Source organism: Xenia sp. Carnegie-2017, unplaced genomic scaffold (assembly GCF_021976095.1).
Source record: "Xenia sp. Carnegie-2017 unplaced genomic scaffold, XeniaSp_v1 HiC_scaffold_14, whole genome shotgun sequence".
NCBI classification, from domain to species: Eukaryota; Metazoa; Cnidaria; class Anthozoa; order Malacalcyonacea; family Xeniidae; genus Xenia; species Xenia sp. Carnegie-2017.
Window position 1 is genome coordinate 1,875,640 of NW_025813447.1, and position 237,314 is coordinate 2,112,953.

General features: G+C 34.9%; 25 protein-coding genes, 13 long non-coding RNA genes, 1 other non-coding gene and 1 pseudogene across 54 annotated transcripts; 18 read left to right on the forward strand and 22 right to left on the reverse strand.

Moving 5' to 3' along the window:
* Nucleotides 1–576: 576 nt before the first annotated feature.
* Nucleotides 577–2,109, forward strand: LOC124434191 (kelch-like ECH-associated protein 1). Its single transcript, XM_046984070.1, has one exon. It carries the CDS (start codon nucleotides 577–579, stop codon nucleotides 2,107–2,109), a length of 1,533 nt encoding a protein of 510 aa, XP_046840026.1.
* A 2,592-nt stretch (nucleotides 2,110–4,701) lies between these two features.
* LOC124435485 (probable ATP-dependent RNA helicase DDX20) lies at nucleotides 4,702–12,424 on the reverse strand. Its single transcript, XM_046985448.1, is given in 12 exon segments — nucleotides 4,702–5,227; nucleotides 5,260–6,873; nucleotides 7,027–7,128; nucleotides 7,581–7,686; nucleotides 9,780–9,862; nucleotides 10,222–10,280; nucleotides 10,371–10,444; nucleotides 10,688–10,751; nucleotides 10,845–10,991; nucleotides 11,081–11,192; nucleotides 11,426–11,689; nucleotides 12,235–12,424. Coding segments are annotated over 11 exon segments (2,700 nt in total). The 3' UTR covers nucleotides 4,702–5,227; nucleotides 5,260–5,374.
* A 2,889-nt stretch (nucleotides 12,425–15,313) lies between these two features.
* On the reverse strand, nucleotides 15,314–17,354 carry LOC124435489. Its single transcript, XR_006945045.1, has 2 exons — nucleotides 17,286–17,354; nucleotides 15,314–15,379 (listed from the first exon to the last, which is right to left on the reverse strand). It is a non-coding gene; the product is annotated as an uncharacterized LOC124435489 (long non-coding RNA).
* Nucleotides 15,758–17,420, forward strand: LOC124435488. 3 transcript variants are annotated; one of them, XR_006945043.1, is made up of 2 exons: nucleotides 15,758–15,969; nucleotides 17,290–17,420. It is a non-coding gene; the product is annotated as an uncharacterized LOC124435488 (long non-coding RNA). The 3 variants fall into 3 exon arrangements; XR_006945042.1 differs by lacking the exon at nucleotides 15,758–15,969 and adding an exon at nucleotides 16,552–16,649; XR_006945044.1 differs by lacking the exon at nucleotides 15,758–15,969 and adding an exon at nucleotides 17,194–17,249.
* Nucleotides 17,421–18,342: 922 nt separating this feature from the next.
* LOC124435469 (probable ATP-dependent RNA helicase DDX20) lies at nucleotides 18,343–25,009 on the reverse strand. The gene is made up of 11 exons (XM_046985424.1): nucleotides 24,697–25,009; nucleotides 23,898–24,161; nucleotides 23,555–23,666; nucleotides 23,313–23,455; nucleotides 23,151–23,215; nucleotides 22,833–22,906; nucleotides 22,684–22,742; nucleotides 22,241–22,323; nucleotides 21,465–21,570; nucleotides 20,747–20,848; nucleotides 18,343–20,585 (listed from the first exon to the last, which is right to left on the reverse strand). The coding sequence occupies exons 1-11, from the start codon at nucleotides 24,884–24,886 to the stop codon at nucleotides 19,057–19,059; spliced, it is 2,727 nt and encodes a 908-aa protein (XP_046841380.1). The 5' UTR covers nucleotides 24,887–25,009; the 3' UTR covers nucleotides 18,343–19,056.
* Nucleotides 25,010–25,953: 944 nt separating this feature from the next.
* Nucleotides 25,954–34,482, reverse strand: LOC124435482 (probable ATP-dependent RNA helicase DDX20). Of its 2 annotated transcripts, none has more exons than XM_046985444.1 (3): nucleotides 34,229–34,482; nucleotides 33,431–33,694; nucleotides 25,954–26,265 (listed from the first exon to the last, which is right to left on the reverse strand). In XM_046985444.1, exons 1-3 carry the CDS (start codon nucleotides 34,416–34,418, stop codon nucleotides 26,222–26,224), a joined length of 498 nt encoding a protein of 165 aa, XP_046841400.1. In that variant the 5' UTR covers nucleotides 34,419–34,482; the 3' UTR covers nucleotides 25,954–26,221. The 2 variants fall into 2 exon arrangements, with proteins under 2 accessions (XP_046841400.1, XP_046841399.1); XM_046985443.1 differs by lacking the exon at nucleotides 25,954–26,265 and adding an exon at nucleotides 32,823–33,235.
* On the forward strand, nucleotides 26,043–39,418 carry LOC124435470 (kelch-like protein 4). Of its 2 annotated transcripts, XM_046985427.1 has the most exons (3): nucleotides 26,043–26,651; nucleotides 26,697–26,717; nucleotides 36,835–39,418. In XM_046985427.1, the coding sequence occupies exons 1-3, from the start codon at nucleotides 26,043–26,045 to the stop codon at nucleotides 37,828–37,830; spliced, it is 1,626 nt and encodes a 541-aa protein (XP_046841383.1). In that variant the 3' UTR covers nucleotides 37,831–39,418. The 2 variants fall into 2 exon arrangements, with proteins under 2 accessions (XP_046841383.1, XP_046841382.1); XM_046985426.1 differs by having other exon boundaries at nucleotides 26,043–26,717; nucleotides 36,835–39,232.
* On the forward strand, nucleotides 35,756–36,794 carry LOC124435484 (E3 ubiquitin-protein ligase PDZRN3-B-like). The gene has a single exon (XM_046985447.1). The coding sequence runs from the start codon at nucleotides 36,272–36,274 to the stop codon at nucleotides 36,728–36,730; it is 459 nt and encodes a 152-aa protein (XP_046841403.1). The 5' UTR covers nucleotides 35,756–36,271; the 3' UTR covers nucleotides 36,731–36,794.
* A 3,712-nt stretch (nucleotides 39,419–43,130) lies between the features above and the next one.
* Nucleotides 43,131–46,255, forward strand: LOC124434192 (chondroitin sulfate ABC exolyase-like). Its single transcript, XM_046984071.1, is given in 3 exon segments — nucleotides 43,131–44,152; nucleotides 44,242–45,582; nucleotides 45,585–46,255. Coding segments are annotated over 3 exon segments (2,418 nt in total). The 5' UTR covers nucleotides 43,131–43,746.
* Nucleotides 46,256–48,587: 2,332 nt separating this feature from the next.
* Nucleotides 48,588–52,013, forward strand: LOC124434206 (potassium voltage-gated channel protein Shal-like). Of its 2 annotated transcripts, none has more exons than XM_046984087.1 (3): nucleotides 48,588–48,781; nucleotides 50,331–51,412; nucleotides 51,857–52,013. In XM_046984087.1, the coding sequence occupies exons 2-3, from the start codon at nucleotides 50,358–50,360 to the stop codon at nucleotides 51,972–51,974; spliced, it is 1,173 nt and encodes a 390-aa protein (XP_046840043.1). In that variant the 5' UTR covers nucleotides 48,588–48,781; nucleotides 50,331–50,357; the 3' UTR covers nucleotides 51,975–52,013. The 2 variants fall into 2 exon arrangements, with proteins under 2 accessions (XP_046840043.1, XP_046840044.1); XM_046984088.1 differs by lacking the exon at nucleotides 48,588–48,781 and adding an exon at nucleotides 48,872–49,030.
* Nucleotides 52,014–52,885: 872 nt separating this feature from the next.
* LOC124434441 lies at nucleotides 52,886–57,213 on the reverse strand. Its single transcript, XM_046984339.1, has 3 exons — nucleotides 57,132–57,213; nucleotides 56,739–56,860; nucleotides 52,886–55,422 (listed from the first exon to the last, which is right to left on the reverse strand). The coding sequence occupies exons 2-3, from the start codon at nucleotides 56,762–56,764 to the stop codon at nucleotides 54,213–54,215; spliced, it is 1,236 nt and encodes a 411-aa protein (XP_046840295.1). The 5' UTR covers nucleotides 56,765–56,860; nucleotides 57,132–57,213; the 3' UTR covers nucleotides 52,886–54,212.
* A 4,047-nt stretch (nucleotides 57,214–61,260) lies between these two features.
* On the forward strand, nucleotides 61,261–62,890 carry LOC124434442 (5-hydroxytryptamine receptor 1B-like). Its single transcript, XM_046984340.1, has one exon. It carries the CDS (start codon nucleotides 61,461–61,463, stop codon nucleotides 62,463–62,465), a length of 1,005 nt encoding a protein of 334 aa, XP_046840296.1. The 5' UTR covers nucleotides 61,261–61,460; the 3' UTR covers nucleotides 62,466–62,890.
* Nucleotides 62,891–64,964: 2,074 nt separating this feature from the next.
* On the reverse strand, nucleotides 64,965–68,656 carry LOC124434440. Its single transcript, XM_046984338.1, has 3 exons — nucleotides 68,545–68,656; nucleotides 67,159–67,555; nucleotides 64,965–66,845 (listed from the first exon to the last, which is right to left on the reverse strand). The coding sequence occupies exons 2-3, from the start codon at nucleotides 67,419–67,421 to the stop codon at nucleotides 65,264–65,266; spliced, it is 1,845 nt and encodes a 614-aa protein (XP_046840294.1). The 5' UTR covers nucleotides 67,422–67,555; nucleotides 68,545–68,656; the 3' UTR covers nucleotides 64,965–65,263.
* A 2,510-nt stretch (nucleotides 68,657–71,166) lies between these two features.
* On the forward strand, nucleotides 71,167–74,968 carry LOC124435356. The gene is made up of 2 exons (XR_006945007.1): nucleotides 71,167–71,257; nucleotides 74,089–74,968. It is a non-coding gene; the product is annotated as an uncharacterized LOC124435356 (long non-coding RNA).
* A 1,330-nt stretch (nucleotides 74,969–76,298) lies between these two features.
* LOC124434962 lies at nucleotides 76,299–76,741 on the reverse strand. The gene is made up of 2 exons (XR_006944947.1): nucleotides 76,670–76,741; nucleotides 76,299–76,576 (listed from the first exon to the last, which is right to left on the reverse strand). It is a non-coding gene; the product is annotated as an uncharacterized LOC124434962 (long non-coding RNA).
* A 317-nt stretch (nucleotides 76,742–77,058) lies between these two features.
* Nucleotides 77,059–79,545, reverse strand: LOC124434961 (annotated as a pseudogene).
* Nucleotides 79,546–83,633: 4,088 nt separating this feature from the next.
* On the reverse strand, nucleotides 83,634–85,961 carry LOC124434388. The gene is made up of 4 exons (XM_046984279.1): nucleotides 85,270–85,961; nucleotides 84,526–84,681; nucleotides 84,263–84,434; nucleotides 83,634–83,980 (listed from the first exon to the last, which is right to left on the reverse strand). The coding sequence occupies exons 1-3, from the start codon at nucleotides 85,387–85,389 to the stop codon at nucleotides 84,300–84,302; spliced, it is 411 nt and encodes a 136-aa protein (XP_046840235.1). The 5' UTR covers nucleotides 85,390–85,961; the 3' UTR covers nucleotides 83,634–83,980; nucleotides 84,263–84,299.
* Nucleotides 85,962–91,051: 5,090 nt separating this feature from the next.
* LOC124435690 lies at nucleotides 91,052–94,302 on the reverse strand. Its single transcript, XR_006945120.1, has 3 exons — nucleotides 94,217–94,302; nucleotides 91,312–91,395; nucleotides 91,052–91,247 (listed from the first exon to the last, which is right to left on the reverse strand). It is a non-coding gene; the product is annotated as an uncharacterized LOC124435690 (long non-coding RNA).
* Nucleotides 91,102–94,474, forward strand: LOC124435689. Its single transcript, XM_046985657.1, has 5 exons — nucleotides 91,102–91,163; nucleotides 92,385–92,486; nucleotides 93,223–93,345; nucleotides 93,431–93,547; nucleotides 94,263–94,474. The coding sequence occupies exons 2-5, from the start codon at nucleotides 92,393–92,395 to the stop codon at nucleotides 94,277–94,279; spliced, it is 351 nt and encodes a 116-aa protein (XP_046841613.1). The 5' UTR covers nucleotides 91,102–91,163; nucleotides 92,385–92,392; the 3' UTR covers nucleotides 94,280–94,474.
* Nucleotides 94,475–95,296: 822 nt separating this feature from the next.
* On the reverse strand, nucleotides 95,297–112,379 carry LOC124434193 (membrane-associated guanylate kinase, WW and PDZ domain-containing protein 1-like). The gene is given in 26 exon segments (XM_046984072.1): nucleotides 95,297–95,753; nucleotides 96,055–96,190; nucleotides 96,491–96,730; nucleotides 96,794–96,901; nucleotides 97,015–97,140; nucleotides 97,529–97,569; nucleotides 97,840–98,098; nucleotides 98,101–98,339; nucleotides 98,762–98,962; nucleotides 99,388–99,539; nucleotides 100,343–100,557; nucleotides 100,640–100,680; nucleotides 101,230–101,577; nucleotides 101,882–102,220; nucleotides 102,365–102,493; nucleotides 102,496–102,593; nucleotides 102,753–102,893; nucleotides 104,805–104,862; nucleotides 106,694–106,776; nucleotides 107,307–107,452; nucleotides 107,455–107,691; nucleotides 107,865–107,938; nucleotides 109,566–109,682; nucleotides 110,102–110,350; nucleotides 110,353–110,534; nucleotides 112,251–112,379. Coding segments are annotated over 25 exon segments (3,900 nt in total). The 5' UTR covers nucleotides 110,408–110,534; nucleotides 112,251–112,379; the 3' UTR covers nucleotides 95,297–95,685.
* LOC124435687 (kelch-like protein 12) lies at nucleotides 111,953–116,437 on the reverse strand. Its single transcript, XM_046985655.1, is given in 9 exon segments — nucleotides 111,953–112,582; nucleotides 112,783–112,929; nucleotides 112,992–113,249; nucleotides 113,375–113,553; nucleotides 113,555–113,559; nucleotides 114,635–114,856; nucleotides 114,962–115,111; nucleotides 115,180–115,397; nucleotides 115,522–116,437. Coding segments are annotated over 9 exon segments (1,698 nt in total). The 5' UTR covers nucleotides 115,874–116,437; the 3' UTR covers nucleotides 111,953–112,415.
* Nucleotides 116,438–116,488: 51 nt separating this feature from the next.
* On the forward strand, nucleotides 116,489–117,488 carry LOC124435688 (probable maleylacetoacetate isomerase 1). Its single transcript, XM_046985656.1, has 2 exons — nucleotides 116,489–116,852; nucleotides 116,953–117,488. Exons 1-2 carry the CDS (start codon nucleotides 116,534–116,536, stop codon nucleotides 117,276–117,278), a joined length of 645 nt encoding a protein of 214 aa, XP_046841612.1. The 5' UTR covers nucleotides 116,489–116,533; the 3' UTR covers nucleotides 117,279–117,488.
* A 1,468-nt stretch (nucleotides 117,489–118,956) lies between these two features.
* On the reverse strand, nucleotides 118,957–130,037 carry LOC124433925 (transmembrane protein 209-like). Of its 2 annotated transcripts, XM_046983775.1 has the most exons (19): nucleotides 129,152–130,037; nucleotides 128,768–129,069; nucleotides 128,545–128,603; nucleotides 128,199–128,327; nucleotides 127,879–128,135; nucleotides 127,209–127,294; nucleotides 127,092–127,129; nucleotides 126,924–127,004; nucleotides 126,556–126,655; nucleotides 126,039–126,105; nucleotides 125,883–125,945; nucleotides 125,121–125,217; nucleotides 124,851–124,976; nucleotides 124,559–124,771; nucleotides 124,375–124,433; nucleotides 123,955–123,990; nucleotides 123,535–123,608; nucleotides 123,082–123,152; nucleotides 118,957–119,749 (listed from the first exon to the last, which is right to left on the reverse strand). In XM_046983775.1, the coding sequence occupies exons 2-18, from the start codon at nucleotides 128,908–128,910 to the stop codon at nucleotides 123,095–123,097; spliced, it is 1,686 nt and encodes a 561-aa protein (XP_046839731.1). In that variant the 5' UTR covers nucleotides 128,911–129,069; nucleotides 129,152–130,037; the 3' UTR covers nucleotides 118,957–119,749; nucleotides 123,082–123,094. The 2 variants fall into 2 exon arrangements, with proteins under 2 accessions (XP_046839731.1, XP_046839730.1); XM_046983774.1 differs by lacking the exon at nucleotides 118,957–119,749 and having other exon boundaries at nucleotides 122,837–123,152.
* LOC124433927 lies at nucleotides 125,466–125,616 on the forward strand. Its single transcript, XR_006944650.1, has 2 exons — nucleotides 125,466–125,537; nucleotides 125,586–125,616. It is a non-coding gene; the product is annotated as an uncharacterized LOC124433927 (long non-coding RNA).
* A 571-nt stretch (nucleotides 130,038–130,608) lies between the features above and the next one.
* Nucleotides 130,609–132,294, reverse strand: LOC124433926 (apoptosis regulator Bcl-2-like). Its single transcript, XM_046983776.1, has 3 exons — nucleotides 132,131–132,294; nucleotides 131,309–131,942; nucleotides 130,609–130,754 (listed from the first exon to the last, which is right to left on the reverse strand). Exons 2-3 carry the CDS (start codon nucleotides 131,828–131,830, stop codon nucleotides 130,638–130,640), a joined length of 639 nt encoding a protein of 212 aa, XP_046839732.1. The 5' UTR covers nucleotides 131,831–131,942; nucleotides 132,131–132,294; the 3' UTR covers nucleotides 130,609–130,637.
* Nucleotides 132,295–132,977: 683 nt separating this feature from the next.
* LOC124434277 lies at nucleotides 132,978–133,755 on the forward strand. Its single transcript, XR_006944737.1, has 2 exons — nucleotides 132,978–133,072; nucleotides 133,281–133,755. It is a non-coding gene; the product is annotated as an uncharacterized LOC124434277 (long non-coding RNA).
* LOC124434266 (intraflagellar transport protein 122 homolog) lies at nucleotides 133,629–159,412 on the reverse strand. Its single transcript, XM_046984150.1, is given in 46 exon segments — nucleotides 133,629–134,051; nucleotides 134,341–134,505; nucleotides 134,620–134,702; nucleotides 134,799–134,878; nucleotides 134,949–134,991; nucleotides 135,099–135,210; nucleotides 135,523–135,606; nucleotides 135,781–135,862; nucleotides 136,261–136,361; nucleotides 136,871–136,965; nucleotides 137,591–137,658; nucleotides 137,727–137,805; nucleotides 137,906–137,972; nucleotides 138,458–138,493; nucleotides 138,718–138,804; nucleotides 138,948–139,032; nucleotides 139,237–139,308; nucleotides 139,384–139,478; nucleotides 139,612–139,656; nucleotides 139,727–139,843; nucleotides 139,978–140,031; nucleotides 140,138–140,164; nucleotides 140,555–140,668; nucleotides 141,337–141,414; nucleotides 141,500–141,577; nucleotides 141,964–142,084; nucleotides 142,189–142,274; nucleotides 142,614–142,707; nucleotides 152,765–152,808; nucleotides 153,150–153,218; nucleotides 153,861–153,935; nucleotides 154,059–154,117; nucleotides 154,236–154,297; nucleotides 154,670–154,746; nucleotides 154,834–154,932; nucleotides 155,748–155,840; nucleotides 156,386–156,461; nucleotides 156,625–156,698; nucleotides 156,778–156,844; nucleotides 157,576–157,642; nucleotides 158,052–158,128; nucleotides 158,497–158,575; nucleotides 159,037–159,096; nucleotides 159,099–159,120; nucleotides 159,199–159,265; nucleotides 159,346–159,412. Coding segments are annotated over 46 exon segments (3,558 nt in total). The 5' UTR covers nucleotides 159,405–159,412; the 3' UTR covers nucleotides 133,629–133,967.
* LOC124434268 lies at nucleotides 143,042–146,233 on the forward strand. 2 transcript variants are annotated; one of them, XM_046984153.1, is made up of 2 exons: nucleotides 143,042–143,290; nucleotides 144,002–146,233. In XM_046984153.1, the coding sequence occupies exon 2, from the start codon at nucleotides 144,014–144,016 to the stop codon at nucleotides 145,358–145,360; it is 1,347 nt and encodes a 448-aa protein (XP_046840109.1). In that variant the 5' UTR covers nucleotides 143,042–143,290; nucleotides 144,002–144,013; the 3' UTR covers nucleotides 145,361–146,233. The 2 variants fall into 2 exon arrangements, with proteins under 2 accessions (XP_046840109.1, XP_046840108.1); XM_046984152.1 differs by having other exon boundaries at nucleotides 143,042–143,286.
* LOC124434267 lies at nucleotides 149,902–153,094 on the forward strand. Of its 2 annotated transcripts, none has more exons than XR_006944727.1 (2): nucleotides 149,902–150,099; nucleotides 152,885–153,094. XR_006944727.1 is itself a non-coding variant. In XM_046984151.1 (2 exons), the coding sequence occupies exons 1-2, from the start codon at nucleotides 150,085–150,087 to the stop codon at nucleotides 152,368–152,370; spliced, it is 1,374 nt and encodes a 457-aa protein (XP_046840107.1). In that variant the 5' UTR covers nucleotides 149,902–150,084; the 3' UTR covers nucleotides 152,371–152,648. The 2 variants fall into 2 exon arrangements, 1 of the variants encoding a protein (XP_046840107.1); XM_046984151.1 differs by lacking the exon at nucleotides 152,885–153,094 and adding an exon at nucleotides 151,012–152,648.
* Nucleotides 159,413–159,524: 112 nt separating the features above from the next.
* LOC124434276 lies at nucleotides 159,525–160,226 on the reverse strand. The gene is made up of 3 exons (XR_006944736.1): nucleotides 160,151–160,226; nucleotides 159,683–159,749; nucleotides 159,525–159,593 (listed from the first exon to the last, which is right to left on the reverse strand). It is a non-coding gene; the product is annotated as an uncharacterized LOC124434276 (long non-coding RNA).
* Nucleotides 160,227–161,044: 818 nt separating this feature from the next.
* LOC124434271 lies at nucleotides 161,045–165,874 on the reverse strand. Its single transcript, XR_006944728.1, has 7 exons — nucleotides 165,610–165,874; nucleotides 164,244–164,444; nucleotides 163,285–163,372; nucleotides 163,092–163,214; nucleotides 162,782–162,946; nucleotides 162,611–162,663; nucleotides 161,045–162,002 (listed from the first exon to the last, which is right to left on the reverse strand). It is a non-coding gene; the product is annotated as an uncharacterized LOC124434271 (long non-coding RNA).
* Nucleotides 165,875–166,272: 398 nt separating this feature from the next.
* LOC124434269 (fructose-2,6-bisphosphatase TIGAR-like) lies at nucleotides 166,273–168,616 on the forward strand. Its single transcript, XM_046984154.1, has 5 exons — nucleotides 166,273–166,419; nucleotides 166,571–166,611; nucleotides 167,127–167,245; nucleotides 167,365–167,442; nucleotides 167,703–168,616. Exons 1-5 carry the CDS (start codon nucleotides 166,388–166,390, stop codon nucleotides 168,219–168,221), a joined length of 789 nt encoding a protein of 262 aa, XP_046840110.1. The 5' UTR covers nucleotides 166,273–166,387; the 3' UTR covers nucleotides 168,222–168,616.
* A 4,852-nt stretch (nucleotides 168,617–173,468) lies between these two features.
* LOC124434273 lies at nucleotides 173,469–194,149 on the forward strand. 4 transcript variants are annotated; one of them, XR_006944731.1, is made up of 5 exons: nucleotides 173,469–173,746; nucleotides 182,802–183,121; nucleotides 187,252–187,426; nucleotides 190,175–190,378; nucleotides 192,554–194,149. It is a non-coding gene; the product is annotated as an uncharacterized LOC124434273 (long non-coding RNA). The 4 variants fall into 4 exon arrangements; XR_006944730.1 differs by lacking the exon at nucleotides 187,252–187,426 and having other exon boundaries at nucleotides 173,476–173,746; XR_006944732.1 differs by lacking the exons at nucleotides 173,469–173,746; nucleotides 187,252–187,426 and adding an exon at nucleotides 176,158–176,301.
* A 5,078-nt stretch (nucleotides 194,150–199,227) lies between these two features.
* LOC124434272 lies at nucleotides 199,228–201,492 on the forward strand. Its single transcript, XR_006944729.1, has 2 exons — nucleotides 199,228–199,637; nucleotides 200,874–201,492. It is a non-coding gene; the product is annotated as an uncharacterized LOC124434272 (long non-coding RNA).
* A 3,290-nt stretch (nucleotides 201,493–204,782) lies between these two features.
* On the forward strand, nucleotides 204,783–214,630 carry LOC124434274. Of its 2 annotated transcripts, XR_006944734.1 has the most exons (5): nucleotides 204,783–206,409; nucleotides 210,466–212,367; nucleotides 212,722–213,259; nucleotides 213,870–213,963; nucleotides 214,106–214,630. It is a non-coding gene; the product is annotated as an uncharacterized LOC124434274 (long non-coding RNA). The 2 variants fall into 2 exon arrangements; XR_006944735.1 differs by lacking the exons at nucleotides 210,466–212,367; nucleotides 212,722–213,259; nucleotides 213,870–213,963; nucleotides 214,106–214,630 and adding an exon at nucleotides 207,814–209,962.
* Nucleotides 205,606–205,677, reverse strand: Trnaw-cca. The gene has a single exon. It is a non-coding gene; the product is annotated as a tRNA-Trp (tRNA).
* LOC124434270 (rRNA-processing protein UTP23 homolog) lies at nucleotides 211,779–220,457 on the reverse strand. Of its 3 annotated transcripts, XM_046984157.1 has the most exons (8): nucleotides 220,359–220,457; nucleotides 220,157–220,246; nucleotides 219,840–219,986; nucleotides 217,574–217,648; nucleotides 216,307–216,386; nucleotides 215,176–215,370; nucleotides 212,929–213,026; nucleotides 211,779–212,140 (listed from the first exon to the last, which is right to left on the reverse strand). In XM_046984157.1, the coding sequence occupies exons 1-7, from the start codon at nucleotides 220,444–220,446 to the stop codon at nucleotides 212,955–212,957; spliced, it is 747 nt and encodes a 248-aa protein (XP_046840113.1). In that variant the 5' UTR covers nucleotides 220,447–220,457; the 3' UTR covers nucleotides 211,779–212,140; nucleotides 212,929–212,954. The 3 variants fall into 3 exon arrangements, with proteins under 3 accessions (XP_046840113.1, XP_046840112.1, XP_046840114.1); XM_046984156.1 differs by having other exon boundaries at nucleotides 211,779–213,026; nucleotides 217,574–217,646; nucleotides 219,838–219,986; XM_046984158.1 differs by lacking the exons at nucleotides 211,779–212,140; nucleotides 212,929–213,026 and having other exon boundaries at nucleotides 215,049–215,370; nucleotides 217,574–217,646; nucleotides 219,838–219,986.
* Nucleotides 220,458–221,420: 963 nt separating this feature from the next.
* On the reverse strand, nucleotides 221,421–227,667 carry LOC124434194 (uncharacterized protein DDB_G0290301-like). Its single transcript, XM_046984073.1, has 6 exons — nucleotides 227,595–227,667; nucleotides 227,345–227,474; nucleotides 225,262–226,616; nucleotides 222,645–225,191; nucleotides 222,233–222,603; nucleotides 221,421–221,744 (listed from the first exon to the last, which is right to left on the reverse strand). Exons 3-6 carry the CDS (start codon nucleotides 226,599–226,601, stop codon nucleotides 221,581–221,583), a joined length of 4,422 nt encoding a protein of 1,473 aa, XP_046840029.1. The 5' UTR covers nucleotides 226,602–226,616; nucleotides 227,345–227,474; nucleotides 227,595–227,667; the 3' UTR covers nucleotides 221,421–221,580.
* Nucleotides 227,668–229,767: 2,100 nt separating this feature from the next.
* LOC124434727 lies at nucleotides 229,768–231,273 on the reverse strand. Its single transcript, XR_006944871.1, has 2 exons — nucleotides 231,043–231,273; nucleotides 229,768–230,410 (listed from the first exon to the last, which is right to left on the reverse strand). It is a non-coding gene; the product is annotated as an uncharacterized LOC124434727 (long non-coding RNA).
* Nucleotides 231,274–232,011: 738 nt separating this feature from the next.
* On the reverse strand, nucleotides 232,012–234,408 carry LOC124434725 (DNA-binding protein P3A2-like). Of its 2 annotated transcripts, none has more exons than XM_046984623.1 (3): nucleotides 234,234–234,408; nucleotides 233,255–233,689; nucleotides 232,012–233,179 (listed from the first exon to the last, which is right to left on the reverse strand). In XM_046984623.1, exons 2-3 carry the CDS (start codon nucleotides 233,681–233,683, stop codon nucleotides 232,148–232,150), a joined length of 1,461 nt encoding a protein of 486 aa, XP_046840579.1. In that variant the 5' UTR covers nucleotides 233,684–233,689; nucleotides 234,234–234,408; the 3' UTR covers nucleotides 232,012–232,147. The 2 variants fall into 2 exon arrangements, with proteins under 2 accessions (XP_046840579.1, XP_046840578.1); XM_046984622.1 differs by having other exon boundaries at nucleotides 234,070–234,239.
* Between the last annotated feature and the right edge of the window lie 2,906 nt (nucleotides 234,409–237,314).

Here is a 237,314-nt window from a genome sequence, read left to right on the forward strand (position 1 = left end):
TGATAAAATGTTGAATACATGATGATAAAATGTTGAATACATTAAACGGTTGAAAACATCACAGTTTGAACTGATTTACTAAAAATTTGGCGACGATTGTACAAAGAAATGAATATAACTGAATAACAATAATCTTAAATAAAAAATATCATAATAGCTTGACAAGTTTATAATAAAATATGAAATTCTCTCAACTGATTTCAAGCAAGCAATTATTATCATTGAAGTATAATTTTATGCAGGAATGTGTCAAAATGAACTTTTGTCCAGCCGAAATCATGCAACTAACTTTACAAAAGATCACAGCTTGAAAACAACTTGGGGCAACAACTTTATGTTGAATCATCCACCCATTTTCTTTCCATAGCAGAACACAAAATCGTAGACATCTATCGTTTTAGAAAGCAAGACATGTTTTGAGAAAATAAAAACCCGAGGAGGTCATCTTTTCAAACACATTCAAGAATCGATAAAAGATGGAAGATAAGCATAAAGAAAATGGACACGTTATTTCATGAAATAGAAATACGAACATACAATGTAAACTTGGTAAGTAAATTATAAAAGTCTTCAACAATGGCTACAAATGACTCGTATGGTGGATATGAACAAGAGAGATTTGCCGATAAAGTTCATCCAAGATTTGCATGTCCCACATGTTTCAAAATATTTAAAGATCCTGTTCAATGTCCAAACAAACATTATTTCTGTCGCACTTGTATCGAAAGATACTTGTTAACTTCTGATAAATGTCCTGAATGTCGATGTCATCTCACTAAGGAGACATTAAAGACCGCGAGGTTCTTTAGGGAAATGTTAGAAGATCTTCATATTTGCTGTGTGAATGCCAACCGTGGTTGTCTTCAAAGACTAAAGCTTCAATTTCTTCAACGTCATGAGAAGAACTATGGTTATTCACCTACACCTTGTAGAAATGAAGGTTGTGACAAAATCCTTAATAAAAACGAGATTGAAGAACATGAAAGGGAACGATGTGAGTTCCGTCTCATCGATTGTGAAGAATGCAAAAAGATTCTCGTATTTAAGCATAGGCGTTCTCATTCATGTTTCTTGAGGAAGGAGATTGACGAGTTGACCAAAAGATTAGAGATGTTTCAAAAGAGTCAAGATGACAGGGTTAAGCATGTAGAAGAGCAAGTGAGGTTAAGTCGTAATGAAATGACGTTTCTTACAACAGAAACGAGACAAAGATGTAATTTTCTTACGGGAAAACTAAAGATATTTGTTTTTGGAGGTTGTGATGACGAAGATGCTCTAAATTCTGTCGAGTCTTTTAACTGGGATGTAAATTGCTGGCAACAGGAACCAGAAATGAAAGGAGAACGATTTGCAGCAGCTGCATTTGCTCATGGTCGAGAATTATTTGTTAGTGGTGGTTTGAATGACGAGAAATGCATCGCAAATATGGAAAGTTTAAATGTGGATGGAAAATCAGAATGGAAAATATCTCATGTCATGTTACCAAGAAATTGTGCTGGACATAGTATGGTTTATCATAATGATAATGTGATTATGATTGGTGGATGTAATGAAAACGAAGCATTTGATACAATCTACAGTATTCAATTAAATCCTCCACATACGACAAAATTATTGGCGCGAATACCAGAGCTAAGAGTTTACCATGGCTCAATTGTCATTGACGACGATGTTTTGGTATTTGGTGGGGCAACATCTAACGATTTCGAAGTTATCAAAAACACTGTTTATTCATACAGTCTCAGTAAAAAGGAATGTAAAACCTTGACTCCACTTCCATATCCTGTAAGTGAAATGGGTATAGTCAGTTATAAAGGAAATGCAATTTTGATTGGAGGTTTAAATGATAAAGATGAAAGTCTAGATAAAGTTTTGATGTATGATGTGAAAACAGGACAAACTAAAACGCTTCCTTCACTTAATCATAAAAGATCTGGATGTTCAGCAGTTATCATTGGAAATATTATTGTTGTGGTTGGTGGGTGTGATGGTGAACCAGATCTTGATTCAGTTGAATGTCTTGATATGAGTACAAACGTCTGGAGAGAACTACCTCCTATGTTGACCAAACGAAGTTATCCTGCTACAGTTGTTTCTCCAATTTATTAAAAATTTCATTACTAAAACATACATGTTTTATGTTTTACAAAAATAAACTTTGGCAGTCGTAATATGAAACAATCATTTTAGAAACTTAAGTCTGTAGTTTAAAGTACAACGTTTTTACTCGAATAGGGCGCCTACCTCTTTTATCGTAGCCATTTTAAGAAATGTCAATTTTCATGATGAGATTACTGATAAACTGTTAACATGTACGCAACCTATAATGCAATGTAAATAATTACCTGAAAGTTTCTAAAAACATATTTTGCAACAGCATGTTAATTATTCTGTCATTGGGCAATTGTTGAACAACTGGTAACAGCTTACCATTTTGGATTATTGTAAAGCTTCGGCAAGTTGGTGGTGGAGCCATATTCATGACCTTGCTGAATGTGACCATTGCAGCTTGCCCTCGACCAAATTCTCGAAATGCTAGGACTAGGACTGCTCGGACATTAACTTCGTGTGAACAGCCTTGCTTTTTAAATGTGTTGAAACTATACTTCCACTCACATTCTTTATTCTTACATTGAAGAACAATATAATGTGCATAGCCTTTCCTTTTCCTCAAGTCAACATGGGATTCCAACTGCTTTCGCAACCAGGGCATTTTAAAATTTCATCAAAAACACCAAACAGCAAAGACAAGTCCATAAACACGGTGCCTTCTTTTGCAGTGTGTAGATTATTAAAAGTTTCGCCAATGCTCCTCGTTTGATAACTTATTTTCTTTCCAGAAGGTCCTGGGTTTGCGTCATCGTTTCCGCCATGTTTTGACTTCTTTGTCATTTTTGATGGCGGAGTTCTAACAGCTTTTCTCTTTCTATTTCGACTATTCCCCATTATTTTTCACTCTGATTATTAATGGAATAACAAAATGGAAAGGTCCGAAATACTTACAAAAAGACTTTTCGCCTTAGAGATACAAAATATAATGTTTTTTTGAAGAGCAACTTTTCTAAACGATCGATCACTAACTTATCTTTCATCTACAGAATAATACAAACGTTGACATGGTATTCATAAAACTGTTTCAGGCGTTGAAGGAAGAACATGACGTGACTGCAACAGGTACAATGAACTTTAACGATGTAACACTTACCACAGAATAGATAACATACAGAAGGGCCACTTCGCGAAAAATGCGGTCCTAAATTTTAATGCGCATGCGCCACTTCCGCCATGTTGGCAGCAAGATAAACTTGCTACACTAAATAAGGGTAGCAATGTACAACTCAAAAATCTTGGCGTTATTACTTGAAAAGTTGAAATATTTATCCTGAGACGACCAAATGAAAGCTGTGCTGAAATGGGAACATACAATCAACATATTTTTATGCTTTTTCATGTACAACCAATGTGTGCAATTCTATCGAGACCTGTATGAGAAATGCTGTGCCGTGGCCGTGTGGTCAAGGTTATTCGTATTTATTTATTTGTAAAGAACGGGAGCGGAAAAGCGCTTAACGAACGTCTTTAAATCAGAAACAAGAAGGAACAATGTGAAATATATCAACGAACGGGCTACACTAAAAAAGATATTTCGTATGACATTGGATTTGGTGCTTTAGAATTCAGACAAATTTAGTCATATCCCGAACATTCGATAAATGTTCATTGAGAAATTGCAAACTTGTGCAATTGTATTTAATGCCAATGCCATATTGTGTTGGGAAAATTCTTATATTGTATGGTTGTAGCTAACTTCCAGATGCTCTTAACTATATGTTCCTTATATTTGTCATGTTTTAGATAATTTAAAGTATTGATTCCGTTGTAAGGAAATAAAATTGTCCTCTTGCTTCTATTAATATATATTTATTGTTATTTTCGTTACATCGCTGTCGCTGCATTAATTTTCAGATTAATTTTCAAGTTAAATATGCTGCACAAATATTCAGCCACACCATTGCTGCATCAATTTACACATATTCATCAATTGGAGCACTACCACCATCAGCCTTGGGTACAGCTGAGTTGCTTTTCAAATTTGATTCACTTTTCGATTGCGTCAATAGTTCCACACTGAAATCAGCAAAAGAACAAAGAAGTGCAATAAGCAACAGCAATAATCACATTGCTTTTCTCAAAGAAGCAATGTCCTTTATCCAGGGAATCAAAGTGGTAAAAGATGGTAAAAACATAACAGGCAGAATCAAATCACTGAAGGGATGGCTTATATCTATAAAGGCCATTATGTGTCTCTGGGCACTTACTAAGAAAAAGCGTTCGTATTCCAGACTATGTAAGATCAGCAGCTGTTGCAAATGAACAGAAAATGATTTGGTTGATTCGTTTAGTCGAATTACTTATCATGGACTCTGATTTCGTATTTGAGTATCAAGTGTAGTTCTTAGAAATTTCATTATATGCCTCATCTCACAATATATTAAAACTCCTATACTGTTGGATCTGATAGTACCAAAAAACAGGACAATAAGGACATAATACGATATGTAAGCATAAAATATTAGGAAAAACGAGACAAGGTTAACAAGGACAGGTGCTAAAGTGCAATCGTCTGTTGAACCTTCGTGGTGTTTAAATTTCAAAATAAACTAAGAATGGTGCGAACTCAATTCTATCGTACGAAATAAGTCAAATGAAAGAACTTTATCTTTAACAAGATACAACGTAAATGTAAAATGAAGACTTTTATACTAAAATGTAGATAAAGCTAAAACAAGATTATTGAAGAAAAAAGACAGGCTCTTTTTAATGCTCCCAAGTATTACTTTAAAACAATCCTACTTAGAAGTTCAATATTATTCTCAAATATTTTGTATACTGTTTGCTGGAGTTGATTCCGATTTCATTTAAAATAAGATCGTCATTTGATTCTTTTTTGTAGTTTGTCGATATATAAGTATAAATTGATGTACAAAATGAATATATTCTTTTGTTTAGCTATCTTATAATTATTTTCTAAAATTGTGACACAAACAACAATACGCAAATATGAGTTTTTTTTTGAAAATCTTTCAATAAAAGGGAAACAACATCTTGTGACTTGTCACAGCCTGCATCACACACAGCGACAGGGGGGGACACAACATTACTGACTTCGTTTTCACTTCGTCAATGACGTAATAGCAAGCAAGTTCATTTGACATTCATGTTATATTTAAGTAACATAAATAATTTTAATTTTTCCATTTAAGTAACATAAATATAAATTTAATTTTTCCATCTTCATCCTTACAAAATCCTCACGGAACCTATTAAAAACAGAGTAGGTATTTTAGCCGATTAAAATACCAGATATCCCTCATCAATAACTTTCATGATAAAACTTCGTGTATTTCATTATGTGATTGGTTTGTTTATCGTAGGCTCTATACCACATGCTTGTCCAATCAACGGGCAACTGCGCCATGTAAGCTGTGACGTCATCAGTGGTGGCACCATAAAACATGGCTTCGTTGCCATGGTTCCATATGTTGAGGGAATCGGTGGAATTGACTGTCGTATTTGTTTTATTAGTTTCTAAATTGCAGGATTGTGCACCAACACATTCTTGTGGAGCAGAAGTTCTCATTTCAAAAACTTCTCTTCCATAACCAGAGACGAATTCTGTTGAGCCAAATTCATTAACCTCATTGAGCAAGCTTGTTCTCTTTGCCAAACAGGATAATGGTTTTTCATTTTCTAAATCTTTATGAAGGCCTGTGTTTGCATGATAGTTTAAATGTTTTACAAACATATCATCAAAATACCTGCATGAGATAGGCGCGTGCAAATCGCTCGATTTTTCACACAAATCGCGCAGCTTTACACACAAATCGTGTGCTACTTCACACGAAACACGCGAGTCTTTACACGAACCACGCAAATTTTCATACGATTCATACGACTCTTCACACGCACTACTTGACTCTTCACTCAAATCACATGATTCTTCAGTAGAATCACATGACTCTTCAGTAGAATCACATGACTCTTCGCAATTTTGGCTTGATAATACACAATCATCACAAACGGAGGATTCCGACATCTTACATTCATCCAATTTGTTTTTCTCAGTAAAAAATCCATTACCCCATTGTTTATGAAAGATGACTTGTGACGTTGAAGGATAAATCATAGCACTTTTAAAGTTATTTAGTTTGTTTTGTGTATCGTACATTGTTTCAATGTTGTGTTCACTTTTGATTTCTTTTCCTTCTACACTGTTCACTTTGGATGTCGTACCTTCCTGATTTTCAACAGCAACATTTTCACTCTTAACGTCAACAAATTCGTTTTTCACATTACCCATAATTCCTGGATCCTCGACAGTCTGTCCGTTTCCTTGACGACAAACGCCAGCAACAACAGAAGCTTGAGATGTGTAAATGTTCTTGTTTTCAGCCAACTCATCATCTTTAATAATGCCATAGTTCAAGATTTCCGTTGTGGAACTTTCGCTATTGTCTGAATTATTTTCAATTGCTCCCGTTAACATTTCTTTATTTTTCTTTTGTTCATTAATGTGAACACATTCAAAACTTTTATCAACAACAATGTCAGTGAAAGCTACAATCTCATGAATTTTATTCTTCGCTCCTCCATTCAAGCCTTCAACTAAATTTTCTTTCGTCATTGTGGAACTCGTTTCGCCATTATGAACAAGGTTTGTAGTTTCACTGCAAACGACATCATCTTCTTTCGCCTTCCCTTCTCCAACTATGGTTGTAGCAGCCGTAGAAGTTAATGAAGGTATCTCACCTTTTGACTTCATCAAACTACATTCAGCAAACGCATCTTCACATATGAGCTCAGATAAATCTTCTAAATATTAATAATAATTATGATAATGACAATGATAGTAATATTTCTAAATACTAATAATATAAATACTAAATGTGGAAGCAAATATATTTTAGATTATTATAAAAAATTCATATCATGCTATGATATTACTCTTTAAAACATAAACATTACCTGGCATAGGATCGAAGTTTATTCCACATTTAATTTCGATGTCTTTCAAACTTGATTCCTCTTTTCCTGCGGCCACGAAATTTATGGCCACGCCATACGATCCTGTTTAACGTTCAAAACTAAACATAATCCCCAATAATGAATGAAATTTTTCCTCTGTTGGGAAGATGTTTGACGTACGCATTAAAAAAGTATGAAAAAATAGATGAGAAGTTGGTTCCCATAATCGATGACTTATCATACGATACATGGCTTTGATAATGGCAAATGTATTTCTGATGAGCTATTACGTATTGATCAATATTTGTCTTTTTTCTTGTTGTGTAAAAACGTGTTATGTCGTGCACAAAAAAATAATATCATTGGCAAACATCGAAACATGACATTGTGCAAGTAAAAATAGCCAACCAGGTTCAAATCATACTACCTTGAGATCTACTATCCGCAAATATTTTAATAGTATGTAAAATCGCCATTTTCAATAACGCCGTCCTCGTCAAAAAAAAAATGTACAACTGTTGCAATTGGCTATTTTATAGAAAATGATGACCTACCGTAACGTCCAGCCCTCCCAACTCTATGTAAATATGTCTCAGAGTCACGTGGAAGATCCATGTTAATCACAAGGTTCACACGTTCAGCATCGATGCCACGAGACATCTATAGATACAGAAGATAATATATGGATAGATGTTTTGATCAAGGGATAAATGTTGTGATGAGGGCATAAATGTTGTGATGAGGGGAGAGATGTTGCGACGAGGGGATCATCGCAGTAAAAAATGAATTTCCACATAAATTTTTGAATGTTAATGCTCCTGTTTAAAGATAATTTTAAATCAAAGCAATCATTCTAATAATACCAGTACTACTTATAATTACTTATAATGGTAGAGAAGATTCAATGGGAGATTCACTCTACACTATAATTAAAGATTCAATCCCTCGGGATGTTACAGTACCGACCTCGAGTAACATGACATGACTCGCGAGTATCGAGTGGCGAGTGGGCGAGTGACTCGCGAGTCAATTGCGAGTGACTCGCGAGTGACGAGTGGCGAGTAGGCGAGTGACTCGCGAGTCAAGAGTGACTCGCGAGTGACAGTGGCGAGGGCGAGTGACTCGTGAGTCAATTGCGAGTCACTCTCGAGTGTGAGAAGTTTGCGAGTGAATAAGTGACTCGCTGTTTGCGAGTGAATAAAATAACTCGCAAAAATTTCCGACAATGACTATTCATTTGAAGCAATATCTCGGTAATGTTAAAATCTTTTGAATTTTTACAAAGTATTTTAATAACTTCACATTTCCATGGCACAAACGTTATTTGTAAAGCGGTAGAGACCATAGAAAATTAGTGAGAAAATCAGCAACTCTCAAAGATTTTCTTCTAACAGTCTTAGATTGTTGACATATATTATCTTAAGATAGAATACATTCAAAAACGAATATTGTTTGAGGTCAAATATCTAAGGAATGTAGCTATGAGATGAGTGTGCGTATAATCTTTTAAATTTGGTTCTGAAAGGACTTCATTGACTTCACATTTTCCATGTGTTACACAGACGATATTGATAAAGGCCATAGACATTTAATAGCAATCAATGAAATAAAACCACGTGTATAGTTAATGGCTAGATGATAGCTTTTGCGATTCACTTACCAGTAGAAATGTTTAAAAATGAGATTAGTTTCGGAAACAATTTCATTGACTTCACAGCACTATACACATTTAATTAATAGCAAGCAACGATTAGCTTCAAAATTTAATAAATATGGCTAATTTATGACTGTACCAAATTTCAAAACCAAATTTAAAAGATTATACGCACACTCATCTTATAGCTACATTCCTTAAATATTTGACCTCAAACAATATTCGTTTTTGAATGTATTCTATCTTAAGATAATATATGTCAACAATCTAAGACTGTTAGAAGAAAATCCTTGAGAGTTTCTATGATTTTCTCACTAATTTCTCTATGGTCTCTACCGCTTAACAAATAACGTTTGTGCCATGAGAAATGTGAAGTTATTAAAATGCTTTTGTAAAAAAATTCAAAAGATTTTAACGTCATTAGGTACCGAGATATTGCTTCAAATGAATAGTCGTTGTCGAAAATTTTTGCGAGTTATTTTATTCACTCGCAAACAGCAAGTCACTTATTCACTCGCAAACTTCTCACACTCGAGAGTGACTCGCATTGACTCGCGAGTCACTCGCCCACTCGCCACTGTCACTGCGAGTCACTGCATTGACTCGCGAGTCACTCGCCCACTTGCCACTCGTCACTCGCGAGTCACTCGCAATTGACTCGCGAGTCACTCGCCCACTCGCCACTCGATACTCGCGAGTCATGTCATGTTACTCGAGGTCGGTACTGTACCTCTGACATCAATCATAACATTAACGAGTGACGTTGTAACGCGGTATACTGGATACTATTATTAATAAAATTTACCACAATATTGACGAGTTACTCTTGGAAATAATACAAGATGCTATCTTTAATATAAATCAAAATATTATTGAGTCATCCCTTGGTTGTTGTACGTAATGCTACCGTATCATAATATTGACAAGTTGCGCCTGTTAGTAATACAAGATGCTAGCTCTAATACTAATGTAATCATAACAATGACAAGTTACCCTAAATGAAAAACAGATGATTTCTTTAAAATGAAGAATATTTCTACTATAACTGACGTCCAAGTATCCAAGCAAGAAAATATAGAAATCAGTTAACGTCACTTACAAGATCTGTTGATATCAAAATACGACATTTGAACTCCTTCAACTTCCTCATTGCATCAAGACGTTCATTTTGCCCTTGACCACCTTTCTCAAAAAATAATCAAAAATAATAACCATGACTGTATTTCAATCTTGTTTTATCCAATGAAAGAGAACAAAATTAACAAAGTGATGACAATTAACAGACCAGCCAGTACAAAGGCAGAGAAACTTGTTTTATAAACTAACACTAACCAAAGTATGACAAAGCATCATGTTTCTAAAACACAGTGGCATGACCTCTCTACTTTGTTATTTACTTTGGTAAATATTTTTATTAGAAAATACCCAGAAAGCATCTTGGTGTTCATGAACACGAAAAACAAAATAAGGAAAATTACTTTAAATGACAAATTGAGCTAAGATAATTGACCAAGATTTATAAATTACATAGCAAACACTACCTGAAATATGTGTAGAAAGAAATCCATTTTTAGCCAAAGTTTCACTCAAATTCTTTGCTCTATGAAATAAATTTATACATAAAAATTAAGAACCACCATACAAATTGTGACGGCAATGAACACCATGTAGTTTTTTGTTAGATACGTACCTTATTTGATAGTTAGAAAAGATAAGGCATTGATGGAAAGATATCTGTGACAACATAACCAGTAAATTATTAACCTACAGTAAAATATTCAACACTTCAACAAATGCACAGATAAAGTTAATTATAAATGTCATATCAAATAAGCCTGCAAACATGCAACAGACTGGACAGCAGTTTCACAAGTTGATAGAATGAGTAACATACATTGAGTGGTAACATACAGAATAAAGATTTAGATAATATGTCTAGACCAACAGTCCAGTGTTTGCATGCATGTGTGAGCCTATAGCCAACTAGGTATGACCAATACTACCAACCTTTTCATCAAATGTTTTATGTGGGAGAGAATGACTTGGTATTGTACAAAATAATGATGAATCCCTAAAAACATATTCATGTACTTTTAAAAACAAGTACATACCATATAAATGTTCATTTTCACTAAACTTAAACTATACATATGACTTACAACACTCACCTTCTAGTGCAGGGTCCATGGCATTTAAACAAACAAAAGTTGGATTTCTCATATATTTCTGTAAATGCTTGCTAAGATAGTTTGGATAGGTTGCAGACAAAGCCAACACTTGCTTGCTTTCAGGAAGTGTTGAAAATATCCAACTACAAAGTATAAAACAAGTTTCAATCCTCATATTATGAAAGAAAAAAATCAATGATATTCAAATTATCCATATATTTAATGGTCTTACTTGATCTGATCTTGAAAGTTTTCCTCCAATAGTTTATCAGCCTCATCAAGAATAAGCAATCGAATGGAAGAAGTAGACAAAAGTTTGCTGTCAATTAGATGTTTGACCCGTCCTAAAGAATGATTGAAAAACTGATTTCACAAATGTATCCTACAAGTTTAAGAAAAAACACTAGCTTGTACCTTACTTGATGATTTTAAATGTATTTTTTTTTGTATGATTGCCTATGTATAGTACTTTGCTTGGCACTGACATTCCAAATTATAATATATATTTCTGCCCAAAGCTATACATATTCATTCCCAAATGATATGCAATTGATCAATATTTAACTGCTCCACCTACCTGGTGTACCAATAGCAATTTGACAAAGTTTCAACTTGTTCTTGTCATCTTAAATAGACAAACCACCAATAAAAACATTTACATGAAGTCCTTGCATATGTTGACCAATAGAGTTCATTACATCCTTGATTTGAACAGCTATCTCTCGAGTCGGTACAAGAACCAACACTTGTTGAGACATCTTTGTAAGAATGATGTTTTCCAAAGCAATCACACTAAAGACACATGTTTTCCCTGTGCCAGATTTTGCTTGTGCAATCAAATCTATAAAGAAAGTCAAAAATTTGTAATTTTTTAGAAAACAGACTTTACAAGGCTTAAATGCAAAGTCATTTTATTTGAAACCCTTTGCATGAACTATCAAACTAGAAATTTTGAGTTCACTTTACTTTTCTGATATTGAGTGGTTTTCCTACATTAAAACTACATATCCTTAACATCAAAAGCTATAAGAAGCCATCCAATTTAAAACTACTAAGCATGCAATTTCATCCAAGCTTGGTAGTGACCCTTTGTAACATGTACATTGGTGAATTGATTGATGGTGAAATGATGTTTAAAAGTACTTCTGTTATCTTAATGGATTGTTTGATGAAAAACTCGATAAGGAAAAGTTTCCAATAGGTTGACTATTATCAATGATTATCAATGAAATCTAACTATCAATGCAGTGCCATTTCCAAGTTGCTAAGACTTGTAGCACACTCACTGCCCACATGACACATGGCAAAATTTAGCTGAATGTATGAAACTGTTGTCAACAAAGAAACATCCTACAGAAAAACAAGCATTATATACAATCCACTCACCTACACCACAACGACCAATAGGAATAGCTTTCATTTGAATTGGTGATGGTCTTTCAAATCCAGCACTTTTCAACCCTTTGAGGACATCTTTGGATAAAATTAACCCTGAGAAATCGACTTTCTCATTGATTAAGACGTCTGCTGTGCGACGTTTTGCATTTAAACGATGTGCAATAACTCTACGGTGCATTTTCCTAAAATGTTCAAAGTTTCTATTACAAAATTTGTTGAGTGAACATTGATACATTGACCACTGACCTGTATACAATTAGCTGGATGGGTCCTCCACCGCAAACAAAATTAAATTCATACTTTTTTAAACATATGTTAATATCTTATACGGGAAATGCTGGTTAATTTTTTGTATTTATTAAAGATTTCATTCTCTGAACTAGTAATATTGGAATGTATGTTTTTTCAACCGACTATTTTTTTTAACAACAGTAAAGTGACTATATACAGTCTTCATAATTCTTGAGATATTAAAAATTGACGTCCCGTTGACTTTTTTTACCGAAAAATTTCTAATATCCTTCAGGTTTCAGGCATGTTTTGGATAAAATACGTGGACGGAAATTTTTACCACAACCAAAACATGTTTTGTGACATCATCAATAATTTTTGTACGCACACGTACCTATTTTACACAGTCAGAAAAAGTGTGACCCAACTGGACCCAGCCCCACGGTCTTCACCCAAAACATTTGACTCTTTGCATACGAATTCTTGGTAATAATTAAACATTCTCGATACAATTATTGTAAAAGAAACTTTTATTACTTTGATAAAATGTTGAATACATTAAAGGGTTGAAAAGATCACAGTTTCAACTGATTTACTAAAAATTTGGCGACGATTGTGTAAAGAATTGAATATAACTGAATAACAATAATCTTAAATAAAAAATATCATAAAGCCATAATAACTTGACAAGTTTATGATAAAATATGAAAGAATTTTCTCTCAACTGATTATAAACAAACAATTATTATCCTTTAAGTATAATTTTATGCAGGAACTTATCATAATGAACTATTGTCCAGCCGAAATCATGCATCAAACTTTACAAAAGATCACAGCTTGAAAACAACTTGGGGCAACAACTTTGTGTTGAATCATCCACCTATTTTCTTTCCATATCAGAACATAAAATCGTAGACATCTATCGTTTTAGAAAGCAAGACATGTTTTGAGAAAATAAAAACCCGAGGAGGTCATCTTGTCAAAGACATTCAAGAATCGATAAAAAGATGGAAGATATGCATAAAGAAATGGAAACATTATTTCATGAAATAGAAATACGAACATACAATGTAAACTTGGTCAGTAAATTATAAAAGTCTTCGACAATGGCTACAAATGACTCGTATGGTGGATATGAACAAGAGAGATTTGCCGATAAAGTTCATCCAAGATTTGAATGTCCTATATGTTTTAAAATATTTAAAGATCCTGTTCAATGTCCAAATGAACATTATTTCTGTCGCACTTGTATCGAAAGATACTTGTTAACTTCTGATAAATGTCCTGAATGTCGATGTCATCTCACTAAGGAGACATTAAAGACAGCGAGGTTCATTAGGGAAATGTTGGAAGATCTTGATATTCGCTGTGTGAATGCCAACCGTGGTTGTCCTCAAATTATGAAGCTTCAATTTCTTCAACGTCATGAGAAGAACTGTGGTTATTCACCTACACCTTGTAGAAATAAAGGTTGTGACGAAATCCTTAATAAAAACGAGATTGAAGAACATGAAAGAGAACGATGTGAGTTCCGTCTCATCGATTGTAAAGAATGCAAAAAGATTCTCGTATTCAAGCATAGGCGTTCTCATTCATGTTTCTTGAGGAAGGAGATTGACGAGTTGACCAAAAGATTGGAAAGGCTTCAAAAGACTCAATATGACAGGGTGAATCATGTTGAAAAGCAAATGAAGATGAATCGTGATGAAATGGCGAAGCATGTTGAAGAGCAAGTGAGGTTAAGTCGTAATGAAATGACGTTTCTTACAACAGAAACGACAGAAAGATATAATTTTCTTACGGGAAAAATAAAGATTTTTGTTTGCGGAGGTTATGATGGCATGCATCGTTTGAATTCTGTGGAGTCTTTCAAATGGAATTCAAATTGTTGGCAACAGGAACCAAAAATGAAACAAAACCGATCTGCAGCAGCTGCATTTGTTCATGGTAGAGAAATATACGTCAGTGGTGGTTGGAATGGAAAACAATTCTTAGGAAATATTGAAAGTTTAAATGTGGATGGAAAATTGCAATGGAAAATATCTCATCTCATGTTACCAAGAAAGTGTAATGGACATAGTATGATTTATCATAATAATAATGTGATTATGATTGGTGGATATAATGAAAACGCAGCATTTGATACAATCTACAGTATTCAATTAAATCCTCCACATACGACAAAGTTATTGGCGCGAATGCCAGAGCCAAGACATAGCCATGGCTCAATTATCATTGACGACGATGTTTTAGTATTTGGTGGGGAAATATCTGAAGAATTGGAAGACATAAAAAACACTGTTTATTCATACAGTCTCAGTAAAAAGGAATGTAAAACCTTGGCTCCACTTCCATATTCTGTAAGTGAAATGGGTATTGTCAGCTATAAAAGTAATGCAATTTTGATTGGGGGTTTAAATGGTAAAGGTGAAATATTGGATAAAGTTTTGATGTATGATGTGAAAACAGGACAAACTAAAATGCTTCCTTCACTTAATCATAAAAGACTTTCATGTTCAGCAGTTATCATTGGAAATATTATTCTTGTGGTTGGTGGGTGTAACGTTGAATCGTATCTTGATTCAGTTGAATGTCTTGATATGAGTACAAACGTTTGGAGAGAGCTACCTCCTATGTTGACCAAACGAAGCGCTCCTGTTGCAGCTGTTTCACCAATTTATTAAAAATTTCATTACTAAAACATACATGTTTTATGTTTTACTAAAATAATTTTTGGCAGTCGTAAAATGAAACAACCATTTTAGAAACTTAAGTCTGTAGTTTAAAGTACAACGTTTTTGCTCGAATAGGGCGCCTACCTCTTTTATCGTAGCCATTTTAAGAAATGTCAATTTTCATGATGAGATTTATATTACTGATAAACTGTTAACATGTACGTAACCTATAATGCAATGTAAATAATTACCTGAAAGTTTCTAAAAACATATTTTGCAACAGCATGTTAATTATTCTTAATAACTGTCACACAAGTACACAGATATAGCTACCTAGGTCATGATTGTCACACATGTACACAGATATAGCTACCTAGGTCATGATCGTCACACATGTACACAGATATAGCTACCTAGGTCATGATCGTCACACATGTACACAGATATAGCTACCTAGGTCATGATTGTCACACATGTACACAGATATAGCTACCTAGGTCATGATTGTCACACATGTACACAGATATAGCTACCTAGGTCATGATCGTCACACATGTACACAGATATAGCTACCTAGGTCATGATCGTCACACATGTACACAGACATAGCTACCTAGGTCATGATTGTCACACAAGTACACAGACATAGCTACCTAGGTCATGATTGTCACACATGTACACAGACATAGCTACCTAGGTCATGATTGTCACACAAGTACAAAGATTTAGCTACCTAGGTCATGATCGTCACACAAGTACACAGATATAGCTACCTAGGTCATGATTGTCACACATGTACACAGACATAGCTACCTAGGTCATGATTGTCACACAAGTACACAGATTTAGCTACCTAGGTCATGATCGTCCCACATGTACACAGATATAGCTACCTAGATCATGATCGTCACACATGTACACAGATATAGCTACCTAGGTCATGATCGTCACACAAGTACACAGATTTAGCTACCTAGGTCATGATCGTCACACATGTACACAGATATAGCTACCTAGATCACGATCGTCACACATGTACACAGATATAGCTACCTAGGTCATGATCGTCACACAAGTACACAGATATAGCTACCTAGGTCATGATCGTCACACATGTACACAGATATAGCTACCTAGGTCATGATCCTCACACATGTACACAGATATAGCTACCTAGGTCATGATCGTCACACATCTACAGAGATATAGCTACCTAGGTCATGATCGTCACACATGTACACAGATATAGCTACCCAGGTCATGATCGTCACACATGTACACAGATATAGCTACCTAGGTCATGATCCTCACACATGTACACAGATATAGCTACCTAGGTCATGATCGTCAAACATGTACACAGATATAGCTACCTAGGTCATGATCGTCACACATGTACACAGATATAGCTATCTAGGTTATGATCGTCACACATGTACATAGATATAGCTACCTAGGTCATGATCGTCACACATGTACACAGATATAGCTACCTAGGTCATGATCGTCACACATGTACACAGATATAGCTACCTAGGTCATGAACGTCACACATGTACACAGATATAGCTACCTAGGTCATGATCGTCACACAAGTACACAGATATAGCTACCTAGGTCATGATCGTCACACATGTACACAGATATAGCTACCTAGGTCATGATCCTCACACATGTACACAGATATAGCTACCTAGGTCATGATCGTCACACATCTACAGAGATATAGCTACCTAGATCATGATCGTCACACATGTACACAGATATAGCTACCTAGGTCATGATCGTCACACATGTACACAGATAGAGCTACTTAGGTTATGATCGTCACACAAGTACACAGATATAGCTACCTAGGTCATGATCGTCACACAAGTACACAGATATAGCTACCTAGGTCATGATCGTCACACATGTACACAGACATAGCTACCTAGGTCATGATCGTCACACATGTACACAGACATAGCTACCTAGGTCATGATCGTCACACATGTACACAGATATAGCTACCTAGGTCATAATCGTCACACAAGTACATAGATATAGCTACCTAGGTCATGATCGTCACACATGTACATAGATATAGCTACCTAGGTCATGATCGTTACACAAGTACACAGACATAGCTACCTAGGTCATGATCGCACCCAACGTTAAAAACCGTAACAATTGATTTCTTTGAATATCAGTTCTCGGTAATGATTAAAAACATTTTATGCACAGTTATGGAAAACTGTATTATTAATAAAATATACATTAAATGTACAAAAGATGGCAATCTGAAAGTGATTTGATTACAACTTAAATGAAAACAACCATTTGTTTCATGTGGCCCCAAGTAGCATGACAAGTTTTTTTTATTTTACGATAAAATGTTATAAATGACGTCGCCGTGGGACAACGAGAAGTTACCGAAGAACAGGCGAGAAGTTCCCGAAGAACAGGAGAGTAAGTTAGCATCGCATTATCCGGACATAGTGGATTTCGTGGAATTTTCTTCAAAGTTAAATTGACTCACTATTTAATGGCGAGATTTAATTCTGTGTTATTAAAATACGGTTATGAAGCACTGCATTACCAAAAACTCCACAGACGACAACGCAAAAAAGGACTTATTCTTTTTGCTAAAAGTTGTTATTCTTGTATTGGCTTGAATCTGTTTGACAGACATTTTCATAGAAAATTGACAAGCGAGAACGAATGTTTATTAGAAACTCGTTCAATATACAGAGTAAGAAAGAACTACACATAATCATCGTCGCACTAATAAATGCCTAACTTAGGTACAATATCGATGTAACACTTACTAAGAAAAAGCGTTCGTATTCCAGACTATGTAAGATCAGCAGCTGTTGCAAATGAACAGAAAATGATTTGGTTGATTCGTTTGGTCGAATTACTTATCATGGACCCTGATTTCGTATTTGAGTATCGAGCGTAGTTCTTAGAAATTTCTTTATATGTCTTGTCTCATTTATATTGTAACTCCTATACTGTTGAATCTGATAATACCAAGAAACACGACAATAAGGACATAATACGATATGTAATCATAAAAAATTAGGAAAAATGAGACAAGGTAAATTACAAAGACATGTGCTAAAGTGCAATCGTCAGTTGAACCTTCGTGGTATTTGAATTTCAAAATAAATTAAGAATGGTGCGAAATCAATTCTATCGTGCGAAATAAGTCAAATGAAAGAACTTTATCTTTAAAAGGATACAATGTAATGTAAAATGAAGACTTTTATACTAAGATGTAGATAAAGCTAAAACAAGATTATTGAAGAAAAAAGACAGGTTCTTTTTAATGCTCAAAAGTATTACTTTAAAACAATCCTGCTTAGAAGTTCAATATTATTCTCAAATATTTTGTATACTGTTTACTGGAGTTGATTCCGATTTCATTTAAAATAAAATCGTCATTTGATTCTTTTTTGTAGTTTGTCGATATATAAGTATAAATTGATGTACATAATGAATATATTCTTTTGTTTAGCTATCTTATAATTATTTTCTAAAATTGTGACACAAACAACAATACGCAAATATGACTTTTTTTGAAAATCTTTCAATAAAAGGAAAACAACATCTTGTGACTTGTCACAGCCTGCATCACACACAGCAACAGGGGGGGGACACAACATTACTGACGTCGCAAAGTTTTCACTTCGTCAATGACGTAATGGCAAGCAAGTTCATTTGACATTCATGTTATATTTAAGAAACATAAATATAAATTTAATTTTTCCATCTTCATCCTTACAAAATCTTCACGGAATCTACTAAGAACAGAGTAGGTATTTTAGCCGATTAAAATATTAGCTCATGATGAGCTAAATATTTTAGCTCATGATGAGCTAAATATTTTAGCTCATGATGAGCTAAATATTTTAGCTCATCAATAACTTTCATGATAAAACTTCGTGTATTTCATTATGTGATTGGTTTGTTTATCGTAGGCTCTATACCACATGTTTGTCCAATCAACGGGCAACCTCGCCATGTAAGCTGTGACGTCATCAGTGGTGGCACCATAAAACATGACTTCGTTGCCATGGTTCCATACGTTGCGGGAATCGGTGGAATTGACTGTCGTATTTGTTTTATTAGTTTCTAAATTGCAGGATTGTGCACCAACACATTCTTGTGGAGCAGAAGTTCTCATTTCTACAACTTCTCTCTCATAACCAGAGACGAATTCTGTTGAGCCAAATTCATTAACCTCGTTGAGCAAGCTTGTTCTCTTTGCCAAACAGGATAATGGTTTTTCATTTTCGAAATCTTTATGAAGGCCTGTGTTTGCATGATCGTTTAAATGTTTTACAAACATATCATCAAAATACCTGCATGAGATAGGCGCGTGCAAATCGCTCGATTTTTCACACAAATCGCGCAGCTTTACACACAAATCGTGTGCTACTTCACACGAATCACGCGAGTCTTTAAACGAACCACGCAAATTTTCATACGATTCATAAGACTCTTCACACGCACTACTTGACTCTTCACTTAAATCACAAGACTCTTCAGTAGAATCACATGACTCTTCAGTAGAATCACATGACTCTTCAAGGGAATCACGTGACTCTTCACGCCCGACGCAATTTTCGCTTGACAATTCGCAATCATCACAAACAGAGGATTCCGACATCTTACATTCATCCAATTTGTTTTTCTCAGTAAAAAATCCATTACCCCATTGTTTATGAAAGATGACTTGTGACGTTGAAGGATAAATCATAGCACTTTTAAAGTTATTTAGTTTGTTTTCTGTATCGTATATTGTTTCAATGTTGTGTTGACTTTTGATTTCTTTTCCTTCTACACTGTTCACTTTGGATGTCGTAGCTTCCTGATTTTTAACAGCAACATTTTCACTCTTAACGTCAATAAATTCGTTTTTTACATTACCCATAATTCCTGGATCCTCGACAGTCTGTCCGTTTCCTTGACGACAAACGTCAGCAACGACAGAAGCTTGAGATGTGTAAATGTTGTTGTTTTCAGCCAACTCATCATCTTTAATAATGCCATAGTTCATGATTTCCGTTGTGGAACTTTCGCTATTGTCTGAATTATTTTCAATTACTCGCGTTAACCTTTCTTTATTTTTCTTTTGTTCATTATTGTTACCACATTTAAAACTTTTATCAACAACAATGTCAGTGAAAGCTACAATCTCGTGAATTTTATTCTTCGCTCCTTCATTCAAACCTTCAACTAAATTTTCTTTCGTCATTGTGGAACTAGTTTCGCCATTATGAACAAGGTTTGTAGTTTCACAGCAAAGGACATCATCTTCTTTCACCTTCCCTTCTCCAACTATGGTTGTAACAGCCGTAGAAGTAAATGAAAGTATCTCGCCTTTTGACTTCATCAAACTACATTCGGCAAACGCATCTTTACATATGAGCTCAGATAAATCTTCTAAATATTAATAATAATTATGATAATGACAATGATAGTAATAATTCTAAATACTAATAATATAAATACTAAATATGAAAGCAAATATATTTTAGATTATTATAAAAAATTCATATCATGCTATCATGCTATGATATTATTCTTTAAAACATAAACATTACCTGGCAAAGGATCGAAGTTTATTGCACATTTAATTTCGATGTCTTTCAAACTTGATTCTTCTTTTCCTGCGGCCACGAAATTTATGGCCACGCCATACGATCCTGTTTAACGTTCAAAACTAAACATAATCCCCATTAATGAATGAAATTTTTCCTCCGTTGGGAAGATGTTTGGCGTACGCATTAAAAATTATGAAAAAATAGATGCGAAGTTGGTTCCCATAATCGATGACTTATTATCATACGATACGTGGCTTTGATAATGGCAAATGTATTTCTGATGAGCCATCATGATACCAAATTATTCTTTAACAGACGGATGGGTTAGGTAGGTAACGATGGATTTTATAGGAATGTAAGTAGAATGGATTGGTGGCATGGGTTGATATAAGGGTACATAGGGTACAAGCATAAGCTTATTTATCATTTTATCGACGTCATTTTATACGTATTGATCAAAATTTGTCTTTTTTCTTGTTGTGTAAAAACGTGTTACGTCGTGCACAAAAAAATAATATCATTGTCAAACATCGAAACATGACTATGTGCAAGTAAAAATAGCCAACCAGGTTTAAACCTTTCTACCTTGAGATCTACTATCCGCAAATATTTTAGCAGTATGTAAAATCGCCATTTTCAGCAACGCCATCCTCGCCAAAAAAAATAATGGACAACTGTTGCAATTGGCTATCTATAAAAAATTTAAATGGTGACCTACCGTAACGTCCAGCCCTCCCAACTCTATGTAAATATGTCTCAGAGTCACGTGGAAGATCCATGTTAATCACAAGGTTCACACGTTCAGCATCGATGCCACGAGACATCTATAGATACAGAAGATAAAGTATGGATAGATGTTTTGATCAAGGAATAAATGTTGTGATGTGATGAGGGGAGAGATGGTGCAACGAGGGGAGAGATGGTGCAACGAAGGGATCGTCTCAGTATAAATGAATTTCCACATAAATTTTTGAATGTTAATGCTCCTGTTTAAAGATAATTTAAAATCAAACAAATCATTCTAATAATACCAGTACTACTTATAATTATTTATAATGGTAGAAAAGATTCAATGGGAGATTCACACTACACTATAATTCAAGATGCAATCTCTCGGGATGTTATCTCTAATATTAATCATAACATTAACGAGTGACGTTGTAACGCGGTATACTGAATGTTATCATTAATAAAATTTATCACAACATTGACGAGTTACTCTTAGAAATAATACAAGATGCTATCTTTAACATAAATCAAAATATTAACGAGTTACCCCTTGGTTGTTATACATAATGCTTCCGTATCACAGTATTGACAAGTTACCCTTGTTAGTAATACAAGATGCTAGCTTTAATACTAATGTAATCACAACATTGAAAAGTTACCCTAGATGGAATACAGATGATTTCTTTAAAATTAAGAATATTTCTACTTTAACTGACGTCCAAGTATCCAAGCAAGAAAATATAGAAATCAGTTAACGTCACTTACAAGATCTGTTGATATCAAAATACGACATTTGAACTCCTTCAACTTCCTCATTGCATCAAGACGTTCATTTTGGCCTTGACCACCTTTCTCAAAAAAATAAACATAAAAAAATAAACATGACTGTATTTCAATCTTGTTTTATCCAATGACAGAGAACAAAATTAACATAGTGATGACAATTAACAGACCAGCCAGTACAAAAGCAGAGAAACTTGTTTTATAAACTAACACTAAACAAAGTATGACAAAACATCATGTTTCTAAAACACAGTGGCATGACCTCTCTACTTTGTTATTTACTTTGATAAATATTTTTATTAGAAAATACCCAGAAAGCATCTAGGTGTTCATGAATACAAAAACAAAATAAGGAAAATTACTTTAAATGACAAATTGAGCTAAGATAATTGACCAAGATCTATAAATTACATAGCAAACACTACCTGAAATATGTGTAGAAGGAAATCCATTTTTAGCCAAAGTTTCACTCAAATTCTTTGCTCTATGAAATAAATTTATACATAAAAATTAAGAACCACCATACAAATTGTGACAGCAATGAACACAATGTAGTTTTTTGTTAGATACATACCTTATTTGATAGTTAGAAAAGATAAGGCATTGATGGAAAGATATCTGTGACAACATAACCAGTAAATGATTAACCTACAGTAGAATATTCAACAATTTAACAAATGCACAGATTAAGGTAAATTATAAATGACATATCAAATAAGCCTGCAAACATGCAACACACTGGACAGCAGTTTCACAAGTTAATAGAATGAGTAACATACATTGAGTGGTAACATACAGAATAAATATTTAGATAATATGTCTAGACCAACAGTCCAGTGTTTGCATGTATGTGTAGGCCTATAGCCAACTAGGTATGACCAATACTACCAACCTTTTCATCAAATGTTTTATGTGGGAGAGAATGACTTGGTATTGTGCAAAAATAATGATGAATCCCTTAAAACATATTCATGTACTTTTAAAAATCAGTACATACAATATAAATGTTCATTTTCACTAAACTTAAACTATACATATGACTTACAACACTCACCTTCTAGTGCAGGGTCCATGGCATTTAAACAAACAAAAGTTGGATTTCTCATATATTTCTGTAAATGCTTGCTAAGATAGTTTGGATAGGTTGCAGACAAAGCCAACACTTGCTTGCTTTCAGGAAGTGTTGAAAATATCCAACTACAAATTATAAAACAAGTTTCAACCATCATATTATGAAAGAAAAAATCAATGATCATATATGGAAAATCAAATTATCCATATATTTAATGGTCTTACTTGATCTGATCTTGAAAGTTTTCCTCCAAAAGTTTATCAGCCTCATCAAGAATAAGCAATCGAATGGAAGAAGTAGACAAAAGTTTGCTGTCAATTAGATGTTTGACCCGTCCTAAATGATGATTGAAAAATTGATTTCGCAAATGTATCTGACGAGGTTAAGAAGAAACACTAGCTTGTACCTTACTTGATGATATTAAATGTATTTTTTTGTATGATTGCTTATCTATAGTACTTTGCTTGGCGCTGACATTCCAAATTAGAAAATATATTTCTGCCCAAAGCTATACGTATACATTCCCAAATGATATGCAATTGATAAATATTTAACTGCTCCACCTACCTGGTGTACCAATAGCAATTTGACAAAGTTTCAACTTGTTTTTGTCATCTTCAATAGACAAACCACCAATAAAAACATTTACATGAAGTCCTTGCATATGTTGACCAATAGAGTTCGTTACATCCTTGATTTGAACAGCTATCTCTCGAGTCGGCACAAGAACCAACACTTGTATTGACATCATTGTAAGAATGATGCTTTCCAAAGCAATCACACTAAAGACACATGTTTTCCCTGTGCCAGATTTTGCTTGTGCAATCAAATCTATAAAGAAAGTTACAAATTTGTAATTTTTTAGAAAACATACTTTACAAGACTTAAATGCAAAGTCATTTTAAATGAAAACCTTTGCATGAACTATCAAACTAAAAATTTTGAGTTCCTTTACTTTTCTGATAGTGAGTGCTTTTCCTACATTAAGACTACATTTCCTTAACACCAAAAGCTATAAGAAGCCATCCAATTCAAAACTACTAAGTGTGCAATTTCATCCAAGCTTGGTAGTGACCCTTTGTAACATGTACATTGGTGAACTGAATGATAGTGAAATGATGTTTTAAAGTACCTCTGTTTATCTTAATGGATTGTTTGATGAAAAACTCAATAAGGAAAAGTTTATAATAGGTTGACTATTATCAATGAAATCTAACTATCAATGCAGTGACATTTCGAAGTTGCTAAGGCTTGTAGCAAACTCACTGCCCGCATGACACATGGCAAAATTTAGCTGAATGTATGAAAGTGTTGTAAACAAAGAAACATCCTACAGAAAAACAAGCATTATATACAATCCACTCACCTACACCACAACGACCAATAGGAATAGCTTTCATTTGAATTGGTGATGGTCTTTCAAATCCAGCACTTTTCAACCCTTTGAGGACATCTTTGGATAAAATTAACCCAGAGAAATCGACTTTCTCATTGATTAAAACGTCAGCTGTGCGACGTTTTGCATTTAAACGATGTGCTATAACTCTACGGTGCATTTTCCCTAATAATGTTCAAAGTTTCTATTAGAAAATTTGTTGAGTGAACATTGATACATTGACCACTGACCTGTATACAATTAGCTGGATGGGTCCCTCCACCGCAAACAAAATTAAATTCATACTTTTTTAAACATATGTTAATATCTTATACGGGAAATGCTGGTTAATTTTTTGTATTTATTAAAGATTTCATTCTCTGAACTAGTAATATTGGAATGTATGTTTTTTCAACCGACTATTTTTTTTAACAACAGTAAAGTGACTATATACAGTCTTCATAATTCTTGAGATATTAAAAATTGACGTCCCGTTGACTTTTTTTACCGAAAAATTTCTAATATCCTTCAGTTCTCAGGCATGTTTTGGATAAAATACGTGGACGGAAATTTTTACCACAACCAAAACATGTTTTGTAACATCATCAATAATTTTTGTACGCAACGTACCTATTTTACACAGTCAGAGAAAGTGTGACCCAACTGGACCCAGCCCCACGGTCTTCACCCAACTTAAAACATCGAAACATTAGACTCTTTGAATACGAATTCTTGGTAATAATTAAACATTCTCGATACAATTATTGTAAAAGAAACTTTTATTACTTTGATAAAATGTTGAATACATTAAAGGGTTGAAAAGATCACAGTTTAAACTGATTTACTAAAAATTTGGCGACGATTGTACAAAGAAATGAATATAACTGAATAACAATAATCTTAAATAAAAAATATCATAAAGCCATAATAACTTGACAAGTTTATGATAATATATGAAACAATTTTCTCTTCTCAACTGATTACAAACAAACACTTTATGCAGGAATGAATCATAATGAACTATTGTCCAGCCGAAATCATGCATCAAACTTTACAAAAGATCACAGCTTGAAAACAATTTGGGGCAACAACTTTGTGTTGAATCATCCACCCATTTTCTTTCCATAGCATAACATAAAATCGTAGACATCTATCGTTTTAGAAAGCAAGACATGTTTTGAGAAAATAAAAACCCGAGGAGGTCATCTTGTCAAAGACATTAAAGAATCGATAAAAAGATGGAAGATATACATCAAGAAAATGAAAACATTATTTCATTAAATAGAAATACGAACATACAATGAAACTTGGTCAGTAAATTATAAAAGTCTTCGACAATGGCTACAAATGACTCTTATGGTGGATATGAACAAGAGAGATTTCTCGATAAAGTTCATCCAAGATTTGAATGCCCCATATGTTTCAAAATAATTAAGGATCCTCTTCAATGTCCAAATCAGCATCATTTCTGCCGTTCTTGCATCGAAAAATGTTTACTTTCTTCTAACAAATGTCCTCAATGTAATTGTCCAATCACGTCGGAGACATTGCAGGATGTACCTAGAATTGTCACCGAAATGTTAGAAGATCATGATATTCGCTGTAAGAATGTTAACCGTGGTTGTCCTGAAATTATGAAGCTTCAATTTCTAGAACGTCATGAGAAGAACTGTGGTTATTCACCTACACTTTGTAGAAATAAAGGTTGTGACGAAGTCCTTAATGAAAACGAGATTGAAGAACATGAAAGAGAACGATGTGAGTTCCGACTCATCGATTGTGAAGAATGCAAAATGATGCTTGTGTTCAGATACAGACGATCTCATTCATGTTTCTTGAGGAAAGAGATTGACGAGTTGACCAAAAGATTGGACATGTTTGAAAAAAGTCAAAATGATAGGTCAAAGCATGTTGAAGAGCAAGTGAGGTTGAATCGTAATGAAATGGTGACTCAAGTTGAAGAGCAAATGAAGTTGAATCGTAATGAAATGGTGACTCATGTTGAAGAGCAAGTGAAAATGGCTCGTATTGAAATGGCTAGTCATGTAGAAGAGCAAATGAGATTAAGTCATAATGAAATGACGTTTCTTACAACAGAAACGACAGAAAGATATAATTTTCTCACGGGAAAAATAAAGATTTTTGTTGGCGGAGGAAGAGATAGAATGCATCGTTTGAATTCTGTTGAGTCTTTCAACTGGGTTTTAAATTGTTGGCAACAAGAACCTGAAATGAATGAAGAACGATCTGGAGCAGCTGCATATGTTCATGGTCGAGAATTATTTGTCAGTGGTGGTTGGAATACTTACAACTTTGAAAGTATTGAGTTTAACATATGGAAACTCACAAACAAATCAAATGTCAAGTTACAAGAAAGTTTCATTAAAAACTGTGACTATCAAATACCAGACAACTATATATATTAGTGTTTTGATGAAATCACTGTTCACCAGTATTCAACTAAATCTCCACATACGACAAAACCCTCATTACAAACACCACGGACGTACTGCCATTACCGACAGAAGACATTATGGAGTTACAGCTCTGCTCACCTCGACTTACTTCCAATACAAAGGAACACACTACAAACAATTACATGGGACAGCAATGGGCTGCCGTTTCTGTTGTAGGCTGAAATTGTAATGCAATCTATAGAGGAACGGGCACTCATGACTTACAAACATGCACTACCTTTTTGGTTTCGCTACGTAGATGACACAATTACAGCACTACATGCAGACGAGATTGATGACTTCCATACTCACATCAACAAACAGAACAGCCACATACAATTTACCAAAGATGTCGAAGAAAACGGAACTCTTCCTTTTCTCGACTGTTTGGTAAAACATGACAATCAAAAACTGGGAACAACAGTTTATCGCAAGCCAACACATACTGACCGACTACTAGACCAATCATCTTACAACCTACATCACACAAAGCCACCACAATCAGAACATTAACAAGACGTGCACAAATCATATGTGATTCACCGGACGCTCTACAAAACGAAAACAACTATCTCAAACGTGTTTTTGACAAAAACAACTATAACTCTGACTTTATCAAACGCAACACTTACAAACCCAACGAACCCAACGAAACGAACAACTCAGTGACAACAGCAACGATACCTTACATCAAAGGTACGTCTGAGACTATCTCGCGTATCTTACGACCATACAACATACGTGTCGCACATAAACCAATCACAACATTACGACAAGTACTAACGAACATAAAGGACAAAGAACAACCCAACGAACGACAAGGTGCAGTTTACAAAATAAATTGCTCCGACTGCCACGCCTCTATATCGGGGAAACTGGCAGGAACTTAAACATAAGACTTACTGAGCACAAACGAGCTACTAAGAAACAAGACAAAACTAATCACATTGCCGAACATCACCGAATCACAAAGCACAACATTGACTGGGACTCGGCAAAATGCATCACTTACAGTACTGACTATAGACAACGGCTTACATTAGAAAGTTGGTATACCAACTTGGAACAAACCCCCCTGAACAGATCACAGCAATTACCGGCACCTTACAAACGACTTATTCACAATACAAACAAACGATCAACTAAAAACATTACACTTCAAACTAATTCACAATGACAATACACAATTGACACCACACATTACAACTAAAAACGTCACACCTAAATCACACATCACAACTAAAAATAAAATATTTCACTTCACACTAATCCACAATGACAATAAACATTTCCTGCACATTTCCTGTACACACAATACAATGACGTAAGAACCAGACAATAAATACGGCTAACCTGACGTTTACTCCTCATTTGACTCTGAAGATGACTACCGCTAAGGTTGTCGAAACGTCAGTCAACAACATCAAAAACAGTCCTTCTCAGGACTTTATTAACCTGGACGATCATCATTTACAAACATATAACTACCTCCTATGTTGACCAAACGAAGTTTTGCTGCTGCTGTTGTTTCACCAATATATTAACGCTATGTTACTGAAATATATTTTCATTTTCTTTTTACTCTGTTATACAGCCATCGTTTTACGGTTTGTTTCTAGTAAATTCTCTTCATTAAATTTAAACTGTCTTCAGTTCAAAAAAGCATTTAAGAGAAAATAATGTGAAAAACAGAACAACTTAATCGATGTTAAAAAAACAAAATGCGTTCTTCACTTAAAAGATGTGCATGTTCAGCAATCATCATTGGAAATATTATTGTTCTGGTTCGTGGCCATGATGGTGAATCATTTTTTGATTCTGTTGAATGTCTTGATATGAGTACGAACATCTGTAGAGAATTTCTTCTTATGCCAATCTAGCGAAGTTGCCCTGAGGCAATTGTTTTTCCAGTGTACTAATATGTTATCAAATAATATTCTACATTTTCTTCCTTATTATATGTCAATCGTCATGATACAGGTTGTTTACTTCAATAAAAGGACAAATGCCAAATTACAGTTTTTTGGGTTGATAGGCTAAATTTTCTAAAATATGAAAGTAGTCAATGCAAGGCTTTTCAGTAATTTTTTGCTCTGTAACAGCAATATTTTAACATTTTTTCTTCTAAATTTTCTTTTTTCAGTATATACAGCTTACTATTCTCGATAGTGTTCAAAATAAATTTAACATCGCCATACAGCCATCTTTGCTTTGTATTTTTGTCAGAACTAAAGCATCTAGATCCCATTCCCTTAAAATGATAACATCCAAAACAGGCACTATTCGCATCGTGCTGTTTACCGTGTACATCATAAGGATACGAAGACTCATTAATTATCTAGGTTGTATTTATTTATTGACCTTTCTCACCTCGTGCTCAACAGGGATTTATTTCAGACTTATTTTAACATAGAATGACGACTTGGCCGTACAAAACAACGGACAACTATTTCCGGAGAAATAAACGTATCGTTTTACCCGCACGTTTATACTTATAAATTTATAAAGCCCGAATGCACATTTACCATGTCCTTGAAATTTACAGGCTGGCGTGCCGTGTGGGTAAGCTTTCAAGAATGCCGGCGAGGGCAACGCTTGCATCCATTATACCGACTTCAATTTCAAGCTCCCAATCTACACGTGGGTGTGTTATATTTTGACTTATTGCACATTGTACGGAGTAACTTTATGCGGCAATCACGTGACAGTATCGTTCCTCCAATCATAAGCAAGCAGATGCCATTTAATGTTTGGCAACAAACTTATTACTGGAGTCAGGTAAAATCAAAAACTGAAGTATTCAACGACCTTCAAATGAACGATGATCAATTATATCGCCTAAAAGAAATTCGTTTGATAAGTAAACGGCTAAGAGACTGGTACGTAGTTCCAGGAAAGTCAACCTTTGAATTGACTGGAAAATACAAGAAGCGTTGGAAGGGAATCCGTAAAAGCATAAAACGAGCACGAAAAAACTTGCTAGCATTAAATATCACGAAAGATGCACGTGGTTTCATTAAATGTCCCGGATTATTCTCCCACAACTCAGAGTTTGGTAAATTATCCGCATCCTCCACAGAGATAAAGTTTGGTTTTGTGTTTCGAGACATATTGTTGCCGCTTTCGTTTGAGTATTTTTTTGCCATAAGTAAAGAGGAAATTCACAAAGCAATCAAATTAACAATTTCCACTTACAAGAAGCAAAAAACACAAAAAGCGACACTGAAAATGATAACTTATGACGACGAGGAGTTTATGAATAAATTCGTTGAAATGTTCGGTCATTTACTCAGTGAGAACAAACTAAGCACAGCTTTAAAGAAAATGAATGAAAAAAGACTTTCACGAATATTGAGAATCTTTGAGTACATAGTAGATCAAGGATGGGACGAAGGAAGTGCCTTGGGATCTCTAGATCATGAAATGAATCGAAGCAGTAAAGGTTTGGTGACGTCTATATTCTTGCTGCTGAAACCGTTGTACAAAGCTGGATTGCTACCACGACTTATAAAAATCATGAAATGGTATCTGGAATTTGGTGAATTGTACCAAAAGCCCTTTAAGTTTCCTGGAACGACCGCTGACCGATTAAGGACGTTGTTTTTATATCGTCTCATGTGCGTATTGGTCATGGCAGAAACGACACTCCAAGAAGTAATGCAAAAGTTGCACGACATGAAAGCGCTGAAAGCCTGGTACGAAAACGCATTGACGATAAATCCAGCTTTGGGTGACACAATAAAACCAGATTTTACGGTCTTTTAACGGCAGCACACGTAATATATTTGCTCAGGGGAACTACATACGAGTTATCAACACAAAGTCGTGAAAATTTAAGAAATGCAATCAACTTTATGCGACTTTTATCTGAAAAATACGTCATTCCAAACACAGTCACCAATGCATCGCCTACGACAGCTAAACCAGAATTGATTTGTCTAATACCAGCCTTTGCTTATGCTGCATTGTGGGAGAAAATCCCCAAGGATCTTCACGATTTACGTCTGAAGCAAGAACAAGAACGAAACGCTAGATTATCGTTTAGCAATATGTACAAGCCATACCTAGTGAATATGATCTTATCAAATAGGCCAAGAATATACAGTGAAGTAGTTGCCTATCCACATCAGATTTTAGACCACCACAAAGATAATCCATTTTTGAGAAATACACAAAATAAAGAAAGCCTTCGAGCATTTTTACGTTTGCTAAACGAGAGCGATGACAACGTTCAACGATATTTAGGTCGTGGTAGAGGTTGCTCTTGGAAGACATCTTATATGCACACCCTTGGTTCACTTTCAATTTTGTATGAATTGAAAAAGCGTGCAAAAGAGCTCGGGATACAGGCAGAAGTCACCCCACAAGGAAACTGGGCAAAGAACTTTGCCGCTTTGTCCGTCCACCGTCGCGAGACCTGGGTCATAACGGTAAAAGGGTTCAATAATTTCGTGTGGGGATCTGAATCAGCAGTTGATCAAAACAAATATGGCCGCTATCAAAGCTATGGACAGCTTTTGATTGTAAATACTGATCAAGGATTAAAGACACATGATATTGAGCGCGGCTGGGACTGGAACAGACTTCCAGGTACGACCAGTTTGCGCATGTCTGCAAGACAACTAAAAACAAAAAAGTCGCGATACTACAGTCCCAAAAGCCTTTGTGGAGGCATCAATTTTCAAGGGACTAGTCGTTACAGGAATGGAGCTTTTACAATGGATTTTGAGAGGCCTACGTATGAAGATGAAGTTGCAAGATTTTGGTTCAAGAAGTCCGTATTTTTCTACGAAAATCTGGTTGTGTGTTTAGGAAGCGACATACGGTCTAAAAGCTTAGGACTGAAGCTTTATGATGTTGAAACAACCCAGTTTCAAAATACTCCTGGGGATAAAATGATGTTTATCAAAGCAAATGGATACAACATTCCACTGGGCCTGAATCAGCCTTCCAGGTGGTTGACTTGGGGTAAAAATTCGCCAGGAATGTTGATGGATATCAATCAGAATGGTTATTACATTCCGCATGCCGGCAAACAAAATCTAAACGTGTGGCTGCTCAATCAAACTTCACCCGATACGAAAGCGAAAGCTTACTACGCAACTGCAGTGTTATGTCACGGTACAAACCCCAAGGGTGTAAATTATGAATACGCAATATTAGTGAACTGCTCCTACAGGAATGTTTTAAGGATGGCACAAAAGCAACGAAGAACAGGTAGGCAACCTCGTTATAGAATCTTAAATCAAGATTATCGCGCACATGTTGTTGAATTGTTAAATTCGCCTCGTGTTGGGCTTACTACTTATTATTACTCCATCTTCAAATCAAACGTAGTTCTTCCAGGACCTCTACGGAGCGTAGGTGATCCATGCATACTCATGGTAGAATATGGAAACACTAGACTTGCAATAGGTATAAGTTTTCCACAATTGAACTTCAATTCTACGCGCAAACTTAGAACATCTCATGACGCTAGAGAGGAAGAGCTATACTACATGCAAAGCCAGGAAAAACGTATTTGGGTATTGCTACGAGATAAAGTACAACGGAATGCTATTCGTATTTCTGTCGATGGGAAAGCAGTAGGTAAACAAGACCATGATAAATATGTTAGAATATACGAACAACTACACGATAATGATAATGCAGCGTCTATGATCCTCTTCAAGAACTTGTTTAATGGTTTTACAACTGAGGTGCATTTACGAAAAATTGTAAAAAACTGAATCAGCAAGTTACATTGACAGAAATGACGTTATGCAAATGTGTTAAAAGTGACGTCATTGAAAAGCTTTGTCGAAACGTACAAGTTCATTTATCGAAACCAAAAAGCCAGAAGTACAAAAATTGAACTCGACCCTTAAATTATGAAAGAAAAAAATCAATGATATTTAAATTATCCATATATTTAATGATCTTACTTGATCTGATCTTGAAAGTTTTCCACCAATAGTTTATCAGCCTCATCAAGAATAAGCAATCGAATGGAAGAAGTAGACAAAAGTTTGCTGTCAATTAGATGTTTGACCCGTCGTAAAGAATGATTGAAAAACTGATTTCACATAAGTATCCTAAGAGTTTAAGAAGAAACACTAGCTTGTACCTTACTTGATGATATTAAATGTAATTTTTTTTGTATGATTGCTTATGTATAGTACTTTGCTTGGCACTGACATTCTAAATTATAATATATATTTCTGCCCAAAGCTATACGTATTCATTCCCAAATGATATGCAATTGTTAAATATTTAACTGCTCCACCTACCTGGTGTACCAATAGCAATTTGACAAAGTTTCAACTTGTTCTTGTCATCTTCAATAGACAAACCACCAATAAAAACATTTACATGAAGTCCTTGCATATGTTGACCAATAGAGTTCATTACATCCTTGATTTGAACAGCTATCTCTCGAGTCGGCACAAGAACCAACACTTGAATTGACATCATTGTAAGAATGATGCTTTCCAAAGCAATCACACTAAAGACACATGTTTTCCCTGTGCCAGATTTTGCTTGTGCAATCAAATCTATAAAGAAAGTCAAAAATTTGTAATTTTTTAGAAAACATACTTTACAAGACTTAAATGCAAAGTCATTTTAAATGAAAACCTTTGCATGAACTATCAAACTAAAAATTTTGAGTTCCTTTACTTTTCTGGTAGTGAGTGCTTTTCCTACATTAAGACTACATTTCCTTAACACCAAAAGCTATAAGAAGCCATCCAATTCAAAACTACTAAGTGTGCAATTTCATCCAATCTTGGTAGTGACCCTTTGTAACATGTACATTGGTGAACTGAATGATGGTGAAATGATGCTCTAAAGTACCTCTGTTTATCTTAATGGATTGTTTGATGAAAAACTCAATAAGGAAAAGTTTACAATAGGTTGACTATTATCAATAAAATCTAACTATCAATGCAGTGACATTTCCAAGTTGCTAAGGCTTGTAGCATGCTCACTGTTCACATGACACATGGCAAAATTTAGCTGAATGTATGAACTGTTGTCAACAAAGAAACATCCAACAGAAAAACAAGCATTATATACAATCCACTCACCTACACCACAACGACCAATAGGAATAGCTTTCATTTGAATTGGTGATGGTCTTTCAAATCCAGCACTTTTCAACCCTTTGAGGACATCTTTGGATAAAATTAACCCTGAGAAATCGACTTTCTCATTGATTAAAACGTCTGCTGTGCGACGTTTTGCACTTAAACGATGTGCAATAACTCTACGGTGCATTTTCTCTAAAAATGTTCAAACTTTCTATGACAAAATTTGTTGAGTGTACATTGATACATTGATATCACTGACCTGTATGCTTATTACTGGATGTGTTCCTCCCAGTTCTCCATCCCAGACAAAATCAAATTCATACTTTTTTAAATATATGCTAATATCTTATACGGCAAATGTTGGTTAATTTTTTGTATATATTAAAGAATTCGTTCTCTGAACTAGTAATATTGAAATCGATGTTTTTCCAACAACTAGTTTCTTCAACAAAAGTAAAGTGAGTTTATAAAGTCTTTATAATTCTTGAGATGTTAAAAATTGACGTCACGTTGACTTTTTTACCGAAAAACTTCTAATATCCTTCAGTTCTCAGAAATTCTTACCACAACCAAAACATGTTTTGTAACATCATCAATAATTTTTGTACGCACAACGTACCTATTTTATACATTCAGAGAAAGTGTGACCCAACTGGACCCAACCCCTCGGTCTTCACCCAACTTAATTATCGAAACATTAGACTCTTTGAATACGAATTCTTGGTAATAATTAAACATTCTCCATACAACTATTGTAAAATAAACTTTTATTACTTTAGGAGTTATTTGCATAAGCGAATAATAATTTTATTGCTTCCGCGGGTTATTTTGTAGTTTAAATTGTAAATAAGAGTTATGTTAATCAAAGGGAAACAAAGAGAGGGTGGGACACACTCTAACATAGAAAAAGTACTGGGAAAGTTTGTTACTTTTACTCAAAGAATTCCGCGTGCTAAGGTCATGGAGTCCAAGGTTCATTGTGGACGCTACAAGAGCAAACAGGATGTTGGCTACAGTTATTTGCATTTTGTTCACATGCACGTAGTGTGATTCACGTGCACAGGTATTAGCCTTATAGGTTATGCACAAACAAATCACATATCATTCAGTAGGTGGCCATCTCCAGGTGAAATTTATCGAAAAATCCACCCTTCCCTCCCTCCCTTTCTCTCTGTGATTTTGCATGTACTATTTAGACTTGTTTCAGAGGTGGCGTTTTTATCACCCCACCTTTTCTGTGCTATACAGAAAAACTTTATTCGTAAAGATTTTGGTTTAAATTGTGTAAAATAATTAATTTATATTATGTTATACTTGTTATTTCTATTTTAATAAATCGGCATGTGCTTTCACACATTGCCAATTTTTACCCAAAAAGAGAGTACTCTTCAATGTTATGCGCACAGAAAACAGAGCTCATCAGCCCAAGAACCTCCTTGACTTTCGATTTGTTTTGATTAAGCGGAAGCGATAAAATAGATTTTGATTACATTAAAGGGTTGAAAAGATCACAGTTTGAACTGATTTACTAAAAATTTGGCGACGATTGTACAAAGAAATGAATATAACTGAATAACAATAATCTTAAATAAAAAATATCATAAAGCCATAATAACTTGACAAGTTTATGATAAAATATGAAGCAATTTTCTCTTCTTAACTGATGTCAAACAAACAATTATTATCTTTTAAGTGTAATTTTATGCATGAATGTATCAAAATGAACTATTGTCCAGCCGAAATCATGCATCAAGCTGTACAAAAATCACAGCTTGAAAACAACTTTGGCAACAACTTTGTGATGAATCATCCACCCATTTTCTTTCCATAACAGAACATAAAATCGTAGACATCTATAGTTTTAGAAAGCAAGACATGTTTTGAGAAAATAAAAACCCGAGGAAGTCATCTTGTCAAAGACATTCAAGAATCGATAAACAGATGGAAGATATATATAAAAAAATGGAAACATTATTTCATTAAATAGAAATACGAACATACAATGTAAACTTGGTCAGTAAATTATAAAAGTCTTCAACAATGGCTACAAATGACTCGTATGGTGGATATGAACAGGAGAGATTTGCCGATAAAGTTCATCCAAGATTTGAATGTCCTATATGTTTTAAAATATTTAAGGATCCTGTTCAATGTCCAAATCAGCATCATTTCTGTCGTTCTTGCATCGAAAGATGTTTACTTTCTTCTAATAAATGTCCTCAATGTAATTGTAAAATCACGTCGGAGACATTACAGGATGTACCTAGAATTGTCACCGAAATGTTAGAAGATCTTGATATTCGCTGTAAGAATGTTAACCGTGGTTGTCCTGAAATTATGAAGCTTCAATTTCTCGAACGTCATGAGAAGAACTGTGGTTATTCACCTACACCTTGCAGAAATAAAGGTTGTAACGAAGTCCTTAATAAAACGAAATTGAAGAACATGAAAGAGAACGATGTGAGTTCCGTCTCATCGATTGTGAAGAATGCAAAATGATGCTTGTGTTCAGATACAGACGATCTCATTCATGTTTCTTGAAGAAAGAGATTGACGATTTGACCAGAAGATTGGAGATGTTTCAAAAGATGTTTGAAAAGCAAATGAAGTTGAATCGTGATGAAATGGTGAAACATGTTGAAGAGCAAGTGACATTAAATCATAATGAAATGACATTTCTTACAACAGAAACGACAGAAAGATATAATTTTCTTACGGGAAAAGTAAAGATTTTTGTTTGTGGAGGAAGAGATGGAGAGAATCGTTTGAATTTTGTCGAGTCTTTCAACTGGAATTCAAATTGTTGGCAACAGGAACCTAAAATGAATGAAGAACGATCTGCAGCAACTGCATTTGTTTATGGCCGAGAAATATTTGTCTGTGGTGGTTGGAATGGGAAACAACAGTTTGGAAATATTGAAAGTTTAAACGTGGATGGAAAATTGCAATGGAAAATATCTCCTGTCATGTTACCAAGAAAGTGTCATGGACATAGTATGATTTATCATAATGATAATGTGATTATGATTGGTGGACATGATAATAACGAAACCTTTGATACAATCTACAGTATTCAACTAAATCCTCCACATACGACAAAATTATTGGCGCAAATACCAGAGCTAAGACGTTACCATGGCTCAATTATCATTGAAGACGATGTTTTGGTATTTGGTGGGGCAACATCTGAAAAATGGAAAGATATTAAAAACACTGTTTATTCATACAGTCTCAGTAAAAACGAATGTAAAACCTTGGCTCCACTTCCATATCCTGTAAGAGCCATGGCTATAGTCAGTTATAAAGGTAATGTAATTTTGATTGGAGGTGTAAATGAGAAAGGTGAATACTTAGATAAAGTTTTGATGTATGATGTAAAAACAGGACAAACTAAAATTCTTCCTTCACTTAATCATAAAAGATGTGGATGTTCAGCAGTTATCATTGGAAATATTATTGTTGTGGTTGGTGGGTATGACAAGGAATCGTATCTTGATTCTATTGAATGTCTTGATATGAGTACAAACGTTTGGAGAGAACTACCTCCTATGTTGACCAAACGAAGTTTTCCTGCCGCAATTGTTTCTCCAATTTATTAAAAATTTCGTTACTAAAACATACATGTTTTATGTTTTACAAAAATAAATTTGGCAGTCGTAATATGAAACAATCATTTTAGAAACTTAAGTCTGTAGTTTAAAATACAACGTTTTTGCTCGAATAGGCCGCCTACCTCTTTTATCGTAGCCATTTTAAGAAATGTCAATTTTCATGATGAGATTTATATTACTGATAAACTGTTAACATGTACGTAACCTATAATGCAATGTAAACAATTACCTGAAAGTTTCTAAAAACATATTTTGTAACAGCATGTTAATTATTTTTAATAACTGTCACACATGTACACAGATATAGCTACCTAGGTCATGATCGCACCCAACGTTAAAAACCGTAACAATTGATTTTTTTAAATACCAGTTCTCGGTAATGATTAAAAAACATTTTATGCACAGTTATGGAAAACTGTTTTATTAATAAAATATACATTGAATGTACAAAAGATCGCAATCTGAAAGTGATTTGATTACAACTTAAATCAAAACAACCATTTCTTTAATGTAAGAAAATGAAAGCATTATTTCTTGAAACAGAAACACGTACATACAATGTAAGCTTGGCAAGTAAATAAAGTCATCAACTATGGCTACTAATGACTCATATGGTGGATATGAACAGGAAAGATTTGTTGATAAAGTTCATTCAAGAGTTGAATGCCCATATGTTTTAAAGATCCTGTTCAATGTACAAACGAACATTATTTCTGTCGCTCTTTTATCGAAAAATACTTGATCAAACAACTGCCTCAAATGTGGATTCCATCTCACCAAAGAGACATTGAAGACACCGTGGTTCATTACGGAAAGTTTAAACGACTGTGATATTCGCTGTGTGAATGTTAACCGTGGTTGTCCTGAAATAGTGAAGCTTCAATTTCTCCAAAGTCATGAGAAGAACTGTGGTTATTCACTTACACCTTGTAGAAATGAAGGTTGTGACGAAGTCATCAATAAAAACGAGATTGAAGAACATATACGAAATATGGGTATAGTAAGTTATAAAGGTAATGCAATCTTGATTGGAGGTTTAAATAATAAAAAAGAAAGATTACGTGAAGTTTTGATGTATGATATAAAAACAGGAGAAACTAAAATGCTTCCTTCACTTAATTATAGAAGGTATTCATGTTCAGCAGTTATCATTGGAAATATTATTGTTGTGGTTGGTGGACATGATGGTGAATCATATCTTCATTCTGTTGAATGTCTTGATATGAGTACAAACATTTGGAGAGAATTACTTCTAATGTCAATAAGACAAAGTTGCCCTGCGGCAATTCTTTCTCAAGTGTATCAAATAATATTCTATATTTTCTTACTTATTATATGTCAACCGTTACGATACGGGTAGTTTACTTCAATAAAATAACAAATGCTGAAATATAGTTTTTTGGTTTGATAGGCAAAATTTTCTAAAATATGAAATTACTCAATATTAAAGGCTATTCACTGATTTTTGCTCTGCTACAGCAATATTTTAACATTTTTTGTTCTAAATTTTCTTTGTTCTGTATATACAGCTTACTATTCCCAATAGTGTTCAAAATAAATTTGAAATCGCCATACAGCCATCTTTGCTTTGTATTTTTTGTTGGAACTAAAGCAACTAGATCCCAGTCCCTTAAAATGATAACACCCAAAACAGGTACTATCCACATCTGGCTGTTTACCATGCACAATCTAATACTTGGGCCACAATGCCAACCATAATTTATTTAAAAGGACAGTAAAAACTTTTATTATTTTATGAAAATCATTACTATCATTTATTACAGCGCAAAGTTTTAGACTAGAAATTTTCAGCAAATGAATTATTTTGTTTCCGCCGAAATTTTTCAGAATAAAGTGTTTTCTAGCCGAAATATTTTCGAAAGAAATTTTTTAAAATGAAACTTTTTTTTAATCAGATTTAGTTACTGCAGCCTGACACGAGAGACACCCGCAGTTTATCTTAGTGTGCTACCATTACAAATTGGTGTAAAACCAAGCAAAGAACTCAATAGGCTTGAAGATCATAACATGAATCATAAATAGATATATATAAATAGAGATTAAGGTAAGCAATCATCACACAACAGAAATCGAGTTACTGCGCATGTCACTTCAAATGAATGCGCTATCTATTTGATGGAGCAACTTACCTGCTAGTATAAGCAATAAAATTATTTGTCCATTATAAGGATACGACGACTAATTAATTATCAAGGTTGTATTTATAGATTGACCTTTCTCACCTCGTGCTCAACAGGGATTTATTTCAGACTCATTTTAACATAGAATGACGACTTGGCCGTACAAAACTTGAAAATGACATTTCACATACGCAGATAATCCCAGATGTGAGCGACTCTGAAAACAGAAAAACGATTTCAAATGGTATTGTTTTACACAGTAAATTTGTGGAACGAAAGCTTTAAGAAAAAAAGTTGTAACTTAAAACCCCAGATAAAAATACTGCGGCACTTCAAAGTTAAATATTATATGAATGAATAGATGTCGATTTCATGAATGCGTGTGGATCATTGAGTTCTATAAGACCTGGAGGGGAAACGTAAACAAAATTACTATAAATTATCAGCGCGCGGCCGCGTGGTCAAAAACATGGCGGATTTTGGTTGTCAAAGTCAGCGGAAAGACGCGGGCTCATAAAATGAAATTTTTTTCGCCCACCCGGATTTGACAACCACAATAGCGATTATATAAAATATCAATGCCAAACACAAAAACTTTTAGAAATTTTATCTTTAAAACTTGTTGCAAACTTGTTTGGTAGACGGATGCTGAAGTAATGCCAGAAAAGGAAACATTTCATGATACCGGTAAGCAACGTAAGATTGTTTACCATTTAAAGTGTTCAGTGTTTTGTTTTAAGTCAATACTTGAAGTGTGATTGTATATATTTTGTGAATGTTTTTACTCCTAAGTTATAATTTAAGTTATGTTTATCCATTCTTATTTGTTCTTTACTTAATCGCTTGCTAGACGAGGCAAAGCAACCAGTTCTTATCGAGATATGCATATCTTAAAACTCCTTGTTTCAACTGAGTTGAAATGGAGGATTTTTTCATGATATTTTTCTGAAAATATGAAGCAAATATTAAGGACAGAGCTGTATTGAAATCAAATGCAGTGCAAGATTAATTAATGAGCTCTTTGGTACATGTCGACAATAAAAATACCTGTATTAAACAGCTAGCCTGGACAATTTGACAGATTATGGACAATCATGATGATGGTGTGTAATGGTTTGCTTTATGCTAAAAGTTTTATAAATGCCATCTGGTGTTTCTGTAAATGAATTGTTTGTTACACAGTGTAGTAAACAGGTTAGTACATCAAAATCAAGATAAAAACTACTTTGTTCAATAATGTGCCAAATTTTGCTCCTACCTTGAAATATTTGCTCAAGCAAAGCTTATAATGACATGCATGAAACATTAAATACAGTACTGCATCATCTGACAAAGTCCATATGTTTTTCAATTCCAGGTGATTAAAAATTCACATAAGATGCATTGGTTGCAATGAAGTTGAATGTGGAAGAAGCAAAAATTGATGACAAAGAACTTTTTATGTCTTTTGAAGAATTACGATATCATTTAAAAGAATAAGAGTAGCAATCTAGTAAAAGAAGCCACATCGGCCTTCAACATGAGACTTTTCCAATTATGTATAGTTATTTTGTACAAAATACTATTTTAGATAAACTTGATTTTTAAGTCATTTACTGATATTTTTACCAAAAGACAAAAAGAAAAATTCCAAGGCATAATGTAAAATTCAAAAATTTGTCAAGTTGTTTGAACCTAGAAAAAATTAGTATAGGTAACTGTAATTTGTAAGGACACAAGAGAAAAGTAGTGCAAGAAGGTTAGCATTTTGAGAATTAATAAGTTCTTGACATACATTACACAAGGCCATAATATTATAAATAATGTCTGTATAATAACAATTATACAACATGCTAAATATCTTCACCTACATTATAATTATTTAAACAGGTTTGCCTTCATGCAGCAATAAGAAAAGTGTTATGTCAGAGAAACCAATGCACTTTAATTTAAAAAATCGTATTTTCAATGGGAAATTAATGTAGTTCTGTTCAATAGTAGATCCATGGTTGTCAATGACAATCCAGTTACTAATATCTTGGCTCAAAACAGAACCAGCAACATGATTATAGAATTTTGAATTTCGTTCTTTTGCTCTCCTAGTTCGAGATATTTTCTTCATAAGTTCTCAGTAGATTTATCAGAATATCATAATACCTTATAAGACACCCAGAATCAATCCTACCAAAAACTCAAAAAATACATACCTACTTATAATATATTTCCAGTCGACTTAAGTCGTAGGGTAAGCTAACTTTTTCTAACTCCTTTTGGACATTTTAACTAATATTTACCCATCTATTCAAGAAAGACAGTTGCACGAAGCTGTTAAAAATAGTCAAAAACACAAGTATTGCGCATGGGATTATGCATTAAAGCTTAACGACACATTGACAGTGTAAAGAATGCCGTTTGATATTTATTTCTAACATAGCTAAAGCATTACTTGACAACATATACGCTATTTTACAGTAGATTTACCTCATTTAAATGTGTGTGTCTATTTCACAAAAATCTGAAGCATTATTTTCAATATTTTATGCTTACGGTATCGTGGTTGTTTTCGCTGGTTGTCATTGATATAAGCAGTAATAGAGTTCCGGATTCGGGAGGGAGCGAATGTTAAAAACTTTTCTCAAAGTGGAAGTTTTGACAACCAAAATCCGCCATTACCGCCATGTTTTTGACCACGGGGTCCAGGCCCCTTTGCCCCTCCAGGTCTTATAGAGCTCAATGGTGTGGATACACAAAAAAGTATCGTCAAACTAACTGTTTTAACAAATGTTTATCGGAACACAATTTCAAATGCACAAAGTGCTCATCAATCATCTTGAGTTAGAAATAGACACCACCCGCAAACGCAGATTATGTTAATTAGCATTGATACATTTTAAAATAATAACGATAACTTGCAACAGGCAAATTTAACCAACAACCAACAAATATTCAACTATCACGATGGTAAAAGATAGTCATGAATATAGTCAAGCAATCGGATAGATATTAAAGACTTTTTGTCTGTAATAGCTTCCACGTGCACACTTTAAACTCAATTGTCGACAGTTTATCTCAACATGAAGTAATTTTTTTCAGCCAAGTGGCGGCAGAGTAATGGAAACGGCTGTTATCAAATAACAAGATATGATCTCAATAACATTAGAACGAAAACCTGTAAATTTGTGATAAGTATATCGTCGTTGGAATCACAAAAATAATCACAAGACAACCATGTCGAAGTAAATCTTATCGATGGAAAATGAGTAACTGCTATAGCGAAGATCAACAAAAGTCTTCATTGAAAAAATATTAACATTCATTCATTTATACTGGAATTTGTTTCAGTGTGTTATGAAGTACAGAAAGAAGCAGAAACACATCATTGTGATGACAACTGTCGTTATTCTTATTGCTGGTGAAATATACGGTATGTTGAAGAAATTTATCCGTACAAAACATATAAACAAACTCATGGGTAACCCATACTTATCCCATTGTATCAACAGATGAACGGAGTCTTTCTTACTTCAAAGTTTCTCCTTCGTCGAAATTGATTTCGTCAGATGACGTTTACAAGCATAATCACCGTGCACTCAAATGGTTTTGGTCTCGAAGAGATATTCTTACACTGGACTTATCTCATCACCCTATCAAGGGAAGACATCTTTCCAAAGGAGGAGTGAAAGTTTGGATTTATCAACGGAAAACTATTTCCGGAGAAATAACCGTATCGTTTTACCCGCACGTTTATACTTATAAATTTATAAAGCCCGAATGCACCTTTACCATGTCCTTGAAATTTACAGGCTGGCGTGCCGTGTGGGTAAGCTTTCAAGAATGCCGGCGAGGGCAACGCTTGCATCCATTATACCGACTTCAATTTCAAGCTCCCAACCAACACGTGGGTGTGTTATATTTTGACTTATTGCACATTGTACGGAGTAACTTTATACGGCAATCACGTGACAGTATCGTTCCTCCAATCAGAAGCACGCAGATGCCATCTAATGTTTGGCAACAAACTTATTACTGGAGTCAGGTAAAATCAAGAACTGAAGTATTCAACGACCTTGAATTGAGCGATGATCAATTATATCGCCTAAAGGAAATTCGTTTGATAAGCAAACGGCTAAGAGACTGGTATGTAGTTCCAGGAAAGTCAACCTTTGAATTGACTGGAAAATACAAGAAGCGTTGGAAGGAATCCGCAAAAGCATAAAACGAGCACGAAAAAACTTGCTAGCATTAAATATCACGAAAGATGCACGTGGTTTCATTAAAGGTCCCGGATTATTCTCCCACAACTCAGCTTTTGGTAAATTATCTGCATCCTCCACAGAGATAAAGTTTGGTTTTGTGTTTCGAGACATTTTGTTGCCGCTTTCGTTTGAGTATTTTTTTGCCATAAGGAAAGAGGAAATTCACAAAGCAATCAAATTAACAATGTCCACTTACAAGAAGCAAAAAACACAAAAAGCGACACTAAAAATGCTAACTTATGACGACGAGGAGTTTATGAATAAATTCGTTGAAATGTTCGGTCATTTACTCAGTGAGAACAAACTAAGCACAGCTTTAAAGAAAATGAATGAAAAAAGACTTTCACGAATATTGAGAATCTTTGAGTACATAGTAGATCAAGGATGGGACGAAGGAAGTGCCTTGGGATCTCTAGATCATGAAATGAATCGAAGCAGTAAAGGTTTTGTGACGTCTATATTCTTGCTACGGAAACCGCTGTACAAAGCTGGATTGCTACCACGCGTTATAAAAATCATGAAATGGTATCTGGAATTTGGTGAATTGTACCAAAAGCCCTTTAAGTTCACTGGAACGACCGCTGACCGATTAAGGACGTTGTTTTTATATCGTCTCATGTGCGTATTGGTCATGCCAGAAACGACACTCCAAGAAGTAATGCAAAAGTTGCACGACATGAAAGCGCTGAAAGCCTGGTACGAAAACGCATTGACGATAAATCCAGCTTTGGGTGGCACAATAAAACCAGATTTTACCGGATATCATCACAAATCCTTTTATCCTAACGACTACGTATTGCCAGGTCTTTTAACGGCAGCACACGTAGTATATTTGCTAAGGGGAACTACATACGAGCTATCAACACAAAGTCGTGAAAATTTAAGAAATGCAATCAATTTTATGCGACTCTTATCTGAAAAATACGTCATTCCAAACACAGTCACCAATGCATCGCCTACGACAGCTAAACCAGAATTGATTTGTTTAATACCAGCCTTCGCTTATGCTGCATTGTGGGAGAAAATCCCCGAGGATCTTCACGATTTACGTCTGAAGCAAGAACAAGAACGAAACGTTAGATTATCGTCTAGAAACATGTACAAGCCATACTTAGTGAATATGATCTTATCAAATAGGCCAAGAATATACAGTGAAGTAGTTGCCTATCCACATCAGATTTTAGACTACCACAAAGATAATCCATTTCTGAGAAATACACAAAATAAAGAAAGCCTTCGAGCATTTTTACGTTTGCTAAACGAGAGCGATGACAACGTTCAACGATATTTAGGTCGTGGTAGAGGTTGCTCTTGGAAGACATCTTATATGCACACCCTTGGTTCACTTTCAATTTTGTATGAATTGAAAAGCGTGCAAAGGAGCTCGGGATACAGGCGGAAGTCACCCCACAAGGAAACTGGGCAAAGAACTTTGCCGCTTTGTCCATCCACCGTCGCGAGGCCTGGGTCATAACGGTAAAAGGGTTCAATAATTTCGTGTGGGGATCTGAATCAGCAGTTGATCAAAACAAATATGGCCGCTATCAAAGCTATGGACAACTTTTGATTGTAAATACTGATCAAGGATTAAAGGCACATGATATTGAGCGCGGCTGGGACTGGAACAGACTTCCAGGTACGACCAGTTTGCGCATGCCTGCAAGACAACTAAAAACAAAAAAGTCGCGATACTACAATCCCAAAAGCCTTTGTGGAGGCATCAATTTTCAAGGGACTAGTCGTTACAGGAATGGAGCTTTTACAATGGATTTTGAGAGGCCTACGTATGAAGATGAAGTTGCAAGATTTTGGTTCAAGAAGTCCGTATTTTTCTACGAAAATCTGGTTTTGTGTTTAGGAAGCAACATACGGTCTAAAAGCTTAGGGCTGAAGCTTTATGATGTTGAAACAACCCTGTTTCAAAATACTCCTGGAGATAAAATGACGTTTATCAAAGCAAATGGATACAACATTCCACTGGGCCTGAATCAGCCTTCCAGGTGGTTAACTTGGGGTAAAATTCGCCAGGAATGTTGATGGATATCAATCAGAATGGTTATTACATTCCGCATGCCGGCAAACAAAATCTAAACGTGTGGCTGCTCAATCAAACTTCACCCGATATGAAAGCGAAAGCTTACTACGCAACTGCAGTGATACGTCACGGTACAAACCCCCGGGGTGTAAATTATGAATACGCAATATTAGTGAACTGCTCCTACAGGAATGTTTTAAGGATGGCACAAAAGCAACGAAGAACAGGTAGACAACCTCGTTATAGAATCTTAAATCAAGATTATCGCGCACATGTTGTTGAATTGTTAAATTCGCCTCGTGTTGGGCTTACTACTTATTATTACTCCATCTTCAAATCAAACGTAGTTCTTCCAGGACCTCTACGGAGCGTAGGTGATCCATGCATACTCATGGTCGAATATGGAAACACTAGACTTGCAATAGGTATAAGTTTTCCGCAAATGAACTTCAATTCTACGCGCAAACTTAGAACATCTCATGACGCTAGAGAGGAAGAGCTATACTACATGCAAAGCCAGGAAAAACGTATTTGGGTATTGCTACGAGATAAAGTACAACGGAATGCTATTCGTATTTCTGTCGATGGGAAAGCAGTAGGTAAACAAGACCATGATAAATATGTTAGAATATACGAACAACTACACAATAATGATAATGCAGCGTCTATGATCCTCTTCAAGAACTTGTTTAATGGTTTTACAACGGAGGTGCATTTACGAAAAATTGTCAAAAACTGAATCAGCAAGTTACATTGACAGAAATGACGTTATGCAAATATGTTAAAAGTGACGTCAATGAAAAGCTTTGTCGAAACGTACAAGTTCATTTATCGAAACCAAAAAGCCAGAAGCCTAAAAATTGAACTCAATACTCAAAAAAGAAAACCAGAGAATACGAAGGCTTCTTATGATGAACACCTTTTCCATGGAACTAATGCAGACGGTACTACCAAGGTGTATGGTCAGTTGCATGCAGCCCGCATACCGCTGTCCATTGGAAACAAGAAAACTATTTTATCTTTCAAATAACGTGTTATTCAGTGGTTATTGTATTTACTATTGAACTTAAACTCTTTAGTATATCTTTTAAAAGTGGTCTTACACTACGTATTACTAAAACACACACTATTATTTAAAAATAATTGGGAAGAGTGTAATATTCACATAAACATGTTTTGCTGTATAAAATTGTTTTGAAATCAGTTTTTTATAGGGATTATAACATGCATATAGCTATGAAATTGCGAAGCCAATAATTAATAGCAAACAAGTTTTAAAACCTCACAATAAATATTTAAGACATTTAAGCCTCGTTTAGTAGCAATATTAATATAACAATATTAAAACGGCAATTTTCAATGATCTTGCTAAAGGCACAACAAATATGTAGGGGAAAATTGAAAATTGGCAGAAACGCGACCAGTTTTTCGAAAAATGTATTCTAGTGTCACATGAAAACTGTTCGTGTAAACTGGGCTTTACTTCCATCATTCATTTTATTGACTTTAATGATAAGACTATCGTCGGTCTGGCTTGCTTTTAGTTACAAATATTCCGTTGATAGCCGTGACGTATTGAACGGAAAAACGTAATGAAAACAGTAATTATCAGAATGGCGGTTGCTGCTTACATTGTCATAACTATGCGAAAAAATTGAATAAACATAAAAATGATTATCGTCAAGATATGAACCGATGCTAGCGAACAGCAGTTATCGCCAGGATTTTCCAAGACCTTTTGATATAGGACAATGAAATTTGATGTTATGGTTACAATCAATAAAACTTTTAATTTGAAAGAGAATTTACAAGCAGGTAGTGAAACTCAGAAATAATTGTAAAAACATATGCTCATTTCATTCGACAAAAAAAACACAGGAAATGGAGAAAAGCGCTAAATTATAAATCGGTTCGCCAGTTTTGATTATTTACTTCGCAATGAATGAATTCATTTTCTACGACTTACTGAAAAATGAATTTCATCCAACAGTAACAGAAACATACAGTTTTTTAAAAATTTCTTCAAAATTATAATACGATATTTCTATTCATATATAAGGAAGACAGGTTGCATTTAAATATAAAAAGTGAATAGAAAAATCCATTTAACAAACAAGTGAGCTAAACTTTCACAGGCCCATAGGGCATATTCCAGCAAGCAGATGCTGTATACGAATCAAAATATCGACATTCCTTGTTTGACTTCATCATATATAGGATAGGACACTAACATATGCCCGACGTATAACGCCAACACCTGCAGAGTAGATTACAAGTGGAAAATTAGAGCAATATTATCATATAATATTAATTGCTCATGGCCCTTACGTTATAACTACGGAGCATTAACAGTAGGAAGTTTGTTTGGAATGTCTTTAAAGAAAACAATAACTTTCCTTACTCAAAGGAAAATTTAACAGAGACTTGTAAGCACGAAGGCAATGAAAATAAAAGCACCGAGAAAGGACATACTTTGCAATGATAATCCAAACAGTATTAATCAATGTAAAGAGTTCATTTTAGAAAAGGTAGGTAATTAAAAATCATACAGCATTCAATGACACTGACGTACATGATGCTAAAATGGAAACGCGTCATAGATTATCCGGAGAAACTAAAAGAACTTAGTCCCACAATACTAACAACATATGGAACGTTGCTAATTTGTATTACATATGTATGGAGGTAAAACTATCATAAACCTTCGGTTTTCATATCAAGTATATACTATGACAAAACGATAACAGTGGCTATTTCTCTAATCTATTAAAACAAAGGTTTGTATATCTATATTGAAACATAAAGTTTAGATCGCATAAATAGAAAAGATGTTGCAGATGAGCACAACAGGCATATTGAACAGGTATATCGAAGATACATTGTGTATGATTTGGATCTACCTTTCACCACTATTCAACATACTAAACCGATGGCTGTTTTATTGAAATGAAAGTTTGCTACCAGAAATGAGAAGGAAAGAATTCTTGTCAAAGGAAAACAATATTTCGTTCAATAAAATGAACAATTCATCGTTTCAAACTACGCAGATGCTCTTTGATATCACCTGCTTGTTAATAGTGAAATATATGCAGTACGTTGCGTGAAACAAACTATATACAGTACGTTGCGTGAAACAAACTATATGCAGTACGTTGCGTGAAACAAACTATACGCAGTACGTTGCGTGAAACAAACTATACGCAGTACGTTGGGTGAAACAAACTATATGCAGTACGTTGCGTGAAACAAACTACATGCAGTACCTTGCGTGAAACAAACTATATGCAGTACTTTCCGGAGTTCAAGGACTACATAGGGAGTAATACGCATGCACATGCACAATGTATAGGACGTACGGATTTTCCAAGCAAAAACATTTTGTATTAGTTGGCATTGCTATCGAAGTTCAAGATATTGTGCTTAGTTCTTTTATTCGTAAATGAAAATTTCCCCCTTTTATCATCGATGCTTAGACACATTTATTTCAAAGAGCAATATAGTGAATAAAAATCTATTATATGTTCAATAATTGACGTACAAATCTTCCGTCCACAAGACAAACAGAGAAGATTAAAATGGACGATCAATCATTGACTTGATCAATTCTATGGTTAATATATTACTCATTCATGAGTCGATACTGTGAATAGTATTTCAAAGAATTATGAAACAATAGCAAATATCAAACTCAAATCAATCTCTCGCATCGATAATTTTCACTGGGCGCTTTATTTCGTCCAATGCTTAAGCACAACAAGGCTTGTACAAATGAAGTTTGCTTGATTGTATACTTATGCAGTTCGCAGGATTCTTGCTATTCATTTGCAGCAAACTTGACCAACTGTCGAAAACAGTGGCTTTAGAAATTCAAAACCAATAGCGTTTTTCTGAAAGTACTTTGAATTTAAAATTAAGGAGCTGTTATTTATTCTGGCGAACGCTGGATACGCTACTGGTCGAAAAAATTTATTCGAAGACTTTTCCTTTTCTGAGTTGTAGAGACAGTTACACATTTCTTTTTCAAACCAGGCATTCGTTCACAAAATACAATGACAAAATATTTTATTTGGATTTTAGGTTTGAAAAGCACTCGTCATCATTTCGATGACTTGTTTGCACACCACAGATGAAAAAGCCATCATGAGAATGAAGAAAAGCGAAAAAGTAATAATCAACGTGAGCGGACGACGATTTCAGACGCGACGAAGTACATTACAAAAACATCCGAACACCTTGCTTGGCGATCAAAAAATACTGACAACTTTCTACGACAAGAAGAACAACGAATATTTTTTTGATAGAGATCCTGAGCTGTTTCGTCACATACTTAATTACTACCAAGCGGGTAAACTACATGTTTCTCACATGGACTGCCGCGACTTGTTCTATGATGAGTTGAAATTCTACAAAATTTCCGCTCATTCTCTTCACAAATGTTGCTGGGGCGATTGCTATGAGATGTCTTATGAAATGTCTAAAAACACTAAACAAAGGAAAGTAGAGAAGATAGAATGGGGGAAAACAAGACATAATACAGTGCGTAGAATTCGCAAAAAGATTGCTTGCTTCTTAGAAGGAAAAAATAACACCTTCTTCGAAAGATTATTCCAATACTTTGTTGGTCTTATGATATTCCTGAGCATCATTTGCGCAGTCGCAGCAACCCTACGTTGCCATGGCAATACAGAAACATGGGAACAGTGTTACAGCAACGTATTTGAAACATTAGATATGATATTTATGTGGGTCTTCACAATTGAATGCGCACTGAGATTATTTTCCACACCACGCTACGTTGAATTTTTTAAAAATAAATTCAATCTCATCGACCTTGCTGCCATATCACCATTTTACATCGATCTCATCATACGTAGATTCACCATCGATGGGTTGAGCAACAATCACTTTTGGGAAATGCTTCGTGTGTTGCGCGTGATTCGCATCTTTAAACTCGCGAGACACTCGACATTCATGAGAAAGTTTGGTAGGCGTTTAAAGAAAGCGCTCACTGACTTGGGATTTTTGTATTTCGCATTCTTGTTGGCAAATATCTTCTTTGGCTGTTGTCTGTACACTATTGAGACGCTACATGGAAAACCAACATACAAAAGTATACCAGATACCATGTGGTACACCGTGGTAACTATGATGACATTAGGGTAAGTGGAAATAGGTATAGATCACCATAATATTACTAATATCACATTAATATTTGAAGGATGAAGCAGTTTATCATAAGATATCAAACTGCTCCACCATTGACCAATGACGCAAACAGATTTTTCGAGGCTAGAAATCTAAAATGAGCTTTCTAAAAACGGTCTTTTTGATGTATTCAACTGGGTGGAGGGACACTTGCAAAGGCAAAGCGAACTTTTTTATTAAACGGTGCCCCCCCAAGGTCTCCTCTTAGCAAAGTTTCTGCTATTCATTTTAAGCATTTATTGATTGATAACAATTGCCAAATAATATCTAACAAATCAAACATGCATTTCCATGTAAAACTCTATAAGAAAAAATTAACTGATACAAGCGTGAACATGCTACCCTCCCCTTTATGTATTTGATACAAAATTGCAAAAATGCGTATTTACTTTCAATAGGTATGGTGACACGGTACCTGTAACGGTTGTTGGCAAAATCATGGGTGCATTTAGCTGTCTATTTGGGATAATTATCATAGCTCTACCATTACCGATATTACAAGATAGAGTATTGTGAAAGATAAAATAGAGTCTTTGTCGTGGTGACATATTTGAATATCGCCTTAAAGAGAGCAATTGCCATGGTGAATGGATTGAAATTAAATAAAAACCACGAAACCCAAGATAAAACGGAGAAAAAACTAACCAGAGAAAACAAAGAAAAAATCAAACTCTTATGCTAAAAACAGTCCTTTTCAGAACTCTTGATTTTTTTCTCGGTTTCATCTTGGGTTTCGTTGTTTTTATTTGGTTTTAGTCCATTTACCGTAGCAATCGCTCTCTTTAAGGCGATATTGTGAAAGATGTGGACAACATTCAGCTGTCCCAATTACCATTTGAAAACCTTTCACTTTCAAGGTCATAGAAAACGAAGATCGTTTTACAGACATTTTAAAGTTAGTCGAGTGTAATTACTTTTACCAAAATACCAAAATTCAACATATCAAAGATCTACAATACATATTCAACATGAATGTTAGTCGTTTGTTGATACTGTCCTTTAAATTAAAAGCATGTGCTTTCAAAACAATTTTCAACACACCTTTTCCTAATCTGACTCCGACAAAAATCCTTAGAAATACATTAAATAATTTAAGATTTCAAAATGTAGCTAACAATGTTCTCAATTATTGTCACCTTTGCATTCCACTCTTAGAGGTGGGAATATATTAATCAGAGAATGTTTTAAACTATGCTGAGAAGAGTAGTATCGCAGGTAAGAAGAACTTAAAATAAAGAGATAACAGAGCAAATGCTTGTTTCGCGGAAAGCTATCCATTCTCTAATAATAACAGATTTAACATTGGAACAGGTGACACGTTTTGAATTTTATTAAATATTAACTCACTGGTGTTCGTATAATCGTCAAGAAAATCAATAGACGTCTTAGGGGATACAATCACAGATAATGAATATTGCAGACGGATGTTTAATGGTGCATGGATTTAATAAGCATTTAATGTGTATAAAAAAATATATAAAACCTCTTCTTCCTTAAATGTGAAATGTATACAATTATAAGAGTCAGTTTTAAATATACGACTCATTAAAATGTTGCGTAATTATCGATAATATTAAAAATATGTATAAAAAACGTTTTTTTTGAACCTCAAATTGGTTCAAGTGTCGATAACAAAATAGGTGATACTCTAGCTTCTAAACAATACAAAAAAACTTTTCAAAAAACGTCAGTGACAAAATAAACTTTCATGATTTCATTCCACTCAGAAAATAATCCGGAAAGCGAGTCAATAGGAAAACGTTGGGGCAGTCAAATTGCGCACAATCCCAGCTAATTAGCTACCACATAACGTCATTGACAAAAACATCAAACCATTCAATTCGATAAACTAATTGAAAGGAGCCTTAAAATGAGCATACGGTTTTAAATGTCAGCGTAGACGCTTCAACACGTACCACGTACCAAGTAAGTTAAACTGGATGATCAAAGAGATAAGATATACTTCCTTTGTGTGTCAAACGAGAGGAACAATTCGATGGTTTGCTCGTAGTTTCACAATAGTTGCCTCGTAGTGCGCCAGTTTTTGCTTTAACCGCTGAACATTAGCATCACGGTACGAAAATTTTTGAAAATTTAGATTATCTTCATGTGGCGACATCTTGGAAAATTCACTGTTATGGACTGACGATGGACAAAACAATTCTCCTTCTGGACGATTTATCTGCACAGTGGGAGACATCAACTGATTGTTGGAACAAACTGAGTGATCTTTGGGATTTGTGCAGGATTCTTCAAAGGGATTCAATTCATCATCGTAAAATACAGGATCATCTTCGGAACATATCAAGTTATTCTCAGAAAACAACAATTGGTCGTCGGAAACAACCAAACGTTTCTTGGACAATTGGTCGTCGGAAACAACCAAACGTTTCTTGGACAATTGGTCGTCGGAAACAACCAAACGTTTCTTGGTAATCGTTGTGGAGCATTTTTCACCAAGTTCTGATTGCGAGGAATCATTTACCATCAAGCAACTGCTGCAGTTTGAAAAAATTCCGTTGGAGCCATAACCTCCATCGTGAACAAAACCCGAATTTTCTGACATGGCGGAGCTAGTATTGTAAATTCTATTGGGACGACGTGAGATAGAGACACTCTTATCCAAACTACTCACTCTAGCTTCAGTGGACAATGAAGAATTGCAAACGAGTCCATTGTACTTGCTTTGTGATTTGAAGAACTCTGGTAGAAAATCATCTAAAATAACATCAGATCGACTTTCGTCCAAACTACTCAAAGACTTTGTTTTACATCATCATCATTGCTCACGGTCTTCTTAAACTTCATATTATGGAGTATTGAAGCACTCAATAAAGGTTTACATAAATATGGACTTACTGAGGCGTTGCTTGTAAAATTGCCGGTTTCAACGCTCTTTAACGCCTCAAGATGTGAAAATCCAGTTTGATTTATTAATTGACCGTTCACCATCAATCCCTCCTTAGCAACCTTATGAGAAATAAGTAATAACGGAGAATACGCAAGTCCTTGTAAAGTGACTGGATTATTCATGGTATTTAACGAAGAACCAGTAGAGTGTTGATCTATTCCAGTCAGTTTTGATTGTTTATTAAGCCAGTTCCCATCCCATGTTAACACATTCGTACTCATTTGAGAAACACTGTTATTTGGCTTATTATAAAACATCAAAGGTTTTGTGTGATTTGAATGACTCCATGTTTCAGTAATTTGATAATCACTTTGTGATTGTGCTTCTTCACTGTGTTTTGCGATTTTTCCAATTCCATCGTATTTCTCGTTGAAATCATCAATACTACCGGGGTAAAATGGTTTACAACAATTTTCACCTGATTGTTGAATGTTGCATTCTGGAAAGAATCCGTGCTTTACCATGTTTTTCTGACCTACATTTTCTTCATAGAAATTGCTCGAGAGTGAAAATACCTTAGTAATATAAGGCATATCACCAAAATTTTCGTTTGAGAAAAAATTTTCACCAGCGTACGGCACATGCCTTTCAAAAGCTCGGATATCTTCGTGATTTCTCGACGTCTGGCGTTCATGTAAGGACAATCGAGGCTGAAGTGGAGCACTTGATACAGAAGATTTACCTTTTTCGATTTCGGGATGAGCAATCACCCAGGAATTTTTAGATCGGTCCAGTTTAAACTTTATCATTAAATGTTTTGGCTTATCCATAGTCTTAACTCCCTTCTCTATAGTTTTATTTGACTTTTTCTGCTCAGGTTCTTCCGAACTACTTGCAGGCTGAGATGTTTGACAATTTCTCATATTTTCTTTTCCTTGAAGCAATTGCCCTTGCGAGGAATCCGGAGATTCACCAAGCATGGAATTTTCAAGTTCACTATTACAACATGAAGTCTTTTCCTGTTCGCGCTTCACACGTTTTACCTCAGATTTTTCACTTAAGTCATGTTTCAGAGATGTCTGGCCTTCAGTCACCCTTGACTGGGGAAAACGTCTAAATATATTTATAAGGTTTAGGTAAAACCATAATAAACGCAAAAATATGCAAAATTGCAAAAATATGCAGCTGCGAATATTAGGAAATTTTAAGTAAGTATTGCAAGAAGCCAAAAGCAAACACAGTTAGTTTGTTAATTCCTATCGAACTTGTTTGCTCGATATGTAAGTAACAATATAAAAGAAGAACTTTGATTGTGAATATTAGTACCGAACATAAATCTTTAAGTAGAGGCATGAAAATAAACTAAATAGTGGAGTGTTGTAAAAATTGATAGCAATGTGAAGTTTCTGTTTTTTTAATGGCTCTACTTAAAGATTTGTGTTGGGCACCAATATTCATAATCAGAATTGGACACAACCCTTGGTACTATTATAAAGAGAAGACAATGTGAAGAAGACCACACCATTAAAATCAAACCAATTAATTATAGAAGTGTATAAAGCTGATAAAAATTAGCAAAAATATTATTGTATGTTATTTTATTCTTTATGTGTACTTTTCATTCATTAAAATATACGAGTATGCTAACACACATTAAAGAACATGGACAGTGGAGCAAGGAGGCGCAAAGGGGAAGGGGGTCATAGTCCCCACTTTTTCCATGGACAAGTAATTTATTTGGATAAAGTTTGGTGTTATACATATTGAGTATGCTCTTCTACTATTTTCCCCATCCCTACCCCCTTTTCACGCACTTTTGAACAGTCTTCACGGTCATTGAAGTGTCGGCAAAGATGTAAAAGACCGAATGCTTTCAGTAGAATATTTTTTAAAGATGCAGATATCGACGATATAATTCAAACAGGTCACCGGCTGTTGCAACGATAAATGTCCTCCATTTTCACGATTGTCATATAGAAAATATGATTTAAAAGTAATTCCAAAAAATAATTATGCAAAAAAATATCCGTGAACTTAATGTTAGAACAAATAATAGTGTTCATTTTATATATATTACAATGAACACTTTTCAAAATATACGTTTTTATTCGCCCCCAGGCCATTGGAAGAAATATTGTTGCCCTTCCTCTTTCTCCGCACAAAGTGCCCAAGTAAGAGTAGGACAGTAGAATATGACAATCTTTCATTCAAGTGCACAGCCAATTAACTTACTAGGCAACCAAAGCAGCCTCGGAGATATTTAAAATATTTCGGGTCAACTAAACTATCTTTCATCGGTTTTATAACGATATTCAAGTTTCAGATGGTGTTGTATATTTTTTTGAGCATTCTCGCCTTCGCGAAGTGCGACAAACAACGCGTGCGTTAAAATAGGAAGTTAACATTACATGCTTTGAAAATACACAAACCTTGGTAATTTCTGCTTGCGTTTCATTTCAAACAGACGGGTGAACTTGTCTTTAAAACATGTCCGCTGTTTTATTCCAGACTACATTTCACCAAATATATGTAATCGCAAGTCTTGACTTAACTAAACAAAACAGAAATCATACACAATTTTAATACAGCATTTTCTTACAGAAAAACTACTCAAATACATTGCACTGGATTCTAAAATTCCTCCCACTTTGTTATAAAAAAAGAGCGCTTGATAAAATAGAGGATAAACCGATGAATAATTTAAAGTTAACAGTCAAACGTATCAAAATTATGCACGACGTGTTTGTTTTAATAACACGGTTTTCAATAATATCTTCCTCGTCGATTTTCTGCTATAAATATCGCAACTGTTATTTGCCCACCTTTCACAGCATGCACGCAGGCAATTGCATTCACAGCAGTGAAACTTTTACAACTTTTGTGTGTTAGCCTGCCGCAGCACACGCAAACATTTCTTATTCTTCGTGTCAACAACGATGAGAGATAAGTCGAATTTTAAGAAAATTTGATAAGGAAGTCCATAAAAGGCGAAAACCTATCAGCGGGGTTGGTGGCTCAAGTTCCTTCAGGAAGAGAGGGAAGATCACAGAGGGTTGGGATAAAATGCGGACGCACCGACGGACATGCGGACGGACGGACAAAAAGAATGAAATGCGGATTGCGGACAATCGAACATACCTTTTCCAGGCAATAATATCGTTTATATCTTAGCGTATTACAATTTTACTAATCAAGATTCTTCCATCTTTTCTAATAGCTAATTGAGAGAAGTTTATGATTTGTGTATCAAACTGTCCGGATTATATAGACTCTGTCTGATGCTCGCGGGTCATGAGAAAAAATTGTGGGTAGTGGATCAGAAAAACTTTGTTTATATTTCTAATTAAAAGTGCAAGAAGAGAGACAGTCTCGACTTGGTCGAGCGAGTGTCAATGTTAATTGAAAAGAGCATGCAAATTTGCGCTTTCTTTAAGTGTGGTCGGGCAAATTTTTTCTGAGTGTGAAAATGCCCATTTCCTAGCCACTCTACAAGAAGAAGTTCACGCCACTCAACAATCTTCCCTTGACTTATAAAACTCCTTTCATTTTGAAAACCTTGTTCTCAACAACTACAGAATATTTCATGCTACTCATCTAACAAATACAATCACTTATAAATTCAGATCAAACATAACAAATCAACAAGTAAAATGGTAAAAAATTGCAGACTTTCACTTCACAAACAAAAAAGGAAATGATTTATGTTCGTTGATTTAACACCTTTGTTAATCAGTGCAGACTGCATGGCGCGTTTCACAGGAATTTTTCTGTTGCACATGCTAGGTTTTGTGATGTAGCTCATCTACTTCCTTTCGTATAATTTGACGTACACCAAGAAGTAGAGATATCAATACGAATACGATCACATTTAATGTTCAACGTCTATTTTACAATGGCTGCGCTACACTTCTATTTATACAGTGTTTTGCGTATAAGGATGTATTTGTTCCTTTATGAAATATGGTTTATTTACAATAACGGAAACTAAACTACAAGGAGCCATAAAAAATATTGTCATGATTACACATAAGTATCTCTCAAAAATAGTCCTTCAACTACTTACACTTGAGTTAGTAATTTCTACTAATGACAGGAAGAATTTGAAAGCGTATCTTAACATTGACATTTGATCATCGCTTAGCAATATACAGTTTGCATCCGTCAAAGTAACATTTGTCCGGTTTTTCCATCAAGAACGCCGTCTGAATAAGCGAAAGAATAGCGAAATGAAAACGTTTTTAAAACCGCGAATTGTACCGAAGTACATCCTGAAAGGTTTGAACAACGTAATTGCAACAAAAATTTTATTTTCTTGCGATTTTATCTCCATTAAACAAATATTATAAACAATTTTTTACTATGATAGTATTATCTGTATATGGTGAGCATCTCTAAAAAATATAATTTTCCAGTGAAGAGCAATTATACAGAACTTAACATCCGATAAACAAGACTAACTTCTCTCAAGTTGCTGGTTCGATAGCACTCTGGAGAATGTATGTTTCAACAAACACACACTGACAAAATCTAACTACAATAAATTATTTCCAACTTATGTTATTAAAATGGTAACACTGCAAACATATAATCATTTCCTGCGCAAAGCTCATTTGTGATCATTATTTATATTGCATATTTTTACTCTTTTCCTTTTAATGACATTGAATGAAGTGCAACTATTTTTCTAATCAATAATATTCTTCATTGAGTTATCACCAGCAAATAACACTCAATCATTTCAAAACAAAACCAAAAACATAACACAAATATAAAAATGTGCTTGCAATGTTTGTTGTTTAAACATCAATTAACGTCTGCATCAACCTTAATGAGTTATGCCACTGGTATAAGCAGAACGAACAGTTGGTACATTTACTCCAAATGGCCTGTAAAACGCAACAATAGAAACGTAAATAGGTCAACTAAGAGAATAAAGCAGCTTTATCAGGGTGATAAGTGGTGTATAATATCGATCAACACTTCACTCTCGATAGGAAAATAATATTATTAGAGATGCGTCGTGAACAATGTTTATCGTAATTTCCTTGGCAGGGACAGAATTTGTCTGGGCGATATAGAAGCATTCTATGAGTACGTCTTCGCTGACGAACTTATTTGCGATTTCATATTCCATATGCGAAGGTTGGTGAAAATATAAATGACGAATTATTGGATGAAGTGAATATATTTCAATTTCAATTTTAATTTTAGATGTTTTGCTTCTTTTTTTCCATTTTCACGTTTTACGTATCTCATTTTCTGCATTTTATTCCTTTTTGCGCCATTCCGTTCCGCATTTTATACCTACCCCCTTTAAACGAATGAAAAGGACGTTTGAAACAGGCAATACTCATTTTATTCTTTTTGTCCGCAATCCGTATTTTATAGGATGTTAGAAGTTGACCTCTGTCATAGGCCGAGAGCTGTATGTAAGACGATGCTATCTTCCTGTAAAGTTTGTTTTAGATTAAATAGTGATGAAAAACAGACCTATCGAATTAGTGAATTTCACTAAAAATATGTTTCCGTCAATTTCTTTGATGGATAAAGGCATATCCTGCGCTTTTAAAACGCTATTAATTATCAAACACCACTAAAAAAGTGAATTAGTTAAACATCAAAAGTCGAAAGCGTATAAATCTGGCATTATTTTCTATTATAGTCCTATAGAGAGGCACATTGAACTGCACTTAAACATGTTATTCATATATCATAAAATATAACATTTATGTTTAGTTATTAGTATAGCATAAATCTTAATAGACACTTGAGAATATTTTCTTCACTATGTTTTGCGTTTTTATTTTTGATTCAAGAAGACTGGTGACTAAAATCGAAACACAACTTACGGGAGGCTGCATGAAGTCAAGAGACAAGTTTATCAAAAAGGTGATTATATTTTTCTTCATGAGAGTGAAATTATGGCATTTGAAAAGTAAAATTTAATACAATTGATAGATTGTTTTCTATTGTGGCGTCAAAAACTTTAAAAAAATGTTTTGAACGAAAAATAACAACGAAACAATACATGGTGGTATCGGTCCTCCAGCAAATGCAATCACAACTAGAGTAAACATTGATTTTTTCATTTCTCTAGTTATCGCAAAGTCATTTTCATACATATTTAGAATGAACTGTCTGCCTTACTGATAATGAATGATAAGCTTAAAATAATATAAATTGAGTTTTAAAAAATGGTCAAGCTTTTGAAAGAAAAGGATAATCACTACATCCATAGTTATTCAACCTAAAAGGCGCTTGCAATCATTTAAGGACCGTACAAGCAGATCGCAAATCAAATAATTTTGTTATCATTACATTCAAGACTCAAACTTGACAATTGCTATCCGGCTTTTTTTATATAAACATAAAAAGAAAGCGATAACATCTTTAATCCTTCTCAAAAGGAGAAAAGTTTTTCTTGTTTTGAAATGCAACAAATCAAACAATGCTTGCACGAGCCAGAAAGTAATTATGATTTAAAAAAACATCGCGTGAGTGTATTAAAAATTGTTTGAATAATCATAATTATGCAATAATCAGTTACGATGAAACGTAATTATAGGTAACGTTCTAGCGCTTTGCAAGCACAGCTGTATTTCTGAGTATGCATGAAAAATATGATCGTAAACAACTAAGAACAGTACTTGCTTAAAACAAATGGGTATATATAAAAAGGACAATAAATGCGAACTCCTAAGTAAAATACCAACTTTGTGTACACTAAAAATATAAATATTGCTCTACTAATAAAAACAATTTTTTTAAAAAAAAACCCAGACATTTCTTTAGTCATTAATTATCATTCAATATTCGCTAGTGCTTTTTATTGAGAAATACGAAGACGTGGTAGTAGACATTCGCATATAGATACGTCTTAATTTCGTAAGCATATCTGTAACTGCTGACAGATATAAACATAGCGTGTATATCAAATGATATTAAATCATTTGCAGCGTCTCATTTAGAACAGCTGCCCACGCCATGAATTTCATAACTTGCTATGTTTGAAGTCGGCTCTTTGCATATTTACGCAGGAGAAAGTAATCACGATGAACAAATTGAATTCATCATTGAGATAATGAACGGATCGTAAACGTCTCTGGTATAATTGATGAAATAAATCAAACGGTGTCAACAAGACAAGAAAAATGCCCGAATCAAATGGTAACGCAAGTAACTTCAATTTTACAGCCAGTGTATCGCTGGAACACGCTATAATTTATAAAACAGCGTTCATCCTGCTGTCAATAGGGATAACGGTGAACAATGGCATCGTGTTATTGTTGTACCAAAATAACCCAAGAATGCAATCGACAAGGAATATCTTTCTCGCAAGTCTTGCATTTTCCGATCTTTTAGCAGGAATTGTTGTCATACCAGTGACAATGAACTGCTATGCAGTGAGCGATTTGAATGTTTGTACTGCATCTGGGGTACTTTTTCGTCTGTTGGCTTTCTCTACGATTCTACACATATTGGGAATTATGTACGAGAAATACATGAGCATAATACATCCGTTTTACTTGTTGGAAAAGAAAAGCCTTCGCTTCGCCAGTGGGTGTATTTGGTCGACGTCCACTATAGTCGCACTGGTACCATTACTTTGGCTGCCTTTCATCCCACCCAAAGATCCTGACATCGACAAGAAAGACTTCTTATACTTTCTTATCGCCTTTGTTGTGTTGTTTCTAGCACCGTTGGTGGCGATCTTCTACGCCCAAGTGCGCATGTATCAAGAGATTAGCAGTTCGTTCAACGCAAGATTAAGTCAAAGTTCCAATCAAACAACCAACGAAAATGCTCATCTTACATCCATAGACTCCGAATCCAGCAAAAAAAGCAACACATACAAAGCGCAAGACGATGGTCATGTGAAGATGGCCATCTTTCAGAATCGCAGAGTTTTGAAGGCATTTGCACTGATGCTAGGATCATTCATAATGTGTTGGCTTGTTTGGTATCTCGGAATTTTTCTTCATTTGAAATTCCCGGATATTTCGAAACGCATCTCCAACGATACAAACCACATGCTACAGCTTTTGGTTTTTCTTCCACCATTAACCAATCCAATACTTTATTCGTACTATAAGCAAGATTTCCGCGTCGCTTTGCGATCTTTCCTGAAGAGAGCACGGAAAGGAGCCTGCTCTTAGGATACTTTTCTTACTTGTTGTTAGTGAAACGATGAAAAACACGAGTACATTTTTTGTAAGTGTATTACAAGTTGTAAATGGCAGGGTGTAGCGTCAAATTGTAACCATTAGAAAGTTCTACAACATAAAATTTTAGTGTAGAGCTAGAACTTTCTTCTCTCTATTGGCGATAGCCTTTAATAAGACTAAGGTTCGAAAGAAAGTTTAGGGGGAAGGGAGCGCCCTCATATTATAAAATGTAAATATCTGCATATACTAATAATCGAGTTTTATCGTAATAGTGTTCTAAAACATGAATGGCAGTATAAATTTGTATGTCTTCCGTTATATAGAGTGTCAATCAATATGTTGTATCGATAAATATAGCTACATTGTAACAATTAATTTATAATGTATTATTCAATATAAATACTTGCATCAACCAATATAAATTTGTATGAATCAATACATCCTTTCCTTAAATGCCACAAATCGGGAATATTTAGCATTAGTGGCATTAGTGGCCTTAGTAGGACATAAAAAGTCGAATTAATAGCACTATTTGCAATCACCAATAGTTGCGTAACTGACATAAGAACATGTGCGCAGTTATGTGATAAAACACGCCTAGATTATTTTAACTTTTACAGGCGTGGATGACTTTAGATCGAAAACATTTCATCATCTTTGATAAAATATATGGAAAATATGTTTCATCAAACGCTTTGAAATGTGATGAACGAATTCCTGCTTGTCGTTCCGCATTCTCTACTATTGTGACGTAATTACACAATGAATTACATGAGGCATAACATTTTGAAATTTTATCTTGATGAAACAGATTGCAGTAAGATTTTTAAAATCATGGGCGATTAAAAACCCCATCAGCTACAACAAAAATTTTTTACTGTCATTTCTTACGTAACTCAGGAAGAGAGACCATGTAAAATAAATACAAAAGAATACAAAATAAATGGTGTTATTCTCCCCTCCAGAAGATAATGTGTGTCACGACTTGAGTGAATGTTCGCTATAGGAATAATGCTTAGGTGCTTAATTCGTGAAAACATGAACCTTGTATATCACGAGCACAGCCTATCCTATACACGCGTCAAATAAGTAGAATTAGCTAATTTAATACGTTGAGAACATCATCACTTTAAGTAAAAAATAGACACTCGATGAGAGTGGAAGAATTTTTGAGTTGTTTGAACGTAAATGTCTAGTCGCTTATAATTATTTATGATCAGAATCGTAATTATGTTTATAATTATCTAAAATTTACAATTTCCACAAAAAAATTTCTGACGTATACGTTTATGAGAAAAAAGTAGACAATTTTGAAATGGTATAAATTTGGCTAAACACCTCATAGATTTCGTGTTTTTATTTGTAGCTTTCAAGTTCAACTAACTCACATCTTGCATGGCCATATGTTTACGTTTTCATGCGTAGATGATTGCTTATGTTCCAACTGTAATTAAATCAAAATAGCGTTTTTAAAAGTAAACGAAAGAATAAAATTGTGCATGAAATCCGTCATGCAAGCTGAGATGCAAGCTTCGAGTCAAAATAGAAAACATCATAAGATTAGACATCGACCTGGGGGACTTTTTTTCATCATATTTCCAGAAATTTGAACCGCTCTTCCATTTTCAAGGTTTAATTTCCTATTTATTTGTATTGTTAGATTAAACAGAAGATGTTAAAGAACTCATACGAGCACGAATCCGTGAGATGTTTGGCTAAATTCATAGTTTAATTAGCATTTCAAAATTGTATAACAAATAATCATAATTATAATCAGCAATAATAAAAATAATTTTCCAGTCAATAGTAATGTTAAAGAATCTGAAGATAGTTTAGTATTTTTGAAAGAAAAAAATATTATATTATGATAAACAAATAATACCTTATTTTGACAAGTAGATGGTCACCAAAGCAACAGCATTATTTGAAATGGAAACACCAACTTCACTTTGTGATTTCAGCACTATTTCCCATTTCTCCTCATCTTGAGAGATCGTATATCAAAGCACTAAACAGAATTTAATTCCCACAATCAGGTCAGAATAATTGACAAAATGTTTTATTTATGTGTATGATTTATCTATGTGTAATAATGTCTTACCCTTTACACAGACGATGAAATTTGCTTTGCAAATCAGTAAAATGTAATATTTCAAAAACAGAAGTAGTAGCCAATAAAGTAATTCATAAGAATTTTGTATATCTAATTTTCAATGCTCTACCTAGAAGTAGATATGATAAAATAGATATCGACTCTCTAAAGAAATCAACAGAAAGAAAACATCATCGAAAACAAACTGATATAGGAAATGATCCTCTTAAACTGTCAATCACATTAGCTAAAATTCTACGCAACGAGAACAAATGATAACGTCACTCCCAAAGTGAGCTAAGCAATTGTTGACAAAAGTTTGCTATGCCTGTGGGATTTTATAGGGTTTGCCTACATTATTTAAGGCGAAGCAAGTTAATAATACCGTCATACACTGATTTTCATCATAAATTTATTACGCTAAAGCTTTGTAAAATCAAGGTAAAATAACAGGCAGAAAAACGTAATCATGTTTTCCATTGAACAAGTTACAACGAGCATGTACAAACTAGCGTGTAACTAAATCAACCAGAATTATTTCATGCAAATTTCATTTTAACGTATACATAATTATTTTTGCGGGTTCTGTTTTTTTTGGAGGGACCCCTGCACAATACCTATAGAGTACATTTAATATAAATAGATCGATAGATTCGCATTCAAAAACATCCAATTAATTAATAGTATTCAAAATTTTCTAGACACCATTTTGCTTTGCGCGAGGGTCTTTCAACAGCGAAGCCTTGTCATCAGCATGATTCTCATCATTAAGATAAACAGCGGACGATGTAATTCCTGAATCATTTTTACGTATTTCTTCTACTGTTTCCTTCAATATAACAGAACTAGGCCCTTGAATCGACGAATCTCCGCCTTGGCTTATATGACTGGAACGATCGTCCTCGTCTTCGTTAACAAGAAAAGGTTTCTCGTGTGAGCGAACGAGCATCAACAGAAAATGCAGGCAAATATGTAGAGTTGCAGCGAGCTGAAATAGAGGCCCCAATGCAAAGAGATCGTTAAGCGGTCGAAGTTCTTTCGATTCCATGTGATGATGAGCAATTTCGTGCATCTTCCCAATACTTTCATCCAGGACACAACCGACAAACCGTGCAATCAAACCGCTGAACAGCGCCGCAACAATGAAGTAATTCTTCAAAAGTAAATTCTCCTTCATCTTCATCTTGTTGATGGAAACACCAGAATAAACAAGAAGAAGAACGAAAAGACTGAAGCCTCTTGACAGACATACAAATGCAGACCATGTAACGTAAGATTTTGGACTGTCTTTGAAGGAGACGAAGGAAAGCATGGAGAATGTAAACAAGTACAGGATACTCGCAACACCCATAGACGTTACCATAACAACAACGAGATTTCCGCTCTGATTATGCATCAGCTTGCTTTTTACATTTACTGCTAAGGCTATGGCGAGGCATACTACAATGAAATCAACAAGAATTGGAAATAAATTCACAAAGTCGGGCAAGGGATAGTTTTTATTGAAAAACTGTAAACCGTTAACGATCTCAAGGGCCAACAAAACGCAACCAATCACCAAGCCAAGAATGGTAGCTTTGCATCGATGGCGAGGCAAATCAAATTGCAGGTCTTCTTCACGGTGGGGTTCTGCAAGATCGCTATCCTCAATTGATATGGCGTGCTCAAAAAACAGAAAAGCACAGAGTAATCTATAATCAATGAGCATAGCATTAAACACCTCTTTCACCAATTGCAAACTAAGAGAGTTGGCAACTTCTTCGTAAAGTCGAATGTTAGTGAAAGGAACGCTGGAAACCCAATACGTGAAATTTAAATAAGACAGAAACTTCAAATAATAAATAGCTCCATTTTTGAAGTCAGCGTGAGGAACACAACGACGCAGCGCAAGGTAGACAACAAGTTGGACGATCTTTTGAAAGGCCATGAATATAAGGTACATTCGGAATGCAACGGAAACAGTCGGTCGCTTGTATATCATCACAAGTATAACGATCTCTAAGCATGAGAGAGTCATCGATGTAACAAAGACGACCAAGCCCATGCCACGGTCATGCGTGCCAATGTTGGCGCTTAATCTTCTTTCAAACAGGTAGCAAAAGCCAACCAGCATGAAGATCGTTGTGACAAAGGTCATCACAACGTTATACCATATAGTGATGTCATCGCTATTATCGCGTAAATATTGCATGGTGCACAACTCCGTCACAACGCTGCTGACAATGGCCATGGTGAACATTACCCTTCCAAGAATATTGTCCAGCACTGGCTTCCGGAATCTATAATTGGATACGTCAGATTCGATTCGTTAGTCGCGCAATGTAAACATATATTTCACTAAGTAATCGTATCTGAATGTTTCGCTTTCATAAAGCGCAACATTGGACAGCCAGCCTGGAATGACGGCTCTATAGTTCAAAGATAACCTTAAAATAACAAAATATACAACAAAAACCGTATAGTCACACACAATGACCTGCTAGCGAATATAAATTTATATTAGAAACTCGACTTTTCACGAGTAAATATTGCAATGGTCATAACGTATTCTGAATATACTGCTAATAAATCGACATAACCATGAACACTTACATGATCAAGAACAATTCCAAAAAGAAAATAAACAATATCGCAGCAGAAATAATCCATAAGACTCTGGGAATGGTTACATCCAAGCCATGAATGCAGACTGGAATGTCAGTTGTATTTATACCACATGAGCAATTTCGTTGCTTCAGCATGTCGCGGCAAGTTTTCTCAATACAATTCGTCACATTGGGAGAAAAAACGCTACTTTTGTGCTTTACGTCCTTGTTTAAGTTGGCCAAAATTTGACGCGTTTGTGAAAACTCCATTATCGAAGTTTCAAAAGCCGCATTAACGCTAGACTTCTGGCAATTGTCTTGAGGTTATGTGCTCTTGATAACCTCTAGTATTCAACTAAGACCACGTGACTACCGGTCACTATCCGATTCCTAAAATTGCGTTCCTTGAACCACAGAAAAAAGAGATCGTTTTCTTAGAAGAATAATTCCATTATTCATCAAGTTACTTTCCTGAAATCCCTTTTTCTCGATGTTCTAGGATTTCATGACTGTTTGAAATGTTTTACTGGCATACTAATCGAACAAATTTATCATTATTGTTATTTTTAAAAAATATTTGAATAACGTTCCCATCATCATCGTTATAAAATTAAAGACATTTTTAGGCAATGAAAAATTCAACGTAAATCCTGCTGTCAACTTCTCTCTGTCAAGCTAAACATGCGTATAAAGTATATAGAAATAAATACGCAGAGCGTAATCGACAACGAGACGTAGCTGACGTTTTCAATCCCTTGCGAAGCTCACAATTGTACGACATCTTGACGTGTTTGATCTCGACTACTGTCAGTGAAACAGATGTGTTTTGTGGCATTCCTTTAGTCATGGCATTAAAATTATCGTAACTAAGTAAGTTTTCGTTAGTACATCTTTGTTGAAAGTGGTTAATCTTAATATGATCAATAATATGAATAGAAACCGGTCAGTACTTTTCCACTTATTTTGCAGCATAACATAGTGGTTAACATCGTAACAGAGATATTAGACTTTGTTCGTTTAGCTAATAACGTCACAGTGACACTGTGACATCATGAAAACATTCTTTGTACAAAAATTCAGAGATCTCCGGCGTGGAGAAATTATCGTCTTGGCGTAAAGGGCGAAATTAGTTATTACTATTGATTATTCACATTTGTTGTAATGGTTAAACTAAACATGAATACTTGAGTTTATATTATTTCTTAATTCGGCTTACATTGGGTTGGCGTGAAACTTCAACATTTCGGCGTAAAAAAAAGTTATTTTAAAACCTTCGGCGTGGTGTTTACACGGAATGCACCCTGGTTTGCACATGTACAAAACAAAATGGTTTAAAGGGGTAGTCTGACCTTAACACAACTTTCGCTCATATGAAAGTGTATATTGTTCTTACCTCTCTCACGAAATCCTAGGTTTCCAATTCAAATTTAACTCGAGAAATAATGCCTTAAATGTGTGTATTTTTGCCTCTTGTTCGATCGCCATTGTGTACATGCAAGCGAAGCCGCAGTCCAACAGCGGTTTTTCGTCGTGACGTCACTGCGCGGTAATCGTTGTCAACATAAGACAAAATATACTAGCAAAAGTAGAAATTACGCATAAGCATATTCATCGTTGCATTTTATTTTCTAAGTTTTTAAATTATTTTGCGCAATGGATACGGATTACTCAAACGATTCCTCTAATAATTATTCTGGAAGCAGTGTTTCAAACTACGAAGAAATGATTAACGATCAAAACATGATTCAACCATATGCTTATGAGCCGATTGAAACAGACTCTAGCGACGAGCCTATGGACGACTCCGACGAAGTTCAGCTGTTGTAACAATAAATGAAGACTCAGCACAATTTGAGGGAATAGATACTCCGGACTGTATTACAGATAATCCTGTTTTTCGAAATCTTTGTTTAAATTATTGGGTATTACGACTGGCATGGAGTGAGTACAAACAACACTATGGTTCAAGAGCTGAAGAAGGACCTGAACACAAAAGACAAAGACATGTGGCTTACAGGCAACTGGTTCGATGGTGTTGGAATGTATTGGGCAAGGAAATTAGAGTACCACTACCATCTTTTGCTGTTAGCTACATTCGAGCACATTTCCAACCACCAGGTCTAGAAGAGGACTTTGTCTATGAGGGTTTTAAATTCGCTGATGAATAATGGTAAGGTAAGCTATTATAGCCATATTTATAAGTATCGTTAATGATGAATTATTAATAAATAAAAATATAAATTGGATTTAGTAAATGAACAATAAATACAAATTATAATGGCCAAGCCAAACCAATTCTTTATTTGTGCTATGCAAGGATTTTGGTGTACATAATTAAAAAGTGCCTTTGCTAATGAATTTGCATAGCAAAACAAAAAATTTTGCTACTTTACTATTAGAGATTCTCTTATTATTAATTATAAATATTGGTATATACATAACTATTTTTTGGGGACTGTTTACCCATTCTTGATTTGTGTGCTTGTAAAACACTTTCTTTGTTTGGCTTTTCTATAGATGCAATATTTCTTGGAATGTTTGCTGGTAAAGAAATCTTGTTATGTACATTTTACATTAAAACAGCAGACATCTTCCATCATACCTTGCACAAAAGAATATGACTTACTCACCATAATTGGCTTGGCTACCAATTTTCTCACTTTTGGGAACACGATATTATATCCCTTTTCCCCTTGCTGCTTTCCACATTGAACTTGTGCTTGTTTTCTGCCAGTGTTTACATTGTGGTCTATCACTGCCAACTTGGTTCTTGCAAGCATACCTTTATACTAAAAGCACTTTTAATAAAGTATTTTCCTCCTTCCTCTTGTGCTTATCATGTTCCCAAAAGTAGAAAAATTGGGTAGCCAAGCCAATTATGGTGAGTAAGTCACATTCTTTTGTGCAAGGTATGATGGAAGATGTCTGCTGTTTTAATGTAAAATGTACATAACAAGATTTCTTTACCAGCAAACATTCCAAAAATATTGCATCTATAGAAAAGCCAAACAAAGAAAGTGTTTTACAAGCACACAAATCAAGAATGGGTAAACAGTCCCCAAAAATAGTTATATATACCAATATTTATAATTAATAATAAGAGAATCTCTAATAGTAAAGTAGCAAAATTTTTTTGTTTTGCTATGCAAATTCATTAGCAAAGGCACTTTTTAATTATGTACACCAAAATCCTTGCATAGCACAAATAAAGAATTGGTTTGGCTTGGCCATTATAATTTGTATTTATTGTTCATTTACTAAATCCAATTTATATTTTTATTTATTAATAATTCATCATTAACGATACTTATAAATATGGCTATAATAGCTTACCTTACCATTATTCATCAGCGAATTTAAAACCCTCTTAGACAAAGTCCTCTTCTAGACCTGGTGGTTGGAAATGTGCTCGAATGTAGCTAACAGCAAAAGATGGTAGTGGTACTCTAATTTCCTTGCCCAATACATTCCAACACCATCGAACCAGTTGCCTGTAAGCCACATGTCTTTGTCTTTTGTGTTCAGGTCCTTCTTCAGCTCTTGAACCATAGTGTTGTTTGTACTCACTCCATGCCAGTCGTAATACCCAATAATTTAAACAAAGATTTCGAAAAAACAGGATTATCTGTAATACAGTCCGGAGTATCTATTCCCTCAAATTGTGCTGAGTCTTCATTTATTGTTACAACAGCTGAACTTCGTCGGAGTCGTCCATAGGCTCGTCGCTAGAGTCTGTTTCAATCGGCTCATAAGCATATGGTTGAATCATGTTTTGATCGTTAATCATTTCTTCGTAGTTTGAAACACTGCTTCCAGAATAATTATTAGAGGAATCGTTTGAGTAATCCGTATCCATTGCGCAAAATAATTTAAAAACTTAGAAAATAAAATGCAACGATGAATATGCTTATGCGTAATTTCTACTTTTGCTAGTATATTTTGTCTTATGTTGACAACGATCACCGCGCAGTGACGTCACGACGAAAAACCGCTGCTGGACTGCAGCTTCGCTTGCATGTACACAATGGCGATCGAAAAATACACACATTTAAGGCAGTATTTCTCGAGTTAAATTTGAATTGGAAACCTAGGATTTCGCGAGAGAGGTAAGAACAATATATACTTTCATATGAGCGAAAGTTGTGTTAAGGTCAGACTACCCCTTTAATAAATACGTGCATGTTGATAAATATGTGTATAGGAGACAAAGTTAGATATTTTACAACATACTTTGGAAGCTTTTAAAAGTTTTGGTTGTTCCATATGCTCACTAGGTGTTCACAAAATTTTCCCAGTGCATATTCTTCAAAGGGATTCAACTTATCATCTACTTTCGTCCAAACTATTCAAAGACTTTGTTTTTACATCTTCATCATTGCTCACGGTCTTCTTAAACTTGATATTATGAAGTATTGAAGCACTCAATAAAGGTTTGCACAAATATGGATTTACTGAGGCATTGCTTGTAAAATTGCCGGTTTCAACGCTCTTCAACGCCTCAAGATGTGAAAATCCAGTTTGATTTATTAATTGACCGTTCACCATCAATCCCTCCTTAGCAACATTATGAGAAATAAGTAATAACGGAGAATACGCAAGTCCTTGTAATGTGACTGGATTATTCATAGTATTTAACGAAGAACCAGTAGAGTATTGGATCTATTCCAGGCAGTTTTGATTGTTTATTAAGCCAGTTCCCATCCCATGTTAACACATTCGTACTCATTTGAGAAACACTGTTACTTGGCTTATTATAAAACATCAAAGGTTTTGTGTGATTTGAATGACTCCATGTTTCAGTAATTTGATAATCACTTTTTGATTGTGCTTCTTCACTGTGTTTTGCAATTTTCCCAATTCCATCGTATTTCTCGTTGAAATTATCAATACTACCGGGGTAAAATGGTTTACAACAATTTTCACCTGATTGTTGAATGTTGCATTCTGGGAAGATTCCGTGCTTGGCCATGTTTTTCTGACATACATTTTCTTCATAGAAATTGCTCGAGAGTGAAAATACCTTAGTAATATAAGGCATATCACCAAAATTTTCGTTTGAGAAAAAATTTTCTGGCGTTCTGGCGTTCATGTAGGGACAATCGAGGCTGAAGTGGAGCACGTGATCCAGAAGGTTTACTTTTTTCGATTTCGGGATGAGCAATCACCCAGGAATTTTTAGATCGGTCCAGTTTAAACTTTATCATTAAATGTTTTGACTTATCCGTAGTCTTAATACCCTTCTCTATAGTTTTATTTGACTTTTTCTGCTCAGGTTCTTCCGAACTACTTGCAAGCTGAGATGTTTGAAAACTTTTCATATTTTCTTTTCCTTGAAGCAATTGCCCTTGCGAGGAATCCGGAGATTCACCAAGCATGGAATTTTCAAATTCACTATTACTACATGAAGTCTCTTCCTGCTCGCACTTCACACGTTTTACCTCAGATTTTTCACTTAAGTCATGTTTCAGAGATGTCTGGCCTTCAGTCACCCTTGACTGGGGAAAACGTCTAAATATATTTATAAGGTTTAGGTAAAACCATAATAAACGCAAAATATGCAAAATTGCAAAAATATGCAGCTGCGAATATTAGGAAATTTTAAGTAAGTATTGCAAGAAGCCAAAAGCAAGCACAGTTAGTTTGTTAATTCCTATCGAACTTGTTTGCTACATATGTAAGAAACAATATAAAAGAAGAACTTTGATAGTGAATATTAGTACCCAACATAAATCTTTAAGTAGAGGCATAAAAATAAACTAAATAGTGGAGTGTTGTAAAAATTGATAGCAATGTGAAGTTTCTGTTTTTTTTAATGGCTCTACTTAAAGATTTGTGTTGGGCACCAATAATCATAATTAGAATTGGACACAACCCTTGGTACTATTATAAAGAGAAGACAATGTGAAGAAGACCACACCATTAAAATCAAACCAATTAATTATAGAAATGTATAAAGCTGATAAAAATTAGCAAAAATATTATTGTATGCTATTTTATTCTTTATGTGTACTTTTCATTCATTAAAATATACGAGTATGCTAACACACATTAAAGTACATGGACAGCGGAGCGAGGAGGCGCAAAGCAAAGGGGAAGGGGGTCATAGTCCTCGTTTTTTCCATGGACAAGCAATTTATTTGGGTAAAGTATGGTGTTATACATATTGAATATGTTCTTGAACCATTTTCCGCATCCCTACCCCCTTTTCACACACTTTTGAACAGTCTCCACGATCATTGAAGTGTCGGCAAAGATGTAAAAGACCGAATGCTTTCAGTAGAATATTTTTAAAAGATGCAGATATCGACGATATAATTCAAACAGGTCACCGGCTGTTGCAACGATAAATGTCCTCCATTTTCGCGATTGTCATATAGAAAATATGATTTAAAAGCAATTCCAAATAATAATTATGCGAAAAAAATATTCGTGAACTTAATGTTAGAACAAATAATAGTGTTCATTTCATATATATTACAATGAACACTATTCAATATATACGTTTTTTATTCGCCCCCAGGCCATTGGAAGAAATATTATTGCCCTTCCTCTTCCTCCGCACAAAGTGCTAAGTAAGAGTAGGACAGTAGAATATGACAATCTTTCATTCAAGTGCACACCCAATTAACTAACTAGGCAACCAAAACAGCCTCAGAGATATTTAAGATATTTGAGGTCAACTTAACTATCTTTTATCGGTTTTATAACGATATTCAAGTTTCAAATGGTGTTGTATACTTTTTTGAGCATTCTCACTATCCGTTTTACTTGTTGGAAAAGAAAAGCCTTTGCTTCGCCAGTGGGTGTATTTGGTCGAAGTACACTATAGTCGCACTGGTACCATTACTCTGGCTGCCTTTCATCTACCCCAAAGATCCTGACATCGACAAGAAAGACTTCTTGTACTTTCTTATCTCCTTCGTTGTGTTGTTTCTAGCACCGTTGGTGGCAATCTTCTACGCCAAAGTGCGCATCTATCAAGAGATTAGCAGTTCGTTCAACGCAAGATTAAGTCAAAGTTCCAATCAAACAACCAATGAAAATGCTCATCTTACATCCATGGACTCCGAATCCAGCAAACACATACAAAGCGCAAGACGATGGCCATTTAAAGATAGCCATCTTTCAGAATCGCAGAGTTTTGAAGGCATTTGAACTGATGCTAGGATCATTCATAATGTGTTGGCTTGTTTGGTATCTCGGAATTTTTCTTTATTTGAAATTCTCGGATATTTCGAAACGCATCCCAACTATACAAACCACATGCTACAGCTTTTGGTGTTTCTTCCACCACTAACTAATCCAATACTTTATTCGTACTATAAGCAAGATTTCCGCGTCGCTTTGCGATCTTTCCTGAAGAGAGCACGGAAAGGAGCCTGCTTTTAGGATACTTTTCTTACTTGTTGTTAGTGAAACGATGAAAAACATGAGTATATTTTTTGTAAGTGTATTACAAGTTGTAAATGGCAGGGTGTAGCATCAAATTGTAACCATTAGAAAGTTCTACAACATAAAATTTTAGTGTAGAGCTAGAGAACTTTCTTCTCTCTATTGGTGATAGCCTTTAATAAGACTAAGGTTCGAAAGAAAGTTTGGGGGGAAAGGGAGCGCCCTTATATTATAAAATGTTAATATCTGCATATACTAATAATCGAGTTTTATCGTAATAGTGTTCTAAAACATGAATGGCAGTATAAATTTGTATGTCTTCCGTTATATATAGTGTCAATCAATATGTTGTATCTATAAATATAGCTACATTGTAACAATTAATTTATAATGTATTATTCAATATAAATATTTTCATCAACCAATATAAATTTGTATGATTCAATACATCCTTTCCTGAAATGCTACAAATCGGGAATATTTAGCATTAGTGGCCTTAGTAGCACTTAAAAAGTCGAATTAATAGCACTATTTTGCAATCACCAATAGTTGCGTAACTGACATAAGAACATGTGCGCAATTATGTGATAAAACACGCGTAGATTATTATAACTTTTATAGGCGTGGATGACTTTAGATCGAAAACATTTCATATATCTCGTTTCCATCATGTTTGATAAAATATATGGAAAATATGTTTCATCAAAACGCTTTGAAATGTGATGAACGAATTCCTGCTTGTCGTTCCGCATTCTCTACCATTGTGACGTATTACACAATGAATTACATGAGGCATAACATTTTGAAATTTTATCTTGATGAAACAGATTGCAGTAAGATTTTTAAAACCATGGGCGATTAAAAAACTTATCAATTACAACAAAAATTTTTGCTGTCATTTCTTACGTAACTCAGGAAGAGAAACCATGTAAAATAAATACAAAAGAATGCAAAATGGTGTTATTCTCTCCTCCAGAAGATAATGTGTGTCACGACTTGAGTGCATGTTCGCTATAGGAATAATGCTTAGGTGCTTAATTCGTGAAAACATGAACCTTGTACATCACGAGCACAGCCTATCCTATACACGCGTCAAATAAGTAGAATTAGCTAATTTAATACGTTGAGAACATCATCACTTTAAGTAAAAAATAGACACTCGATGAGAGTGGAAGAATTTTTGAGTTGTTTGAACGTAAATGTCTAGTCGCTTATAATTATTTATGATCAGAATCTTAATTATGTTTATAATTATCTAAAACTTACAATTTCCACAAAAAAATTTCTGACGTATACGTTTATGAGAAAAAAGTAGACAATTTTGCATCACATCTTGCATGAACATATGTTTACGTTTTCATGCGTAGATGATTGCTTATGTTCCAACTGTAATTAAATCAAAATAGCGTTTTTAAAAGTAAACGAAAGAATAAAATTGTGCATGAAATCAGTCATGCAAGCTGAGATGCAAGCTTCGAGTCAAAATAGAAAACATCATAAGATTAGACATCGACCTGGGGGACATTTTTCATCATATTTCCAGAAATTTTGCTACTTATTAAACCAAGACCCAAACTTTCATCCCATGAAATAAAAATACATTTTTAACAGCTCGTGCATTTATGCTTGCACCTTTCAAAATGTGGTTGCTGCAAACCGCTCTTCCATTTTCAAGGTTGAATTTCCTGTTTATTTTTATTGTTAGATTAAACAGGAAATGTTAAAGAACTCATACGAGCACGAATCCGTGAGATGTTTGGCTAAATTCATAGTTTAATTAGCATTTCAAAATTGTACAACAAATAATCATAATTATAATCACTAATAATAAACATAATTCTCCAGTCAATAGTAATGTTGAAGAATCTGAAGATAGTTTAGTATTTTTGAAAGAAAAAAATATTATATGATAGTTGAACAAGTAGATGGTCACCAAAGCAACAGCATTATTTGAAATGGAAACACCAACTTCACTTTGTGATTTCAGCACTATTTCCCATTGCTCCTCATCTTGAGAGATCGTATATTAAGCACTAAACAGAATTTAATTCCCACAATCAGGTCAGAATAGTTGACAAAATGTTTTATTTATGTGTATGATTTATCTATGTGTAATAATGTCTTACCCTTTACACAGACGATGAAATTTGCTTTGCAAATCAGTAAAATGTAATATTTCAAAAACAGAAGTAGTAGCCAATAAAGTAATTCATAAGAATTTTGTACATCTAATTTTCAATGCTCTACCTAGAAGTAGATATGATAAAATAGATATCGACTCTCTAAAGAAATCAACAGAAAGAAAACATCATCGAAAACATACTGATATAGGAAATGATCCTCTTAAACTGTCAATCATATTAGCTAAAATTCTACGCAACGAGAACAAATGATAACGTCACTCCCAAGGTGACCTAAGCAATTGTTGACAAAAGTTTGCTATGCCAGTGGGATTTTATAGGGTTTGCCTACATTATTTAAGGCGAAGCAAGTTATTAATACCGTCATACACTGATTTTCATCATAAATTTATTACGCTAAAGCTTTGTAAAATCAAGGTAAAATAACAGGCAGAAAAACGTAATCATGTTTTCCATTGAACAAGTTACAACGAATATGTACAAACTAGGGTGTAACTAAATCAACCAGAATTATTTTATGCAAATTTTTGGAGGGACCCTGCAACATACCTACAGAGCACATTTAATAAAAATAGATCGATAGACTCGAATTTCTATTTTCAAAACATCCAATTAATTAATAGTGTTCAAAATTTTCTAGACACCATTTTGTTTTGCGCGAGGGTCTTTCAACAGCGGAGCCTTGTCATCAGCATAATTCTCATCAATAAGATGATCAGCGGACGATGTAATTCCTGAATCATTTCCACGTATTTCTTCAACTGGTTCCTTCAATCTAACAAAACTAGGCTCTTGAATCGATGAATCTCCGTCATGGCTTATATGACTGGAACGATCGTCCTTGTCTTCGTCAACAAGAAAAGGTTTCTCGTGTGAGCGAACAAGCATCAACAGAAAATGCAGGCAAATATGTAGTGTTGCAGCGAGCTGAAATAGAGGCCCCAATGCAAAGAGATCGCTAAGCGGTCGAAGTTCTTTCGATTCCATGTGATGATGAGCAATTTCGTGCATTTTCCCAATACTTTCATCCAAGACACAACCGACAAACCGTGCAATCAAACCGCTGAACAGCGCCGCAACAATGAAGTAATTCTTCAAAAGTAAATTCTCCTTCATCTTCATCTTGTTGATGGAAACACCAGAATAAACAAGAAGAAGAACGAAAAGACTGAAGCCTCTTGACAGACATACAAATGCAGACCATGTAACGTAAGATTTTGGACTGTCTTTGAAGGAGACGAAGGAAAGTATGGAGAATGTTAACAAGTACAGGATACTCGCAACACCCATGGACGTTACCATAACAACAACAAGATTTCCGCTCTGATTATGCATCAGCTTGCTTTTTACATTTACTGCTAAGGCTATGACGAGGCATACTACAATGAAATCAACAAGAATTGGAAATAATTTCACAAAGTCGGGCAAGGGGTGGTTTTTATTGATAAACTGTAAACCGTTAACGATCTCAAACGCAAAAAAAACACAACCAAGCACCAAGCCACCAATGGTAACTTTGTATCGATGGCGAGGCAAATCAAATTGCTGGTCTTCTTCACGGCGGGTTCTGCAAGATCGCTATTCTCAATTGATATGGCGTGCTCAAAATACAGAAAAGCACAGAGTAATCTATAATCAATGAGCATAGCATTAAACGCCTCTTTCACCAATTGCAAACTAAGAGAGTTGGCGACTTCTTCGTAAAGTCGAATGTTAGTGAAAGGAACGCTGGAAACCCAATACGTGAAATTCAAATAAGACAGAAACTTCAAATAATAAATAGCTCCAGTTTTGAAGTTGGGGCGAGGGACGCAACGACGCAGCATAAGGTAGAAAACAAATTGGAAGATCTTTTGAATGGGCCAGATTATAAGGTATATTTGGAATGCAACGGAAACAGTCAGTCGTTTGAATATCATCCCAACTAAAACGGACTCAAAGCATAAGAGAATAATCAATATAACAAAGACGACCAAGCCCATGCCACGGTCATGCGTGCCAATGTTGGCGCTTAATCTTCTTTCAAACAGGTAGCAAAAGCCAACCAGCATGAAGATCGTTGCGACAAAGGTCATCACAACGTTATACCATAGAGTGATGTCATCACTATTATTGCGTAAATATTGCATGGTGCACAACTCCGACACAACGCTGCTGACGATGGCCATGGTGAACATTACCCTTCCAAGAATATTGTCCAGCAATGGCTTCCGGCATCTATAATTGGACACGTCAGATTCGATTCGTTAGTCGCACAATGTAAACATATATTTTACTAAGTAATCGTATCTGAATGTTTCGCTTTCATAAAGCCCAACATTGGACAGCCAGCCTGGAATGACGGCTCCATAGTGCAAAGATAACCCTATAATAACAATATATACAACAAAAACCGTATAGTCACACACAATGACCTGCTAGCGAATATAAATTTATATTAGAAACTCGAATGTTCACGAGTAAATATTGCAATGGTCATAACGTATTCTGAATATACTGCTAATAAATTGACATAACCATGAACACTTACATGATCAAGAACAATTCCAAAAAGAAAATAAACAATATCGCAGCAGAAATACTCCATAAGACTCTGGGAATGGTTACATCCAAGCCATGAATGCAGACTGGAGTGTCAGTTGTATTTATACTACATGAGCAATTTCGTTGCTTCAGCATGTCGCGGCAAGTTTTCTCAACACAATTCGTCACATTGGGAGAAAAAACGCTACTTTTGTGCTTTACGTCCTTGTTTAAGTTGGCCAAAATTTGACGCGTTTGTGAAAACTCCATTATCGAAGTTTCAAAAGCCGCATTAACGCTAAACTTCTGGCAATTGTCTTGATGTTATGTGCTCTTGATAACCTTAAGTATTCAACTAAGACCACGTGACTACCGGTCACTATCCGATTCCTAAAATTAGCGCTCCGTTAACCACCGTTTTCTTACAAGAATAATTCCATTATTCATCAAGTTACCTTCCTGAAATCTCTTTTTCTCGATGTTCTAGGATTTCATGACTGTTTGAAATGTTTTACTGGCATACTAATCGAACAAATTTATCATTATTGTTATTTTTAAAAAATATTTGAATAAAGTTCCCATCATCATCGTTATAAAATTAAAGACATTTTTAGGCAATGAAAAATTCAACGTAAATCCTTCTGTCAACTTCTCTCTGTCAAGCTAAACATGCGTATAAAGTATATAGAAATAGATACGCAGAGCGTAATTGACAACGAGACGTAGCTGACGTTTTCAATCCCTTGCGAAGCTTACAATTGTACGATTTCTTTACAATTCCTTTAGTCATGGCATTAAAATTATCGTAACTAGGTAAGTTTCCTTAGTACATCTTTGTTGAAAGGGTTAAAAGTAGCTAAATTATGTAAGTTCATTCTTTACTTCTACATTCAGTCCAAACATAGAGATCAATAATATGAATAGAAACCGGTCAGTACTTTTCCACTTTTTTTGCAGCACAACATAGTGGTTAACATCGTAACAGAGATATTAGACTTTGTTCGTTTAGCAAATAACGTCACTGTGACATCATGAAAACATTCTTTGCACAAAAATTCCGAGATCTCCGACGTGGAGAAATTATCGTCTTGGCGTAAAGGGCGAAATTAGTTATTACTATTGATTATTCACATTTGTTGTAATGGTTAAACTAAACATGAATACTTGAGTTTATATTATTTCTTAATTCGGCTTATATTGGGTTGGCGTGAAACTTCAACATTTCGGCGTAAAAAAAAGTTATTTTAAAACGTTCGGCGTGGTGTTTACACGGAATGCACCCTGGTTTGCACATGTACAAAACAAAATGGTTTAATAAATACGTGCATGTTGATAAATATGTGTATAGGAGACAAAGTTAGATATTTTACAACATACTTTGGAAGCTTTTAAAAGTTTTGGTTGTTCCATATGCTCACTAGGTGTTCACAAAATTTTCCAAGTGCAATGACTAGGTAGAACTTATAATACAGGCAAAGTTCATTTTAAAAATAGGATTGCAGTATACGTTTAAATGATGATAAACTTGTTTGTGCATATTACAATTATATTGAAATCTTAAAACAGGTGTATATCAAAATATTGCATGTTTGTGTGTTCGTGTAATGTATTTTTTTTTGTATGATTGAGTCGCTGTTCTTTTATGTTCTGCAGGCTGCATTAAACTTCATGAAGTCACGAGCTGTATTCAGATACAACCTTTATTGTCATGGCAGTATATGGACGCAGTTCATAAGGACCATTTTAAATTGTAGATCACGCTTTAAACATGTACCTAGTTTACATTCATATTTCACTCACGTTTCAATTACAATCATCATTCCTCAGTTCCACGACAAAGTATTTCACACGCCCCACCAGCTTATCAGGCTGCTCGTCAAATGCCAGTTTTAATGTCAACTGACTGGATGACAAACATGTAACGATACTCCCGGGCTCAAACCATTTACTTTAGATTTCTGTGCTCTTGTCCACTCCGAAAAGCAAACTTGCCGAATAGAAACACCATCGCATTTAATAGCGCCGTGGAAAAAGATCCCAAAGCGACTTTAAGCTCTAGAATTTAAATTTCATACCTAACGGTGAAAGGTTTAAGCTTGCTTTACATTTGCATCAATATCTTAGGTTGTGAGCGCTTCATTAAAGCCTCAATCGTGTCCAGAAATGTTTGAAGTTTTCGTGTCCAATCATTATTTCTCAGATATCGCAACAAAAAACAACAAAGCTCGAATAAAACACAAGTGCATAGAAGCAAAGCTAGCTTGAAAACGCCAAGCAAAATATGAATTTTAAATAAAGCTGAATAAAGCCAAGCACCTTTGGGATTCCTCACTCTTTTCTACGCATACACAAATGAAGACACGCCTCCATTGTTTGCGCACGCACGTTTTCCATAGTATTATCATTAATTATCATAAGTATTTTCATTAATTTTGATAAACCTAAATTTCTATACAAAATACAGTGTAACTATTCAAACTATATAAGAGTATAGACTATTATAACTATATAAGAGTTCAAAACAGAGAAAGCAAAAATGGTCCGAAAACAAGATGTATGGAAAAGGTTTAAGGATTTAACACTGGAAGGCCATTAAACTCAAAAGGACCACAAGCCAAGTGACACTGGAAAATCCTGAAATACCCTTCCAGTGAGGTTTTAAGAACTGATATTCTTACTTCAAATGAGAAATATACTATCCACAATGAAATATTTGAAATAGCACTTACAAAAAAAAACGCCAAAAGAACCAACGAAGTGGGGAGGGGGGGGGGGACATTGTTTCAGTGCAAGCCATATAAACACGTAAACAAACGACTCAAAAAACTCAATTTAGTCCGCGAGACATTTTCCAAACATACCGTTTTCTGTCAAACCGACGACCACAAGACAAAGATGCGTTCTTCTTTCAAAAATAGACATATTACCATTTATACATGGTGTTTCCAACTCAAAATAAAGACTACAGTTAATACAGTTTTTCTGTGAAAAAGTCAACGAGTCTTATCGAGAATACTCAACTTTCGACAGACGATAAAAACAGGAATGGACAATACTAACCTTAAGGAACGTCTTCTATCACAGATACGAAATCATTAAATATTGGACTTCTTCTACAAGTGAAGTTTTATTTAAAGCAAAGCTCAAATATTTTTCAGTACAGAAATGGTATGCGAAAATATAAAACAAGTCTTGTTTGTGTAATTTTGGCGGGAAATCATCGCTGTCAATCGGCAATGGTCGGAAAAATGGGCCGGATATTTGTCAGTAGTTCATTTTCAATTTTACAATTCATTATGGGGACGCAAAACAGGACAAAACAGAGCATGGCTAAAAATATAAAGTGAAAATTTAGTTGAAAATATACGCTATGATAAAGAAAATAGGTTATAGTGTACAATATATATATGCTGCACAACTGAATATATAAATGTGAAACATCAAATGTATGATATGAAACCGTCCGTGATATAGATTATAAAGAGAGACTGAGACGAGCTATCCAAGGGTTTCCATTCTCCAAAAATTTTTTGTGCAGGACCCCTTCTGTCACCCCTTCTCCCACGGGTAAAAATGGCCGATATGTAACTTAAAGAGTACATTTAAAACCTGTAGCTTCGCAATTGAAAAGTGAAAACAAAAAAAAATATTTTAGAAATTTCTACGTTTTTTTACTTCCGTTCATGTGATGATTTTACTTGTCGAAAGGAAGCAAACGTTGAAATTGCTGTTATTGCCAACCATGGCTTAAAATGTACAAGGTTTCTAATTGGTGTATTTCACCCAATGATTTCACTCTAACGTATCTTATGACGTAACTGTTTACACGAACTCAAGATCAAATAAAGTTGTTGAGCGTGCTCATCTATTTTGCCATTCAAAATAAAGTTGAAATGATTTTTAAACAATATTTTCTCATAAACCTTTCACTTGTTATGTGCTATGCACATGGATAATCTTGGAACGAAAAAAAGAATGCTAATTTCAACTTTCCTTACATTCTAATATATAACAGCGCCCACACCGAAAAATGCCTCTATTCTTTAGAGTAAATACAGTATTATTAAAAAACTGTTCACACCTGACCTCTAATAAAATCATATGAAATCATTAAGCAATAAGAAGGACTGCTTCTAGCATCAATGACTATTTGATCCGAATACAGCCAAATGTCAAAACACTGGCTACTTTATGAAAAAGGCGCTGGTATATTTTGTCTAATTTTACAAAAAGTCGAACGTAATTAATTTGGAAATTCAATCCAGAAAATTGAACATATATACCTTAGTAAGATATAAACGCTTTGCTCTCTCTCTCATAGGACATGATAATTCACCGAAACATAAGTCAAAATTTCAATCAAAATTATCATGAAAATTATCTATCCGACAAGAAATTGCTTAGAAAAATCAATCAAAAGACGAGATGTATTTAAATATTTTTATTTCGCTTTACTGTTCAGCGAAAGAAGAATTAGCAAATAGAAAGTTTACTTTGTTTTCTCGAGTTCATAGAGAAACTTGGAGTAGTTCACACGAAATTTCTTGTTTCCAGGCAATAATGAAATTTTCGCATGAAATACTGGCTATATACACGTGCTATTTACAAAATTTATTGAAAAACATTTAAAGCTTGATGCATTCTTGTATAAAGTGAACCAAATTAACTCATATTGACATCGCATAATGATGAAAACCATTACAAAACAGATCTATTTTCTTTCACTTGACTGTCTTACATATTCCAATTTCATCAGCTTCAAGAACAGTTTTCCTAATCAAAATTAGAAAAATATTTATAATTAGAATTAATGGAATGAATGTTTGTACAATAAAATTACAATAAAATACTTAGAGCGAATCTAAAGCAATTGAATTCTTTAGAAGGTACAATAAAGCACTGCACCTTGTCTAAAAATTTTTGACCTTTATTATGATTTACGCTTGAAAAGATTGTTATTTAAGCCAAAACATAAATTTTATATTGTTTCAGGTTACACGCTGAGCGCACACACGTTAGTGCGAATAACTGGAATGCTGACCAATAAAGACATACCTTATAAATAAGAGAGAGATTATACGTAAAGACAGGATTACAGTCTCTCCCCAAACGTTCCCCAGGATGCGTAATACCATCCAACTGTTTCACAAAAGAAACCTTTCTCCTCCGAAAACAGATCAGTTGTGCACGTAAGCCCTCGAGAACAAGGACAGGTATAATCTCCAGGCTAAAAAAATGAATTATTGAAATTCAAAAGACGAGTAACACGATACAAAAATTAATCACCTCAAAAGAAAGGCAAAGGCTTCATAACTTACAAAAATTTTGGGTGAGCATCGCTCACCGATTCCTTTGTACATTTTACATGTTCCGGTTACATTTTGTAAATTTGGTTCGTTCGCTGCCTTTAGCAATCCTGTGCAGCAGTAACCAACGGGACAATCTTGTAACGAATGACATTTACGCCCTTCACTCTAGAGAATAGTGAAACGATTGAGTAAATGTAGAACCCCTAATCAAAGTCGTTAAGAAAATAATCATACCGTATGAATCACAACATTTTTTATAGATTAATCATCCTCACTACACTCTAAGTTCAACAACAACAAATTCTGTTTTCTTAAGTGCGGATAAACATAAAAATTCTTGTTTTAACTTTCTTGTAAATCTGCATTTGAATTTCGATCATTCATACAACAGAAAACGTACTTTTATCATATGAAAACGATTTTCAAGAAAGGTCTATTCACTGAAAAATTCCTTTTGGATTATACTCCAGACGGTTTCACATGTATTGTGAAAAAAAAATGAAGAAATTGCACAAAAAGTGGCCGCGACAGTAATGAATAGTGATATAGCCTAGTATGTGCAAATATTTGGATACCACTCAATACAAAAAAAATAACTAAAACGAAATCAATTGTATTTTCACACAGTTAAATGTACATAACACGAATAAATACGTGGCTGGCTGCACTGCCAACCATGCAAGGATGACCAATTTTAAAAAAATCATTGTCACAATAACATCATATCATAATAAAGAATATTCAATGGCACACCTGAATACGGGTCGAATCAAGCCTCAGCAATTCACGAAGTGGCATCGAGCTCACTTCAAGTACCACGTACAGCCAGGATAAGATCAATAAACTTAAACCACTCTTTTTGGAATACATCATGGAGTTGAGCTTACAGCGTGAAAATAAATGCTTTCAAAAAATATTTTTTTCTAACGAACAGCTGAATGCCAACGGACTTTCAAAATGATTCTTGACGACAAACACCAGCTCTTTAAGTATATCTCATAGCTGGAGATTGTGACATCTGAACCTTATTTTGCTACATTCTTGGGCAAAGCCGTGGGGTATAATTCCTTTAGGTAATGTCTCCATTACGCAAAATATGGAGTTATTTACTTTCATTGATCGTGTGTTTGTTGTTTTATTAGCGAGTTGATTTGAATTCTTTGAGTCGTAATACGATAATATCGAGCTAAAGCAATTTAGCTTCGCCATCTAATTTGACAATTTCACAAGGATGTTTACTTAAGTTTTTGAAACAAAAAACATTTTTTCACGAAAGACGAGATTTTTCTTGGGGGAAACGAATTTGCAGTCAACATGGGAAGTAACTGATTGGTCACATTGACCAAAGGATAAAACTCTATGTAATATCTACGACCTAGCATAAAATCTATAATCTCCAATCCTCCATCCACATCGTCGCTTTAAGCTGTCAATGACTCGTGATATATATTCAATTAATACACCATCAAGAAAACGCTATTGCACGTATAGCAATGCAAAGAACAAATCTATTTATTATTATTGGCTCAAATTTCCATGGGAATTTAAGAACCATGCACTGAAGCACAGGAAACAATTACGGAGGATGGGGAAATAAAGTGCATTATTTCCTATAATATCCTGATGACCCTTCATTAAAGCATCAAACAAGACACCAAAAATCAAATGATTTCCTGAAAATGTCCACAATCTGTGCTGGTTTACATGCAAATAAGTCATTTAATATACAGGCCCACGATTGGACCCCTCATAGCACAATACAAAATAGTTTCAGCCTGCAGCAGTGTAAAAAAGAGGAAAAAATCGAAGATTCAAAGAAAAACAGTATGAATTCGGAAAAAATCGGAAAAATTTGCTATGAAAGAATTCAGCTGATTTTCAAAACGATCATACTTTTTATCAACGGTTGCAGAGCAATCTTATTATCTATTTTATTCTTTAAGCAATAACAAAATAAAGCTAACAGCACGTGCAGTCGATTTTAAAAATAATAACATCCGCAAGCAAAAACGTGAATGAAAGAGGCACTACATTAATTTAATGAAAACAATATAGCATCACTACAAAAATATCAGTTCAATACAAATAGTCGCACACTGTATACAAACGTCGTGATTATAAGAACCCTCAAAATTTGAAGGTAATTTATAACGTCCAATACTTCACCCCCACACTTACGCTTACTTCTTACGGTAAAATATAACATTAAAACACTTCGGACCCACTGTCCTGCCCCTCCATAATGAAATGCCTTCCCCCCTCTCTTCATGAAAGGCATTCGAACCAAACATTCAGATGCTAACTATCTCGTTAGTCGGTGTATTTCAAAAAGGACATTGTGGCAAACACTGTCACTCTAGAGATAAGTGTTGGAATCACTTGACATGAAGTGCATGGGACGTTTTGATTTTAGTTAAAGTGAGAAATTTTAGAAAAGCATATTAATCTCTGTCGATGCTCACAGGAAAAAACTCCAGTCATTTTATTGACGTGTTTTTTCAAAACAAAACACACCTTTCCGGACATTATTCATGCGTCGTGTTCAAATACATTCGAAGAGAGAATGTAGTCATGCTTGCATTTATTAATCTATTTTTAACGTAACAAAATTCAACAGGTGAAACGAAGTCATATGAATAATGAAGCGTATCTCGTATCTAAGAGCGGAATCAATCTACTTCAAACTGTGAAATACAACATCCTAATGAGAATTTTTTTGTTTCTGCCATCCGGCGTTAACAAAGTGGCTCTAATTTTCTAGCAAGACGCATATTCATGTGACGGGAGGCTTCATAGATTCACCTGTTTCATTCATTGTCTGCGAGTCTTGTGCGTAAATGAGCTTCTCTACAGAGTAAATTAATTATGGACACATGCAAATGTAAGTTTGATCATCCCTAAAAACTTTAACAGTTTCAAATTGTAACCAAATTTAGCAACAACTGAAAATAAAAAAAACGAAATCTATAGCCGTGACAAATAGGACATGTATATGATCGTAGCATTGACTATATCTGGCATGTTATCACTAAAAATGATGATTGACATTTATTGTTGCAAAATAATACTCAAGACATTACGTCGCTTTATCAAAATAAATCTTATGATGGAAGTTAAGTTAAGTTCATATTTTGTTATGTTTTATTAAGTTTCGTGTTTTGTTTCATCATCATACTACGAGTTCAACTTTTAAAATGACTAAATTTTATTAGGTGATATCAAAATTATGTATCTATGAATTTAGCTTTAACACTTTATCGAAACAATAAACAGAATGATCGATGATTTTGTGCAAGTGAAATTACTGCATTGTTGAAAAATATCTGAAAACAAATCAGTGAACTGAGTGAATGGATTCCTCGACTTACGTCTAAAATTATTTCGAGAAGCTGAAGATGATGCATGAAATAATTCGCAAAATGCTCAAAGGCGCGAACTAATAGTGTAACAACATTGTTGAAAATCAATATGACAAAAATCTAAAAATTACATTTACGCTGAAAATGGAAAGTGTCACAGCTTCATTTATATAATGAACGCAGTTCTAATTATATCTTTCCGACGATTCAACAAAACTTCCAATGAAAAATTTTTCATTGCGAATTGGATTAGGGTTTAACGAATAAAAATTACTGAAATATGACACACTCGTCACAAGACAAGTGAGCACATGTCTGGAATGATAAAAAACTTTACTAGATATTTATTTACATTATGAATATGATAGCCCAGCATAAGACTTAATTCTTAATAAAGCCATTACAAAAAAAATGTGTAGAAGATTTTTTAATGAGACGATGTCTCATTTTTAACTTAAGTTCAGATACTATGAAAGATATTTACACGAAGCTTCAAATATAATTATAAAAGCAGATAATTATATACATCGATTAGAACTACAAATACAATTGTATAAAGAACACGAATAGAATACAAATTGAGCTTACATTTGAATGCTCGCATAAATATCTTTCAAAGTATCTGTGTTATGTTTTAAGTTATTGAAAAAGAAAAACCTTCATCTCTATTATTTTTTTGTAATGGCTATATTGAAATTCTTGTCTTGGGCTATTATATTCGTAATGAAAATTCGGCCTGGTATATTTCTGGCAACGATATATATATCTTTACGATATATTTCGATATTACGAGTATTCCATTCGAAATCTCTCGATATCTGAGGGTCGAGTATTTTCTGTGTTGATGACAATGCCAATGTATTTTTTTGTTGAAAGGCAGCGCTTGTTCTTCAATTGTAACTATCAGCTAGATCTTAATTCGATTGAAATCTGGAGAAAAGGCTTCCCTATCAGCTAATGCATAGACGAATGAGCACAATAGGTGTACGGAGTGCACCTATTTTTAAATAAACTATAATAATTTGAACAACACTAGAGGTACGAAAACGGCATACTTATCCAAAAAAAACACAAGCCTTGGTATCTCTCGCAGTCGACTGAGGAACAATTCACCAATAATTGACCTTCAAAATAGTTTACACGTAGCTATTTTAATGGTTTTAAATTCCAGTATTTTTGATTTTCCGACATGTCGATTTAAGCGATTAATTTTGTCTATCTTTGATTTCGAAAGTTCAGATTTATTGCGCAAGACATTACGTGTAATTTTAATAATTAATCAGTCGCAGACAACGACAAAGTTGTGTCCAAATCAACGGATTGCTTTGATTATAGAAAACATTTGAAGCCATGACATATTTTACGAGAGGGCTAAAGTTTGCAAGATATAATTTACAATACAAAGAAGAAGATCAAACGACCCATTCCTTGACTGCCTAAAAAATCCGAAAAGTCGACAATGGCATTGATCTGCAATAGTTAAGTCGTATTTACCTGAATTTTTGAAAAGACCTGAACCGATAGAGGTCAATCCCCGAGGGTTTATCACTGACAGTTCCCCTATCGTCAATAAACCGTCCAGTGTTTATTTTGGCTTAGCATGTATCATAATAGACAGAACATTGTGCTGACGTTTACTTCACAAGGTCAACAAATTGATAGAATATCATTATGTATATTGGGAGTTATGGCTCTATTAGTATAACAGTAAATTTGAATCTGTAAACTATCAAGAATTATCAAACGGAGTCACCTAAATCCCTGTGATACGTTAATCAGGTAGTCTAACTAAGAGCTAGAGACATCGACAGACTTCATTAACTTTCACATAAAAATATTTTTGAACTAGATTGAGGTTAAATTTAAACTTCATGTAAATTATCAAACTGTTTCTGTAACTTAAAATAACTTTGAGCACTGCCTGAATAGAGAGTAGGTAAACATTTGTCGAGTGTTTAAGAAAATTTCTATTAATAACTTTTCCTCAAAACTTAAATTAGTGCCTAGAGTCAACTGTAATGACATACAGCAATCCAATGTGGGAGACATTTATTTAAGTGAAAACGTTTAGTTAAAAAATATCGAATCCACTAATAGTTCGATATCACATAATCACAATACATTTTTTCGAATTCAAACGAAACTTGGCTTTATGTTTCATATTTATACACGAATAGGTAAAATCTACATATATAATACTGGTATTACTAATTCAATATGAAAATAGTTCTTTAAAGTCTTAATTTCTCAACAGCAAAATTTCTCCATGATAAAATTTTGCGAAAACGCCTAAGTGTAAATCGAGGTTTAAATAATAGTGAAGACGAAAGCGGCATGAGATTGCTGTTTTTCGAAGTGACACAAAGGAAACAGAACTTGCGGTTAAAATAAAGTACTTCATTAAAACGTTATTAAAGCCTTTTCATCGCGAGAATGCAAGTTTTGGAATAACATAAATAATTACTAAGGCAAAGTTGAAAAGTCGATATAACTGCAAAACATAATGAATTTATAATCTGTGTAAAAAAAGCGAAAATATATTGAAAACGTGGTGTGAAATTTAGGGTTAGGATTTTCAAAGAATAACAAAACTCCACGCTTCTGGATTACTTCCTATGATTGCTGTTTAGAACTTTTGGAGTTCTACGCAACATTGTTGAAGAGCAACAATTCATCAAATTCAAAAGATTTTTCGCCGTTGATGGAACACAAACACGTATGCGATGACGTAGGACAGCTGCTACACAAGTTCGTCTCAATCCCCCAACGTACACAACGTTCTATTCAATGGTAATACGAAAATAGTCTTCTAAACCTAATCCCAAGAATTATGCAGAAATTCTCGCGAAAAGCAGAAAAAAATTTCCTTTGAAAGGTGCACTTTCCATTGCACAAGCGTGCACTGATTATACATTAATAAATTAAGATTTTAAAGAATTTACGTCAGAATTTAATATATTTATCTTTTGATCGCCACATACCGTGCAATTAACGGGTTTGAGTCCAATTGATTCAAGACATTTCAAAGGCAGTTCGAAATGCGTTGGCCGCCAACAATAGCACGGTCCGTTGTTTGTAATTAAAGCAAATGTAGGCGGCATGCGGCTAACATGTTGTTTCAATTGACAATTATATTCAATTCATCCCAGCAGCGATGTATAAAATAGGAGTGCAGATTGAGCATCTTTCACTAGTTTATTAACTTTGAATCACGGAGGACGAAGAGGAAAATATTTACAGCGCAAATTCACTCAAGCTCAAATAGATTCATATTCGTAAGATCTCAAGGTAAGACCGTTATTTAGTACAATAATAAATTATATTTTTTCGCCACTTGTATCATGAAAAAAAAAACCAACTCAACTCGAGATCCTAACAGATAAAAAACCTGGTTATCAATAGGTTTTACACAAAAAATTCTCAGCAAAGTTCCTACCATTTATTACGTTTCGTCTTTGTTGTCCATTTTCATATTCTTGCTTCCATCAATGTTTGTATTTTCCAACTATGTTGTCTCAAACTATAAAAAGATGTTGATATAAAATTTTAAAATTAGAAGACACGAAAAAAGTTGAGCGAAAACGACAAGAAATGATAAAGAAGAACGGCGCGTGGTGTTTGTTGTGTGAAATAGTTTTTAACCGTGTTGAGTTTTTGGTGCAAAAGCCGAAAATAAAACTAGTTTTAAAGTTTTCAGAAATTTTATGATGTTATTTTGAAAAATCAACAACGATATATAAAATAAAACATAGCATATAGCAAATTGCCATGATAACTGTTACCACATGACATTTGATAATAAACAGAAAAACTCAGATTTTAATACATCGAAAACAGCAAGCGTTCCAGTTTATATTATACAGCTCACTGCATCATTTATAACTAAATTCAAAATTAGAACTTTCTCAATGAAAGAAAATCTATATTTAAAGTAAATAAAGATTCAAGTCTCGCGGCAAATAAAATGAAAGTCAGTAAGGGGATGTAGCTGTGAGATACATTTCCAATGAACTAAAATTACTTTGGCCACAAAACACCCCGACTCAAATTCAATACAAGGTTTGACACATAAGGTGTTAATTTAAGAAACAATAGTACATAATTAAATGGAGAGACATGAAAAATATTTCAAAAATATGATTTATAAAATTTAAAACAAAAGATAAAATTCCACATTATCTTTTGTTTTAAATACGTACGGTGCATGTAAAGTTCGACGTTTGAACTAAGCCTTAGTGATAAAAACCAAGGATTGTCGAAACAGAAAATAGTGTTCACTATTGTTCACATAGTGTTCATTTTGACAACCTTAGCAGTAGTCACGTGACTCTGAAAATGACTCCCGCTAAGGTTGTCGAAACGTCAGTCAACAACAACAAAAACAGTCCTTCTCAGGACTATACTAACCTGGACGATCTACATCTACAAACATGTAACGATACACCCGGGTTCAAACCATTTAATTTATAACGCAAAATGTAACATATTAATTATTTCATCTTTAAACAGAAAACAAGATGATAGGAAAAAGTGCAACGCTTTTGTTGCTCGTGTGTTTAGCTGGAATTCATGGATTTTACGTTAAAGAAAACGACAAAGATATTAGCAAAGGTAAACATAAAATGCAGGACAAGTGGGGGCCACAAGACGAGCAAGGACGACCTTTTACTTGTCTTGCTGTTCACTGATGGTAAAAACAATTGATTTCTAAAGAAATGAATAATGCTAATGTTCAATATTTGCATAAGACTAAACCTGCATGCAGGCTATGCTACCGGATGTGATACCCCCCTCCCCCCCCCGTGCTTTATAAAATACAATAGTAAGGCAAGACCAAATCTGCAGGCTGGCTAGAGTACTGAGTGTGAGAGGCCTTAAGAAATACAATTAGAATAGTATTTCTAATTAGAAGCAAACATGGAAATTTAAGCAGCTAGACACAAAATTAAAAGAAGGACCACGGCTATTTTAAAGAAAATTTCTTTTTTTCATCCCTAATCCATCTTGCAATAATAAAGAAATACTTAAGGCAGTGTAGGGAACATTTAGGGTACCCACTTCGCAAGTATGTAGAAAAAGAGAGAGGGTGTGTATACAGAAAGAGGGGGCTAAAAGAAATCATTAAGCAATCATAATCAATTGAAAATTGTTTTCAAACATAAAAGATGAATATTTCCCCAGGTTGGAGGTGCACTCAGCAAGGGGGTAGTGCAAAGTAGCCAAATATTGCACATTTGTGTACAAAATGAAGGGCGGGGTTAAAATGAGAGAATTTTGAGTTTGCACCAAATGGACAACTCCTTTACATCTCTTAGGAATAACCACTGACAAAACTGATATACTTTAGATTTTGAGAAACGACACATATTTGGAGGAAATGAATGTTTGACAAACTCGGACTGCCAATCAATATTTGAAACATGCCTTATAAAACCATCAACAGGACTTGGTACATGCACAGTAATGATTGGTTAGTATGTAATGTTTTCAGTCAGGAGTGCAAAAATACGCCTTAACTTTCGCAAACAATGTGCTTCATGGTGGTGCATTTTTAGAAATGGAGAAAAAGTCACTATCAAAGCTTGGACGTGCCTGTGACAGCCATCGAGAATGCTTGAAATCTGATGTGTTTGCAGTATGTTTGAGAAGAACATGTGTGGATATACCACTTGGTAATCAAAATAAACAATTCTTTTCACACAACTACATTAATAGGGGAATTAACATTTATGATTCCAATTTTAATGATTATGATTCCCTAATCTAATGCGACATTCTTATAGATTAAAAAGTCTAACATAAGATCACATCACACAGGAGTACATAAGAATTTGACTTTCCCATCACAACACTCGTGATGAAAACTGATGAATATGAGAACAGAGTTTCAGACATTTTCCAACGTTGATTTGGCCTTGTTCAGACAATGGTAGATTTATTGCTTCAATAATCTTTGCTAGACATTAGGCAGAAACTATCAACAGTAAAATGCTACTGGTTCGGCAGAATAAAAAAATGATTAATTTCGTTTTCATCTAAGTGCTTTTAATGCACAAAAAAAAGGGTGACATAGCATAAAAGGCAACCAAAACTACACAGCACCAGTTAGTTTGAACACCAGACAAGTCCAGACTCGACTCATTTCATGAAACAACAAATGCAATATTGCTTTTAATACTGCGAGGCATATCGCGGTTAGCAATCACATAAAACACCTCACAAATTTCGCGAAAACAGTGAATAGTGTAAGGTACAAAACTTCAAATTTACGTACAACAGCAGTACAACTAGATCTTCTGAAAAGCAGTATTAACTCGCTCAAACGCAAAATAAACTCTTACCATAGTAGTATAAGTCTTGAAAATCCAATTCCCTTTCTTGTAATAGGTAGCCGCCGTACATGAAGTCGGACCAAAAAATTAGTCTCCACGTGTCTTTCAACTTTCAACATGCTTTTCCTGCCCGAACTCAAATTGGATCGCTCAAAAGTATGATGGATTCTTGAGCGATTGTAATTAGAGGATGTGTAAATAAAATATTTAGAAAATGATCGATTATCGATTATGTGAAAATTAAATGGAATTAATTGAGAATATGAACATCGGTTGAGAGAAATTTTATTGTATTAAGCTGTACTTGCTCGTGTTTTTTCATACCTCGGCCCGTTAGTCTGGTTTCTAACAGTTTATTAAAATTTCCACCAACATTTTTACGTGTTTTAAATTTAAGCAGTTTATAGAAGACTTTAATGTCAATTAAGTTAGTGTAGATGGGTTCGAATGGTTCGAATGCACAAACAGCCTCAAGGATGGCGTGACCGTTAGAGTGTTTCCCATCAAACAGTTAAAAATGCACGGTCTTAACACACTCGAAATATAAATACAGGTATCAGAGAATTCCAACTGCATAATATTGCAATGCTCCAGGGACCCAAAAACCTCTTTCGCCTTTCAGAAACAACACAATAAAACTTTAATCTTCTCACTCTTCAACCTCAATCAAAATTTTAAGCTACAAAAACCATATCTTCAACTTTAAGATACACTTACATCAAAAGCCTAGAGACGTTTTCTCCTTTGCTACCGTAAGTAGTAACTGAAAATATTAACAAAATTGGAAATACTTTTGCTATGGCTCAACTTTTTGTTTATAAAAAGTTAGGCCCCGATTCAGGCGCCAATGCACAATGGCGTTGACTACCAGAGGCAAGGGCAATATATTTTCTGACAGGGATTACGAAATAGCTCTTCAAAAAAACAATCAAAGACGAAATTTTTTCAACTATATTTACTGCATAATATTTGTTATTACAGAAATTTAATAGCTAAAAAACGAAGGCTGAAATCACTATTTAAAGTAAAAGCCCAGTGGCCATCAATTGGCGATTATTCAAACCATCGAAACAAGAGATACCACAAGGATCAATCCAAAAAATATATGAATTAAAATTGTATAATGATTAAAACAATACTCCGTTAATATATATATCTTCATATAACATACATGCGTGCAACAATTTTCATTTTTATATCCGACGTATTGTCCGAGAAAAACTCTCATTGATATTAATCATCCCTAGTTATCCCTACATCATGAATCGAAGAATGCAATACACTTCACATAAAATTTTTTAAAGAAATTAAACACGATCTTTCACGAAATCTAGCGTCGAGTTTAAAATTGCCAAAACTCAATAATCCATGTATAAGAATATTGAAATTGGATGATTTATCAAGCTGTTGACAATCCAATTTGTTGATGTTTCAATAAAATTTCAGCTTACTTGTGCCAGCAATATGAAGGGGCTCTCTTAATAGTAGAATCTTTGCTGTCGACGGACTCCGGTATTGCTGGATCCACCGTTTGGTAATGTATTACCTGAAACAAGAAACACTTCGATATCAAAAGAGCAATTTAAAAATATCTCCCAGCCAACCAATTCACATCAAATAACACATTGTTAGTCTAAAGCAAAAGCAGTTTAGCATATTTACTCAATGGAATGAAGTCTCCAACGCTTTTCACATTTATGAAACATCGCCGTGTGTAAACAAACAAACATAAAATACGGTTCTTCTTTTACAAAATTACCTTCCTTCCCCCCACCCCACCCCCCCGAATGCAATTCTGTAAGGGCAAACAAGATTTTTGTTAGGCTATGCCAATACTCGATACGTACTCATGTAGCTTTGTTTTCCAGAACGCCTCACAACAACTTCGAGCGTGTTTCCACCATGTTTGATGGCATCAATGGCGTCACTATGATTCATATTGAACGTAGGCTGGCCATTGATCTCAATAAGTTCATCTCCAACCTGAAACAATTCAAGTGACAAATGAAATCAATAGCAACATAATCAAAGTAACAATTACAATGTAATTATATTTGTATAAGAATATACATGTAGTTAGTTATTTCGCGTTTATCTCTTAGAACCTTTGTATTTAACCATATCGTTTGCAAATGAATTCAAGTTTAAAAAGTGCAAATTCAAATCATCATGTTTTGAATAAATGTGTGCATGTGTGATTTCACCCCATGTTACCAAAGCACAAAGAATAAATGCTGATTTTGTAATAATGATGAGAGAACGTCAAATAACAAAACAACTTACCATCAATCGGCCATCTCTATGTGCTGTTCCACCATCAGCCATTCGCAACACAAATAAAGGAATTCCCAAATCCAGACCACCGCGTAAGCTGAATCCATAGCCCTGTTGACCTCGTTTCAACTGGACCGATATCGTCTCATCTTCGCCGCGACTGTTAACGCGATCCATTGTACCGTTTGTACTAAAGCTACGTCGGGGAGCTGGAACTGGCTTGTAGTTGGGTTGTTGCTGGGCAACCGACTACATAGAAAAAATAAAGTCAATACACGCCTGAAGATAATATAAGAGAGTAATAGACAATACTTTAATTTGGTTCACATTCATCTCCGAGTTAGGGCGTTTTGGCTTTGGCATAATAGGAGGCTTTTCTCCTCTGTTTTTCCTGTCTCCACTACCATAATCGTAGCCATTCTAGAAAAAAAGGGTGGAAATACATCACTCCAGATTCACTGAACTATTACACATGCATATTTGTCTTTTGTAATCGTACAACACAATGTGTAAGAAATTGTTTTGTATTTTACCTGAGCAAGGGGTTTGAATTCACCAAATTTGTTTTGAGATCCTTTGTCTTGCAATACGCCCATACTTCCACTACGATAGTTACGGCCGCTATCGGGTTCGTCGTACCCGTACACATCTCCGGTACTCTAATCAAACAGAAAAAACATTATTGATAAAATTAAGAATAAAAAAACAACAACATGGCAGTCGAAGAAACCAGCATCACAATCAAAGTCAAAGGAATAGATATGTACTGTAGGTGATTCCAAATTGAAGATGTTTTATAAATAACAGTTTTAGTGTAAAACAGAAACATCAGCTTTCCCTCCTTTTGAGCACAATCAACATAATTATAAAATATGAGGAAAATTCATTTCCATTGATAGAAGTAATTTCTATTCCAAGTTTTAAATCATGGATGACTTTTTGCCTCTATCCAACACAATAGTCATGGCTACTTTCATTTGTCTACTCCCCCCGTCTTTATTCGACAAATTTAAGTAGGAATAGATTTAAACTCAATTTCCACCTCACCTTTCTGGTGGGACGATCCCGAGGATTGTCAGGCTCTTTATCTAAAAAGAAAATGTGCTTCAGTTGTCGTTGACTTCAACGAAAACAAATAAAACAAAAACAGATATTTTGCTTTTGGCATTGATGTAATATTTAGCTCGTCATCGCTTAAAGAAGTTTTGAGTACATTTAAGTAAATAAAACATCCCAGTTCTAGCTTATTTTTAAAAATACAGTGAACACACCTACAATTGTCTTCATAAATCGGTAAAATTATATTAACATTTCCTTTAAAGATGAATAGTAGTTCCGAGAACGGATCTGCGACTTACCAGTTTGGGAAATAATTTTCAAAGTGAGACTAGTTCCAGACGTCTTTATCATGCTCACAATATCACTATGATTCATGCCAATAATTTTAAGCCCATTCACTGCCACAATACGATCACCGACACGCAACTGACCGCAACGATAAGCTGGACTGCCATCTATAATACGACCAATAGTTGATCCAATGCTATTCTCGGTAGACAAGATCACAAAACCAAAGCCTTCCTCTTCGCGCCTTTCTACCAGGACATCTTTTTGGTTTGTCATGTCGATGTTGTCATCCACACGCTGTGACAACTGTCCTTCACTATTGTGGTGGCTGACGTCATAATACCGGGGTTTGTTGACAGCCGGTGCACTACGGGCTGAGGATAGACCGTCACTGATGTACCCGCCGGCAAGGTTCCCTGCAGATCTTGAAAACGCATTGAATTCTGACTAATCTCAGAGAGTTGAGAGGCCTGGGACACACTGCGACGCAAAGAACCGACTGGAGTGGATCCTAGGGAATATAAATGATGAAAAGATGACATCAAGTAAACCGAAGTGGTTACTTTGAACCATATTCATAAGTAGACCATGCTAATTTAGTATCATAATTTACCCGTTCAACCGTTCGAATATGACTTATTTATCGTCAATTAAACACTGTGCACAAATTAAATAGAACAAGATGTCTATCAAGCGTTTACTTAAGCGAATAGCAAAATATTCGTGGCAATGAAATCGTATATTTATCTTTATATTATGCCGACCACGCTTCATTTTATGTGTCATTCGTGACACTCGCGCGTGAAAAGACACAAGAAAGATTTTGATTGGTTCAAGAACTTCGTGCATGGCGCATGTATTTGTGCAATCTCGCGACATGACCGGAAAACGTATTTCAAAACATGAATGAATACACAAGATCGTCCATCTTACTTCCTGATTGGACGCCAGTTTTCCATCTTCGTATTGTTAGTTTCACTTTATTATTTGCAGCAGCTGAACTCAACAGGCTTATAGCTTGACGATGTGTCGATCCAACCACACTTGTATCATTTATGGACAATATTTCATCACCACGACGTAATCGACCGTCCTTGTGAGCTGAACTCTTTGGGACAATCTTCCCACAGAGATCTACAATAACATATCCAAGACTTAGTCAATTCATTCATATAGTCAAGCTTTCTCCGCAAAAACAAAATGTTTCTAATGAAGTGAAGAACGACAACGTTAGTGGGCTGGTTATTCAACTGAACAGTAAACAGCTTCAGACGTTGATTGGCTGTCATAAATTTCACAGTGTATGCATGTTGCAAGTGTGTGGATGTTTCCAGTGTATGCAAGTAATCTTTATTTTGGCTTAAATGTCTAGGTTATACTTAACATTGATAAAAGCAAAAATGGCGTCTGATATGTATTGTACAGTAAGCGATACACAAAATACAAATTTGAAGGAAATTCTAAAACACCCCATTATCACATGTAAAGCAATACCCCTCATTGTCACATTATGTACAGCAGTACCCAAATGATATTCAATCAAACTGCACATCAAAAACAAGCCCTAACCTGTGATCCTTCTTCATCTCCTCCGATCACACGAAATCCAAAACCACTCTCACCACGCTTCAGCAACAACGTCATTTCCAGATAATCATCACCAGTCCCCATTGATCCTCCGCCAATACTAATATTGTCTGCACCATTCGCCCTGAAAGAACATAAATAGAATGAGATTTGAGATTTCGCACAGGTCTATTAGCAAAATATGGTGCAATTTTCATATGGAAAATTCCCAACTTAACACTTTATCCAAAGCCATTATCAGAGAATCAGAAATTGATATCTCATGAAAGGATTATTATTATACACACATGATAATCATACAGCTTAGGCGAGACATGAACTCGCATCTTCGGGACAAGTCAACGTGTAAAGCAATCAAATAAACAATTGGAGGCGATGAACATCAAGTTGGAAAAATATTCTCACCGCGATAGCAGTCTTCACGACACCCGCACACACATACTTCAAATCACTTGAAAGACACATGTTCTTCACGTGCGTATTACCGTGTCAGAAATCAGAATTTTTTAAGACGAACACTTTCGTCGTTAGTATTATTACTTAAGCAAATGAACGGTATTATATTATGCAAAATTACTAAAATATTATAATAAAAGAGATGCTATATATTGCATTATTAATTATATATTAGGCTGTTTTTATACGTTTTGTCATACATTGTAATATTGACTGCATATTTCAATAATTAGGCGGCAGCAAAACTGAAGTTATAAATTAAACTTATATTACTATATTGCTAATTAAAGTATATATTGCTATGTTACTATATAACCGAATATATGACTATATTACAACGCCGGTTGTATTTAAGCAACGCCATAAATTTTTCATGTGATTTTACAAAGATGGTCTTTGTCGAGTAAAACACCTTAAAAAAATAGCAGAAAACTTACTGCGCATTTTCCAATCGATCATTAAGTTACATACCTTAATTGCGAGGCGACAGCACGTTTCAATGATTGATAACTGGTCGAATCACCAGAACTTGAAACTCTTGCCTGTCGAGATGGACGCTGGAGAGAACCTGTTTCATAATTCTTCGTAGGCTGTCCTTCCGTTGCCATGGTCACGTTCGTATTGTACTGCGACGATTTCATTGGCGGAGTGGACTGGGCACGAGGTGCTCGCGCTTTTGTAGGCTCCTAAATTTTTATATTACAAAAGGAAATACTTCTAAATTTATATCGGTGGAGAAAAAAGGCAAATTCCTCTAGGCAAGCTTACCAAAGATCGTCTATTAGGAATTGGACTTGATTCCTCAGGCACTAAACATCGAAATTATGAATTTGATTAGACTAAGCGAGGAAGAGAACATAGACAAAATATTACAAAAGAAGATGCGATCATAAACCAGGCTGGAATCGTATTCTAAATATAAATAGTAAAGCCCAGCATAAAATGTGTAGAACAGCCATAAAAAGAAAACGAAAATAATATATATTTATTACAAAATGTTAACAGCTGACGTTTGGTCTTTATCATAAGCCATTCTCAAAGCAATTTGCGATGTGAGTTAATATGAATTAATTATATATTAATTATATATAACGATTTAACTCACTTCGCAAATTGCTTTGAGAATGCCTTATGATAAAGACCAAACGTCAGCTGTCAACATTTTGTAATAAATATATATTATTTTCTTTTTCTTTTTATGGCTGTTTTACGCATTTTATGCTGGGCTTTACCACTAAAGAATATGAGATGAACAATTAAACGCACAAATGCCTTACGCATCAAAAAAATAAAACGCTTTTGAACGTGAAGTTTGAAATGACAATCGCGAAGTTGCAATTTATTTACACGTGACATACCTCCTCGTTGAACAATGATCGCAGCTTCCGTGTCACGTGGACATGACTTCAACATATTCACAACCTCATTGTGGGAATATCTTTGTACATTAAATCCGTTGATCTCGATTAACAAATCGCCTTCTTGCAAATCCTGACAACGACCGGCATCCATGATCTGCTTAATGCGTTGTCCTTGGTGGCTGTCTGCGATCGTGAACCCAAATCCGTTCGAGCCTTTGACTACGTGGACATTTAACGTCTCCCTCGCAACTCGAGGAGCTTGAGACGATGACACGCGCTGAGTTGATGTCCTGGGGAGAGTTGACGATTGAAGTGGAACGTTATCAACTTGATCATAGTATTTATCTAAAAAAAAGTACAGTACATGTCATGTACACAGTAAACATTTGCATCAAAACCACTTCAGAAATGAAACATGCTTTTCGGAGTTTGCACATGCTTATGAAACTCTTAAAAATCTCCAAAAATACTTAAACGAGCGGGATTTTGATCACATAATAATAATGAATATTAAAATATTATACTCTTTAGATTTATTTGCTGTATTTCATTGTACTTCGAAGCAAAATCAGTGCTAACTCAGAATTGAAGGGTTTGCAACGATAATTTAATTTGTAATTTACAAATAATAAACATTTTCATAACCTACCATTGCTTGATTGGTTGGACCATTCGCGCTTTGGTTCATTAAACGCAGAATTCCCACTTGGAACAAACGAATTGACCTTGTTGTATTTATTTATCTGTAAAGTATCTTTGTATTGACCATTTCCAAATTTACCATTTGTGTATCCATCATCAATGGATGGAGGTGGTCTCATATCATCATGGTGATATTTTGGTACACCGTTACTGTGGACGCTTGCATCGTCTGAGTCAAATGATAGAGGATGACCTCGTATCAAGTCCAGCTCCACCTCATCACCTTGTGACATCGACTGAAACATACCCACCACATATCTGTGATTATGACCCGCTAAGGACATTCCTAAACGTTTAAAAAATCAACCGAAAAAATACTTTTCATTGATGAAATCAAAGATGAAAATTCCCAAAACTTAACATAAAATATATATGCAAATAAGCGACACAAAATTGCATGGTAGTCCAGACATAAGAGTCAATAACATACCATTGACTTTAGTAAGTGTATCGCCAATCCTTATTTTACCATCAACACTTGCGGGACCTCCAGGTACAATACTTTTACTTGAGGGTTCATCAGGGTGATCACCACCAACAATGGTGAACCCAAATCCCTAAGACCCTTCTGCAACACAGTTGTAATTCTCTGTTCTTTTACATGATAGTTGTAGTAGTTTGGTCCCAGGTCATCCGTACCAAACCCAGCATTTTGCCATCTAGAAACCGATACGACAAAACAGTTCAAAGTCAACATGACGTAAAGACATTTTGACCAAACAGACATCGCTACAGTAGATGGTAAATAGCGAAAAACAAGGATTATAGTGCGAGGGACAATGAAGAACACTTCAAAATTTGATGAAGAGTTCTCATACCTTGCTGAAGGTTCAACGTCATCATTCTTTACCCTGGATGGCAACATGGATGGTGGTTCCTGATTCATGCTGTTTATTTTCTTATCACCTCGTTTATTGGACAATAAAGGGTTTTCAAATTGTGTCGTACGATTCACGTGACTAGAAAACGATGAAGATGAATACATATCGATTAAACAAAGGAATAACCCTAAAATAGATTACTAATATTTACACATGACATACGTATATAGATCAGTGGCGTAAGTTAGGGGGTAGCATTTCATACAAGGGAGGGGAGGGTGTTATAACGTGAAACTTCTTCATAAAACCTTAATAGCGATTAGCTTTGTTCATAGGGTTAGATTTTGTAAAAATGGTAATAACATTCACAATCGCCTCTTTCTTATTTCTACGAGTCCTTCTGGGACCCCCCTTTGCTTAAGTCACAGGGGTAACCATAGCAGAGTCCCTTCCTTTGCTACGTTACTGTCGTAGACATAGCAAAAAATATTCATGACCTTTCAGCCAATAGAGAAGCCAAGACCCTCCCCCTTTGTCTACGTTATTGACGTAGTCATAGCAGAAAAATATTCATGAGAAAAAAGCTGATTTATGTACACCCGTAATCAACAGTAGTTTTTACCATAACTAACTGCATTTGATCTGTTTACAGAACTGAATAGAAAATTGATTTCAACTTGTTTCTCCCCTTTTACATTTCTTTAGGTAACGCAAAAGTAAAAAAACTGTAATGACACGTCACATGCATCACAAAAACATATTAGTAGGTTCTCTACGTTGAATTCGTGGTACAAATAAAGCAAATGCTGTGCCTATAGAAGAAGAGCAAGTTTCAACCGCTGTAAGTTATTCTAAAAATGCTTATATAATCTGGTAACAAGATCATGCTGAATTGCATGGTTCAGCTAAATACGCCGCACGGAATCACACGACGCGTCGACGGGAATTAAGGTAAGCGTAAAAAAATTTATGTAATCAGTTACATAGTGTTTTTCTTTCAGGCAAGTGAATGCATATCGCTCCGCCCATAAGTTTAAAACTTAAAAGAACATATCAATAAGAACTAAAAGAGTTTTTGCACAAACGATGTTGAACGTTACAATATATTGATTTTAATTACTTCGCTACAAGAGACTGTTGAACACAATAGCTACCCACTGATGTAAAAATTTATTGTTGTTAACATATTTGCTCAGCACGTTATTCATCGTGTTAACGAGAATTTCACTGAGTTGTCCGCCCTCATCAACCGTGCGTCAAATATCAAATATGTTAGAAATTTGACTCGTGATTACTCCGAGATATAAAACTTAACAATATTCGACAAAAAAAAAGAAGAAATATTCGACAAACTTATTACTCACTTGGCAACGTTTTATATGTGACTTACAATTGTAAACTTGAAAAGAGGAGTGGACAATATTCACTCACACAACAAAAGCAGCAAATGTTGAGAAAAAGATTGAAGAACATTTCGATAGCTCGGAAAAAACGTTCAATCGATATGATTTTAAATTTCGGAAACTCAAAAGCAACAGGATTGTTATGAAAGTGTTTCCAATCTTAAATAGGGCTTGCTATAAATTATTTTACCAAATGATGCATTTTCAACTTAATCCCAGTAAACAACATTGCTTTGAACATACCCGCAAACGATTCCCGCGTAATAAAGGACATGGAAATGTGCGAAATAAACATGTATACAAAGTGAAATCAGTACATTATAGAGATACTGTTCATAAAAAAATATTCAAAATAAGTCGATGGGGTTAATCAACAAACAATAAAAGTTATTAATTGTCTACAATCAAACATTAAAAATGTGGTATTCCAATCAAACATCATCAACTTCACTGTGGCGAGCTGTAGATTTAAAGAGTGAAAACCACACGATCCATTCAAAAAGTAATTGTGCATTCAACTTAAGATAGATAAAACAGTCGATCGTTTAGTAAAAAGTTAGGAATTAACATAATGACGAGCCAATAGCAAATACCTTGCGTCGATCACAGATCTACAATGAAGTAACAAAGAAAGCGAAAAACTTACTCGATATAGTAGGTACCAAATTTAGGATCTTCAACCTTTTCCCAACCACGCGGCAGTTCTAAATGTCGAAAAAGAAGCGTTTAATACATAACACGTTCATGACCGAGCAATAAGAGTGAAAACACTTTGTGATACGGTACTTCGTAAAGGAGAGCTTTTATGTACAATATTATGTATACAAAATATGAGTGCTAATTATTAATAAATTAGCATGCAAGATAAAGGTCACATGCATATTTGCATAAACAATTAAACATGCACGCATACTTTCAGTTTTAGGAGCCTGGAGCCGAAGCTTTCAGTGATTGTTTATAAGAAAAAACATTCACATCTAAGGCAACATTCCAAAACTAACCGAGTCTACATCTTCCTCTATTGGTTACACAATAGATGAGACGAGCGACAACACATTTAGTTCCAAGTAATTGTTACGTAACAGCACCCACACAAAATGCTTTCAATGCAAAGTAAGCGGTATATACGGCAAAGTACAGTCGTATAGATGACAAAGGCGGAATTCCTCAAACTTGGAAATAAAAGCACGGCGAGCCAAAAACTGGGGCGGGCACAAAGACAAACAGGAGGGTGCAATACCCAACACTGGTAACACACTGCCTGCAAAATGACGGGATGTCTCATGAACGATTAGGGGTAAGGTAGAGGTCTTGGCGTGAGGTCTTGGAATGTAGGAAATATGATCTGAAAAGTACAGAGGATGTGTGCTGCTTGTAAGATGTGAGATGAAGAGGACAAAGAGCACATGACTTATGGATGTGAAGATGTAAGGAAAAGTGATGGATAGCGTGGATGGAAATGAACCGGAGACTGAGTATAAACTCGTGGGAGGAAAATAGGAAGTTAATCAGAGACCGCCTTGAATAGTAGGAGATCAGCTAATTACAAATGCTGTGGACTTTGTGTTCATTATCAGTAGCGTATCATGGAGTGTATAAAGAAGCTGTTGTATAAGAGATGGTATTAGACAGAACGAGAAAGTTATCGGCGAGAAATATGCCAGTGCCAGTGATGAGTTTGGTGTAAAGACAAGACTCAGAGTTGGACAACAGTTGTTCAAGCAAAAACGAGAAGACAAGAATGAAAGTAAGTAGAGCAGATGACGGTGGAGCAGATTGTAAGTTAGATCTGAGTGGTACTTGTGAGAAATGGATGATGAAATGTAAGTAGAACAGATGACGGTGGAGCAGATTGTAAGTTAGATCTGAGTGGTACTTGTGAGAAATGGATGATGGAAAATTAGAGTTGTGTGAATAAAATGCAGAAAATGTATTTATGGAAAATAGGCATAAGAGTGACTCCAAAGTTGGCGAGAAATTGTTTGCGGGAAATATAAAATTACCAGTTGAATAAATACAAGTGAGACTCAGTTAAGGCAAACGTTTAATGAAATAAAAACTTTTAAATAACGTTCAGCGAAGTTCAACGACGCCTGCCTCACATAATCAATTCAATTTCGAATGACGGAGGAAAGATAGTAACAGAGGGAAAAAAATTTACATTTGCATTCCTAAGAAGGTAGGGGTTTTTAAAATAAGCTGCAAGCAGAAAAATTTCCGACGGCTACATCACGTTCTAGAGCCGGCTGTTTGTCTTCAATCAAGTAAAGAAAAACATTTCCAAAACTCCCATTCAAAGCTACCAAATTTCTTGCTTTGATTCACCAATTCAAACTCATTTGAAAAACTCTGAGTAGGTTGTAAATAACGTGCATGCCCACAAAACATGTAGAACCTCGTTTTCTCAAACATTCCTACACAGTTTCTGATTAAATTCCTCAACTGCATCTGTGCATCACCTTATACATCTCAGCTGCTCATGTTTGTCAAAGCAAATCGAGTATAAAAATGTTTCTTCAAGCAGATTCAACTGACCTTCATCATCATAGTCATTATGATCATCATTTTGATCATCAGCAAGCCGTGGATCATGCCAGTGTGTTGTTCCAGTGTTGTGACTGAAAATATGAAACACAATGAAACACAAGTTTTCCCAATATGCACTGTGTATGTACACTTAAAATTATCAAAGTAAAATTTTTATTTTTTTTTCTGAGAGATTTCTTAAAACAGTTAATGTTTGTATCAGAGGTAGATCCGGGATTTTCTCCAGGCTGGGGGCAACAATTGAAAAATGTTGCAATAACACAACATTTGCTATAATTATTAACAAATCTGAGCTTGGAAAGAGGGTGCATTCTCTGCATCTCTCTCTGGATGAAGCCTTGTGTATACCTACTTTTTGAACTATAGTGATCATGATGCAGTCGAATGTACTCAAATATTGATAACCATGATAAGAATTCCTTTAATAGTAATGTGGCAAAAGCTTTTTGAGTGGTTTGGTAAACATGCAACTGGGAATGTAGTAAATTTAATGACTAATCGTTAAAATTTGGAATTTTGTTTGGTAAAACAGATTGACTTTTCCAATGCCTTCAACAAGCAACAATTGACAGAGAAGAGTTCTTTGAATGTATGTACTCACTCTATAAAATACATCTCATTATCTTCAGTGTATGCTATCTCCCAGTTGGCAGGCAATGGTCCAAGATTATCCATATGACCCATATGCAAGGCAGTATGGTATGATTTGCTAAGTTTACTTTGCTTATTTATCTTTGACATGTTGCCAGCACTTTCTATGCTGTTTGACCGAGATGGCCCACGAGAGGAAGTATCAGATCCTTGATCACCCGTTGATTATTTGGTGGAAATCTTGGTTTGCTTGGATCTTTGGAAGGCTTTGGTGTGCCATAATAATTGTCCTCAAAAACACCACTTTCAAGCAGCTCCCCATTTTCTTCCATTTCCCTGAACTGTTCAATTGTGACAAATATGTAGTCTTTTCCATGTTTTTCATTTCCACGTACCTAGTCGTACCTTTAGAAAACATAGCCAAACAGACTTTTTGAATATCATTATACATGTAAAATAGGTATTCTACCCTCTTAGAATAAAATGATAGTAGTGTAAAATATTTGGTATCACGTTGAGTATTTAGTGAATCTTCCCTTGAAATGTTTTAATTTAGTGTTTTACATACTTTATTACTGTAAAGTCCAAAATGAACCTCCCTTGAAAGCAACCCCCTGAAAAGTAGCTGCTTTTTGACATTTACTAAAGGAATGCAAAAGTAACAAAGAAATCACCCTCTATATAAATCTTATGGAGCTTTAATACATCGACACTTTAATCCAATCAGAACATTTTATGTACATTTGTGACAACTACCACAACCTTATACAACTTTAAATGCCCTTAAAAAATACTTTTAACACAGCGTCAACTAAGAGTCAGCCATTAAAAGTCAACTATGCTTAACAAAAACTTGCAACTGAGCACCCCTCCCAAAGTAGATGCCCCTTGAGGCCAATATTTTGAGACTCTATAGTATGTTATAACAACATTGATTGCTGATTGGACAAGTGTACTCTTTAATATACATTCTTGAAGTGCTATCACTGTTGTGATCTGATATTGTTATTATGATTATTGATATGTTGAAAAAAAACATTGTAGACATTTCTTACACAAAAATTACTACAGTTTATAGAGTTGATCAAGACAAGATGAACATAAATGACAAGAAGAGTTGTTATACTTAAAATTAATATTCAACATGTTTGATTCAACTGAGCTGCAATACTTGTCACCAAACATAATATGTAATGAATATTTGAACATCAACAATCTGCCACTTCTTGCATTGGTAAATATTCTAGCTCCAAAAGCATAATAATCTTTTAGTTTAACACTAGTTTGACGCTCATCCACTTTTTATCTTTTAGATCGTCCAATGCAGGCAAAATTCAACATACCAAACATGCTTTATTGTATCATAAAATATAAGTATTAAGAATTTGACCTCTCTTACACTCTTGTGGTCAAAGTAAATTTAGCTATCACAATATGTCAATGCTTTTACCTGCAAAACTTTGCAAAATTAAACACGCTTGTTAAACTGCGATGTATCTTATCCAGTCATGCATAATATATACGAAAAGGTTAACTTGTTCAACATTAATAGTATGAAATAACAGTAGTCATTACGTAGTAACAAGTCTTGAACAGAAGGTCTTTCTTTTGTGGAGTGTTAAAAAAAAAGCAGGTCAATAAACCAAGGCAATAAACCAAATTCCAATGTTATCGATTTATTATCTAAACCAATCCTTGCATAACGCGCCTTTTGATGAACATTTGCAATGTTGTTTATTAAAACACACAGTGCGACAGCAAACTATTTCTGACTGATAGAAAAGTTAATCCAACATAAACCTTAAAAATAGCAAATTTGCTGCTAAGATGTCAAGCTGCATTTAATTTTATTATTGTCCTTTCAGCGCATACATCTATCCTTAGAAGCAACGAACCACACGCTGGGGAAAAATTTTAAAGTCATAAATCTCAATCAGCAGGAACAGCACATTGTTTTTGTTTAAGGAATCTTCTCGTAAGCGTCAAAACGAAACAGAGAAGATAAATTTGTATTACGAATGGAATTCTTTTGAGATGGAAATTTGAGCTAACCAATGTAATGTGACGCCGACAACTAGATAGGCGTAAAATACGCATGGTTTCGAAAAGATATTTTAATCTTCTTATTTCACGCAGATTCCTGCTTTGTAATGCAGCAAATGGGTGTTAAATTCCCACACAGATTTTGTTTAAGGCCATATTACAGAAACCGTGACGGCCTACACCCTCTTAATGTACTATTAAATTCAAATAAAGCACAAGCACTTACATGGAACGGTGCGCTCGTATAGATTATCCCGAATTGTCTTTTGAAGATGAGAATCGACGCTGTTTTCCTCAAATCTTCCGGCCAGATATTCCTTTAGGTTGCTAGTAATGCCATAACCTTAAAAAGGACATTCAAACTCGTAAAAATACCCATCGAAAACTCGATTAATTTTACCAAATAAATTTCTTTAATTATGTAACGAAATCCTTGGGAAGGAATTGGAGACATCCGACATTATACATAAGAAAATCCAAATAGTTTCAGTTATTGAAAGAGAAACGATCACCAGTGGGAAAGACTTGGGCTAGAACTTTTTGGGATTATTTTTTAAAACACCTTTCAAACAAATTCGTTCGTCTGCATGTATAATACACACTTGTAAAATATACAACATACGTAAACAAACACAATGATCGTGTCTGAAATTGACTAATTCTGACAGAAAATTATTCAAATAGCAAAACAAAATTTACAACATTCGTCGACACAAGATTGTAATGAAATGATCCTGGTATATATTTTAAACAAAGACTCACCTGGCTTGACAACTTTCATCTCCAAAAGATCTCCAGTCTTTTTGATTAAGCTAACAACATCTGGCAGTGTGTATCCAGCGATCGCAACTTCGCTTACTTCTAAAATGATGTCGTTGACTTGAAGTTTGCCATGCTTGTATTTAACTTTATCCTGTTTAAAGCTGCCGATGCGAGCAAACTCGCCATTTTCCGCTCCGCCTTCGATACACACGTTGAAACTACCATTAGATGATTTGGCTACGACAACCTCCCTAAATTTTGCGACCAATGTCTTCCTTTACGTCCTAATGTTCCTCTTTTCGACATCGCGAGCCGACGACAATAAAGACTTATTAATCCACCTAGCGTACGAGTATATACAAGCGAGTTTCTTTTGCCACAAATTAATCTTTAACCACGTAAATTCTCCCGTAAACACAACCAAGTTTGTACTCTAAAAAATTGAAATTATGAGTTATTGATAAAACCATTTGGAATGTCAACGAACGAACTGGGCATGCGCTTTGCAACATTGATACTAAAGAGAATTGAATATTTCATCAAAACATAAATACATCCTGTTTCATTACAAAAAGGTACAAAAACCCAGAAACAGTTACAAAAAACACATAAACGACGAAGAAAAGAAGACAAAAAACTAAAAGAACATTCCCAAAGTATTTTTCAAAACAAAACAATAAATTACTGGTTATAACTTTCTCAATCAAAGCTAAATTCTCAGAACCGGTGATCGTCGGCGTCTTCGGTTGGTCAGCCTGCGTCGGTGTTTAGCATTCTTCGCATTGTTCAATGACGCCAATACCACAATACATTCAATAACGATGTTTTAAAGAGGAATTAGATTACCAATAGGAACTGCTGACTAAAGGATGACATCACTTTAATCGTGCAAATCATATAATAATTTTTTAGGTTGAAGAACAGACGAAGTGTCTAGAATTTAAAGATGAAGCAACAACAAGTCCTATGCATGAATCATATCAACTTTACTTTCTATTACAACTATTGCACACAAATTTTAATACACACACAAATTTTAAATATACTCATTACTTTTCAACTGATTGAATTGAGATGTTTCTCTATGAAAGTTAAAATATACTCATGTTTACTGTTTAGAGAAACAAAGAAATCCGGTACGGCTCCTCTATGCTTGCCCATATTAGGAAATGGTTTGGTCCCTGGAGAGTGTGAATGTCGCTAAAACAATTCTGGGCCAAAGGCCAAAGTATGTTTCCCACCATTATAGAGAAGAAAGCAGTTTACATGGACGTAGAACAAAGAATTTCGTTCCGCTCAAATTCAAGTGAAGTTATAATGTAAGCAGTAAAAAGGTATGGGGTTGGATAGGGACACGCTTCTTTTTCCTGGTTTTTGTTACGATTTTTTTCCGCTGAAACAAACACTGCTGACAAGCGAAGTGTTTTTGACTGTTCTAGTCTGAAAGATATAACTGAAAAAAAAACGTTACTTGTACTCTTTAAATTTAGACAGTTTGAAAAATGTCACCATGGATGTCGTCGTGGAAGATTTTGGTCTCTTCTAACGCGAAAGACGTAGCAACAAAAATTTCACCATACGACGACAATGAAAAAAGAAGGTACGTTTGAGAAGAAGAGCTTCAATTTTCAATGAAAATTTTAGTTTGAACGCGCGTTAACTAGAAAAACTTTGGCATGACAATTGTGAAAAGCTTTAGTTTGAAAAAACATGATATTCTTTCTGACAAGATGGGAAACCCTTATTCAGAGAGATGCGTACGAAAAAGCTGGAAAATATTCCCGCCAACTTGTTTTAACAGCACAGAAAATGTATTGCAGCGGTGAAACTAAAACAAAACCACAGACTAAATTAAATGTTTCATGCATTATATTAAAATAAAATGTTGAAATGGCGATTTAAATGGCGATAGAAACGACACGCTCAATGAAACGGCGTGAAAACGAGACGAAAAACAATATACATAGCGGTATATTGACAAATCTTAGCCTCCGCAGGATTCACTAGTCTGCTCGCAAACAGTCGTACTCCACAAAGCTCAGTAGAGCTGCAGGTAGAAAAACTGTGCGCTGCTATAAAAGGTCAGAGCTCAATGCATAGTCGTACAATAATCTTAACAAGTAAAATACTGAAAAAATATCTTAAATACCAAACATTTCGCCAACTGCGCTTCATACGAAAGAACTGGGACATTTTCGTCCATTATTAATCCACAGAATAGATCACCAATTAATCCAGTGCAGTGAAATTAAAGATTGAATCAAACACCCTGGGTCCAGGCCCCAGGGGTTGGTCAGCTTATCCGTCAATCCGATTAAGTTTCCTGCACAACCGAGACACCCATATCACAACGGCTAAGTTCAAATTTCGAAACTACTTCCCATTCCCCTAGAACATTGTTTAACTTCTCCATTGTATCTAGTAAGTTTGTACCATCATATCCACCAACTGCGTGTAGTTGGCCACAAAATACTGCCGTACCTAAGAAACAGACATGTATTTTAATGAACTATTCATAATGTTTTTGGCTATCATTGAACAAGCAACTCTTTTTCGTCATCGTCTCTCAAGCCAAAAAGTACATCGTTTAGTAACGAGTTTTTCAAATTCCTTGTGATGAATTACCATCAAGAAAATGGCTCTTCATTTATGTTCGACAATAATATTGACAGTAGTCTTACCTACATAACATCGCTTGCAATTCATATCTTTCAAAGACATCCAACGATCCGCACATGCGCTATAACACTCAGTAGATTTCAAATGATGCGTACCATCATAGCCACCGATAGTATAAAGCTGGCTATCCAAACCTGCAACACCCGCACCTAAAACCATAAAAGCTTCAGATTGTTCTGTCACTTATCTCAAACAAAATATAATCATCTACCGGAACGTGGAGTCAGCATAGGAGCAACTGATAACCAGTCACCAGTCCTTGGATCAAACCGCTCAACACTGTTCAATATAGTATTTCCATCATATCCCCCAAGGTAGTATAATGTATTATCAACATTCACAAGTCCTGCTCCCTCTCTTCCTGTGTTCGTCTCACCAACAGTTGTCCAACGATCAATGGTGGGGTCATAACATTCAACAGCTGTGTGTCGTACTGTACCATCAAACCCTCCTGCCACATAAATTTTACCTAAAAGAAACTAACAAGTTTCAAGAAACCCAATTCAGCATAAAACCCAGAATAGAAGAATTGAGAATCTGAAATGAGATAAAGGTTCCAACAATTCAAAAATGTAACACAATTATTTTAGTTACCATTTAAAATAGCAGCACCAGCAAGTCCTCGACGATGCCTCATAGGTACAGCATTTGTCCAACTTTGAGTGACAGTGTCAAAACATTCCACAGAATTAAGTCTTTGGGAACCATCATAACCACCAATTGCATAAACCTTTGTGCCAAGAGCTACTGAGCATAAATATCGCCTTCTTTTGCATGGGCTTTAAGAAAGATTAATTGAATGTATGAAAACTGAAGTAAGAAAGATACTTAAGTAAGATATTGGTACAGAAGAAATTGGAATAGCTACTGTTGGAATAAGTTCATGGTGTATAGCTACTGTTGGAATAAGTTCATGGTGTATAGCTACTGTTGGAATAAGTTCATGGTGTATAGCTACTGTTGGAATAAGTTCATGGTGTATAGCTACTGTTGGAATAAGTTCATGGTGTATAGCTACTGTTGGAATAAGTTCATGGGGTATAGCTACTGTTGGAATAAGTTCATGGTGTATAGCTACTGTTGGAATAAGTTCATGGTGTATAGCTACTGTTGGAATAAGTTCATGATGTATAGCTACTGTTGGAATAAGTTCATGGTGTATAGCTACTGTTGGAATAAGTTCATGGGGTATAGCTACTGTTGGAATAAGTTCATGATGTATAGCTACTGTTGGAATAAGTTCATGGGGTATAGCTACTGTTGGAATAAGTTCATGGTGTATAGCTACTGTTGGAATAAGTTCATGATGTATAGCTACTGTTGGAATAAATTCATGGTGTATAGCTACTGTTGGAATAAGTTCATGGTGTATAGCTACTGTTGGAATAAGTTCATGGGGTATAGCTACTGTTGGAATAAGTTCATGGTGTATAGCTACTGTTGGAATAAGTTCATGATGTATAGCTACTGGGCTACAGTTGGAATAAGTTCATTGGTAAATTGCTACTCTTGGAATAAGTTCATGCTGTTTTAGCTTTTGTTGTTCAATCACCTAAGGCTAAGAAGGATCCTAAGAATTGCATATCCGATCTTTTCTTCTTATTATTAATTGTTAAAGAGGTTATTGCAGAAGAAAACTAAGACATAATTAACTTTATACATTCATCAGAAGCTATTTGTTTCATTCAACTATCTTATAATTTCTATCAATAAACACATATGCTACCTAATGGCAACTAAAACATTTGATTGACATCAACAAAGAAATACAAAAAAAGAAAGGCATTGTTCAGTAAATCGTGGTGATATTCCCTACACAAAAACCTTTACAGAAATCTTGTTTTTTTTGCTTACCTGAACAATGATGGTTTGATCTGTTCGAGAATCATATTTTTCCACAATATCAACAGGCCTTTGAATGCTACCAAATCCTCCCAAAATATACATGACTTGACCAGTACCTAATCGTGCTTTAGACCTCTCATTTTGCAATTCACAACGACATTCAGGTCTGAGATGGAACTTTTTTGCTTCATCAACAAGATCTCGGCAGGCAAAACTTCGATGGATCAAAACCTATTAAAAGAAGCCAAGCTTGTGTTAAAAGTCATGCTAACAGTCATGCCAAAAAAAGCATGAACATGACTAAATATACACAGCAAAAAAGGCAAAGATAGCTACTTCGTTGTCAACAATGTCTGTGAGATAACGTGGAGTCAGCAATGACAGTCTGACATGCTCAAGTAAACTTGGTAAATACTCTTTACGATCATCAACATTATTCTTAACCCATTTCATTACAGCTTCAAATACAATTTCCTCTGAAGGAATCTGCAGTTGAAAAACATCATGTTACACACAACATTCACCGAGACATCGAATCTTGAAAAAATTCTCACCATGATGTTGTCATTTTGAATAAGTTCTTCAAGATCGTGACTTTCAAGTTGAAGAAACTCTTCACATTGTATGACATTGACAAAGTGCTTGTGAATGAATTGATTGGCAGCTTTTCTCAACGGTTCACAATGATGAATCTCAGCAAAATTCTTCACACCAAGGCAATTGGCAGGTTCTAGTTGGCTTTTCATGAACTCAGAGCAAACATTCTTTGCCCCTACAGAAATTTTCCCAGGTTTATTCTTTTGAAACTTGAAAGTAAAGGTGCTTTTTTGCAAATGAACGATTAACCTCTGTAAATCAATATGGTCAAGCTATTACAACTCCCGGGTTTGACTTACCGTTTAACTGAAGAAGGCAAGCGGCTGGCAATAATGCCTGCACATTAGTAACGCTAACTTTCAGGTTTTCTGTGTAAATAAAGTCAAGCAAAATCTCCATAGTTTCAGCTGACAAGCCTTTAATTTTTATTTTCTTTTCCACATCATAACTCTCGCTCAATCCATTGGTAAACATTGCAGCGAAGTAGTCACTGCAGGCAGCAAGGATGACTCGATGGATGGGAAAGTCTCGATTGTCCACATTTAAGACGGCATCACAAAACAAACCTCGCTTTCTTAGCAAGTTGATAGAGCTCAGAATCTGGGCTGAGTGCCCAGGTGTATGAGAATCTTGTAAATCGCCAAAACTCATGTTAAATTGTTATACCTCTCTATATAAGAATTCACATAACAAGCTGTTAAAAGTATAACAATAACAACCAATCTTATTTCTCAACGATCTTGCTATAATTTTTTAAAGTTCAGATAATAAAAATACAAAATCTTTATACTATAAACATCTCGGTTTAATTTATATATATATATATTATTTACAAAAACTCCATTTTAATACTGATCTCTAGTCGTTAACTGGAGTAAACTTTGTTACAATCACTGTGGTTACAATGCTTTGTTTTCTATAATTTCTAATTGTAATCAAAAAACAGGCGTGAAGTCATGAATGAAATGGTTGACTCATTTGTAGTTGTACAACGAGACGCCTGTCAGCTCAGGCTTCTCAAAAGCAGGGTTTTGCTACATTTGCGTGTCATAATACTTGCCAAATTGCATAACGACATTCACGGCAACGCAATTCAATTTGTGGCAATAATAAAGCTTGTGTTTTGTGGTCGTGAAACTCGAAGTCTCTGCAGTGCTGAAGAGAGAGGCATTATGTTATGATTGGTTCGAGCATTTCTTGCCCGTCACGCGTGATTTGGGCAATTACGCAACAAGACAGGAAAAACGTATTTTTAAACTCGGAAGCTACCAATAGCAATCTACCAAATACCAAATTATACATATACCAGTCATGGCATCTTCTGTAGACAAAATTGCATTGTATACCAACTATGATAGCTCCCCCAGTTGGCGAGTTCGAATAGCCCTGGCAATAAAGGGAATAAAATATGAAAGAATATTCTATTCATTTGATAAACCAGTCCAAAAGGATTACAACAAAGTCAATCCACTTGTACAAGTACCTACCATGCTAGTCAATGAGCAAGTCATTACTCAATCTTTGGCGATTATTGATTTCTTGAATGAGAGATATCCAAAGCCAAGCTTACTACCTGAGGATTTGATCAAACGAGCCAAAGCTAGAGAAATTGCTGAACTTATCAATTCAGGTAGTTTACAAGGTTGTGTTTTACTTAATGTTTACAGGCCACACACAATGTTTTGTTTGCCTGAAAGACATGTTCTTTAAATATTTGTCAATTGTTTTAGGTATTCAGCCAGTATGCAATCATTTCTACCGTCAGTACAAAGATGACTTAAATGAGTACAAAAAGCAGTGCAGAGTTGTCATAGAAAGAGGATTTAGTGCAGTTGAGAAAATTTTGCTAACAACTGCTGGGAAGTTTGCCATAGATGACATGGTCACCATTGCTGATGTGTGTCTTGTACCACAGGTCTATCAAGCAAAAGGATATGAGTGTGATCTTACTCAGTTCCCAACCATTTGTAAAATATGGGAGAATTTAAAAGATGTTGAAGCTTTCAAGACTACCCATCCTGATAATGAAGATGATAGCCCCAAATCTATTTCCTAAGTTACAATTTTTGATATGTAATCTATGGTGAGATCTGATCTGTCTATGGGTTAAGTTATGTGATTTTATATTTTTAATCTTGTAAACTCATACAATGAAATACAATAAAAGATGAATAATGTGTTTTAATGGAATGAACACTAAGTTAAAGAATTTATGTAATTGTGTAAAACGAAAGTTTTAAAACTGAAAATTAAATTTTTGCCAAAACGTGTCGTCTGCAATCGCTTTCCATGTGTTGTCATACCTTAGTCTCCAACCAGAAAGTTGCTACAGAAATGTATGTGAAAGAGAAAATTTCAGTCAGTCAACAAGAGTTTCTTAGCAATGTAAACACCAAATGGTGCAGCCAAGTGGTTCTAGTTCTTAATAACATCGAGAGAAATTTGGAACTTGGGAAAAGGTTCGAAATACACCGAACCAAAGCCACATTTTATCTCGATTAGATAATTTTATACCTGAAACGTACAAACTTGGGGGCGGGGCAACGAGGCCAAGCAGGAAAAAGACGACTTTTTCAAATGCCGCCTATGGTTATGAAATGACGAAAAAATGGTAGACACAAAGGTAAACACGACACGAGGGTAAACATAATCCCCCCTCCCCAATATCGCAAACGTTTCCGCTTGACTACGTCTCTGATTTTTACATGTTTAATTGGTACCTTGACTGTTTTCTAATTGTCATGGTAACAATAACACGTAACATTGATGATTAAAACAGTAAATAATTGAGCATTTTAAAATTTAAATGACGTAAAATGCCACCAGAGATTCCTTGTGCGTTATCTAGTTCGTTACCATGACGAAACACAAATAGACCAGAGATGATTATTGCGCGCGCAGCAAATTTTTCCCATTTCTCTAATGACATGGAATTCTCCAACGTCGATAGAAAACATAACGCTAGAAGAACAGAGTCGATATATAATACACATTGCAAAAAATCGTATCCATAAAACCACAAAATAGATGAGCAAGAATCAATTAAGGTAGCTACCAGCAGAATGGACGTAAAAAAGACGACTCTAGACGAAGGAAGTTATGAACGTGGAATAGACGTCATAAATTAGCAAGTTTTACCACCAGCCACACAGCTTTAAAAACGCCAACTTGCGTAGTTTCAAAAGGTATTGGATATTGAAGACAGAAAACAAGACAGAAAAAACAGCCACAACCTTCGAAGAGTTCATCGATACAGAAGGACGCTAATATCATTTTGTTCAGAAGTGAAACACAAGAAGCAAAGCCGCAAAAACATCAACAGTTGGCACAAATTTGTATTTAGCCACAGTCAATAGTTTGAAAGAAAAATTTCCATACATATTGAAGAAGACTCTCTAAATACCTAAATTGAAATCTTCAATTGATGAATTCAAAAAAAGATTTGAGACGCCTTGCTCAACTTCTGGTAAAGATTGGCGATAGTTTAGTTGAAAGACACGCCATAGCCAAAGGTACACTTAAGGCACCCATACAGAGCAAGCGAAATAGTAGAAAGAGCATCGCAGAAGAGTTGAGAGAGTTGAGTAAAAAATTGGCAAGCCTTGGTGACAAACTTCACTACTCAAAAGACAAAAAGCCGTCTAAAGGAGTCAAGTTGTTGCAACCAACAAAACGAACAGTTAAAAATGCCGTTGCCAGTTTCGTGAGAAAATTTTTAATCAAACCAGCCAAGGTTTGAGTGACAGTGAAACTTTTATTATATTAGGTTTTTAAACGTAGCTATTTTAAGTTTCTCTTTGCTCTCTGAGGCACATTTTACCAAGTATCTTTATTAGTTCAAACAAATTGTCTCGTGAACAGTTGGACGTTTAATAATTAAAAATTAATGTTGAACATTGTATATGACGTAATCATTGATGAAGCAGCCATGTCTATTTCAGAAGTAACTTAGCTGTATATATTATGATAAATTATCTCAGCAGGTCGCGCTACTTCAACACATCACTTCCATCAATGGTAAACACATTTTGTAGATCAAAAATGGTCTCATACACGGAAATTAATGGAGACACCCGCGCTTGGGCTGTTCACCGTTATAACAATTAAACTAAAATTACTAATTTACAAGGTTATTTGGTACGTATACAATTTCAATTTTCTACAAAATCAATTAAAAACAAAAAACACGAAATCAGTAATGCGCCAAAAAACGTACTAAACGAAAAACGAACACAACTACATCAATTGCAATCCGTTCCAATTCATCAACTTGTACAGCAGGAACATGATGACGATCGTTGGCGTATCTTATGTTGAGCTCATCACCAGCCTGTCTTAATTGAGACACTATTTCAGCAAAAGATTCCTGGTCGTTGTTCTCGTTCCCATTGGTACTTGCGTGCATAGCACCATTTAATCTTCTCGCGCTCGACATTTCCCGTAATGTCTTCTTGAAATTAAAAGTTTTCTTTTAATTAAAAACAATCACGTAGATAAAGTCAGGAAAAATACTTCCAAACAAGCGTTCTACAAATCGAAAATACGAAAGTTTGTTTAATACTTACAAGAATGAAAATATTCTGAGAAACATATGACACAGTACAGTAAGTTGTTTGAAAAACATAGAAGTTGTGTTCAAAAATCATAGTGGGAAAAATATTTTTAGAACTATATTGCACAGAGACCGTCAGATGCTCGCATCATATATAACACCACACAGAATATAAAAAAAACAAAATGCATGAGGTTAGAATTACGAGTATTAAAAGACGAATTAATTGTCTTTCTCCTTAATGTCGATACCGCGACATAATTAGACAAGCAACGGCCACCGGAAATATGTTTACTTGGGTTTTTTTCGTTTTCCCGACTTCCCCATCTATTAATAAAGTCTGTAGTTTATATAAAGTGTAGAACCGGTATTTCATTAGGTCTAAATTATAGACCTAATGAAATTGGTGTATATTTCAAGCACACTATTATGAGATGACACAAGCACAAGTAGCGCTTGTCAGATTCTATTACGCGCATGTAGTCTGTGTACAAGGTACTTTGACAAGCAAACTTTAATTTTTTTCTTTGAAAAACAATTATACACAAGTCAGAAAGCCGACTGAACTGCTCCGTTTTAAGACACGCTATAGAGTAGTAATTTAAAAATAATGAACGTATAGTTAGAAAGCACCAACTGATGTTTTATTTAAGCCCTCATATAGATGTTTTTTAACAAGTACCTAAATGTAATTGTTTATTGCCCGATAAGAATAATTGCTTTGAGTAATAACCGAAGCACATTGATAACATGATTTAACTTGCCCGATAATCAGCTCGCGACAACTTGTCAGAAAATACAAGCCCTTGAAATGCGCACACGACTAATTTTTACAAAAAAAGGAAAGGCTTACAGCTAGCCCAAAAAAATATAAAATTCATCTCTTTGTGAATTCGAATAGCTATCAGTTTCTAAAATACTCGCTTTTGTTGATAACTCGTGTAGTAATATAGTGTAGCTACTAAAATTTATTTCACGACAAAAATGTGCGCTTCTCTTTTATACGGTATATGCACACAGTTCTTAAAGGAAGAACAAAGAGCCCGGGTCAATTTTTTTGCACTGCTTTTAAGATATAGCTAGTTAACACCTCCGCAGCACAACATTGATAATACGTAACACACATACACACACACTTACACTTGTTCTATACATAACATATGTATTGTAATAATTGTTTGGACGACAATATTTCGAGAAATAGTTATTGATGCGACAATGTGTGGCTACAATATGAAGAAACTGGCTGAACACTTAGGAAAAATGTTTCAATGCAAGTATATAGCAAAGTAATTATAAAATTATAACGTCAGGTTGTTTAAATACATTCATAATATACACCAAAAACCATGACCAGCCGACAATTTAAAGAAGTATAATATAAAACAAATTCCGAAGAAGCAAGACATCTTGAGATTGCAAAATATGAATCAAAACAAGACGAGAAGTAAACTGTAAATTTTCGACTTTATTCAAAGTCATCCTCAGACAGAATGACTTTGACTTTTATTCTGTCTGAGGATGACTTTGAAATAAAGTCGTAAATTTACAGTTTACTTCTCGTCTTGTTTTGATTCATATTTTGCAATCTCAAGATGTCTTGCTACTTCGGAATTTGTTTCATATTATACATAATATACACGATTAGTCAGATTTAAAATGGTGAAATAATTATAAAGGTTATACCTTCTTTACGACAATTACGACTTATACTTTTTCACTTCAGCAAAAACTTGAGTAGTTAGCTATGTTGCTCTTGAAAACATAACATTTGCGTGCGTTTAAAAGCAATTTGAAAACACTTTTTTGTTAATACCTCACTTCACCAGCTGAATGTAGGCAAACTAACTCGCACGACGCGCGGTTCGTGAACTGCCTTTTGCGGCTCTCTTAAAAAGTTGACGCCGCTGTTTACCAAGGGGGTCTTGAAATGTAACGCGGCTCAGACGAAAAGATCGAAAAGCGGTGGCTACAAAGTGCAAAAGCGAAACAGCCATACGTCTCGTTAGACGGCATATGAGTGAATTAATAAAAGTATAATTTTACCTAAATGTAAATATTCTACAAATATTCTACCAAGCTTTTTGTAAAACTCAATGAAAGAGCAAGCTGTCTTTATTTTCAATTCTTTTGATTTCGACCGCATCTAATAAGAAACCACTTATGAAACTAACTGATCAACAACGCAACTTTATAGAACTAGGAAAAAAAATTCAAGCATAACGTATACACTCAAATAGATAGCGATAACGACTTGAATGAAAACCCTGGCACGATAAGCTAATAAAATGTTATCAAGCGTAAGATAACATAGCTACGCCAAGATTAAAAAAGATCGTAGCCAGTTACAAAACATTAAATTATTTCGTCCGTGCATTCTCGACATGAAATATAAATGATTACTTGCATACTTTTCAGGCCACAAAACGAAAATAACACACCGCAATTATAATTCCAATTGCTAAAAGTGTAAACTCTTATTTTAACTTAATTCTTGCGAAGACTTCCGAAAATCATTTCTAGCTCTACGCAAGTCCCTTGTTTTTATTCCATACGCTGCGTGCACGTGTTTACGTGTTTACTTACCTAAGAGTTCTAAGGATAATGAGTTATTGAAACGCCTTCAACTAAAGAATCACCGCGAAGTAGATAAACACAAACTGAGAACGAGTATCGCATTATTTGATGTTCATACTTAGCGCAGGTCGACTCAAGAAGAAAAAAATGATGGACAATAGAGCAATCAATCGAACGATATAACGAATATATAGTAGCATCATTTAGTGTATTTTTTTTTTGCTCAAAACCTTAAAAATATTTTGTTCAAAAACTACAAAAATTTATGTTTCACAACATCCTTGAAAATTTTCCACAACAATCACGTTAAAACAACTGTTGCAAAGTTGTTCTACAAATTACATCGTAGCTACGGTGAAAACGCAAATCCTCTCGAAGACAAAAAAATGCGGAAAATATATGTCTTTGTTGACTCAAATGACATCATAATCCAATCAATTAACTAATCTGCAGCTATGTAAACAAAAAAAATAGCCGATAAGAGAAACTTTGAACACACGCAGCGATTCTCCGCCATGCCATACAAACATTTTACTTCAGGTCAATTATCAGCATTTTCAAACAAAAATATTTCCAGGCATTTTTCCAACGCAAACCGCACGAGTCGATAAGCATCTTTTTCATATTATTAATCATTTTACGATGAGATACTTTAGTTCTTTATAAATGATCAATTTAATAACGGTTGTAGCGCGCAAAAAGTCATTAATCGTCAAAATGCAGTAGCTACCTCAATATTATCATTATCGTTTGTTGAAAATCCCTAGTATGTTCACGCCGGACGGACCAAGATTAACACGTCTAGAAAGATCATAAAAAAATCATTAACAACACAATCGCTATTTATAGACCCCTTCGTAGGAAAAAACACACAAGTCGTGGAAAATGTTGAGACAAAACCATGAGATGAACGATTAAACAAAGAAAGTCTCTCAGCTTTTATAAAATTATGATATCTCGATGTGGGATTTAATAAGATATTTATTTCAATAAAACGTAACCCACCCCCCTTTCAACAAAGTAAGTGATTGAAGGTGTGTTGTATTTACATTGGCCAAGCATGTGAAGTATTCAAAGCCGGACTTATAAAAGACAAAGAAAGAATATAGAAATTCAAGGGGAAAGACATAACATATCGAAGCAATAACTAACTCAAGTAAGAATCATTTGTTAGAACACCTACCCAAGCATGCCGTGTTGTCGTCGTTTGACGAGAATTAAGAATAAAATAATCGTGTGGAACAAGTTATTCCGTCCCTAAAAAGAGCGAAGAACAGAATTGCGACTATTTAAAAATTCACAGTTATTTAAAATCCGCACAAACGATAATGTCGATTTCAGCTTCCTTTTGAAAAAAAAGTTTGGAGCTTTGAGATATTCCTGAAAACATTTAAATGTAGCTAAAACTTACGGAAGACAATTTGATTGGTCCATCTTTTTATTTATCAATCAGATCATTTTCTGTAACTTTGAAGATGCAAACTACCAAACATTTGAAAATTTGTACGACTATTTCAATGTCCAAATGAATGTTCGAAACTTTTTTCAAAAGCAAGGTGAAATAGACGGTAATGTGTCTCGCACAATATTTACTATAATATACCTTTCCCACATCATATACTTCATCACCAGAGATAACCTTTGGATAAATTAAATGAAACATATAAAGATACTGCTCAAATAAATAAAATTCAAACAATGATAAAAAAAAAACCTTAAGCAAGAAGATGAAGTCCATTAATTATGAACTAAAGACGACAGTGAAAAGATGAAATCCATTGATTATGAACTAAAGACGACAGTGAAAAGATGAAATCCAGTGATTATGAACTAAAGACGACAGTGAAAAGATGACATCCAGTGATTATGAACTAAAGACGACAGTGAAAAGATGAAATCCAGTGATTATGAACTAAAGACAACAGTGAAAAGATGAAATCCATTGATTATGAAGAATAAAGACCACTATAAAAGAGTAAAAAATTTCATTTGGCGTTCGCAAAAGAACTGGCAACCTATGTACCTTGAAATGTGGTGGGTTCTGTTGAAATCTGTGGATTGCTAGATCTCGTTTTTTGGAATCTGGAAGACAAACGTCATCATCAGAAACAAAAATGACAAGAAATCAATACCTTAATGCTAAGGAACAGTTAAATGCCAACGTTGTAGTCTTCTCTCGGGTCAAATCCTCAGTGTTTAATACTCACCTAATTTATCGAGATCTTTCAAGAAATAAAGTCCAGTGAAAGATCTGCCATCTTGATAACGAGCATCAGTAGGGAGCCTGGAATCCATGTACGTACAAAACATATGCATAACAATTTGTGCGTCAGTTGGTAGATCCTGATCCCAGTTGCGTCCACGGTAATGACTACCAGATTTCCAGCGGTATACGCCCATACAACTGTCTTCGCCCAACTCTACAGGATGAAAGTAACGCAATTAGCTACAATTATTGGACTAGGCTGTCATAGTACAGAACGACTGCTTCAAGGAAACCTTTGATTCTTTCCACAAGATATTCCTGATTATAACTAAGTTCTAAGTAAGGTAAAACAGCTGCCAATGTCGGTAGATGTTCAGCTTTGTTGGTCGAAACAAGTCTTAAACTTCCTAAATTAATTGCTAGAAATAGGAAGAAACAGCACCGTTATATTTACCATAGAATTGTCTACGGACAAAAACATTACCCCTAAGCACTCCCTTCGATCCTTTAACTGGCGAGAAAAACAAATGCAGTATTCTAATTTAAGCCAGAGACATACTTACATCCAATTTGAAGTTCAGATGAACCCATTTTCTGTAAGCTCAGATTAATGTCGTCAATTTCCCTGACAAGCTCACAGACAACAGTTTGACTAATCCACTGAAATAAAATACACAAACGAAAGATACTAAAACAACAGAAATCTTTGATGATCCCGGAATATCATCGTTCAATAACAAGCGTTGACCAAGACACTAAATTCTATTAAAATCTAAACCATACTACATTGACTTGGAAAGAATTCAAAAATATGCCAAATTAGGTGCTTTACGTAGTGCTAAGGTAGACATAAAGTTTGACATAAAGGTAGACAAAAGGTAGTAGACATAAAGGTAGATATAAAGGTAGTAGACATAAAGGTAGACATAAATGTAGACATAAAGATAAACATAAAGGTAGACATCAAGGTAGATATAAAGGTAAAAATAAAGGTAAGCATAAAGGTAGACACAAAGGTAGGCATAAAGGTAGACATAAAGGTAGACACAAAGGTAGACACGAAGGTAGACATAATGGTAAACACAAAGGTAGACATAGAACGTTGAAAAGACGGCCGTTTAGGAAAATTACAACTTTTTATAAATGCTGCTTATGCACGATAAAATAACACTTTTTGAAATGTCGTCTCATATGAAAGATTAGGTAAAAATAACTAAAGGATCTAGAGGAGCAAATTCTTGTCGTTTCGCCCCTATCCCACGATTGAGAATGTTTTTACACGTCTTGGTTTGAAAGCAATTGTTTTAGACAACTAGAATTCATACTTTTCTAAGATTTTCAGTCCAAATATCAAGATCCTGTCTAGAGATACCAAACTTTGACCAAAGCTGCAATAAAAAAAAATGCAAATGATGAAAATTAGCATTGGGTCAATGTGATATTTACATCAAGATTTACATCAACATAAACTGCAAACACACCTCTTCAGCTTGTGGGCTCATATGACCATATTCATCCTCATCTTTGGCTGTCGCACTTAATGGGCTTCTGAAAAATTGTCATTATTTGTAAGATCCATGTAGTTGAGGTGTCCCTGAACCAATCAAAATCTTCCTTGGAACGTTAAACGCGTGAGTGTTGGAAACGACGCGTATTATGAAACATGACTTACTGACATAAAATATTGTCACATGTAAGATTGAAACCATTATAATACGCAAATATAATCAAACACTGTTCTTGAGTAGCCTTAGTGAATGCCTAATAAGCATTGTGTTAACAATACACCAGTGATTGCAGAGCAGGTGGGAGGGGGTAGAAGGAAGCATAATCCCCACTGGGAAGACATGGGCTAGCACTTTCTCCATGAGCAAGGAATCTATTGAGTACAATTTAGCATCCCATCTATTAAGTATGTTCTCATTCTATGCTGTCCCCCATGTGCACAAAAAATGAACAGGAACCACAGTGCCTGTAAACATTTGATGGTTGCCTCACCGAGTTCCAATTTTGTAAACAGAGAGTGGAGTGTTGTATTCAACATGAGATCCAAATGAAGACCACTGATAAAGACCATGTGGTGAGGTTTTCAATCCACCTGAGTTTAAAAAAAACATCTAGTGAAGAGATATTTGCAAGGACGAGTGAAATCATAACATCTCAGCAATATAATTCCTATAAATACAATAATTCCTCTATTTCCTTTAAAAGAAACAACTTGTGAAGCAATGTTGAATTATCCATGTTATCTCGACAACCTTTATTCCCAAAATATCAGACATTCTGACACTTGACAATTTCCTCTCATCCACTAGTGAAATCAATAAAGGAATGGAGAAAAATAGGCTTTTCACAACAGTATTCACCTTGGTAAACCTCCCTTCTATCTTCTTCAAACTGTAAAAAACTATTCAATGCATCAGCATTTCGAAGACGATCATCTGAAACTGAAACTTGTCAAATCAAAACCTTCATGAAGCAATAAACAAAAGAAGGTAAATGTGTTGTTAAAACAAAGAACATATGTAACACACTAGAGATGGCTCTTGGTGGCGTGGAACTCAGAATGGAACTAAAATAAGAAAAGAAATTGAGAATAAAGATAAAGTGAAAACAGCATTAACTCTCACAGAATTAATAACACAATATACCTGTTCTTTTCTTGATTCATAGAGAAATCATTATAGAGAACAGGGGACGTCCTTGTAGTAAATGATGGGCTACCACTTCCAACAAACTGATATAATCAACAAACACATGAAAGTTAGAATAAATTCAAACTTTTTGTTTAATTTTCAAACAGGGTTTAATTTTTTTCTATAAAAATTGCATCATATTTTTTTTAACTAAATAGCAATTACATTTTGTGACTACCTGGTAATGTATGACTACCTGGCCACTACATCGTGACTATCTGGCCACTACATTGTGACTATCTGGCCACTACATCGTGACTATCTGGCCACTAGATTGTGACTATTTGGCCACTACATTGTAACTACCTGGCCACTACATTGTAACTACCTGGCCACTACATTGTAACTAACTGGCCACTACATTGTAACTACCTGGCCACTACATTGTAACTACCTGGTCACTACATTGTAACTACCTGGCCACTACATTGTAACTACATGGCCACTACATTGTCACTACCTGAACACTAAATTGTGACTATCTGGCCACTACATTGTGACTACCTGAACACTACATTGTGACTATCTGGCCACTACATTGTGACTATCTGGCCACTTCATTGTGATTAGTTTAAAAAACATAAACTAATTAGCTAAAAGGACGTAAGATCTTCATGCTTCTTACCCTCTTTCGAAATGACATGCTTCCGGGAGATGTTTGATACATAGATCTTTCATTATCATAAAGCAAACTAGAAGTGCAATCCACACCACCATATGACATCACACCAAAGGAATTGATGCCAGACTGTAAAGGAGATAAGTTGATTTGAGCATCTGAAATAGGGAACACTGGAGTTCTTTTTTGAGAATAGATAGATGGGCTGTCATCAGTGAAGAATTCATTAGGTGATATTGGCTTCATTGGTGAAAAACGAGAATCTACAAAATAATATAAACAAGGTTTCACTTCACATTAACTTAAAATAATTATCCACAAGATACCTTTTGAATTCACTGCCAGAAGTTGATACTGTTTGGCTGTCAGTATTACAGGATTTTCCAAAAGCCAAGTTAGAATCAAGAAAGTCTCTGAAATGAATCGTATTGTGCACCATATGGCAACGCATACCTCTACAATAAAAATATGATTGGATGGCAACATTAATGAAGAGATAGTAATTAATGGAAAAGAGGAGGCACTAGTAGGAATAATCTTCTTAGTTTGTTTCATATTACAGTGTAAGCAAGTAGTTTACAGTCTTTAGTAGTCAGTCTTTAAAAGGTTGTTTTGCCATTGAGTCTCACCAAACTGCATAATGGTGTGTAAAGAACATTCCTATTAACTTACCAATATACCACAGAGGTTCTTGGTAAATCACGCCAACTTCCAAGACTGATCCAAAAAATCTTTAAATATACCTTTGGATTAATTTCGTACTACTTTCCTACGTATGTCAGAATGACTTGGGTGTATAATAAACATAGCAATGCTTAGACAAACTATACGAACGTTAACATGTTAATTATGAAAATAAATGTTTTTGGTGTACATTGATATACATTTTACATACATTTCTGTGATGGCGAAAGCAGCTAACATAAAATTTATAAGCGCCCATAAAAAACCAACTCGCACTCTTTTACTAGAATTAAACTTTTCAAACGACGTCTGAATAACATCAGATTCGCTTCGTGCTATACCATTTACTTGCATCGCTTCGTATGTCACTTAGATGACAAACTTTAACTTTTCAAATTTAGTATCACTGACGATATTTCCAAACCCACATATTTCCATCCACTGAAAGTTAAGGCGTTCGTTCCCGACCGACTTTGTCTCTTCATAGAATTCATTCAGAGTTGTACACTTTTCCTTGAAAGAAAATTCACGGTTAAACAATGAGATATCTCAAACTTTCGCATATTGTACTGGCTCATCCTAATGACCATCTCACCTGCCATGTTTTAAGGGGGCTGCCCCCCCAGACCGTACAACTTTGTAGACAAACTCCAGTGAACTCATCAGGTTATCAAAATTCTTTCGTGTTGCTTATTCCAAGGTTAATTCTAAACGCAAATTCTTAAAGATATTATAATATTGGCGAACACCCAAACATAATTTCTACACTACCAAAAAGTGAATTTATACATGTTTTTACTTAGGAAGCGTCACTAATATAATCATAGAAATCACTCTCCATTCTCAAAATTTACGATTTTAAGAAATATTTGAATGCTTTCACTTTGGTTATAGTTACGTGATATGAATCATGCGCGGTGAAGAGTTAATACTTTCTATTTCCATAGGACAAGAGAAGAAAAAATTTGCCTGCAATGCTCATTTTCAACACCAATCAATTCGTATAACACTTGTCTTTTCAAGCGAAGAGTACAATAACTTGTTGAATGGCATAACACAAACTCCCCAACATATTATGAGTTGTCTGCTTGATTATTCTTAATAATATTCTCTTGGCAAATAAAAATTTCTTGGCCATCTTTTTTTAACATCCACCCCTCCCCCAATTTATGAACACACTCGACGACATATACATGACTGAGCGTTGTTGACGGATTTGGGAAACAAAGGCACACTCATCTTTATATAGGTTTAAGTACAAATCATGCCTCGAGGTTAAGAAATATTTACAACAGAGATATTATTTAACATAAAAATTTCGACCAATTGCAGAAAGCTGTCGAACTTTGCTAGTCGTGGAGTAATGTTTTTTGGTAAGATAAGGTTAATATGTGGAAGCTCGTAGTAAGCAGCACTACTTAATTATCAAGATACAGACAATGAAGACAGCAGTAAAGGCATATGACGTGTGACGTGAAACATCCGATACGTACACTCTGAAGATCACATCGTATTAAACAGCCAATATAAACTCTTTTCTCTTGGTAGGAAAGAAGAGACGCAGTCACATTGATTTTGAATAAACTCAAAACTTTATTTCAAAATGCAATAGCACAAACTACGCAAGTATTTCATACAAGCTGCTGCACCCTGTCAGGCTCTAATTGAGCAACATGAAAATTATCTGTTTGTTGTAACTCACTAAATTAGTAATTGCGTCAAATTAAGCATATGAAATATGAGTGAATATTTCATACAAGCAATATGTTGTACTTTTGAATAATTAGACAAATACGCATTGGGTTAATTGTTATAAGATAAGGGCTTGAGAAAACCGATTTGTAAACCAAAAACACACAGTGTTAGAAAGACTTATACATGATGCAACTTACCTTAAATATATCAGAGAATTTAATTCACAAAGGAAAATAGCAGCAGTTTAGAGAAACCAAGTTAGTAAAATATTCACATGGTGAATGTTAACAGGGGTTAGGTAACAGCATAAGTTAGTGGATTAATTTCTTTACAAATTACTCATTTTGTACAAACACATCAATGGTTTGCAGCTGTTGCAACATTTATTATTTTGACATTGCCAATAGAGTTATACCAGCTGCACCTATTGCACCCATTGCAAATACCCCGGTCCAGAATGACTTCTGTTGTTCTTGGCCATTAAAATGAACAAGAAATCCATTCTATAAAACAGATTTTTAAATGCATCTAGTAAGTTAAAAGATCACACATTATAAAAGGAATCTACTTGATGGGTGTCACTGAAGAATGAATGAAAAACTCGTTGACAACTAAACATTGGTCAATTCATGTTGCCAAGGCAAATCATTCGAACAATAATATCCTTAGAAAACTGCAAGCAACACAATTTTTGAATGAGAGCACAGCCAGGATAATGGCTGACTTCCAAAAAGTCAGCCATATATATGACCTTCATCACATGATTCATCAGAATACCACAAGTTCCTTGGGTACCAAGGTCCAATGACTTGACATGGTCATTCTTGTCAAGCCTGGAAAATATTTTGCAGCATGACACTTTAAATATTCATCAATATTCATGCGCATTCTGCCAAAGGGACGTTTTGAAAACACATGTCCTTTCAAAAGGTGTTTACCCCTTCGCGACAGAAAAAACCTTGTGAATAATTGAACAAATATTTTTTTAGCCTGCTAAATATTTTCTTTGGGTTAGTGTTAAGGGCTTCATTCTAGATGTAGAAAAAACTAAACCTACCCAGCCACCGTTTGCAATGATCCAAGTCATAAGATTAGCACGCACAAAACTTAAAAGCCAGTTCATCAATTCCTCCACCATTTCTGGGCGCTCTTGCTCGATTAAATAATGGGCAACTACACCAGTGAATGTTATAAGCGATACGATTCTTCCCCAATGAATTTCATTTGAAAAGATTTCTTCAGCGATAAGATCAAAGCTTCTCTTCGCTTGGAACTCCGACAAATCCACCTTCAAACAGATTTGCTTAAAAAGATGCTCGTGCTGATTTTCCAAATTGAGAGCTAAATTTCTGAGTTTAATAGCCTTGTTGCTTGGATTCACAGGCGGAATTAAATACTCTCGAGGAAGTCCACGCAAAGACGACTGCCTTAGTTTCGATCTTAAACGAAAACCAAAGTAATCGACCAACAAATCTTCGGTTTCCTTTACAAACGGTTCAAAAATATTGGGAATTTCCTCTGTAGGGCTGGCGGGACCATCTGACGAAGAAAAATCACTATCACAAGAATCGAGCGACATTTTCTAAATTCCGTGTTTGACAAATTTAATGGCGTCTACTTGAACAACAACTTCAACAAAATAACGTCGTTGTAGGTCGTTTGGTTACCACGGTTTCCTCCCCGAACGTTCCCTAAAACAAAGCAATGTCTAAGTTCGTTTAAAATAAAGAAAGTATTACATACGACATAAATTTTAAGGCAAATTCAGTCATTAGATTCACACAAACAAATGAATAAACGTATTCATATTCAATAACGTAAACTCCTAAAATATAATATAGAACAAACGTATGTTGTTTGATCGACCGCTTTCACTTACTAGTTTGTCTTGTAAGCGGGAAAAGTACTTAGATCAGTTTGAGCTGTAAAAAAATGATAGAACAAGATATCAAGCTTTAGCAATCACAAAAATAATGTGATAGTGTACTAGAAGAAGGAATCGTAACGCGAAGGACGATGCTGGTGGCAATAACAACTTCTTAACAATTGGCATTTTTTTCTTAGCACCAGCCAATCACGAGTTTCGTATCATTAACTAAATCAATTGTGATTGGTTCAAAAAACATCTGGCTTCTCAGACTTCTTGCGTGTCGCGACAAGCGTATTCAAAATTTATTTGTACTTTAAAACTAAAACTCAATAAAAGAGACTATAAACATCTCTAGAGACTGGGGAATTTAAAAATTATGATTGAGGTGTTAATTTCATACATTTTTGTATTACGAATATCATAAATGTAACTTAAAACAAATTTCAAAATGAATGAAAGTGAAAGCTTATATCAAATGAAAGAAAGCCGACATTTCCGGTTTAAGTAAATATTAATTAACGCGATAGTAACTCTATTCCAAAGCCATCATCAGAGAATACATATAATATATTAATATATTATACGATAGTAACTCATTCAACGCCATTTAACTATGAATTGTTTTTATTCAATAGAAAGTTTCTTAGTAAAGAAGTTTTTCGTCCTATAAATATATATAAACATGGCGTTTTATTGAACATTGAGCTTTTACGTCAAGACGTAAGATTGAATTTGATTGGTGAGGTGTAAATGTTAAAACAATTGGAAGCCATTTTCCGGAAGTGCGAACTACATTTTTTCGCGCGCAACAAACAGAAATGAACGTAAAAACCTACCATTGACTTCAGTTAACAATAGTAAACGTAAGATAAACATACAGTTCTGTTGCTGCCGAGTTGGCCGTTAGTTTTCATAAAACAAAGCGATCATAGTCTTCTTTTTAGATACGAGGTAAGTTTCTACTTTAAAATTTTTCAGTTTCCTTTGAAAAATACTTAAAAATAAGATTAGAGGATAAAAACGCAATGTAATCATTGCAGGCAAGTATAGCCATGTTCAAAAGCACGGACATGAAAGAGGTTGATTGTTACAATGACTTGATATAAAGCCAAGTATTTAGCGAGATTTTTCAACTGAATGCTTGTTTTCTGATCTGCAGTTCTCGTGTTATTTCTTGCCATCTTGTCTTCAAATACTTGGCCAAGAAAAACGAAAACAGAAATGGACGCCAAAGAAAATCAAACACAGTTCGACAAAAACGCAATGTCGACTAACGAGGAAAGTGCAATCGTCGAGGCTTCAACGACGTCAGATGAAAATAAAAAAAGATGTAAAGATATTGGACGGGTTCTTTCACTCGTTGGTGATCAATTTGAGATCACATATTTGACAAGATTTTTTAATTAGCCGATCGTTCATAAAGTGCACAGTGCAGACGGTATGTGCTGATGTTCAAAACACTGTGTGATGTATATATAAATATAAAGAAAGATAAAATGGTTGATAATTTGAGTTGAACTCAAGCATGTTTCAGTAACAATAACTAATAAATAGCATGTAAATAGTTGCGTCTTTAAAGATTTTTGCTGGACAAACAAACAGAAATACAATAGATAAAATTTGGCGTTGCTAAATCTGCTTTACTATGTTTATCGTTCAATGATAATGCAGTTCGATAAACACAAACACTAAACCTAGCACCATGTTCCAAACTTGCAAACGGAATTAAACATACTCATCAAAAAAGAGACAAACTTCTAGGTGCAGCTATATTTCCTAAGTGGCATTGTACATTATTTACATGAGTTTTGTAGGACATATTCAGCTTCCTCTCTTCCGAAGACACTTAAATATTATCAGCCCTTTTTCTACAAAATGGACAGTGTCCTTTCTGCAAAACCAAAAGATCATAATCTTCCGAGTGAAACATCTAAAGAAACATTGAAGAGAAATAAATTCGACGTAAATCTATTTTAAAAACCTAAAAAAGAATTTTCAAATATCAAAACTTCTCATGGATATTTAAAGTTGAGAACACAAGCAAGATTTACAAGCACGTTAGAAGGAAATACCAAAACAGTATAAAAGAAAGCAATTAAATGAAAACAATTAACAAGAGAAAACTAGTCACTTAAAAGAAAACCTATGTATAACGTGGCAGATCGTATTTTAACTGATCACTGCAGGGCACTCTGTGCAAATCTTAAGATTATACTCACTCTATTGCAAGAATCGCATAATGTTATGGCAACTTCTGGCATGATCGATTTATAGTAATTGCATTTCAATGGTTTAGGCCATTTCTTAACAAATACTTCAAGACGATTCATAGATTGAAGGACTGCACGGCCAACTGTGACGGGGATAAATTCGGTGCCCCCTTGCTAATAGGAAGAAGTCAAAAAATTATTTTTGGAAAGTTTTATTGATGGAAAGTCCACACAAACGTATAGTAAACTACTTAAACTTTTTCACTCGTGCAGCACGATTGCCCTCACTTCAAAACTCATCAATTTCTCCGTAAAGGGATCGTCATCATCCATGTTACTTGACTCATCTAAAAGCTGAAGGGACTGAATATCTGATGAGAAAATGTCAAAGAACACTGCAAAATCATACAAAAAAAATTGAGAATCAATGGCTAACTGTGGAGCCCATTGACATAGATCAAGGATACTGCCCGTGCTAGTCTCGTCCCATTTTTTCTTGCGTTTCATGCCAACGTCAGCATCGATTAATTTTGCAGCCTCTTCGTCACTGTGAAAAAAGTTCATATGAATACCCAACGCAATAAGATTATGAGTATAAGAAAAGGTTAAGTGCCAACCTTATACCATCCTCAAGAACAAATTCCACCAACGGTAAAACATCTGAAAAAACGGATGAAAGTGTCATTTTCAGTTTCAATAAATATGTCATTATATAATTTTACATTCCAGACTTGTAATGTAACCCAGACTTGTTGGAAATTTCTTACCAAACGAGGAAAAAGAATAGACAAAGGGCTGTCGACAGTTGATGCAATGATTGCCTTTATTGTTCAGTAATGGATTTGTAGTGGAACAACGATAACACATTGGAAGAATTTCCTAAATAAAAATGATTTCGTACAAAACAATTTTTATATGTTTTTCTTTCTAAAGTACAATCGATGTATGTAAATCAGTAGCGGTCTTGGGGTAGTCACAGCGAGGAGCGGCGAGCAAAATAAAATTAAAGCTGCTTAATTTTAAATTCAAAGTACTTTCAGAAAAGCACTATTGGTTTTGAATTTTTAAAGAATATAATTTCACCAATGGACTTTTCTCTGAAGGTTTTAGAAATGAAAATATATTGCAAAATGTGCAGCAGTAATTTATTTTGAGTAACCCTAGATCCGCCACTGATGTAAACATACTAACTTCATTATCGAGGAAAGGCTTGGCTCGGATAGTGATACATCCAATATCTATATATTCTTGAAACTTGGCCGGAATCCTCAAAGACTAAAAAAAGAAAAAGTGAAGATGAGACAGATCAAATTCCAAGGTTGATGAGCTTTGATAAATGTGAGATGTTGATTTTTGATTTGCCAATCGCAAGTTTTAACTAAGCTTCTTTGCATTCACTGTATTATATGCGATGAAAATAAATATATATTTGCAAGAACTCCGACCAACCTGTAATTTATCGTAAGCATAACGAGCCATTTTGTAAGCACCGAGATGTCTTCCCTGCTTAGCAAGAGTAAACAGGGTTGCACTGGAAAGATTTAAGGAAAAAACTGACGATTGCTTTGTTTGAATCGTTTTCCATGCACTATGCAGACACACCAACATGGCAAAAGGTCACATATCAGTGCAAACACAAACTGTTTCCCAAAATCCTCTTTCAAAAACAAAAAAACTTTATGAAAACACAAAATCAAATAATTGATTCACAAAGCTCTCTTTGCAAATGTAAAACACTTTCTTGTAAGCATTTATACAAATACACACAGTTGAAGAAACAACCAATGTCCGTCGACAGTGAGCAATAGTCTCAGACACCTGCTGCAGTTAGCTAAGTGATCATTTTGTGACAATGAACGAGACTGACTGACTGTCTGTCTGTCCGAGACACACACATTGAAGCCACTCTACAACCAAATTAAAGGATACACTCTAGAGATCCCTGATGGAGTTTCTTTTAAAATTAGATGAAGCAGATAACGAGCAATGTTGAATAACGCTTCTGGTAAATGGTCCGTGAATGGTTCGTCCTGAAATAATTGTTGAACATTTTTAAGCAAATGACAGACATACTATACTGCTTGGAAATGTACTTCTGAAAGACGTCGGTGGTCAAAACAGCTAAAATCGTCGAATTCGGCAACTCGAACCACAAACAAAATGAAAAATCAACATAAGCCCTTTTAATAATAATCACTTTGAACAAACGGCAGCTCGTTAAATCCGTTGGTAAATATGACCGGATTAAAACCAAAAGGCAACACTAAATAAAAAGATGAACGTCATAGAACAACAGACATAGAAAGTTAGTCATAAGTTAATTGCTACAAGCATTGAGCGGATTAAAACCAAAAGGCAACACTAAATAAAAAGATGAACGTCATAGAACAACAGACATAGAAAGTTAGTTCATAAGTTAATTGTTACAAGCAGTTCCTATATAGCAATGAGTAAACTTTAGAATAAAATTTTTTAACGTGTTTAGGAAGAATTTTGACATCCTTTAAAAGGACATAAACATTCTAAATTTCTCTTATACCGTGTATCTTTGTATGGAATGGTAGAGATGATAAATTTCCGCTTTCGTTTGATATTCGTAAAATTTCGTCAACATTGCAGGACTCGTTTCACCGTCTGGAACGAAATTTTTAACGTATTTACTACAGTATAGCAAATTAGCAATTTAATAATAATCTTATAGAAAAAAAATTTGCAACGTTAACCGGAAGTGAATGTAACATATCATACCATATAAGCAATACACATACCCTATAAAAATCAAGTCTTGACTTTGTAAACAGGACATGGAAACAGATAAAATGTAAGTATGATCTCGCTTGTAGTCGCCATTTTAAGGCAATTAAAATCACTTTGAAGATTTAAAATAAGAAACATAATCATCGAGATTCAAATACTGGATAAATCATGTGGACCGTCCAAAACCATTAGCAAATGCTGTGCATCTTTCATATTTTAAAATATATAAATGGACTCAACATAATTTTCAGATGTTTACTTCTATCAAGCACCTATTACCTAAATCCATTGTTTAAGAAAAAAGATGTTTATTGATTTTAAAATTTTCTTTGATTGATTTAATTGATTTAGTTCAGATCGGTTTGCTCAGGCTAATGCTAACTCAGCTCTAGACCAATCAGCGCACGAGTTTTACTGTGTCTATTTTATAACATAAACTAATAAACATTTTACTGAGGAAGTGATATTAAATGAACAACCTTAAGGAAAATGATATTCAAACCTTTATCGACAGCAACATGTAAGCATTGCATTGATAATTTCCAGTAATAATAACCAGCGTCGTTGAACCTTGAGGGATGAAAACACATGGGAACTTAATGATCTTTTCTATCATGATGTCGATCTGATGATCAAACCTCTTCTCGCTGACAGCGTTATGTGTCAGCTCTTCCAAAACCTTAATGGCTTTATGTTGTTGACCTGAATTATGAAATGCTACAAAAAAAGTACAAAAAAATAAGAACCTTAGGGATGAGCCATGCGAAATAACGCCGTGTTTCCAGTACTTTTTGCCAGGCTTACACTACGTTCTCACCTTCTTGGGCTTCGTCGAACCTATCGTTTTCGGCAAGCCAGTTAGCGTACGGTATGTAGACATCGTCCTGAGAAAATTTTTTAATCAAATAAGCACTTTCTGTGGTTGAAAAATCAGAACGAAGTAGTGGTGAGTAATTAAAAATTTCATTGGTAAATGGCGACTATCATGCCATATATGTGTGGCCTGTCGTAATATTTAGAGTCACGTAATTATTCTAACGTTATGGTCGCAATTCATTGTTACAAATATTTTATTGTTTGCAACAAAGATATTTCCAAGACAGTCTAAAGAGTGACAATATGGGAGTAATAATAAACTTAGGATGTTGTTCGTGAGTATAGCATGCGAAAAATACACTTGGGATAGTATCCTTGAGTGAGAAAATGTCGTCGTGTGTCTCGACGATTTAAGCATATTCAACGTTATTATGTTCTTAATGAGTAACGTATATTTAAGAGAAGAATAACTAGTGAGCATTATATTGAAGCTACATCTTAAGCTCAGAAAATATTTACAACCTACACCAAACTAGAGGTTTCTATTTCGTACCTTCAAGTCAGGTTCCTTTTTCAAAAGATGAAAAGCCTAAATGATTGTAAACAAAACGAGTTGCTTACTTAAAAAATTTGATATTGACGCCTAGATAAAACAAGTGATGAAGATGTCTAGATCGAAAACTGATGATTATGTAGAGATCAAAGAAGTATTTATGACGAAAAATCAAATAAGTTAATGATGACATCGAGACCAACAAGTGTTGATGAGATCGAGATAAAAAACTATGGCTAGAGTTTGACGTTGTTATTTACCTCATCCCAATGCCGAGTGTCCACGTGTAACTTCATTAAAGATTTTACATCACCAATTTTTATAAACATTTCACTTGCATAATCGTGCTAAACAAGGAAACAATTCAAGCTTTTTACACACTTGTCGCCAGAACCTTAAAAAGCAGGCTTGCCGCCGGCACCCTTGGCAAACTACTCTCAATAAAGCATTGGTTATATGAAAAAAGTAATAGGAAAAAAGAGATTGCTACCTGATCCAGTTTGACGAAATATTGAGCGCATTTCTTTAAAGCTTCAACTTCGGCCTTATTAAGATTTCTTCCCACTTCCAGCAACCTTAAAGTCATTAAAAACACATTCCAGTCGATGGTAAAGACCCCAAAAATGACAAGTATACTTGGGAAGGAAAATGGATCTTTCCATTCCAACAGTTCAGAACTCCCCTGTTTACTTTTTCTAGTAGTAAACAACCTTGACAAATTTGCAAGTATTTGTCAATTACCTCATTCGAACAATACAAAAATAATGAAAACGACTTACTTGTCAGCCCAACCGTTTTCTCCTATCAAATCAATAGCTTTCATATGTTCACCAGCAGTCAAATACATATCACTGAAAATGACGAAAAGAAATTTCATCATCGGTCACATGATTTTTAAATAAGATAAAAAATTGGACATTACTTACGCAGCCGCTCTGGGATCGTTACTAGATTTAGCCCATTCTGCCTGTTGTTTGATTAATTGTTTCACGTTTTTAGCATCACCAGAACCAATAAATTCCTGAAGGTACACATATTTAGTTACACACAGAGCTGAACATTCAAGTGTAAAACAGTACCTCCAACAAAGGATAATGGTATTAAAATTTCACTACAAACTAATGCAAGTCTTCAATTCTAACGTGTCTACATACTTTAGCATATTCAAACTGACGAAGATCGGAGAACATTGACAAAGCCTGAAATAATTTAAAATACAAAACTTCTGATTTGAAAAACAGAACATCAGATGGCACAACAAAACAGAACCTTTTCCTCCTTTCCTGTCTTCTTATATAGCTTGGCAGCTTCTTGAAATTTTCCTTGATAAGCATATATATCTGCTAAGAAAGCTAGGCCATCCGATTCGCCGCGCCTCTTTCTTTCCTAAATAAGCAAATGGCCCAGTTTATGAAAAATAGAAAATCATCAAAATTACAGCACCTGAGTTGCTCAAATTGCATGCAAACAACAATCAATAGTACGTGCACATGCAAAGCAAAATGACCAGGAGTACAAACCTCGATGTTTTGAAGCAACTCCAAGTATCTTAAATCACGAACTCTTATAAACGCCTGTTCAACGTATAAGTTTTTCATGGTTCGGTCAACAAATACCAAAATGTTTTAGATTGAGAGAAAAGTGTATGCATGTAAACACAAATAATTTATGAAATATTACCTTCTTGGCTATGTCAAAATTTAATCCCTAGAAAAGCAATGTAAATAATTTTAAGTAAAATTAAGATTGATTGAACAATTAAAGGTTCATTAGTTGTACTCCAACAAGAAAAGGTACATTAGCAGTAACCCAAGATGATAAGGTACATTAGCAGTAACCCAAGATGATAACATACATTAGCAGTAACCCAAGATGAAAAGGTACATTGGCAGTCTGAAAATTAAGTTATCTATTTTTATACCACTGACGACAATTGTTTAGAGTAAATCTAACCAATTTAATCTAACCACTATTTTAATCAATCAGAAACACTTCAACGATGATAAACTACATGGGAATCAGCCTTTAGTCACACCATTAAAACAATCGTTCTATTTCCTATATTTGATCCTAAAATGATACAAAGCTTGATGCTACCTCCATAGCACTCATTGCAAGTGATCTCCAATCCCCATCAGTAACTCCAAGACACGCAACCTTGTATGCCTCTTTGAACATCTTCGTTTCCAAGTATTGATACATAGAAGCTGACTGAAGACGTGGAAAAAATAAAATATTTATTTTGTTTAATGTCAATTCCCTCCTGTTGTAAATGAGAAACTATGGATGAACTATTGTACTCAAATACATGGAACGCTACCTGTAATACAAAACCCTAATAATTTTTTGAAGCCGTGATTTTACCCCAGACACGCGTGTGTAGTCAAACAATTATTACTCTGCGAGAGAATCTCGAAACACTACACACGCGCGTCTGGGGGTAAAGTCTCGCGAGTCTGAGTGTAAGATTTGGCTTCAATTATTTGCTTCAGGTAGCGTTCCATGTATTTTAGTTCAATGGTTGGAGCTCGTTCAACGTTATATCAATCACAAATATTCTCATCATGATGGACTCGAATGAACATAACTGTTGAGCGATGAGAGATATGTGTGCACGATTTGGGCGAGTTTTCATTGTGTTGCATGACAAGTAAATTGACAAAATAAAGATTAAAATCTTGCGAAAATATTCTCGAAAAGAATGTGAACATAGAAACAAGCAAAGATACACACTTAGTGAAAATAGAAACTTCATGCATGAGAATACCATAAATACAACCTTTCCATTCATAAAAAAAAACTATAAGAAAAAGCTAAGTGGTGGAACTACTCAGCTTTAATACCTTGTAGAAGAAAAAACATTTTATTGTTATATTTACCTGAGGAACATCGACCGTCTTCATTTCATACATATTAAGGCAAAAGATTTTGGATCCAGTAAAACCAACTACAAAACCCTATGACGTAAAAAATGGAATATTCAGTTTGTCTCCATAAATGCGTTCGATTTTACAATGTTGAGATGCATCTGCGATATCGTACCCGTAATTTTTGTCGATGTACAGGAAAGTTGCTGGACTTTATGTTTAAGAATCCATTTCCAGAAAAACACAGCATATCCTGTGAAACACACGGCAAAATTGAATGCAACAAAAGAAGATTATCCAAGTTAAAGATTATCCAAGTTAAAGATTATCCAAGTTAAAGATTAATTATATTGATATCATTACTTGAGTAATTCGTATAGGGAGTTGCTTTGCAGTGATTTATATGAAGATTGGAAATGAAGAACTGGAAATGCTGACATGGCAGAAATGTGACGCTAAGAGAATTTATTTGGCCTATTTTAAGCTCGGACTTGAAAACTTGAATTTCTCAAAGTTCAAAGACAAAACGTGATTGAAAATCCGTACTGAAATACCAAATAAGCATGCGTTAATATATTCAACATGTCCCAAATACAACATTACACTATAGAATGGGATTTTACATCGTCGGCGACACACCTCGTTTTGGGTGTTCCAAACAACACTATTGGCACCAGGCTCCTGGAAGAGCAACTCTTTATTCTTCAGATTAAACACGAGGCAAGTGTTATTTTCGCCAACGACAGCTATCTTAGTACGACTAACAAGACGAGAAAGGTTGACAGCTTCTTTCAATAAAAATTGAAAGACTTACTTCACATTATGACATAAACTTTCTCTCTATCACAATTTAATCATTGTTACCTGCAACTTAAATCTAAACAGCGAATGCCGGTTTCGTGTTTCAATAACATCACAGGAAAAGGGTTGTCCATGAAAATTTTCAAGATCTGTACATCAACATACACGAATTGAAATGATATTTTTGCCGTTACAGGGGAGAAATTTTTGGCTATAAGTTATACCCGTAAATTGCGTTGTGAATATCGATAAAAAATACTTGATATATATGTATGATAAAAAAGTACAAGGTACAAAAAAATGAACTACTATCTAAATTTAATTTTCTATAAACTAGGAGGACATTTGGGAGTAATGGTTGGATGTTAGTTCAGCCTTAACTATCGATATTGAAAAAGTAACCATCAAGTTTCTTTGAAATCAATTATTATTCTTATAAATTATAAAATGTATATATGAATACTAGCCACTGGATAATCTAATAATACCTGTCCATTCTTCAATCCAACGAGTAAACCCTCTCGACCAGGAGGGCCTCCTATTACTCTAATATATCTGATTAACGATTCCATGTTCCATTCTCTAGATAAACGAACAAAACATACAACACCATATGAGTCAATACAACTCTAACAGAAACCACGATCTTTTTTCACATTTCTTAGTATCGGAGATATTTCCACAATTTATGAACATGAAATTTTAGCTCGTACGACTGCCAGACCAGGCTTAAGCCTGTTTTCCACTAGCCACGTATCGTAACGTATCGTAGCAAAACGTAACATGGCGCATGCGTGACTGTGCCAATTGACCGTCAAATTCACAAGCACGCATGCGCCATGTTACGTTTTGCTACGATACGTTACGATACGTGGCTAGTGGAAAACAGGCTTTAATGAGTATGCAGCTGCGTATCAAGTGTTTGTCAGACTACAATACGTTTATTAATGAGCATCGAGTGTGAAGATCACCACTTCAAGGGCAGACACGGCTATATGTAATATTTAGCAACGTAAGAATGTCAATAATGATACTGATTTCATACTCTTCGTCGCCGAAATGGAAAAATAAAAACGTGCGAGCTAGCTGAGAAATGGGAAACGGGTAGACACGTTCTGGTAGACTAACTTCGTAAAGTTTCAGAATCAAGGCATTTTTGTTGTAAGTAAGTATACATATCTATTCCTTTTCCATTCTTTTTGTTTATAGCATTCACAAAATTGAAACTACAATTCCCTGTTCATCGGAACATTACAATGGCTATTGAAATCGCATTTTGTGAAGAGATGTGTAAGTCAAGGCCAGAATATGAACTCTGGCTTAATTCCCAGAATTTGTATTCTCATTCATATTCAGAATTTATGATCTGATTTTTGATCCTCATATGACAGCTTTTTGAAATGAAGTAGAGATTATAACGACATCAACAAAATTTGCTTGAGAAAGTCATCACATTTCGCCTACAAATACTGCTATACGTGAAATAGATATTGAACTTCTATCATGCGACATGTTAGACAACAGTCCCTTTGCTATAGTGATACAGTGAACACAATACAAGCATTAAACAATCACATTAATAAGATAAATTAAGTCTTTTATCGATTCTTTAGCTTCGGAAAATTTTTCATAAATTATATCGAACCTACTTACGAACAAACAACGACTACATACATGAATATACTCCCAAGCCATTATCAGTAAAACATCATAATAATATGAATCCTAAAAGGTACATTAATTCTGCAATGCCATTTTCAACTGCATTATTAAATGCAACAGATCAACAACAATATAGTATTAGTAGAACACGTTTCAATACAACACTAGCAAAATATCTCTGCCTTTACGATATTTTCATCTCTTGAAATTGAAGGATAAGAAAAGGATGGCGGTGGACTTTGTTGAAATGGAAAACGTAGGGACAGAAAATCTCTCGTTCAATTCAAGGCAATTTCAGATCATTCGCTTTTTTCTGCGCCTTCTTTCATTGTGGCGACCAGCATCAGCTAGTTTTGTGGAATGCTATGTGTATCCGATGCTTGTTAATCTGCTCCTTATAACGACTGGACCGATACGCAATTTACTTCGGACATTAAAAGAACCATCATGGCCAAACGTGGAGATAGTGTTTATGGGTCATGAGATAGCAGTATGGCTTGGTCACATCCTGGGCAACCGCTATTTTTCCACACGAGACCTTGAAACAAATGTATTAAAGCCAAAAAACGTCTTGTTGGTTGAAGTGCAGAAACCTTTATATCGCATGATCAAGAGACTTAACATCGCCGTTGTGTTTTCCACAACATTTTTCACAATAATGCTGTGGACACTGTTCTATACAACACGAACTCTTTCTGTAAAAGGCGATGAAAGATTTTCTTCGCAGACACCTCACATACACGGCGTTATGGACCGTATCTTGTATGCCTTAGTTCCATTTTTAATTTTCTACGATCTTGGCATTGGCTTGGCTTTATCATGGACGTTAGGACTTTTATATTGTTCTTATGCAGCACGCTTAAAAATACTGGAAAATGTCTTTTTGAAGTGGAAGGACTCAGCAGATAACGCAGTTTCGCTGTTTATTCATGTATATGCCCATCCAGTACAACGTTCCTGGAAACGAATCTCGCTATGGTTCCTCGTCCATAACATTGTCGTGCTAGTTTTACCGTTGTACGGCTATAGTTTGGCTCAAGCTATTACAGGACGTGCTTATCATTCGAAACATCTTCCTGAATTCATCTGTTACTTTGTATTTACCATGACAATTTGGCTCACACCAATCTTTATTGGACAGCTTTTCAAGAGCCGCGAATGTAAATTTTCGGAAAGAATAAACAATATATCACCATGGTTACTTGAAGTCCATGAACACGATGTACCACGTGTGACGGCCAATTGTGGAACAAAGATTTGCAACGACTTTCAATCTTCATCAAGTCATGAAAACACCAAGGGAAATTTGCAGAATAACAATGATTGTGCCACCACCTCAACTGATAACGTCGCTAATTATGACGAGTACACTTTTGTAAAACGCGGAAAAGAATTCCAGAATTTTCGACGCTTCTTGAAAGGTCGCACGTTGGGCCTGGTATCATATGGCTATGCCGTGCAATTGAATTTATCGTTGGTTTCTTTCATTGGTGCAGTGATATCTTTCATCTTGCAAATAAATCACTGGAAAAGTGGTGAAATGACGCGCAATATTGGCAATTGCACCGCTTAACATGGATATTGCACAATTTGAGAAAGATGTTACACAGTTTGGACATAGATGTTACACCATATAAGATTGATGTTGCACCATTAGAGATAGATTATGCACCCTTTGACATAGATGTTGCACCATTTGAGATAAATTTTGCACCATTTTAACACAGATGTTACACCATTAGAGGTAGATGTTACACCTTTTGACATAGATGTTGCACCATTTGAGATAAATCTTGCACCATTTTAACACAGATGTTACCATTAGAGGTAGATGTTATACCTTTTGACATAGATGTTGCACCATTCTAGATAAATCTTGCACCATTTTAACATGGATGTTGCACCAATTCAACACAATTATATGTCGTACTGTTTAACATAGAAGTTAAACCATTTTAATGATATTCGTACCATTTGATGAAACTGCACCATTTGATATAAATATGGCAATATTTAAAGCTGCACCATTCAACATAAGCCTTGCATTAACACGCCCTATTCGTTGTAGCATTAATATAAAAACTCGAGCTTGTGCTTCAACTTTCCGATAATTTAAAACCATTTATTTGATAGAAAAATACTCGCAGGTTTGGTGTAACTATTATATTCACATTTTCTGCATAAATTTACATATATTGGACTGTATGCAGGCCTTACATTGTTTGTTGAGTAATATCGTATTAAAACAAAGCAATAAAGAGTAGGTGCACTTCGCTGAGCATTGTTACTGGATGTGGTTGGCCATTTCAAATACCATGTAATATATTTTAGAACAGCACTAAAATTTTAGGTTTTATAATTTATCTAAATGCACACTTAGACTCCTATATTTCTTGTCATTGTTGTGACAGATCTCATAATCGTAATAAATGATCGGAAACACGAACTTGAAAATGATAACATGCTTATTGAAAACTTCACTTTCCTTAAGCAGACAGAAGACAAAACTTCGTAGGGTTTGACAGTCAAGGTATTTCTGTAAGTAAATAACTATTTCTTTTACGTTAATTTTGCTTGTTTACTACATTTACATCCGTCTACCGTACAACTTCACAGCAACATTTCTATTCGCAGTTTATAGGAATAATTCAACAGCATAGAGACGTCAACAAATAATAGCTAGCAAATTTGCAGTTCTTCAACTAAGACTGTTGAATACAAAATAGACAACATTTCTTTCATTGAGATATTTGTTTCATAACAGTAATCCTTTCTAACAGGAGCTAAACTGCCATGACATCGTAAATATCGTCTAAGTGCTGAAATGCAAAATGTGTACACGCATCTTCCTAAACACTTCGTACAATATCTCTAGAAATTCTTTACATGCATAGGTTACGCGCATGATACGAACAAACATACTCAATGATTATACGAGTGTGATTAACCCGAACGCCTATATACAATGATTTTACGAGTATCTCAACAAGGTATCTCAACAAGTTATAAACGGTATTTTATTATCACTCAAGTTTTCAAGCAAACGACCATCACAAAATAGTTGCCCATTACGATATTTCTATATCTTGAAATTAAAGGAAAACAAAAGGATGTCAGTTGAGTTGGTTGAAATGCAAAACGAGGGGATAGAAAATCTATCATTCAATTCAAGAGAATTTCGAATTATTCGCTTTTTCCTGCGCCTTTTATCATTATGGCGACCAGCATCAGCAAGCTTCGTGGAATGCTATATCTATCCAATGCTTGTCAATTTGCTTCTTCTCGTGACTGGACCGATACGCAATGCTCTTCGGTCAACAGAAAAACCATCATGGCTTAACACGGAGACAGTGTTTGTCGGTCATGAGGTGGCCATATGGCTTGGTCACATCCTAGGCAACCGCTACTTTTCCACACGAGACCTTGAAACAAATGTATTTAAGACAAAAAACGTCTTGTTGGTTGGAGTAAAGAAACCCTTATATCGCATGATCAAAAGACTTAACATCGTCGTTGTGTTGTCGATAACATTTTTTACTATAATGCTGTTGACGTTATTTTTTACAACACAGCTTCTTTGGTACAAAGGCGATGAAAGATTTTCTTCGCAGACACCTCACATACACGGCGTTATGGACCGTATCTTGTATGCCTTAATTCCATTTTTGGTTTTCTACGATCTCGGTATTGGCTTGGCTTTATCATGGACGTTAGGACTTTTATATTGTTCTTATGCAGCACGCTTAAAAATACTGGAAAATGTCTTTTTGAAGTGGAAGGACTCAACGGATAACGCAGTTTCGCTGTTTATTCATGTATATGCCCATCCAGTACAACGTTCCTGGAAACGAATCTCGCTATGGTTCCTCGTCCATAACATTGTCTTGCTGGTTTTACCGCTGTACGGCTGTAGTTTGGCTCAAGCTATTACAGGACGTGCTTATCAATCTAAACATCTTCCTAAGTTCATCTGTTACCTCGTGTTTACCATGACAATTTGGTTCACACCAATTTTTATTGGACAGCTATTCAAGAGCCGCGAATGTAAATTTTCGGAAAGAATAAACAACATATCACCATGGTTACTTGAGGTTCACGAACAAGATGAATCACTTGTGACGGACAATTGTGGCACAAAGACTTGCAACGACTTTCAATCTGCATTAGGTCAGGAAAAAAGAGCGAGCTATTGGCAAAATAACAATGATTGTGCCACCAGTTCTACTCATAAAGTTGTTAATTATGATGAGTACACGTTTATGAAACGCGGAGAAGAATTCCAGAATTTTCGACGATTCTTGAAAGGTCGCACGTTGGGCCTGGTATCGAATGGCTATGCCGTGCAATTGAATTTATCGTTGGTTTCTTTCATTGGTGCAGTGATATCTTTTCTCATGCAAATAAATCACTGGGGGAATAGTGAAATGAAGCACCATACTTGCAATAGCACTATTTGACATAGATGTCATATGTAGATTTCGCACCAATTTGGTACAGCAACAACGAAATCTTCGGTAAGGATCATCCAAAAATTAGAGCAAGTCCTTCTCAATATTTTCAATAATCCAAGATCATTGACTAAAGCGAAATATAACTGCTTTTAAAAATATTCTCAAAGCAACAGCATAAACCTCGTGTTGGAATGTCGGACTTTTTTTCAAATATAACGATTGTTCTGGCATGTTTCGTTCACTGTTGATGTACAGTACTTTGATCACATTAGGATAACAAGTATTCACAGATATTTTCATAAATTTACATATAGATTGTACGGTGAATAGGCCTTATTTTATGACATCGACTTTTCTGCCTGGATGTTTCGTTTACTTTACATGGGAATGTACTGTGCTTTAATCATTTTGCTATAACAAGTATTTACAGTTATCTTCATAAATTTATAAATAGACTAGACTGCATACAGGCTTTAAATTTGTTGTTTGTTGAGTACAGGGGCACGGAATAAAGATTATACAGAATGGTCACTCAGGTGTACAACGCGTCCTCATGTCGGCCATTATTCCAGCCAGATGATTTGGATTTCTCACTTGTTTCAAAGCATTAAAATTACATGACGTCAATACTTAATAATGAATTCAAGTATATTTTGACTCAAGAAATGACTTCGGATCATTTTGATAGTTTGGAAAAAGTCAAAAACCCTAATCATCTGTCTGAAATAATGGCGGCCATCATGCGCGGCACGACATGCGCGAGGACAAAAATGTCAAAGGTTCCGACACGAGTGACTCTTCTGTACATTCTTATTCTGTGACAGGGCTTGGGAAGCCATGGGGGTCTGGGTGCCAGTGCATCCACAACTTTTAGAGCGTGGGCGTTCCATATAAGGACACCCACAAATTCAGCTTCTTGCTTGAAAATATATGACATATTGCACGCTGAGTTTTTGCAAGCACACTGAATTTTCAAATTAAGGAACGAGCACTAGCAAGTAGGAAATTTCAAATGGGTTGAGCATTGCCAATATATGCAAATCATTTGTATGTAATGCATTTTGGACAATTTTTGTAATATATGCTATAAACTATCATTATAAAATAAACACAACGAAACGCGTGCGCTGATTGGTCTAGAGTTGTGTTTGCATTAGCCTGTGCAAACACATCTGAGCTCAACCAATCAAATCAATCAAAACAATCAATCAGTCAAAGAGAATTTGCAAATCGATCATGAATACATTTTAGAAGAAAAATTAAAATGTTTTTCTTTTCGCATTATTTTATTTTATAAAAAACTAATATATTTTTCGTGTTTGCACTGGCTTATGCAAACCTCGGAGACGTTTGTGAGAACTCTCGAGCATGTGCAACCCTCGAACTTCGGTCTCGGGCTTGTACTGACCTGCTCTCAAGTTCTCCCAAAGGTCTCTTCGGTTTGCAAAAGCCCGTGCAAACACAGTAAACATCTTTTATTTCTTAAAAAATATCTAATATGAAGTAGTTTCATTACTATTTTAAGTTTCTTGCATTCTCAAATCGCGAACATGGAGCACCCACAACTTTCGAATGCTTCCAAAGTCTCTGGTTGAGAACGTCATAGCAAAAGAATAATGAATAAAGAGTAGGTTCAGTTTGTTGAGTTATTACTGTATGCAGTCAGCCATTTCAAAAGTCATTTAATATGTTTTCTAAATTATTTAAATGCAAAGTTTCAATTTTATACACGTTGTCATCATAACAGACATATTTACACAGCGTTAATCGATCAGAAACACGGAATTATAACTGAATTTATTATAGCCGACAACTTTACTTTCATAAAGCTGACGGAAGACAAACTATGCAAAGTTTGACGGTAAAGGTTTTGTTTGTTTGTTAGTAAATATGTATTTCTTTCATGTTCTTTTTGTTAAATATTACAGTAAAATCTATAGTGGATGGTGTATGAGTTTCCACTAAAGGCAATAAATATATTGTGTATGTATTATTTAATGGGAATTAATATTTATTCATTATTGTAAGAATACAGGTATGTGGTGGTTTACATTTTAACGGCACATAAATAATAACAAAAACAAATTATAGCTCAAACACTTGATCGTGAATATTCGTGCAATTCTTCCAAGAAGACTCTTGGATACAAAATAGACCAAATTTTTATCATTACAGTAATTCTTTCATTACAGTAATTCTTTCTAACAGTATCAAATTCGCCGTGACACGGTTGCCATCGTTTATGTGCTGACGTATAAAATATCCACGGACCTTCTTAAACACCATGTACAATACCGCTAGAAATTCTTTACATATGTATGATACGAATAAATACATGAAATGATTATTTGGGTATGATAAACACGAACGCCTTAATACGTCGATTACATGGCTATGATAAACACGAACGCTTAAACTTATGTGAAAATGATAAAAGCGAACACACTGAAGATACGCGTGTCTACAACTCAATGATGTACAACGAAACTATTTAATCGTGACGAGGATACCAAAGTTAGCATAATTTTGAAACACTACATCAATACTGCCAAGAAAGCTTTTATCACCTTATTTTTTGAAAGGATAGACAGCTCAATCTTTGTACTAATGATGCGCATCTTATAATTTTATACTAAAACCTCAATATAGTAAATAAAGTATCTCAATAATACACGAACGGTATTTTATAATCACTCAAGGTTTAAAGCAAACGACAAGCATAAAATAATCGCCCTTTACCGCTTTACGATGTTTTTATGTCTTGAAATTAAAGGAAAACAAAAGGATGTCAGTTGAGTTGGTTGAAATGCAAAACGAGGGGACAGAAAATCTATTATTCAATTCAAGAGAATTTCAGACTATTCGCTTTTTCCTGCGCCTTTTATCATTATGGCGACCAGCATCAGCAAGCTTCGTGGAATGCTATATCTATCCAATGCTTGTCAATCTGCTTCTTCTCGTGACTGGACCGATACGCAATGCTCTTCGGTCAACAGAAAAAACATCATGGATTAACATGGAGACACTGTTTGTCGGTCATGAGGTGGCCGTATGGCTTGGTCACATCCTAGGCAACCGCTACTTTTCCACACGAGACCTTGAAACAAACGTATTAAAGACAAAAAACGTCTTGTTGGTTGGAGTAAAGAAACCCTTATATCGCATGATCAAAAGACTTAACATCGTCGTTGTGTTGTCGATAACATTTTTTACAATAATGCTGTTGACGTTATTCTTTACAACACAACTTCTTTGGTACAAAGGCGATGAAAGATTTTCTTCGCAGATACCTCACATACACGGCGTTATGGACCGTATCGTGTATGCTTTAGTTCCATTTTCAGTTTTCTATGATCTCGGCATTGGCTTGGCTTTATCATGGACGTTAGGACTTTTATATTGTTCTTATGCAGCACGCTTAAAAATACTGGAAAATGTCTTTTTGAAGTGGAATGACTCAACGGTTGCCGCAGTTTCGCTGTTCATTCGTGTGTATGCACATCCCGTACAAAGTTCCTGGAAACGAATCTCGCTATGGTTCCTCGTCCATAACATTGTCTTGCTGGTTTTACCGCTGTACGGCTATAGTTTGGCTCAAGCTATCACTGGACGTGCTTATCATTCGAAACACCTTCCTGAGTTCATCTGTTACCTGGTGTTTACCATGACAATTTGGTTCACACCAATTTTTATTGGACAGCTATTCAAGAGCCGCGAATGTAAATTTTCGGAAAGAATAAACAATATATCGCCATGGTTACTTGAGGTCCACAAACAAGATGAATCATATGTGACGAATGATCCTGGAACAGAGACTTGCAACGAGTTTCAACCACTATTGGGTCAGGAAAACAACAAGAGCTGTTTGCAAAATAACAATGATTGTGCCACCAGTTCTACTCATAAAGTCGTTAATTATTATGAGTACACGTTTATGAAACGCGGAGAAGAATTCCAGAATTTTCGACGATTCTTGGAAGGTCGCACGTTGGGCCTGGTATCGAATGGGTATGCCGTGCAATTGAATTTATCGTTGGTTTCTTTCATTGGTGCAGTGATATCTTTTATCATGCAAATAAATCACTGGAAAAGTAATGAAATGACGCACAATAATGGCAATTGCACCGCTTAAAATGGATATTGCACAGTTTGAGATAGATGCTGCATTATTTGAGATAGAAGTTGGAGCATTTTAGATAGATGTTGCATCTTAACATACAAATTGTACCATTCGAGATAGAAGATGATCCATTCAACATGGAATCATACATACTGCCGATTGATTGCTTCTTCATAGCTAGTCATTGAAAATGTATCATGGAGGTAAACCATTCCACAATTTTTTTGCATGCGTTTATGATAAGACAGAATAATTGCAATTGAATTACAAAAATAAAGCATTGAACGACATTACAGAGCGTTAAAGTTGTCCGTAATATTGCAAGCTGAAGACTATGTTAACATCATACATTATCATTATTTTTAGACCTTCGTTTATTTGGAAAGACATTTGCGTTGTGACTTACCTTTCTTTCTCTCCACGAAAACTAAGACATTGAAGTTTTTTACCCTAAATGAAAACATAATTCTTCAAACTTTCCCTGTTTCAAACGAAAACAAATAAAAGCTTTAAATCCTCTTTTTAGTCATATTTCGTCAACGACTTGAAGCTGGTCCTCCCACGAATGGCGAAATTTAAGAACAGGACTGGTTTTGGGATAAGGATTACCACATTCAAATTTAGAAACAACAATATGCTTTAGTACAGGACTGGTTTTGGGTTAAGCATAACCAAATTAAAGTATATAAATAACAATAATAACATTAACAATACGGGAGTGTGAAAGTAAAAAAAAGCAAAAGAGCCCTAATTCTATTAAGTTCATTGAATATTTTCCATAAACATAATACCTGACATAATACCACGTTATTTGCACAAACCACGAGCAAACTACAATCATATTTCTTTTCGATTTTCTCCTACACATAAAGAACATTATTCATTTAAGCTCATCATATAGAGTAGTATCAAACTGAAACTGACATAAGGTTATTACGTAATAACAAAAACAATTTTCCACATGGAGATTTCTTTGCGCAAACGAAGCAGTAATTACTGTTTCATTATGCAAAAAAACATATGCCTATTTTACCAAACAATTTAATTGCCTTGCAACCACGTATTATTACGCTGAATGAAACGAGATTGTGAGCGTCAAATCAAGCGGGAAATTACTTTCTTCATCCAATGCATACTACCACAGTCTCCATGCAAGTCTTGTTTGAAACCTTTTCGTTAATCACTGGGAACGGTTGCCCTGGATAGCGTTATCATTGGAGAGCAAAAATTTTCAAACTTATAAAAAAGGTGCTTATATTTTTCATACGACAAAGAAATTTCGTAAACTTCGAAACAATATTTTTTCAGTGATTACTCAGTTCGAATCTTATACTTTTTGCTTTTTGAAAGGTTTTATAAAGTTTAAAAAAATTAGCTAACCAATGGATAATGCTATCTAGGATTCGTGCAACCGGCCCCTGATGTAGCTTCGATCAAGGGAAAAACAGGAATGTCTAATGCAACTGTGCTAGTACCGACCAACATATGATCCCATTAAATACCTTGACGCGATAACGCATGTCCGTTGGATCATCACCAGACAGTTCGTATACAATTATTCTTTCAGGGAGTTGCATCTAAAGGAAAATTGTAAGAACAGGAATAGCAATGCGACTAAAAAACATCCATTAGGATATATAAGGCCTAGCAAATATGCAATGCCCGGAGAAAATCTATCAAAATGAGAAAGGATTACTTACAGCTAAACGTCCACGATAAACTGCAATTTTCTTTACAAGATCACGACATTTAATCCTTACTAAAAAACAAAACAACAGACTTGGTAATTTTTAAAACAGACAGCGAATTTGATTCCATATAGCTACACTAAGGTTGCGTGGAGTTAATGGACAATTTCTATGAATTTAAACATTTACCTTTGCTTTCAGTGGTCAAATGTTGAACGATCACATCCGTCATGCTGTCACGATAGGCGTACCTAAACAACATAATTACAATACACATTCAAATGTATAACACGTTTATCAGCTACCATGTTTATGGACTATGAAAAAATCATTGAAGAGTCAGGGTAGTTAAGATAATGCGTCTCATACAGTTATTATACAGACTAATCTGATGGGAGGAATTGACGATTATGATTGAATGTGGCTGCTACGTTTTATCTTGGTTTAATTCGTGGCAGATAGACAATAACGATCCAATGTAACGACTATATGGAGAGCTAACGATCATTATACGCAATTAAGCAACTATACATGTAAAAAAAGTATAGTCCAACGAATCTTGATAACCTAATAGCCGTAGGATAGCAGAGAAGCTTAAAGTGAACAAGTTAGCAAATTATTACCTATCCTGGTAGAGGCTATGAACAGTACTAAACACGAGTTGATGATATGAGACAGTCCCGTCTTGACAGCCAGTTACCTTAAAACAATTTCATAACAACATGACAAAGGGCACACAGGTCTACATTGTACATCAAAGAGCCTGGTGATGAATTATTGCACTTACTACATAATTTTGTCCCGGTGTGGGTTTGCATGACCACAGCCAACTATCGTGTTCTCCAATTGCTCCCAACTTCACACCTTCTTTGGTATATAGCAAACACTATAACAAAATCATAGTAGACAGAAAATGGTTCTCGGGGATCTTATTTGAACATTGCAAACAGAGTATGTACACGTAAGATGGTTGTTAGGGATCGTAACTGAACATTTAGACAAAGTAAGTACACGTAAGATAGTTGTTAGGGATGGTAGTTGAACATTGCAAAGAGTATGTACACGTAAGATGGTTGTTAGGGATGGTAGTTGAACATTGCAAACAGAGTAAGTACACGTAAGATGGTTGTTAGGGATGGTAGTTGAACATTGCAAACAGAGTAAGTACACGTACTTACAGCACATGCATCTATATACGATGAAAAAATATGCATACCCAAACCAAGCACCTTTCATAACGATCAATTTCCTAGAATGGATTCGCTCACGAATCCCAAAATTCGTTACAAAATACGGAGTAAGCATATATAAACTAAGGCTTGGTTGTAGAAATTATATTAAATATTTCTTTGAACAACATATTTGTAATGGTGAATGAAAACTAAAAGACTATCCCAGTTACGCGTTTTGGAATCCGTATAATTTTTCAAATAATCCCTCGCTCTATCGTCAAAACGAGAAGTCTGCTGAAATGCAACCTGTCGTTGGATTTATAGTTATCTTTATTTTGGTCTACAAAAGTTCATTTAAGAACTACTCAAGTGTCATTTACCATGGCAAATACACTGTTAAAGCAAAATTTAAGTTCATTATAGTGAACAATGTGAAAAAAACAGCTACGACCGAAAGCGGTCATGCGCACATAACATATTTTGATGAAAGATTTAGCAAACGATGATGATGGACGATCATTCTACTTACCTCTTTGTTCGACCCTCCAATCACTAAATACTCCCCGTGGGAAAAGAAATTTAGGCTACATGGATCAAAGCCAAGGTGTCGATCTTTACCAATCTATCGGTGGCAGTGAAAAAACTCAACATTATGATTGTCTTATATGGCAAGCGTCACTTCCAGCTAAATGGCGCGCTTTGATTGGCTCAGAAAAATTTTTGCCGATCCATTATTTTCCGTAATAGACCACGGTCCAAAACGTGAAATTTTACAGTCAAATATAAACAAATTTCGTAATGCAAACAGCAAAACGCAAAAAAAGACGAAACAAAAAACCATTTACGAATGTCAGTCAAAGGAAAAACACTCAGAAAACAGTTAAACTACCCAGACGATACAATTTGAAACGATTTCTTTTTTACTGACAGGTAAAAAACAGCAAGGACGAGAAAGAAAGCAAGCTTCATTTCAGGTCAAATTATGCCATATAACAAACTTTTTAATAACCTCGCTTTCTCGGTCTTTACAGAGAAATACCGGACCTCTGTCTTTTTGTACAAACCTCCTCCTACGGGATCGGTCTGTACAAAAAACATCGTTCCGATGTTTCTCCGTAATGACCTCGCGCTCGGTTATTTAGGGTTTAATAATTCATTAAACAGCACCTGCTTGCCACTCAGTTGATAGAATGATAACTTTTGGTTCCAGTCACCCACTGCCAATACATCGTAAGGTTCGTCCCTAAAAGTTTAGAAATTATATATTCAGCGTCACCCCACTGTTTTTATAGAAATTACAAAAAAGCAGGCAAATCAAATAACAGCCCTACAGCAGTCACATGGTTCGTACACTAAATTGACTTGGTTTAGAAAAGCTTGATCAAAGTTATTAAAATGGTTCATACTTTGATGGGTTCCATGAGATTGTCCACACAGGTTGATTGGATGGTCTGTCAATTCTAACTTTTTCCTCTCCAGCCTACATTTCATAATTATAAGGTCACATAAGGTCACAGTTTACTTTAACAGAAACATCAAGTAAATGGTGATGCACAAACCTTACTACGAATGCTCACAACTCCATTGAACAGACCAAGTGCAAGATATTGCCCATCATTGGTCCAACTATAAAAATGGTAAAAAGTCTGAGCTTATTCAATTGCACATAAAATTGCAATGAGACAAGGTGATAATAGAATAATTCCCCCCACCACCAATGCCAGATATTATGCTTTAATAGGGACAGTCAAGTATCTTGCAGTAGTAATTAAAAGTAACTGGTCGTAGCAGCCAATTATCACAGTCAATTCTGGCAATAATTATAGTAGTAGAAGGGACTATAATACCATACTAATTATAGTAATAATTGGGGTAATAGCATTGACTATAGTAATAGTACATAATCATAGTGGCAATTATCAAAGTATTTAATAAAAGATGCATGTTTTGTAAATAATAGCCATTTAAAAAAACAAACAATAAAACGGGTGCAGTGATTGGTCTAGAGCAGTGTTTGCATTAACATGTGCAAAACACAACTGAGCTCAACCAATCAAATAAATCAAAACAGTCATTAAGTCAAAGAGAATTTGAAAATCAATCATTTAATACATTTTGGACCTCAGAGACATTTGAAGAAACTCTTGAGCATGTGCAACTCTCAACATTCGGTCTTGGGCTTGCACTGATCTGCTCTTGAGTTCTCTCAAAGGTCTCCTCAGTTTGCATAAGCCTGTGCAAAAACAGTAAACATCTTTTATTTCTTAATTGAAGCATGCAGAGCTATGATAATTTAACTTCAAATATCATTTAAAACAATGTCATAAACGCCACAACTGTTTATAATGCAAATTGACCTGCAGCAAGTTATTCGAGATGAAACTTTGTGCTTGGCAACAGATTTCTGTTCAGCTGACCAAAGACCTAAAAAGCAATATCATTATGGTACCATATATACATCTTGCTGAAAAAAAGCAACCCAGGACAAATATACATCCTAGGATTAATGATTTATAGGTATTAACCACTGATTTTTGTGCCAAAACTATGGCTAATATTCAGATGTTTTGCAGAGTTTTTCTAGTTATAGGTTATCATGTGGTAATAGTGTTAAGAGAAAGGTTAATGACCAAAATGTATAATGTATATGAAGGTAATGTTTGAAGAATTAAAATCAAATAAAAATACTGATGCTAAAAAAAAGTATGAGGATACGCCAATTGTTAAGTAAACACTATTTGTCATCTCTTGAAGTTTTGCCCATATTTAAAATTTAAAAATTAAAATTCCTCACTGCCATGCCATGTAAGACTACAGAAATAAGTTTACCTACCAAAATCATTGGCTGTGCAACTTGCAAGTTGATGTGAAACAGGATTATATGATAAACATTGAATGGCATCATTGTGTCTAAATGAAAATGAAAAATAAAATATTGAACTTGATGCTAACCTCATCAAAGGTTATCATATTATTGGTTTTAAGTACATTGAAATACAATACACAATACATAGAATTAATGAATCTAACAAGGGAATTGCTGTTAATGCTTATAGCCATCACCGGATTGACCCAATCAGAAACCCATTCATATCTTACTGTTATTGTACTAACTGTGGTAATGTATTATTGTCATATGCAAGAATTTATCATAGTACTACAAAGAAGGATAAGTACTAGACTTCATTAATGAAATTTACAGCAGTTATTTACATGGAAGATATGCCTTGTGCATCTTCCTCAAACCAATTTTAACATAATACATAAAGTGTACATACGTATACTTTAAGATTCCTTCCAGTTTATTTGTCCAAATGATTACACATTTATCAGCACTGCCTGATGCAAATCTTTTTCCTGAAAAATTAATGATTATGATTTGAATTTGAATAGAGCATTAAGCTTGAACATCTGCCTATTGTCCTCAGCTACGTAACAACAGCATATGCAGAAAGCAGAAACAAGATCATTTCTATGTAACACAACGCTTGTCATTAAATAGTGGCTCAGTAAAAGATTCAGCTTTGTAAGATATTTTGATTTATCAAGATTCGCTACTCCGTTTTCTGCACTGATATAAATTTGAAATCGAGAAAAAAATATAAAAATTTTGAAATTTGCCGCCATCTTGGAATTGGAATCTGTTACCTAAGTTACGATAAACAATTTTAACAAAGCAATTTCTTTGCGAAAAAAAACGAACTATAACATATAAAAAACTTATGATACTTTACAAAGACCATTGCAAAAGCTAAAACATTCATTTTAAGAATTCATTCACGCACATTAAAAAATATTTTACTAGCACACCGACCCACCGTCTTTCGCGAAGTCAACACAATAAACAGTATCCTTATGGCCTTTTAGAGGCTGTATTAGGTTCCGTCACTGGTGTTGTACACCTAGGATATTTGAGAAAAACCGTTTTGACATTTTTCGCTATAAAACTTTTTCTGACCTTTACTTGGAAGCATTCTTACCAAAACAAGTAATCCAGACGCGACAATAATTTGGCTGCCGTCCGGTCGAAATGAGATGTCGTGAATGCTGGAAAATTCAGCAACACATAGCAACAAAACTCAAACATCGCAAAAAAAGTTATAAGACCGTGAAAAATAATAGTTTACCAATGATCTTGCCTCTCTTTATGCTGTACCTTATCGACCCACGAAGCAATCGACCTCATTTTACAATGCTCTTATCCGACAACAATACGAATACAGACGAATGTTCCCGACGGTAAATATATCGCAAAGTTTCATAAGGATTGAACAAAGACTCGATACTTACCATCCCAAGCATATTGAAGACAGAAAACTGTGGATTTGTGCCCTTTCAGATAGTCAATAGACATACCAGTTCGAGGATCGTAAACCTACTCGGAAAAAGCCAATTTTTAAGCTCCATAGACAGAACACTTAAACAGACTTCCATTACAGCAAATGAAAACCATTAACAACTTACCATAATATATTTGTCAGCTGTAGCTAAGATTTTGGACATGTCAGGACATATGGCCAAATCGTAAACACTACACAAGTCACAAAAAAAACCCACTTACAATCACAATTAAATTTTCGTAAGCTTTGCTATTCACTCTAGTCCTAGAATTAAGACTCTAACCAATAACATCAAAGCTCAAAACTAAGGCCTGTATTTGAAGATCTCACTCATATTCACATTCGCCGAGTCGGGAGTCACTCCACTGATAGTTCGATTTAAAATATTCTGACAAAAATTTTGCGTTCGCAAATTGATTAACGAGAGCGCGATTTCTGAGGTACAGTCATTGAGTGTGAGTGAGCTTTTAGAATAAAGACGAACTGCATGAGTACGGCTCGCATATGAGAAAAATAATAATGAACTTTAAATTAAACATGGACTGGCGTTTTTGACAATCAAATGTTATAAAGAAACATTCAAACAACTTACATTTGAGGTACGTGAAATCGATTGGTAAGAACGACACTCCAGTTTACTCGAACTTTAAAGTCTGGCATTGTTCAAATATTCTTCACGTACAGGAAAATTTAACCTGTGCATTGAGGCTTTAAAACCAATTCCTCGCAAATCTTTTACATGCCAAAGTTTGCTCGTAATCTAAATGTGACAGAACAGAGGCGCAGAAAGATCGACAATGGGTGTGTCAATATTTATATCGACACTTTTAAATCCATTGTTTTACACGGATTTTAACATGCATAAATGAATATGGTACAATGAGGGTGTATCAAAAAGAAGACCTTAACAAACTAACCTATTGTGATATTTAATGCCTCATGAGACTATGTTCATTGCACGGGTGCATTGCTGTGTATGTTTTGACGTTAGAAGATACGTCGAAGTCTCACGAGCAGAAGAGCTTTTGAAATACATGCACGTAGCTGAGAATACTTTACGCACCCTTGGGCTTAGCATAGTGACAGGCATGAAAATTATCACGATAGGTCAATTTCTGAAGGTCTTCTTTATTGATACACCGGCCTGTACACGATTCTTTTGTAGAGGGGGGTGGGAGAGTGTTTATTCGTACATTCAAGAAATCAGTCGGATACATCTTAAAAACTGAAGAATAAACGCCACCACTCACACCCCCCGTTAACGGCCCTGTCCACGTGACATGGGTGGCGGGAAGGTCGATAATTGGGGGAAGCAATTTTCATAATTGCATGTCCTGCTTTATTAGTTTCTGTTGAAATCTAAATATGAATAAAACCCCCATCCCATCAATTATCAAGCTTCCGCCTCCCTTGGCGGTGACAGAACAAAGCTTGTGGGTGAAAGATATCTTCGATTTACTTAAAAACAATTTGAGATAATTAAGAGTTAAATTAATGAACAAGAGCTTTATTTTGAAGACACGTAAAAAAGCCACAAGTTCTCTATACTACATACGTTACCAAAGTGTCAATACTTCAATAATAAAGTAAGAATGCGATCACCAATATTAAGAAGACTGTTCATAAAAGTTTTACAAATTTTTTTGCGTCACCAGGCACTTAAATCAAAATTGTTTTTAAGAGAAACTGCAAGAACTAGCCTCCCTTCATTCAGTCAACAAATTTAAGGAAACTTTCCTCAATAAGCCAACAAATAACTTGCATTTAACCCAGTCATTAGGTGATCTCCCTTAAATTGATCAAGTCAAAAGGTGGTCCCCTAATTCAGACATTAACTAAGCAACATGCCTACAATAAGACAACAAATAGCTAGCTTTCAATCCAGTCATTAGGTGAACTCCCTTAAATTGATCAAGTCAAAAGGTGGTCCCAATAATTCAGACATTAACTAAGCAACATGCCTACAATAAGACAACAAATAACTAGCTTTCAATCCAGTCATTAGGTGACATTAGGTGAAGTCCCTTAAATTGATCCAGTCAAAAGGTGATCCCCCTAATTCAGACATTAACTAAACAATATGCCCTCAATAAGACAACAAATAACTTAATCCATTCAATTATTTATAGGTGATCTCCCAGAAATAATCCAGTAAAAAGTAACTTCCCACTATTCAGCCACTAACTACATATAATTGTAACCTGCCTTCCTGCCTTCAATAAGGGAATAAATAATTTTTTTCTCGTTTCAGTCAATGCATTTGAATCTCGTGTCATCAAACGATTTCACAAAATGATACCACAACTATAGGTAAACCTCCACAAAAGATACAAAAGTACAAGATTCAGAGCGAAACTTAAAATTAGCATTAAGTTTTTAGTGTTGCCGAAATTCCTCGAATCAATTAATTGCAATTCCCCGTTTCCATTATCCACGATACCGTTCTAGAAGGTGAATAGTAAAAAGGAAAGTGTTAAAGAGAAACCTGGAATGTCGACTATGTAAATATGACAGAGACCTGGGGCCGGTTGCACGAAGCCTGGATAGGCTTCCATTGGATAGCAAAAATTTTCAAACTTGTAAAAAAGGTGTTTATATTTTTCTTACGACAAAGAAATTTGGTAAAATCTTCAAAACGATATTATATTTCAGTGATTGCTCAGTACGAATCTCATATTTATTGTTTTTCAAAAGGTTTCGTAAAAGTTTAAAAAATCGTTATCCAATAGATAACGCTATCCAGGCTTCGTGCAATCGGGTCAGGAGCGTCGACCTGCAAATATGACACAGAGACCTGGAATATCGATCATGTAAATATAATATAGACCTAAAATGTTGATCATGTAAATATAATATAGACCTAAAATGTTGATCATGTAAATATAATATAGACCTAAAATGTTGATCATTTAAATATAATATAGACCTAAAATGGTGATCATGTAAATGTCGATCGTGCAAATGTAAAATAGAAATCTGGAATAGGTATCATGTAAAATAGAAAAATTCAATAAGTGAGAATCGCTACCACGACAGCAGCTTATACACTCACCTTAACCTTATGAATCGCTGCCCGAAAATCACTGCTCTCGCCATCGGAAAAGTCTGGAAAATTCAATTTTACGTAAATATAACTTGTAAATAAAACTACTGTGGTTAATGGCATTCGAGATGTAGTGATATATGGCGATTGAAATTATATAATTTAGCAACACTCATTTACCATCAAGATTGTAGGAAGTTTTAGACTCGTCTCCAATCCCATTCTCAGCAACTACGTTATCGCCGTTTGTACCATTTAAAGTAAATCTTGCTGGCCAGATGAGACCTTCGCAATTCATTGATTTCGCAAAAGCATTGCACTTGAGATCTTTCTTGAACCATGAGCCTCGATGAAGAAAATAAGATTAGCTAGCACAAACCCCTCCTCTCCCCCTCCGACCAAAGGGCAGAGAGGAGAAGTCAAAAGGAAGAAAAGTTATTATCTCGATGTGTAGATGCAATTAGCAAATGAAACCAAAAAAGGTACTAACCATTTCGACTGAAACTTTTTCTCTTGTGAACAGAGCCAGAACCAAGAGATAAACTGTTGATACTTTCATCAATTTTACTCCATCTTCCCAGGTCTCCTCCAGTTCGTCAAGCTCTTCCGGCAACTGAGAGAACGTTCAACTTTTACATAAAAACAAGCACAAGGTTAACATTTATCTTTCATAAATGGCTCACTTTCAACTTTCCATTTGGGTAAGGGTGTTTTTGATCCTCTATATTCTGATCTGTCTCTTCATTGTTTTCACATCTGAAGGCCACTTTTCTGGTAAGGAAAAAATCAAATTAATTTCTAACAGTACCACAGAAATTAGCGAGAAATTTAGTTGTGCCATGCAATGACGCCCGACGTTGCAAAGGTGCAAAACGTTTTTGATAAAGACGATTCAGAAGCGTATTTAGTGTTAAGAAAAATATATTGTAGCAATTCAATTAAAAATTACGTATCAACAACATTTTCTATATAATTTGGAACAAAGAAAAATTTGGTTGCCTAACTGTTAAGAATTCTGTTCACAAGTCAACATATTGTTGCCAATGAAGTGCCAGGCGGGAAACGGATTCTCAAAATAAATATTAGAGTCCAACAAATAATTTTGAATATAGTCATAAACAATTTGGTTTTATGACTATGTTCAAAATTATTTGTTGGGCTCAAATATTTATTTTGAGAACAAGTCAACATATATTTTACACTGCCAGAAAGATCACGTGCAAGTTTGGCAATGAAGTGTGTTTCACTAGTTACAAGAACGCAGTCACGTGGGCGTCAAGCACGTGGAGGTCAATGTTCATTAAAAGTTCACTGAAAGAGCATGATTGATTTCATTGAAACGCAACAGTACTAAACCATGCCTGGTACACAACAGCCAAAAGGTTGTGAAATGCAAGTGAATGCTTATCACTTTATGTTTTTTTCCCACAAAATGGGACACTTTGGTGGAAAATAGTCTATATCTTGTAGTTTAGTAAATACACAAGTCAACTATGGCATGTGGGTGCAGAAAGATTAATAATTAAGGAAAATACTACAAACTGGTTGCTATGAATTATTCAGAAAACAGTAATTAATAATGCCCTTGAGTAGATAAGGAAATAGGTTTGACACAATATCCAATAGTAAAATTGCTAATTACTTTGATTTTTTCCTTTTTGGCTCTGCTCTACCAAACAATCTGTCCTTGACTGTTATTGATAAGATAATGTACAGCACAACAATACACAGCAATCCATACAAGTACAACAGCATATTGTACATTGCTTACTAAATGCTGTCATATCAGAAATAAAACAACACATTCATATTTTCCCTGTAGATAACACTTGTGAAGAAATACCTGAAAACAAAGAATACAAACATAGGATTAAATACTAAAACATAAGCAATTTAAACTTTATGAAGTAAATGCTGATACAGGCACACTTTGCACTTTGTTTTCTCATGTTCACAAATTAATTAAGCACTTTGGTTAAAAGAGATAATGCCATGATCTTAAGATTGACTAGAAAACCACAACTTATGTGTTAAGTTGATCAGATTGCTCTGACTTTTAAGTTCAAAGTAAAAATTAATACACCTCAAAAGACACATTTTCATTGATCAACATAACTAGAAATTTTCAAGATAAGAAGCAAATAATTAAATTAGGCATATACATAAGAATGCCATTAGAACACTTTCTAGAAATGTCTTACCGCACCAACAAGAAAAAGCTATTTGCAAATTTCTATTAACTGTTGTGGCAAACCTTAAAAAGGCCATAGGGATGCTGGCCCTCCAAATAATTAAGGTTAAGCCTGCCATCCCAATAATTTCATTGATTGTACAAATTGCTTTAAAGTTTAATAACTTATTACTGTGTCATAAAGAGAAACGACATAATTTTTTACTTTTCTAATGTTAAGTATGGAGTTCTTTCACATCAACCCATTTGTTTCCTTGCCATTACCCCCTTATCTCATAAAAAATTTGCTTTGGCCACCTGTGATTATGGTAAACTAAACTTGCATTTGGAAGAAACATATTTATTTAAATTATTTATTATTTCCTGTCCTATGGAATCCAAGGAAGTATTCACTGTTCAGTAATGAAGTGTATTACAGTATTTGGTTGTTTACAACAGTGGCGTGCTAGCAGGGGGAGCCAGGGGCCCCCAAGCTGTTGATTTTTAAGGGGCATTGTGTTGGAGAAATACATTTGAAACTATACGGTTAATATGGTTTCCCTCTTCAGAGTCCAGGAAATGGCATTTTTGGGCTCCTTAAGTTTAAAATTCCCGAGGAGCATGCCCCAAACACGACTTGCACCTTCAGTGCCTAGTACAGATCTTTGGACCTCGTTCTTGAAGTGCTATATTTTTTTATTTCAGTGGTTAGCCCCCATCCCCGGGGAAGTTGTTGCCAGCACGGCAGTGGTTCGCAACCATTTATTTAAGTTCAAATAAATTTCATCGTGATTTTCTAAAGATGAAGCAACTACCATGTACCAAAATATCTACTTACTTTACATTTCTTTCACTAACTTAGATGTAATTGTTTACTACAACTCGTGCTTCGGAGATATGTATTAGAACGATCAGAACAGAAGAACTTCACACACATGAAAATTTTAAACTTGGCTCGCCCGATATCTAACGATCAGCGTACACTAGTTACTTAACGACTACTTTATGTTGTGTGATTATAAAGAAAACGTCACTGTACTTCACAAACAGGTAAAGTTAAACTTCTGACAAAGAAATTAAGAAACGATTCAATCCACACAAAAAATCCCTATGAAGTATACATGTTCGGAGACATGTCAGAACAAGATCGGTTAATAGGACAAGTCGACGCGAGTAGCAGTTGTCTTTATTCCCACATCAAATAAAATTTAAAACTAAAATTCTCTCGCTTCACGATGGAATTAAAAGCATCTCGAATTCAATGAAAATTGGCGAAAATTTTCAAAATTTATAGATTTAAGAAAATGTGTTTGGAGAAATTATTCATAATAATAATCCTTACGTCAGTATTCAGTACAGTATTCATAAAATAAAACGAGAAGATTCCATTGGTCAATTAACCTAAAATATTTTTAATACAGGTCGGTCAATGGAGCCAATAGGAACAGCGTAGCACAATGACGTCATACAAAACCGTAAAACGCATGCGTAATGTGAAACTACGGGACAATTACTAAGACAAACACAGGAAAGAACGCAGTTACATAAACAATCATCAACGCAGTGCAGAGATACGAACGGCGATTTTATCCTGCTTCTTTTAGTTTTACAAAAATATGACAAGCTTTCATATGACATTAGTGCGACAGTAAGTATATAAGACTTTATCGATTCATTATGTATCATTTTTACGAAAACAAACTTTGAATTTTGTCTCGGCTCTCGAGGCTCAACGCGTTCAACATTGGTTTATTTTTCATGTCTTAAATGATGACCGACAATTCTTTGAATTTTTTTAGTGGAACTCCAAATGCAAAGCGAAGGATTCCCAAGACATTAGGTAAGTTTAAATTCAAGTTATAAAGGTTCTTGTACAAGTCAGCATATTTGTCCTTACTTGTATATTAAACGACTGTTGGGGAAATCTATACAAAATACAGTTGGGAATCCGTTGCCAAACTCCTCACACAAACGGCTTTCAATTTGTCGTTGCATCGTTTAGAGAATTCTTCACTTTTTGAAGAAACTCAGAAGTGTTTCACGGGCAATATTGATATGTGACAAAGTGCAAACTCAGCATGCACGATGTGTTCACGTGTATGACACACACACACACACATCGGGTAAAAGACAAACTTTGCCTTCACCACTTCACGCGATCGCACGCGATCACAAAATCATGTAAACGTGAACTTTGTTATGTTGAAATGCTTCGTAACTAAAATTAGATAAAAAAAATTCATTGGAGCCTATAAAATATCTCGTGAAACTTACACCTCAACTTGTACTTTTGACTTAGCCAGTTCTTTTGTTAATATCACTCGTAGTAATTTGCTATTTCCATCATCCTACTAGGAAATCAAGACAATAGTTTATCAAGAAAAGGTTACTACCAAGCAAACTTACTTGCCCAGAAGCTGAAATCTGAAAAATTTACTCACATCTATTGCAGTGACATCACAAAAGCTAAAGAGGTGAATATTTTATGAATATTTATAAAGATTAAAGTGGAGCAACATTACTTAGACTAATAAAAGATTCGATCTTTATGTGTTGTTTGCAAGACTTAATAGAAATTTTTTATCTTTTGTAGACAGCAATGGTTATTGCAAAGCAAAATACGACATGCGCATCTTTACCTATACATGAAGATCCACGTCTTGAGGAGTTGGTGAGTTTAATTTTGAAACTTAGTTGGGTGGGTTTTGTTGGTGACATGTCTTGAAAAAAATATTTGTGTGTTCTCAACCTGTTTGCAGATTGACCATGTGTAAAGTGTACCTGGCATGTGGTCTTCGCAAAATTTCCATGTACCATAACCTTATGGTACAAGAAAAGGCAATTCCCTTTCTTAAGTGTTATATTTGCTATGTAATTCCTTAGTCCTTTATTCACAATTTTCACTCATAATAGAGAAACTTTCTTTTTTAGAGATCATTATGCTGCAGTGAAGAAAGCATTAACAGCTCCTTGCTTAATAAACTTGAGACTTTAGAGGATATACGTCATAGAGCTGAGGACTTCTTCTTAGAGATTTGCGATGCAATGTTGCATCGTAGTGAGCATGCTCAGAGCCTTGATAAAGATGATGAACATTGTGAAAGTACTAGTAGAAATAGTTGTGATGTGGATATAACAGAAACTATACAGAATGGCCTTGGTGAAGATCATGTGCTTGTTGTGAGTCACAAAGGATTGATAAGAGAAATGCTACGCTACTTCAGTTGTGAGCTTGGCTGTCAATTGCCTCGAAGATCAGGTCTCCGTTCAAACTGGGATTCCTCTTATACTGGAGTTTCTGTTTTCAAAGTTACAATTGAAAGAACTGAGGATTTGTTCAATAGCATTCACATAGAATGTTTACAGTTAAATGACACTTCACATTTGAGTAAACGATCAAATGATAGTTGTAACAAGATAGGAGAATGCACAATGGCGACATCAAAGTAGGAAAACAAGGAAATGAACACGAATGAGAAAACATGTGGATATGTTATTTCTGTTAAAGACATTTGTTCTATGTTGGTTAGTGATTCTAGCAAAATGAATAGTTTGTCTTAGTACAACATTCCATAATTATTGGCATTCAGCTACAAGTCAAATGCAAAGATTTTATAAATACAGTAGTTGTGTGGATAAGACGAAATGGATTTCTAATGATTGATATGATAGAATAGCAATTCTATCTAACAATGTCAGACTTCCAACAGAAGGTACATGTTTCATTTGTAGGCTACGGTATGCTGTAGAAAAAAATGTCTTTTACATCCTGTAAATATAATTGTCTTGTAAGTATTGTGTAGGTATTAAATTAACTGAAATATATATATTTTGCGAAGTGAAAATGAAAGTCTTTATAAACCTTTTTTTCTGATCTCTCAATGAATTGTGGAAAAAGGAATTAATTGCTGGACTTTGGTTTCTACCTATAGTGCATTCGCTTTCACCCTCATCTACTATGTATTAACATGACTAATTCTCTTGTTTTATAATCTACGTCATTCTTACATGGCGCATTCGGTACATTATGCCATATTTTTACCAAACATTTAAACAACGTGGGTCTTCGTGGACAGCTTGGGGTAATAATGGATACATAGTCCAAACTGTTATTCATCAATGTCAACAACAACTATATACAAACATGAACTTTGTGAGATTACAACCCAGTAAAAAAGTCTGAATAGAATGTAAGCATTTATGTAGGACATCAAGATGAATAATATTTCACAAGTGAAGAATTTGGTAGAAATTATACTTAAAGAATCCCTGTCACATAATTACACCTGCAGGACTGACCCGAGCCCTAACCTTTCCCCAATCCTATCGTAGCCTGATTTTTGTTGGCCATCTTTACGGCAGGGTAGTTGTATAATTGGGCAAGGATTTATCGTTTAAATTTTAGTACTAAATTACTAAAAATACGCCCATCTGTTTCATATTTAAATAACCCACCATACTATAATAGTCTTAAATAGTCATTAATAGTCTTAAATACTAAAATAGTCTTTAATAGTCTTAGAGAATTGTGTGAAGAAGAAAAGATATTAAGTTTGATTGAATAAATGGTGACTGAAATGGAGACAACGGGTTCGTTGACGTATTTCATCACCGATCCTGTTGCAATGAGTCATAAATCATTATTCTATTTTAAGAGAACGAAGAATTTTTAACAGATCGCGTGAGTAGACAAAATGGTTCAGCGAGCGTAGCACAGGCGCCGACACTAAAACTTGCCTTATTTAGAGGAAGAATTCCAGCTTTCAGACATCTAGTGCATTCTTCGCCGTTTGTGTAATGGAATCGTCGATATGCCATTATGACCATGCTTTCTTACAATGGTCAATATTTAGTAACAAGACAGTAAAAATGCTGATTCAAAATAAGAATTACGTAAAAACAACAAAACATGGCTTTTGATTGGTCAACGACTGATCAAGATGCGACAATTCCGCGCGGAAACTTTAATTGAATAGATTCACGGGAAGAGACAATATTTTGGAGTATCATAAAACAAATAGTTTATAAACATTCCGTCGAGAAACTTTGCGCAAGGAATGTTGCTCTCGTTGAACGTGAAACACGCAATAAAATTATTTCGTATCCATATCTAACAACTTCATGTAGAACAAAAGATTTGCAATTATGCATGTGTGATGTAAAACCAAATCATTTGTTAACTACCAATTACAAAAGTAAAATAAAAATAGTTCAAGCGCACAATGAATCGGTTTTCTGCACTATGTAATATTTAGGTTACTAATAAGCACATTGCCTTTTTAGTCGAGTTTATATGTAAATGATGTTCAAAAAAAACTCTCCTTCAATGCTGGCAAATACAAGTTGTTAAAAATAAAATGTTCTGCTTCGATTGTCGCAGTCAATTATTTTAATGACTAATTGTTTCCTGCCAGTTTTTGCTCATGTAAATTCCCATTTAATTTCCATATATGGTACAATAATAGCATAAGAGACGAAAATATTTTTTACATGGGGACATTTTTCGTGGGGAACCCCTTACTAACACTGTTCTGAAACGTCATTCTATGAAGTTCAATAACAGTTAAAAGTATTACAGCAATAAAAATTTCTTTGAATTAGTCACAATATTGTAAATCAAGAGACATTTTCAACTTTATAGGTTTTCTGCTGGCAATTCTCCTTTCAGTTATGAAAAAATAGAAAGCTAAACGTGAGAAAAAACCACTTCTTAACCAATATCAAACCATGTTTACGAAACCAAAATCTGATGCTTGACGCAACACGTCGGCTCTGCACAATAGATGAGCGATGCATAGAATACAGTCTTCTATATTGGGAAGACTCGTCTCCCTGGTGCCCACAAACGCTCACGCAACGATAGTTCTTTCGCCGCTCGTCTTAAATAAAACGCAGCACACCAACGTAGAACTCACATTTTAGAAGGACGCGTGGATGTGTAGATACGATTGAAAGATCAAACTTTGGAAACATAAACTAGGATATTCGTCTTTTATAAAAAAAAATTGAAAAAAAAAACGTAAAACATAATTGAAATATCGCAAGACGAAAGGGGAGCAACAACAGTTTATCAAATACAATAATCGTTTTGCTGAAAAGATTTGAAAATATACAAACAAGACCAAACAGAAGTCCACAACATGTCGCTAAGAAAAACGCCTCTCCCATCATCGTTCGAGAACTTCTTACAACGTAGTGGAATTAAACAAAGCAGCTGTACTATGACTGGACGACCAAACCCGAGGATGAAACTCCTGGGAAATGACACATCAAACACCAAGCGTTTGACGAAAAATGAACGTCTTTTAGATGATAAAAGGCTTTCAACAAATAATCAAAATAACGAAAAAATTATCAAGGAAATTGGGCAGACGTTAGCCAAAATTGGAGACAGATTATACGCCGGACATTTTCAAACATGGCGTGAAACAAGACGAGATACACTTCCAAAAGATGTACTTAACGACTTGACAGTCATCGTGTTCGTAACCGTTATTAGCGGATGCTGGGATATTCTACGATAGCGCAAAAGCACATGGCCCAGTTCACCAAAATAGTGTTTGTTTTAGATTGGTTGGAGTAAATATAACATTCGTTTACTTTCAAAATAATCACCCCGAGTTTTGGAGGAATTAATTGCTTTAAAAGTCAATTACGAAAACGTTGCATGTAAAACATACCAAAAGCACGAAAGGAAAGTAAGTTTTCTGTACATAAGAGTAGTTAATTTTTCTTATTGAAATAAAATGATGTGTAAGTACGAAGATAATGAATAATTATCTAAGTTATGCGAGAAGCAGATTAATGTAATTATTCTGTCGTCAAAGCTTAGCCATGAAGCACAAGCTTAGGGGATTTAGCCGTGAGAAATTTCGTTTTGTTGACAAAGCAAGCAGGCTAGACGTGGCAAGTTTATTAAAATTATTATATGTTATATTTAAGGATACATTTTTGTATATGAAACAATATTGCTTAACTTCATGAAGATTGTCCAAATTATGAGTAAAATTGTTTAAAATAATTTCGTCATATGTGACAATGTGTGACACTGCAGGATCAGTGAACTTCGTTGAATACTATAAGTCTATAACTAGTCTGTATAAATAGAACTAGTGAAAAATTCGCAATGGAAACATATATGTACTAATCGATAAACAAGAAGAATATAAATAAATTGAAAATGAATATTGGCCTATGAAATGTGTCTTCTAAATGAGTAGGTTTCCAAGCGTTGATAGTAAACAGATAACAAAATATAGAGAGGTGGTAAAACAGATCGGTCCAAATCCACGTTAACTGTTGCTAACCAAGTTTGAACCACGCAAACTGATGGAGAAAGACATATAATTAATCCTAAAGACGTTTCATGACGATAAGCGTTGATCCAGGCCGAATCATAACAGTCAGGTTCCTCGCTTTAAAACTTTCATAAATTTCTTGGTTCCCGAAAGCCATTATCTGACGACCAAATATTAAATTCTTTCATTTCGCTACAACCGTGAATATATTTTTATTATTCTAATTTAGAAATGAGCCCATGTAATAAACAAGATTAACTACCCATTTTTTTAACGAGTTCAGTAAACATTTTGTAAACTGCAAAACAAAATGCAAATTTCATGAAAACGGTGTGTAAGAAACGAATAATATTATGTTTATGATACGTTCAGGCTATTAAGCATCATCAAATGATTTTTGAATGTATTGAAGACAGAAATTTCATATGGAACATTACTCCATGTGCAATTTCAACCAATTACGATCAACATTTTTTCTAGGTCTTTTCTACGCATGCGTGTGCATCCCACAAAATTGAGGATCGCCTCGAAGTTCTTAGCATTTGCGCTGGTCATCCCTCTTTAGTGAACAAAACATCAACTAATATCAAGGGTAAATTTCCTTATCATCTAGCACGTATCTATATACCATTATTCATCGTACATGCACTAGCTCAATAGACTGTGGGAGCCAAGCCAAGAGACTCCGTACTGTTGATATAATGGCCGCTTTGTATTTAACGAGGCTTTGTTTTTTTATTTACAGTAAAAGAAAGTTTATATTTTAGAGTTGTATGTATAATTTCACTGTGTCATGCTATATATTCTTCTATGTTCTACAGTCGCGTAGATTTAAACTCCAAACTTTTACCAACACGTTCAATAAGTAGTGAATAGAAATCATTAATAATATAAAGCAAGGGATTAGCGTGGGGGGTATTAGAAACAGTAGGATGAAATGCGTTTAATCAGTAATCGCCCTTTGCTAATGATAGCGCGGCATATTTTTATAGACTTTTAATGACAACTGAAATCACTTCATAATGAAGAAATATAAGACAAAAACATCGATTTCATATAAATCTATTGGAAATTTTTGAAAAGACCGTGGAAAACTGTTTCATCAACGTGTCTTAACATACATACTTATTTGGCACTTTAAATGAACTGAAATGTTGCTAACTCATAGACAGATGGCTTCCGACTAACACCAAAAACACGTATGATTGGGTGAGAACAATTTGCGGACGTTTTTTTAATGCCGTCAATTATTCACGAACTATTTCCGGCAAAATTTTTACCGATTTTCATTGATCACGCCAGCGTTAGAGTAAAACATACAATAATGTGTTTTTCTCAGAAGCCTTGCGAGCAAGAGATCGAAAAAGTAAGAACGTACTAGCACTAATGTAACATATAACGCAACGCGCGTTCCGTTATCAAAATAACACGATTTCAATTATCCACGAAATTGTCCCGCGTGGCAACACGCGCGAAAAGGCTCCAAATAAAAGCCATACATAAACCCACGTTCGGTAGGTTTCAGAGATCATTACAACAGTATGCCGTCAACAGTATGAGCAGCCGTCTACTATTTATGAAGGTCACTACATTGACTATGAATATATAACTTATGTTTGGATGTATTGAACACGGAAAGGAAAAATATTCAGAACGAATGAAACGTCAACCAATCAGGTATACAAAAAATACTTATTTCAAACAAACGAGCGAATGTGCCATAAAAAGCCTTTGTAATGTGATAAACAGAAAGTCAATCATGTGAAGTAAAGCGAACGTGTTTTAGAGCAGAATACCAACATAGACATAAATTTCTAATTTAAACTTAATATGCTCGAAATGTTGGCAATTCATGGACAGTTTTCAAGCGCGCTTTTAAAATTTTCACGACAGACTTTGACGATGAGCCTAAAGTAAACTGATCTGAAATTCCAGAGAGGTCATACAATCCTTGACCTCCTAGTCAAAGGTACCGACCCACCCAGTCAAATAAAAGCGGTTTGTTTCGAAAGCTAAAATTTTTGCAAGTTTTAAACAGTCTGTAAATCTTTCGTTAAAAGATGCTTGCTGAAATACATTAATAAATTATTTGCATGCTGTCTAGACAAGATAGATGCTAATACAGAAAGTAAATAGGTTTTAGAGCGTTTAATTTTCACAAATCCATTCATTATCGCGAGCTTTATGAGAAATAATAACGACCTGATATTTATGATTGAAAAAGAAACGCGTTAAATTTAATCGAAGAAATAATATCGCCGTCGTAATTTATCTTTAGTTGACACGAACTGCAGCTGCTTGAGCTGAGAATAATTATATTTCCATAAAATTGCATAGACACCAGTAAAATTGAAGCTAAAGTAAATCGATACTAGCGCAAATTAGTCTTATACATACAAAAAATTTCGCGATCTAAATTATGTATGCGTTCTGTATGCCAAAGTTATATATACGGGTATTAAGCGCACTTACTCACAAACACCCATGCATTATTATTAAGCGCTGAGCAAAGACAAAAATTCATGCAGCAATTTATCACCGAAACCTTTTATTTTAACATGTCGATATTTAAAAAATGTACGTAAAATCTTCTAATCTTCTGTTATGACAACAGTCCAGAAGAATCGAGTAAAACAAGGAATGTGTGAAGCTTTGGGCGATAATTATCATTTTACTAAAAATGCAAAAATTTCCGAGTTTTCATTTAATTTTGCCCACGCTTGTACCACATCCTATTCTCCAGGTTGAAGAGGATTAAATTTCAAATCCACTTCCATTGGCTTAAGGTTTTACTTTTAATGGATGTTGAGGATGCTGTGTCGCATATTGTATTTCTTCTAAGACAAAAATGTGACCGATTATAGAAACACGCAAACACCATCTTCGATCATGAAGAATTCTTTGTCAACGCATGACAGATAACAATGATAATTGATTTTAATTTTTTTTGATAAATATGCCGCACGGCTGAAATAGATAGATTTGTGCCACATGAGAATTTGAGTATTAATAACATGAAAATAGACAAAGGTTTTATTAGTAGAATACAAAATGAAGTTGAAAAAGTTTCAAACAAAGTTCACAACTTTTAATCTGAAAAGAAACAGTCGAATGCTTCAAAAGTGCCAAAAAAAACTTGATGAAAAACCTTAACAAATCTTGTTTGGAAACTATTTCAAATTTCTCATACATTCCTTCGGTCTATTTCATAAGGTGTGCACACGCGATGTAAAAATTTTTGCCGTTTGAGTGAGATATTATTCATTGCCGAATTTCTGCAAAATAAAAGAAAGGCAAAGGTATCCAAGAGTAACAGTTGTGAGATGAATGATAACCAACTATAACCATGTATCAATCTTTAAAAACAGGAAAATATATGCAGGAATTTTAACTCATAGATACTTTCACATGCATGAATGTACAACAATATACGCACGAACAGTAAAAACTTTGAAATGTTTACAATTAAAGTATAGACAAGACAAAGTCGACCTCGTAGGTATAACAGAAAACTATATTAACATGCAACATGAGAAGCTTTGCTTTTGGATGACCGTTCGTGCGCTAGTGTGTTTAACACATAATCCTGTCCGGGCATGTATTCGATTAAAGAATACTCGATTGCCACAATTACCCCCTAATGTGAACAATTTTCAATAAACAACTGCAGTGAAAGGCACAATACTTTCTACAAAGATATGCTGTATGCCAACTGACTACTGCAATAGGAATAAAAATCATTGTAGTTTTGATTTCTCCAGCTACCGTAATTGACTAATTATAGTTCAGACTAGATGGCATATATGAATATGTTATATAATTTGGAAAATCAGAGAAAATGAACGAACCTCTTGAAACATACAAAGTCGATGCCGTTCACATGTAATTACTTTGCAGTGCGCTACGACCAAAATGTTGTCGACCGAATCACAATAAAGAGGATATAAATTAATCGACCTGTTAGTTAACTATCTCTATAAATATTAACAAAATGCTTTTGAACCAATGCAAAAGCAATACGTGTTATGATTGCTCTTGCCAAATATGGGTAGCACATCCTTTTACTTATAGAATAATCCAAATAATCACATTCTTTTCAGTCTTAGGTAAGTGGGTGGGTTTTCAAACATTATATATTGTGTCATAGAAGTTTAAGGAAGCAACCATGTAAACTTGCTCCTATTCAGTAAGCACTGGAGTTTCACGTTGTATTCTCATATATCTCATGCTAGGTATGTATAAAGTAATAGGCATGTATGTAGTTTTTAACTTATTTTTGAACTTTTATTGCTCAATTCTGGTTAAACATGTTGGTGTCAAACACATATAGAAATCAATATCTTATTCAGCGATTAATCAAAATTACATCCGTCGTCGCTGATTTTTAAAACACAAGACAAGGCAATAGATATATATATATATATGATGGTTTCCCATTGTTATAGTTTATCACCACTTGTTCATGTACACTGAATACATTTTACATAAATGCTCACGTATGATTTTTATTTGATATTTATCAACCTGATCAGGAAATACTTTCATAATTTATTTAAAGATAAAAGTTATGAAAACCTAGCCATTAATAAAACACGAAACAAACCGAGGAACACATTGGCTATTCTTGTGTTTGATTCTAACTTTATTCAGGCAATATTTTAAAAATGAAAAAATCACAAAAAAGTTTACAAAACAGCTTATAAAGTTTGAATACTGAGTATATTATAGCTATGCACAGCACTTAATTTATGATAGATTGCGAATGTTTTCGTGCATGGTTTCAGCAGGTACAATTATAAATACATAGAGAAAACTTAGCGCGTCGGTGTAATCAAAATATTTCGTGTTGTGCGATGCATGCGAGGAAATGCGTTTTAAACACCAGAAACCAAGGCAGGTTATACAATCGAGTGTTAATGTTTCTTTAAGCAAAGCTAAACATATAATACAACGCAGCCTAAGATTACTGCTGGACTTTGGATTTTGTAACGTAATGGCAAATGCACTTGAAACAAGATACGACAATTTGAAAAAAATCACTGGATCTTGAAATGCTGAAGTATGCCGTAAAACTATACATGCATTCATGGTATTAAGAATTTCTTGTTCGCGCAAATAAATTATGTATATTGCAAGCAAATTGCAAATTTAAAAATATCATTTTGATATTCATAATCGGGAACTTTAGGGTATTCGGTAGAACGTTCGCGTAAATTAGGAGTGTTATGGGATATGTATGGATGGGTGGTTAAAATTGAAATATCGCTGTCGTTCAAATACTGGCGCAACACCGCTTTCAATATAAGTTCGCAGTAGGTTTTTGTAAAGGGGAAGAAAGGAAGTAAACGATACAGGAATATAAATACTAACCAGACTATTGTCTTATCCTTCACTAAAAATACATTAAGTACACGCTGTCATTACAACTCAACTACTCAAGTTGATCTTCAAACATTTTGACAGCTTTTTGAACAGTAAAAATACATAGATACTTTGCATTGTCAAATTTTCACATCTATTTGTCAGTTGACATTGTGCAAGGTTCTTTGGCGAAAGAAAATTTATACTTTCTGTAATATCATGAGGCTTTTACCCGGTAAATGATTTACGTATTTGAGTAAATAGGAAGAACCACAAGAGAAGTGCAAACAATGCATTTTTAGTTGATCGAACGATCCCTGGGTTTTGTAAGCCGGTTTTAAAAATATCCAAGACGTAAATGAATGCAATGTGCAATAAAGCACAAGTTAAGTGCTTGAAAACTTCATAAATTATGGCACAATGTAAACATGACAGTTAAAGTGCACTCTCGCATTCTCATGAGCTGCTAAAGCAACTGGCTGAAATACCGGCATACAAACATATGTTTTGCACATCTTTGACATTTTATAAAACAGGAGATGCCATAAATTGTCGTTTGAAATAAGTACGCCATATGAAACACGGCCATATATACTCAAAAAGTTTGAGTTGTTAAAAAAATTCAATAAGTACCTGAATATGCTTTAAGCAGAGATATGATAGCAAAAAAACTTGTTGAAGTATTTTATTGCATACAACAAGCATGCTGCGATGTTATGTTTTCAATACACAAACATTTCATTGTGGATAGCAAATAATTAAATATTCAAAAATGCATGGGAGTTAGATTGTGGATTTGGTATCTATATATACTACATTAACACTCTTCACTTTTCATAACATAGACTATTTTTTGGCGATAAATCTCAAAACCAATGAATGCACCGCGACAACTACTAATATATTACAATCATACGTACAAATGTATGCATACACAAAGAAAAAAAAGGAAAGTATACCTTGATCGTATTTCGTTGCTACAACACATAAGATCATATCGACTTGTTGTAACAGCTACGTAAGCTTTATTTTTGAAATATTTTTCATTTGGTTCGTCACAATGCTCAGCCTAACAACGAAGAAAAACGTCACGCATAGGCGCTCTCATCTGAAGTCTTGAAGTCACAAGACTTGCGGATGACTATAATTGAGAAAACGCTATCAACGAGAACCAAGGTCTCTTCAAACTATATGGTTAAAGACAGACTCAAAAACATATCGCATTACATATATGTAAAAAGATCATTTAGATCCCTGATTGACAACAACAACTATACGTTGATTTTAATTATTCACTAAATAAAAAGAATATTTCTGATTATTATGTCAAATTAAGTTAAGGTACAAAACCTCAGTTCGCACATCACTATAAAGACAAATGATGCGACAATATGTTATATTGTACATTTGAAACTGATTACAGTATATAATTTACAGTGTTACTTAAAATGTTTTATGTTCTTAACATATTCAGTTTGTACTTGGTATACATAAAATATAATCCTTTAGAAATGAGGCAGTACAGCTTTTTCAATTGAAAGTACTACTTTTACTACATCAGTATTATATCTATGTGCACATACGAAAACTTACTTATGCATAAACAATTGAACGATATGAAAACCTGAAGATTTCATGTGAATGTCAAACATGTTTCAAAGTGAAGAACGTAACTGCTGAATGAAATGAATTTTGTGTTTTCACAGAAGCATAACACGAGTTCCATTGAAAATACACAACACATTCAACTAGGCACATTCAAAGCAACCTTATGGTTATATTTAAATGTCAAATTTGCGAGTAATTGAAATGGAAAGAGCATGATTGTGTATGAAGCACACAAAATATGGCCGCACAACAATTAATATGACGCCAGGCCGAAAAGTTGTACGGTCAGATGCAATGTAAATTTTCAAGCGTCCGACAAGAATTTTATAATTCAATAAGACTCTGACGAATTTTTACTGTAATACGTAATCTTTTTTTTCCATAATGAAATAATGTTTGAATAACTTAGTGTTCTAACTTAAAGCGAGAGTCAAGAAGGCCAGGCATGAAACAAGCGCCATGTTGATTTCGCAGTTGAACTCGGTTTTCGAAAGGTTATTGCTGCAATATTCTCTCACATAATATATTTTTATAATCCCAAATATCTCGTTAAAGTGTTATAGAGAACAATACATTCAAACTAACACTATTTCTTTGATTATTTTTAAATACAAACGCACCGGCCGGCGTAGCACGACACAATATTGAAATGGAACCCCAGCGATTGTAAAGATCGCTGTTGTTGCAAATGGGTGAAGAATGCAGCAGAGCTTATAAAGCCCCTTAACATCACATGAATGCAGATTTAATAATGTACTGGAAGGATTTACTATTTCTCTTGTGATTTGTTTGGACCTTTAAAAAAGATTTACAGCTATACGTGTCGCGTCATCGAACACAACCCGAACAAATTTTCAACGATGTTCGTGCGTTTCAATAAACTTTGTCGCAAATGTTAAGATGTAAGGAAAATGTAAAGCAAAAAATGATCGTTGATATCCAATTGAGCTACTCGCTAAACAATGCATCATAAACTATGGGAAAAGAGACATAACAGTTAAGTTTGTGCAAGTAAGAATAAATACGCAAGCGGGAAATGTCAGCAAGCGACAATTTTGCTTCATCTTAAACTTCGGTGTGTAGGCAAAAATCAAAAAGAGCACAATAAACTATACAATTTCTTAAGCTTTACCTTACATATTATATACAAACCAAAACTTTTAAATACAACAAAAGTCCTTTTAGATATAAATCACGACTATTTTTCTAACTATAAAGTTCAATAGTCACTATTGATATACTGTATATACTCTCAACTAATCGACTAAATTATTATACAACAAACGAAGAACTGACACTAAAATGATTTCCCATAACATGGAATACATAAATCAACATACTTCTATCTCAAGATAGTTCTATAACCTTATATGCTTGCTATGACCAAAACCCACGAAATACAATCACGCTATAGCGTATACTATATATATATACAAAACATCGATGTATAACATACAATACACCGAAATTGTTACATGCGATTTAACGCCAAGATAGCAGTTAAAGTCACGGCACATCCAATAATCGTAATTTTAAAGTACAAAGATTTGTTCAAAGCGTCTTCGTTAAGTTTGTCCCCAATTTCAGCAAGTGTAAGCCCGATTTCGCTGATTGCGTTGGCGGCCATTAACTCATTCTCGTTTTCATCATCGTCTTTAGCTCTGAGCGTTTTATTGTTGTTTAACAAGTGTGTATTGCACATATTTATCATGCTAGTTGACTGGATATCACACGATTCCGTTCACAATCGCGAAAACAAGAGAGATATTACGCGCACTTCCAAATGAGCTACGTTTGTCCGATATTAATGTTTACGGTCAAACAAAAATAATGTTGAGGTACAGCGGCAAAATGATCTTCACTTTAGGCAAGCTTCGCTCCCTTTTGACACGGTTTCGAGCCAACAGTCTTTCAAAGGTAGAAATGAAATGTTAACCAGCACAGACCTCGTAGGCGACTGTTTCTTTACACGACGAGATGGTGTTATTGTGATTTCGCGTATATGTCAGTGGTCAGCAGTTACATCGCGAATACGCATGCCCGCACGATTGTCGAAAATTATATATTAGGAAATAATATATATTTTCCAAAAATACACATTAGAAGCGTCACACGCATGTTCGTCGCGATATGAGTGTACGAATATTACGTAAAATACATGTGTACAGAACATAAAGATGTCATTTATGCGCAATTAAATGAAAATGGCCTTGTATGTAATATTTTTCTTGTGACACCAACAAAGATAAGTTGACGAGCGTGCGTGTTTGGGCACGCAACAGCAAACAATAGCGTGATATGTCGAATCGACTGCAAAGCAATATACACAATTGAAATGCACTCACCGACGGCGTCGATGACAAAACCAATATCTAGAGTATCACAAACTGTCTTGGCTTTTTTACTCAGCGAAATACTACCCACGCTGGGTAATGTGGAAGAGGGGAAAGCAAAGACACTTTAACAAACACTGGTGGTTTCCCGACGAAAGGTCATTCCCCTCACCGTCTCCTAGACCATGTTGAATCATAATTATATTTTGTTATTCACATCGTCTTTGTCTGAAAAGAAAGTGAAAGGAAGCACTTCAAGTTCCTCGTTCACCGAACGAATAAAAAAATTAGAAATGCTCGGAAATTCAAGATAAAAACCATTGTTTGTCTTTTATTGAAAATCACAAATGTGGTAAAACAATTACTGACAATATTGCCCGTTCAATTACCATCTTCATTCACAAACAAACAAATCACAACAGTGCACAAAGTATTCGGAAACGAAATGTATTTCGTCATTATTGTACAATAATTCGTCATGTATAGAAATGATTGTGTGTATTAACAAAGCAATCATGTCATTTAAAAATATTATTTGTTTACTCTAGTTCGACATTAAACGCCGATTTAGTGCAGGTCAACTGCTGATAAAGGTTGCCTTAATGCATTGCAAAAACGCTGCACGAATTTAGTTCTCCTAAACCAAGGAGAACTACCAAAGCCGTTTATGTAAAAAACACAGCGCTTATCACGGATGAACTAGAGGTATTAAATGCGATTATAGAATTTCTCAACAGAATGTCTGTCAAATAATCAACGGGATTTCGTTGAATGGCTGAGCCTTTCAAAAACAGTTTTAGTTCGCTAGTTCGGGTGATTTTTGCACGCACGCATACAAACGAGAGGTTTGTGGAGAACTGTTTGTGGCTGCTACTTTCCACTTTACTTTAGTTGCGCGTGGCAAATGCTATTGAATAACGGACACACGAAATGTCTGCCAACTAAAATACGATCATGTAGTTATGAATTTCCTGTAGTAAGAATTATTAATTCCTGAACTCCTTTACCATCAATCATCACAGTAGAAGGTGACCTTGGCTTTATATATATATATATATATATAATATATCCCTCCGAATCTTGAAACAAAAGCCACGTAGAACAATACACGCTAATGAGCTTGCGCGATTCAATAACTGATACAAAAGCCAATGATCAGACGACATGTTTGAAATTATTGGTGGCTATATATAGCGGCATGGCATTAGATAGTGATTTTTTCAAACGTTTTAAAAAGATGATTAGCCATTTTTTCTTCAAGAAACTTTGTCAGTCTTGAATCAATGTTTAATTCTATTGCACATCTTAGGTTTTCGCATTTTAGGAGATTTTGCAGACAATCAAATAAATCATCTTACGGTGTATAGCCCGAGTGTCTTAGTTTCTACCGTAGGTTATATTCAATAAACTATGTATAATTATTTTTTTAGATCCATACAACGAAATGTTTTCTTGGCAACCACTAGAAAATGGATGATTATTATTCACGAAAGTATATTATACAGGGTTACAAAGGATCACTGTAGGATATGGAAACATTACCCATTGCGGTGTCCTGCTGTACATGATGAGATCATTTTGGATTCTGCACAATATATAAAGAGGGAATTTCGGGTGTGATACACAGTGAGATACCTAAGGTGCTCTACGGTACATGAAGCATACGGATAGATGATTTTACAGGAAATACATCGAAATACTCCTTAATGTGAACGCTTACAAAACCATAGACAAAGGAACCTTGTGTTTGGTAAGTTTTAAATAGAACTCACTACAGTTTGATGTATAGATCAATGAACATAAAATAACATACGCTGCTTGCGTTGATTTCAATACAGCGTATAGCTTAAGATACAAATAAATTCATATTAAGTAACCGCGTTTACCTAAAAATACCCAATGACAAAGCACATGTTCTGGTAGACAAGCCAGTTTTTCCACATGTATTTATAAGAAGCATTTTATGTATTACATCATGATGCACATATGAATATAAGTTCACTTTTATGCATTCATGAGAAAAAAAAACACGAAACGCAATGAATCCTTAGCGCCAGTACTCGCTTGTTATCATGTTCCAAGCATTACATATTCATCATATGACTTCAACTCTTGCATATTACCGTCAGGTTTGATGGGTTTGATTGAGCAAAATAAACAAATCATTAATTATGTATGCAAAATACACAGGATGCAAATGAACATGAACTAATACATGTACATGTAGCAGGTGAAATATTTCATAAAACGAGCAGGATAATTCATGAAAATATTTCAAGACACAATTCAATTCACCGTAATTTCCCACAAGTGTCCTTTTTTTTTGTCACGTTGAATTTTACATTAAAGATTACACGAACCTTTTTTCTCCATACAAAAGAAAGTAAAATTACGACAGGTCATTTGGATGTTAAACTTATTTTAATTACGTAAGTTCAAGATTCGTAATCTTAAGCACTTGACGATTCATGCTTCAAAATATGAATTTACGCCAGTTAAACAAAGTACGGGAAAGCACTTGGTTTACTTTTCACAAATAGCTGTTCATCGGTAGTGTTTGTAAAAACATTGTATAACGTTTACTTCAAACGGCACACGCGGCAAAAGCCACGTAATTAACACAATTAACAAAGAAAGTTTAAAATTTATGACGTTTAAAATTTAGTATTTAGTAACAAATTATAATGATCGTGCAGACTCAATATTGAAAAAAATTTCTTTCAATTTTATTATTCTGCCGAAAGATTGTTTAATAAAATTTTATATCAGTGAACGTTTGACTGTATTATGTATATAATCCTAATATCGGATCACGCATTTTTTCGTAACACATGTCAATCACACACTTGGGAACGAACATAAATTATTCAAAATTGCTCAGTTTGTCATGACATCATGCACACTATTTGATTTTCTACATTTGCTATATATTCGGGAAGGGGAATTATAATTATTCACGATGATTTTAAGTATTTTATAACAATATTAAGTCGAACTTGCACTATACATAACTTGCACGATACAGAACCGTAATAGTCTTTTTCTATTGTAATGGACGGACGTGTTAAACTGTTTAAATTAGTTTACAAGCAAAGTTTACAACAAGTTTGTTTTATTAATATGTGGTCGGATTCATGTGTCAACTTATACAACAATAATCTTTATTCGGCAAAATTACCACGTTGCGTAGTTTGTTTGAAAAATGAAAATCTTTATCAACTACCGTTGCCGTGGAAACAAACGAAACAAAATAAAAATTAGGAAAATAAACTGCTAACGTCATGAAAGTTGGAGTGAATACAAATTTTTATTTGAAATCAAATTTACTACAATACAAAATAAAAATTAGGAAAATAAACTGCTAACGTCATGAAAGTTGGAGTGAATACAAATTTTTATTTGAAATCAAATTTACTACAATACAAAATAAAAATTAGGAAAATAAACTGCTAACGTCATGAAAGTTGGAGTGAATACAAATTTTTATTTGAAATCAAATTTACTACAATAAAAGTTTATAAACGTCGTGGATTTCAGATCTTTATGACAAGTTTATTCGAATGATTGCGTGATACAGTATTTACCTAAAACTTTCGACAATGACGTAAGAATAAGTAAATTAAGAGCGGCGGTAAAGTGGAAATGAAATATTTTACTTTTAATTCACAAGCGAATCGACTTGTACATCTTTTGAGAGAAACTGTCAAAAACCGATTAAAAAAGCTCTATGCTCATCTGCTCTTAATTTATGTCAGATTAAAGAATATTGTGTTGCAATATATTCCAATTATGAAATTGCTTTTAATGAGATATATATTTTTGCAAAAATTTATGCGTCAGCAATTTTCATAAACACGCTGCTTTTCAAAGATACGCTTGTACATAACATCACACGTATGCGCGCCCAAGTATATACAGATAGCGCCTTTCAGTTCATTGTATTCAAATCAATCGTATGTTCGGTTGGCAAACGTTTACGTAGGAATCGGCACGACAGGTAATTAATCACGTATGGATTGAGCCAAGGTAATTGTCCAAATTCTTTAAATCATAAAGTCATTTACTAAAATAGAATGTCATTCTAATGGGGTGCATGCTGTCATGAAGTCAAGCGACAATAGGAACTACTAAATGAAACTGCAAAAACAGATTTTCTTTCTGTTCGATTCGAACGATATTTTCTTAACGGAAATTCATAACAAATAGCATAACTATATATTTTGAAATTCAAATCAGCACCTTGTACTTTATTGTGCCCGCTACCGTATATTTATCAATTTCTAATTTTTACACAAAGAATAACACATCCATATTACGTATTATACATTTCCACATTTATATATTCATGAACATACAAAGGAATGTCTTAAATCAGCCTAGCTTACGTGCATTTTGGGGCCCACAGACATGGATTTCACAGAACTTACAGCAAAACATGCTTTGATACGTATGTGTTAAAAAACATACAAACAACCAAAACCCGCGCATTAATCCTTTATGCTTTTAATCCAGGTACGATGCCAAGTTATAATCCCGCTGTCACGTTAAAACCTTGTTGAACAATAAGTTTTGTATTCAGTAGGTTATTTTTGCTCACATGTCTAAGCTTCATTAATGCTCTTTACATTATTCTGAGATTATAATGATGTTTTCTGATGGATTTAATAACGATGTCCACCGTGGTTGAAAGACCTCCAGATAAAAATCCCCCATCAAAAAAAAAAGAAAACGATAATCATATATCTTATGCAAAGCTTTTAATGATTTAGGTTAATGCATACTTCTACATATTTGGATATATATGTACCATTTATATGGAGAAAAACCTGCATCGCTGATCTTTGCTAAAGAAAGCACTGAGCACTTGTAATTACAATACAAATTTGTTCAATATTATTATAATAAATAAGATTATGATGAATAACGTCGTACCAAGCTGGGGGGTAAATAAGAACATGTTTTCTAAATCAATTTCGTCTAACAAAAGATTTTAATGTTAACTACAAGCAACCACAATTTCAACAAAATGAACAAAGAATTTTGAATTAGACTACTGACGCACGGATATAAATTGACTAACTCAACAGAGAGAGTTGTCATTTTCTACATTCGCTCGTAGACCACCGGGGTCCATTTAGAGAAGCTTGTAAAAAAATTGTTTTCTTTAGCCTTTCATGCACAGTCTCTGCCATACCCGCAGGGCCTCAAAGCCAAGCTAAAAGCTATTAAATACATGTCCAAGTTAAAGCTATTATTTTGATAGATCGCGATTTTAAGGATTTGAAAACGCTTCTTTAAAGTTCAGGATGTAATTTAACTAATATAATTATGAAGTGTTCTCGATCAAATTTAATGTAAAAACCGTTGAAAGAAAACGATTAATATTTGACATAAAGAAGCTACATGAATCAAAGAAGTCTTTGATGAAGTAATCATTTATGATTAGATTTATGAAAGGAAATCACGAAAACTTTCGTTTCAAAGCAGCATCATATCGCGATGTCACAGTTGCATGTTACAACATATACAGCACACAAAGCGTATAGTGCATGTTGCCTTATTTAATTGCTTTAATCTAAATGTTTTTCTTCGTGGTTCTAAAACAACGTATATGTATCCTAAACATCATAATGAATTTTCCCTTCCTTTACCATACAAATATTGCCAGTGGATATATGTTAAGTAATACATATCATTTTCGATAACAATTATATACTGACTTTATACAAATTTCCATTAATACTTAGGAATTTTACATCTGTTTTATCCCCTTCCGCAACATCTCAAACCAAACACCCCCATCAAACAAAAGAAATTTAATCCGTAAATTTTTCCCACCCCTTGAAACCGGTTATCATGCAGCTTGTGCTGACTTTTTAGACCGTTTCCGCCTATACGTCATATAACAATACAGGAAGAACGCTGATTACCTCAGTCATATAAAAGCGCCTCGTCCAACATAACAGATGTTTATTCAAGTCGGCGGCCGTCTACATACGACGCTAGAAATTTTGATCGCATAAACGTATTGCTTTGAGCGCATTGAAAAACTAAGGTATTTGTACTCATAAATATATATTTACTACTACGTACAAATTCGTCGAACTAAAATGTCGACTCTTCTTTATAAAGATATAAATTCTTTATGGGCTTTGATCTGTTAGAATTTAGAATTGTCTATATATGCGTCATAGCATTTACTTTCTCATATTAAAATAATCGCTTACCTGTTCGTGGGGTAATGTCAAGTGAGCGTACAAAAAGCTGCAACTCTCTTACACAACCAAAGCCTATAAAATAGTTTTATCAAATTAGCGCTTGCTCAGAGATGTTTTGATTGCAATTAACGTCATATAAATTAGATAATAGAAGTTTTAAAAAATTGATCGTTTACAAATATATACGCATATAGTAACTACAATATAATAATTGCAATATCAATAAAATGTATTCGATACAAATTGCAATTGCTTCATATTCTGATATTTAACGTAATTCACCGGATCCAATAATACGACCTTACAAGCATCGAGGCCAAGGGCAACTAGTCGATTAACTAACACATATATCCATATAAAGTTATATAAAACGTAAAACTTCATTACATACCACGATGGTAATATTAATTTAGGAAAAGTTAAAGTATCACAGGGTTGCTATTTCGAGTAGAGTCAGATGTGTTGTTGAAGAGCCAATTAAAATACTCGATAGTGAAGTAAATGTTTCTGGATTACATGTAAAAGTGTACAAACACTATTGTTTCCAAGGAACGTGAAATAGTATATTTTAAGTATGGATATGCAACATTTACAAATATCGTATATACATTTTACCGCGACTACAGTTCTTTCTACGCACGACACTGGAAATACAATTAATAGATTAACAACAGCTAGCTATCAAAGACAAAAACAACGTCATGCAGTCATCTCGATACGCGTTTCCCCCAAAATGTCAACAACACAGGTTCCTAATTGTGCTATGCTCACCGAGATATCCTGTTTCATTTAAAATTGTATTCTCACTGTTTGACATACGAATTATCGTCACTTGAATAACAATGGCATTATGCTATCAGGGTGACAATCAATGCCATAATTTATTGTCACCTCCAGGAAAGCTGGCACGAGCTGGTAAAAGCGACTCGCGGGAGACTTACTCAATGGAATGTCACACTTTATAAATAGAGCTCGGCTCATATATGGCGATTTTGTAATGGACATACACAATTACTTGTGCGTTTTATTGGCATTATTTTCTTTGTACGTATCTATTATTTATGCTATTATTAGCCCGCTATGAACCAAAACCGCAACGCATTCTTGTGTTTGCTAAACACGTAACTTTGAGGTACAGTTAACTTAGCACACAGAAAAGAAGCCAACTTCGCAACATATATTTTTACTTTGTTGTTGCGCTGTAGAGCATTTTCAAATGATGTGGAGCGAGCTACTTGATTAGGCAAGGCGTTTCAATGTCACGAAGTTTGACAAAGCCTGTAATTCATGTAAATTTGAAGCATTTTTTAATAACGCAAATCGCACTTGAAATCTCCCATTAGGGACAAAAAAATGGATCAACACAGTATATTTTATCAGCCAGTAGATCTTTGTCAGTTACAAATCGCACGACATGAGCGCGCTTTCAAGAATCGAAATCAATGAAGAGACCTCATGATAACATGTATCATACTTGTTGCCTTCAAAGACTTGATGACGCAGCAAATAGAAACAAAAAGTCTTGTCGCTTGCGTGGATGAGCATAATTGCGTTCAAACAAAATAAAGTTTCATAGATAAGTTCTTGGCGCCATATTAGGGTATTAATTGTCTTAGGAAACAGGCGTCGTCGATCCTTCCGTCCTTCACTTTAAAAAAACGTCGTTTTCTCATCGCGTGACTTCAACTTTCGATTTTATTAACGTTGGCTAACCTATACGAAAAATTTGATGACACGAATAGACGATAAGGCGCCCCCGTAGTTTGGCCTCACAGAAAACACCGCTACTGTGACGCTTAAGCTGAGCATATTGCCAACCCATATACAGTAGCTTTCGATCATTGTACGCACTGAAGAGCAATTCTTCGTCGTTAGCATCGCTAGGCTCAGGAAATTCAAGGTTAAATATACAAGTCGTTGTTTTTTGGCGGGAAATCGCGAAACGTCATCGCAAGGCATAATATTACAATAACGTCAACAGATCAAATTTAGTGCTCGCGACTTGTAACTGTCGCAGTAGGAAAAGCAGGTGGAGGTGTTTTATTCATTTGTTATGTTATTCGTTTGTAATTCCTAATGCCAAGTTTACTAAACGCAGCGATGGGATGGTTGTACAGTTTATAAACAGAAGTATTGTTAAAAAACAAGCATGGGCATGTTTGTCGACTGTCATTCGCAATATTCCATTGAACGTTTACAATGCAAACAAATGAAAACAGTTAACAAAGACAACGCAGTAATTATCCAGCTATTGTGTTGAAAAAAAATATTTTATGTTCGAATGTTTCGATTCGTATCCTCGCGCACAAACGACCGAGTTCTCGCAATACATAGCCGTATGTAGCGAAGCGACTCTTCGTCTACGCAAAAAACCACGTAATTTCGAGGCAAAATTATATGATTTTGATTGAAAACATCTTGATATTTATAATAATTAAAGTAGGCGGAGCACCAAATTTATGACCGCATTGTGTTATGACATGCAAACGCAGATATAAAAACCCCATATCGATCGAACACCATAGTGCGATTAAATCACGAGTGTTCTCGTATATAACATAGTATCATCTTCTTTTTTAATGCAGTTTCGCGACTAACGTGTTGGCAAGAAGTCGAGAAGCATTTGCATAGAAAAATTTCGATTGGAGTCACCACATTCATTGAAAGATACAGCAGTTCATTCTCGTGCATCGCGTGTAGCAATTTGTATGGTGTAAAGAGTGGTGTTGTGTGGTAATGGTACACCATTAACACAAGCAGTTCATCTGTGAGTTTGACAGCATTCAAAGGTACGCTATGATACAGTACCACAACTTCATATTAGTGAGAATTCAATCCGTTCAAAAATAACACAAGCAAGCGTAGGCGTACTATAAACATTAAGTGTTGGAGCCGGTTGCACGAAGCATACCAAACGCTTTCCGCCGAATTGCGAAGCTTTCAAGCAAGCGTTTGAAAAGATAATTATATTTCGTTCACGAAAATGAAACATCACGGTGTCGTCGAGTTGACGTTTTATCCTATAGATTATCCGGTTTAAAGTGTAGCTTTTTGCCTTTGAAAATATCTTTGAATCGATTGAAATATCATTATCCGTGTTTCGTCGATGATGTTGCTAATTAAAATGTAAAAAGTATTCCGGAGCCCATCTTGTAGTCATTTATATCTACTAGCATTCAAAATGTCAATGAGGCATTCAAAATGTCAAAGCAACTATCGAGTTGCTTTTTTGAAAATGCTGCCACATTTTCACGTAAATGTTTATTATTGAACGTAACGTGTCAATTGTTAAGTTGACATAAAGTACGACAAAAATTTCGCATATGTGGAAACGACAAAATTGACAAAAACTGCTGTATCACACATTAATACCTTACAGTAAAAATGGAAAATTCTAACCAGAATTAGGAAGAATTCTAAGATTTAAGAATTTCAATTTTGAGGATATTCGAAACTTTTTATTCTCAAGAATTGGACGTGCCTCTAGTGGACAGTAATTATGCTGACAAATAAATAAAACACACAATTGACGTACTTTAACACAACTACAATTTGGAGGGCATTAGGAACTTTGTGCTATTTGATAATAACTATAATGGTACATGCCTCAAGAGGACAGTAACTATGCTGCTAAATAATAAATAAACAACACACAATTGACGCGCTTTGACATGTTTAAAAAGTTACTCGGCATGCTCTATTCTTTGGAACAATATACTTAAGCAGTTTACGAACAATTGCGGTGGCCCTTGTTCCAATGAAAAGATACTGTGATAAAATACACATAATAAGGATAACAACAACGGCGTAATGATTGTTGAGGCGGAGCAAGAATAATTTTTATCGCCGGTCAATTTAGTTGTCTCTTCATGATATCTTTTGTCGTATCATTACAACTTCCTTCCACTAACACTTTTAGACATCGATCACAAAAAAGTCTTTTTTCCGGTTTTGAGTATGAATTAAAAAACTTTTATGAATGATCAAATTACAAAAATAGTTATTTTTATTGCTGTTTCTCGTTATTGAACAGAGTTCCATAAAATTCGTTTACACGAATGACGTCACTTGAAAGATTATACGAAAACCAGCATTTACTGCGCTAATTCTATTAGAATTAAAATTATATCATCCGATCGACAGTATATTTTTGATTTTGATGTTTCTTATTTTTTAATGTGCTTATTCTGTAGATAATAGCATTAAATAGATTTTATTACATAGAATGTATTAGGATGTGTAAAAATATCTCGTGTTTGCAATCATCTACAACTTCGAAACGAGTAGAGAATATTGAGAGAAATTTGCAACATCAACCATTAGGAATATTCATGCATTATATGTTCTTTTAATAACATTGGAGGCAAAGAAATTCTAATTATAAATCAATTAAAAGAAAGAAATTTGCAACATTAACCATTAAGAATATTCATGCATTATATGTTCTTTTAATAACATTGGAGGCAAAGAAATTATAATTATAAATCAATTAAAAAGACACAAAAGGTCGGAAAACGAATAGAATGTCATAAATCGTGACTTAATCAGCGACGACACTGTCTCCTGTTTTTTCTCAATATTGTATGACTCAACGTGAGCATTAAAGATCTTTTGTCGCCCCGTGGAGAGAGAAAGAAAACTTTTCATAAACAATTTACAATTTTAGTCACCGACACGTATCGGTTACTGAATGACACGGCAAAATCACCGAAAATAACTTTTAACTGGCAATTTAGATTACCAATAAAAAAACGAAATCTTTAATATATCCTTCATATGATGAATTTGACCATCAATAGATGTTTCCGACATTATATTGCACGGTCTTTGTTTCAAATGACTATACTCAAATAAAATTTGGGCAGCATATAGATCAGTGGGCATAATAATTGTATCTTTAACACGCGTCGGATATGCAAATGCGTTATATATTTAAACATGATTTATTTTTAAATTTGATATAGTCATTCGTACGCCTGGCTTGGCAACACTTCATTCAAAGACTCTCATCGGTCGACACGCTTGCTACTGAAGAGAGAGCAGTGTTTCGAGCTGATAATTTGCGGTCTGTTTCTATTGGTGCATGTTGGTTTTTCATACGCTCTTGAGAATTCAAAGCGGCGAAATGGCTGAGAACATGGATCCTAACCTGGCATATTTTGGTCATGAACTGGCTCGCATTGGCGATGTTATGAACACCCAACAAAACGGCGGGGGTGAACAAAATAACAATATCGAAGTTGAACAGATACTGCAATTGACCGGCTGTGCATCTATCAGTTGTTTTGCAGTATATCTGCTCTGCAGATTCATACAAAAGAAACTTCTTCGTAATGAATGAACATTGGCGATTTGATCGAGGACATTTGTACATGGATATTTCGGTGTTTCGCCGAATCTGTATATATATGTATACATTAATTAATGTGGATGGATAAAATTAAGGGAATTGTACATATTATAACGGTGAACTGTATTTTATTGAAAATATGCGATAAATGGTCACTTTTGCAAGGACTGAAGAAGAGCAACCGCTCGAAATGTTGAAGAATTACTCTCAAAAAGCTACATAACATGATTCTACAGACAGGCTTGGTTTCTTAACAAATGATTACTCTCCTTCAACGCAATCTTCACTAGGTGTCAGCTGTTAAAACATTTCAAAGGATAAAGAGGACGATTACGCGCAAGGATCAAAGCTAGACATTTCAATGACCAAATTTGGCGAGACTTGCAAATTTTAGCAGTGTTCAAACTTTGAACTGTTCGATAATTCATACGAAGGTGTCTTCACATTATTTAACAGCAATTCCAAGTACAAGGCAAACATCTTTGGGAAGTTTCAACACCAAATTTGGTAACGTTTCCCCTCGATGAACAAGCAATTGTCTTTTAAAATATTAATATTTAATGACAAAAAAAATTGCTTTGTAGACAATATTCATAATATTTCATCTGAGTCGATATCACCAAATATTACCCCACTTTGACAAGCTATTAACTGAATCGTGCTTTTCGTCCATCAACCTCCTAAATTTTCGGCCATTTTTGATGCAAATACAAACGCAAATTATGAAAACGTTAGCATTAGCGTCGTCAACGTTTGATCTTGAAATCAAAAGTCGAGCACCGAAAAGATCAAACACCAACACAATGACAATGAACGCTGTGTGAGCCTAGTTATAATATAGTCGTAACATTACTGATAACGTTGTAATATATAAACTTTTTTGTACATAATATTCTCCTTATGTATAGAGTTAGACTGCATATAGTATAAATGTATAAAGTAGAGAGAATTTTGTACATTATGAATATTAAATTTGTTAAGCGACTTGGAATATTAAAATTTCGGTGAAGCACATAAGAGAAGGACTTTAGTTATTGCAGCAAATGTTTGCTGCGTTTGTTAAAGTATGTTTCTGCGTAATATACAGAGAAATTCACTCAAAATGCGAAATTTCCTTTGTATGTAAATAATGAGTAATGTGTTTGTCAATGCACTATGCACACATACGTCAATATGAACAATGATAAATTAAAAGAAATACAAACAAAAAGTCACGATTGTAAAATGTAATATTTAAATTTATAACACGCAGCGCACGCATTCAATAATAAAACAGGGGATTCAAACTGGAACATAAAATTAAAAATCTCCGTGGTTTTCATTACACATTTTCAGAAACACGATCAATATAACTCTAGTCACAACAATACGTTTATAGCTTCAGCATCCATTCTTCTACATGAAAGCGATACGGGGAAAGAATTTTTTTTTAAAAAGTTAATAAGTGCTTCTCAATGTCAAACACATGAAAGATGATAAAGTTTCTTTGTGGAGACATAATGAATGTATATTGATTGTTATCATTTAAACACAAAAGTATATTATCTGGATACATCACTTCTAGCAAGTTAATATAATTAACGAGCTGCAAATGATCGAAGACAATGAAAAACTCTGATAAAATAACAATCAAGATATTACGTTGAAATGTTTAACTGTTCGTGTCCATTCACGTGATCGTTGCGTGATCGATAACACAAGTATATGTAACACGTATTTAAAAATCGGTCATGATATTTTTAATCATGAAACGAGATGAAGCTGCGAAAAAACAAAAATCGGACGAGCTTTAACAATTTTTATAACTGCTTTTATAATAATCTATTAGGGGGAATTACGTTAAGTGTTATCAAATATTAAATTGCGGCAGGAAAAACGTGTTGAGACCAATAGAGAAATTGAAAGATAAACAAAACCTCCTTCTAAATTCTACTTATAAAAAGGATACATCCCTCAAGTGACGCGATGCTTTTTCATTAATAGCCTTTGTCAGTAGACAGTGCTAGAACATCATCAGTACCCAGATTGTATAATACATCGACGATTATACACACAAATTTCTACTTTCTATAATGAGGGCGTTAAGGATCAAAAAATCGATGCAGTTTCACGATACATTACACACTTCGCTGAAGATATGCGTATAGAATTAAACTATTTCATGAGCCCGAATTCAAAAATACAGTTTATTGTTTTCTAATACTTTTAGCACATTTCTAGAATCATACTACATGTTGCTACGATAAATTCTTTCCTTTTTCCAATACAATACAACCACAAAACGACAATTTTAAAGCGGAAAAGCTGATTCACACGAAGGAAGATATCAATTAGTGGTGTACATTCATCTTCTCATCATGTTTTGTTTACTTACTTGATCTATAGCAATGCATATTAACTTTATCTAAATGTATTTCTCTTCGTTATTAACATAGGTTATCCCAGCCATGATCGCATCATCTCATACGGTCAGGTATTTTCAACAGTACTTTATTTTAAAAAAACCAACGACGTGTCTGAAGAACGTCTTTGTACGCAAGAATGGGGTCGAGGAACCTTCTAGAAACCACAAATGCTTTAAAAGTACAAATAAACATAGCGCCAAGTTTATTGTGCACGGCGTTAATGCGTTTGATGATTATACAATGAAATTTTAATTTGTCAAAACCAAACGATATTTATGCATGAGACAATATATTTCAGTAGGAGAGAAAAAATTATACCACCCACCCACATCACAAGGAAAAAATTTGACGTAAAAAAGAAACCGTTCATGAGATGCTGTGAGTCATGGGCTCTATCGCCGCTGGTGATTATTATATATATGTATAAAAAATGAAAAATCGCACGCAGTTCAAAATATATGACTAAAATGTTCGATGACGTTGAAAACAATTCTATAACATGCACGGGATAAAGAAAGCCTTGCCCATACACGTTTAGTCAATATTTACGTTATGCCAAAGATCTTTAAAATGTCATCCTTTAATCTAAGAAATAATACGGGAAGCGCATGCAATGACGTTATAAAATCAATTAACACGAAAACGTTGTTGTTTTATATACATCGTGTAGCGCGTTATTAAAGCCCCAGGAGTACTTGTGTTAGCGAAATATTACAAGAACATCATCGCTGTTTTAATGTAACAAAGGAAACTAAGAAACAAGAAGATAAACCGTCATTCTTGTAAGCAAGGGAATAAAATAGGAAATGTAAAATAATAAAACAGTTCCAACTAACGATATCATTGCTGAGTCATGACAAAACAAAAGCGCGCGTGTGTGTTAAAAATACACAGTGTTAAAGTCAAAAGAGATTTGTTTTAAAGAGCTTCTATTTGAATTGACCAGAAAATTCTATTTTTGTTTGTTTCGTACCCTGGAATAGGATATCGCGGGGGATGAAATTTTATACATATATATATAGAATGACTGAAAGACAGCCAAGTTTAGTGACGGCAATTTTATTGTTATTATATTGCCTTCGTGTAATATAACACGCTGTCACAACAACGAACTAAAATAAAGGTCAGTCAAACTACAACATGATCATACATCATTGTTTGCTCTTGTATTACGACAATAGTATTGATTAAAAAAATTTTGCTGTATACAGGTTGTTTTTAATCCTTGATAAAAAATCGATGTTCGTGAACCACGTGCAAACAGTCAACTAGTTGCATATGCATTTTTTCCAGATGTATTAACAAAACTTTCACAAAGTGGACACTTAGAGATATACATTGTCATTACCGACTTCTTGACATAGAATTTTAACAACAACGGCGCTGACCATCAATTGTATGTTGGTATAAGCTATGCACATAATGTTGAGTTGTATTTAAAAAAACATTTTGATGCAATTCCTCTTCCGATAAATGAAGATAATAAAACAGTGTTTCATATCAAAGAAGTTTTGAAATATAATTCGGTTATATTACCATGTGTGCACGATATCAAGCGATTTAATGCTTTACAGACATTTTATACGTAGCTAAACATATTATACACATTTCAAAAAGGTTTTAGAATAAAATCGATCGTCGATCATCATTACATATATGCATTTCTGAAACCTTTATAGTGTACCTGAAGGAAGAGAAACACTTTTATACTCACAGTAGTGTTAATAGTTTAATAAAGCATCAGTATAATCCATGGGCGAACACTGTTTGAAGTGTTAGTAATTTATCTACAATTGATGGCATAATCTATTGAATGAAGCAACGCCCATCATTATTTGCCATTTTTATCTGTTTATCCAAGCAGATTAAATATATATCCATGATTGCAAATATACATAATTATGTAAAAATATGGAAGAATTTCTAGAAAGCTCGTCCTGTCGTCGATAACTTAACTCTGTTTGAAATAGGGTAAACAAGAACATAGTACTTACTTGAGCAGCCAAAAACACAAGATTCATCAACTTTATAAAAAGACTGATAGAAACTTTCACTCATCTAATGAACATGCGTTTGCATCGGTTTAGCAATAACAAGCCTTGTGCTGCTTAATATGAATACCAGATGTAAGTTCTTCAAGGCTTGATGTCAGTTGTTCAAAGATTTCATGCGAGTTGTTCACAGGCTCTATGTTTAGTAGTCTACTGGCTTTATGTCAGTTATTCACTGACTTCATGTGAGTTATTCCAAGGCTTCATGTAAGTTCTTTCCTGGATTCACGTGAGTTCTTCACTGGCTTCACGTGAGTTCTTCTTAGGCTTCATGTGAAATCTTCACTGGCTTCACGTGAAATCTTTACTGGGCTCGTACGAGTAGTTCACAAGTTCTATTCACAGAAAATTTTTCCTAAACGCCTTTAATGTGTTATGTAAAATCCATAATGGTTTTTCTTAAATCAACACTCTCTATCCATGATTGGATTTAATTCCTCTTTTCCACTACAGTTATTCAACATGGGAATTACGCAATAAATTCCATGAAAAACAACAATGTTGGATTTTTTAAAAATTTTCCAATGATTGGAGATGTCTAATAGTTCAATCTTCGTTGTCCATTGATTTGACGCGGTTTCTGTTTATAATACGTTCCATAATAAGTTCAGCGCTACCAATTTACAACTAAACTTATATTATGCGGCGTGCTTGTCGGTTGATGAAGCGCAGAAGCGAACTTTACACAGACGCCATGACGTTACCATCTTGTGTTCAAAATCCATCTTGAGCACGTACAATTTACGCGCTCTCACCTTCGGCAAACTTCTTACAAACCGCAAGTTTGATAGGCCAACAAATTGATAAGAACAAGGACCTTTCTCGCTTGTTTCATTAACCAACTCTAAATTCAAGCACAATTTCCAGGGTAGATTTCGAATGCAATGAATGCAAAAGCCGAAAAAATGTCGGCCAAAACAAAAAAAGAGAGATGGAGGTGTCAGTGATGTTAGAATTACTGATTTGAACAACATTATGGCGGTTAAATACAATATCCCAATTTTATAGTGGAAACGCATAAACGTATTTAATCGATACATGCGATATAATTAGCATGTAATAAAGTAGCCGGTCTTCTCCATTAAACTGCATCAGACGGCAACGAACATATTACAAAAGTTAACCCACAAAGTCACAATTTCGTACATTTGCCCACTCTTTAAGACTTGAATTAGAGCAATTGGGGAAGTAATTTATGAGAATCTACACTCAAAGTTCCTGAATGTTTCCGCATCCATGAATATATTGATGAAGAAAATCATACAATGTCGTCAGTTGTAAAATTATCATTAGTAGAAACGGGACTGCGCTTTGAAGTTGCTGCACTATTAAAGAAAATGCGCTTTCGAAAGCACTTACATAATAACATTTGCTATACACATTGAAGGCCACACATTCGAAAGGGAAAAAAACAGCAAGGAAGGCACGTATCTAACTCCTAATATCGATAACTAAAACACCTGTAAAGTTAATAACGCACAGGAACAAGCACGCTACACAATGTTGTGTAAATAATAATTGGCTTTTTGGAAAAGAGAAAACAAAAATGAGAGTGTAAGGTATGCCGTCACGTAAATACCAACCAGAAAGTTCCAAGGACTTTGAGAAAAACCGATGGAAAATTGCGGAACCGTAAATCCACATTCGGGAAAGCTAGGATTTACGGTAGAAGGAAATGCAAAAGTGAAATGTGACAAAAAATACACATGTGGATGCCTCGAGCCAAACCAACCCAAATTGAATACGATTTATGTTTTAAGTTGCCGGATGACGCACAACCGCAGTGTGTTTGACGTCATTTCATCCAATAACGATTCGTGAAAACTGCAACTTTTATCTAGCGCATATACAGCTGGCACCGCCAATATTTGCGATCATTTTTCTCACTGCAATGACAAAACATTCACATACGCAATATTTGTTGCATTTCCAAGTGAACCGGACGCTCTAAAACGACCAATGACCCCTTTCGAAGACATTTCAGGCGTGCAAATAGTCTTGTGGATAGCCTTGTGTATGCGTGTTTCCTTTTCAAGCAAAGGTATTGTTTGCGAACTTTGCGCGTCAAACTGGGGCCATTTCCCTTTGACATTGACGTAGCAAATGTATAAGAATAGTGCACTCGGCATTTGGGTATCACTTGAAATCAACTATAAACACGAAACTTACAGCACTAAGAGAGGAAAGCTACTACGAAAGAAATTATTCGTTCTTTAAACAATAAAAGAACTTTAATCATAAGGTAAAGTAAAGTAATATTGGTATTTCTATTGCTTTCATAGGGATGTCAAGACAATTTCCTTTTTAAGTGATTGTTTTTCCCTCCAACGAACGCAAATAATGAAAATATGCAAATGAGAGAAATGGTTTTATTCATTCGAAGAAAAAATATGCGTCGCTTTGGTTTCCAATATATTCAAACCACATCACGACGTAGCCTGTAGCTATTTTATGCATCGCGAACTTGAGATGCTTTTGCCAAAATACGTGGGAGCTCGGTATAAAAATACATTTTGACTTCGTTAGCATAATATCGATGAATAAAAAACAAGGAATGTGAACTCCTCGCACAGCAAGTGAAGCCGTGTATGTGGGAGCTAACAATCAACTTTGATATTATCCTCGTGGAGTTATAACTTCAACATTTCACAACTTTGACTCAACTCGTGAAAATTGATTTTTTTTAATGCAATCGTGTTTTGCTTCAACAATGCATGTCGAACTGAATGGTGATAGCATTTGTTTGGATCTTAACATGTACAAAATCAATTTAGGAGAATGAACTGTTTTCAAGGAACAAACAATATTAAACAGCAAAAACGTGATGCAAACAGCGCATTGCCGTAATTATTACACGCCATTAAAAGATCGTCAAATTTACATAAATATATACGCAAGAGCTCGATCAATGATATTGAACTCAAACGCCATAGCGGTTATCTGTAAGCAGTTTGCAGAAGTGAATCTCTTTTCGATATTAAATAAAGCCGCATAATTACACATGTGACAAAACAAAAGTATGCGTGACCTGCTTGATGATTAATACCGCGTTCATTTCATTTCGACATGGGCGTTCCTATTATTAGCTTACTATAAGTACTGGCACTGAACCAGGAATGATAAACGGGAAATTTTAAGGTCACCCTTTCACGACAGTTTTAACATCTCCTCTTAGACATGAATCTGGGCGGCTCCAGCGTTAGGCAAAATATATTTTAGGGGAATAAAGCTCTATGATTGGTTAGATCTTATTCTTTGGACATTCAAAACCAATAGCACGGTCACAAAGTTTTTGGATTTAAAAAGTACTGGCTGTTATGTGATTTTGCCTAACCCTGGATATCCGCTACTGATTTCATCATTACCAGCATGTCGAGCACGAGGAAACGGCAGTTGTCCAACAATAGTGACGTAGGCATTTTCGCTTACCTTTTTAAAGTCGTGTAAAAAAGTTGACATTTGGCTTTATTATCTTTAGGTTGAGCTTCATTCCTGCAGAAAAAAGAAGATATAATACAACGTTGAAAACTAGTTTGATAACAGTATACAATAAAGCAACTATAATTGAGGAGGATTACAAATTTGAGGAAAAACTATAAAAAAAAACAAACGAAAAGCTCGTTGCATAGGAAGACACCGCATTAAAAGACAATCCCGCGAAAAAATGGAAGAACAACATGGAGAACAGAACATTGAAGAATTAACAGCACAACAACAACGTTTGGCAATCATTGCTAAGACACTGCAAACAATCGGAGATGATCTCGACAAAAACATCAGAACAAGAAAACATTTCAACTACGGTAGCTGGACAACTATAATAACTGCGGTGTTTGTCATTACCACGAACTGTTTTTCATCCAACGAATCTACAATTTCCGAGTATTTATGAAAAATGGTGCCAGCACGCTGACTGATAAAAGTGAATGAATGTAAAATCGTGAACTCGTACACTACATCAAAAATCCCATGCATTCACAATGAGTCTTAGCTTAATTTTATACGTATTTATAATATATAGTAACGTAACATATTTATGTGTGAAGATGTAAATAAAGCAAAAAACAATTCAAAATATGAATCGATCTATGCCTCAATGATAATAGAACAAGTTTTCACTCTGCTCTGCAAACCCAGCCCCCCTTGTGTCTTCCCTTTCCCTCTCCCCATAGAGCATGCTCTATTCTCATTTTATCTTGCTCTCCAACACCCCCATGCTTTCCCTTTCCATTGTCTAAATAAAACAAGATTTTACCTTGCTCTCAAACACCCCCTCCTATATTTCTAAATATAAATCCCTCCAACACCCATGCTTTCCCTTTCCATTATTTAAAATAAGATTTTACCTTGCTCTCCAACAACCCCCCTATGTCTTCCCTTTCTATTATCTAAATAAAACATATTTTTACCTTGCAATCCTACACCCCCCCGTCTCTCTCCATTTCATTGTCCTTACAGAACACATTTTTAGCATGTTCTCCACCCCATGCTCCCTTTCTCATTTTCATTATCATTTCTTATCATTTTGTGTTCATTACATTTTTATCACTACCCAACAAACATTCAAAGCATCAATAGTAATGAAACAGCTATAATGCATTCAATTTGCAAAGTGTGATTCACATTTTTTGTGTACTTTGCATCTACAAACGATTAAATAAGTTATAGAAAGGATTAAGTTCACATAACTTGCTGTTGAAAATGGAAAACCAAAATAGCTTTCTGATAAAAATGTGGCAAAACATGCAAACCATGGCCCTAAAAAATTCCTTGGTAATGCCGTCAATATGATACCAAAGAAAATGCTAGATAATTTTATGCACAACACAAATGAAGATTTGCATTGTAACAAAGTAAGGAAGTCAACTGTTTAATTATTCTACATGCTAACATAGCTACCATTTGCTAAATAATCATCTAAACATTCATTAGCCATAAACACCTTCCTAATCCTTAGGATACTTCATGCGTACAAGCAAATTGTGCTAATATCATGTCGAACATGATCAATCAACAAAAGACTGGGAACTACTATTTTACACTTTGATGAATGATGAAAATCACAAAGGCAAAAAAAGGCTTTAATTTTAATCAATGCAAAGATAAGAACTTGTTATCTTAAAGTATAATAACTCCGATATGCAACAATTTACACCCTGATAATGAACAAAAGATAATTCTGAATTTGAACAAAAGATAGTTTTGAAGCAGAACAAATGATAACTCTGAGAATGAACAATAGATGATTCTGAAATTGAATGAAAAATACCCAAGCTTGGAATTGAAGAAAACATCTCTGAAATTGAACAAAATATAACTCTGAGAATGAAAAACAGATAACTCTCAGAATACGAATAAAAAATAACTCTGCAATTGAAAAAAAGATAACTTCAACAATGAACAGAGGATATCTCTGAAATTGAACAAAATGTAACTCTAAGATTGAACATAACACAAATCTGGGACTTAACAATTAATATTACAAATATTTTTTTCGAATGTGCCAAAGGATTGGAACAAGAAGGAAACAAGAAGGCTCAGCCATAGAAAAATGGAATTTTGGTACATTGTCTTCAAGAAAGATAGGTAGCTATCACTTATATTTAAATGATGATGAGGTAATAATGATAATCAACAAAAAATGATATAAGAAAACACTTTGGCAAATTCTTTTTAACTGAGTTTGAAAATATTTGAGTAAATATAATATATATCTACAAATTTCACAAAAGGTTTTGTTTTTAAGTTTTCTGCACCACCTTTGTTGGTCTACAAATATCTGGACAAAGATGACATTGTCTCTCAGCTAAATTTTCAGCCAGTTTATCCTAACTTGATAAATTTAATATTTCTTTATTGCCATCAAACAATCTTCCTTTCAACATGTATTAACAAGAACGCCTATTTTAACTAACATAAATATAAACCTGAGTTTTCTAGCTAAAGTTATTTGCAATTATGTATGAGATGTAGGTCAATGAGCTAGCAACGAAAGGCAAGCAAATTGTAAATTTTCAGACAATATAGGAGAATACTTACTTGGAGATGCAAGGGGTTTTGCTTGCTTGTTGATTGATCACATGAAATATTACGGGAGACCTGTAAAGCAAAGTTTCAACGTCAGGATAATGTTGTGGACGATACGCCCAATTTCATTTTGGCTGTTGACCTGAAGACTTTCGATTAGTTTTCTGTTGAAATAACTGAACTAATAGCCATGAAAGTTTACCAAAAACATGCACAATGGAAAGAAAAAATTGTTAACCTTCATAAAAATTTCCTAAAAGCAGAAACGAAGGTCAAATAATAAAAAAAACAGCTAAAATTTGGACCATACGACGACCATGAGGCAATGGAGTTCAAATTGGAGTGGTATGTTGAAAATTTCAATTTTCAAATGTAACCTGAATGGCGGCAAACACCCGCCAATTGCTCGCAAAATAGATGATAAATAAAACAATCATAAATAAAACAATCTTTTTAGGCCGTATTCTGTATCAAGAAAATGTGCTAAAAAATGATTTCTAAATGCCGAAATTCATGACTACATAAAAATCACAGAAAACTACTTATTTTTACTGACTGAATATGATTTAAGTTGTTTGCATCTCTTGAAATTGCAATCTTTGGTGTTTCAGTACTCCAAAGTTTCATAATATTCGTTTAAAGTTTTACCTGTCGCGATCTTGTTTTATTTGTGAAACTGCTGACAATATAGCAAAAATTGCGGGTGCACTGTACATGATAGTAGTTGCTATCATGTAATATCATTTATGACCTATTATTATATTATATTATATTATATTACTAAGCATTCCATATTTTTATATTTTAACTTTAAAATCCATTTTGCAATGTCATTACTAATTAGGACATTATCTAGAAGCTTGCTTGCATGCTTGCTTGCATGCGCTAGAAGTTTGCTTACATGCGTAAACATATTTTAAAAACCCCAACCGCGTTGTTGTTATTGTGGTTAACTATATCTTGCTGTAACATACTGTATTGCGTATGGGATGTAGGTCACAAAACCACAATACTTCCCATTAGATATTATATATATATGAGTAGTTTACACCACTGAGAACAACCTACGAGAACAACCTACGAGCACAAGCTACGAGGAGATAAACTTAGGAGGCATAGCCTACCGAAGTAGGTTGACAAGCTATAATCTACCAGACAACTATCTTGGCTTTTGTGCCATAACTATCTTTTGGCTTTTGTGCCTTTAATCAATTTGGAAAACTATTGTGAGTCATTGTTGGACTCACGAACGCTCAAGAATAAAGACTTACGGTTGTACTCAGACAGAGGAGATAAGTTTACTCATACTTATTGATATTATTATTAAGACACTTATCTACTTTAATATTTACGCGTTGATTAATAAATTGTTTGATAAATATAACTGGTTCACACTATCTTTGTTGCGTGTGGAAATAGAACCAAAATTAATAGTTATTCTTTCGGGACCACGCACGTAACTTGCACAATGATCAAAACAACAAAAAGGCGAGCTTGCGGGGATGTGTAATCCATTTTAAAGGTGAAAATGGGCCATTGACTGATTTTACCGAGACATCTTTGAAAAAAGTTTTACATTGTCACGAGCTTTGGTTACTATACAATGGTGAGCAGAGAGACATCGCTGAAAAGAACAAAAATTTGATGAAAAAAATTCAGTCCATGAAAAGTCCTTTGGCTGAGTACCGTGGAGAGTTAAAGTACCATAGAAATTGCTATGGAAGATTTATAGCTAAACATATCATTTCAAATTAACTTAGAAAGATTGATCCTTAATCATTATTTAGCACCGTTCTTTTGAATATGAACCAGCAAATTTAGCGAATTTCACACAAAACAATAAGGCGGATATAGAAAATAAATGTCGAATTTTTGATGGCTCTAGCTCTCTTGATTGCAAGTTTTCGGAATGTAAACAGGCAGATTTATATTAAGTGAGTACATATCAGTACATCTATGTTGTTTTTACTTAGTCATGAATTTCTGCATCTCAACCTGAACAATAATCCACCATAGAATACGGCCTATTTTACAACTTGCTTTATTAATTTTTTCGATGTATCTTGTGTTTTTAGTGCTTTCACTTCTACTGAGAGCAAAAAATGAAGCGTAACTCGATCATTAATAACAAATGAAAGCGTAGCTATTTCTCGATCGTTGTAATGAAGTCGATAAAAATTCAATGACCCCGACGAGAATTGAACTCGCAACCTTCTGATCTGGAGTCAGACGCGCTACCATTGCGCCACGGAGTCATCTGGTTATTACAAACGTAAAAAACCTAAAAAAACCACAACAGTATAATTTTACTTTGCTGTCATTTTATCCAACTTTTTTCTTTCTTCGTAAAAATAGCAATAAAATTCCAAGTTAAAGACGGCGGAGCATTTTTTGACTTGTTGGTGGGCCTTTGAACGCGAAGCTAAACCCAGAGGATCTGGGACAAATTTTAATAATTGAAAATGGCTTCAACATTAGTTGGGAAGGGGTGTCTCAACGCTCCAACTTCGCGGTCCTTGACCTGACTCATGACATTATGAAGTGGATTGACGAATGCTATACCTTGCATTTAATTTATTTATATAGCTCTATTGAAAACGAAAAATATCTCAAATATATAGGTCTTTAAAACTCTCATATTTCTCTTTGCAGCTGATCAAAGAAAATCCTAGTGAAATTTGTTTTAATTGTTACGTTTGTGTAGGTCAGAAAAAAGGTGACAGAAATTATTTGTAAGGAACACAAGTGGTCCTTGAAACCAAGAAAAGGATTGATTAGAATTTTTGTCCACCAATACTCCAAATGTGATGATGAAAAAACCTCAATGGCAATAATCAAATGGGAAAATTAAGAAAATTTGAAATGTTTCGTAAAGTACAAAAACAACGTGCAGATTAATCTTTGTCGACCTATTTCAACACAAGAGGACAAGGATTACCTGTGTCTCAGTAGCTACAAATTCCCTCGTGAAGCTGTGAGACAGTCAGGTGAAAAGATTACTAAAAAATTGTGTAAACAAGCACCCTTAATCCGGTAAAGAATTACAAAATCGACAAATCCAAAAAACATGACAAAACTAAAATAGCTAGATGACCACTTGAGAAATCTTTCATCGTGAAGGATTTGTCTGAATCTTTCATCGCGAAGATTTGTCTTGACTAATTTTCATTCTTTCTCAAGTTTGCCTTAATCCTTGCACACGATGCTCTCGTGAACATGCACGTTTGTACGAAAAAGAGGTGTGAATTGGGCAACTGAAAGGATGTGAGCTTAAAACAGAAAAATTTTTGGTATTTTGATGTCACGAAATGTAGCCAAAAATATAGGCAACTTATTCCTTTTAAGAAGCATTGCTTGATGGATTCGTTAGACTAACGTCAGGTTCTTTAGCAAGTGCAGTTTTGTTTTTGACAAAGTTTACTATTAGTCATAGAATGTGTAGAGTTTGCAAATAAAAAGACTTACCGCGCACTACAGCACTCTACATAAAAACTTTGTGATCGTGATGTTCAATATCGTACGTGCAAGTAATTAGAGTTGTTTTTTTTAATGAGAAGTAAATTTATAGTTAATGAGACATTAATTCGTGCACATTTGAAAAGTTTACAAGCAGTTAAACAATTTTTCTTTTTGACTTCGTGTCAATGACGGTTTTAAATAGCTAAAGTATTTTTAATTTGTAATAGAACCTTGGATGGACGTGAAAACTTTTGCAATTTAAATTGAAACGTTTCCGGCAATTTTAATACTTAAATCATTTTCAAAACAATGAAAAGGTACGAAAGCTAAACGCTGCGTCAAAAGAGATAACAATTTAAACGTTGAAAAGTTTAGCACAATTTAAATGTATCAGTAAGATATTGCAATCGAAAAGTTTGAAGTAAACACTCGTCACGATTCAAACGTTTAAAAACGTATCAAAATTAATTGCTTATTAAAATTTCTTAATTTAAATGCTCAAAAAAAAAACACAAAGAACGTTTTGAATGACGTCATATAGCAAACACGACATGACGTAAAGACGTGAAAATGGTGTGATTTGGCCATGGAATGAGTGAGTCCAACTTCAGCAAGCTTCATGTTCAAGACCCAAAAGTCCTGACGGGAAGGAAAGGGTTGAAACCTAAACACTCTAGGATCCCCATCGTCATTTTATTCATCACTTGAATTTTCATGACGAAAGGTGGCGCGCGACGACCACGTGTCACACAATAACACGTGACACGCCACGCCATGGGAGACTGGAAAACACAAAATGAAAACCTTTCACGTATTTGTCCAATTGTTTGATTAATGAGCAAATATTGTCTGTAGAAGTCAATGTTTTTTCTTGATTACATAACGTTCACCATTCATTGCAAACAATATGTACTTTTTTGATCTTAAAATAGAGATCGCGTGACGCACAATGCGGGATCAGTTGACACATCAAGAATCAACGAATATTATTCAAAAGTGCTAATAGGGGTCGTGAGAACGTACTACGGGGAAATAATTTTAAATATTAACACGGTTTCATGAAGCAATAGTTATTCGCAGCTGGCGTACCTAATTCTTCAACGAAAAATTTCTTTAAATGTGCATTAAAATCACAAGACAGTCAAAGTGATTTATATACTGATAATGTAAACAAAATGTATGTCACTCTAAGCAAAACTTCCAATTTTAAGCATTTTCATGATCGCACTGTGTCGACAAAAGAAATGTCGACACAAGCTCTGAAGGCACTCTTGTCGATATTGATTATAAGAGCGAACTGTACAAGAACAAATATCATAATTTTCGTACGTTATAATCTCAGTAAGGTGTACGACCTAAAGATATTGTTCGTTTCCAAGCACGTTGACAGAAAACCAGTGACGCTTTATCGAGATCCATGTAGAAACAGGAAAACATTACATAGGCAAAAACGATGGAGGAGAAACACAAATAAGGTCATACACACCCCTTACGGCTGACTCCAATCATGCTGTGAGGATGGCTGTGAAAACGTCATTATAAAGAGTTGTTTGCCATAATATTCTATGTTCGAACAGTACTTTTTTCGTGATTTTTGAAGACAACTGATTGAGAATGGATATTAGTTGATATTGTACAGGTTTTACACTGGTGTCAGAAAAATCGGGATTTTACACATGTAAAAGAACGAGGGGGATAACTAACTCTACTGCAAAACTTTTTATGCAATTTCTTCCTGTGTGGTCTAACTTATAAACTTGGCAAATAAAATAACAAGACAAGTCAACTTATCCATTCCACAAAAACAAAAAGGAAATTTATGAGAGAAGCAACGCATAGGAAATTGTATTTCGGTTTTGTGGAAAGATTAATGACAAAACGTAACAGGCTACAAGCTAAAAAGTTTCCCCCGAAGATGCTGTCAATAAACACAGAAGCTTCCCTGCAAGAAAAACTGGGAATGCAAGCACGCACGCAGTAGCTCACAACTACACGAGAAAATTTAAGTCGAGATGTGAATTCTCAAAACTGTGATGATTATACGTAAAGCATTTTTGCGTATCTATCAAGAACGTACATTTTGAATAACACCTTCAGAGAGGCATGACTACAAATTTACGGAGTGAACTTTAACAGTGAGTCAATCAATTATGTAATAAAAAACATCGGAAAAGCAAACGCCTGCTGAGTCGAAAGACTTGACATAAGCTATTGCACTTTAAACTAATTCTTAAAGTCCACAATGAGTTAGCAAAACTGATAGGAAGACCACCAGTGCGACGAATTTTGAATGTCAGGAAGATATACATCACATCACAATGACGTTTGACTAAACTTTTGACTTTCATTTCATAACAAAAATGTAGAGCTAGTTAAAAATATATATAATATATCACGAGGCTAGCATCAATGTCCAAGAAACAATGATGTAAAAAATTGTAAAAAACGTCAAGCTTGTTTGTGTGCGAAACGCATTAGAAACAAAGCTAACAATAATCCGCATATGTTATCGTTTGTCTTAAATGCATTTGATACGTGAGAAACGATGGACGTTTAAAACAGGCCTCATATCAGCAGAAATTAAAATAATCGTTCAGCAGTAGGTAGCTGTTGAAACATCAACTCTACACATGTAAAGTTGGTCAATAAGACAATTATCACCAATAAGGCTACACACGCAGATAATTCGACGTGAAAGTATTTATTCGTGTAAGCTTAGCGCGCAGCAACACTGACAGCGTGGGCTAATCAAGACAAGCGTTACTAATAATAAGATTATAACCTTGGCCTTTTTAAATAACAATAGACTGTTTCGAATCTGACCGTTTTAGATGAAAACTGGTCACATTTCTCGCGGTAGTATGCGCAAACATACAGCACGAAAGTGTTATCTGTTTTATATCGACCAAGGAACAATGTAATTAAACAAGGAGTGTCCTCTTAAAATCATGCATTTTCAATGTGCTGAGGTATTTTAAGATGTTCGATCACGCTCGTGAGTGAAATAGCAAGAGGAGTCATATGAATGCCAAATGCTTGATAAGGCACGAGTTTTCAAAACAAACCCAAAAGAAAACACTGGAAAAAGATAATAATCAAGAGCGACTGTATACCATACCTTGAAAGCAACCACCACCAGCAAATTATCTTTCAAAAAATGGGACACCAAAAAATTTGAACACCAAAAAAAATATTGAAGCATTCCTTTTGCGACCGGCAAAGAGCAAAATAATGAGGATATCATTTCCAATCAGAGGAAAAATATTTCTACAAATTGACGCCAATGTAAACACGGGAAATGGAAACTTCGAATAGCACTTATGAAGTGCGAAACTTCAAAGATGCGCCTGTTCTATTTCTGTTTATATACGATGAACACGTTTAAGAAATATCGGTATTTCATTTGCGTCAAAAGGCTTGTTTTTTAACACTCACTACAATACACCCCATGGTTTCAGTTATAAAGACGAAACTCAAAAACCATACCCTGATATTTTAAAGCTAAGACCTATGTCGTAACAACAATAAACGTCAATTGATCACTCAAACTTAGGTTGAGTAACAAAGAATGTTCTTTGTTTTAGAACAAAGTCTTGCGATTAGATAACAAACACTTCAACAATTCCTCGTTCAAAATGACACGTGGACACTTCATGTCGCTCTAAATAGAATCACAAGACTTGGCGTCGACTTAAATCCTCGAATAACTTGTCGAAAGATATGGACAAAAATTGCATCGGCTTCCTCGAGTCAACGAAGAGTTTTGCGAAGGAGTACCAGAGGGACTGGCCCGATGTAAAAAGTGGCAGGGGAAAAAGTAAGCCTTATTTGATGAAAGGCGGGAAAAAGGACTTCCCCTAAACTCTTTTAATTAGCCAACCAATCAAAATACAGCTTGCCCAGAGCTTATATAACAGTGGTCAACTAGAGGAATACGGTCAAATGAAAACAATCTCTTCATGGTGGTTGAATATCGAAAACCGGTCCAAGTAATCAGCCATCAATTCGTCATATCTTTGCAACAGAAAAGGAAAGAGGAAAGTGATTAATCAAACGTATAAGGAATGTCGTTCTTTCGATACACGATTCTGTTGGAGAATACTTCGTCGGTGGGAGCGAAATTGAGAGAAATTGGTGATGCTTTGGAAATGGAACATAACGAACAAAACACACAACGAAGGCAAACGAGAAATCAAGGAATCGCAGTCGTCTGTCTTGGATTGATTCTCTTGAGTGCGATGCTTTGGAAACAGCGCAAGTGATTGCCATACGTGACTTATGGAAAAATAAGCATGAACGCGAGAAAAATATTGACAAAACAAGATGTATGTCATCCGACGAACAAATAAATGTAACGTATCAAGGGTGTTATAATTTTATGATGAATAATAATATACTCAATAGTTCAATGTCCATGGTGCGAAGTGCAGTTGATTTTGGTGGAATGAATCACGTCAACACTTCGTTAAGATGATTTCAAATGGGATAAGAAATATTTACAGCAAAGACTTTATATTTAATCTATACGGTTAGTGAGATTTGCACAAGTTAAGTCACGCTTTCGTAAGAGAGGTGTTGTAATAAAATCAAATTGGAACTCTTATAAACGTGTGATAAGACACGAACAGTGGTTTACTATAAACATGAATGTCCCGAAGCAATGGCAATTTTGCTTCTATGGTAAAACGAGAACGGTTTGGAGAAGAAATGCGCCATATTTTATGTTGCGTTGTATATAGGAGCGCAGAGGTACTGTTTTTATGCATGAAACTTGTGCTGCATTAAAATTGAAACACGATTGTAAATAGATGGATGGTCTGATATTTATAAATATATATATGTATAGTTGTAAATGGAAATCAAAATATCTTATAAGCGGAATAAATTAATGCAATCATTCAAGGCTATAGCAATATCTTTACTAAGATGCGAAGATGTATCGCACTTATAAAATGTGTACAATTTAACGTTGTTTTGAAATGTGAAGACGGATATTGGAATATCAGTGTGTTCAGTTGACTTTATTAAAGGGGTTATCAATGGCAGGTGTTAATGCACAAAGCACTAATTTGCATATACCTATTGTCCATTGTTGCTACATGACCATAGGGTGCAGTTGAATATTGTCAAATCATCAAATTCGTTCGTGATAAACGAATTTACCGGCTTCATAACCACTAGCAAGTAGCGACATGGCTCGCCTCCTGACTGCCAAGTAAAACACACCGTTACTAGGTACCCTCTCGCTTTGCATACAATCTACAAAAAAAATGAAAGAAAGCACAAAGGTTGCTTTGTGGGAAAAAAACAATTTGGTAATAACACAACATCGTCATGGTAATTGTATCTTATTGTATCGTAAATTTAGCCATGACTTTCAAATGATAATTACTGATGATCATTTGAGAAAGGTTCATGTTTTCAAATTAGCGTGTCCTTGCCAAGAATCTGAGACCTGCTTGAGCTGCAAACGTGGCAGGAAATCGGTAAGAGTTTGTAATATTCTAAATGTTCTAAGAATGATTTTCACGAAAAAAGGAAATAAAATATAATGGAATCGTTGAAGCGAATGACTCGATCGAACGAGGAAGATCTTTTACGTATTTTCCCAATAGAGCGCGTTGAAAATGCAAATTGTAAGCTAATCTCGTTCTAAATAAACAATTTTAAGTCAATAAAGTGGCAGTAAGTGAGTTATCTCAATTTTTTAAGGCAAATGTCAAAGTAGCGGGTACAAAAATCCTAAATCAACAAGCAATGAAGTTATCAAGATTAAATAAAAATATCATTTATTTATTTCACCACGAAACCAACGGATGTTTTATTTGTTTTACATTTAGCTACGACGATTGAAATTACTGAAGCATTAGAAAATACGTATTTTTTTAACATGATAATTTGGCGGTCCAATACAAAGGAATGTTTTGTCAATGACACAGTTGGCAACAGCCGATGATGGCAAGCGACATTCTTATGTAAATCCCAAGTAGCAAGCTAAACATAGTGTTTTACGAATGTATTTGTTTTGAAGGCTCGTGACAATGTACCTTGCAAGATATCTGACTTTCTCTCTTCAGGCATTCTGCTTCAATTCGTGTAAAATGTGAGCCGCCATTTTTCTTCTTCTGCGTTTTCTTGAGCATTTCTAAAAGGGAAAATTTTTTACGTAGAACAAAAACCCCTCATCCTCGTAATTAAAAATGAAAATTGCACATGACGGATTTTTTTGTCTGCTTGTTCTTTTATGCTGAGTTCTACTGCGGTGAACGCGTTGGAAACCTTCAACATCCGTACGCACGCTGCGTGTTACACACACGCATAAAGTTGCAAACGAGCCAAGATGTGCACATTAAACAAGGAACTATAACGTCTATAATTGTACGTATTTCGTTTTTGTACATTCTTGCACAATTATGAATTTATCAGCGAGCTCGCCCTCGCTCGCACGAAATTCGCCTTTTAATTTGATGCGTTGTGTGATCATCAAATCACATAATCAAATGAACAGATAAAATTAAGTAAATTTTCGGATAAGCATAAATTATTGGAAACTACAACGACGAAATAAACAAAAGCATAAACAACAAAACGCGGTTTGGTGTACAAAACAGACGAGCTAACTAAACAAATTTATAGGGAACAATATTTAACCAAAGCGATTCGTCAAATAATCGAACGCATCCCGAGAAAAATCAGAAAATTGCGACCTCAACGAACTTGGTATAAACAGAAACATAAAAAAACATGTTTTACAGATTATAAAACTAATGAAAAGAAAAACCAATACAAAATTAGAAACTTGACAGATAAATGTCAACCAATCGCAGATTTTCGTTCTTCTTTTCAATTGGTGTAATAAAGTCGTTCGTTTTGCACAAAAACATGTGTTTTTCAATATTTCTTTTCCTATCAATTCCCAGGCGAATATCATTAAATCGAAATGTCTAGAATTATTCTGTGTATTTAGAGCAATTTCGGCTTTGTTTAGATACTTATCGAGCGACGTAGGAAGTTAACTATAACACAGGGAGCAAAATAACCGCCAGGAAATTATAACAGGACAAGTAAATTAAGAACGCCAGGTAGGAAATTGTAAACAAAGTCCAAGCACTTAGAAAACATCTTGCTGAAAAAAATAATACAAGGACAATAGCCTTGCCATGTACATAAACTAAACATAACCAATTATTAGCGTTACAAAAATTTTCAAATTTTCAAAAATAGCTTTTCAATGAAGAGCCACCCACCGGCTGGCTTCGTTAAGAACATTAAAAAATTTCGTCGCCAAAATGGAACGTTCCCAAACGAATTCAGAATAGACATTGTAAACAAAGCCTCCAATTGGACTCTGGAATTTCAAATCTTTTTATACATTCAAAATTAACGTGAGAACTTGGCAGCAAACATTCGAAGGTGGCAACTGGCAAGGAATTTTGGAATATTAGAATAAAGTTCAGTTAATAAACAGAAGATAATGGTCTTAGAAACACGATTGCCATGTTTGTGGACATGGGGGAAGCTTCGTTCCAAAACCAGAGCTACGGTTCTAACTTCCTACCTTAAGTCTCCGACACAAATGTCGTTGCTAGAAAGCGTAAAAAGTAAAGAGCAGAGTGCGACAGACATAAGGAATGAAATAACAACCGAAGTCTAGAATTATTGGATGGCCAAAATTAAATGAACGCACAAAAATTGCGTAGTTGTTCCGAAAAACGTATAATATACATTTTCAGACGTTTCAGCCGCATACATTTACGATTAAGTATTTACTATCGTATGGAGATAGTAGAAAGTGTTTGAAAATTGCCCTGTTTTTCAGATGTCAATACATCAGGGACAGTGGAGCAGGGGACTGGGGGCTACAAGCACCTCAATATTTTCCACCTTAACTTACACGGTAAATGCAGAGGGCAAAAGAATCCTTTCTGCTATGCCCTCCCAACAAAAAAATTTACATACTTCATGGTCTCTGCACACCACCCCCCCCCCATAAAAAATATTCCGTGGTCTCTGCACCCCTCCCCCAATAAAAATATTCCGTGGTCTCTGCCACTTTGTATCAATGAGAATAGGCAATCGGGAGGGAGGGGTTGGTGACGAAGATTAACAACTGACGCCTTTTCCTTAAAACCATCGTAATCAAAACACTGAAATAAACATCATAACGTTGAGCGTACGGAACAGTTTAATATGACAGGAAAGTGCAAAAGTTTTAATATATTCTCTATAGACGGGACGATCCCGTATCTTTTGTTAAACTGTTAGCTAAAATACGGTTCAAAGGCTATACTCACGTTCGTAGGAACTTGAATAAAATGCGAAGAACTTGAAGATACACCTCTCTTCTTTTTCTTACACGATAGGGGATTTGGTCCTTTAGCTCGTTTACGTTTGCGTCTGATGATTTCAGGTTGTTTAAGTTCGCTGGATTTCAATTGTTCCAATGTTCCCATTTCACGATCTGTCGGTTCTATTCGAGCAGTCTGAACCTATTGCAATGAATTCAAATTATCATAAGTTTATTTGATCCTATTCGTTCTATTCTATTCTATTAGTTCTATTCGAGCAGTCTGAACCTATTTCGATGAATTCAAATTTTCATAGCTACATTACAATGCAACTGACCCAGATTTCTTTTCGCATAAAAACACATAATTTATAATTAAAACCATAACCACGGCTCGCGTAATTGTTTCTACATTGAATTTATCAAACGCATTAACCTAATTGGGCTCAGTTTTCGAGGCTCAACACAAAATAATGGCCGACATCAGTCCAGTCAAGACAACCGGTCAACTTCGTTTTAGCTCGGGTTGAAGTCGGTTTTTCGAACGATCTCTAATGCACATAATTTGCACTAAAAACGTAAAATAATTTCGAAGCAAATGATTTTCGTATTTGACTTTGTAACGTGCTTACGACAATGTCACAAATGTATCAGTCAGATGTTTTTTAAAATATTCTCAAATGGTAAAATGGCCAACACCCAAGTAGAAATTTAGCTGTCAATGGACGAATTAAACCATCTAAACAGAATACTTTGTGTATGATAACGGAATCAAAGTTTACTCCAAGTTCATCCATTATAATAAATACAAAAGCATACACAGGTTTTTCGGAACACAAACTGAATTCGTTCTGTTCTTTCGAACAAAGAAACGTGTTCACAATTTGCGAAATTTGAAACGAAGTCACAGCTAATTATGATTTGGAGTATTGTTTGACTGTTTGTTGATGTACGTAGCGCAAAGTGACAAATTTTCATATGTCTTGTACTTTGGCTTTTCACATACTTCGCGAGATTGACAAATTTTTCTTTCAAAAATATTTTATGGAATCGAAAAATCAACGTTGAATGAACAAGGCTGTGAATTGATAACGTAACTAAACCAAAATAAATGCCTTTTCTCCTTCCAAGCCTTTACCTCGGTTGCTCTTTTCTGACAGACAAATGATGGTCTTTCCATAACTATACAGTTATAGTTGATATATAATAATGGAACTCCTAAAGTAAAAAAACGTGTCTTGATCTTCCACGTGACTTGATGTATGTCACGTGACTAATTTGGGGTATCGATGATAAGTTATAAAATACTTGAATAACATTTAGACCAAGAACCTGCAGAATGAAATATTTTGCATTTTCTGGTGTAGGGTTTTTGCACATGGAAAGATGAGTAAAATTAATTTCATTTACGAATAAAGAAGGGTGAACAAAGAGCAAGGAAATCTATATGTCTGTTCTATCCAATCTCGTGAAGTGTCTAGTGAAAAGCTGGTTTGTTTTTGATGTTCGTAATTTTTTATTTAAGGGCTTTGGTGGAATTGGCAAAAGCTGTAGCATGTTTTCTGTAATTAGTGTTAATGTATGTTCCCTTGTATTTATAGTATGTTGTTGGCAAAGTTATACAAATAAATAAAACACAATTTGAAGAAGTATCTGTAAAATACAATTTTCTATGACCCATATATGACATCAATAATAGCAATGAAAACAGAGGGTGATCAACACAGGAGTGCACACCCTCTCTGAAAACAGGAGGTGATCAACACAGGAGTACACGCCCTCTCTGAAAACAGGAGGTGATCAACATAGGAGTGCACACCTTCTCTGAAAACAGGGGGTGATCAACACAGGAGTGCACACCCTCTCTGAAAACAGGAGGTGATCAACACAGGAGTGCACACCCTCTCTGACCACTTATAATTTGTTTGTTTGTTACTGAGAAGAAGTCATTGTACTTCACCATTTTAATGTGACATACCCCTTGAATAAAAAATCCTGAATCCACCTTTGACCTTATGTCTTAAACAGTCTGAGCATTTCAAACTAATGATACAATTAGAAACCAAGGCATTTAACCATTTTGTAATTTATGACATTCCATTATGTTTGAAGTCAGGGGGATCAACAGTGATCACAAAGATGTAAGTCTTTGAAGATTTGAACTCTTTACGTGAACTTTTGCTGTACTTACCACTCAGCAGTTTCATTTATCTTATGTTTTACAACAAAATATTAGGATCATGAAATATTAAAATCTTGTCAATTTTTAATTCAACCTTTGTGAAGAATACGTGGGAAATGATCGACAAAATATGCCATAATAGTGCCGAGTCCATAAACCCCTGCCCCATGCTTCCTACACCCATGCATTCCAAATTAATGAAATAAACTAAATTCATACTGACCAGGAATTTTTCTCAATGCATTTCGAAGTTCTTTATCTTGAGTGGCAATAAAATACCTCTTCTCGTTGTTTTCCCTAAATTTTGAATAATGTAGCAAACCTCATCCAACAATGAGATATAGCTTGAACATTTCTTGACCAGTCAGTAAAAATATTGTTGTCAATCAGGTGCCAGGCGGGAAACGGATTCCCAATATAAGGTTCAAGACTATGTTCAAAATTATTTGTTGGGCTCAAATATTTATTTTGAGAACAAGTCAACATATATTTTACACTGCCAGAAAGATCACGCAAGTTTGGCAATGAAGTGTGTTTCACTAGTTACAAGATAAATATTAGAGCCCAACAAATAATTTTAAACATAGTCATAAAATTTGTTTTATGAAATTTATTAAAAGAGTGACATTTCATCTTTACTCAAGACATCTTCAGACTAATTAGGAAGTTAACAAGAAGCTCTATATATATCTATATTCTTGTTAACTTCGTAATTAGTTTGAAGATGTCTTCAGTAAAGATGAAACGTCACTCTTTTAATAAATTTCATAAAACCAAATTGTTTATGACTATGTTTAAAATTATTTGTTGGGCTGTAATATTTATATTGAGTCAGTAAAAAGTTAAGCTTTCAGTGATGTTATTGAAAAAATATGCAGTGATTTAAGTTGGTTTTACTTCCGTGTTCTACAATACTCTTATAAGCAGAACTCGCATAATCGCGTGCCTGACGCATCCCAGGGCAGACAAAATTTGTGTTGGGCAACTAAAATCCTTTGACAAATGTCCCAACAGACAGCCACACTTACAAGTTTTAATACAAAAATTGTGATTTTGAAATTTCATCACACCTAAATAAATACTTGTCAGTCTTTCCTTGTTGTTCATTTCTTATCTCATTTTGTAGCATATACCATGGGCAAGTCAAAAAAAAGGTCTGGGGGAACCAATGTTTTCAGTGTTACCTGTCTAAAGACAACCAAATGTTTCAGAATTTTGCATGCCATGCTAATAAGTGCAGTTTTCAACAAAAGCAATACCTAGTCTTGTACTCAAGAGTAAGTGTAGGGTTTGGGTAAGGGATCAGTTTACCCAGTCTTGTACTCAAGAGTAAGTGAGGGTTTGGGTAAGGGATCAGTTTACCCAGTCTTGTACTCAAGAGTAAGTGTAGGGTTTGGGTAAGGGATCAGTTTACCCAGTGTTGTACTCAAGAGTAAGTGTAGGGTTTGGGTAAGGGATCATTTTACCCAGTCTTGTACTCAAGAGTAAGTGTAGGGTTTGGGTAAGGGTTCATTTTACCCAGTCTTGTACTCAAGAGTAAGTGTAGGGTTTGGGTAAGGGATCATTTTACCCAGCCTTGTACTCAAGAGTAAGTTTAGGGTTTGGGTAAGGGTTCATTTTTCCCAGTCTTGTACTCAAGAGTAAGTGTAGGGTTTGGGTAAGGGATCATTTTACCAAGTCTTGTACTCAAGAGTAAGTGTAAGGTTTGGGTAAGGGATCATTTTACCAAGTCTTGTACTCAAGAGTAAGTGTAGGGTTTGGGTATGGGATCAGTTTACCCAGTGTTGTACTCAAGAGTAAGAGTAGGGTTTGGGTAAGGGATCAGTTTACCCAGTGTTGTACTCAAGAGTAAGAGTAGGGTTTGGGTAAGGGATCAGTTTACCCAGTGTTGTACTCAAGAGTAAGTGTAGGGTTTGGGTAAGGGATCAGTTTACCCAGTGTTGTACTCAAGAGTAAGAGTAGGGTTTGGGTAAGGGATCAGTTTACCCAGTGTTGTACTCAAGAGTAAGTGTAGGGTTTGGGTAAGGGTTCATTTTACCCAGTCTTGTACTCAAGAGTAAGTGTAGGGTTTGGGTAAGGGTTCATTTTACCCAGTCTTGTACTCAAGAGTAAGTGTAGGGTTTGGGTAAGGGATCATTTTACCCAGTCTTGTACTCAAGAGTAAGTGTAGGGTTTGGGTAAGGGTTCATTTTCCCAGTCTTGTACTCAAGAGTAAGTGTAGGGTTTGGGTAAGGGATCATTTTACCAAGTCTTGTACTCAAGAGTAAGTGTAAGGTTTGGGTAAGGGATCATTTTACCAAGTCTTGTACTCAAGAGCAAGTGTAAGGTTTGGGTAAAGGATCATTTTTCCATATATGTGGAGAAGACTGGAGTATCAGAAGACTAAACTATTACCTTTTACTTTAGGTACTCAAATACTTCATGTATACATCATGAAACTTCATGTAGGTCACAACAACATCAACTATATTAACCTACTTTTAACATACCCACTAAATGAGTAACACACTCTGTTGCTGAAACATGCTGATCTTGATGACCACAGTTTCGGCTTTTAAATCTTTTAGCTATAACAAAAGCACCATAGAGCGATCCTCCAAGGTTTTGCAACTCGTTCACAACACAATCTGTTGTCACTGTGATTTTGTCAAGGTTTAAGTTCTTCTTAACTAGTATTTCCCCCACCTTTTGTATGAATTTGAACTCGAAATTTTGAGTGTTTTGTATGAGGAGTAGCAGCCAGGGGGCTTTAGTCATAATATTCTATTTCTATTATAAAACACAAATACATTTTCCGCAAGGATACATAGTTGAACATTGGCATCAAGGTACTTTGGTAACTGCTCCTTTATGTTGATTTTATTTAGCAATGCGGCTTGGCAAAAGGTCCCATCAACTAAAGAAATTTAAATCAATCAGCAATGAAATTAAACGATGTTTAACCTGCAGATATTATAGTTTTATGGCAACAGAGAAGGACGAAAGAAACAAAAAACACGCGCACTTACCTATTACCTGATACGGCTCAAAAATCCCGAAAGAATTCTTAAAAAACTTGATATACTTTTTAACCGTCTTTTGCCTTTTCACTTTCATGATTTCATAACGCGAAATGAAGACAACACGTGGAACTCAAAACGTGATCACGTAAGTCGCGTGACGGGTCACGCGCGTGGTCACGCACTTTAAGATTATTAAAATAGATACGCGTTGCGAAAAGCAACAATAAAGAAGAAAATGGTTAAGTGTACTTTCATCACACGATCAAGGCTTTAATTTGAACAAAGGGGAATTTCGAGATGCATTAAGTTTACGTTATGGATGGCGATTGAAAAATACCCTCAGCACTGCATTTGTGGAAAGGCTTTTGCAACCGATCACGCGATGATATGTCCTCATGGTGGTTTACCAATAGTGAGACATAATGAAGTTCGAGATATAAAAGCACAGTGGATGGCATAAGTTTGCTCGACAGTTGAGAAAGAGCCACAACTACAACCTCTTTCTGGGGAAGTGATATTACCTCGTACAGCCAATAGACAAGAAGAAGCGAGACTAGATATTCGTGCTAAAGGTTTTTGGTCTAGACAGCAAGATGCATTTTTTGATGTAAGGGTATTTCACCCAGACGCGTCGAGCTACCAAAACACCAATCTACCTGCACTCTATCGTCAGCATGAAATGACTAAGAAAAGGGAATATGGTGATCGAGTAAGAGAGATTGAATATGCTGCTTTTACACCACTGGTCTTTTCAACATCAGGTGGTATGGGGAAAGAGACCGCAATTGCTTATAAACGGCTAGCTGATCTGCTGGCACAAAAGAGAAAGCTGCAATATGGCATCACGCTAGCGTGGATGCGTTGTGAACTGTCTTTCGCACTGATTAGGTCCGCAATTACTGCGATACGAGGAAGTCGATCTGCCTCAACTCGCGAACACACTTTAAATATTGACCTAGGTTATTGGGAAAGTTGTCTTTACACCTGACTTTCCCTTTTCTTTTTTTTCTTTCTTTTTCTTTTTCAAGCTAGTAATTTGAAAACTATCATGGATATTTTAAACATTGATTTTAGTTAACTTTTTTATATTTGTATGCTGTAGTTATAAAAGTTGTACCATTTTTATCATTAAATAAATAAATCATAAAGAAGAAAATGTGGAGCGAGTTAACACAACAAACATTTAGATAAACTGTAGCTATTGATACAAACACAGTACTTAAAAATTTCATTTGTTTGTGTCAATTTTAAAGCTGAATTTTTTTACTTTCATCTCCATTGTACTTTGTGCCTTATCGCCGTAATTAACGACGTAGATTATCTCTGCAAATCCCTCACTGTCCACGTCGCGGACAAGGGTATTGGAAACAAGCTTCGGCCATAGAGTATCGCCTATAAAACACAATAATAGTTATACCTTATAAAAAAGCAGATATGGTTTTATTGGTTACACTGAAACATGAATTAATACAATCGATTAATCAAAAGTATTAAAATATATACATGCACTCGATCCTTGAAAGCTCAAAAACCAACCAAATTCTTGAAAGCTCAAAACTTGTCGAAATTTGTTTGTACTTTATTCGATAATAATTCCATCAGAAAACAGTTCTCGTTTCTTAATCGTTGGTTGAGAAATTTACCAAAAGTTTAAAGAGATTAAAAAGAAGAGCAGAAGCAAAAGTTTAGCGTGCTTAAAATAAGAACAGTTCAAACTTGTCAAAAATTCGTTTGTACTCTAGTTCGATAGCTACCACTACAGAAAGCATCTCTCATTTCTTAATCGTCAGTAGAAAAGTTTTCCATTCACAATATCGATTAAATAAATCAATTATTGCCAAACTGGAAATATATAAATTAACTTTACACGGCAACGATACCTCCAGTTTTTCCTTTGATGCCTTTCTCTTCTGACACAATGGAAAATGAATTCATTGGGCTGTTGGGAAATATTGCAATAAGCGCTAATTGAAATCCTTCCGATGACAAGGAATCGTGCTTTTGTTCTGCTGTGTTCATTTTCATTTGTTTTTCTGTTATTTTAAATACGGAAGTAGGAAACGCTTTGGTCGTTAATTTTAGCCTCGTCGCAAACTGCTTCTTTGTGTGTTTATTGTTGCTTTCTAGTTTTTGTCTGTCATGGTGATGTATTTGATGCGAGTATTGTTGTTCTTGTTTTTTTTTGCTGTGTTCTTGTTGATGTCTTTCATGTTTTTGTTGTTCTTGTTTTTTGCTGAGTTTTTGTTGATGTCTTTCATGTTTTTGTTGCTCTTGTTTTATGCTGTGTTCTTGTTGATGTCTTTCATGTTTTTGTTGTTCTTGAAGATGTTGTTGTTGTTGTTGTGGCGTCGCTTGTTTTTCATTGTGTTCACGTTGCTTTTTTTAACTTTGCTCTCTTGTCCTTCTTCCTCTTTATGATTTTCATTTTGCTGTTTTTTCATTTCTTTTTGATCCTGTTCACGTCGTTGTTGCTTCGCATTTTGCAATTGTCGCACTCCTTGCTGTTCTTGTTGTTGTCGGTTTACATTTTGCTGTTGTATCATGGCTTGTTGTTCTTGTTCTTCTTGCTGTTTCATTGCATGTTTTTGGTGTTGCTGTTGTTGCATTAAGTTTTGCTGTTGCTGCTTTACATGTTGTTTTTCTCGTTGTACTTGTTCTACATCTTGCAATTGTCTTATTCCTTGTTGTTCTTGTTGCTTCTGCTGTACATGTTGTCGTTGTTGAATTCCTAAAGGGTTTATTTTTGCCATTTCTTCTTTTCGTTGTCCTTCGTTGTTCTTTTCTTGCTCTTGCTGACCTAGTTCTAGTGCACGCAGTTCATTATTTTGTGATTGCTGATTTTGCTCTACCCTTTCTGTTGATAGTGAAGTAACATTCTTGTCAAAACGCGTCCATTTGTTTTTCGCGTTAAAATCTTTTCTTTTCCCCAAAGTTTCCTTCTTAATGTTTACATTTAACCCGACATCGGTAACATTTTCCTCAAAACTTGCAGGTTTTAGAACAGAAATACCGCGACTCAAAACTCTACCAAGTAAGGAACTGGAGGAGAGAGACGTTTTCTTGTTTTTAGAAGTATTTGATAATAGAGCTTTTAGAACTACACTGGAAATAGTTGTTTTTGTTGTGTTATAAGTATGAACAAAATCTCCGATGCTGTCACGGGTGTTTCCGATGGTACCATTGAAGGCTTTTTTTGCGGGTACTATTTCGACTTCACTAATATTTTTATCTTGAACATTTACTTCCAATATTTTTTTCCTTTCTTCACTATCTTCATACACAGAGCTTACATTTGCTTGGTCAACGTACGAAATGTTTAAAAGAGCGCTTTGATTCGATCCAATCGAGTCTTTCTTCACATGATCCATGGAATAGTTACCTTTAAATTCAGGACTTTGTAAAGACGTGTTTTCACTAAACCTGTGTGACAAATTTCGATCAAAATGACCATTTTTATTGAGATCATGTTCATCATTATCATTGATCTTAGTTTCGTTGGTCCAACCTCCACTTTTAATTAAATGAAGGGGGGAAAAGTCACTCGCTTTCTTGCTGCTCTCTAAACCGCTCACGTTCATACGTAGTGAGGGACTAACTTCTCGCTCAGTTTTTTCGAGAACTGCCGTTTTTTCCTTGCCTATGATGCTGATGTTCAATTCTTTTTCTCTCTTACGAAATTCACTCATCTTGCTGATATTGAAGACGATAAAATGATAAGGACTCTTTTGCCGATAGCTAACTTTTGCTGTTTTGCTTTCGCTGCTGGAATTCTGTTTATTTTGTTCGCCTCTTCTTTTACTCGGCTGCCTTTGCACAATATCCCTCATGGACTGTTTGTGAGTGTCGTTTGTAAGTATTGTTGTGCTGTTGCTGCTCTTTATCAATTTCTTGTCAATTTTCTCAGTTAAAAGTCGCATTTGACTGCTAATTGAACCGGTGTCCGTCGTCTCGTTAACTATGGGTCTCCAATCTTGATTCATACGGGTAGCAGACGTTGCAGAAATATCCTTGTAGCTTTCTGAACTCTCCTTGTCATTCAAAAAATTAGTTGGCGAAGCAAGTATGTCCTTCGTTGATTCATTGTGGACAGAGGTTCTGCTATTTAAAAAATTTATTAACGGTCCATGCAATTTTTGTGTACCTGGATATTTGACAGTGGACTGGAGAATAGCATCATTTGACAAGGTTTGTAGATTTGATGCAGCGCCAGGAACCTTAGTTGGTTCGAGTTTTTGAAGACTCGACACACTAAAAGTTGCTTCTCTTTCATTTTTTAAAATATCTTCAAGTACATTGTGAGTGTTTTTCTTGATTTCCAAAAGCGATTCAGATTTTTCGTTTGGCATAACACCATCTTTCTGGAGTAATTTTTTGCTGGAAAGGTTTCTCAAATCATTTGCAAAAGCCTTATCGATAAAGGAGTCGAACTCCTTAACAACCATCCGCGGAGGTGATGAGGTTTTTGAGCGTGACTTGATCGCATGTGGTGAGCGACGATGACGCGCATGCTCACTCACGTTCTGCTTTTTAAAAACATCGTCAAATGAAGTAGTTGCTACTTTCTTTGATTTGCTCGCTCTTGTAGGGAATATTTTTCTATATCTGCGATTATTTTGCTTCTCTATCCACAGATAAAAGACATCACTTTTATATCCAACACTCGCCGACAACGGTGTTGTGTTTTTCACAAGGCGCAGTTTACTGCTCCAAAGAATGTCGCCATTTTGACCGTCAAGAACCTGCACCAACGACTGGTTAAACATGGACAACAGAGAATCCTGGAGAATGACTAGAATATCCGGGACTTTGTCATCATTGAAATGTCCAATCACGGGTTGACTATACAAATGGAAAGGGAAACAAAGAAAAATTGCATAGGAAATAACACGAAACATTTAAAGCAACTTACTTTAGCATTTTTCTCGATCTGAAATCAATTTTCCACATCTTCTTGAGCTTCCCGCCATCCACCGCAGTCAACGAATGTCTATTTCCGGCCACAGTAACCAGCACAATATCTTGCACGGAATCCTCATTCAGATCTGTCACAACGGGCTCGTGCTTGGCCGATACAACATCAGAAACACCAACGCTCGTTGCTTCATCGAACAAATGCGGTGTCTCGCCATGTTTGCCGTCCAGAATTTTGCGATAAAGATCTTGAATGGAAATCACCTTGACGTGACCTTTGTCACCGACCATCAACACAAAAATCAAATGCTCTGATGTTTTTGAAGAATGAAACGAAACCCGCTTGATAAGATGGTTTTGAGGAATATTCAAACTACTACCGATTGGGTAGCCTGTACCACCTGATATAAGCTGCAAAATACCCGGATGTTTACAGGACATCTCGATGTTTTCGCGTTGACACGTTGCGTTGAAACGGTCATAGCTAAGTAGTATATCTCTTCCTTTATCACCGTCACAATCGTTGATGACAAGAAATACACTGGGTAATAGAGATCCAATTAAGATACGTGTCGACCAAATGATCTCGTTTTTGCTGGGATTAATCAACTGCAAACGGCCAAACGAGCTTAGTATAAGACAAGTCTCGAATCCTCCGTCATTTCGACATTCAATTAATCTCAAGACATCGGACGCATTGTACAACCATAATTTTTGCCCATTGTTTTCATGCATGCAAACAAGGCCCGACTCTCTTGCATTCTTATTAACTTTCATTCGTCTTTCATCGTTAAAACTGACAACTATTGCCCGAGTTTTATTGACAGGCAAAAGAAACCCTATTCCGGTATAATAACCGTCCAACGATACGGTCCAATTCTTGTGAAGATATCCTAAATTCCGCTTAACATTTTCTATCATATTGGCGACGTTACACGAAGAGTCTTCACATGGCACTGTGAAAGCAAACACAAATATAGTTAAGGTACAGATCATCAATGATATGACAAAACAGAAACGTCTTGAGTTCGATATGGTCTCTTGTTTATCTTCCAAGCTACGAGACGCAAATCTTACACTCCGCTTTGCTCGCTTTTCTTTCGTCGGTTCTACTTTCAAGGAATCCTTCGGCCTTGATTGATTGTTGCTAGCGCCTTCCTCATTTTCCCTCGACGTTTGCGGGCTCGACATATCCGTCGTATGCCTTAAATCACGCCATGTTTTTCGTTTGTCATAACTCCTTTTAAGTATGCTGTTTTTGTGGTCATTTAAAAGCTCTTCTTCCTCCTGTGAGGTATCTTCTTGTGGCAACGCTTTGTAGCCGCGGGGAGTGAACATATTAGTCTTGATCTTCTAAAATTGAATGATTTTTAGTGCAAAATCCCTAGCAAAGCGTTCATATTGGATTACTTAGTATTTTGTTGTTTTCGCCAGTTACTTTGAATTGTTATACAAAACATGTGAAATTAGAAACATGGAATTTACATGTATTGTGTAAATTTCTTTCAGTTTTTTTCACACTTAAGGAGAGTCCATAAAATATACAGTCCATTATCAGTCGATTTGAAAGTGATCATACGTAATGTTTTTGAATCTTATGTAGATAGCTATAAGAGTTCAGTTCAAATGACTTTAAAAATTTTTGAATAGTCGTTCTTCGTAATTTCCTTATACAGCAATCATATTTATTTCCTAAATTCGATCTCAAGTCAACCCATTATCATACTCTTTGCTTTCATGTACAAATAAAATCATCGAAAATGCCCAAAGAAGATTAGTCAAAATGAAGACAAAGATCATAAATCGGACAACAGCGAGCGCGTACGCAAAGATAATCGCAAAAGAAACCTCGTTAATTTATAATGATATCCAAGCAGGAGAGATTTTAATACACATTGCTTTCTCGGTAGGACTGCTTCAAAAAACAAAAATTTTCAGCTTTGCTTGCGTACTGCACGTAGGATTTTTTTTTAAATGGCAAAAACGGAAAAAACTCATGTTCCGTGCACGTTTTCAAAAAAATCATCATTTATCGTGATCTGCGTTCAAAAATACCGAATTAAGCAACGAGAAACATTTACCTCGAATTTTCTTTCATTCAAACCATTTTCAGCGGCTTTCAACAGTTTGGACAAACTATTTCATCACATTTCTCAGACCAGATGTTGCAATTTAACCTTTTGACGGCTGCTTTCGAGTGGGACACATCCTCTAAATTAAACATGAGAATAGAACACAAGTCTATTGTTGCACAGTAGCTATATACCGAATTAATTGAATATAAGAAATCTTCAAGACGACATTAAACAAACAGTACGTTTTCAAACTGACCTACTACGTCGGAAGAACCTTGAAGAATGCCAAAAAAAGATCTTGCACTGTGCCGACAAGTTTCAAATTTGACAATCGCTAGCCATGGTTGATAAAATTCGACCGCAAAATTGTCCCATCGCTTTGTATGAGCGCGAAAAGATAGAATTTGGGGTTCCACATAAATTGAAGTTCATAAGTTATTCATGCAACAAATTAAGGAAAAAATTTGAAAATAAATGGGGTAGATGTTGAAGTCATAATCATAGCCTAGATGTGCCGTTCTCGTTCGAACCATCCAATGGCGAGCAACTCTATATACTGCAGGTGTTCTGTATTTTTTATAGAGAATGAGCTGAACATTTAGAAGTCATTCAGTACGATTACATCTAATATTTGCAGGTGACGTTTTGAATGACTCTTAGCGCAATTTCATAGTCCACATCAATAAAAGTCACTTGATTGCTTGATGAGAAAATTCATGAAGTTTGGAATTGTGGAGTTACAGGAGCATCCCTTCATAGTTGACGCTTTAAATCAAATGTATCCGGTTCAGAAATAAATTCATATTTCAATGCGTAAGAGCCGAGCTTGCACATATTTATACTAATCATTCAGAACACATATTAAAAGCATAAAGCCACAATTTAAACTTCAAAACAAATACTACGAAGCACTGTTTCACAAATGCCAAAGTTTCTTTTTGATAATGTAACTAGATTTTAACAAGTCATTATCGAAATGACAACACAATCAGTGCATCGTGGACCGATCACTGAGGAATAAGATTCAAAAACCAGCTGCAGGCGCAACGCCAAAAGAGGCAAATGAGAACAACATTTCGTACTGATGGAACAAAAGTAGTACATAAAAATAAATACTGACTATTCTAACAACGAATCTAGACATTGAAAATTTATACATAAATCAAACAGAATATATAAATCATGTTTAGTGCAAAATTTACATTTCGATAATAAATTAAAACAAAATAAAAGAGATTCCGAAAACAGATGTCTCGTTTTCTTGATATTCAAGATGATACAAGAGTTTTAGACAACAGATTGTGTAATATTTTGTCTTTATTCCAAAGACATTGTCAGACTAGTCTTTTCAGAATCTGTTTTGTTTTGTTTTATTTAAAATTGTCTGCTTGACAATAAATTTGGTGTTGAAAGTTGCCCTCAAATTGCGAGGCAACCCGACGCGCTAGCCAATGAACAATTATTAAGTCCGTAAAACTATTAGCTATATGTCTATATATTTTCAATACATCTGCGGGAAATGTTATCTATAAGGGCCTCTCATGCAGAAACCAAGACGAGATCAACAACCATTCCCGTTCACCCACCCACCCACCTCACCCTTGTGGAAACCGCGTTTATTATGAGTACAAAAACGAGGCTGAGAGGTAGTGGGAATAGTTTTCAAAATTTTAGTTACATAATTCATGCAATGCAGGGCTTTCAAGTTGCATAAATCAACGCACGGACAGATCCAGCTGCGCGCTTCATATAAGCGCACGCGTTTTTCTACAGTCTCGTTTACATTGTATTGTTTTTGAAGGGTTTACGCGTTGTTGCCGTGGTGTAAACGGACTGTAAGTGTGGTCGCTTTACGTAAATATTTAAGTGTTCACTAGCTATAAAAGCGTTAGATTCACAAAGAAATTAATTATGCTATAATCAGTGCCATGATCCAAAGTCGACATAACACGAACAAACTTGCAACACCTGCGCCTTTGGTGTTCCAATTTAATTGTAACACTTGTACAGCAAAAACGATTGATAAATAATAAAAAAACATTTTTGATTGGCTAAGAATACAATTGCTTAATGAAAGACTGCAAAATTTCAGAGTTTTTTTGCTTAAAGAATCATAGGCCAACAGACTCTGCGCATGCATGAGCACATATTGACTCAAGCACCTGAGCTATTCAAAGTAAATCAATGTGCTTGAGTGCCATGTTTCTAGTACCAATCTCCTAATCCTCTCCGACTTATCTCATAACTGAAACTACTTCTGGGTGTACACATTGACGTGAACACTTAGAAAAACATAACACCAAGTCGATGGTAAATTCCATCAGAGGTCATCACAAAGGATGACCCTTTGTGTTACTTAGCTTTGAAGTTCTGATTAGCCCTGGTGACATTGAGAGTGGTGAGGCAAGATAAATCAATAAACAATTTAGTTTTATCTTTATATCAACTTAAAGTAGATATATTGTTTCTAGAATAAATTCTGTATACATTAAAAACTATCATATTACATATGTTCTTTTATGTAAAAATGTGTTTATCAGAAATATATTAATAAAAAATAATGCCATAACATGGCTCATTAACCTACGATTAGGTACTTGAAGTGGAACTGTCAATACAAAACAACAAATACCAGCAGAACAAACAATAAAACCTAACATGTTTTCAATAAAAATCTATAATCTATAAATCTAATAGAAATTTTCTTAAAATCTAAAGTACAAATAACTTTTTTCACTCATACACAATGTTGTGCAAAGAAATGCATCAATCTGATAGCAACTACTTCTTTTTTCCCTTTTTCTTCCCTTTCTTTTTTGTTTTACCGGTTGATCCCTGCCAACCAAACCCGCGCATGGCTAAGAACTGTGGTGCATTATGGGCTATATAGTAAGCATTCTCCATAGCTGGTTTGCTCATGAGGTCAATGTTGGTTTTAGGAGGGGATAAAGAGCGAGACCTTGATTTTTTTCGTTTACCTTTCTTTGAGCCTTTCTTCTTCGATGGACTAGTGCTCCTACCACTTTTTTTGGCAGGCACCTTCGCTGAGTGGGAAGGTTTCTTTTTATCCGGCTAGTAAAAAAAACTTGAATTACATTGTGCAATTCAAAAACTTTGGAGATTGGGGAACATAGAGGTCTGGATGTGCAGACATCCACAAAATTATCTTCTTGCCTGAGCATGTTTTCAAATCACGGAAACAACCTTTCACTCAACTGACATGATGCGGTTAAATGAAAACACAACAAGATATATAGTTTATGACAATAAGAATAATTAAATAGATCAACTTATGGGTGAAAATTTAGTAAGCATGTAGTACCCAACAACTTTTAACAGCTCTCAAAGCTCCTGCAACATATTATTTTTATCAATACCATCATACATCAAAAAACGTTTCCAAACATTTCTAAGATAACACAAAGCTAATTCTTACACAAATGAACTTGGCTATTTGATAACTAAATCATGAATGCATAAAGTAAATGGTTTGAACCCGGGGGATCGTTACATGTTTGTAAATGTAGATCGTCCAGTCAACAACAACAGTCAACAACAGCAAAAACAGTCCTTCTCAGGACTATACCAACCTGGACGATCTACATTTACAAACATGTCATGAATGCATAGCCACTCATTTCATTATTTCGAAACACCACTTCTACTCAAAAACAATATTTACAAAAGAAAAGATTAACTCCTACCATTTTTAAAGAGCTAATTCAATCATTCTCCAATGCCAAGAAAGATGCACTCAAGGTTCGATCTAGTCGACTAGTACATTAACGAGCAAGAACTTTTAATGAAGCGTTTCACGAATACAGTTTACTATGTGAGCGCACGATGGATAAGTACAACTTTCAAAACAAAACCAAGACAACGGCGGTAAACTTCTCTAATCTCTACAACAATGACAATGTCAACATTCAGCTCCCAGGACCATGATGATTTGTACGGGGAGGTCCGTTTGGATTAAATGTTGGTGGCTAGTGGCTACTTTGTTTAAGTGGCTACTTTGTTCAATTTTGTCACTTTTGTGCCATGACTGGGATATATTTCTTGAAAGTGCGCTCCATAAGCATAAATCACAAAAGTTTATGCCTAATTTCTGGGTAATTTCATATTTTAAGAGAATTTAGTTAGCACCCCTCCTGCTCTCCCCCCGTAAACTTATCCCTGATCAACAAAAATGTTCCTAACATTTATTAACAAGCAGAAATACTCTCTTAGCATTTGAATTGACTCATAACTCAGAAATACTCCCTTAGTATTTGAATTTGGAACCAAAAGAAAATATGGTGATGACTTGCAGTAAACTGACTAAAATCACCATCTTTGAAACCATATTAAAGTTCAGCATGAGTTAAAATCATTAAACATCTTCATCGCTAATTTTAAAGACTCTAATAAATCGAATAATCACAGTTATTATTATATAAAAAATAAATTATTGCATTAAAGTTTATATTGCGATAAAAAGTACTTCCTATTAAAGGCAAATTTAAAGTTTAAATTGTGATAAAAAATTGCATCTGATTTAAGTTAAAGCTTGTGAAAACTTCAGGGTAGTATTTTTTCAGTTGGAAAATCTTTGTTTGACTGTACAATAACGTACAAGAAAGTCCCCTTATTGTTTCACTATTTACTGAAATCAAACAATCATACAAGAAAGATGCAATGTTGTTTCTCTATTTAATAAAGTCGAACAATAATACAAGAAAGTCTCAATGCTGTTTCTCTATTTGTTAAAATCAAACAAAAACTAATAAACACAAATGCTTTACAACACATAGACAAACTACCATCAAACTAAGAGGAATAGGTGACAACCTCCACAGCCTGACTAGCACCAGGAACAGTGTTTTCACTACCTGAAGATTCAGCTAGTTGTGTTTGAATGTTTTGAGCAGAGTTTACGGTATGAAGATTTGTATGGGGTGCCATAGCAACCTGTGGCACGCTGGTCGTGATGTATTGTGTTTGACCATTACCCAGTTGGTTGTTTTGGATCTGCATCATGGCTGCCGCGGCATGAACTGGTATGGTCACCATGGTCGATGTATTCAAGGCAGAATTACCAACACTAGCTAAAGCTGAAGCTGTGTGTTCTGGTATCACTAGCTGCCCACCATCCGATAATGTTGCCTCAGCAAGGGTAGCAACTGCAGCTTGGGCAGCCGCCTCCCCCTGAGACATCTCACTGATACTTATTGAAACTGGAGCACCCTGAGTTGTTGCCGATACCTCAGAGAGGGTAGCAACTGCTTGAGTTGACTCAGCCTGGGTTGAGTTATCAGTATATGAACCAACAATAGCACCATTTGCATCTACTTGCACCAGTGAAAGGGTGCCATCAGCATTAGTTAGTGTATGCACAATTGGATGTGTACTTTGTACACCAGAGAAAGCATCAGCATCTTGAAAATCGGGTAGTAGGTCAGAACGGCCATGATATTCATAACAATTCTTTACAATCATTTTGAGAGCATTTGTCCAAGAAAGCTTTGCTTTCTGTTCTTCTGAGCGTGTATCGCTACGGACATTCTGCCATGGGATCTCCCCAGGCCACCAAGGAGGTTTAGTCGCATCCCTACCCCAACCAGGTTTTCCCCGACCAGTTGAATACTTCAACATCAATGGGATGAATGCTCTAAGTTGAGCTTGAGTCATCTTGTCCACTGGTGTTGGTATGCCATCAATATATAAAGGTGGCAACTCGTGTAGCCCTGTATTGTCTTGACTAGGCGTGGGTGTTTGTTGTGCTAAGGCTGCCTCGAGACTTTGCAAGATGTGAGGTTTAAGGCTTTTCACACAATTTTCCAGTGGTGCTGCCCCAAATACCTGAAATTATGAAAAACTATTGAAGGCATTTCAAAATCCATCATACAAAACACAAAGTCCCAAATATAAGATTACCTTGAATAATGGATTTGGTCGCCCAGGGCATGCACAAACAACAACAGCTTGCTGACCGACACGTGTTGCATACTCATCAACTGTTCCTTTCAGTTTTCGAAGCAACCTTGTTTGTTGACGTTTGCGGATAGAGGGATTTGTTTCAAAAGAATGCGGTCGTTTTCTCTTTCGGCCAGTTGCAACAGCTGCGGCAGCTGCAACACCAATTGGACCGGCCGCTGCAAGTTGATTGGTTACAACATCTGTTACAGAGGAATTCAAAAGATCTGAGTCATCGAATGTAGCCGATTCAGGTGATGATGGTTCTGACATTGTTGATGTATCCTGAGGGATATTCTGAAAATGATCTGCGGTTTCATGCATGGTGACTATTTCAGGAGAGTGCGAACCATCATGATGCATGCTAACCACATGACCAACATGTGCCATGTCGCCCTGAAATAAGAGTCATAACAAACAAATTAAGGTGATGAAAGATGCAACGTACGTGACTTTGTTTGCCACATATAACAATATAAAATAAAAAAAATTGGCCTGACGATTTTATAGATTTGCAAGCATTTATTTCTTCAACTGACGCAATTTATAACTAATACTGTCTCCTTGAAGTCTTTCTGACCGGTGAGACAATAAAATAGCAATGTTTTAAATAATCGTATGTCAATACACGTCATGGCTGCCGGACAGTGAATCGCATTAACAGTAAACAGTAGTAGTCTATACCAATTTCGACATACATCAAACGTTCATTCGCATCTTAATATCGCATTTTATATGTAACATATCCACATTAGTTGCCCAAACAATAATCTTACCATTTATTGTCAAAATCGAGAAAAAAATTAGTTTCGTTTCGACAAGATTCATCTTTACTTCGTAAAACTAAACCACCTGCACTTGCGATTATAAAGCGTTGTCTTGGCACGACTATATTTACAGCAAAATCAAGTAAGTAGTAATGGCTACATAAGTCACTTACTTCCAGTTTGTTGGGAAGACTTTATGTTTTCTGACTGTGCGCAGACAGCTCTAATTTCTTGAGTTGCGCGATGGCAAATTTGCTTTTCTTCTGCTCCGTGATTCCGAAAAGGCTTCACTACGCACGCCTTCTCGTGTTTCTCGTCGTTCTGTAAGAGGGTGTACAAGCCAGCCCCTTCAACAGGTAATCGTATTTCATTGGTAACATTAGTATGACAATTAGTATGCCACACGTCACAAGGAAATTAAAAATGACAGCAGGTGTTGAGAAAACATTCTTGTATTGAAAACAAATGACTTGACAACCTTCATTAAATTAATATAAAAGGAAGCAGACCCGAAGAAAATAGACATCTTGAAATTCAATATTTGAATTCAAAACAAGAGAGTAAAACTGGGTGTAAAATTTTGTGTCTGAATCGAAAATTTACACTCAATTTTACGTCTCATGTTTCAAATATTGAATTTTATGATGCCGTTATTCTTCGGAATCTGCTTCTTGTTCATATATTTTAATTGTCGTGGTTTTTGAATTATAGCAATTATCAAATATCATTAGGAAATTTTTTACATTACAGCACGCAACTAGTCTCACAAATTATACCTTATTTAAAAGTTCTAGGGTTTCATACACTATACAGTCCTTTGAGAACTGGTTAAACAGCGTATTTAATTGGCTCTTCGACAAACGCACTGAGAAAATTAGTCAGCATTGTAACCATGTTTACAGTGTCCATGCAACTATGACGCACTGAACATACTTCTGGCGTTAGATATATTTAAAGATGAACAAAACACATTATATAACTGCATTAATAGTTTACCAGTTTATCTGTAATTCACTGCAAAAGATGTAATTTATTGCACTTTAGAGAAGCTGTAATTCCACTACAAAGAAAAAGCTGCATCTCCCCTACAAAGAGTGCTCTGGCAAAGTAAATACTACAAATAAAATGACAGTGTAATACTAAAAGTGAAAAAGTGTAGAACTTACAGTGTAATACTAGAAGTGTAGTAAAAAAGTGTTAAACTGTAAAAGAGTAATACTAGGAGTAAATAATACAAGTTTAATTGCATAGTAAATATCGTAATCTGAATGCCTAAAAAGAAGTTAAATCCAAACAAGCTTCTTATCAATTCAAACATGGGGCAGTTGTCAGTAAACCGTTGAAGCATACAATCGGATTTTCACAATTGCATTTGTGTGCAATTCAAGAATTCAAAAGAATCCAAAGAATAAAAACGCAAAACGTACTTTTTTGGGGGTGAATATTTTCAAAGTTGGGCTCCGCAACAAGACTTTCTGTGGCGATAAAGAGTTACGAAGCAAGACCAAGGTGAACGGCGTTTTTGCCAAATATATCAAAGTATATTATTAGCGGCAATAATTGTCTTTAGAAAACTCAATCGTGCACGTTTTTTCAAATTCGGCACTCGAAAACATGTTACTATGCATACAAAGTAATGATCATTAAATTTTAATGAGAAAAAAAAACATTAAATTTTGTCTTTTAATTTGGAATACAAACATTGCAACGCCTTGAACAAACAATTACTTTGAAGAACTAAGATGTTCCAGACATGTTCAGGAAGCTTCATACGAAAATAAGATAGAAGTTTTGCCATTAGCAACTTATATTTCTGTCTAAAAAAGAAGTTTCAACTTCAAAATCGGTACAGCTTAGATTGATCACTCGTCCAAGACGCGACTGATATTATTTCCGAGGCTTGATTTTATCGCCCAGCTGTTACATAACATGCTATCGACTTACGACACATAAAGACCGAAAGATGCCTTCCCACGTGTTTTCGTTCTACTAGCTATGTAAATTTACGATCATCAATTAACATTATTCATCTGTTTAGAAAGCTATTGTTTTTGCAATGGGGAACAGAAAAATATTGATAGCAGAAGTACATTGGCTGGCGAGCTAAGCACTGGCTTCGATATTTGATTGTTGAAAACATGAAACGTGTATCCAGTAACTCGTATTCAATATAAGTGATCGCTGCGCATGCCTTGGAAGCAATCGTTTGATATTCAAATAGTGTTCTGGGATACTAACCCAGAGGCCCAACATTTAAATTTAAATAAAATCAAACCAACATACTTAGCACGGTAATATCTCAACGTTTTTTCAATCAAATTCTTTGAAACTGAAAAGTTAAAATTTTCTCATTTCAATGATCAAAAGTTTCAACCATTACAAACTCGTTTTTTACTGCACTTGATCTAACATAAACAAAAATATTTGGCCCCAAAACATGGACACTATTTTTTTACGACAAAACGAAATGGAAGGAAAACCATAAAATGTGGTGAAAAACCTTCCGACCGAAAACAAAATTTTTTGAAAGTTAAATTATGAACAAATTTTTAGAAATTTTGCATGTTTTGCAACAATTTGAAGTTTTAAGACCGATTTTGTTGATCCCGACGATCTTGAGCATGCGCAAAAGTGTTTTCCAGACATTCACAGACAAGTATCCTAGATTATCCTTAGGAGTGGCTTAAACGATCTTGATTACTCCTGTTACATAACAAATGAAATGTAGCTATGTCGAACCAAACGAAAACTTTAGTGTTTCAATTTTCTTGAGGTGTTAGACTGTCTTCGAAATGGGAAACCGGGAGAATTTGAAATAATAATTGCGTAAACACTTAAAGGTTTCTATGCTAGACTGTTATATAAAATAATGAAAAGACTATACATCCCTGAATACGATGAAATAGCTATTCTCAACCAACGAGAAAGTCGAGGAAACGTTGCAGATGGGTCTACAATTTTGAGGGTGGAGTAGCAGAAAGATGCAGGTACATGTTCATTTAGGTACAGATGGTGGTACATGATTGTTAGTTCTTCATTAAACAACAAGGTCCAACGTCTTTATTTTCCTATGTCGTGCTCTTTAATTCAACAGGCAACAAGTGGAATTTCTCACAACATTCACAATCCTTTGTCGCGAGTTCATATGCGATCATCTATAGTGCCAGGAATGCGCATGATCTCCTTGACTTGCTCTAGAAAAAAATCTAATATTTTCAAGAAACCATTCATTAATGAAAATCATATATACTGGG

Coding starts and splice junctions, on each gene's coding strand:
- LOC124435688 (XM_046985656.1), top strand. CDS start 116,534: ATGGCATCTTCTGTAGACAAAATTGCATTGTATACCAACTATGATAGC. Junction 116,853..116,952: donor TGCTGAACTTATCAATTCAG/GTAGTTTACAAG, acceptor CAATTGTTTTAG/GTATTCAGCCAGTATGCAAT.
- LOC124434268 (XM_046984153.1), top strand. CDS start 144,014: ATGGCGGTGGACTTTGTTGAAATGGAAAACGTAGGGACAGAAAATCTC.
- LOC124434388 (XM_046984279.1), bottom strand. CDS start 85,389: ATGATGTATTCCAAAAAGAGTGGTTTAAGTTTATTGATCTTATCCTGG. Junction 84,682..85,269: donor TTGATTCGACCCGTATTCAG/GTGTGCCATTGA, acceptor ACTATTCTCTAG/AGTGAAGGGCGTAAATGTCA. Junction 84,435..84,525: donor GATGCTCACCCAAAATTTTT/GTAAGTTATGAA, acceptor TCATTTTTTTAG/CCTGGAGATTATACCTGTCC.
- LOC124435470 (XM_046985426.1), top strand. CDS start 26,043: ATGGCTACAAATGACTCTTATGGTGGATATGAACAAGAGAGATTTCTC. Junction 26,718..36,834: donor TGACTCATGTTGAAGAGCAA/GTGAAAATGGCT, acceptor TTTGAAAAGCAA/ATGAAGTTGAATCGTGATGA.
- LOC124434206 (XM_046984087.1), top strand. CDS start 50,358: ATGACTTGTTTGCACACCACAGATGAAAAAGCCATCATGAGAATGAAG. Junction 51,413..51,856: donor GTAACTATGATGACATTAGG/GTAAGTGGAAAT, acceptor TACTTTCAATAG/GTATGGTGACACGGTACCTG.
- LOC124433925 (XM_046983775.1), bottom strand. CDS start 128,910: ATGCAAGTAAATGGTATAGCACGAAGCGAATCTGATGTTATTCAGACG. Junction 127,130..127,208: donor ATGAATCAAGAAAAGAACAG/GTATATTGTGTT, acceptor TTCTTATTTTAG/TTCCATTCTGAGTTCCACGC. Junction 125,218..125,882: donor GGACTGAAAATCTTAGAAAA/GTATGAATTCTA, acceptor ATTTTATTTCAG/TGGATTAGTCAAACTGTTGT.
- LOC124435469 (XM_046985424.1), bottom strand. CDS start 24,886: ATGCACCGTAGAGTTATAGCACATCGTTTAAATGCAAAACGTCGCACA. Junction 21,571..22,240: donor TTTTGATATCAACAGATCTT/GTAAGTGACGTT, acceptor CTGTATCTATAG/ATGTCTCGTGGCATCGATGC. Junction 20,586..20,746: donor AAACTTCGATCCTTTGCCAG/GTAATGTTTATG, acceptor ATTAATATTTAG/AAGATTTATCTGAGCTCATA.
- LOC124435689 (XM_046985657.1), top strand. CDS start 92,393: ATGATAGGAAAAAGTGCAACGCTTTTGTTGCTCGTGTGTTTAGCTGGA. Junction 92,487..93,222: donor CGACAAAGATATTAGCAAAG/GTAAACATAAAA, acceptor GATATACTTTAG/ATTTTGAGAAACGACACATA. Junction 93,346..93,430: donor TACATGCACAGTAATGATTG/GTTAGTATGTAA, acceptor GTGCATTTTTAG/AAATGGAGAAAAAGTCACTA.
- LOC124433926 (XM_046983776.1), bottom strand. CDS start 131,830: ATGTCGCTCGATTCTTGTGATAGTGATTTTTCTTCGTCAGATGGTCCC. Junction 130,755..131,308: donor TCATTGCAAACGGTGGCTGG/GTAGGTTTAGTT, acceptor TCTGTTTTATAG/AATGGATTTCTTGTTCATTT.
- LOC124434270 (XM_046984157.1), bottom strand. CDS start 220,446: ATGAAAGTGAAAAGGCAAAAGACGGTTAAAAAGTATATCAAGTTTTTT. Junction 216,387..217,573: donor TGCATTGAGAAAAATTCCTG/GTCAGTATGAAT, acceptor TTTTTACTTTAG/GAGTTCCATTATTATATATC. Junction 213,027..215,175: donor TTATTCAAGTTCCTACGAAC/GTGAGTATAGCC, acceptor TTTCCCTTTTAG/AAATGCTCAAGAAAACGCAG.
- LOC124435484 (XM_046985447.1), top strand. CDS start 36,272: ATGGCTACAAATGACTCGTATGGTGGATATGAACAGGAGAGATTTGCC.
- LOC124434725 (XM_046984622.1), bottom strand. Junction 233,180..233,254: donor GACCAAATCCATTATTCAAG/GTAATCTTATAT, acceptor TCATAATTTCAG/GTATTTGGGGCAGCACCACT.
- LOC124434191 (XM_046984070.1), top strand. CDS start 577: ATGGCTACAAATGACTCGTATGGTGGATATGAACAAGAGAGATTTGCC.
- LOC124434269 (XM_046984154.1), top strand. CDS start 166,388: ATGACAAGCTTTCATATGACATTAGTGCGACA. Junction 166,612..167,126: donor AAGGATTCCCAAGACATTAG/GTAAGTTTAAAT, acceptor TCATCCTACTAG/GAAATCAAGACAATAGTTTA. Junction 167,246..167,364: donor ACATCACAAAAGCTAAAGAG/GTGAATATTTTA, acceptor TATCTTTTGTAG/ACAGCAATGGTTATTGCAAA.
- LOC124434442 (XM_046984340.1), top strand. CDS start 61,461: ATGCCCGAATCAAATGGTAACGCAAGTAACTTCAATTTTACAGCCAGT.
- LOC124435482 (XM_046985443.1), bottom strand. CDS start 34,418: ATGCACCGTAGAGTTATTGCACATCGTTTAAGTGCAAAACGTCGCACA. Junction 33,695..34,228: donor TATTGGTCGTTGTGGTGTAG/GTGAGTGGATTG, acceptor CTTTCTTTATAG/ATTTGATTGCACAAGCAAAA. Junction 33,236..33,430: donor AATTGCTATTGGTACACCAG/GTAGGTGGAGCA, acceptor TTAAACTCTTAG/GATACTTATGTGAAATCAGT.
- LOC124434194 (XM_046984073.1), bottom strand. CDS start 226,601: ATGTTCACTCCCCGCGGCTACAAAGCGTTGCCACAAGAAGATACCTCA. Junction 225,192..225,261: donor AGATCGAGAAAAATGCTAAA/GTAAGTTGCTTT, acceptor CCATTTGTATAG/TCAACCCGTGATTGGACATT. Junction 221,745..222,232: donor CATCAAAGGAAAAACTGGAG/GTATCGTTGCCG, acceptor TGTGTTTTATAG/GCGATACTCTATGGCCGAAG.
- LOC124434440 (XM_046984338.1), bottom strand. CDS start 67,421: ATGGAGTTTTCACAAACGCGTCAAATTTTGGCCAACTTAAACAAGGAC. Junction 66,846..67,158: donor TTGGAATTGTTCTTGATCAT/GTAAGTGTTCAT, acceptor ATCCAATTATAG/ATTCCGGAAGCCAGTGCTGG.
- LOC124434441 (XM_046984339.1), bottom strand. CDS start 56,764: ATGAAACGCAAGCAGAAATTACCAAG. Junction 55,423..56,738: donor CGCAAGCAGAAATTACCAAG/GTTTGTGTATTT, acceptor AAATATATTTAG/ACGTTTTCCCCAGTCAAGGG.